This window comes from Elgaria multicarinata, chromosome 10, assembly GCF_023053635.1.
Source record: "Elgaria multicarinata webbii isolate HBS135686 ecotype San Diego chromosome 10, rElgMul1.1.pri, whole genome shotgun sequence".
NCBI lineage: Eukaryota > Metazoa > Chordata > Lepidosauria > Squamata > Anguidae > Elgaria > Elgaria multicarinata.
Genome location: NC_086180.1, coordinates 15,922,561 through 16,147,370, shown reverse-complemented (window position 1 = coordinate 16,147,370; position 224,810 = coordinate 15,922,561). Strand labels below are relative to the sequence as shown.

At 42.6% G+C, this 224,810-nt stretch overlaps 5 protein-coding genes across 15 annotated transcripts; 3 read left to right on the top strand and 2 right to left on the bottom strand.

Moving 5' to 3' along the window:
• The first annotated feature begins 33,757 nt into the window (after window positions 1–33,757).
• Window positions 33,758–80,108, top strand: TMEM150C (transmembrane protein 150C). Its single transcript, XM_063136208.1, has 9 exons — window positions 33,758–33,792; window positions 44,771–44,834; window positions 58,194–58,275; window positions 60,348–60,401; window positions 63,325–63,357; window positions 63,505–63,572; window positions 67,657–67,784; window positions 72,899–73,076; window positions 76,752–80,108. The coding sequence occupies exons 2-9, from the start codon at window positions 44,825–44,827 to the stop codon at window positions 76,958–76,960; spliced, it is 762 nt and encodes a 253-aa protein (XP_062992278.1). The 5' UTR covers window positions 33,758–33,792; window positions 44,771–44,824; the 3' UTR covers window positions 76,961–80,108.
• Window positions 62,598–125,759, top strand: HNRNPDL (heterogeneous nuclear ribonucleoprotein D like). Of its 3 annotated transcripts, none has more exons than XM_063136206.1 (9): window positions 62,598–62,612; window positions 119,262–119,392; window positions 122,037–122,205; window positions 122,303–122,464; window positions 123,027–123,158; window positions 123,280–123,394; window positions 123,742–123,909; window positions 124,216–124,308; window positions 124,688–125,759. In XM_063136206.1, the coding sequence occupies exons 2-8, from the start codon at window positions 119,274–119,276 to the stop codon at window positions 124,284–124,286; spliced, it is 936 nt and encodes a 311-aa protein (XP_062992276.1). In that variant the 5' UTR covers window positions 62,598–62,612; window positions 119,262–119,273; the 3' UTR covers window positions 124,287–124,308; window positions 124,688–125,759. The 3 variants fall into 3 exon arrangements, 2 of the variants coding, with proteins under 2 accessions (XP_062992276.1, XP_062992275.1); XR_010025924.1 differs by lacking the exon at window positions 62,598–62,612 and having other exon boundaries at window positions 119,156–119,392; window positions 124,688–124,792; window positions 125,487–125,759; XM_063136205.1 differs by lacking the exon at window positions 62,598–62,612 and having other exon boundaries at window positions 119,156–119,392; window positions 125,487–125,759.
• ENOPH1 (enolase-phosphatase 1) lies at window positions 82,613–111,606 on the bottom strand. Its single transcript, XM_063135639.1, has 6 exons — window positions 111,364–111,606; window positions 96,142–96,243; window positions 93,575–93,777; window positions 92,065–92,197; window positions 89,350–89,473; window positions 82,613–84,634 (listed from the first exon to the last, which is right to left on the bottom strand). The coding sequence occupies exons 1-6, from the start codon at window positions 111,445–111,447 to the stop codon at window positions 84,495–84,497; spliced, it is 786 nt and encodes a 261-aa protein (XP_062991709.1). The 5' UTR covers window positions 111,448–111,606; the 3' UTR covers window positions 82,613–84,494.
• Window positions 125,760–136,234: 10,475 nt separating the features above from the next.
• On the top strand, window positions 136,235–154,323 carry HNRNPD (heterogeneous nuclear ribonucleoprotein D). 7 transcript variants are annotated; one of them, XR_010025934.1, is made up of 11 exons: window positions 136,235–136,625; window positions 139,525–139,587; window positions 143,902–144,070; window positions 144,212–144,373; window positions 148,523–148,654; window positions 150,286–150,385; window positions 151,321–151,467; window positions 151,841–151,937; window positions 152,709–152,806; window positions 153,116–153,222; window positions 153,994–154,323. XR_010025934.1 is itself a non-coding variant. In XM_063136300.1 (10 exons), the coding sequence occupies exons 1-9, from the start codon at window positions 136,435–136,437 to the stop codon at window positions 152,758–152,760; spliced, it is 1,113 nt and encodes a 370-aa protein (XP_062992370.1). In that variant the 5' UTR covers window positions 136,235–136,434; the 3' UTR covers window positions 152,761–152,806; window positions 153,994–154,323. The 7 variants fall into 7 exon arrangements, 6 of the variants coding, with proteins under 6 accessions (XP_062992370.1, XP_062992369.1, XP_062992372.1 ...); XM_063136300.1 differs by lacking the exon at window positions 153,116–153,222; XM_063136299.1 differs by having other exon boundaries at window positions 153,116–154,323.
• An 806-nt stretch (window positions 154,324–155,129) lies between these two features.
• LOC134404688 (vesicle-associated membrane protein 8-like) lies at window positions 155,130–166,682 on the bottom strand. Of its 3 annotated transcripts, none has more exons than XM_063135515.1 (4): window positions 166,597–166,682; window positions 158,845–159,024; window positions 157,821–157,979; window positions 155,130–156,357 (listed from the first exon to the last, which is right to left on the bottom strand). In XM_063135515.1, exons 2-4 carry the CDS (start codon window positions 158,866–158,868, stop codon window positions 156,214–156,216), a joined length of 327 nt encoding a protein of 108 aa, XP_062991585.1. In that variant the 5' UTR covers window positions 158,869–159,024; window positions 166,597–166,682; the 3' UTR covers window positions 155,130–156,213. The 3 variants fall into 3 exon arrangements, 2 of the variants coding, with proteins under 2 accessions (XP_062991585.1, XP_062991586.1); XM_063135516.1 differs by lacking the exon at window positions 166,597–166,682 and adding an exon at window positions 164,975–165,052; XR_010025898.1 differs by lacking the exon at window positions 158,845–159,024.
• Window positions 166,683–224,810: the final 58,128 nt, after the last annotated feature.

Here is a 224,810-nt window from a genome sequence, read left to right as displayed (position 1 = left end):
TTGTATTTTATAGTATGGTTTTATACTGTTGTTTTATACCTGAATTGTCTTAATTTTGTAAACCGCCCAGAGAGCTTCGGCTATTGGGCGGTATAGAAATGCAATAAATAAATATATTATTATTATGATGATGATTATTATTATTAAAAAAGTGATTGCGTGACAAAGCAAAACTGACATTCACGCATCCTTAACATATTCCCACAATACCTGGTCATCTCGTGGGAAGAGGTATGTGTGTGTGTTAACCTCCACCCACCCACCCCAATTTCATGACAGCTCTTTTATATATATAAAAAAATACATTTAAGGGCCCAGTGCTGTTCAATCATTTCCTCACTCCAATTACTTCATCACTTCCATCAATGTTTAATTGCACTTGGGATGTTAGTAGCTTAATTTAGGGTGAACCTACGATTACATTTGCCCATCCTTTGGAGAATGTTTATTAGGTCTGCACAGTGGAGGCTGGTGGCTCTGATTTCAGTGGTGTTGTAAATCCATTCTGGGTTTCAGTCAGAACCAGCCAGTACTCTAAAGGAGCTATCCAAAATGCTGAACTCTATCTCCAAAAATGGGTCCAGCACCTTGGATAGTTCCTTTAGAGTTCTGACTAAATTACAAGATAAAAACTTCCTGACTGTTAGAGCAATACAACAATGGAACCAGTTACCTAGGGAGGTTGTGGGCTCTCCCACACTAGAGGCATTCAAGAGGCAGCTGGACAACCATCTGTCAGGGATGCTTTAGGGTGGATTCCTGCATTGAGCAGGGGGTTGGACTCGATGGCCTTGTAGGCCCCTTCCAACTCTACTATTCTATTATTCTATGATAGGAAAATGGGTGTCCCAGTGGGCAGGAGGGAGCAGATGAAAATCTGAGGGATCCTAAGTAGCAGAAGCAGTAAGCCTATGTACACCAATTGCTGGGGAACATGGGTGGGAAGTTGCTGTTGCACCCGTGTCCTGCTTGCGGGTCTCTGGTTGACAGCTGGTTGGCCACTGTGTGAACAGACTGCTGGACTAGATGGACCCTTGGTCAGATCCAGCAAGGCTCTTCTTATATTCTAAGTGCCCACCTCAGCCCCCAACCATGCCCTTGGCACAGAGAGGATGTTAAATGGGCTTTGAGACCATGTAGCCAATTTCCCCGTTTTGAAGGGGAAAAAGGCTTTTAAAAAATGCCTCTGATGTTCCTGAGACAGGACGTTGGATAGAACATAACCTCTGAGATCAGAGCGCACCATTCTTTTGGCTCCTCGCCCATAGGATTGGGCCCTAAGGCTGCAAGCCAAACCGTGCTTACCAGGGAGTAAGCCCCATTGAATACAGCAGTCCTTGCTTCTGAGTAAACGAGCATCGACCGCATTTCTTAAGCCAGAAATACGTAACCCAAGTTCTCTTAACTACGCTCCTATATTCCTACTCATTGCCTTCCTCGTTAGCTGATGCATGAATGTGTCATAAGATCTTGCTTTGGGGGTCACATCTGCATGTCAGCTTCCCAGGCTCTCGATCTGGCAGTCGAAAATTCAGCCTGAAACATCTCAGCCAAAGACGTGTTTGGAGAGGTTGGAATAAAACCAATGGTGCAATAAACTGCTTTGCAAACATTTCCTTAGAGACTAAAACAGACAAATGTATTTTCTGATGTATGTTAATCTTCTCTTAAGAGAATATGCTTTCCCTTTTGGAACAGAAACCCTACCCTCTCCTCCTCTTATTTAAGAAATGTAAGGATGGGGGAAGTCTGCCCGTATTGGGTGAGTTGACAGAATGAACTATTTATTACAAAAGTCATGTATTTCAGGTTTCCTTGCCAACTGTTCCCATGGAACTTGACCTCAAAAGAAGCAGCATAAAATAGGTTGGCGAGATTGATTATAAATACCTTAATTGGCTGAGTTTCACAGCCTGCTTCTGTTTATGTTTCATTTGGACATACTCCATAGAGTTTGGAGGGTTTTACTCCCAAGTAAGCATAATACTCCCTAGCATTGCCACTTAAGCTTCCATTATTAACATTCAGGGAAGCTCGGTTTTTATTTGCAGTAATGTTTTTACTCTAAATATTACATTCTTTTTCAAAAAGCAAAAGGACTAGGAATATTTTTAATGCATTTATTGAATCTCCTCATAAATTGTAATCTAATACGCTAACATCTCATACAACATTCATGGCCATGCCAGTAGGGGATTACAGCTCATGAGACGAGTAAACACTATACTGTGCTGTAAACAGTTTTATCACAGCTCATCAACATTTCTGATTTAATAATGTCAGGTGTGTTTGTGGGAGGTCAGAAGGTGCTTGAGGACTGGAAACAAAGCCTTATGAGGAGAGGCTGAATGAATAGTGCATGTTTAGCCTTGAGAAGAGAAGGCTGAGGGGAGACATGACAGCACTCTTCAAATAGTTGGAAGGTTGTCACACAGAGAAGGGCCAGGATCTCTTCTCGCTCATCCCAGAGTGTAGGACACGGAATAATGGGCTCAAGTGACAAGAAGCCCGATTCCGGCTGGAAATCAGGAAAAACTTCCTGACTGTTAGAGCAGTATGACAATGGAACCAGTTACCTAGGGAGGTGGTGGGCTCTCCCACACTAGAAGCAGCTGGACAGCCATCTGTCAGGGATGCTTTAAAGTGGATTCCTGCCAACTCTACTATTCTATTATTCTATGACACCATAAGTTATTTTGACTCAAAGGTCCAGTGCCAGGGTCGTTGCTAGGCCTGGGTCACAAGACCCTGGGCCTGAATATTTTACAAAAGCCTGGCCCTATTTCCTATTGCCGAAGGAAGTGAGGCAGGTGGCTACTAGGAAGAGGGCTTTCTCTGCTGTGGCACCCCAGCTGTGGAACAAGCTCCCCAGAGAGGTTCGCTTGACGCCTACATTGTTTTCCTTTCATCGTCAGCTGAAGACCTTTTTATTTTCTCAGTATTTTAACACCTAATTTAACTTAAATTTAAACTCTGCTGTTTTAAGCTCATATTTTAACCTATATCAATTTTTGCTGTGTGGTTTTATCCTGGTTGTGCTTTTTATATTGTATTATTTGTGTTTTTAAATTGTTGGTTGTTTTATTATGCTCTTCATGGTTTTAATTTTTGTGAACCGCCCAGAGAGCTTCAGCTATTGGGCGGTATAGAAATGAAATGAAATAAATAAATAAATAAATAAATAAAGATCACTAGAAGTTTTTTTCTAAGCTTAATTCCCAGGACTGGTGGTGGTGGTGTTATTCCTCCCCTTACAATGTTTTGCAGACACCTCCCCCCCCCCACAAAAACCAATTAACATATGGAAGACCCTGGGGAAGATGCTGAACCCTGAAGAATGACAACTAGAGCTGAGCCAACAAAAATAAGACAGAAGACATATTTCTCAGAAACATTCTGAGCTTTTTAAAATTATTATTATTTTAAACCCTCTAAAGATAAAAGTCCGCTTTGCAGAATTTCCTCCAAATTTTCTTACTCATTTTTTTTGGGAGGTGCGGTGGCCACTTCTCCCCCAATGCCTCAGAACGATGCCAGATATGGGGCATTGTCGAGGATGCAAAATGTGGTCCAGGCCGCCGCCGCCGCTGTTGCCACTTGCAGTAGCACTGTGGGGGGAAATGAAGAATGCTTAGGGGGGAAAGAAGCTGTCTTGCAACCCTGTCTTGCAAAGAGTTACCCCCCCACACACACCCGAGAGAACGTTTCAAGAATTGATCCTCCCTCTGGGAAAATTTGTTAAAATTGTCCCCTGATTTCTCTACCCACAAATAGGGTGGAGAATTTCAACAGGGCAGGATCGACACTACTGCTTTAAAACAGTTTATAATAGTTTTGACAACTGTTGGGGCCCAGGACACACTCCATATACAGTTTTCAAAGTGTTTTATTCTGCTTGGTGTAGTGCACAGCTTTGGCTCAGGCCCTTTTCTTCTCTTGAAGTTTTTCTTGTCTCTTGACAAAGAGTTCTGTAACCCTGGGGCACGAACAGCTGCTCTGTCTTCCAAACCAATTTCATTTTTGAAAATAAGGGGGCTGTAAGCCAGGGTTCCTAAATGGGGGCAGTGTTTATTTAAGGGTGCAATGGTATGCATGTTTAGGCAGAAAAAATGCTTGCTGGGGGAATGCTGGGAGCTTTAGGACTTTTTTCCTGTCTAAACACACATACCATTGTGCCTACGTTAATTTAAAGAAGACCCATAAATTGTATTGGTTTTTGCTAGGGTGACCATATTTGGGAAACCAAAAAAGAGGACACCTAGTGTGTGTGTGGGGAAGCAGCTTTCTGAGTCCTGCAGAAAGTACGTTATTCCCCCGCCACCTTAAAGAACCCGATTGGAGTGGAGGAGGGGAAAGGATTTCATTCTGCACCACCACCATCCACTCAAATTGGGGCCTTTTCTATAATGTCCACGAATGACCCACTTTCCCCTTTAAGACCTCAATTGGAGCTCGGGTGGGGGAATGATGTGCCTCAAGAAAGCATGTCATTCCCTCCTGCCATGCTAATGGCAGCCTTAAAGGGGAAGGTGTGTCATTCCAGGACATTATTGAAAATTATAGAAAATCCCCCCTGACACCATGGAAAGAACAAAAACCAGGACAAATCCGGGGAAATCCTGACAGTTGGTCACCCTAGTTTTTGCTCAGGTCAACGATGTGTAGCACATCACTGGTTTTAAGTTCTGTGTTGCAGCTTCCCCTTTTAATCACCTTGAAAGTCGCAATCCGCCACAAAGGAAATATTTGCCTGATTCCAATGGCTGCGTTGCTGACAGAGGCTTAGAAGAGCTGTTTTCTTTTTTGGTTTTGCTCTAGGCTTCAGAATTCTGGAGCAGAAAATGGATTGGAAGCCTTTTTGCTGTTGAAGCCAGCAGATCTGGCCCTGTAAACGGCCTGACTGGGAGACCTCCTGGGAGGCAAATGTAAGCCATATTCTGACTGAGCTCTTTGGAAGAAGAACTCCGTACGACAGAAAGCTCTGGCGTGGGCTGGTCCATGAAGTCACGAAGAGTCGGAAGCGACTGAACGAATATACTACTACTACGACTACTATTAATAATAATAATAATAATAATAATAATAATGCTTGTGTTGCTTTGGAGCTAGCAGTAATTCTCCATCCTGCTCAAGTGTTACAGTTGTGAATATACAGTGTTTTTTTTACTAAGGCAAGTTTCTCTAGGGCTTGTCTCTGCCAATAAAAACTGGCCCCAGAGTGTCCACTCTCCAAGTTCTCATACTTGTTGCAAACAGATTGCAAAACTCATAATTTGAACCATTGAGTACAAGGGAAATCAGAGAAATAATTCCTTGTTGTTTTCATATTTTGGTGCCTGTCAGTGGATCCTGGTGGCTCTGATGTCAGGGGGGCGGGGCGGTGAACTCGTTTTGGGTTTCAGTCAGAACCCATTGGAACTCTAAAGGGATTAGTCAAAGTGCAACCTTGGAGACCTCCTTTAGAGTTTTGACCGAAACCCAGAACAGATTCACCACCCCTCTGATATTGGAGCCACCAGCCTCCGCTAGTGTGTGTGTGTGCTCATACTTTCTCTCTCTTGGATTTCAATAGGGGAGGAAAATCCAAATCCCTGAGGAGAAACATGACTTGACTCGTGGAAAAGGGAACACTATGTGAAATCAGGAGAGAACCTAAGGAAAAACCAAGATTACATAATAACTGCTATCTTTGCCTAAACATGTGGCCATAAAATGAAAGGATAGTCTTTACTCTAATTTTGCCTGTGGCTTAGCTAATAGCTAAAGTCTGCTTGATGGGTTGCAAATGGCTACAGCTAGAAAATCCTTGGCCGATGGCCAGTGGCTCTTTGATAAAGAATACAGCTGTCAACTGGGACTGGGGCTGAAACCGGCCTGCTGTGTCGAGGAAGAAACTCTTTGGCATTTGAAAACACAGTCAGCCTAAACATGAAGTCTTGAGTTTTTGCATCTGTCTTGGGGGCTCCAAGAGTCTGCTGTTCTTTATGAGAAGGGAATTTTGAGTGGCCCTGTGTCCTCTTTTACAGAAGATAGTCCTCTCTTTGAAGAGCTGTCCTGTTCTGGTTTAAAGATAAAGAACCGTAAGAACTTCCCCCCAGGATCACTTAGTTCGTGGACAGCAGACTGAACAGGGAGGTGCACGGATCACCTGGACACAGTCTTCCACACTATGCTAAGGTATACTCTATTTAAATTGTAACCATTACTTCTAAATTTGCATCTACACATATAAATTAGCATATGCAAATTGTATGCAAATCTGTCATCTTTTGTCTTCTTATTGATGACGCATTTCCTCTTCTTCCACGATTTCCCCCCCAAATTTTATTTTATTTTTTGAAATTTTTGAAAATTAATAGTCAATTTCCTCCACCCAACCCCCTACATGCGATAGTCCAAGCATTCAGTAATTATAGTAAATCAAGGCAGAAAAATACAAAATACATTATCCACATGAACCAGAGAGACCGATATGCTACAGGCAAAGTGTTTTGAAATTGAGTGTCACCAACATACATAATAAATTGATAAATTGATAGCGAACGTATCGTGTTCCCTACTTCCTTTTGCCAATTGTAACTTGTTTGTTAATTTTTCAGATAAGGCCATCTTCCAAACCCGAGTCCACCAGGCATCCAATGAAACTCCTCTTAGGTCCTTCCAAAATTGAGCAATGACCAGTTTGGCTGCTGCCAACAAAAATCCAGCCAATGACTTAAAGGAGCAGTTTTTATTTCCCCACCCCCACCCCAAAAAAAAAACAGTCCTAAAAGTGCCAACTCTGGTGTTCTCTCCAACTGCTCTCCAAGTATCTTATCAATTTCACCAAAGACTTCAGTCCAAAACTTTGCCACTTTTACAAAGGGCCACCACATAAGCTGGGTGGTACCTGGTTCCTTACATCCCCTCCAACACAGTCTTGTCAGTTCCTGGCGAATGAATCATAGAATCATAGAATAGCAGAGTTGGAAGGGGCCTACAAGGCCATCAAGTCCAACCCCCTGCTCACTGCAGGAATCCACCCTAAAGCATCCCTGACAGATGCTTGTCCAGCTGCCTCTTGAATGCCTGTAGTGTGAGAAAGCCCACAACCTCCTTAGGTAACTGATTCCATTGTCGTACTGCTCTAACAGTCAGGATGTTTTTCCTGATGTCCTGCTAATGTGTGCTAAATGATCAGGGGTCATGTACCATTTTGGAAGAACCTTTAAAGCTTGTTCCCTCATACTAATAGATACTGATTTAAATGGTTTTTTTTTTCCAGCATTGAGTTCTACAATGCATCCTCTATTTCTTTTTCCCAGTCCAGTTCCCATATCCGCTTTAAACTATTGGTTGAACCCATCTCTAAATCAATTAGCATTCTATAAATATGTGACACGAGGCCTTTCTCCCCCTTGCCAACACGATTTGTAAGTGGCCACCCTAATGCTACATTATAGGCTACCCTGATCTGTCTAGGCAACTTGTCTCAGCGTGCCTATATTTGTGCTTAAATATATATCACAATGAAACAGCTAGGGATGTTTTGTAAAATCCTTTCCACCCGAGTTTTGTAGATTGTCATTTGCCTTTTGTGCCATTGTCCACTCATAATGGAATCAGATTTTTTTTTCCAATTTTGCGCAAAGGAGCACTTGCCAAAATGAGCAAATCCTCTCAAAAATGCACACTTTCATGCTCTATCCTATGGGGCAAAGGAGCATTTTCTGCTGCTTTTTGAAATTTATTTTATGCATATTTCTATGACCAAGTTTGTGTAAAATTCTAGACAGGAAAACAAAAGCAAAAACAATTCCACAAATCCGTTGAGTCTGTGCGACTTGGGAAAACCCAGTCCGCCGTGGAATCCATGAGTCAGATTCATAGAAATCCAAATTGATTTACAATTTTCACTAACATACAATTCCAGTACCTCCTTCTCATATGCATCTGCACCATTTATTAATCTCAAACAAATAAACAAACAAACAAACCCACATATTTAGATACAATTTGACTATGCTGATTTGTTGGTGCAAATGTAGAAATAACTATAATTTAAATAGAAGTGCAAAACAGCTCCCATAGTGGTGAAGAGACCTGAATCCCTTTCAGTCTGCTAACCAGGTGTTAATGGTGAACCATAGGGCCCAGGCTCTTCCTTCTTATGGTTGACTTTAAGGGCTCCATCTCACCTACTTTTTAATCCAGTTTTCATCTGTGTTTTCCCCTCCAGTTGAGCACTGGGCACTTTCACGTCTGTGCGTTTTTGCGCTCTTTCAGCTCATGTATCTTTTCACCTGGAGTGTTACTATGCCAGTGAAATCCCAAGCCCCAGCCCTTGGGAAAGTTTACAGGGGAGGAGGAGCAAAGGTTTGTTTTGCTCATTTCAAAGGGTGGGCAGATGAACAATTGCTTTGTAGAGGTGGTCAGGTCCCCTCCTTTGCTCCAAGGTAACCAAAATGCTTACATCTGCATAAGTTTTAAAGCTAAAGAGATCAAACTTGGCATGGTGATAGCTCTTAAGGAGGGTTTTAACCACCCAAGTTTGAATCAGATTGCAAATTTAAAAATGCTTACATCTGCATACATTTTAAAGATAAATAGATCAAAATTGGCACAGTGATAGTGCTTAAGGAGGGCTTTCAGCATGGCAAGTTTGAATCAGATTGGTTCATCCATTGATTTTTAAGGAATTTTTAAATTCCCCCCAAACCCATTTTCCTGGTAGTCCACAAGTGTGAAGCATCGATCTTCGATTCCTTTGATCATGCAAAACTGTGCCTCTTCAAGTTCATAAACTACAAATCTGCTGGTTCCCTTACTCAAGAGTAAATCCCATTGATTTCAACCGCATTTACATCCAAATCGTACTAAAATCAGATGCATGCTTACTTTTGAGTAAACACCATTGAACAAAGAGAGACTTACTTCTGAGTAAACACAGATAGAACTGACTTTTAATAGTGTGGTCACTCAGAAGCTTTTTTAAAGTCTCAAACAGCAAACTGGAAAGAAGTGCTCTGCAACCCTATGCTTACTTCTGAGGTTTTGCTTCTTTATCTTTAAACGTTACGCAGATGTAAGCTTTTTTTAATTTCCATTTTAAAAAATCCTTAAAATTAAGGGATGAACCAATCTGATACAAACTTAGAGTGGCTAAAGCCCTCCTTGAGCTATCACTGTGCCAATTTTGATATCTTTATCTTTAAAAATGAGGCAGCTGCAGGCAAGGAGGGTGCATTTTCCGCATTTCTTTTAAGGTGAAAATGCCTACTCAGGAGTAAGAACATAGAGTTAAATGGAACCTCTCTCCCTCCCCCTTCTTGGTTGAGTGGAGAACCACCCCACCCTCCTCTTTTGTTAGCGAGACCCCCCTTAGACACACAGGCCCCAAACAAAGAATGGAATGGTTGGATAGAACGCAACAACAGCAAGACATGGGAGGGAGGAGTGTGTTTATTTTGCAGGGAGGGAAAATAATCCAGACTTTCCCCACCTCAAATAGAAACCAAACACGGAGGGGAAGAGGCAAAATGAGTGCAAGACGTGGATGACATCATGTGAGTACTGAGCTGAAAAACTGCTTACCAGGCATGGCGTGTGTGCGGTAAATCGCTGGTATGATGGAGCTCTCAATCAGTCAATCTGCCTTTAAATCATGGCCCTTCAAATGAAGGAAAAATGTAAAGTAGGACACACGGCCAGCCTCCTTGCAAAGGGATTGATCTTGTAAAAGGCCGTCCCCTTGGCAAAGCAGAAGTGGTGAAACCAAATGCTAAATGTGTTTCAGTGACAACAGTGGGTGTCTCTACATTGAGGTATCACTGCACCTTTAGTTAAGTTACAACTTGGAAAGGTTTGGCAGAATTGCAAAGGTCAGTCTGGTGTGCAGTTTGTATCAAAATACAAAATAGTAAGCAAAGCAAAAATAAGCTAACGTGTAGAACGCTCCGCATCTCAACACACTTCCCTCTTCAAGCAAGGGAAACAAAAAGCTAGGCTTAAATGTGATATGCTAGCCATCATGTCAAGTAATTGAATTATTTTGCACGTGGAAATCACAGAGTAAGAAAATAATCTATCCCTGGATAGTTGATCAATTATGATCAACAGGTAGTATGGTGTAGTGGTTAGAGTGTTGGATTGGGACTTGGGAGACCCAGGTTGTTGCCCACACTTCGCCATAAAGTCTTATTTATTTTATTTAAAACATTTCTTGGCTGCCTTTCAGGGCAGAAGCCCTCCCAAGGTGGCTTATAATAATACATAAAAGCAGTATTGGGCTAGTCACCAATTCTCAACCTGGCCTACCACACAGGGTGGTTGTGACGATGAGAAATGGAGAGGAGGAGGAAGATCATGCATGCTTCCTTTGGCTCCTTAGAGTAAAGTCAGAATATACATTTTAATAATGATAAGGGTAGAAGGAGAAATCACTATAGCCTTATACTTTGGCCTATCTAGTTCAGCAGTGTCTTTGCCAGTCTTCACCAACTTGGATTCATTGGTGATGTTGGCTGGAGATGACGCAAGTTATATCCAAACACATTTGAAGGACAGCAGGTTGGAAGAGGCTTGTAGCTATGCTGACTTGCAGCATCTTTTCCAGATACCTTTCTCAGCTCAGCAGCCTGAGATTAGAGAGAGAGAGAGAGAGAGAGAGAGAGGTGCCAGGAATGGGACCTGGAATCTTCTGCACGCAAAAGGCATGCTTCACCTCAAAACTATGCCCATAATGATTTATGCCTAGATTTCCAGTAGCTGCACAGGACGGAGAGAACATTGCAGATAACAGATAATATGGAAACTGGCTAAATGGATCATATGTTACCGGTAGGGCATTTTTCTTTAAAATGCTCAATATATGGAAATATTTTTAAACTTGAAACAGATGAGCAGATGGCTGGAGATGAGAAATTTGGCTAATAAACTGTGAGTCAGTTTAGATGATGAGGAAGAAGTGTTTTCTGCTGTTACTATGCTTAGCTTCTCCTATTAGCTAGAAGCACTGCGTTATTGTTCTTGAAGGGGTTAGATGTCATTGAATCATAGAATAGCAGAGTTGGAAGGGGCCTACAAGGCCATCGAGTCCAACCCCCTGCTCAATGCAGGAATCCACCCTAAAGCATCCCCGAAAGATGCTTGTCCAGCTGCCTCTTGAAGGCCTCTAGTGTGGGAGAGCCCACAACCTCCCTAGGTAGCTGATTCCATTGTCGCACTGCTCTAACAGTCAGGAAGTTTTTCCTGATGTCCAGCCGGAATCTGGCTTCCTTTACCTTGAGCCCGTTATTCCGTGTCCTGCACTCTGGGAGGATCGAGAAGAGATCCTGGCCCTCCTCTGTGTGACAATCTTTTAAGTATTTGAAGAGTGCTATCAAGGCAAATGCTATTTTGGGCTGCATTAATAGAAGTATAGCTTCCAAATCACGTGAGCTACTGGTTCCTCTCTATTCAGCCCTGGTTAGGCCTCATCTAGAGTATTGTGTTCAGTTCTGGGCTCCACAATTCAAGAAGGATGCAGACAAGCTGGAGCGTGTTCAAAAGAGGGCAACCAGGATGATCAGAGGTCTAGAAACAAAGCCCTATGAAGAGAGACTGAAAGAACTGGGCATGTTTAGCCTGGAGAAGAGAAGATTGAGGGGAGACATGATAGCACTCTTAAGGTTGTCACACAGAGGAGGGCCAGGATCTCTTCTCGATCCTCCCAGAGTGTAGGACACGGAATAACGGGCTCAAGTTAAAGGAAGCCAGATTCCAGCTGGACATCAGGAAAAACTTCCTGACTGTTAGAGCAGTGCGACGGTGGAATCGGTTACCTAGGGAGGTTGTGGGCTCTCCCACACTAGAGGCCTTGAAGAGGCAGCTGGACAAGCATCTGTCAGGGATGCTTTAGGGTGGATTCCTGCATTGAGCAGGGGGTTGGACTCGATGGCCTTGTAGGCCCCTTCCAACTCTGCTATTCTATGATTCTATGATTCAATCTTCTCTTCCCCAGGCTAAACATGCCCAGTTCTTTCAGTCTCTCTTCATAGGGCTTTGTTTCCAGACCCCTGATCATCCTGGTTGCCCATCATCCTGAAGTCCACTGACTGTCACTCAGTAAATGCTTCTTTATTTCCAACCAACTTATTTTAAGAGTTACCATGTTCAGCCGTCCAAGTTTATTTTCTTTTTTTGTTGGGGTCCCGATTATGTGTTGATGTTGTTGTTTTGGGGGAGTATGCAGAGAAGACGTGCGGTTAGCATGAAAGCTAGTTGATTTATGGCTCAAAGTCAGCAGCCTGGAGAAAAGCTCATTATCTAACATAACAAATGACATGATTATTGAAAACAGAACCCAAGACTATGGCCTCATGGCTTTCTTCTCAGAAAAGGTTTATTTAAAAGAAGTTTTTTTTTCATCAGTCCCTTTATAAGAAAATAAATGCAACCTCCTTATTTCTGTTTGCAGCCTGATCTCATAAGCTGCCACCCTGCAGGCAGGCAAGCAAGAAATAGTTGCCTCATGCAGGCTGGTGACTGAGAATACTCTCTTTTTCAAATGAGGTGGTGATGGGGGCTGACAATGGAACAAAAGAAACGTGTGCAAACAACACAGGAAGTGGAGTCTCTCTTTCTCCACTTTATTTTCTTAAAAGACACAGCATTATGTAATACAGGCCATATGGTACAGTGATTAGAGCATTGGATTAAGACTGGATCTGAGTCACAAAGGAAGGGAAGTGGGTGGATTGTCAGCACCATTTTTATTTGGGTTCAAATAATGGGGTTTTGGAGCTCAAACCCTATCTTTCTTTTGTATTCAATTCCTGGGCAAGTTACTGTTTGTTTGTTTGTTTGTTTCCTAGAAAACTAGCGTTTTGTGATTGGTTGTGCCCATCATAGCAGCCATGTTATGATTAAAACAGGCTTCCCCCCCATGGCAACCATTTTGTGAGAGTGCCCACAATACCCTCTCAAAATTTCAAATGTGCCCACCGACCCAAAAAAAGGCTGGAGACCCCTGCTGTAGCTCTTTCCAAGCTCCTTCTATTTTCTCCCAGGGCTTCTCGTGTTACCTCAGAGGTGTAGGAAAGCATGGTGTTGCCAGCAGAATAGCATGAGAAAAGGATCAAAGACATGCAGGGTGTGGTGTAGTGATTAACACATTAGACAAGGACCAGAGAGACCAGGGTTCAAATGCGCACTCAGCCATGAAGCTCACTGGGTAACCCTTTCTCTCGGGCTAACCTACCTCAAAGGTTTGTTGCAAAGCTGAAAGATGAGAAAGAGAAGTATGATGGATGCTTCCTCAGCTCCCTGGAGGAAGGATGGGATAAAATGTAATCAGTCTCCACCTTCATTCTGCTCCTAGTGTAGGGTGACCCTATGGAAAGGAGAACAGGGCTCCTGTATCATTAACAGTTGCACAGAAAAGGGAATTTCAGCAGGTGTGATTTGCATGCATGCAGCACCTGGTGAAATTCTCTCTTCATCACAACAGTTAAAGCTGCAGGAACTATACTAGAGCAACCAGATACAGAAGAGGGCAGGGCTGTAAACCCCCCCCCCAAAAAAAAACCCAAAAATCTTTTGTATACTTCTATTTATATGTTGAAACTCCCCTCCCAGGGAGGCTAGGCTGACTCCCTCTGTGCTACACTTCGTTTGCAGGCAAAAACTTTTTTGTTCTGGCTGGCTTTTGAAACTACCTGTGTTAATGTATTGGATTCCCACCCACCCACCCCGTTACTGTGGTGTTTTTTTTAAAAAAATTAAACTTGTTTTTAATTTTACTCCAGGTTTAATTCTATTTTACTTTTGTAAATTTATATTTATATGTTTTAATTGTACATGTTTTAATCTTGTAAACCGCCTTGCATTCCGGTACTGGGAAAAAGGTGGGAAATTATTATTATTATTATTATTATTATTATTATTATTATTAATAATAATAATAATAATAATAATATTGTAAAGCTGACTTGAGTCCCAGTATTGGGGAAAAGGCAGGATACAAATAAATATTATAAAAACAACAACTCCCAGCATTTCCCAGCCAGCCAGCCATGTACCCGTAATAGTCATATGGAGGGGGGCATTTTAGATAGCCATGTCTATTACTTCAGTTGTGAAGCACACAGTTAGCTTTTCTCTCCCCACCCCTTTACCCCCACCCCATGTTGTACAACTGCTTCTACATTCCTGATACGTTAAGAGCAAAAAATCAACCACAAAAAAACCCTGTTTGCCTTCCCTGCTTTAAATAAAAGAAACTCTATATGTAATTTTTAAAAATTTAAATTCACTTAAATCATAGCACCATCATGACTACCGGAATAAAATGGAGTTTGCTTCTGCTGCCCTGGTGCAAACTTTGGTCCTGGGGTCCAGGCATAACAGTACTGCTGAAGTTCTTGTCATCTGAAGAGCCTTTTCCGTTATGTAGCCAAAGGTTCGTGATTGTGTGGTGTGTTTCTGTGTTGTCGTTTTGCCAGCTTTAGAAACCCAATTGAAGAATACTGGAATAGTTTGAAGAGACACAAATCCCCTCCCCACCCGCCTCACTTCAGTGTGCCTCACTACAAAAATGCCTGTGAACAGACTCACTTGGGTTGACAGCAACTTTGGCACGAAACACTTCCTCTTGTCCTTGTTTGCAGCTAGTTCATCTGAAAATGCTGGTGTAAGATAGAACTTAAAGACATTATACTTCCCCTGGCTTAAAAAGAATAGGGGGTAGGGGGGATATTTCACAACACAACAGCTGGGTTCAATTGAAATACCAGGACTAAATCTTGTGGTTTGAGTCCCAAGAATGGTTCCCAGAGGCATAAAAGCTCACAAAAGGATTTGAAACAATTTTGGACACCCTCTGCTATTCTGCCCAATAGGGCCGCGGGGGAACCAATCTGAAGAAGCCCATTAGCCATAAAAATAGCTCATTCAAAGTCCAAGTTCAGCACCACTGCGACAGCACAATGCACTGATGATGGGTCATGGGATAGGGTAGGTCCGTACAGCGGCATAATATGGATGGTGTTATGAGTAAAGATGCACAAGAGCAGGAAACTGGAGTGATATGTGAAAGAACAAATCCAGAACTGAATGTATTTGTTTAAACTTGGAGCCCATTTCATCCTGAAGGCTTGGAACCAATAACAAATGATCGGCCCAGGGGGGTGGGGGGAGGAATGCATAAAAGAGATTAAAAAGGGATATGGTTCAAGGACTAGGATCCCCTTGTGTCTTTTTTTATAGAGAACAGGCCTCTATTTGGAGGGTTGCCAGAAGACTGTCCTCTATTTGAAAGCGTGCTCTATTTAAAGGGCTGTCCTGTCCGAACCATAAGAGCTGTTGTCTGTCATCAAGACAGCAGAATGTATGGCAGGCACACAGATCACACGTTGTCTCAGGGTGGCTCCAAATCTGTGCTGTGTCAGTTATATGACGCAGCCACACTTCAAAGCTGCTTCGGAGAAAAGAGCAGAAGATAGAATAGCAGAGTTGGAAGGGGCCTACAAGGCCATCGAGTCTAACCCCCTGCTCAATGCAGGAATCCACCCTAAAGCATCCCCGACAGATGCTTGTCCAGCTGCCTCTTGAAGGCCTCTAGTGTGGGAGAGCCCACAACCTCCCTAGGTAACTGATTCCATTGTTGTACTGCTCTAACAGGAAGTTTTTCCTGATGTCCAGCTGGAATCTGGCTGAATCCACAGCTGCAAAGTCCGGGACTTACCCCGACTTTTCCTGCCCAAGCGAGGTCAGTGTGGCACTTCTGCCGAGTTGTCTTCACTCCGGCGCTGCCCCAGGGGCATTCCCATGCAGAAGGTAACCTCCCATTGGTCTCCAGAAGCCGCCGGAAAGCCCACACTGCCTCCCACAGTGGGGGTTCTTCTCTGCCACCCTGCAGCAGAGATACCGTGAAGGCAGCCTCCTGGTCCTAGTCTTTCACAGTATGGTGAGTTGTGCTGTAATTCTGTTAAAAATGATAACAATTGTTTCTAAATTTCCATCTACACAAATAAATTGGCACATGCAAATTCTATGCAAATGCATGTCCCCAGTTTTGGTGATGCTTTTGCTTGTATTTGGCAACTCACAAGTGAACAACCAATGCTCAGGTGATGATATACATGGTACAGGACTCCAAAAACAAATGACCAACAATAGCTCATCCAGTATGTTTCAGCCTAAAACACCAGCTTCAGCCACAAATAAGAATATGCTACAATAGCATTTATAAACTGAGCCAGGACCAATCAGGAACAGGCCAAACCTCAGTGGGGGAAGCAAGATTAATGATAAGCACCTGTATTCCTACATGGCCACACTGTCAAGGACTAAAATAAAGTAATCCTAACAAAAACTAAAGAAATAGTTCTCATGATGTTTACAAAATATCGGAAATTACTATAGGGAGGGGATGTATTTTTAATCCTATTTGTATGCTTCTCTTTTCCCAAGTTGCTCCTGTCAGTGTACATGCGGATATCGTCCCAACAATCCTGAAAGATGGTTTAGGCTGAGCGCCATAGCCGTACTGTCAACTTGACAGTCTACTAGCATTCAAGAAAGCTATCAAGACTGATCTCTTCCGGCAGGCCTATCCAGGGGAATTTTAGGATGTTTTTAGGATGTTTTAACAATGTATATTATGTTAATTCAGTTTTATGTATTTTATATTTACTGTTGTTCCCCGCCTCGATCAAATGGAGAGGCGGGTAAATAATAATAATAATAATAATAATAATAATAATAATAATAATAATAATTCCTCAAAGGCTTCTAGTGAGACTCACAGCTGACTAGGGGCTTAAACCCAGTTTTTTCCAGTTAAATTCCACCCATCACAGCCCTACACTGCTTCTTTTTCTATAAAAATCCCTTAATTGGGGCATGGCCACCGGAAATATCTCCCTTCATAACTGAGCTATCTGAATCTGTGCAAACAGTGTAACATTAAGAGGAAATACATAATGCTGGGCTGTGAAGGAACAGAAGTCACACACTTCCTAGGCAGGGCGTTATGGCATATCCTAGGCCATTTGGGACTTTAGAAGTAGGAACAGTTTCTTGAATGGTGTCCAGAAGACAATAGGAGTTGGCACAGATGCTAAAGCACTCCTGTAAAGTGCTTTAAGTGTTCTAGCCCTGCAGGCTGATGGGCTGCTATTTATTTATTTGTTTGTTTGTTTGTTTATTTAAATTTACGTCCCACCTTCCTGCCCCAAAAATGGAGCTCAAGGTGACTAACAAAAAAATACAGATTATTTTTTTAAAAATATATATATTAAAGCATAATATCCAAACAAGCAAATGAAATTAGATAAATTCACACTGGACTACAGTTATTAGCATTTATAGCTAAAAACTGAAAGTCCAGTTCCAAAAGCAGAGATCATGATTGTTACACGTGTGCAACCCACTTCCAAGTGGTGAGAAGTTCCAGGGGTTCCACTGTTTACCCAAGATTTGTTTTCCTAGGCCTCAGCTAGACCTACTGGGTATAGCTCGATGGAGGGGTAAGGATCTCACAATATTTTTATTGCGAGATCTCCCTGTTTACACGCGGCGCACGACAACCTCGGAGGGAGAGGACGTCATGCCCGCCATTTTGTTTTTGCTTTTTTGTTAAAGAAGAAGAGCGCACGAACGCTCATGCGCAAAAGGTAAGTTTTTTTACTTTAAATATTTTTTCCGCTCCCCCCACCCCACCCCACCCCTGAAAAAAGCAGGCTCAAAGGCTAGGGCAAGTTCCCAGGAAAAGGGAGGGATCATCCCTCCCTGCTCCCGGCATCCCCTGTGCATCATGTGGACACACAGGGACGATCCCCAGTATCACCCCCATCTAGCTATGGCCCTAGAAAAAGGTCCCTGGTGGTTTGTATGGTTTCTGTGATAATAGATTTATTTACATTATATACAGGCTGAGGATATAAGCTTTAACACCCCAACAGATTCCAATTCTTCCCATTAGATATCTAGGGGGTTGTCTTCATGGTGCTGGGTTGGTGCCACCTCCCTCTTCAAACCCGTGCTTTCCCTCTCCTGGGGTGGCGTTGGGTAATCCCAACGCTGAGAAAGAAGCGTGGTGTTTCTGGGCAGCTATCCAGGTCCTGGAGCCACTCCCACCCTCTTCCTAGTGGAAGGTGACCAATCGCTGGTGACTTTCCACCAGGCTCTGCCCCCAGGCTGGCCCAGGATTGGCCGTGGAGAGACGTTACACAGCAGAAGTGCCATGTCGATGTTGCTCCCTTTGAAAACATTGGAGTAAATCCCCAACTTTTTCAAAACACAGCATCGCGGGAAAGCCCCGCAATGTCTGTGAAGCTGCGCCTGTATCATTTAACCTACAGGCTGCAGATCCGCAGCCATCGTGGGGCTTTTCCCATGTGCAGACAGCCCCTAAGTGAATCCCTAGAGCCAGGGGATTTCTTACAGAGAGCAAAGTGAACTCTCTGCCTTCTTTTCAGATCCAGTTCCAGCACAGACTGACTATATTCCATTGTTCTCACCCAGACTCAGGGTCAAACTATATATTATATTAATTGCACGGTGTGTAAACTGCCCAGAGAGCTTCGGCTATGGGGCGGTATATAAAAGTAATAAACAACAACAACTGAACCTCATCATTTTCTTTACTTTAATGTAACTGCATATGGCCCCAATTCAGATTGGGACCAGCACTACCCCATCTGTTTTCTTCTCAACATTTTTCCTTTCTTTATCCTTCCTTGCCAGCAAAATGACATTTCAGGAAGAAAACAGGGGGAGGGGGAGATTTAATCCTCCCCTCCTGGTACACGCTGGTCCTAACCCTAACCAGTTACACTAAAGTAAAGTTACGTTAAAGTAAAGAAAACCATTGGGCTCCCTAACGTGTAGTTTGGGTCTGCAAGTAGCGACAGGGTTTGCATGTAACAACAACCCACAATTCAACAACAACCCATACTCGGTTGCTGTTACGTCTGAACCAGGCCTTCTTCTTAAACCCAGTAGGAGAAAAGACACAGAACGTGACTGAACTGTGTTAAACGTTCTCTATTTGTTATCAAAGCTGAAAGTAAAAGCGTGCGAGAAGGGAGATTCCTGAGGGGAAAACAGCAACTGATTATTAGAAGGAAGCAGTTTCCTTTTCCCTTTTAAAGAAACGTTGCTTTTGCTTTGCCTTTCAAAATAATGTTGCATGTACCTCATTTTCCTGAGCTGTGAGAAGTCTACAAGTAGTGCTAAAAGCTATGGCTTCCTGTGGATGAGACGCACAGAGAGAGACTCAGGGTGCCTTTCTAATATTTATTTCCTTTACAAATATACAAGCAAGGCTGTTTGGAAGCGAGCAGACTTACTCCATCCAAAATGGTTCACTTTCTCTTGGGGCCTTCCTAGACGAGGCCTTAGCGCGCCTTCTGACCCGGTTTCCCTGCTGTGCGTCCAGATGACGCACAGGGGAATCCGGAGGCAGGCTGCGCTGAGGCCTCCTTCAACGCGCCATAAGCGAATGCGCTTATGACGCGCTTTTTCCCCAGCTCCGGCCCATCGGCGGGGGGGGGGAAGAGAGGGGAGGGCGAAGGATGGCAGGGTGGGTGGCACGGGGGAGGGCGGGCGAGATCGCGCCGCGCGCTGCCCGAGCAAGCAGCCGAGCAGCGCTTGCTCGGCTGCTTGCTCGGGCGGTGCGCGGCGCGATCTCGCCCGCCCTCCCCCGTGTCACCCACCCTGCCATCCTTCCAGGCATTGCCCGGGCAAGCGCCGCTCGGCTGCTTGCTCGGGCGGCGCGCGGCACGATCTCGCCCTCCCTCCCCCGTGCCACCCACCCTGCCATCCTTCCAGGCATTGCCCGGGCAAGCGCCGCTCGGCTGCTTGCTCGGGCGGCACGCAGCACGATCTCACCCGCCCTCCCCCGTGCCACCCACCCTGCCATCCTTCGCCCCCCCCGTTTTAAAAAAAAAAGTTAAAAAAACCCTTACGTTGTCCGCCGTCTTCGGGCCACACGCGGCCCCTTTAAACAAACAAACAAACAAAAATGGTGGACGACGCAGGGCTTGCGTCCTCCCTGCGACTCCGCCGTCTGGAAGCCCGGGGGAGGCGTGCTAACGTTAGCGCACCTCGGCCCCGCCTCCCTGCCAGCGTAAGCCGGCAGGTCTAGTAAGGCCCTCGGTCTCTCTCTCTCTGCCAATTTGCAGAACTGGCCCAGTGTGTTTCACCTTTCTTCCAAACTCTGCTACCTCCAGTATCAGAGGCAATATACTTTGGTATACCAGTTGCTGGGGATCATGAACAGGAGGCTGCTATTGTGTTTCTGTCCTACACAGGGCTGGTGCTACCACAGAGGCCACTCAGGCGGCCGCCTATAGCGCCAAGCTAAGAGGGGCGCTGGAAGGACCGCGTTCCTGGTCTTCTGGGATCGCGGCCTCCAGTCCACCCAGGGCCGCTCTAGGGTTCTCCTGGGCTGGCGCAATGGCGCTGGCTCTGGAGAAGGCCGTGGGGAAGGCCTCCATCTGCCCTGGAAGGGGTTGGGGGCTGCATTCCTGGACTTCCAGGATCGCGGCCTCCAGTCCCTCCCATGGCAATCCTCAAAAGAGCGGGCAACAGGTCGCAGCAGACGTCCTGCACACATGAGGCCGATTTGGACCCGGCCCGCCTTTGAAGCCCTGGCCCGGCCTGGCAGCTAGTGGCAGGTGGGCACAGCAGTGGGCAGTGTGGCCCGGAGGAGAAGCGGGGCCTGAAGCAGCAGCAGCACCAGTGGGGTTAAGGTAAGTTGGCAGCTGCTGCGTTGGTTATCCAGGTGGGGCGGGGGAACCACACGATCTTCCTCTCCTGTGCTGTCCCCCTCTTGGTTACCTCTTTCCCCCTCTCTCTTTCTGCCAGCTCCTTCTTTCTCTCTCTTTCCCTTCTCTCTCTCTCCTTTCCTTTTCCTCCCTGCCCTGCAAGGTGCCAAGGCAGGCAGATCTCTTTGTATCCCCATTCCCCCCTTTCTTTCTCCATTCCTCCCTGCCCTGCAAGGTGCCAAGGCAGGGAGAGATCGCCCTATTCCCCTTTCTCTCTCTCTCTCTCTCTCTCTCTCTCTCGTCCCAGTGAATTCCAGACGGCTCGGTCCCAAATTGAAGTGAGCCAGTCTCAGCTCTCCACTCAGTGCACACATTCGGACTTCTGTGCAATTTCGGGGTGTGTGTGTGTGTGTGTGCAAGTAGCTCGCCTTGCCTAGGGCACAAAATAGTCTGGCACCGGCCCTGGTCCTACTCACACACAGGCTGGCCATTGTGGGAACAGAATGTTGGACTAGACAGGCCTTTGGTCTATTTCAGCGTAGCTGTCATGATCCCTCCTGAGGAGTCTTCTTCTGAGGAGGAACTTTGCTTACCTCAGTTTGTGGACTCTCCTATCCCTTTTTTTTTTTTTTTTTTTTTTTTTTTTTAATTTTTATTCATTTTCAACACTATATAAACATAGATAAACATTTCCAAAATATAACTGAAACTAACACAATAAGAAAAAAAATACATCAAATATCTGCTGCATACATATTGAATAATTGTTGAGTACAAATATCAAAAACTATTACATATGCCTTATCACTCTACAACATCTTCATTCTTAACATAAATGTGCACCCCCCACCTCGGGATCATTCTTGAGTCCAAAATCTAATCATTTCTTCTGCTGGTGGTTTCCCACTTCCCTTAGTAAACACGAACACTAGGAACTGTTTCCAGATTCCTTCGAACTCATTTATTTTAGTTACGCCTTTTCTCCACTTAATATTACATGTCAGTTTATCATTAATGGCTATGTCCCATACTACTTTATACCATTCCTCAATAGAATATTCCCCTTGGATCTTCCAGTTCCTAGCTATCATCAATCGTGCTGCAACCAACAAACTCGATATCAGCTCTATAGTTCCTTTTCCACACTTTATATCTTCAAATAGTGACAGCAATGCTATTTTTGGTGTTTGTTCTATTTTCATTCCCACTATTTCTTCAATTTCTGAAAACACCATCTTCCATAATCTTTGTACATATTTGCATTGCCACCACATATGTAAATACGTTCCTTTTCCCCCACATCCTCTCCAACAATTTGCTGAATGTTGATCACTTATCTTATTCAATCTAACCGGGGTTAGGTACCACCTCCATAAAATTTTAAAATAATTCTCCTTTATTCTTACTGATAAACTTCTCAACACTCTTTGTTTCCATAGTCCCTCCCAGCTCTGTCGCCCTATTTGTATCTTCAAATCTGATTCCCAAATCATTTTCTCTGTATTCTCTCTAAAGCCCTTCTCTAACAATATTTTATATATTTCACTCATTAATCCTTTTGAAACTATACTACTTCCTTTTCCTTTCTCCTTACTTACTACTAATTCTTCAAACCTCGTCATCTTTCTGCACATTCTATTATCTTTAATCCACTTTTTATTCCATTGCTCTAATTGACCATATTCTAGCCAAGATAGCTTCTTCTCCTTTAACAAATTTTCCATATCTTCTCTTGTTTTAATATCTCTTACCCAATCCTTTAATTTTATTTTATTTTTCTCTTTTAATATTTTACATAATCTACCCTTTAGATCCTCTGGGAAATTCTTTAACATTATTATCGGTGCTAAGGGAGAGTTGCTCGGAAGCAGCTTCCCTTTAAATTTACTCCAAATTTCCCATTGAGTCCTCAGGAGTGGATTATCTATACTTCCAACCCACTTTCTTCCTCCATCTTTAAAAAAAACATTCTCCAGATTCATCTCTACCTTACTTATAATTTTTTCTTCCATCCAATATAAATCTCCTACTCCCATAATTGCTTCTACAACATGTCTTAATCTATTTGCTACGTAGTATAATTTTATGTTTGGGAGACCCATTCCCCCCTTTTTTTGGCTTAGGTACCAATTATTTTTATTCACTCTTGCTCTCTTTTCTCCATTACAATATTTATTAATAATATTTTGCCAACTTTTTATCTCGGTTTCTGATATTTTTATAGGTAACATCCTAAATACAAAATTAATTTTAGCTAATATCTTCATTTTTATCAAAGCTATTCTCCCAAACCAAGATAAATTTAATCTTTTATATTTTTCCAATTTCTCTAGTACCTCCTTCTTTAACCTCGTTAAATTTTCCCTTTCTAAATTCTCTAGATTTTTTTTAATTTTAATTCCCAAATATTTAATCTCGTTCTTAACTTTCAATTCCATTCCCTTAACTTCCCAATCCTTTTCTTCCCTCTTAGTATAGTTAAACAACATCATCTCTGATTTAGACCAATTTATTTTTAACCCTGTAATTTCCTCAAATTCCCTCAACTGATATTTAATTCTTTCTAATTTTCTTAATGGATTCTTAATGGTCAATAAAGTATCATCCGCAAACATGTTTAGCTTTATTTCCCTTACCTCTCCAATTCCTTCTAATTCTTTATCCTCCCTTAGTGCCTTCGCCAAAACTTCCATAACCATTACAAAAAGGACCGGCGAGAGCGGACATCCTTGTCTTGTTCCTCTGGCTAGTCGTATCTTTTCAGTAAGTCCGTCATTTACCACCACTACCGCCGTATTTTGGGAATATAGCTGTTCTATTACATTTTTAAATTTATTTCCAAATCCCAATTTATCTATAATACTCTTTAGTGCCTGCCAGCTCACACAATCAAAAGCTTTAAAAATATCTAATGCCATAATACCTGCCTTAATATTTGCTTTTTTTATTACATTTATTATATTTAAAACTCTACCCACTAAATTATGCATATGTCTTCCTACCACAAACCCACATTGATCTGCTCCTATATATTCTGCCAAGAATTTATTTAATCGTTTGGCCATAATAGATGTAAAAATTTTAGCATCCTGATTTATTAAAGAAATAGGTCTATAAGAATCGGGATTAGTCAAATCTTTATCTGGTTTTGGGATCAGAATTATCACTGAATGTTCCCATGATTCAGGTATCTTCTCTCCTGATAATATCCTATTATAAAGTTCCATTAATTTTGGAACTAGACAATCTTTGAAGACCTTATAATATTCTGGACCCAGACCATCTGCTCCTGGTGATTTACCCACTTTTAACTTATCAATAACCTCTTCAACTTCTCTTTGAGTTATTACTGACTCCATTAACTCCTTATATTCTGATTTTATTTCCTTCTTTATAAACCTTCCAATATACTCCTCCACCTTTTCTTGTTGAATTTCTTTACCCTTGTACAATTCCTGATAAAATTCCTGAAAAATTTTTATTTTAGCTTTCATTGCATGACAATAATTCCCTCGGCTATCTTTCAACGTTTCTATCCCATTCCTCCCTTTTTCTTTTTGTGTGAGCTTGGCAAGCAACCTCGAGTTCTTATCACTATTTTCAAAATATTCCCTTTTCATATACATTAAATTCTTTTGAATCTCTTCTATATTTAAATTTTCTAATTGTTTCTTCTTAGCTTGTATTTCCACTAATTTATATTTATCTTTACTTCGCCAATATCTTTCCTCCAAGTTTTTAATTTCTATCTCTAACTTTTCCTGTTCTGCACGTTGTTGTCTTTTTAAACTACATGTTTCTCTAATACAGATTCCTCTTGCTACAGCCTTCATGGTGTCCCAAATGACTGACCCAGCTGTTCCTCCTTTTTCATTAATTTCCCATGACTCCGACAGTTCCTTCCGAATTTTATCTACTATTTTATTGTATTTCAATATCTTTGTGTTCAACTTCCATCTATATGCCTCTTTATAATCTTTCTTAACTGTAAATTCTAAACTTAACAAGGCATGATCAGTTACTTTTATTACCCCCATTTCCATTTTACAAATCCTCGTTGCAAAGTCTTTTGAAACAAATATATGATCTATCCTGGAGTATGTATGATGAACTGGGGAAAAATATGAGAATCCAGGCCTATTCCCGTTAAGTAAGCGCCACGAATCTAAATAATCATTTTCTTTTATTAATTTATTCAATATAGTCATATTGTTTCTCTTTTCAACATTAGTGGGATTTGACCTGTCTCTTTTATTATCCATAACCATATTAAAATCCCCCGCTAATATAACATACCCCTCCTTAAATTCTTCTATTTCTTTAAACAACTTTATGAAAAACTCTCTATGCCTCTCATTTGGGGCATAAACATTAATCAAAGTATAGACCTTTCCCTCAATTTTACCTTTTAACATAAGATATCTACCCTTATCATCCTTTTTTACCTCTTCTAATGTAAACCCACTTTTTTTTGAAATCAAAGTGGCCACTCCATTTTTTTTTGATGTCCCTAATGACTTTTCATAATAGGCTAGCCACTTTAATTTTATCATATTCGAATTCTCGGAGCCTTGGTGTGTCTCTTGGATCATTATAATATCTGATCCCTCTTTATTAAGCATTTGTTCTATTCTCTTCCTTTTCACGACTGCCCCTAAACCTTTAACATTGAGTGTTGATACCTTTATCTTTTTATCCATAATCACCCTTTTGAAATCTCTTCCGATCCCTTGTGCTCAGCAGTTCAAACTTGCTTACATAAAAACACAAACTCCATACATAAAACCCCCACCCTCCTACCCCAATCCCTCCTCCCCTACCTTCCCCCCCTCCCCACCCCCCCACTCTAATCCCCCCCCCATATCCCCGTGAGTCTAGTACTCCAGCCATCTACTTTAAAGGGGGAGGGGGGAGGCAGTGCTGTGCCTGGCCGGCAGATTTCTATATTAGCATTTTTATTTGCAATTATCTCCAAACATAATTAACAATTCTCTTACTCTCCAGATGTCCCAGCCTCATTCCCTCCCCCACCCACTCCAGCCCCATCTGCTTCCCCATCCAGACCCAGCCTCTTCAGCAAATCTTTACCTTGATCCAATGAGGTTACTCTGTGTTCCCTCCTCCCATATGTAAATCTTAAAAAAAACCGGGTAACCCCATGCATAAGGAATTTCATTCTTCATTAATGTTTCCATTATTAGTTTAAGACTACTTCTCCAATTTAATGTACGTTGAAAAAGATCATTGTAAATTTACACTGGTTTGCCTTTATATTATATCTGATTCTTAAATCTCAATTCTTTCATAATTTGCTCTTTTTTATAATAATTACCAAATTTCACCAAAATGTCTCTTGCCCCTTTGTGGTTTTGCCCCCCCACACGATGGACTCGATCCGGATCCAATCCGTCTATTGATATATCGGCATCAGCTCCTTGAACCAGTTCACGATGATTTCTCTAAGATCTTCTCCCTGCGACTCCTTTAGCTGCTTTATTCAAAAAGTAGATCTACTAGATTAATCTTCCGAGGCAATCGATCACAGTACCCATTCTTTAAATTGTATATTAGTTGATTTCTCAAAAGCCTCTTATTCCTTCTGGTCCAAGTCCGCTTTAGCCTCTATCTTTTTGATCTTATCCGAATTTTCCACCTTTTTTATCCGCTAAATACACAATTAATGTCTAAATTCACTCATATGCTGATCCATTTTTTTTAAAAATATAACAATGTTATTTTCAGCTATAATGGGCCTGATCTCCATCAACGAGGGAGGGTTACTACCACTTTCTCCTCCTTCAGTCATATTTTTTCTTTATTTGGTATTGTATCCAAAGGGACTGGGTCTTTATCTTCCTCCTCTTGCTCAACTCCAGGGGCTGTCCTTTCCAGGAGGGAGAGGCATGCCGAATTATGATTTGAAAGTTCCTTTTTTTTTTATAATTTGAAGGTTTCTTATTTTTTTTTTCTTCTTTTTTTCTTTTTTCTTTTTTTTTTTTCTTTTTCTTTTTTTGTATATTAAGCTTTGCCCAACTTTTGATCTTTCTTTTAATGTTAGGCATGGGACTCTTCTGGGTAGGGCATAAATCTTAGAGTGTAACTCGCTTCCTTAGCAACTTATGCTGGCTTCTCTGTTATATATCAAACACTTTTTCTTTCTTCATGAGGGGGGGGAATATCCAGTTCACAACAGCATTCACTAGAGGGGATCAGTTTAATCATTCGCAGCCTCTCAGCTTCCCACATCTCCCTCACCGAATGCCGAATGCAGCTTCTTCCACCTTCTCTCCCCCCCTTCTCACCACGCCAATAAATCCAATCAACAACTTCCACCTTACAAAGCCAGCATTTCAATCTTTCCCATGTGAGATAAGAATGAAAGGTTATAACACAAATCAATGTCCAGCAAGCATAAATTCCTTCTTTTTAAACTGCGTCAGTGTTACTTTCGGTTTCGATCGTGTTGCCGTTTATACAGACATTGTATTAAATATCAATCATCTCACCTCCCTTCTTCAAATCTCTCAGCTTTTCCAGCTCCTGTGACTTTTATAATCATTTTCTGTCGTTTGCTCAAAGATTTATGCCCATTAGAAGAGAGATAATTGCTTTTTCCGGCAAACGCCGCTTAGAGCCTCAGAAGAAACCCGCCATTGCTCAGGCGGCCAGCTCCGCCCCCCCGGACTCTCCTATCCCTGAGGATGTTCCGGAGGCATCATTGCAGGTGGAGAGTGGATGTGCAGCTGAAGAAGATGCAGGCCCCTCTGGAGTGCCCAGTGGAGGCCTCCACATCCTCTGGCTCCCGATGGTTTAAATTCTGAGTCCCTTTCTACACCTAAGGGTTATCCCAGGAAAATGGAGGGATCGCCCTTGCCTGCTCCCAGGATCCCCTGTGTGGCATTTGGATGCACAGGAATGATCCTGGGATATAGGGCTGGTGTAGACATGCCCTAAGCAAGAAATGAAGCATCTATTCAGCCCTCAGGAAAGATGTTGAATGAACTACAAAGGGCAAATCTGGCCTCTTAGGAAAAGTCCTCGGTTATAGACCAGAAACTCAGCTCAGTGAATGCAACCATTACATAGCCAGCTTAATCAGAAAGCTTGTTAATAAGCCACAGCTGGGAGATGGATATGGCCGGGCTAAGGCCCGTGTATCAGCCAGCACAGCCAGTCACATAGCACAGGTGACAATGGTGTTCCCTGTTGCCAGTACTGGTGTATACTTCGTGTATCCTGATCTAAACTAGTTTTTGTGAACTGTACCTCGGACTATAACTTGGATTTTGATTTTGCCTCTCCGCTGCTTGGTTTTTATGAAACTGTCTTGTAAGTTGCTTATCACTGCTTGTGGCTGATAACAATCATGAAGGGTGTCTGCTGGCAGGATTCCCAGATAGAGAGCTCTATCACATCAGCATTATAGTCTGCTTTCACTGCGAGTTTCATGCAAAGGGTTCAGATGTCGTCTACCCCATAGTCTGCTGCCAAGACGAATTGCAATCAAGATACTCCCATGACGCCACCCATGTCCTGCTATGATTGCATTTCTTCCTCCCAAAATTGCGATAAATAGCTATGTATTTTGGTGTGCAGAAAGTCCATTTCTTCTGGTAATGCGCTCAAACTTCACCATGTATTTTCTTAACAAGCGCATGTTTTGAATGCGATGTTTTGTGATTGTATTTTCAAGGGGTGGTAGTGATGATGAAAGAGAGGGGTGTGCCATTTCTCCAGCAATTGTTTTTAATTGCCAATTCAAATCCTTTCCTCCTCCTGCTTCCACCTGAGTCTGCATTTTCTTATTAAAGGAAATGTGGAAAATGCACCCTCCTTGCCAGCAGCACACTCATTTTTAAAGATAAAAAGATCAAAATTTGCACATTGATAGGTCTTAAAGAGGACTTTCATCATACCAAATTTGAATAAGATTGGGTCTTCCGTTGATTTTTAAAATTTCCTCCCTCAAGCCCTTTGGAGCTTATAATCCACAACTGCGAAGGAATGGAGGAGCAGTCTTGCATACCCTTGATTATGTGATGGTTTGCATATTCAAGTTCATGAACTACAGATGTGCTGGTTCCCTTACTCAAAAGTAAACCCCCTTTAGCTTAGCAATATTGATCCCCCAATGGCTCCCCCCCCCAAAAAAAAACACCAAGAAAAAAGAAAGGAAGGAAGTCAAGAAAAAAGAAACAGAAAAATTGGATCTGAAAGTGGGAGTAGGGCTGGGGGGGCACAAGGAACCCTTTTTGGTGTGTGTATGTGTCTACATGGGTTTTGCAAGAACAGGGACTGGACTAGCAATCCTTCTGCAGCTGATGGGAAAGTTAGTGTGTGTGTGTGTGTGTGTGTGTAAGACTCGATTTTCCTCATTTGTAACAAAGTGGGGTGTTGGGTTTTTGGGGTGGGTGAGGCGGATCAGACTTTCCCCCTCTCCTTGCAAGTGCTGCTAGTTATGGGCTCGGAGGTGGTTACACGACACAACCGCAATCCTTTCTTCAGAAGACAGGAGAGGGCGCCCCACTCGGCACACGTTTTTCCTCCTCGAACCCTCTCCTCCCGGGAAACCATTTTCAGAAGAGTTTTCACAAGCATTTCCCTCTTCCTGATCGCCTCCAAGAAGAGGAAATTCGACCACACTCTTTTGCCTTCCCTCCTCCAGAGTCCTCCAGATCTTTGCTTTTGTGAACCAGTTGTTCTGTTCTTCCAAATGTTTTGAAGCTGATCAGCAATTTATTATTATTATCACACCATTGAACAAAGCGAGTCCTACCACCAACCAATGAACTGTAGGGAGAGGTACAAAGGAGATCACTGGATATCAATGGGCGGAGGCGACTGCGAAAACACCAAGGTGTGAGCCGGTTAACAGCAACGCACTACAGGAGACGTGTAAAGAGGCTTGAGTGTTATAAGTGCACAGATGTAAGTTTGAAAGCTTTCAAATGCTATATAAACGTTACATAACCAAAGTGGGATAATTCAAGGGAAAACCACAACAAATGTGTAGGTGGTATAAAGGCTAGAGAAGGCTTGTTTTGAATTGACTACTGATGAGAATCTGTAGCTGAAGTTCTTCTGATTTGGTTCCATTGCTACAAAGGGCTACATTTAAGAAGCCCATGAACAGCATTACTGGGATGTCTATTTGATATTAATTTGGGTTTGGTTCGCCAATATTTTGAATGTGCCACCCAGTTTTTCAGTGCCTGCCTTATCTTAGGCAATAGAAATAGCTGGTTTCCTGAGTCAGTTGCCCTATCTAACCTGACCACTGTTGTGGCAATATTGCATCACAGAACTGACCTTTTAGTAGTAGGTAGGTGGTGGATTGAGTTCTGGCACACCTTCATTATTGTCAATGTGATGGTGATTCCTCTGCAGGGCCAGGGATAGTGAAGATATCATGCTGTGAAACTGAATGGTGGGGATTCAGGACAGATAAAAGGAAGTACTTCTTCACACAGTGCCTAGTTAAATTATGGAACTCACTGCCACATGATGTAGTGATGGCCACCAATTTGGATGGCTTTAAAATGGGGTTGGATAAATACCTGGAGGTGAAGGCTATCAATGGCTACTAGCCCTGATGGTTGTGTGCTATCTCCAGTATTTGAGGTAGTAAGCCTGTGTGCACCAGTTGCTGGGGAACATGGGTGGTAGGATGCTGTTGCACCATGTCCTGCTTTGTTGGTCCCTGGCCGACAGCTGGTTGGCCACTGTGTGAACAGAGTACTGGACTAGATGGACCCTTGGTCTGATCAAGCATGGCACTTATCTTTCTCTTCACCCAGGCCTTCCCTTACTGATGGTGTTACCTAGTTTGTTAATGTTGTGTTTTCTGTTTTTAGATTTTTTAACTGATGAGGATTTGTATAGATTATGATATTGTTGATTACTGTATATATCTATGAGACTCCCCCACCTCCCCTGGATATGGTATGCAGTCTATACATCAATTAAATAACTAAATAATCCATAAACATGCACTGAAAAATTGAACAAAATTCAAAGTTTTTAGCAAGCTTAAGAGCAGATTCACACATGCAAGTATACCTGCACTTTATGATTGGCTGTAGAATGGGTTGAACTGACTTCAATGAAAAGCATTGTGTTTGAGGTGATGTGAATGAGGTGATATGAAAGTTCTCATTTGTGTAGGACCTGTGATGGTGGCTCATTCACAGATGCGTGTCATCGCTTGGCATTGCTGTTATCAAGTGACAAATATGTACATATAAATCAACCTTATTTTCATTGTAACAGGATGGTTAAAGGATATTCTAAAAATGCTTCTGTGCTGTTTTGAGTTTATGGGCGAACATCATTAATAAAAGCAGAAAAGAGGGCATTTTAAATAAATTGTAATATATGCTCATCTAGACAATGTCATTTTTACTTTTGCATTACAGGATATATATATATATATAGATAGAGAGAGAGAGAGAGAGAGAGAGAGAGAGAGAGAGAGAGAGAGAATATTTCAGTGCAATCCTAAGCATGGACACTCAGAAGCAAGTCCCATGGTGTCCAATGGGCCTTACTCCCTAGTAAGTATGCTTAGGATTGCAGGCTTAAGCATCCCATGTGAAAATGTCCATAGTGTGGTAAGAGCAACTTGGTTTGAGTTTCTTGAGTTTATTACCATAAAGTGTGGCTTTACCCCCAATAGGGAACTGAAAAAAGGCTTGCAACATAAATAGTGCATAGATCAGCAAACAGACCCCACATTCACACACATGCACATACATGAAGAGCCCAGGTCAGCAATCTCTCTCTTTCTCACCACCCCAGTCACATGGAGAACTCAGATCAGCAACATGAGCTACAGAATACACTAGAAGCACAAAACCATTGGCAATGTAAGAACCCCATGTGCGCAATTAACATCAATCCTCTTGCCTTGGATGGATCACTTCCTATTGAGGTTTAGACTCTCAACAGCCTTTCCCTTGTGCAAGGGTGAAGGGCCTATTAAAATGGTCCGCTCACAGAGGCCAAGGGATTCCAGTGGATTCCAGGGGGCTCTGAGGGATTTTCCTGCTGGTATGGCTGGTGCTCCTGTCGAAGGCCTGGTCACTCTAACTGCTGAGGTGACTCTGGCAGTTGATAGGCTCATGCTCAGGCAGTTCTCTGGTGTACGCCTGAACTGAGGGCATTGAAGCAACAGTGGAGGCAGCCAGAATACAGGTGGAGGAAAGCTCGTGGTGAGTCTGACTGAATACAAGTTAGAGGTCATTATTGAGCCTACCCAAAAGAGGATTCTTTCCACCACCATTGCATCTTCTCTGTGTGGTCCTGCAGAACTTTTCCAAGTGATTTATGGGCTGGGGAGCTCCTTCAGATGGGGTGGGAAGGAATCACGTTCCCTTACTGTGGCCCTGCTTCCTGCTTCTCTTCCGTTTCTGCAACAAGCTGTACTTACACGAGGAAGAGAACAGCGGCTTGTACAGCCTCAATGCAGTTGAATGGGACAGCACCCTGTAGTGGGTATTTTAATAGCGCAACTTTGCCTGCACACAGCAGGAAAACCAGACATATAAGAGTTGTGGGGTTTTTTGAGATTTTATTTTTAGAGCTAAAACTGGAAAATGGAGCAGGGGACACACAGGAGGCCGACGGCGTCAGAATGGCCTGTGAATATCCTGAGCGTGCTATAAAATGCCCATTTAAATTTGTATTTCTGCACTGCCGCTGATTTTATCCTGGTTGTGTTTTTATGTTGTATTTTTATATCAGGTTTTTTATACTGTTTGTTTTATATTTTGAATGGTTTTAATTTCTCGGAACCGCCCAGGGAGCTTTGGCTATTGGGCGGTATAAAAATGCAATAAATAAATAAATAAATAAAGACGCTCAGGGAGAGAAACGGTAGCATGCTGTGGCATGTTTTGAAGCTAAAGTTGTTCAAACCTGGCACAACGCAGACACCACAATAAATGCAGCGTTCAATAGCAGAGGTGTCCAGAGCACCGTCCGGTTCAATTTTATTGGATGTGTTGCTTCAGTTGCTGAAGCCCAAGAGTGTGGACAAGGTGTTTGGCCAAGGTTGGGGTCAATCTCCCGCTTGCTTGACCTTCGCCCTTTTGGTTTCTGTTGTCGTGGGAGATCTTTGCAGGGTGCTGGCTTTCAGATTTATTTATTTATTTATTAAATTTATATACCGCCCCATAGCCGAAGCTCTCTGGGCGGTTTACAAAAGTTAAAAACAGTGGACATTTTTTTAAAAAAGCATACAAAATTTAAAACCATCAAAAATATATAAAAACAACCGTATTTTGGTCTGATGCAGCCCTTTTAAAACTTTCCTGTTGCATTCGATCCTTTCCATTGTTCTGCACCGCCCAGAGAGTTTCGGGCTCTGGGAGGGTTCTATAGAAAACAAATAAAATAAATAAACACACACAGCCCTGCAACCTTATCCAAATATACGCGCGCGCATCCCATCTGCACCAACATGAGCCTCCGGATGCGGCCAGGCAGCTTTCCTCCGGCCGAGAGAGGCGGGGGTCGAAGCCGGTCGCTCCTCTGCCCGATTCTCAGGCATCAGGGGTGGCTGCTGTGTAGGACGGCCGCCGCCGCCTCGCCTGGCTGTGCTAAAGAGAAGGATTTCGCCTCTCTCTCTCTCTCTCTCTCTCTCTGCCTGCTTGCCTGTCTTTCTCTCTCCAGCGTGATCTCCAGGATGTCCCCACCCACCGACCCCCCACCTCTTCCTATCAGGATCCATCCGTCCCACCCTCCCCGCTTTTGGGGTGTGTTTCTCTCCCCCCCCCCCCACCGTCCGCCCCTCATTATCCCCTCGCGAGCTTCGAAGGGCGAAGCAAGCAGCAGATCTTTTGTCTCCAGCCCCGGGAAGCGGAGAGGCGGACGAGAGGGAACTCCACCTCTTCGTCGAGGGGAAACCCTCCTCCTTGCCCTGCGAGGTCGCCCTGCAGCCGCCGCCGCCGCCGCCGCCGCCGCCTCCACCTCCTGCAGGTGCAGCAGCGCCGGAGACCAGCGGGACGGACCCCACCACCACCCCGCACCCCTCGCTTCGCGCACCCCCAGCAGTCGGCAGGTGGGTCTACGTCTTGATCGGATCGCTTTCTGCCCGGGCTTTCTCCTCCTGCTGAGCCTCCTCCCCATCAGCAATGCCTGCAGTCCCTCCCCGCTCTCTCCACCCCCCCCCCCCAGAAGGCACAGCCCGGTTCTGCTTCCCTGCAGTGGCCTCGACATAACCCTGGAAATAGCACCTTTCTCTGTGTGTGTTGCAATTTTTGCACCTCCCACCACCACCACCCGCTTTGCTGAGGAATCTCCTTGATCTGGACGAGATTCCCGACTGATTTGCACTTACTCCCCCGCACGCCCCCCCCCCTGCAAAAGGGCCTCTCTCTCCCCCCCCCCCTTTGATGATGGTGCTAGTTATTATGATGTTTTGTCTCTATTTACCCTTTGCGCTGCACACCCGAAAGGCGGCCTCGTTTCCTTTGCTCAGGACTTGGAAAATCCCCTCCATTCTTCCTCCTTCCTGCTGTGATTCGATTTCAGCACCCTCCTCCACCCGCCGCCCTCAAATACCCACCCACTTACAGGTGCGGCAGTTGCCTTCTCTGCAATCTGTAAGCAAGCATGTGGATGAACGGTATATTCAGGCTGCGGTCCTATGCTCACTTCTTTCCCCCTCCGCCCCTCCAAGCGTCTGCCCTTCTCTGCTCCAGTGCTCCTATCACGCTGCAGCAATTGATGCTGCTTGGACAGCATCATTCAGCCATATTCACTACTGGGGTGGGGTGGAGGGGGGTACTTGCTTGGGGGCACTCCCCAGCCTGGATTCCTAACCCTTTCCCTGACCTATTAAGAGAACACCACCAGTTTTTTAAAAAAATGTTTCAGAAAACCCCCTTTTGTTTCAGCCCCATAGAATATAAGAACTGTCCCTCTTTATCACAACCCCTCAAAACATCAGATGCCTCCGAATGTCCCTCATTTTAATTTTTTGCATCCAGCAGTCCTAGGTGGTGATTATTTTAATGGATCTGCACTAATTATAATAAACAATGTGATTTCAGCTGTTTCTTTGGGGAATGGCCAGACAGCCTGATGACAGAGACAAAGCAATGTGGACGTTATTGTTGACAGCGGGTGTGTGTTCGGTGGGAAAGCTTGTATTGCAAGGAGACATGTTGCATACTGCAGCCTTTTCTCCGTGTGAGTGTCAGGCTCCCCAGTGCCAGGAATGGGTGAAGGCAGGTTTGGCTTTCCCTGCAATAGAGACTTCCAAGTTCAAGCACGTTGCTTTTTCCCAGAGGAGTGAATGATAACCATTTGTCTTATAAGCAAGAAAGTAAAGGGATGCCTTTTCGGGATAGTGCAGGAGTGGTCGGTAAATGTGCCCCTTGCTTCTGGCCACTGACAGTTGTATAGAATATACTTAGACTACATTGGGCTACGGAACGTGGCATAGTCAAGCATTTTCCAGGGATCCAAGACTGGCAAAAGGGTGCAGAAGCAAAGCAGCATGGGTGAATTCTCAGTTCTCCGCAGGGGCGGGGTGTGTGTCTGTGCTCACTCTGGAATCCCTAAAATGTTGGAGCCAGTCTCTTGGTTACACTTGCGATGTGTTGGGACTCCAACTTCTGTGCCTATAGAGTGATGGAATGTTGGGGACAGGATTCATACATGCAGTTGCAATTTATTTACACGGTGCCGTTTATGAACATGTTATTTTTTAAAGAATGAGAGGGCAGGTCCCTGCCTCAAGGGGCTTACAATCTAGGGAAGAAGAAAAAAATTACACAAGGGAGGAGAGCAGAAGAAGGGGGAGGAAACAGAGGTACAAAAAAACAGAGGAAGAACATGTGGTTAATGCATTTGGTTGCTTATTAAAAAGCACTTTGTGGGGGCTGATATGAAAGTTAAATTTAAACAATGTAAGGAAAGTGCATACTGTTAAATCACCATGTCTTAAAATATGTGCAAGTATTCCACTAAAGGTAATTTCCAAGTAAAGTTTTGAAATTGCTTGAATATGATATTTAAACACAGGGAATCTGTTGTATTAATCCCCTGCCCCCCCCCCCCCAGTTCAATACTTTTGGAAAATAGTAGAAATTTTGAAAATAACTTTTAAGACTCAGATTCCAGTCCCACGTCACTGTTTGCAGTCATCATTTTCCCTTAACAACCTGTCGGTCGCTGAGGTCATCAGAAGGCATAGTCCTGGTGGTTCCACATGAACCTATGGTCCGATTGGAGCCTTCAGTATGGTGCCCCCCTTTCTATGGAACTCCCTGCCTCTGGAGGTCAGGCAGGTGCCAACACTGTGTGGTTTTTGACACCTCCTGAAAACAGATCTATTACAGGAAACCTTCCTAGGCTGACCAGCCACAGTTTTTATTGACAATGTTTTTTAAAAAGAATAATTTTAATATGGTGTTTAATTCTTTTTATTATTTTATCCTTTATTGTTCACTTCCTTGGAATCTGTTTAGATGTAGAGCGGTATATAAATGTTGTAAATAAATCGATAAACATATATGTATAGGGTGACCATATGACCGGATTTGCCCGGAGTTTTGATGACAAATCCGGGAGGGGGAGGAGAATTAACAAAAATGTTTATAACTCCGTCATTTTTTAAGATAAAGACATGAAACTTGGCACAATGGTAGCACTTAGGAAGGGCTTTAGTCATACCAAATTTGAAACAGATCCATTCAACCATTGATTTTTTAGGAATTTTTTAAAAATTGAGGTTTTAAAATTATTATTTTTAAAATTGTCATTTTTAAAGATAAAGAGATGAAAGTTGGCACCATGATAGCTTTTAGGTAGAGCTTTAGCCATAACAAATTTGAAACAGATCTGTTTATCCATTGATTTTAAGGAATTTTTTAAAATTTGAGGATTTAATTTTTTAATATATATATATATATATATATATATGTTATTTTTAAAGATAAAGAGATGAAACTTGGCACCATGATTGCTCTTAACAAGGACTTTAGCTATGCCAAATTTGAAACAGATCTGTCCATCCATTGAGTTTTAGGATTTTTAAAAAAGTTTGAGGCGACCATGTTGTCCTCCTTTTTGGTTTCCAAAATATGGTCACCCTATATATGTGTGAACCAGCTTTAGTGTACAGTAATCATAAGTGCAGAAATCATACTTATATGCCTGTATGAACCAGTTCTCACTCAAACATGCTTTTTAGATCTGTCAAAAGCAGATGACAACAGTACCACTGGCTACCGGTGTTTCCAGGCACAATTCAAAGTGCTAGTTATGACATATAAAGCCCTACATGACTTCAGACTAGGCTGTTTGAAAGACTGCATTCTCCCTTAAGATCCTCAGGAGAGGTCCTTCTCTCTATCCCACCATAATTAGAGGCACATTTAGCAGAAAGGAGGGCCTTCTTGGTGGTTGCTCCCTGGTTCTGGAACTCCCTCCGTCTTTACTTGCCTTCTGTTGGCATGAGAAACATTTTTATTGCACTGGGCTTTTGGCTGTTAAGCTGTTTTGTCACTGAACCTGCTTTTAACTGTTATAGATGTTCTTTATTTCTTATTTCTTTGGTTTGACTGATTTTTTTTAAACTGATGTTTTAATTGATCTTGTTATTTTTCTTTAATTATGTTACATGTTGTCTGTATTTTATTATTGTCAGCCAGCTGCCTAAAGAAAGAAAAGAAAAGAGAGCTCTTTACTCTCTTACTACAGTTGGATTTTTTCTGCTTTTTTTCTTTTGGAATAAAACAATTAAAATGGGCCATTCCAGGAAGCCAGCTACCATGGATGAAATTAAGGAGCTTATTCTTAACAACAACACTGCTCTTTTTAAAAGGATAGATGATCACGCAGAAAAGGCAGATAAAAGAATGGATGAGTTAACTGACAGGATTGTTCAAAATGACAAGAGCATAAAATCACTTAAAGCAGAAGTAAATTTACTGGAGAAGCGGCAGGAGCTGTTTGAAGTTAAATGTAATTTGGAGTTTGATTCCCATGAGAAAAGATTGATCCAATTAGAAGACCAGAACCGACGATCTACGATTCGGATTAAAAACTTTGTAGAAATGTCAGGAGAGGATCTGAGAAAAGTGATTCTTCGTTGGTTTAAAGAAATGATGCCTGATTTGGAAATTAATGATCATGAAGTGGATAGGGTTCACAGAGTGGGAGGAATAAGATCCAGAAGTGCAACAGATATCCTGATGAAATTTGGCAATTATTTTAAAAAAGAGCAAATTATGACGAAATTAAGGTCTTTGGCTCTGATACAATTTCAAGGCGTTTCAGTTCAAATTTACAACGATCTCTGTCAGCAAACACTTAATTGGAGACGCAGTGTCAAATCAATTACTGAAAAGCTTAAGAGGAATGCAATAAATTATTCCTGGGGCTACCCTGTTTTTTTGAGGTTTACGCATGATGGGAAGCAACACAGAGTAACCTCTTTGGATCAGGGCAATGTGTTGTTGAAAAATCTGGGTTTGGATGCTGGCGCCAGTCCAAAAAAAGCAGGCGGAGGAGAAGAAGGAGCTGGAGCAACTGGGATGTGACACTTATACTAATGAGATGATAATATAGAACAGCGGTTCTCAACCTGTGGGTCGCGACCCCTTTGGGGGTCAAACGACCCTTTCACAGGGGTCGCCTCGGAAAACACATATTTCCAATGGTCTTAGGAACCGAGACAAAATTTCATTTATTTGTAATTAGAAATAAATATTTCACAATATATAATTACATATTGTTTTTGTGATTAATCACTATGCTTTAATTATGTTCAATTTGTAACAATGAAAATACATCCTGCATATCAGATATTTACATTACGATTCATAACAGTAGCAAAATTACAGTTATGAAGTAGCAACGAAAATAATTTAATGGTTGGGGGTCACCACAACATGAGGAACTGTATTAAAGGGCCGCGGCATTAGGAAGGTTGAGAACCACTGATATAGAAGCAATCTTAAACAGAAGGCTTACTGGTTCGGGGCTGTGGGCTTCATCTCCCCCCCCCAAGGGTAAAATAATGGCCGGAGTATTAGACTCACGGGGATTTAGTGGGGGGGAAAGAGGTAGGAGGGAGAGGGGGGATGGGAAGTGGACAGGGAGGGTGTGTGTGTGGAGTAGGACTAAGGGAAAAATGGTTAGAGGGATATTTTGGGTTGGGAGGGAGGGTGGGTTTTGAAAGGGGTTTTGTGTTTTTATGTATGTGGATTTGAGTTGGTGACCAAAAGGGATAGTAACAAAAATTCTAAGATGCTTGCTAGGCTCACACTAAAGGAAAAGGCTAAAAATTCGATAGGTATAGTGAAAGATAAATCAGGGAATTATTGTTATACAATGAAAGGTAAGATTAAAAATTTTCAGGAATTTTATCAAGAGTTATATAAGAAAAAAGATGTTCAGAAGGAAAAATTGGAAGCTTATATTGAAAAATACATAAATAAGGGACTGGAAATAGAGCACAAAGAGTTAATGGAAAGGAGTATATCTCAAAGGGAGATTGAAGAAGTTATAGAGAGTTTGAAAGTGGGTAAATCTCCAGGGGTAGATGGATTGGGAACAGAATATTATAAAACTTTTAAATTATTTTTAGTAACAAAGTTATTAAAGTTATATAATGCTATATTAGAAGGAGAAAAGATTCCAGAATCGTGGGAACATTCGTTAATAATATTAATTCCAAAGGCAGATAAGGATTTGATGGCCCCTGACCCATATCATTAATAAATCAAGATGCAAAAATCTTTTCAACTATATTAGCAAAACGAATGAATAAATTTATAGCTAATTATATAGGGGAAGATCAATGTGGTTTTGTAGCAGGTAGGCAAATGCATAATTTATTTGGAAGAGTTTTAAATGTAATACAGGAGGTAAAAAAGTTGAAGATTAAAGTGGGAATATTAGCGGATATTTTTAAGGCCTTTGATTGTGTGAGTTGGCAAGCATTAAAGATGGTAATAAACAGAATGGGATTTGGAAATAAATTTAAAGCTATAATAGAACAATTATACTCCCATAATACTGCCTCAGTGGTGATTAATGATGGAGTTACGGAGAAAATACGACTAGCCAGAGGAACAAGACAAGGATGCCCACTCTTGCCTGTCCTGTTTGTATTGGTCATGGAACTACTGGCAAATGTGTTAGATGACGGGGAGATAGAAGGGATAGGTAGAACTAAAAAAATAAAGTTGAATTTGTTTGCAGATGATACATTGTTAACTGTTAACAATTTAATGGATAAGATGGGAAGAACTGGACAGCATCTGAAAGATTTTGACGAAATGACGGGTTTAAGAATAAACTGGTCATGTAGAAGGTATTATAGGAGTAGGGGAATTAGATTGGTTGGAGGATGGAACAAAAATGGATAAAGAATGGCAACTGGAAAATTTATTTTTTAGAGAGTGTAGTAAAAAGAGGGGGAAGAAATAGAAAACCCTCTTTTGAAAATTATTATTATTATTTATTTATATAGCACCATCAATGTACATGGTGCTGTACAGAGTAAAACAGTAAATAGCAAGACCCTGCCGCATAGGCTTACATTCTAATATAATGTAACCATTGGGAAAACCACGGGAAACCATTGGGAAACCATTGGGAAATTTGGTGATTACATAAAAAGGAGTTATTTTCGAGTATATCCCCATTAACACCTGTGATAGTGTTAAGGAATTTCCCTGGGAATTTAAAAGAGAGATTGAGTAAAATTTTAATAGAGAAAAAAATAATGAGGTTAAAAGATTGGTTGAGAGAGATGAAAATAGGTGGGAAATTAGAAGAGGTGTTTAAGGGGGAGAACTTAACTTGGTTAAATTATTGCCAATTGGAGCAATGGTCGAAAAAATGGGTAAGAGATAATGGAGAGTGCAGTAAAATGACGAAATTTGAAGAGTTGATTTTAAAGAAAGAAATTGAGAAAGGAGAAAATAAAAGGATAAAAGGTTTAACAAGTGAAATATATAGAATTTTGGTTGAAAAGAGGGAGATAGAAAAAATGGGGAAGATGGTTTGGGAAACTGATTTGAGGGTGCAGATAGGGCAGCAGAGTTGGGAGGGAATATGGAGACAAAGAGTGTTGAGAAATATGTCTGTGAGAATAAAAGAAAATTATTATAAAATTGTATGGAGGTGGTATCTGACCCTGGTGAGATTAAATAGAATAAATAAGACGAATTCAGCAAATTGTTGGAGAGGATGTGGGGGGAAAGGAACTTATTTGCATATGTGGTATAACAAATGTAAATGAATTTGAGGGAATTTGGAAACAGTTCCTAGAATATGTATTCTCTAAGGGGGGTGGAAAACCACCACCAGAAGAAACAATGAGATTTTGGAAGCAGGAATAGATCCCGAAGGGTGGAGGGGAGCACTTATGTTATGTTATGTGATTATGTAAAAATGATAATTATAAATGTGGAATTGTAAGCAATTTATGTTTTGATTTATGTGTTTTAATTAGTATTATGTTGTATTTTAAGATGTGAAACTAATAAAAAATTAATAAAAAAAGAATAAACTGGTCAAAATCTGAGTTGATGTTGTTTAATTATACTAAAAAGGAACAGAAGGACTGGGAAGGAAAGGAAGCAGAAATGAGTATTAAAGAACAGATTAAATATTTAGGGGTTAGAATTACAAAAAATTTAGAGGATTTAGAGAAAGAGAATTTAATTAGATTGAAGAAGGAGATTTCGGAAAGGTTGAACAAATATAAAAGGTTGAATTTGTCATGGTTTGGAAGAATAGCATTAGTAAAAATGAAGATATTAGCCAAGATTAATTTTATTTTTAGGATGCTACCAATAAGAATATCAGAGATAGAGTTAAAAAGCTGGCAGAATATAATAAATAATTATTGTAATGGAGACAAGAAAGCGAGGATAAATAAAAATAAATGTTATTTTAGTCAGAAAAAAGGAGGATTGGGACTCCCGAATATTAAACTATATTATGTAGTCAATAGGCTTAGGCATGTTGTAGAAGCAATTTTAGGAATAGGAGATTTAGAATGGCTGGAAGATAAAACCAAAATCAATTTAGTTTGGAATTTGGAAAATATATATATTTTAAGGAAGGTGGTAAAAAATGGGTTGAGAGTATAGATAATCCCCTTCTGAAGTTTCATTGGGAAATTTGGAGTAAATATAAAGGGGGGCTGCTTTCGAGTAACTCTCCCTTAACACCGGTAATAATGTTAAAGAATTTCCCTGGGAACTTAAAGAACATTCTGAATAAAATTTTACTAGAGAAAAAAAAAGGAAATTAAGGGATAGGTTAAGAGGAATGAAAACACATAGGGAATTAGAAGAGGTTCTAGGAGAAAAAAAAGTTAACTTGGTTAAATTATTGGCAATTAGAACAATGGACTAAAATTGGATAAGAGAGAATGGAGAGTGTAGAGAGTTATCAAAATTTGAGGAATTAATTATTAAAAAAGAAACTGATAAGGCAGAAAATAAAGGGATAAAAGGTATAATGAGTGAAATTTATAGAATATTGCTTGGGGAAGGGGTGTTGGAATACCCAGGAAAGATGGTTTGGGAGACAGATTTGAAGATACAAATAGGGCAACAGGGTTGGGAAGGATTGTGGAGACAAAGAGTGTTAAGAAATATGTCAGTGAGAATAAAAGAGAATTATTATAAAATTATATGGAGGTGGTACTTAACTCCGGTTAGATTAAACAAGATGAATAATCAGCACTCAGCAAATTGTTGGAGAGGTTGTGGGGGAAAAGGAACGTATTTACATATGTGGTGGGAATGTAAATTTGTGCAAAAATTGTGGAAGATGGTGTTTTCTGAGATTGAAGAAATTGTTGGAATGAAGGTAGAAGAGGCACTAAAAGTAGCTTTACTCTCACTATTGGAAGATTTAAAGTGTAAAAAAGAAACTAAAGAATTGATAACAAATTTGCTGACTGCAGCAAGGCTAATGGTATCTAGAAACTGGAAGACTCAAGGTGATTATCATATAGAAGAATGGTATAAGGAAGTTTGGGATATTGCTATTAATGATAAACTGACATGTAATATTAAAGTAAGAAGAGGTATAGCAAAAGTGAATGAATTTGATGGGATTTGGAAACAGTTCCTAATATTTGTGTTTTCAAAGGGAAGTGGGAAACCACCAGCAGAAGAAGTGTTAAGATTTTGGAAACAGGAATGATCCCGTAGGGTGGGGGAGCACTTGTTGGATTGTCGAATTGTGTTTATGGTTATTAAGTATTATATGTTAATAATTTTATTTTCAAGTAATTTGTTATGAATCATGATAGTTTCTTTATATATGTTTATTGTTGTATTTGTAGATGTTTTATTTAGTATTTCAAAATTAATAAAAAAAAATATTTAAAAAAATGGGCCATTCCAGTTTATCAAAAGCTTTATGGCTATCTAATGACAGAATCATTACTGGAGATAACAATAATGCTAGAACCCAGGGTCATCCCAGGAAGCTGAATGATGGGAGATTCAGGACAGATAAATGCAAATAGTTCACACAGTGCACAACAGAGTGTAGTTAAACTATGGGATTCGTTACCACAAGGTGTGGAGCTGGCCACCAGGTTGGATTGCTTTAAATGGGGTGTAGACAGATTCACGAAGGTTAAGAATATTAGTGCCTACAATGTAGGCAATTAGCCTAGTCTTCACTCACTCCAAGCCATGCCCCTCCTCTATTAGAACTTCTAAAATGGGTAACCCTTCAACAGATTCGTCCCTGTTCATTCCCAATCCTCAATATCCAGCCTTCCGCAGTCTCAGCCATGATTCCAAAACATCTGAATCATTTCGGATCCTATAACTTCAAAAGTGGTCCGTATTGGGGAGGAATATCGCCCTGCAGCCCTGAGAGTAGTTGAATCTAGGTCAGCCTTCCTCAACCTGGGGCGCTCCAGATGTGTTGGACTACAACTCCCAGAATGCCCCAGCCAGCTGGCTGGGGCATTCTGGGAGGTGCAGTCCAACACATCTGGAGTGCTCCAGGTTGAGGAAGGCTGATCTAGATGGACCAAAAATGTGACTCAATATGTGGCAAGTTCTTATGCTTTTAATACCCAATTCTTACCTCCCATACAGCTTTTCTTCCTCTCCTGCAAATCTCAATTTCCCACCTTGCCACTATCACGTACTGCTCAATCCTATGGGTGTTTACTCAGAAGTATGTCCCACTAAATACAATCGAGCCTACTCCCCAAGTGAATGCACATAAGATAGCAGCTTGAGAATACCAGGACAGGAGCATATATAGCTATCCACTTTTCCATCTCTGGTTGCTTAGATCACTACCCTGTTTGTGGTACCCTTTCTCTTATCTTGCTACCCACAAAGGTCTAAAGTGCTAGTTAGCTCAGCTCTAAGGCCTTGCAAGCAGAACTAAGAGATGCCTAATTCAAAATGTAAAACATGGGTATGACTATAAAGCAATATGCAGCACCTTCATTCTTTTGTATTTTGCATACAGTTAGAATAGGATCCAAACGAAGGCAATCGACAATATACATTGCATATTTTCCTTGGCGTATCTTGCTTTAATTATGGGTTAAGTAGGCAACAGAGTGGGGGTACGAATCCTCTTTCAGCCCGAGAGTTGGATTCAGCTAAGGAGAAACTCTCGGTGGCCACATTCCATGGAGTATGGGTAGAACCACATTCAAAGGGGTGGGGGCAGAATACCAGCATAGTTTAGCTTAAAGCTGTTATTACCAGTAATTAATCCTTAGGAGAGACATTTCAACTGTTCAGAATGGGGTGGGGGAAAGGGAATTATGCAAAAGTTGGAAAACCACCAAATTGCCAGGGTGAAAGAGTTATGACCAAGAAAAGAGGCATGGCCTTCTGGGGAATCCTAGGCTGCCTGATTTGTCCCAAGGGCATGAGGTTATCCACCCTTGCAATAGAACCTAAATATCTGTTTTTTGGGTTTTCCAACTATTGGTGCACATGAGTGCTTCCTGCATTGGCTGGCTGCAGCATATCTAAGATCCTGTAACTAACATGTTGTCCTTTGTTAAGCAGGCTGGGAGCAAAGTGTGACCTTCAGTAAAATACCATATATGCTGCAGTACTTGGATGCTTCAAGGTGAGTTTAGTCCTTAATATTGAACTTCCTGGCACTTGGTAATGGATACAAACCAAATACTGGAGCTGTTCCACAAATTCTTGATGTGTGACAATCTTCCCCAACCAGTCACTCTCCAGATGTGTTAGAATATGAGTCCCATCATCCCCAGGCCTGGGGATGATGAGAAGTGTAATCAACACATCTCGAAGATGGCAGATTGGGGTGTGCTGATGTATGGAATTCATTGGGTGGACCTTATCTTTCAGTAGTTATGGGACTTCTGTTGACTGTCCTTTATTGCTATCCCGATATACCCCAATCCAACTAAAGTTAGTCATAAGTAAGTCTCATTTGAATCAATGCAACAAGTTAGTCATGACTATATTAAGTCTTATTGCTTTTGATGGGACTTAGTTATAACTAACTGCAGCTGGATTGGAGCAATTAGTCTGTTACCTTCAAGATTGTATGTATGCCATTTTACACCTTACTGCACTGCAAAAGAATTCAAAACAAGCACATTTTGCGATCAAAACAAGATATTGAGATAAAGCTAATGCCATCGAGTAGATGAGGCTGTGCCAGATTTGCAGAATTCAAAGCACAAAATGTGGTGCTTCTTGGTAGAGTATTCGGAGTGTTTTAGTGTGGAGAGCTGAAGACTTCCTGGCCATGAATAAAGTCGTCATCAGCTGCATCCTTTTTGCGACAAGATCCACTATTCATAACTGTAACTGGCTCTTCTTTGCCCTCCATCTTTTCTCCTCTATTACTATCCTTGGTGATGTCTATTCAAGGGTGGGATTCTCACCTTCTATGCCAGGAGCAGCACTTAGAATTAGCAGACATCATTTTATTTATAAAAGGCTTCTTTATAAAGAGAGTGTCACCATGTGAATGGCTGATTAACAGGTCTTCTGAAATCATTCTTTAACTCCCAAAAGTCCTGTTGAAATCAGACTCTCAAATTTGAAATCACACACCTATAGTTGTGCAGAGCACAGCTATTCAAGTGGCCAGACCACCCCTTTAAGTGCAGCGGCAGTGAAATATAAGCCGCTTCCCAGCTGAGTCTAGTATCAATGCACTATTTATTAAGGAAAATACACAGTAACAGGGCTTAATTTGTGACAGGGCTCAGCCATGCAATCTGTTTTTCAACAACATAGCTCATTCATAGCACATATGAAATAAGAATAGAAGGAAGTGTCCCTGAGTAGGAGTGAAATGCCCTTCCCTCACCACTGAGGAACGGGGCACATGAAGGATTAGGGGAAGCGACTTCCAGATCAGATTGCGAGGTTCCCAGATAGCTTTGAGCCAGGCATCTCCTTTTTCTGCAAATTAAAGCACTATACAATAATGGAGAAATAACTGAGGAAGCCCTAATAACACATAAATCTTACACTTGCTTGAACCTGTGTAGGTCATCAAATCAAAAAGCTTCCAGACACAGCCCAGATTGGAAGGGTTGTCTGTTGTCATGGTTATGTGGTCAGGTGGCCAGCTATGGTCTAGTCTAGAATTGCATGCAAGGATCGATAGATCATCCTGTAAACAGACATATACATCGTCCATGGACAGTGTGAATAGCACCGATCTCCCAATTCAGAGGCTTAATTGGACTGACTTTGGGGTGGGGGTGTACTTTCAAAGACGTGTCCTTCTGAAGTGGTACAGACAGTCGTATGAGGAGACTGTTCCATGTCAGCAGCTGCATCTGTTTGACGGGTGAGCATCCAGGATGAACACAAAAAGAGAGAACAATCTTAGGATGTTATAAACAAATTTATTGTAGAAAAGCCCTGTTGCTTTTTGTTCGGCTTTCTTCAAGGGCCTATAACAATACATACATAAAAACATAAGAAATGAGACAACACAGAACTAAAAAAATTGCAATCAGAAAAGCACATTGCAAACACGGCCTGTGCATACATGTAAACAATAAAACAATTTAAATATTACATCTAAATAGTTCATTGGGCACACTGCAAGTAAGGACTGTGCATAGTATAAAACAGTTAAAATATTACGTACTTATAACTGTCTGCAGAAATAATTTACAACAATTTTTCTTGTGTGTATACACTGGTGATTAGATGGAATAAATCCCCTTGCCTTGCAAGGCATCCTAACGAAAAGCAAGAGGCTGAGACACATTGAGCTTTTCTAAAATAAATTTGTTTATAGCGTCCTGACACTATTCTCTCTTTTTGTGTTCATCTTTTTGAATCGGTAACTCTTTCATGCTGCCTGTGTCCTTTTTCGCTGTGCATAAAAGGAATGGGGTGTGTGTGTGAAATCTAACTCAAGTGGAATTCAAATTGGAAACTATATTACTGGTTGAGTAGAATGATCTGTGTGCTGCACCTGGGTCCCTACATATTCTGGCTTGTTCTAGGAAGGGCCTAAAAGGGTATATGAGTCTCATCCTGAAATGATATGCCTAAAATAGGCTAGCCCCCGCATTAGGCCTCTGTGTTTATGCCCCAGAGAGGATTTCAGAGACTGTTTTCTGGATTCTGTAGTCTGCTTTGGAGTTTTGTCAGAGCAGAATCAGTTCATTCTGGGATTTTCCTGACTGTTAGAGTAGTATGACAATGGGACCAATGACCTAGGGAGGTCGTGGGCTCTCCCACATTAGAGGCCTCCAAGGGGAAGCTGGACAACCATCTGTCAGGGATGCTTTAAGGTAGATTCCTGCAATTAGCTGGGAGTTGGACTCGATGGCCTTTTAGGCCCCTTCCAACTCTACTATTTTGTGATTCTATGATCTTCTAAATTACTGAGTAGTGCTGCTCATTCCTTCCCAGAACAAAACATCTGGAGCCTGACTTACACAAAATGGGTCAGTGGCCCACGTGCACCCAGCTAATGGCTTGCAAATTGCCCAGTTTTGTACCTGTTTCAAGCACTGCAACAGATAATGCTACATTTGCATGGGCCCGTGCCAAATGGAATATTTTGGAATATTTACGGAACAGAATTAAGCTTGAAGTCTTGATCTCTAGCTTGGAGCTGCAAAGTGAGCTCTGCCATCCATCCATCCTAATCCATGTAATCCTGGCGTAATAGCTGGCTGTTATGTTGCTCTGATTCTCTTGACAGTTTATCTGACGTGATACATTTGCTAACACATGCAAGGAAGGCACTGTGGCTAAGAGTGGAGCCAAAGATGTGTGGAGCCACAGATGCATACCTGTTACCCTTCTATACCTTCTTGTCTCTGTGGGGCAGGGTGTGTGCCTCTAAACATTGATACTCTTTGGCTGTTGACCTAGTTGCTGCTCCTTGTCCGGGCTTGCTGCATGTGAAAAGAAGCAACTGTTTATTAGGCAGATGCTGCTGATGGAACATCACAGAGGGATGCTCAAAGGTATTCCTAGCCTAGTTAAGGCAGCCTCTACACATGTGTCACTGCATTATACGGGCAATTTTTGCATGCCATCGCATCACATGGTAAAGCATTTTCGAGAGACTGCAAGGTGTTGGAGGTGTGTGTTTGTCACATTTTTGAATGTTTCCCCACAAATCATTGAGTTGGAAGGGGCCTGTAAGGCCATTGAGTCCAACCCCCTGATCAATGCAGGAATCCACCCTAAAGCATCCCGGACAGATGGTTGTCCAGCTGCCTCTTGAATGCCTCTAGTGTGGGAGAGCCCACCTAGGTCATTGGTTCCATTGTCGTACTGCTGTAACAGGCAGGAAGTTTTTCCTGATGTTCAGTTGGAAACTGGCTTCCTGTAACTTGAGCCTATTATTCCGCGTCCTGCACTCTGGGAGGATCGAGAAACGACCTGACATGCTAGCTTTCTAAGTGCAGGGAGGAGTGTGTGTGCGTGTGTGTATGAAGAACATTCAAATGTGCAATCTGTCACCTGTAACTTAAAGTGCATCCGGCCTGCTACTCACATTGCTTCTGACCTGTTGGGAGTCAGGAAGGGAGTGGCTGTAGTTCAGCAGAAGGGGCATTAGCTTAGTGGTAGAGTACATCCTTTGCATGCAGCAGGTCCCAGGTTCAATCCCTGTCTTACATGTAGGGCTAGGAAAGAGTGTGTCCTAAAACATAGGAGAACCACTGCCAGTCACTGTCGACAATATTGGGCTGGATGGACTAGTGGTCTGACTCCGTATAACCCTAAGTTAAGGGACATGAATGTCATCAACTAAAAGTGTTTAAAGCTATGAAGTACATATATGGAAATAATTGTAAGAGAGACAAAAGTGTCAAAATGTACAATTAAAGCGTGAATATATAAGACCTAAATGCTAAAATGCTGACATATGGTAACCATGTAAAAAAACACCAGCCATATGGCAATATATGAAAGTTAAAACCAGAATATATAAGACCTTTAAAAACTGCACATGGGCCAAACGTGTTTCAACATCTGTCTTGTGTCAGTGGCCTACAAGAAACACCAATTGAAAAATCTTTCATTGGAGGGCCGAATGAATAATACAATCATCAGAATAAGTTAGCAAACGCTGAACAATTTAGTTGGAAAATAAGAACTTAACTTCCTCCTCTGTTATCTTAAATCACTTTCAGTGCCAAGTGTGAGTAACCGGTTACTGAATTTTAAGCAATTTTAATTGATGACATTCAACTGGTTACTCAATTTTAAGCAATTTTAATTGATAACTTAGGTTTTTGATGACTGTTTTCACTGCTAAGGACCATTTTTGCTTGGCTGATATTGTATCTGACTCAGTATAAGTCAGCTTCCTATGTTCCTATTCTGTGCCCTCTTGATGACTTTTATCTGGCTGGAAGTCTCTTGACCACTAGGAAGAAGGGGCTAGAAGGAGGGGTAAGCTGGCATGCCTTCTGCTTTGTGATGACTCACAGAGAGGGTCACAGAACCATAGAATAGTAGAGTTGGAAGGGGCCTATAAGACCATCGAGTCCACCCCCCTGCTCAATGCAGGAATCCCCTTAAAGCATAGAGGACCTCCAGGAGAACCACTCCTGAGCCAAAGCAGACATGTTTCTACCTGCCCAGTAAATTCCCCCAATTGCCAGGATGCTGGAACCCTAATACCTTGCTGTCCCCACTCTCATACTATCCAGTTACACTGGCTGAGAAGCAGGGCTGACTCTCTCCAGCTGGAATTCTTCAGTTGCCTGTCATCCAGCTACATAACTTCTACCATCTTGAGTTCTTATGGCTGCCACTTTTGTACCTGCATGGCTTTCTGGGAGAGGAGGCTCTGGGAGCATTGATGTCCATATGCACAGACCTGGAACAAGGCATTTTGCTGCCTCAGGGAGAAGAACAAGATGACATCCCCTGCCCATTATCCATACAGAAACCAACTGGACTGGCAGTTAATGGGCTGGTATCCGCCACACCCAAGGCAGCAAGCTAGTTTAGGGTCGCCAGAACAGGCCATGTAGCCTATGCAGTGCTGCCCTCCAAAAGATGGGTCTGGCTGGGGGGCTCAGGAGGAACAGCCCTGGGGATGTGTCATGCTGGCTGTGAATGATGGACATTGCAGTCCAATACATCAGGATTATTATACCTTTGTTCTGGGAAAGTTCATACACCCCCTTGGGGATTGGTTTTAAAACTACCTACGTTATGTTTTTGATCTGGATTCCAAGCAGTATTTTGGGCCCTCTAGTGCTCATCAGCTGTAAATGCACAGCCCATACTGTTACATATGCGTTTAACATACAGCAACCTAATCATGTTTGCGTAGAGGTAAGCCATGGTGGTTAAGCATTTTGAGCTAAACATAGCTTAATGTGTCATGTGAATCATGACTTAGCGTGTGCTAATTATCGTGGTAAAAGGGTCAGTGGCCTAATCAGGGCTTAGTGAGTCGTCTGAACAGGTTCATTGACTCAGTATGATTTGCTTCCTTGGGATTTCTTTTTTGTAATACAATTATCATGTAGCCGCAAAGACAGGGCCAGCACTACCATTAGGCCAACTAGGCAGCCGCCTTGGGCGCAGACCTCAGAGGGGCGCAGTACTGACCTTTAAGGGTCAGTTTTATACAAATTAGCAGTTTAAAGAAAAAAACACAAAAAAGGAAAATATAATAGTTCAGAAAGTCTTCTTGAACAGCTGAATCAAAGTTGGCAATTTTTGGGTGTGTGTATGTGTGCAAGTAGCTTGCCTTGCCTAGGGTGCAAAATAGTCTGGCACCGGCCCTGCTCAAAGAACTATTTCAAAGAACCCTTCCAAAGTTTTATTGCTGAGATATAGTTCCAATTTTCCATGTTCCATTTGCTCAGCTTATGCTGCCTTATAAGCTTTTTGTGTTTATCTGAGTAATTCCCATTTATGCCACTCTTGACTTCATGAATATGATTCCTTGGATGCCTTTTTCAAAAGAGATTCAAGGCAACTTACAACAAAATGTAAAACAATTATTGACTAAAATACACCTCCAAAACGACTAAAAGTGTCAGTCATACAACTAAAAGTATCCCATCCCATTATATGCTATCAAATGGGATGGGATACAGATGTGATAGACAGATGAATAAATCCAGTCCATTATGAGCTGAAACATGTGTTGCTTCCACTAGGATCTTTTAATGATACTAGTATTGGTTTTCTGCAGTCAGCTGTATATGGAACTAAAACTGGGGTTCCACGTGGTATTAAATGTGTGTGGACATAATGGCCCTACATCTAGCAATGACTGTCCATTGACCAGGTTTTTGAAAGAAAGGAAACTCATGTGGTCAGTTTACTTTCAGAAGCCAGGGCAAAGTAAATAAATATAGCATACAACAAGTAGAGAAAAGCATAATTGGGGTGGCAGCTCAGGCCATGATTGTTAGTGTGAGAATAGATGTGTTTACACAAGAGTGACCCTATTTTCATATGTGAAAGCCAGTAGTTACCTTAAGGCTGTTGGCCAAAATGTTATAGGACATGTGGGAAGCCCTATGGGAAGACTGCTTTTGTGGGAAGTATCTACAAACAGGCAGGTGAAGTGGTCAACCTGTGTCTAGACTTTACCATTTCAGACTGCAGGTTGGGAGTCGCATGAATGAGTGCTGCTTCATTCAAAAATCTTTGCATGTAGAAAACTAGATGTCAGGGATTGGAGCTCTGTGTGCAGGGAACAATTTTGGGGGAGTAGCAGTTAACGTGTGCTCACCACCCCCTCCACACCACCTGCAGTCTAAATTGGCACAGCACGGTCACAGGCCGACAAACTTATTTGCGGCTTTAAGCTCTAGGCGTTTGTGATTAGGATAACCACTCTTGAGCAGATCTTAATGCGTTACCAGGGCAACGTGGACCCAGGCCAAGGGAGAAAGCTTTTTCAGCAGCTACCACATTGCCTTGGTAACCCATGAAGAATTACGCCTCAGTCAAGGTACTGTGGTGTAGAAGTTGTTTTGGTTTTTTGGGCCCGTATGAGGCGCTAAGTAAAAACAGGCTTGTTCTGCATGAGAATTGAAACTGTCCTCTTCTGTCCCAACATGGAGGCCTATTGCTTTGACACCTAAAACACCCTTCTCGCTTGAATTTTTCTTGTTTCCACATTCTGTCGTCCATCTATCTTGCCAGCCGTCTCCCCACTGCCCTCAGTATTCTGCTTGGGAAACGGGGTACAGGAAGCCGTCAACTGACTCTTGCCTCAAATTAAACTTCACTCTCACATAGGTCCGAAAGAGAACTGGTGCGGTGGCGTGCCATTTCTAGCCTTCCACACTTAAAGACACTTCAAGGCCTCCCAGCCTGAACACAGACCGATGGTGGAGAGTGTTCAAGAGAAAGCAGCCCACCCGCAGGGCCGAGGAGCAGCCACTGAGGCCCCAGAGGGTGATGTGGCACCATCGGGGCCTCGACCGAAGAGGTGGCTGGGCCCATGTTTTCCATGTGAGTCTGCCCCATGACTCGTGCTGCAGGCTTGACATGGTCGGCCTCATCTTAGGTTCCTTTCCCCTGGTCATCATCATCCCAGGAGATGTACAAAAGAACCATGTTAAGGTGGCCTTTATACATGAAAGCGACAATGTATAAATGTACAGCTGCTCTGAGAAACTGTGCTGAAGAATGTCATATACATTCCATAAGAAATAAAACTCACTAAGAAAAAAAGAAAAAAAGAAAGAACATTCTATGATGCCGTTATAGATTTACAGCAGCAACCTGGGAGCTGATTTTCCCTGGCGTCATTTCACAGAGTTGATGAAACATTTAAGGCTTTGTCGCCACGTTAGGGGCAAACAGATAGGTCATTCCCCACTTATTTATTTATTTAAATCATTTATATCCCACCCTATATCAATAAGATCTCAGGGCGGCGTACAGATTTTAAAAGCATATAAAACAGTAAATATACACAGCTAAAAACAAATTAAATCATAAACCAAGTTGAAACAAAATATAATTTAAAAGCAGTAAAACTATTAAAACAGTTAAAACAATATACCAACTTGGTGAATTCAACCATTAAAAGCTTTGTTAAAAAGCCATGTTTCTTCCCTGGCTGAGGTTTGGTGGGAATGACCGTATGCCATTGCCCCTATCCATGTGGTGCCTTTAAACCAGCCTCCAGCTGTTTTGGCCTACAACTCCCATCAGCCCTGGCAAGCATAGCCAAAGGTGAGAGATTATGGGAGTTGTAGGCCAAAACATCTGGAGGGCTACAAGTTGCCTACTCCGCTGCTGCCTTACGGCTAGAATTGAAACCAGTGTAGAGTAACACATTCGTATTTCTAAGATATGAACATTTGGGGTAGACGTAAGTGTTGTTTCTTTTGTCTTCCTTTGCCACCAGAGGAAAAATCTAATATTTTTACTGTGAAATTTGGTCTCCTTTAAGCGGCTCATTGTGAAGAAAGTCATGTTTTTCTATGCATGTCTTGAGCAATTATTACTCACCAGAAAATGGGTTGGCACGTTTCTCTGTCGTTTGCTTCCTCGGAAGCTTGAACCACTGCAGAAGTGGGAAATTCGTTGAAAGCAATTCAGAAGTGAAAGGGACAAAGGAAGAGAAACTTACAGGGAAGGAATTGTTCATTTTAGTACTAATAAACTTCGTGCCTTAAGGTCTCACGGTGTCTACGAGTGACACTCTCTCCTTAGGAGCATATGCAACATTATATAGTTTCTTTTAATTATCCAGTGATGCCCTTTGCCTGTTCTTTTCTAGGGCTTCTTTGGATGCTCTTTCATCTTTGAATTCTTCCTAGGGAGATACCATGAACAGGACTCAGGCAGATCTCCCCCACATCTCCTCGCAAAAATAATATTTGAACTGGGAGATACTGGAATTATTTGAATGCATGATTGGCCCTGACATAGAACAATTAAATTCTCTAGGGGCAAAGAATGTGTATGGTGTTGCTGCTATAAGCCACATATACTAAATCACAGACCAGATACAAAACAGGGCAGGGCTCCTGCAGCTTTAACGGTTGTGATGAAGAGGGAATTTCACCAGTGTTGCATGCATACAAATGACACCTGCTGAAATTCCCTTTTCTATAGAACTAGATACAGGAACCCTGTCCTCCTTTCTATATGGTCACCCTATTCTGTGTTTGTGGAAAGAAAATGAGTGATACTATCTGGTGTGAAAAGATTCTGTGAATATTAGTTTAGCCAGAATATAGCTCAAGAATTCTTGGAAACCAGTTAAGAAGCTGATACATATTTTTTCCCCTTCTGACAAAGGTCATGATGGTAAGACTGGAAAGTGGTGCATTTCCCAAAGTAGTTAGAAGTGGTTAAATTGCTGCAGTCTTTAGGGATGCCATTTAGCTTTTGCTGCATGATGCTCAACTGGAATCCAGCATAGGCAATGATTTCTTACACGGAAGCTAGAAGCGTAGACAAATCGACTTTTGTCCCTGCTGGCATGTTTCCTGGTGCTTGAGTGACAGCTTCTATTAACTCTATTAATGAGTTTGCAGGCTTCGAGGATTGGGGGTCCCATTGCAGGAAATGGTAGGAGAGCTGTTTCCCAGGAAGACCTATTACGTCTTGTGTATTTGATAGCAAGCTTGAAAATTGCACTGAGAAATCTCAAACTCTGTGGTCATCATAAAGCATGTCAATGAGCCAAATCATTCACATAAAAAATGTAGGAGTAATTAACCTCTGTTTCCATATTTCCCCACCATTGTTTTCCAGAATGGCGACATTTTCTGGCAGGAACTTTGTGGGTTCAGAAGGAAATGGATGATGACTAAAGCGGAAGGAATATAACTAGAGATTATGAAAAATGCAGTTGGTGTAGATCAGGCCAAAATATAGGCCAATGTACTTTTGTTTTTCAGACATATTATCTGTTATAATTTATGAGAAATGTGCTTTGAGTATTGAATTAATGACTTATATTAGGACAGATTTCAGCCATAATTGGAAGACATGAGGGTTCACAACTGTGTTTTTTGGGCTTGTTAGGCAAACGAAAGAAAGAAAAAGAGGCAGTGTGATGTAGTGGTTACAAACAAATACTTAAATTTATTTTCAGTAGGCTAATCCATTCCACTCGTCTACTGAATGCTATAGATTCAATCTCCATGACTCCTCCTCCTAGACAGGGCATCTCAGCTTTTGAAGAGGTTATACAGACCCTGTGCTCTTCCCTACAAAACTCTGTCAGCACAATGACACGCCCTAGAACCAGTAGAAATAAATGGTTCGATCAGGAGTGCATGAATCTCCGGAGCTGTGTTCAAACAGCTTATTCTTCATATCGCACGAACAATGATTGCAACTCCCACATTCATACTTTGTGCTTAGGAGAGAATATAAGAAATTGTTACAGCGCAAAAAGAATGAAGCAACCCGTGAATCCTGGCAAATGTTGATAGCTGCATCCGTAACTCGCAGCTGCAAAACTTTCTGGCAGCTAGTATCAGGTGCTTTAAGCAATAGATGTGGCAGTCCAGAATGCCATATTTCAGCTAGTATCTGGGAAAATCACTTCTGTATTGTTTTCAGCGATAGTAGTGACTCAAATCCCCCTCCCTGCCTATCTCCTGCTGCTCCTGAATGGCCCCCGGTTGACTCTGCTACTGTGGAGGACTTACTTCACCAGCAAAAGCCCGGCAAGGCTCCTGGCCCCGATGGTATCCCTTCCGAGCTGATTCAAAATAACATCAGTGACATAGATATGCAAGACCTTCAGAGTGCTGCTCAGGGTCCATGCTCCCCACAGTTCTTAGGCTAACCAGTTTCCTTTTGCAAAGACAGGATGCCCTACCTGTGCTGGTTAACAATTCCCTAATACAGGAGAGCATTCTCACTAGCTAGACTTAACGTTCTTCTCTCTAAACTTTTAGATGGCAGATACAAAAAAATCCCACTCCCCAACAGATGCTGTCCCTGTAAAAATACCGAGGTGGAAACCGCATCACATGTGTTACTGTTTTGTAGATTTTATCAAGGGGCTAGGAATGATCTTCTGAACCCCATTTTACAATCTTTTCCTGGTTACCCAACTGAATTCCTAATGTCGCTATTACTTCAGAGCTCAGACAAATCAATCACTGAGCAAGCGGCCAAGTTTTTGAACTTGGCCATTTCTATTAGATCCTCAATGATTACTTGTCCTTTTAATAGTTAAATGTACGCTCAGCCCTTTTGTTTGTAGCTTTTGCTGGAATGGTCTATTGACTGCAATAAAATTGTTGTTGTTGATACAGATGCTATTATTTTGGGGCAGTGTCATTTATTTATTTATTTATTCATTTCATTTCATTTCTATACCTCCCAATAGCCGAAGGTCTCTGGGCGGTTCACAAAAAGCTCTCTGGGCGGTTCACAGAGAGCTTGGTGAAATCTGCCCACATATTCCTAGTAGTACATGCAATTGAGGGTATAGCTGAGATAAAAGACTGTTTTGACTTACGTAAACAGTTGTATGTATCTTTTAAGAAGGGGCATGTTGCTTAGATTTATAAATGCAGTTCTTTAAAACACCTGATTGTTGCTTCAAAACTGTTGTTCAAAACAGTATCATTTTGCATTTCTTGCAACTGCCTTTCAACACGATCAATAAGTTTAAGTGCTGCTTTGATATAGAGGGGCTGTCTATATGCGTCGAAAGCCCCGAGGTGGCTGTGCGGTGGCACTGCATCGATTGTATGACACAGCAGCCACCTCGCAGTCATCGCAGGGCTTTCCCGCAAAGCTGACTTTTTTGTCTCCAGAGCGAGGAGCGCACGGCACAACCGCTGTCTATTTTCACTCCTGAGTTGTGGCGGGAGCATGGCCGGGCAGATGGCGACCCCTGATTGGTTGCTGTCTGCCTGTGCAGAGAGCAAGCCTGGCTGCTGGAAACTCCGCGCTTTCGCTGCTGTCGGGATTAGCTGCCGACAAATGCCTAGGGAGGTGGTGGCTCTCCATCATTGGAGATATTCAAGCTAAGAATATCACGCCTGGGTTATACTGTGCAATCACTGTGAATTGCATGCAAAGGACTCCGAAGTGTTCCAGCTTATAATCTGCTTTGACTGTGAAATACTCCCATGCATCCTGCTTTAATTGTGCTTTAAAGCCAAAAGAACCGACCTATTTTGCTACCTCTTTAGGAGCGAATCATTTGTTGTTTTCCGAGCGGCCACTGGGGGCGCAGGAGGAGGATTTGATATGTTTAAAGTACAAATTAAACAAATGCTTACATCTGCATAAGTTTTAAAGATAAAGACATCATTGGCACAGTAATAGATATTAAGGAGAGCTTTAAGCATACCAAATTTGAATCGGATTGGGTCATCCATTGATTTTTAATGATTTTTTACATCCCCCCCCTTAAACTCTTTTTCTGGTATGCAAAGGATCTTAGGAGTGCTAAATCACACGCCCAGGGTGTGATTTAGCTAACAACAACAATAACGACAGCTTTACACTGTAGGGGATAATTCGAGGGAAACAGGTACGTGGGAAGCCTTTTCGGAATGCTTTAAACTGGATCCCTGGATGGAGCAAGGGGTTGGACTCGATGGCTTAAATGGCCCCTTCCAAATCTATGATTGTATGATAAGAATATTCCTGTTGTAGCTTATACTTGGTTTTCTGTTAGTGACTTATTCTTGACTTTTTAAAAACCTCTTTGTTCATTGGTGGCAAGAACTGTAGCAACTGTTAAAATTGCGTAGTGAAATTTTTTGAATGTACATAAATTGCCGTATGGCTGCAAAAATAAGGGGTAAATAAAAAAGAGTTTACAATTTTGTCTTTAAAAAGTCTGCAGACCAGATAAACTGTTCCATGCTACTCGGTGAAGAGTATCACCAATCATCTTGTATATGCAGAGAACGTTGAATATCTGCTTTTTGTGTGAGGTTAAAAAAAAGAAGGGGGGAAAAAGACCTCAACTAATAGCCTATTGTCTTCCCTGGATCCCTTTGCTTTGTTTCACTCCTGTTTACTTTGTTTTCCTCAGGTATGGATGGGAAGAAATGCAGCGTATGGATGTTCTTACCTCTTGTGTTGACACTGTTTACCTCAGCAGGACTGTGGATTGTGTAAGTGAGCTTCCTAATTGTTTTTTTAATGGTTTCTGGAAGGAATCCAGCTTTAAGACAACACAGTTTGAGGTGTCCCAACATGTTTCAAGACGAAATAGCCAAAGGAACATTATTGCGATCAAAAATCTTCCACGAATTGCTCCATTCCGTTCAGCAGAAAACTCTTGAAAACACCTAAACCAGCCTTCCTCAACCTGGGGCGCTCCAGATGTGATGGACTGCATCTCCCAGAATGCCCCAGCCAGCTGGGGCATTCTGGGAGTTGTAGTCCAACACATCTGGAGCGCCCCAGGTTGAGGAAGGCTGACCTAAACTAAATAGCGATACACAGAAAAGGGATGTATGCATACACACGCAAGTGGGACTTGCAGCCAATGGTCTGACTCATAGAAAGTATGAAATGGTCCTATTCGCTGTTCCAGCAAGCCAGCCATGCCCTGCTCCAGAATACATCATTCTATTTTTCTTCCTGGCCTATTTTCTGGTCACAACAATTGGTCATCATTTTGGCCATTGAACATATTCAGTCTTCTTTGTGCTGCTTTGTTCCCCAGCCCCACTTTAGATTCTCCCCACCCCTCAAGAGATTTTGTACTTTTGTATATCTTGAGGTTCCTCCAACTCTTCTGATACCTCACCTTGTGTTATTTTAGCTACATCAGCAACAGCACTCATTCCTGAATATCTGAACATGTGCACTGCATTTTTTTTAAAAATGCACCTAATCCAAATTCTGCAGAAAAACTAACTGTGTGATCTGCATAATTATGTGAATGGAGCAAATCTGCACACTCTATACTGTTTTGCATTGTTTAGCTTGCAATTTTTCCTTCTTGGAATATTTTGTGGTTATTCATGGGAAAGGAGTCAGGCAAAACTCACTTACCTCCACTTGAAATTTTATTCAGACGCCTTTGAAATTTCAGCAGGTGTTACCCACACATTTTCAAGGATATCTTTGCAGCCATAAGGGCTAAATGTTTAAGTTGAAAAGAAAAGAAAGCTGAGATTCTCAAGCAAATACATTCTACAGTATGTCCAGTATGTCATCCTGCACTCTTTATATGTCCTTGCACAATTGTAGTATATGGAAAGCCCATATTATACAGATTGTATTGCAGTTTGTAAAGGAAGTTTGCTGGTCTATGACCGTAATAAATTTTGAAATTTGTAAAGGAAGATTTTCAGTCACAGTAATATTCCTCTGATGAGGAGCTATTGAACAATTATATCTTATGCCCCTTTGAATTTTTAATTTTGGCTGCTAAGGTTTGATTATCGGCAGCCATTCTATCTTCTGCACTCTACCCCCCCTTTGGGAGGCGCCTTGGCTCAGTGGCAGGGGATATGCTTTGAATGGAAAGGTTAGCTGGGAATGCTGGGAGTTGTAGAGCTTTATTTATTTATTTATTTTATTTATTACATTTTTATACCGCCCAATAGCCGAAGCTCTTTTCTACCTGAGGCTGTCAATCCGCTGTATCTGCTTTCAGTTTTGTCATAGAATTGAGATCCAAGCTCTACACAGAGCTTTTCCTTTCCTGCTTTTCCACGACATAACCTCTAGATGGTGGTGTGCTATAGAAGAGTAGTGCAAATACACATGTAGGGCACTACCTTTTCTTTCACTTTCTGAAATAATACCATATTTTCCCTGTTCTTAAAACACATGGGAAAGTGTTCTTTAGAAATAGAAGTGAAACTGGAGGGGCATGACATTGTCTAAAGAACCTACAAACATCTGTGAGTAAGGAATCACAAGCGCACAATATATGCCTCACGTAGAAAAGCTCTTAATCTAACACATATGGAGGATGCCAAGTTGGGGAAAGCAGCCAAAAGGCACCAGCAGAAAGAATTCCTGGAGCTGATCTCTGCTGCACTGCCAAAGGGTGTACTGCAACTTTCAGGCCAGTGGGGATCAGGTGGCCTGAAGAGCCAATAAGTCTCCTTACTTGCCTAATGTACCTCCTGCCTGTTTCCAGGCCACCAGCCATGACACATGCCTTCTCTCCTTTCCTGTTTGTTCTATTAACGTTGTCTAAGTTTCTCCTTTCCTGTTTTGGCAGATATTTTATAGCAGTAGAAGACAAAAAAATTATCCCGCTAAATGTGCTAGACAGGTAAAAAAAAATTTTTTTTTAATATATATTTTCTGGTGACATGTACCTCATTGTCCAGTATTTATTTATTTGTTAGTGTTGAGAGTTCTGCTACATCGACATCTGTGATGAAACTGAATTAGCTTCCCTCAAGCCTGGAATGCGGGATTTTAAAGTTAACTCTATGCCCCAGGGTACACACAAACGCTCTCCACTAATAGTCCTGTATCCAGGGATAGCCAATCTCAGTTTTGGAGAAACCCGACGGTGTGTGTGTGCATTCCAGTGATGGGAGGGGCTAAAAACAAAAGAGGTGGGGCCAACCTTAAGAGAGGCATTTCAAGCTTTCCTAATGGGGAAAAAACTGTGCAAAAGCCGGCAAACCACATCATCATCATCATCATCATCATCATCATCATCATAAAAAATTTCTTACCCGCCTCTCCACTTGGATCAAGGCGGGGAACAACAATGAATATAAAACACTTTAAAAACTGATTAAAAACATGACATACATGATTAAAATATCCTAAAAACACCCTAAAAATATTCTAAAATTTCACTGGATAGGCCTTCCGGAAGAGATCAGTCTTTATAGCTTTCTTGAATGCTAGTAGAATGTTAAGTTGACGAGTCTCCTCCGGCAGGCCATTCCACAGTCTGGGAGCAGCAGAAGAGAAGGTCCTCTGGGTAACAGTTGTCAATCTAGTTTTTGCTAGCTGAAGTAGATTCTTCCCAGAGGACCTGAGTGTGTGGGGCGGATTGTACGGGAGAAGGCGATCCCGCAGGTAGCCTGGATTGGGACCACAGGTCAGACTGATTTGGCCCATGTGCCAAAAGTTCAGCAGGCTGAGGTGTAAGCCAAATGTGTGTGGTGGCAAAAGAAATGAAAGTTACAAAGAAAATTAGGTCTTATACATTTTATTCATCATGCTAAAATGAAATATTCCATAATCCATTTTTTCAAAAAAGGCTTCAGAAAAAAAACTGGGGGAAACTGTCCGTCCCTCCCAAATTTTTCCTGGTGTTTTCTGGGTCTTCACATCTCTAATCTTGCCTCCCCCAGAGTCCTCCTCATCATAGGACAAAGGGGAAGGGGAAGCTCCAGCAGATCCTGGGGAAGAGACTAGCAGCAAAGGAGGACAAGACCCTTTACTTTCAGCGGGCAGGAAAGATCCAGCTGAAGCCCCTTTAACAGAGGGGGACAGTAATGAAAGGGGCCATGATGCTCCTCCAACCAGGTCAATGGAAGTGAGGGTTCAGCATCAGCAGGCTGCCAGAGCTCGAAAGCTACGGGGCTAATTGCCAACACCTGGTGTCAGGAGTGAAAAGAGCACCCCGGGGGCTGGGGGGCTGAGATGATGAACGTAGTGTACGGGTAGGGGAGGAGTGAGAGAAAGCAAAAATGCAAGGAGAAAAAGAACAGGCAAGCAGAGGGACAAGACAAAAGAGGTGTTTCAATCCCAAGCCTACTGTATTTCTTTGATTGTAAGACGCCGATTGTAAGACGCACACTAATTTCAGTACCACCAGCAGAAAAAAAAACCTAAGACACACCTACGATTCTAAGATGCACCCCATTTTTAGAGATGTTTATATGGGGGGAAAAGTGTGTCTTAGAATCGAAGAAATAGGGTAATTCCTGCAGCTGTTAGTGCCCTGGGAAGAGGAATAAGGGCCATCAGCGGCTGGAAAAAGATCAGAGAGTAAGGGGTGGAGAAATCTATGCTTACCTGGCAAGAAGAAACAGGGCCCAGAAGTGCAGGCGAAAGGATACTAAGCTCATCTCCCGATTGGGTACGCTACTAGAAAAACGACACAGGAACCTCCTGCCACAATCCTGTGGAGCCTGGCTGTCTGGGTCCTCAGTGGAGTTGTGAGAGTGTTGTTAAAAAATCCTGTCTCAAGGAACAACACCAGGTTGAGGTCAAGGAGAAGGAACTCCTGGCCCAGAGCTAATTTCCCCAACAGACTTGGAAGACACAGAGAGCAGAGGAGCTTATATGAGTGCAAGCTAAGGCTCACAACGTTAAAAAGACATTGTGAAGCACTTCCCTAGCTTGGGGGTTATATTTTATTTTGTGTTGGCTTTCAGTAATGTAACTTGACACCTTTTGAATAGTAAATATAAGTTTCTGCAAGAGTTGGTGATCACGTGATTTATTGAAGTAAGTGAACAAGTCATGCACCTCTTCCAGTGGACCTTCTGACCTCCTCCTCCTCCTCCTCACTGTTTCTGTACTACCCAAAAGCTGTAACTCTCTGGGTGGTTCTCAAAAAATGCAAGCCACGAATGCAAGATGAGAAAAACATACATAAAATCTATAAAATTTAAAAACAAATTAAATCAGCTAAAGGCAGTTGCAGCAGGATACTGGGCCTGATTCAAACCGACAAATGCCCCATCCTATGCCATCAAATCCCCGGAGTAGAGGACAATCTTAACCTAGTGCCAGAATGATGCAGACCTCAATGGGAGAGCATTCCATAATTGGGGCCACCACAGAGAAGGCCCTCTGTACTATGACAGTCCAGAAAGCTATTGGTAGATCATATTCAATATTCTATTCATCCTTCTGTAATGCACATCACTTGTTTAATATTGGTTACATCTAAGCTAAACATAGGCCTAATCTAAACCAAGCAGGATATTGCACTATGAAAGTGGTATATAAAATGCAGGAGCCACACTACTGCTTTATAGTGGTATTGAAGAGCACTGACAATTGTTGGGGCCCATTGACACATACCATATACCACTTTCATACCTCTATATCTTGCTTGGCGTGGCTCCTGCTCTTATATACTGCTTTCATACCACTTTCATAGTGCAGTATCCTGCTTGGTGTAGATTTGGCCATAGTGTATCATGTTCTGTAACATCAAATAACCAAGGCTGCAATTCTGACGTGTGTGTGATTGGGTTTTTTTTTGTGTCCCTTAGGAAATCAAGTACCCTAAAGCCACCATATATAAGGTAATAAGCTCACTTTCTCTTCTTTTACTTTCTTTTTCTTCTTCTTTCAACAAGGCCCATTCTTACCAATGGACTTTTTTTAATCGATTTATTTATCTTTGTTGCAGGCTTAGTAGAGTTACAATGATACGCATTATATTTTTGAAGTATTGCAGGTGATGCCCCTCCTGCAAGCTGTGTGTTTAGCCAAGTCATGAACATGGCAGCATTTCTAGGTAGGCGTTGCATGAAGAATGTCTGGCTTCTTTTTGTCTCTTCTTTTTCACATTAGACATTGACCAGATTCAGACCAGTAAATGTTGTCAAGTTCAGGCTCTAGAGACCCAGTGAGCTGCAACTACCATGCCTTAGTTCTCACTGAGATGGTAAGCCTGTGTTTTGGCAATAATAATAATAATAATAATAATAATAATAATAATATATTTATTTATTTCTTACCCTCCTCTCCCTTTGGATCGACTGTAGCTTAAGACTGTAGGTTGGAGTTCACATACATGATAGCTCCTCCGTATATATGTATGTGTGTGTGTATATCTATATATATCTATATATCTCCATGCATATAGGCCATGGCTAGACCTGCTGATATCTGGGTCATCGCCCCAAAATCATCCCTGTGCATCCACATGATGCACAGGGGATCCCTGGAGCAGGGAAGGATGATCCCTCCCTTGTCCTGGGATAACGGCATAGCCTTTAATCCTGTTTTTTCAGCAGTCTCGGGATGATCCCGAGACCGCAGAACGTGTGGGCAGGCATTGTAGGTTGTCCTGGCTCCTCGTGAGTAACCACGAGGAGCTGGGCACGGGGGTGGGGTGGGGTGAGCAGGGTTTTTTTTTAAAAAAAATACTCAGATTTGGCACTCGTGCGCGACATCTCCTTTAAGAAAAAAATGGCGGCCGCAACACCTTCTTCCTCCTAGGACGTCGCACATTGCATGTAGACAGAGGGGGAGATCTCGTGATAACCATATCGCGAGATCCTCCCTCCTCCGTCACACTAGACCTGTAGTTCTAGCCATGGCCGTAGAAAATTAGCATGTCAAGGAAAAGGCTAGGCTAGATCCTTTCCCCCAACATACTAGTTTTCTGTGTGCATGGATTTCTTATGTATGAAGGCCCTCAATCATGTGAGCCCCTCCTTGTAGTCTAAAGTTCTTCAGTAGACAAAGATTTTGGGCCTGGCATCAGCATCCATACGCTGATGCTTGTCCTGGAACTGAGCCTGGCAACGCACTGCAGGTTCAGGTTTACCTAGCAGTAGAAGATGGTTGTTAGTTGCCCCCATTTTACATTTCCCACAATGCACTAGAGTGACACTACATCAGGGCATTTTGGGTAATTAAGGGGATGGGAAGATGCCTGCCGCAAATAACGCTGGGAAGGGAGAATCAGATTACACTTTGCTGGGAGTCCCCTGAAACTTGGGGCTGGCCATGACAGATTTACTACCTCAGTGAGAATTAGGCCGCTGAAATAACGTGTGAAAGATTTGTACAATAACCAGTTATTGAAACATTAAAGCCACCATTTTAAAATTTGTTCAGTGTTGTTGTTGTTTTAGAAAAATCATCTCATCTTAGCCGTTATTTTTGATTTGCATGACACTTTTACTGGTTTCTACTGCTTTAAAATCTTGCATGTGTGTGCACATTACACAAAAGTGATTATGCATATAATAATGATGTTCATCTACCATTCTTATGTAACTATGTCTTGTATATAGATCACTGTTCCCATGTTAATTGAAAGGAACTGGTTCATTGCCAATTTACAAAGCAAGAAAACATACTCGGGGTCCCTTAAGAGTTAAGGTATAGCTAATCTATGTGACCCTGATATGTAACCAAGAGTTATATAAAGCCAGTTATGTGCCCAGAGTTCCTCAGGCCACCTGAAAAGCCTGTAGAACAGCCATCCCCAACCTGGTGCTCTCCAGATGTTTTGGACTCCAACGCCCAATAGCCCCAGACAGCATGACCAATAGTCAGGAATGCTTGGAGTTGTAGACCAAAACATCTGGAGGGCACCAAGTTCGGGAAAGTTTCTGTTGAACAGTCAGAGGTGCTGCAATGCAATATTGATCAGGCTAGAAGTTCTCTTTGCTTCAGTTGCACAGGGAGTAAGATGCCTGGAAAGAGCCTTGCCCTCTTTTGTATCTGGTCAAGAGGGCAGGGTTCCTGCAGCTTCAACTGTTGTGATGAAGGGGGAATTTCACCAGGTGCTGCCTGCATACAAATGACACCTGCTGAAATTCCCTTTTCTATACAACTGTTAAGGATGCAGGAGCCCTGTCCTCCTTTCCATATGATCACCCTAAGTTTCATATAATGAGAATTGTGCATAGTTCAGTCCCCCCCAGATCATAATTAAAACCGTGTTCCAAGGTAATTGAGATTCTTCATGGCCCTCCCTTCCCCTGTGCTGTGATGTGTAGATATTATGCAAATGAAGCAAATCTGCACAGATTGCATATTTTACGAAGTGAACTCTGCTTTTGCAAAGAGTCATGCAGAGCAGAGATAAAGGAAATCCTGTTTAACCCTTTACCACTCTCACCTATCCCAGAGTTCCTGAGATTTATTTCCTGTTATTTCCTAAGAGAATTTTATTATTATTATTTTTAAGGTTTTTTTTTTAATTACAGAGCTGCCATTGTAAAATACAAAAGTAGCATCAACAAAATCTGAAAATACAAATAACACAGCAAAACCAAGCCAATCTTGGTGTACTATTCCACATAAAAGTAACATTTCTTGGTGTTCCAACTTTGAACAAAAAAGATACTGAAGCAGGAACTCAGAAACTACAGATAAAGGAGTTCAGATTAAGATTACTATTAAATTTTGCGATCTTAATAGCTAGAGACCTCTTTAGACGACAAACTGAAAAGATGCTTTGTTTTGTGCACAATGCCATATTCTATAATTGCCCATGATGGTCATAGAACACACACAGCCTTGAATATATGATATTTACACCTTTAAAAATCCAGTAATTTAAGGTGCAATCCTATGCATGATTAGATAGAACTGTTGTTTTTAAATGGATACTGTTGTTTTTATGTTTCTGATGGTTTTTAAATTTTGTATATTTTTTTAATGTTTACTGTTTTTAACTTTTGTAAACCGCCCAGAGAGCTTCAGCTGTGGGGCGGTATATAAATGTAATAAATAAATAAAGATAGATAGATAGATAGATAGATAGATAGATAGATATAGAAAAAAAAGTCCTACAACTTTCAGCATAGCCAGCTGGGGAATGTTGGGAGTTGTAGGGCTTTTTCCTCTGTCTAAACATGCATAGGATTGCGCCCTCAAACCTGATCAGGATCAATTGTTCAAATGAAACCAGGGCCAGATCTACACTAAGCAGGATATAACACTTTGAAAACATTTTGAAGACTGTATAGGGAGTGTGTCCTGGGCCCCAACAGTTGTCACTACAGTTATAAACCATTTTAAAGCAGTAGTGTAGATTCTGCCCTGTGCAAAAATTATGGCTCCCCCAGCCACTGGCTCAGCTGACATCACTTTGTCTGCCCTGTGTCCTTTCCCCAACGAGAGAAGGCGCAGGGTAGGTGAAACAGCTGTTTGGATGGGTCGTCCAGATCCCACCTAATTTTTGTTTCCTACCACTGCCTTAGGCTGATGAAGAAATAAGCCCATGTAACACCACAACAAGGAGTGCACCCCCTCCATCCAATCCTGTGTGTCACTCTCACTATGGATGAAGGGGCCCAGGTAGATTCAGACCGCTAGTGGGACAGCGCACTCAGCCAGAAATCACAGAATTAAAAGAGAGTGGAAGCTAGGGTGACCCTATGGAAAGGAGGACAGGGCTCCTGTATCTTTATCAGTTGCATAGAAAAGGGAATTTTCAGCAGGCATCATTTGTATGCATGCAGCACCTGGTGAAATCCCCTCTTCATCACAACAGTTAAAGCTGTAGGAGCTATACTAGAGTGACCAGGTACAAAAGAGGGCAGGGCTCCTGCAGATTTAACTGTTGTGATGAAGAGGGAATGTTGCCAGGTGCTGCATGCATATGAATGACCCCTGCTGAAATTCCCTTTTCTATGCAACTATTAAAGGTGCAGGAGCCCAGTCCTCCTTTCCATATGGTCACCCTAGAGTGGAAGCATTTGGACTGCTCAAGTTCTGCCGGTATTTGCCAGGTAGCAGGCTGTGGCAGGCACTTTTGTAAACCTGACTTCTAGACTTCTATTTGGATTTATAAATGAATGCATATTTGGAGGGATCATTGCATGCCTCTGTCACCTTCTCTTTCCTCATTTCAGCACTGGTCGTGGCTGTCCTCCGCTTTATCCAGCTAAAGCCAAAGGTCCTCAACCCTTGGCTCAATGTGAGTGGCCTAGTGGCGTTGTGCTTGGCCTCCTTTGGAATGACGTTACTGGGCAACTTCCAGGTATCTTTCTCTCTCTCCCTCCCTCCCTTCCCAGTTCATTACGGACCAGGACACATGCAAATAGCCTTATGTTGACTCCAATCACTGAGCATAAAGACCGTCTACACCTGTGGTGTTGAACGTTTTTCAGTCTGAGAGCTGGAGTCTGTCTACACGTGGGGAAATCCCCGTGGTGGCTGTGGCTCTGCGCCCCGTTGGTTAGACTATGCAGGCACAGGTTCACAGCCACTGTGGGGCTTCCCTGCAATGCTCCGATTTGAAAAAGTTGGGGATTTATCCCGACTTTTCCAAAGGGAGCAATGTCAATATAGTGCTTCCGCCAGGTAACAGCACTCTGCAGCCAATCCGGGGGCAACGCGGGGGTGGAGCCTAGTGGAAGGTGAGCGGCCATTGGTTGCCTTCAACCAGGAAGAGGCCGGGGACAGCTCTGGGACCCGGATAGCCACCCAGAAATCCCAACAGCACAATGGGAGAGGGAAAGCACGGGGTTGAGGAGGGAGGCGACCCCAACCCAGCACCTTGAAGACAAACCCCAGAATTCCGTTTTGGAGAAACTGTGTGGGGCCACCTTTCAGTGGCAAGTGGGGCTGGGGGCAAAGGGGTGGGGCCAAAGGAAAAGGGGGTGGGGGCCAAACTACCCAAAATACCACCACATTTTACCTTAAAGCTCTTACTGCCAGTAACTTAAGCTTTAGGAGAAGCATTTCAACTTTTCAGAATGGAGAAAAAGCTGCACAAAAGCTGAAAACCACCAATGATTGGGGGCCGAGGGAAAGGGGTGAAGCTATCTGGGGAACACCTGGAGAGCTAGGCTGGGACCCAAGGTGAAGCAGAATTGGCCCCCGTCCTGAGGTTTTGCACTCCTGGTTTACCCTGACTGGCAGCGTCTCTCTAGGGTCTCTGGCAGAAGCCTTTCCCACCACCTGCTTCCGGATCCTTTCGATCAGAGATGAGAGGGCTCAAACTGGGGACCTTCTCCATGCAAAGCGTGCACTGTTCTGCAAAGCTAGGGCCCCTGGAGTATGAAAATGCAGGCCTTTATTAATATATCTAAGCCATTTTTCTGTGAAAGTGGTGTGGAAACATATAAAACCACATCTTGCTGTTGCTTGTTGTTTCGTATACAGACCTTATTACGGCAAATGGATGAAACCGATAAAGTTTCCATTTATTGGTTTTGCCCATTTGCCGTAACAAGGTCTATCGATTATTTATGGCAGCTTTCTCCATCTAGCACCCTCCAGATGCATAGTGGGGCTGCAATTCCCTACATCTCCCAGCCAACATGGCAAAACCTTCGACAGAAATGTATCCCTTATACATAGAGACAGAGGGCAATGAAAAAAATAGGGTAACCAATTTTCAGCTTGGTTCTCAGTTTATAATCCCCTCCCCCCTTCCTCAAAGGATGGGGGGGGAGGAGGAGGAGGAGGAGGAGGAGGAGGAGGAGAAGGAACGCTTGCCACTGCTTGTTCTTGTAATGACAAACCACATTTTTGTTTGTTTATTATTTATTTAACAAGGAAACAAAATACGGTTTGTCATTATGTTTGAACAGGGCCATTGTCCTACTGGCTGGGTTCACACAACAGGCTAACTGACCCAGTGTGGGTTGTTGTTGAACTGTGAGTTATTGTGTTGCATTCAAGCTACACGATAACCCACCCTGCAGAAAATGTGCTATATTCGGACAACACGATAACCCATACTGGGTGAATTAGCCTGTTGTGTGAACGCAGCCAATAGTGTGTTAGTAATAATTAACCGTCAGTTTTGAGACCAAGGCCCCTTTCAGAAGACAACTTAAACCATGGCTTTAAACATGGTGAATAAAGCAAAAGGCCTTATTCACCTTGGTTAAAGCAGTGGTTTAAGGTGTCTTCTGAACATGGCCTGGCTTTCTGGCTTAACCACCATGTTTAAAGCCATGGTTAAAGGTATCTTCTGAACATGAAGAGCTGGGATATCTCTCCTTCTGTTTCCACCTTCTCTTGCACCCTACTCTGAACTTCACGTCTTTCGCCAACTCTCCTAACTGTGCTGTAGAGCTCTTGTCCATCACATGCAGCTCCTGGCCAACTTTCTAAGAGGGCAAAGACCTTACATGGGCCATCAGCCTGAATCCCGAGCTCCTTGTCTTAACCTGTCTTCATCTGGCCACAAGAGGGCAGATTTTGTAAGCCTGGTGTTTCCTGAGAGTAGCTCAGCTTCAAGCTTTCTGATTCACACCATCATACATTTTTTTTAATGTGAAATAATGTTTATTTTTATTATTATTATTATTGTGGATATCAACAGAACAGAACAGAAAATACATTGTGAAAACGAAAAAAACCCCATACATTACGTATATAAGATTATTGTAATTTTCCATCACGTATACTGTTCATTAAAAAAAAGAAGAAAAGGGAAAGAGTTATACACTTGCAAGTTGCGTCTATATAACACCCATTCAAAAGTTGATAATGTTATTAGGTCCTTGATCCATTGCGTTATGGGAAGTGTCGATTTGTCCTTCCAATGTGATAGTGTAAGCCTTTTAGCTGTCATAAGAGCTCTGAAGGTCCATCTGCACTGACCTTGTGTTAACTTCCAAGAAGCCTATAGGTAATTTAGGAGGAGATGCACATTATTCCATATTATAGATTATTTCAGTACAAAGTTCATCCTTATTATAACCTCCTCCCCAAAAGGGGCAGCTACGGGGCATTGCCAAAATATTAGAATCATTAGTACAGCACCATGTACATTGATGGTGCTATATAAATAAATAATAATAAATAAATAATAATAATCTCCAACAATTGTACAAGTCAGACAAACCCTTATTGAAAAGGCGTTGAGGAGTCCAATAAACCCCAAACAATTTATTTTTTGCTGAATAAGACGTAACCTGAGATCCATAGAAGCTTCAGATACTGATGCTAGGGCAACCGTCCATTGGTTAGGAAAGATAGGGCACTCCAATTCTCTATTCCAATCCAGTCTTAAACTATGGGTATCATATTTACTTACTGCTACTAAATACAAATATGGGTTGTGGATCAATGTGCCAGTTATTTATTTATTTATTTATTTATTTATTTATTACATTTTTATACCGCCAAATAGCTGAAGCTATTGGGATCTTCAGTTGGGATTTTCAACTTTTCTGGGCTAATGGCGATTTTTTTAAAAAGTGTTGTGGGTGTCACCACAAAATGGCTACTGTGGGGGGAGTGGCTAGTCACAAAATGTTGAAATCGCTTCCTGCTTTATGTGTTTCTCTATGTGCGCTTTATCACACACAGAGAGAAAAAAGAGATAAAGAACACAGGCACACACAGCTTTCCCCTGTGATTCTCCACTAACTTGCATGATGGTGGTGGAGGGGGGGGGGAACTGTGCCCTGAAAAATGACGCTGTTGCCCCCAAAATCCTTAGTGGGCTATTCCCCTCCCCCCGCAGCAAATTTTTGAGATGCAATAAGAAGCCCCCTACAGTATTACAAACTACTTTTGAGACTCTTCCAATTTTCATAAGCTGACTGTCCTGCAACTTCTTGGGAGGAAGACAAGATCCACCGGACCTGCACAGCTAGCTGCACAGTTCTCTGGGTTGTCTTTAAGGTGCCTGCATCATAAGCATCATCATTGCATGGACCAAAATTTGGCTACCCTGATGCCATAAAAGCCTTGCCTAGACACCATTCAACGCCAGATCCCTGGTTCTCCAGGAGGTTGAGATTATTCTTTGGCAGTGGTGGATAGTGATAGCTCCATAAAAGGGAATAGGAGATTCTATAAACTTACAAGAGAACAGTACAACTATGGGGGGGGGGGGGTTTGAGTTTTTTTTTAATACTATTTTTATTGATTTTCAAGTAAAGACAAATACAATAAACATACAGAGTAAAAGAAAACACTCAACAACAGTACATCTATGTTGAGGCATGCAGAACTTACCGGGAACTCTCCATTCCTATTAAGTCCCAAATCCAGCTGTTGTGGTCCGAAGGTAAATTGCATGTAGATTAATTATTCTGAGCAGATTAGTGAAGGGCTGGACAGCTGGAGGCCCATAAACAGCATCAGGTTTGCCAGACCCAACAACCTGTTCTTGCTGCTCACCAGGTTTAGCGTACAGGGGAGGAAGTGAGGGCGGAAGTACCTTGGCTCTCTGTTCAAGGGCGGAAGTGTATGCGCCTCCTCAACTGGCCTGGCATACAAGGGTCATTGGGGCTTGGAGTTCAGGGGAGGGTGAGCAGAAAGCTGGTTGGAAGAGGAAGCCAAAATCCTCCAGCCCCTCGCAGTATTCTCCGCTGTATATTGAGTTTGGCAAGGAGATCAAGGCATTCAAGAGGCAGCTGGACAACCATCTGTCAGGGATGCTTTAGGGTGGATTCCTGCATTGAGCAGGGGGTTGTTCTCGATGGCCTTGTAGGCCCCTTCCAACTCTGCTATTCTATGATTCTATGATTCTTCACAAGACATGATAAAGGCGTGTGTGTGTGTTTGTGGGGAGAGGGGAAGTGATAATGGGCACTATCATGCTGCCCCATGCCTCAATTGTACATAATGTTACATGCCCAGTGCTATAATTTCCATGGTATTTATTCGCATAAATTATTCTGAAATCTGGATTGCCTGCGCATGACATGCCAGCTGCTGGGGAACACGAGCGGAAGGGCTTGGGACCTTCCCGCAGGCACCTGGTTGGCTGCTGTGTGAACAGAACGCTGGACTGCGTGGACCCTTGGTTTGGTTCATCATGGCTCCTCACAGGTTGTTATCATGTCCAGGGGATGGATCCAGGATCTGCTTTCTGTGAACAGAAGGACGCCGCTCAGAGAAGGCGCCTCTGCCCAATTTCCAGAGATCTCCCCTTCTGCCCTGCACCACAGCTCATCCCTCTGTGTGGCGTTTTCAAGGGGATAGAGGAGCTGCCGTGGTGGTGGTGGTGGTGGTGGTGGTGAAGTCTGCTTCTGCCAGCCTGGGTGCCTGCTGCTAAATCTGGATCCAACCCCTGGTATGCTCTGGACAGCATAAAAGAGAATCATCAGGAGCTTTAGAGCAAGTGTTTTCCCCTCCATTGGTTGTATATAGGAAGGTCACCAGTTCTGTGTTTCTTTGTAGCTTTCCAACGACGAAGAAATACATAACGTTGGCACGTCCCTGACTTTTGGTTTTGGCACCCTGGCCTGCTGGATTCAGTCTGCACTAACACTCAAAATAAACTTGAAGAATGAAGGAAGAAAAGCAGGAATCCCCCGAGTTGTCTTGTCAGCAGCAATAACCCTCTGCGTGGTCCTTTGTATCCTTCAATTCTATACATTCCCCCCCCCCCTCCCAAATGCAACCTTCCGATTTCAAAAGTGGAAAACTTGCAATGTGAATTACAAGAAAGCAAACTATTTGGATGAAACTATAATTTGTCGTTGAAGTGGGAGCGTCAGCTTATGTGTCGTGAACTAAAATCTTAACTTTTGAGGTTTTAAACCTCTGTGGTCTGGATTAGCTCCATGGGCTCAAGGTTGCCCACCTACGTCTTAAACGTATTGTCAGAACGGAAAATTCACTCAAATACATATTTCTGAAACTAAAAATTTTGTTGAAAAGTAAGTTTGCCAAGTTTAGCGTTGACTTTTTATATATATATTCAAAGCATATTTTGGATTTTCAGTGCAATTCTATAAGTTACTGAGTCCCACAGTCTTACTCTCAGATATGTGTGTATAGAATTGGACTTCAAAAAATAGAGACAAGCTCTGGTGCTAATGAAAACTCTTTAATGATTTCTTTATCCTCAGGAGCTACAAGAACAAAATAAATACAACTTAAATACAACGCCAAGAGCTGCGTTATCTGAGAGAATTCCTGTTCATACGGTGGAGTCAAGGCCGGATAATGGCTATTTTAAGTTAATGAAACATCGTATGTACTGAACATACAAATAATGAAAACACGTTGAAATGAACATTTAATGTTTAGTGCAGGGTTTTTTTTTTAAAAAAAGAACATTAGTGTAGCTATAGCTAAGTTGGAGCAGGACCTTCTAGACTCAGCGCTATCATGGCTGATGTTTAATTCACTTCAGTAGCCATTATCTGGCCTTGACTCCATGATATGAACAGGAATTCTCTCAGAGAATAACGCAGCTCTTGGCGGGGACGCCCAAAAGAGAAAGAATTTTATTTATTTATTTATTACACTTATTTATTACACTCCCATAGCCAGGGCTCTCTGGGCGGTTTACAGAAATTCTAAAATTAAGATAAAAATGAGTATACAAAATTTAAAATTCTAAAACACAGAAACATGCACACACAAAGCATTAAAAACTGTTAAAAAACTAAACGTGGGTGATTAAAATGTGCTGCCATATGCCTGGGCAAAGAGGAAAGTCTTAACCTGGCGCCGGAAAGATAGCAGCGTTGGCGCCAGGCGAGCCTCGCCAGGGAGATCGTTCCATAGTCTGGGGGCCACCAACAAAAAGGCCCTGTCCCTCGTTGCCACACTCCGAGCCTCTCTCGGAGTAGGCACCTGGAGGAGGACCTTAAATGTTGACCGTAGTGACCGGGTATATTCATGTCGGGAGAGGCGTTCCGTCAGGTATTGTAGTCCCAAGCCGTGTAAGACTTTATAGGTCAAAACCAGCACTTTGAATTGGGCTCGGAAACATACAGGCAGCCAGTGCAAGTGAACCACAGCAGGTGTTATATGGTCGAACCTTCTTGTTCCCGAAATCAATCTGGCCGCTGCATTTTGCACGAGCTGCAGCTTCCGAACCATCTTCAAAGGCAACCCTACGTAGAGTGCATTGCAGTAATCTAACTTGGAGGTTACCAGAGCATGGACAACTGAAGCCAGGTTATCCCTGTCTAGATAGGGGCGTAGCTGGGCCACCAACCGGAGTTTGTAGAAGGCACTCCGTGCCACTGAGGTCACCTGAGCCTCAAGTGACAATGATGGATCTAAAAGAACCCCCAAGCTACGAACCTGCTCCTTCAGGGTGAGTGCAATCCCATCCAGAACCGGTAGAACACCCCCCATCCTGTCAGCGGAGTCACCTACTAACAGCATCTCAGTCTTGTCTGGATTGAATTTCAGTTTATTAGCCCTCATCCAGTCCACTGTTGCAGCCAGGCACCGGTTCAACACATCCACAGCCTCCTGCTGAAGATGAAAAGGAGAAATAGAGCTGCATGTCGTGCTCCAAAGCTCCGGATGACTGCACCCAGCGGCTTCATGTAAATGTTAAAAAACATGGGGGACAAAAAGACAAAAAAAAAAGCGGAGGATTTTTAAAAAAATAATTACCATTATTTTTATTAGTGTACATTATAGTATCTTTCATCCTTCTTCAGGTCAGTTAATTTATTAATGTATTGGGGATATATATCTTTTGTTGGTCACAGTGTCCAGTGTTATCAATTTATTCTTTTTAAAAAAAAGTATGTTCAATGTTTTTCTCATTGATTGTACTGTTTAATGTATCAATTGTTTTTTCTAAAAGTAGGCACAATTCTTTTGGCCTGGGTGTTGCCTTTCATTTATGTTTAAGTTGTATTTATTTTGTTCTTGAAGCTCCTGAGGAAGGATTTTTATCCGAAACGTTGAGCCTGTTGAAGAAATCATTCAAGATAAGAATTTTCATTAGCACCAGAGCTTGTCTCTATTTTTGCTGGGCATTTGTAGTGCTTTCCCCATTCTTTTCCACACCTCTAAAGAATTGGAGCCTTAGGCTGCAGTCCTATGCCCACCTACCTGTGAGTAAGCCCCACTGAAATTAATAGGATTACTTTTAAGTAGACATGTAGAGGATTGCAACACATTCACCTGGGAGTAAATCCCATTGAACTCAGTAGGGCTTACTTCTGGGTAGATGTTAACACTGCATAAGTCCCAAACAAAAAGTGTTTTTTTTGCAAAGTAAAAGTGTGTAATATGAATATGTAACAATGCTTTAGTAAGAGCTCTGTTTTCTCCAGCGATACCAGGCTGACAGAATTTGTGATGCATCAAGCCAAATTGAGTCCATCAGATGAGTACTGTGGCCTACCAGGTGCTTGGTAACTGTATGTGTAGGGTGACCATATGGAAAGAAGGACCAGGCTCCTGTATCCTTAAGAGTTGCATTGAAAAGGGAGTTTCAGCAGGTGTCGTTTGTATGCATGCAGCACCTGATGAAATTCCCTCTTCATCACAACAGTTAAATCTGCAGGAGCCCTGCCACTACAATTATCAGTTACAAAAGAACATAGGGAATTTGCCAGGCTTGCCCATTTTGCATGCTTTTCTTCCCGGTAATGCATTTCTCAAAAGTTGCGTAGCTGACACAAGGTGAGGTTCTAATAAAATAGCTGTAACAAGTTTAGTCTGGGGAAAAAAAGTCATTTGAAATGTCCTTGCACAAGCTTTGCATATGTCTGATGAACTGTTGCTGGATCAGCATACCAGGGTAGTTACAGTTCAGGCCAAACTAGATGTCCATGTGCTAGCCCCTTTCACTAAAACTAGATGTCCATGTGCTAGCCCCTTTTGCTACAAACTAGAAGTGCATGTGCTAACCCCTTTCACTACAAAGTGAGTCTCTACAAGGAGGGTGTCTGTTTTTAATATTGTTGTGTGGGCTCTCCCACACTAGAGGCATTCAAGAGGCAGCTGGACAACCATCTGTCGGGTATGCTTTAAGGTGGATTCCTCACTCCCTCCTTGTATGCCTGCTTTCAGCTGTTTTTCCACAGCCTCAAACTGGTGCCCTCCAGATGTTTTGGAAATGATGCAAAATAAACCACGAAGTTGAGCAGGTTGCAGAATTCTGATGTTCATGGTGCATAATTTGGATTGCTTGGATGGAGCATTTAAAATCTGGTGTAGCACAGTGTTTCTACAGCCATGTCTATAAAGCAGCTTCAGGGCCTCTTGCTTCTGTTGCTCTGTCCATGCGTTATGCCCGCCCTGTGTATGTTCCTTGACTCCCCTTCAGATTTCATCTTGATGGCCCAGAAGTTTCACATGCACGCAGCGCGGATACAGTGGGGCATGGTGATGTGCTTCCTCTGCTACTTCGGCTCCTTCGCTGTAGAGTTCAGACATTACCGCTTTGAGATCATTTGCTCCGAGTACCAGGAGAATTTCCTCAGCTTTTCCGAAAGCCTCTCCGAAGCATCTGAGTACCAGACGGATCAAGTTTAACCCAGCTTGTCATGGCATTGGGGGGCATGCAGTCACATGATTGGCCCCATTTCCCACTTTAAAAAAAATACTTCTTTGTTTTTCACACCTGCAATCACCGGTAAGTTGCCAAAAGGGTCTCCCGAGGGCAGAACTAGGTGCTGCAAAAGCTCCGGAGCTGCTGACGCTCCATCTCTCCCCCCCCCCTCCCATTTTTCTCATGTCTTTTGCAACACAGCACGTGATGTGATGTCCTTGGGCTGTGCACCTCCTCCCCATGCGCCTCTTAGCATTGGTTGGCAGAAGTGGGAAATATGTATAGTCCGATTAAGCCACATCCTATGCTATACCTTACAAAGAAGAGGCAGCGTCGGGATACAGAGCAGCTGTAGCTCTCGTAAGACCTAGTTCCACCCTGAGGGTGGCTATGAACGGGAGAGAGAGAGTCTTGTAAATTCCTCTGAGAAGCCGTAATGAATTTTAGAACAAGATCGCACTGGCACCTCACCCTCTATGATCTCGTCTGCACATCAGTGTCCTGCACTCCTAAGTGCCAACTTTGAATTGCAGGATGTGCCCCTAAAATGGCAGATGCTCCCCCCCCCCCAATAGGGCAGCAGGGGGATCTGGGCACACAGTCTGTGGTGGTCACAGTAGTTCTAGGACGCAACCCAGGGTTTCCTCCTCTGCCTTTAAGTCTGATGCTGAATCAGGAGACCTGGAAACCACAACTTCATCCATCCCCTTCCATAGTCTGTTGTACCAAGTAGGTCCCCCTGTATAGCACACAGCAGGCGCGACGGTGCTGACAAAAGGACCAGGAATGTGTGTGTGTGTGTGTGGATGACAAGAAACCACAACTGCTTTGTCTCTTGATTCAGCTATTGATTTAAAGCAAGGGGGTGAGAAATTCATAACACTCCAGATGTTTTGGCCTACAACTCGCATCGTCCCTCCTCACCATTGCTGGCTAGGGCTATTGGGAGTTGTAGGCCTAAAGATCTGGCGGTCCCAAAGGAGAGAAACACTTTCTCAGGACTCCAAACCTTTTATTTACAAGAACCCTGACATGTTTCAGCTGGTTTCTTATTCTGAGGCCTTCCTCAGGGAGTAGAGAGAAATGTCTGCAGGGTAGCAAAAAGAGTGACTCCAGTATTCATCTACTGGGTTTCTTATTCTGAGGCCTCGGAAGAAGGCCTCGGAATAAGAAACAGGCCAAGACATGTCAGGCTTCTTGTGAACAAAATATTTTGCCTCCTGAGAATGTGTTTCTCTCCTTTGTGACCAACTTTGGATGCTCACCTCCTCCTGTTCCCCCCCCCCCAAATATCTGAAGGGCCACAAGTTGCCCACCTTTGGTTGCAGTCTGCTCATCCCTGGGTTGCTGTCTGCTCATCCCTATGCATTGCCTCCCCACTTTCCGTATATTAAGCAGCTTTTAAAAGCCCAGGTGCTCTGCTGGGGTGGGTGGGGAATATCTGGCAATCCTAGAATCAGCTTAGTCCACTAGAGCACCAGGATGAGAGAGAGAAGGGGCATTTCTCTCTCTTCTCCTTAAACTCAGGGTTAGGGTTGTTGGTGTTTTTCCTCTGTTAGGACTCCTGTCCCTGTAAGTGTTGTCTGCCATGCTGAAATATAGCGGTGGACACTGCTGGCAGAGAGCGACGGGACAGATTCCACCTGCAGAATGTCTGCATTTCAGGCAGCAGACCTGTTTTGGTAAGATATTGGCAATTAGATGCAGAAGCGGACGGGGCTCCTGCACCTTTCATGGATGTGTAGAAGAGAGAAGATTAGTAGGTCTACACAGCCGTTAAAGGAGCAAGAGCCCTGTCTTTTTTTTTTTTTTGCATGGCCACAATATTGGCCATCCTATTCACAAAACGCCTGGTATCTAACTTCAAACACAGAAAGTTGCTTTAACTCTTCTGATACCTGTGGTCCAGGCATCTTAGTCCACAGTTGTTCATTGCTAGGCAGCTGATCAGAGTAATGAAAATAAAACCTAGCCTGGTCTCTCTTCTGACTTTAACATTAGTTTGATGTGCAGAAATCAGCAGGTGAAGCTTTTCATGGCATGGAGATAATAAACATGATCAGCTGCTAATGTCTGCATTTCAATTAATGTCCATTTACAGCTACGGAGGCCATTTGGCAACCCCAATTGTGGACTGAGGTCTTTTAAACTGAAACACTCACAGTGAAATCTTATGCGTTCTTCTTCTTCTTCATCATCATCATCATCATACTTATACCCCGCTCCTCAACCACAAAAGGTTCTCGGAGAGGCTTCCAGTTAGCAAAAAAGACAGTCCCTGCCCTCAGGCTTACAGTCTAATAAAGACATGACACACAAGGAAAAGGAGTTCAGGAGGGAAGACGGGAAAGAGAGAGAGAGAGAGAGCAAGCCCCATTGAACAGAGTGGGACTTTTGAGTAAATATACATAGGATTAGAATGGCACTATCAGAGGTCGTGGTTCTTTTTTAACATCAATATAACCCGTCCAAAACATTCAAGAGACTGGAGAAATAGTTACAGGTGGAAATGAGGCAACACCATTGGTAGAAAGGAAGGATTAAAAAAATATTTTCAATAAATACAGCCAACACTGCTTAGTTCTTTTCTCCTGTTATTGATGGTCACGGAGTCCAGTTAAACGCTTCTATTTTAACTTCCAGAAACAGGAGACTGGTCAAAATGGCAACGTTGCTTTGGGCCAAAATTTGCTGTTCAAAATGAAATATTTAAACAAATATCTCAATCAACAGGATAATAGATATAAGGGGGGGTTGTAAGTGAGAGGCACAGCTCTCTCTCTTATGCACAGCTATGGAGAGCATGGAAGAAACATACAGATACTGAGACGCACACAAACACACATAGCTAAAGTAGGTTTCTGTTCAAATGTGATTTACTGTAAATAGTTCACTGTGATTTTTTTTAAATAAATGTTTATGTTGTGTCATTTTATATTTTGAAATTTTATTGGAAGAGAAAACAAATTGTGAATGATTTTTCTTCTCTCCTGCCCTCCACTTAATATGCAGCCCAAGCTGAAATTCAAGCTTTTTTGGTGTATATTGTACATTTCTTAAATTTCTTATGGCACATTTCAGTACAGCAGATTAATAATTGTACACTGAAACATGACCACTAAATAAATTTCTTTTATGGAGAGTATGAGTATTATTGCACCTATTTCATGCACGTGCACCAAAGCACAGTGGCACATGGAACAGGAAAACAGCCCTGTGGGAGTTGCGGCATTCCCATGAGTGGAGATGTTTGCTTATATCTTTAGATTCCCAGTCTGCCCCATCTCAAGGGATTAGGGTAGCTAACAAAAAACAAAGCAAAAAGTCCTCGGCAAAAACTCCATGGCAAATTCATTGAAATGTCTCCACCCTTGTCCACTTTCAAAACCTGAGCCCAAAGTCCAGCCCAAATAGGTCTTTGCAAAGCTTTTAAAAAATGCTCAAGCCTGGCATTTGCCAAGGCTACTGTGGTAGGGAGTTCTAAACTTCCATACAGCTGAGAATGGCCTTGTTGCTTGAACCTCACACATTATGGCTTTCAGCAGGTGCCTTTGGTGGAATTTGATTACAGGGCCTATCTTAGTAAGCATTCTCTAAGGCAACCTTCTCCAACCTGCTGCCTTCCAGATGTTTAACTCTCATTAGCCTGAGCCAGCATGGGCAGGAATGCTAGGAGTTGCAGCCCAACACATCTGGAGAGCACCAGGTTGGGACAGAGACTCCAGCACAGGGTTTGCATGTGCAAGTCCCTGTTTAAGTCCCAGTCTCCAGTTAAAAGATCTTGAGCCCTGGCTAGCCACTACCAATGCATAGCCAAAACTGGGCTAGATGGATCAAGAGTTGGCACCTATACATATTCAGATACAACCACATCTGGAGCTAGAGTGGGGGGACCATTTTCTTGTTGAGGTCTGCATTGCTTCACTCAAAACGTATGGGGGTGGGGGGTGCATTCCAGTAGTTGGCATGGCCAGTTGGCAAAGCAACAGATGTTATTCTTACCTTAGTTCGGTATGCAAACAGGTGGGGGTGTAGAAGATACATTTATATTCAGGATTCACTGCCCAACTGACGTTGGAGCTGTCAGCCTCCACTGGGTCGGGCCCAAATACCAACATACTGGCATATCTTGAGCTTAACACTCTTCGTGCCAGTAAGTAACCTTTAGGAAGGGCATTTCATCCTTCTATAACCGGGGGGAGGAGACACACAGATGCAAAAACTGGTGGCCGGGAAAAAGGGCAAGGCCATTTGGCAAACCCCAGAAAGGCCAAATTTAGCGCATGGGGTGAGGTTCTATACCTCTCGAGTAAATAATATCAATAACCTAGAACAGGGCTGGTGAAGATGCATGGGTTTGAAAGTCCTGGAGTTCCACATTTGGCCTTCATACCAGAAGTTTCCCCACCCAATCTAGAGTGCACCCTTCACTGGAACACTTTGACTGGGTTCAGACAACACGATAACCCACAGTGGTTTAAATAGTCGATGATTGGTTATTTAACCCACCATGGGTTATCGTGTTGTGTGGAGGGAGGTTTTTAAACAATGCAAATGACCAATGCTGTGCAGAGTTGGCTATTTGAACCACCATTGGTTATTGTGTTGTGTGGAGGGCACCATTGGTTATTTCCTCGACCACTGTTGGTTAATTTGTCAGCCATAGAGTTGCAAGACAAGAGTGGTCAAAGCAGCAGCTACCGCTCTAGTCCAGCCGGCAGGATAGATTTTTGGCAGCAATGGCTGATGGGATACTAGCGGGAGACCTGAGGGAGGGAGAGAGGGCAGAGGATGAGTTAGTCAGCTCAGTATGGATTAATAACCAACTCAAGGTTGATCCTAATCCACACCACGGTTGATTATTATCTTGTTTTGTGGGGAGTACCCCCTAGATAAACAACCGTTGAGTTATTACCCCACCACTGACTATCATGTTGTCCGAATGCAGCCTCTGAAAGTTTACCAGAGGCTGAATTTGCACTACCAGCAACTCCCTGACAGACAAAAATATTGACATTAGGCACTTGTCAAACAATAAAATTAGGCCTTTATTTACCACAAGTGCACAATGCATGGGTGACAAGCTAAACTGGAGCCTGTTCAGGCAGATGGTCATTGCTACAGGGGCTTCCATTTCAGCAGCAGGTTTGTTAAGACAACACAGGCATCACAAGGCAGAAAATCATACTGACACTAAGTGAGATATACAATACAGGAGCATTTCCCACAACCATGCAAAAAGAAGCCTCTATTGCCAAGTTACAGGTTACAGGATGGCAGACATTTGGGTGAACTTTAAGAGACATTTCTTAACAGTAAGAACGTTTTGATAATGAAACCAATTCATGTGTGTGAGAGTGGGCCTGTTCAAACAACATGCTAAGCCATGTTTGGCCGTTCGTTTTACAAGAAAATGGTTAGTGTGTTTAAACCATGGTTACGTAGCCACCACGACGTGCTAAATCATGGCTCACACGACACGGTTTAGCTCAAAATTCTTAATCACAATGGCCTAGCGTGTCATCTGAACAGGGTGTGTGTGTGTGTGTGTGTGTGTGTGTGTGTGTGTGTGTGTGTGTGTGAGAGAGAGAGAGAGAGAGAGAGAGAGAGAGAGAGAGAGAGAGAGAGAGAGAGAGAGAGAGAGAGAGAGAGAGAGCATGGGCTCTCCCTGAAACTCTACAAGCAGAGACTAGACAGGCATCTGTTGAAGATGTTCGAGTTCTGGATTGAGCAGGAAAGTTGGGCAATGAGAACCCTTCCAACTCTATGATATGGCACATTTACTCTACGAACAATCTATGATATGGCATATCTATTCCGTCCTTCCACCCCATACCTGGAGCTCTGGTTAGTTTAGTTCTAGAATGGCAAACTGGCAGCATGCAAGGCCTCAGGGCTTCAACTACCAAATGCAGTCATGAGGCAATGCTTTTTAAGTCATAAAAACAGCATTAACACCAATTTCATGCCTTAAGCAACATGGCTGCCACTGCCGCCATCACCTCTGCTGCCAGGCCACACTTTGTTCCTGAACTGTTATCTGTGAAAGTCGCTGGTGCCAATAGCAAACAGGCCACACAGGAAGTACAGGTAGAAGGGCACCACCTTCAGGTGCCAAGATTCACTCCCTTTTTTTTGTTCAGTCCTAGCTTATTTGCACCACTCCGCCTATGTAGAGCACAGAGAAGGTGTCACAACTGGAGAACCAAGTCTGCCCCCCACCCACTGCCCCAGACAGGTGTCCCCATAGACCTCAGCGGTCAAAATGCCATTTCTAGGTATCAGGCTGTGATGCCAGGGCCCAGGTTCAGCACTGCAGAGGGCCTTGTGGTTTTTTAATTAGTCTGGAACCATCTGGGCCTCTTTCAGCCTGTGGAATGTCATTATCTGTGTGAGTTTATCTCTGTCGGTGTTCGCAGAGCAGAGCAGGGGGAGTTGTTTTACTATGCTAACAAACCATGGTTTGTTAACCACGGACAACCCACAGTTCACAACCCAGCAACAAACCCTCATTTGTGGGTCGTCTGTGGTTAACAAATCATGGTTTGTTCATGCAGCTCGGCTCAAACAACACCATCAGCCACTTTTCAATGATGACCCACGTTTTAAAGACATCCCATGTTTCAACCCATACTAAATCTTGCGCATGCGTTGCTACGTTGTGTGAATCCAGTCAATGTCTCAACAGTTGCAGGGATGGGATTGCATTTGCCCAGCAACTCCATGCAGGGGAAATGAAATTCCTCCCCTGCTGCCACCCCCAGATGGGTGTGCATGTTATGTAAACATCATACAGGTCTCCCACAACACATGGGGAACAACAGCACCATCCCTGTGCAGGAATATCCTCACCTGGAAAGGCCTCAAATGTGTTTACAACTTTGGTCTGCAATTCAGTTAGCAGTTTGGAGCAGGAGAGCCAGTGAGCTCGCTGCAGTTTGCAATGCTTTCAAAAGGACTTATCCAATAAATAATACGATGTATCACTGAGAAAACTAATGGAGGACAGAAAAAAAGAAAAAGAAAAACTCAAGACATTTTCTTTTTTATTTGCAGGACAGACTAAAGCTAAAGGAATGTGTGCTTGAGGTAAACATGCCTCACAGTTCACCAAAGGAGGATTCTCTAGCGCAAGGCACTTTTGAGATGAGTGGCAGAAGTGCAAGAGCGTTGCTGTGCTCTTGCACTTTTCCATTCATTTCAAGAGGGCCGTGCGCAGGAAAACCCTCCAGTGAATTGTGCCTTCTGGCTCTTTCTTGTGCGATTCCAAAGTAAAGGTGCCGACAACCCAGGGGGATTTCATGGCTGCTCAGTTTGAAATGCACTCACAACACCAGCAGATGCACCAATCACACCGGGCTCAACGGCCTTTCAACCAGAAGGTCAAGGATCCAATTCTTTCTCTGCCCAAATTCTGATCACCAGCAAGAACTACCATAAATCATAAGGAGGATTTTGTCAGGTGGCGTTCCATCTTTTTTTTTTTTCCTTTTCAATTTCTTATGCAAGTTTTTTCTCTTAAGTGGATGATGGAAGGAACAGTTCGTTGAAAGATGTGATGAGTCTGTAATAGGATTTCTCGTCGTCTGTCAGTCCGGCGTTGCCTGGCCGGATAACTATAGCCACATGCATGTCAACTTCTTCTGCAGCATCTGCCTCTGGGGGAAAGAGAGACAAGACTAATCAATTGGGTAAACCAAGATATCCTGCATTCTAATACTCCCAGGACCATACAGGCTCAGGGGTCCGAATGTGTGCTTCCCCACCCCCAATCTGGCCCACCAGAAATCATCCCCTCCCTCCCGCTACCCCTTTGCAGTTTCAAATAGTACAGCAAATTCTCGTTCTTGCTCCTGAATAAAACAACTGTGCAAAACAGCAACATAGAATCATAGAATAGCAGAGTTGGAAGGGGCCTACAAGGCCATCGAGTCCAACCCCCTGCTCAGTGCAGGAATCTACCCTAAAGCATCCCTGACAGATGGTTGTCCAGCTGCCTCTTGAATGGCAGCTGGACAACATGTTAAGCAATGTAAGATAGACTATGCAAATGAAATCTATATATCTAAGCGCTTTCAGAAAACATACGTGGGCAAAGACATGCTGGAGAATCCAGCTATTCCTGGCAAAGGATGTGCATGGCTTTGATGAAGTATGTTTTAAAAAAAGAAAGAAAAGTATACAGGAAATTGCAATAGTAAGTCAGATCATCGGTCCATCTAGCCTAGTACTGTCAATACCAATTGGCTGTGGCTCTTCAGGGCTTTTGAAAGGGGTAGAGCCGGATCCAGGTTTGAGAAGGCCCTGGCCAAAATGTCCTCAAAGTGCCTTCTCCCACCTGGCAGAGGCAGAGCACTCCTATGGAAGGCTGGGAGCTGCCCATTTAATTTCCCAGGATGCCCTACAGCGTCAGTGTCACTCCAGGGCACTGGAGAATTGGAGGCTTACAGACCCAGCTTCCTGATGTGGTGGGTACAGAGCAGGTGCATCAGTACTGGTAGGCCCAGCAGGATGCCAGGTGCTGATACTGGGCCTGGACATGGATCTGTCCTTGCCCTACTTGAAGATGCCAAAAATCGAACCTGGGACTTTTCTCCTGCAAAACATCTACACTAGCACTGAGCTACAGCCCTTCCCCAAAGAGGAAGCTTTGATCATATCAAATAAAGGGCATTTATGTAAGAAACTTCCAACAACCTGCATTGGTCTACATTGTATTTGGACTTAACGGCCTTTACTCATAGGCGTGCGCAGCACATTTCATTAGGGGGTTCAGCCAGGGATTTTTTTTTAAGGTAAACATTGATTAAATATATAGTAATAAAGGACTTTTTTTTCATTCATCAAACAAACAAAATAAACGAAAACTGAAGTAAACTGCATTTTTTTTAATTAACAAGTAATCTGTACTTTAAAAATACACATTTTAAAATGGAGACTCTGAATACTATTTTTTTGCTGTAGTGATAACCAGGCATATATAAAGATACAGTCAACTTTCACCATCTTTAAATTTAATCAGATAATGACCTAATCCAAACTTACTAAAACAGATTCACATTTAAAACAGATTCTATCACATTAACAACAATGAGTGTCATCTTAAGTTCCAGCACCATACAGAGAATACACCATACATCAAATGCCCTAATAATGATTTTAAAAGATTGCCCTGTGTGCTGCTGAGCAAAGAATTTGGAATGAGGTCCAGGAGAGAGACTTCTGGGGTGAATATAGTGAGGACGAGGGGTGGCTGCGAGCCTAGCGTAAGAGAGGGCTGGCTGGCAAGATTTCGAAAACTTGGCGGAGTGTAGGAGATCTGGAACTAGGGGCATCTCTGGAAGGCCGCGAAGGGGCTATTGGCAGAAGACAGGAGATGAAGGAGAAAAGAGAGGATGGGAAACCGTCACAAGGGCACATCAGTCTTCTTTACTGATCAATTGTAAGCCGCTCCAGGAGACTTTTAGGCTGAGGTGCGGGATAAAAATACTCTAACTAAAAATACTCTAAATAAAATAAGGGCGGAAGAAGAGGATTGGCGTAGGGGGAGCCCTGGGGAAAGAAGATAGAGAAATGCCCCTATGTGTGGGGTAGAAGAGGGAGAGAGGGTGCAGACAGGAGAGGTATGAGTGTCCTGGAGGGGAAAGGAAACAGAGGTAATGTTTAGCCTTGAGGAGAAGCCTGAGGGGAGACATGATAACACTCCTCAAATACTTGAAAGATTGACACACACAGGAGGGCCAGGATCTCTTCTCGATCCTCCCAGAGTGCAGGACACGGAATAATGGGCTCAAGTTACAGGAAGTCAGATTCCTGCTGGACATCAGGAAAAACCGCCTGACTGTTAGAGCAGTATGACAGTAGAACCAGTTACCTAGGAAGGTTGTGGGCTCTCCCACACTAGAGACATTCAAGAAGCAGCTGGACAACCACCTGTCAGAAATGCTTTAAGGTGGATTCCTACATTGAGCAGGGGGTTCGACTTGATGGCCTTATAGACCTCTTCCAACTCTATGATTCTATGATTCTATGAAAACAGTAGTGTAGATCCTGCCTGAGACACCTGGGCCCTGTACACCTAGGAAACCCAATGCATGTTGTTCAGTATCTAAATTATAGCCAGCTCTTGCCAGGGCTGGCCCAAGACATTTTGCTGTCCAAAGCGGAATAGTCCTTTGCCTCCACTCATCTTCAATTGATGGGTCATCCCCCCCACAACTGGTTAATTATTTAGGTGGGGGGGGATTAAGTGAAAGATGACGACAAAGAGAAAGAGTATGAAAAAGGCAAAAATAGTTAGATATTGGGAGTGAGTGATAAGTACAGTAGCTTAGATGGCTTTAAAAAGGAATTCAATATAGTTATGGAAGAGAAGGAATCTGTGAACAGCTACTAGTCATGACGGCAATATGGAACACCCTATACGCATTTACCTGGGATTAAGTCTCACTGAAATCAATGATTACTAGACAACTCCAGGACTGCACTGCTAAGACTTATAGAGTGATCCTACACCTGCTTCCTCAGAAGAAAGCCCAACCAATTTCAATGAGACTATCCCCTGACTGGACTCTGTATTTTGGTGCTTTTGGGGGGGTAACTTTAGTGCCAATTACACTCTGATATTCTATGTTTTGCTTTTGTGCAGACGTAAGCCACCTTGAGACCAACCTATACAGGCCATATACATATATAAAAAGCAACTAGGGTTGCAATCTTCATGCCACTCTTCCATTTTTTAATACGTCCTCTTTTATTTGTCCATAGGAACCTTAACACACTAGAGGCCTTCAAGAGGCAGCTGGACAAGCATCTGTGGGGGATGCTTTAGGGTGGATTCCTGCATTGAGCAGGGGGTTGGACTCGATGGCCTTGTAGGCCCCTTCCAACTCTGCTATTCTATGATTCTATGATATATTGTTACCATCCTTGGGCTCAATTCTCTGCCTGTTCAGACAGAAAAAAAGTCCTACAAGTTCCAGAATGCCCAAGCCATCTATGCTGGCTGGGACATGCTGGGAGCTGTAGGACTTTTTCTGTCTATAGGACTGCACCCTAACTCAACCTAACTTCGCAAAAGCACAAGCTCCTGGACCTAGTTCTAACCTTAACCCTAAAAAGAGCCCTGTGCAACCCCATGCATGTCTACTCAGAAGTAAACATGCTGGCTGGGACATGCTGGGAGCTGTAGGACTTTTTCTGTCTCCAAATCATCCCCCCAACTCACAGAAAACTACAGCCACCCCCACTACAAACATGCATTCATTCAGTCAAACAACCAGGCATCCCATTCAGACATCAATACACTCACACTGTCAGCACACGTGTGCATGCACACACATACACACACTCAGCATCCCTCACTCCAAAAACACACATGCATGCACACGTGCATTCACTCCAAGACCCCCTGCACCCCCACATTCTCTCTCACACACAAACCTCAGTCTTGCCTCCTCCTCTATCTTCTCCTCCTCCTGCTTGCTTCTTCTTGCTGCTGCTTCTGCTTCTTCTTGCTGCTGCTTCTGCTTCTTCTGAGCTGGGTGCTGGGGTGCTGGAGGCTGCGTTGTTGCACGCAGCCCCCAACCCCTCACCTTGCTCTCATCGCCCACCCCACGCGGCGGCCATCTTGAATCTCGCCCGAACTCACGTGAGATCTCGGCTGTTGGCTGGGTCTCACAGAGTTCCCAGCCAGCTGCCGAGATCTCGCGTGACTTCGGGCGAGATTCAAGATGGCCGCCGCCACTCACAGGAGAAATTTAGGCCCGGTAAGTTGGGGTTGTGGTTGCTGCGGGCCCAGTAACCACAACCCCGGTATTTTGGCAGGGACGGGGCAAGCATTTATTTATTTATTTATTTATTTATTACATTTTTATACCGCCCAATAGCCGAAGCTCTCTGGGCGGTTCACAAAAATTAAAACCACAATAAAACACCCAACAGGTTAAAACACAATTACGAAATACAGTATAAAAAGCACAACCAGGATAAAACCACACAGCAAAGTTGATATAAGATTAAAATACAGAGTTAAAACAGTAAAATTTAAATTTAAGTTAAAATTAAGTGTTAAATACTGAGTGAATAAAAAGGTCTTCAGCTGGCGACGAAAGCAGTACAGTGTAGGCGCCAGGCGGACCTCTCTGGGGAGCTCGTTCCACAAACATGGCGGCGGCAGCATATTAGGGGGTTCAGCTGAACCCCCTGAACCCGCTGTCTGCATGCCAATGCCTTTACTTGATGCTTGGCATCGGAGAACCTCAAGAGATCTCTGTTCTCTTGTTCAGTAAGACACATACAGTCTTAGATGGACAGAAGCAAAGCAAATGGCTTAGACCTTCTGGCACAGTGAGACAACCATGAGCTCTCTTACCTCGAGTGACATCCGTCAGGAACAGGATGTTGTTTGTGGAACACCCAATGCTGGTGGCAATCCGCTGGTAACTCTCGCTGTCAACTTTAGGGCCTATTTTGGTGTCAAAATGGCCGTCAAAGAGCTGGAAGATTGAAGGAGGGCATTTAAACAAAAACAAACGAATGAAAAAAGGAAGGGAAAGGAAAGGAGGAAAGGCTTTTTGTGGGAAGAAGCAAATTCAAGGGATCTAGAAGCTGCGCAATGACAACCGGAAGTATTCATGAAACAGGTGCTACATGAAGGCCATTTTCAACTGTTCACATGATGCAGCTATCTCCACGGTGTGCACGGAGGGACTTGCCGTGGGGATTGAACAGGATTTCTAGAGATCACTTGGTGGAGTGTCAGTGCTCTGTGTAGCTCTTTGTCCGTTGGTGGGACTCGGGGCTGACTCCAGGTTTGAGGAGGTCCTTGACAAGGCACCCTCTGGTGAGTCCCCTCTTCCATGAGCGAGACCCCGCCTCAGCAGCCCATCTGGGCAGTGGCAGCAGTAGCTGTGATAGGCAGAATTAGCGCTCCAATTAGTATCTGGATTGGGCTCCACGAGCTACCATTTTAATTTTCCACAATGCCAGTGGAGGCTGGTGGCTCCGATGTCTGTGGGGTGGTGAATCCGCTCTGGGCTTCAGTCAGGACTCTAAAGAAGCTGAGTCCTGACTGAAGAAGCAACAAGGTGAGTTCTGACTGAAGCCCAGAGCGGATTCACCACCCCACTGACATCAGGGCCACCAGCCTCCAGTGCATAATGCCCTGGAGCCACACCATCTGAGGGCTTTTGTGGAAAGTTAAATTGGAGGCCTGGTGCTAGGAAAATAGAGTATAAAGGAAGGCCAGAGCAGGCACCAAAAGATTAGAGGACTTTTTTCTTTTCTTTTTTAAAAAAGGAGAATTTTGTTTGTAAGAAACTTCACATTCTAGAAATTAAGGAGTTGAGAAATGATAACCTGAAGAAACAGTGGGCTTTCCTTATTGACATTTTTGTGAATCGCCCAGAGAACTTTGGCTATGGGGTGGTACAGAAAGAAGAATAAATGAACGAAATGATATGTATAACGGCTGAGGACGGAAGATGCTAACACCCAGCCTATTGGAACTTGCAGAATTATGCATAAAAAACTGTGTCCTCAGAATGGTCTGAAGGCAGGAGCTAAGCAAGTCTGACCCCATAAGCTGCCTGAATGGGATTGGCTGCCTGAGAATGTCCACTGCTTTGGGTACAACAGCTGAAAATAATGCATCAGTAGCAAATGTATTAAGAAGCATGTGATCGCCCCATTTGCACAGTTTAATACAGCTTGCAGAACCCTGGTTCCTTGGATAGATTCTTCAAGGCCTGGCCTACCCACACAGCAAAACATGGCGATCAAATGACCTACGCCACTTACAGTGGTGTGCATCTGTGTGAGCCATTTTTAAAAGCTCCGTTTCAGCTTTTCCAATTGTATTATGTACTTTATCTTTGTACTTTGCTGATTTTTAGCAGATGGCCTGGTGTATTTTAGTAAAAAAAAAAAGTCAGGACAAACATTAATAAAATTTCAGCCCTCCTGTATGTATGCAAGTACGTAGTAATCATCCTCATCCTGGTTTGTAACCCACCCCACCCCACCCCACCCCCAACACACACGCGCACACGCGCGCGCACACACACACAAAAACTAGCACAGAAGGGAGAAATTTTCTAGTCTAGACTGTTCCTCACTGAGGTCATGGCTAGACCTGCCGATATCCTGGGGATCACCCCGGGATCATCCCTGTGCATTCACATGACGCACAGGGGATCCCAGGAGCAGGGAGGGATGATCCCTCCCTTGGCTCGGGATATTGCCCTACTCTTTCCCCCCGCTTTTTCCGTGGTCTTGGGATGATCCCGAGAACGCGGAACATGTGGGCGGGCTTTGCGGGTTGTCCTGGCTCCTCGCGAGTAACCGCAAGGAGCCGGGACCCGGGCATGGGACACCGAACTCCTCAGGAGCTCTGTGCCCAACAGGGGTGAGGTGGGGGGAGTGGGGATTTTTTTTAAAATACTCACATTTGGCGCTTGTACGCTCCTTAAAAAAAATGGCGGGCACAACATCCTCTTCCTGCTAGGATGTCGTGCGCCGCATGTAGACAGAGGGGGAGATCTCGCGATAACCATATCGCAAGATCCTCCCTCCTCTGTCACACTAGACCTGTAGGTCTAGCTATGGCCTATGATAGTATTCTACTTACAGGGAGATTTTTCTTTAATAAAAAAAAACCCACAGGGAACATGTAAAAAAATTTCTCCCACCTGCAGTGTGAAGTGGTACGGTCCAGTCTACGACCTTATTCGTTTGCATGTGTAAAGCAGGCCTTATTCCCTTCACTGCATATCCTCCAAATTTTTGCTCATCTTAGTGGCTCTGAGTAGGAATGGAGGAATTTGAGTGTATAAAATTGTGCCACCATCCTAGACACACTTACCTGGAAGTAAGCCCTACTGAACTCTTATTTCTAATTAGATACGTATAGGACTGCACTGTTACGGCACATACTCTCAAACAATGCATGGAAGATAACTTTTGTTGCTTGGCTTTGTCTGCAATACAACAGCCATGCCTTCCTGCCTGAGAGGCAGAAAAGTACCATCATTTTTGGGGGGAGGCAGCTCAGGGTGGGGGTGGAGAGAACCCTAGTCTGTATACCTACCTCTGAAATATCACCTTCTGTGGAGTTTCCGAATAAGAGCTTTTGTGCCTCTACACTCCCAGAAGAATAAATATAAACCTTCATTCCTGCTTCTCTCCACTTTCTCACTGCGGGAACTACATCCTCAAAGAACCTGTAATGGAGGACGAAAAGAAATTGTGAGAAGGGCAAGTTGCAGAAGTTTTGAAGCTGCAGTTAGTGGACTTTCCTCATTATATCCAAAATGATTGGATATCCAAAATTGAATATCTAAAATTGAATATCCAAAATGATTGGATATTCCAGAGGTATTGTTACATGGCTCAATTCCAGAAATGTGCAACATGAAGACTGAGACCCAATTCAGCTTTGGATCGTAGCAGGAAAAAAATCTGTTGCCCAATTATGGAAAGATGTGAATATATCAACAGTTAGAAATTGGATTATTAAATTATGGGACAGAGTAATAATAGGAAAAGAATACACATTGTGTAACATGAAGAGACAATAGTAATCAGATTATCATATCCCAGGATGAGTGGGTTTTGTTTATTACTTACTAATTATATCTGTTAGCCATCCAATAACTATAATTCTCTGGGCAGCACATGGCATATACTAAAGACAAACTAAAACAATCAAATACAAAAATACAGTTCTAGAGCCAGAGTGGAGTAGTGGCTAAAGTGTCAGACTGGGAGTCGGGAGATCCGGGTTCTAGTCCCCACTCTGCCATGGAAACCCACTGGGTGACTTTGGGCCAGTCACACACTCTCTGCTCAACCCACCTCACAGGGTTGTTGTTGTGAAGATAAAATGGAGAGGAGAAGGATTATGTACGCCACCTTGGGTTCCTTAGAGGAAAAAAGGCGGGATATAAATGCAATAATAAATAAATAAATAAATAAATTTGGAGGGTTCTGATCATCCAGTGCAGAGCAGGAAGAGCTGCGGAGGCCGTCTTTGCATGCTGCCCTGCAGATTTTGCTAGATTGACTTTTTACCTAGACAGGAATCCCCACTATTCTATGGCAGCTCAGACAACATCTGAGGTCTTGCTGGTCATTCCGAAATGAACAGAATGTCCCCATGAAGAACCTCAGCTTTGGGGTTTCACTGGAAAAACCCTCCCTCGTGTGGTTTCGGAAGTGGAAAATGTAACATCTTTTAAACATCTCCTGAAAACACATCTTTTCACACAGGCTTTCCCTCGGCTGTAACTGCTGCTGGGTTTGTTTGGATTTTACATTGGTTTTTAGCTTTATTTTATGTTTTGATTTGCTATATTTTATGGTTTTAGTTGTGAACTGCCCAGAGAGCCTCAGCTATTGGACAGTATAAAAATGTAATGAATAAAATAAAAATAAATACATCCAGGGGCCATAGGATTGCTCCCTCCTAGCTTTAACTGTAATTCTTAGCATTTTTTTTTGTATACAAACCACTTCAGAGATTTTATTATATTAAGTCAGATTAAAGTAGTACTACTAAATGAAATAATATATCGGATTCCTCTAAGCTAGCTACTCACTCTCCCTTCACACGGCCATTTTCATACGCGGCTTTCCATATGTGGCCCTGGAGCTGTTTTAAGGCTGTGGTCTTTCTGTCTAAAGACATCTGCCAACGCACGTTGTCTACGACGGCCTGGATTATGCGTTCGACCTCTGCTTCCCCATCCCTGGTTTCCAGCGGGATGGGCACGGCTCCATCCATGTGCGAATCTTCTTCAGCCTTTGGAAGGTCGAACGAGAGAGGAAACAAAGGAGACAACGTCAACAAGGATGGGGACTCTGAATGGTACTTTGAGGTGTTGACATTTTATTCTGTGCAATGAGAAGGTTGAAGATGGAGAAGACTACAGAGATCTCCTTGAATAAACAGCTGCAAGTCAGGAGACTATACAGAAAACTTAGAAATAACACGTCTAAATTAGCAGCCCATGGCATGGGCTGAAGGAATGGATGTAGCCAGTGGTAGAACTCCTGCTTTGCATACAGAAGGTCCTAGGTTCAATTCACAACATCTCCAGCAAGGCAGGAAAAACTTATGGAGAACTGGCTGGGTTCACACAACATATTAACCCATCCAGTGTCGGTTGATGTTGAACTGTGGGTTATTGAGTTGTCTGAACGCGGCATGTCTTCCACAGGGTGGGTTATTGTATTGTCTCAACCCAACGCTTCTTCCGCAGGATAGGCTATCGTGTTGTCTAAATGCAGCACGTTTTCTGCAGGGTTGTTACATACATTGTTTATTTATGGTCAACTGACCACCAGCAAAGTACAAAAATGCATAAAGATAAAATACACTATTCTACATCTTAAAATTGAGTCACAATATCATAGAAGATCTAGTTAGAATAATAACATTCAGAAATGTAGCAACTCATTCAGTGACTTATCTAACAGATCAATCTAACAGACTGATCCGTAGGGCTGCTTGTTAACCATGCAATGTGGCTTGTTAACCACCCTGGATAGCCCATCAACAATCCATGGGTTCTCAAGGTGGCTTGTTGGAGAAAAATATACCAAACAGCATGATTATGAGATATAATAGGTTTTATTATTTAATGCATCAAATGCCTCTTTTAAAAATAAATAAACAAATCTCTGTGTGTGCTTGTGTGTGATTTTGGGAAGCATACAGTACATAGGGAGAAAGTTTAATTTTCCTTTCCTGGTACATGGCAGTCCTGATCTAAACTGGGGCCATGCACACTTACTCTAGAGTTAAAAAGCCAGATGAGCTTCAGCTATTATTATTATAATATTTATTTGGAAGATAGATGCTTTTGAACTGTGGTGTTGGAGGAAAATTCTGAGAGTGCCTTGGACTGCAAGAAGATCAAACCAGTCCATACTCCAGGAAATAAAGCCAGACTGCTCACTTGAGGGAATGGTATTAAAGGCAAAACTGAAGTACTTTGGCCACATAATGAGAAGACAGGATACCCTGGAGAAGAGGCTGATGCTAGGGAAAGTGGAAGGCAAAAGGAAGAGGGGCCGACCAAGGGCAAGATGGATGGATGATATTCTGGAAGTGACAGACTTGACCTTGGGGGAGCTAGGGGTGGCGACAGCCGACAGAAAGCTCTGGCGTGGGCTGGTCCATGAAGTCACGAAGAGTCGGAAGCGACTGAACGAATAAACAACAACAACATCCCGTCTTTTGCCCAATACTGGAGACTCTATACAATGAACATAGTATGAATCTAATGGCTTGGAGACATTCTTGTTCTAAGATGAATATAAGAACTTAAGAAAAGACTGGCTGGATCAGTTCAAGGATCCAACCATGCCAATATCCTGTTTGCTACCGTGACCAGTCAGATGTCTCTGGGAAGCCCACAAGCAGGGCATGAAGGCAATAGCTCTCTCCTGTGGTTGCCCCCATAAACTGGCATTCAGAAGCACACTTCTGACTAGTGAGCGTGACTAGTGAATATTTAGTTACCATGGCTCCGACAGACCTATCTTCCATGAGTTTGTCTAATGTTCTTTTCTTTTATCAAGATGTACAGATCACATATTTCCCAGACTCCACATTCTGATGTTTCATAAAACATCCATAGTCTGGTCTTGTAAATAGCCACTTGCCTGCTCCTTTGGGGCAAATAAAAATCACCTCCAGGTGGCCTGGCTGGAAAGAACATGAACTGGGTTTTCTTATTTCAGTTTCCAGCCACTGTTGTGCCACAACTAATGTAAGTATTCATGTGCAGTTGAGCTAATGAGAGTTTGTGAGGACTGGTAATTTTCAGTGGACTGAAAATTACTCCTAGGTTGGAGTAGCCCTAGGTGTAAGAGTTTAATTTTTTTTTAATTTAAATTTATTTTACAACACATAATAAATCATATACATACATACATAACGCAACATCCTTCCTATTTCTTAGTTATACATTCTGCTTCTTAACTAACTCACATTAATGTGCCCCCCACCTTCGGGATCTTATTCTAGTTTCCAAAATTGCATTGAATCTTCTGGAGGTGTTCTTCCTCTCTCTTTTAAAAATACATATTCTAGAGTTTTGTCGATATACAGACTGATAAAAGACAGCTATAAGAAAAGGGAGAGGACCAAATGCTCCACCTGTTTTCTCAAAAGGCCGACATCTTGTTGACACTCCTCTTCTTCCCAGTGTGTCCGCAGGTAATCTTGGATGTTGTCTTTGATGTATGGAAACAAGGTGTCCTAGTGACACAAAAAACACATCACAAGTTAATGCTGCAATCATATAGACACCTGGGAATAAGCTCTGCCGGACACAGTAGGACTTACTTCTGAGTGGACATGCAAAGTAGTGTGCTGTAAGTGACAACCTTCCTGTATGCCAGGAGTGGGAAACTTGCAGGGACTACACTCCTCACCAGGCCTAGCCAGCATAGGCAATAGTAAGGGTTAATGGGAGTTGCAATTCAACAATATCCGGAAGGTGACAAGTTGCATACCCCTGATGTGGAGCAGCCATTTTTTCCACTGCGGTATTTTTCCATGGAATTTCTCCCCCATTTTTAGAAATACTTTGCTCTGGTTTATACAACACAACAAGACAGAATATGGATTGAGTGTGGGTTGTTGGTGAAATGTGAGTTGTGTGAACCCAGCTGCACTAATAAACATTGGTTTATTAACCACAAACAACCCACTGTTCACAGCCCAACAACAAACCATGGGTTCTTTTCATGGGTTGTTTTTGGTTAATCATGGTTTGTTAGTACAATTGAGTTCACAAAGTACAACCACCCACCATTCGATGTCAACCGCCCAGAGAGCTTCGGTTATTGGGCGGCATAGAAATGCAATAAATAAATAAATAAATAAATATAAATAAATAAATAAATAAAATAACCCACACTCAACCTGAACTCTGGTTGTGTGAACCCAGGCATTGTTTCAATAACATTAATTAGTAACACAATGAATTTGGCAATAGCAATCAAGTTGGCAACTGAAACAGATAAAATGCCAGTCAAATCTAAAACCAAAGTAGTAATCAACTTATCCTCAAGTAACTATCACTAGGAAGTGTGCATACATATATATTAAATAAAAATGCATTGCTATTAGTATGTTAAGAGTTTAATGTTTCCATTTCCCCCTTATAATCTAAATAATGTAAGGAAAATGTTCACAATGGGGTTGTCATGTTTTATAAATATTTATGAGTATTCCAATATTTGTTTTCCAAGTAAAGCTTTTAGGTGTTATAGTCAAATAAATTCAACCACACAAACAGCACAATCCTATAGTGTTTACTCAGAAGTAAGTCTCTTTGGGTTCAATGGAGCTTACTTCCAGTCCAAGCATACATTACTGATCCCCCCCCCCCAAAAAATCAAATATTTCAGTTCAACTATTCTGGACTACTGGAAAAACTGAGATATTTATATAACATATAAAATTAACATGGAATATATTCGGTATACAAACCTAAAAACAAGCCAAATAAATTCACTAAATCAGATTTACTTTATTTAAAACATGTCAATCAATTTAGGGTTGCAAACAAACAAACAAACAAACAAACAAAAACAGGAAAAAAAAACTCTAGAAAACCCACATCACTGGTATATATTCAGATAGGGTGATCCAATCGTCCCTGGAAACATGATTATGGAGGGATATTTTGAAGTTGAAAAATTGTTAAGAGCCAACTTGCACAGTTAGTAATATTATGTGGTACAGTCCTTCTTTGACCACTGCTGCAGACTTCAGAGAGGTGAGAGAGCAAAAGAGGGGGGGGGGGCTATCTCATGTCTGAACAGTCAAAAAGACTTTCTGTCTGTGGAAAGTTAATATCCTGGTTAGCCTGTAACAAGAAGCCACTATGGATGAATTCCCCCAAAGGGGTTCTTATAGTGGTGGGGGCTATTTTGAATATTCGTGGCACGCTGCAGCTTCTTATTAAGTGCAGGCCCAGTGAGGGTGGGTTATTGGGCTGATTAACAAGCCACCCACAACCCTAAAACAGCCTATGGGATCTGGGTGGCTTGTCAACCACCCCAACAACCCACCCCTGCCAAGCCCCGAATATTCAAAATGAAGGCCGCTACTGCAACAAGCAGCCCTGTGGGGAAATTCACGCATGGTGGCTTCTCGTTATATCCGAACTGGGCCAATATGTCAAGGAGCATAGGAACCTGTCTTATACCTGGTCAGGACATTGGTACAACTAGCTCAGTATTGTCTACCTCAGGTTTTCAGACAGGATTCTTTCTCAGCCACAGCTGGATATGCCAAGAATTACACATGGGACCTTTTGGCATGCGAAACATGCTCTACCACTGAACTAGCCTATCCTACCCTTGAACATGCTTGTTTCCATGTGTGCGACGTTCGTTTTTGTTTTTTTAACGTGGAGGAAATGGTACCATATGGGAAGAACTATACTAAGTGTTATTATTTATGATATTTATATCTTGCCCTTCCTCCGGGGAGCCCAGGGCAGTGTGTGTGGAAAATCAATTAAAACCCACATGATTCATGAGTTAAGATTTCTTTAAGTGAGCAACAATGGATGAAGGTGAACAACTGCTGTTTTACGTATGAAAGATTTTGTTACAGTTGGGTAGGAGCAAAGACCCTGTTGCCCTTCAGATGTTGTCAGGTTTTAACTCCCATCAGCCCCAGCCAATATGACTAATGGTCAGAGATGATGGCAGCTGTAGTTGCCCGGACTTTAAGATCATCTACAGGGGCCCTTCTCCGTGAGCCCCTGCCAAAGGAAGTGAGGCAGGTGGCTACTAGGAGGAGGGCTTTCTCCGCGGTGGCACCCCGGTTGTGGAATGAGCTCCCCAGAGAGGTCTGCCTGGCGCCTACACTGTACTCCTTTCGTCGCCAGCTGAAGACCTTTTTATTCACTCAGTGTTTAAACACTTAATTTTAACTTAAATTTAAATTTTACTGTTCTAACTCTGTATTTTAATCTTATATCAATTTTGCTGCATGGTTTTATCCTGGTTGTGCTTTTTATACTGTATTTTGTATTTGTGCTTTTAACCTGTTGGTTGTTTTATTATGGTTTTAATTTTTGTGAACCGCCCAGAGAGCTTTGGCTATTGGGCAGTATAAAAATGTAATAAATAAATAAATATAGTTCAACAACATCTGGAGGCCTCAGATTCTCACCCCCTGCAATTAGGGATGATCAGGGCTTCACGGAGAAAGGACCTTCAGTAGAGATTTGAGGAAGAGAAAGGGAGCACTACAGAAGGGGGAAGTTAAAAAGGCAAGAGTAGAGTTATCTAAGACAGCCTTCCCCAATGGTGATGCTGGCTGGGAATGCTGGGACTTGCAGTTCAACACATCTGGAGGGCACCAGATTGGTGGAAGGCTGATCTAAATGAGTAGGAGGCGTAGGCCTGTACAGGGATAGTGCAAGGTAAAGTTATGAACAGGAAATGCCCCATTAACATTGAACTGATACCTAATTCAGCTTATAAAAACAACGACACAATACATTCGTTCATGTTGTCATCCATCCCCCCGCCCGCCCATTACTCGCAATTTCTAGTACTATCAATGAGAGCCGTGTTTGTGAGTTCAAAGCTTTCAGATGGCAACCATTCAAGTGAAGTGTGCGTCTTTCAATTAAGTGCAGAACCAAATGGAGAATTAGCCAAGAGTGGCTGGTTTGTTGCTATAATTGAGGCTTGGAAAAAGTGCCATCTTAAGGGACAGCTAAATCGGGCATTGCCCAATTATACAGAGAACAAAAAGGTTTGTCACGTCTAACACTTCAGCTCATGTCCAGGAACAAGGGACTTGCTAAACGACAAACGACGTGGCCTTCCTGAAGTAATGAAGTTCAAGGTTGATTACTCATGCAATTGTTCTCAAAAAGAGAGATTCCTGCTCCTTCTAAAATTATACGGTCATCCCAGAAACAAAGGCTAATCTGGCTTGGAAGAAATAACTCCTCCCCATTCAAGTAAGTTATTTTATTTAAAACATTTTTAGGATGTTTTTCAGGGTAGAAGTCTTCCCAAGGCTGCTTACAACAAACTACCATAGAGTAAAAACCCATCCAATGATAAGAGAAAAATAATCATAAAACTAACAAACACCCATAATAAAAAAAAACTGGCCCAAACATTACTAAAATCTACAACAAAGCAGCTATAAACCAGGAAAGTCCAAGGAAACGTAACCCCATTTTCTATGCAACTGTTAAGAAAACAACAAATAAGTCTTCAGGGCCTTCCTAAAAAGCTTGCAATGATGGAATCTAATAGACTCCCAGTGGGGACCCATTCCAGAAATGTGGGGGCAGTGGCACAGCTGTGAACTACTTTATGTAAGGTAACCATATGGAAAGGAGGACAGGGGTCCTGTATCTTTAACAATTACATAGAAAGGGAGATTTCAGGAGGTGTCATTTGTATGCATGCAGCACCTGGTGAAACTCCCTCTTCATCAAAACAATTAAAGCTGCAGGAATCCTGCCCTCTTCTGTATCTGGTCAGTCTAGTATACAAATGACACCTGCTGAAATTCCCTTTTCTATACAACTGTTAAATATACAGGAGCCCTGTCCTCCTTTCCATATGATCACCCTACTTTATGTGAAGGAGTAGGAACCTAATGAATTGGCCCTTTTCTAGACTACCACCATTCCGAAGCCAAGACCTGGGCCTACAGATACTCATCTTGTCTCCTTGCTACCACAGAAACCCAATTCCACTTCTTAACTATAAAGACGTCCTATTATGACTTTAACCCTGGATTTAAGTCTTGGTTTAACTTTCATGGCTTCCCCAAATAAGTTCAGGCCCTGCAGTTTTGTAAGGATGCGATGTGGTAGAGGTCAACGGCCCTTTCACAGGATGTGATAATTCCCACGGATGTGTGGCCAGGAGCCATACCAAATAAAGACAGGCTTGAAGCTGGTTTAGGAAGTAAAACATACTTGAAGGCCACAAATACATCACAAACTTAACTCTGTTTCATTACACGGATCTTTCCAAGAAGTTGCACTTCCGCATTAGCCTGGAGAAGAGAAGATTGAGGGGAGACATGATAGCAGTCTTCAAATACTTAAAAGGTTGTCACACAGAGGAGGGCCAGGATCTCTTCTCGATCCTCCCAGAGTGCAGGACACGGAATAACGGGCTCAAGTTAAAGGAAGCCAGATTCCGGCTGGACATCAGGAAAAACTTCCTGACTGTTAGAGCAGTGCGACAATGGAATCAGCTACCTAGGGAGGTTGTGGGCTCTCCCACACTAGAGGCATTCAAGAGGCAGCTGGACAACCATCTGTCAGGGATGCTTTAGGGTGGATTCCTGCATTGAGCAGGGGGTTGGACTTGATGGCCTTGTAGGCCCCTTCCAACTCTGCTATTCTATGATTCTATGATTAGAATTCATAGTATTCGACAAACCCTTCTGTTTCTCTACCAACCACTTGAGTGCCTAGCAAATTCTCCAGAATCAAAAATCTCATTTATTACATTAAAATCCCATCTAACTGGCCAATGCCCTCAGAGAGATTTGCAATCATAAAAAAATAATAAATAAATTAACAGCCAAAGCAACAAATACAACAATGAAAATATCAAAACATTAAGGGCGCAATCCTATCATAGGCCATCGAGTCCAACCCCCTGCTCATTGCAGGAATCCACCTTGAAGCATCCCTGACAGATGGTTGTCCAGCTGCGTCTTGAATGCCTCCAGGGTGGGAGAGCCCACAACTTCCCTAGGTGATCAGAAGCCCCCAAACCTGGAGGCGACCAATCAACCAATGCAGGGTGGGAGGAGCAGCAGAGGCAATCTTTGCCTCCCAGTCCTCCCACCCTGCAGATTTTGCTAGATGAGCTTTTCAGTCCATCTAGTGAGGGTGCTTCGAAGGGGGAGGGAAGGAGGCTGGGAGAGGCTCCAGATAACTCACCCATCAGAATGCCTCCCTTTTCTTCCACCTCTGAGGTCATTTTTCCAAGCTCAGAGGGCAGCCGTCGCGGTTCTTTCCGCGCTGGCTGCGAGGGGTTGGATCTCCGGCTCCCCCTTCCGAAGTTGGAGCGCTGTCCCCAGCCTTGGAAGAGGGACTCTGAACAATCCTATGGTCCCGGAGGGCACTTGCCCAGGAACCGTAGGATGGTTCCTAAAAACATGAAAGAGCCAGTTTAATAACCAGAGCAGCAGATTAGAAATTAAATGCCTGCTGGAAAAGGATGTCCTCTTTGACACTGATGCGTCCTTGCCACAGCCCCTTCTCATCCCTATGCATATTAGATTCCATAATCTCATGGCTGTTGACGGAGCAATAAAATCATTTCCCCCTACCTGGTGACCTCCAGATGTGTTGGACTTCAGTGCCCAGCGTGCTGGCTGGCAATGATGAGTGCTGCAATCCATTGCATCTGAAGGGTACCAGGTTGGAGAAGGACGGAATAGAGGATATACACGCATGGCCATTTAAGAACATAAATATGCTTCTTCTGAAAGCCCACAGGAAGGGAGGGATCTTTTCGGGGTGGGGACAGGACAAGAAATAGCTGAGAGCATTTGCTTTGCACAAATAAAAAGAAAAAATCATTCTTTAGCTTAAAAAAAAAAAAAAGGAGCTGAGATGCCAGATATCAAAGACCCTGGAGAATTATACTGGACCTGTGTATTTTAGAAAGTTTTTCCACATCAACAGTGATGTGGGGTGGAAATCTTTTCCAGTGCTTTTTCTTTGGATTCCCCCTCCCCATTTCTTAGGTTCGTTAGTAAAAATGAATGGATGCCAATCGCAAAGACAATATTAGGCAATTTCAAAGTTGTCATTAATGTTTTTCGGGTGGTTATCCCTTAGCAAGTGTGTGAGAGAATACACTGAAACATTCACATGCCTCGGAGTGAAATGCAACTAAATAAGTAGTGACAGTGAAGCTAAAGGTGCCCCAGCAACCTCAGTGGAAGAGAACTGAACTCTGCTCAAATAGATGAGTGGTTGTCACCAGATCACACACAATTCTTGGGATGCTTAATTAGAGTGTCAGCATTTTCAGTACCTTTGTTCTTTCTTAAACATAAATAATGTAAGGGAAGCACATGATGTTTTCTTTAAATTTTTACATGTATTCCAATAACAAATTCTACAAAATATAATATTTAGATCACATTAAGTACGATTCCCCCCCCCCCCCCAACCTATTTCAGGTCAAACCCTTGTAGTGTATGAGGACAAAAAAATTAATATGAGATACTTTCTTGAGCTTTGTCATTTACTAAATGCAGGTAAATCAAACATACTAAATTAGATCTCTCTGGGGCATCAGAAATTGTTCTGATGCAATCTGAACATTCACCTATGCAAATTACTCTAGTTCGCACTGGAAAATGATGGGAAAACGCATTTCACTGTGCATCTACTAGGGAACCCACCCCTTTGAAGCACTGCTGTGGAACCTCTGCACATTACAATTCTGGAGCACGGTCATACAGGGCACTGAGCATGCCTACAGGATTTCGCTGTTGAAAAAAATAAAGACATTTATGCACAGAATAATGTAATACAGCAGGAGTGGGTAGAAGGCCTATCTCCAGATATTTTGCACTTCTGGCTCCCAACAATCCTGACCACTTATGGGAGCTGAAGTCCAACCATCTGGACATCTACCTTCTGCCCACCCCTGCAACAGAACATATAAGAATCAAAGACGTTTTCTTGCAAAGTTTGGCCACCGTAGATTACTTTTGGGTATTCTGTTATTAACTCTTTTACATTATATTATATTATTCTGTGCATATATTACTTTGGTTTTTTTCTCCTATGTTTGTATTTTTTGTTCTGACTTTTGTTATATTGACGTTTGAGTGGTCAGCATAGTATCCTTCTTGGTTTGACTTGGATGTTACGGTTGCCTTGCGTGAACAGAGTGTGCAATTGAGAAAACAGCCAATGCTCCCCCTTCACCTCAACGTTAATAGAGGCAGGCAAGCGGTCTTTCAAGGCAAATTGCCCACCATAAGAACTTAAGAAGTGCCCTGATACTGGATCAGACCAAGGGTCCATCTAGTCCAGCACTCTGTTCATACAGTGGCCAACCAGCCATCGGCCAGGGATGAACAAGCAGGACATGGTGCAACAGCACCCTCCCACCCAGGTTCCCCAGCAACTGGTGTACACAAGCTTATTGCCTCGAATACTGGAGATAGCACACAACCATCAGGGCTAGTAGCCATTGATAGCCTTTGCCTCCAGGAATTTATCCAACCCCCTTTTGAAGCCATCCAGATTGGTGGCCATCACTACATCTTGTGGCAGTGAGTTCCTCAGTCAGCAATACTCACTACGCTTCATGCGGGGCTGCCCCAGAACACATTTTAAATCATCAAACTCGTTTTACAATAAAATATACACAGCAACCATAACATCCCATTTAAACTAGACGTGATTTACTTCTGAGTGAACCAGCACAGAAACAGAATGGTGGCCTAAAAGCCAAACTAGACTGGGCATTTTCAGTGGTGTCCCCACACAATGGAATCCACTGCCACGGAGAGGGATGTTTGGTGATTTCCTTGCCTGATGCCAACAAGATGGCAAATAACTTTTGATGTCAAAAGGCCTTGTGGGGGTAGGAACTCTAAACTGGTTTGTGTGTTTTTTTTGGGCTTTCAGGCTGCAATCCTATAATCCTTTAACCAGGAGTAAGCCCCACTGAATCCAACGGAACTTGTTTCTGAGTAGAAATGCAAAGGATTGTACCGCTAATGTAATTTCACTGCAATCATGGTTTTAATCTAGAGATTTTAGTAGCCGATTACTGTAATCTATTCGCTGATGTTGTTTTGGTTTTTATGCTGGAAATAGCTTTGGGTACATAGCAGAGATGCTTTATAAAAAAACAAACCTAATGTGTCATTAAAAGGACTCGGTGGTGGGGCAGAAATGTTCCATGCTCATTCTTGAAGCTGCTTCTTGAAAGGGGGGCAGGTAGTTGCCTGGAGAAAGTGCCCCTGTTCAGACAACACGCTAAGCCACGGTGGTTAAGCATTTTGAGCTAAACACTGGGCCTGTTCAGACAACACACTAAGCTATGGTTAGTTGGCCAACCCTTTTGCTGCAAATGGTTGGTGAATGTGTTTAAACTGTGGTTATATAGCCACCATGGTTAGGAATGGTTCACACAGCACGCTAAGCCATAACGTTTAGCTCAAAATGCTTAACCTCCGTGGCTTAGCATGTCTTCTGAACAGGGTCACTATGGCTTAGTGTGTCATGTGAACTATTCCTAACCATTGTGGCTATATAACCACCATTTAAACCCACTCACTAACCATTTGCTGCAAAATGGTTAGCGGCCTAACCACGGCTTAGTGTGTTGTCTGAACAGGCCCTATGTTTATGCCAGAGATGTTGAACTACTTTCATCTCGAGGGCCGCATTCCATTTTAGAGAAGTTCTCTGGGGGTGTATTCCAGTGGTGGGCGGGGCAAAAGGCATATTTTAGCTCAAAGCTGTTACTGCCACTAACTAAGCCTTTCAGAATGGGGGAAAACTGGAAAAAGCCAGGGAGCCACCAAACAATTGGTGGTCAGCAGGAAGGGTGTGTGGCCATCTGGGAAACCCTGAAGGGTCAGATAGGGACCCCAGGAGAGCCAGATTTCATAGAATCATAGAACAGTAGTGTTGGAAAGGGCCTATAAGGCCATCAAGTCCAACCCCCTGCTCAATGCAGGAATCCAGATGGCTGTCTGGCTGCATCTTGAATGCCTCTAGTGTGGGAGAGCCCATGACCTCCCTAGGTCCTTGGTTCCATTGTTGTACTGCTCTAACAGTCAGGAAGTTTTTCCTGATGTCCAGCCGGAATCTGGCTTTCTGTAACCTGAGACCACTATTCCGTGTCCTGCACTCTGGGATGATCGAGAGCAGATCCTGTCCCTCCTGTGTGTGACAACCTTTCATGTACTTGAAGAGTGCTGTCATGTCTCCCCTCAGTCTTCTCTTCTCAAGACTAAACATGCTCAGTTCTTCCAGTCTCTCCTCATAGGGCTTTTTTTCCAGACCCCTGATCATTTGTTTACGTCCCACTCTCTTGCTTTGCACAGATTTGAGGTTGGAAATACAGGACCCATGCAACATGTTAATAGCGTCATTTCGCTTTTGGAACTGTTGCTAATGACACTCAATGCATTCATGGCAAAAATCTCTCCACATCAAAGAGATGCAGAAGCCTTCTCTTTAAACAAAAGCAGAGATTCTCGGAATGTTAATAATTACCTTGTTCTGCTAGTTTGGCTGAGCTGATGAGGCCCTGTATTTTTCTATTTGCCATCACCACTTTATCCATTTGGGGTAGGTAAATGTTTTGGACTACAACTCCCATAAAGGTCAGCTAACACTGCCCATAGTCAGGGATTAGCGGCATTGTAGTCAGTGGAGGCTGGTAGCTCCGATGTCAGTGGGGCAATGAATCCACTCTGGGTTCGCACTTTGGGTAGCTCTTTAGAGTTCTGACTGAAACCAGGAGAGGATTCACTGCCCAACTGTCATCACCGCCACTGGTCCCCACTGATTGCAGTCTAACACACCTGGAGGGCACCTGGTTGTCTGCCTTTATTTATTTATTTATTTATTACATTTCTATACCGCCCAATAGCCGGAGCTCTCTGGGCGGTTCACAAAAATTAAAACCATTCAAAGTGTAAAACAACAGTATAAAACCATAATATAAAATACAATATAAAAGCTCAACCAGATAAAAACAGCAGCAATGCAAAATTACAAATTTAAAACACCATGTTAAAATGTATTTATAGTTTGTTAAAATGTTGGGAGAATAAAAAGGTCTTCACCTGGCGTCTAAAAGCATATAATGTAGGTGCCAAGCGAGCCTCCTTATGGAGCTCATTCCACAGCCGGGGTGCCACAGCAGAGAAGGCCCTCCAGAGAGAATTTATTTTATTCATTTATTTATAAATTTCTATACCGCCTCATAGCAGAAGCTCTCTGGGGATTTCACAGATTAAAACTGTTAGCATAGGTGCCTCCATTTTTAATGGAGGCACCTATGCTAACATTTTCCCCCTTTTACGCTGTACCTCAAGGTACAGCGTAAAACGATATAAAATATAAAAGCTTAAAACTATAATATAAAAGTACAACCAGAGATTTAAGTACAATGCGGAGATTTAAAATACAGATTTAAAACCCTTGCAGTCCAACCCATCTGGAGGGCACCAGATTGGAGGAAAGCTGTTTTAAGGAATTTTTTGAACAGATAACCCATAAGAACTGAATGGTATAAGGAACACTTCTAAGTATCTCAAAGAATGTTCCCCGGACATATTGTTGATCATTCCTCTAGGTCTTAAGATAAAGTACAGTCCAAGTACAACTGTGAAGTAGGAAGCCTTAGGCAAAAACTGTGACCTGGTTTCCCAAATACCTGATGTGACAGGCCAACACATAAAAATTCTGAACAAACCTGCTCACATTTATATAGTAGGAATAGTGGAAGCAGAAAAAAGGAATGGACGTATATTTAAGATTATAAAAGATTTATGGTACAATCCTATGCATAGTTAGATAGAAAAAAGTTTTTTTCCTCTCTAGATATGCATAGGATTGTGCCCTTATTCTACTTAAAAGGGTTATGGAGGGCCCTCAATCCCCTTGGATTATTTGTTGTTGTTAAAGATGTGGAGGTCCAGTCCTAAAAGTCTTCTGTCAATATTTGACAGCAATAGTGTAATACAATACTGTATTGGGAGAAAAACAACAACAGAGCCTTGTAGTACCTTAAGATAGAATAATTGTGAAATCTGATTTTGTGGACTAGAAAAATCACAAAAGAATCATCCCCAATTGTTCAACTAATACACACAGGTATGGAGGAAAAATGTCCCTAGTTCAAATGTAAATATCCCTCCATTAAAAAAAAAAGTAATCAATAAGGCAAAATGCCGTGAAATCCAACAGATACACTTCCTGTATTTCATGGCCTTCTGGTCCTGCTGTTTACCATTTGCCTCCATACATGTATATGTGTGTATACACTCAACACTCCCCACAACAGAAGATAACATTTTGAGGGTGTTCAGGCAAACAGCAGGGGAGACAACCCTGCATTGGTTGTTTCCTCTGCTCCTGCACATGCCGGTCATGTGACCAGAATTACACCAATTACCCACCTCACATCATGGGTTGCCATGCTGTCCAAAGGCAGCACAGCTGTGGTGACTTTTCACCCAGCCTACAACCCCTACAGCAAGCCATGGGTGGGTGAAAAGTCATAATGACTGCACAGCGTTGAGACAACATGACAACCTGTGCTGTATTGTGGGTAATTAGGGCAATCCCAGTTGCGCGACCGGCACTCATGGGAGCGGGGGAAACAACTAACCATTACGTTGTTTCTCCTGAATTTCTGAACCCGGTCTTAATGAATATGACAAAGTGGTCTCTAGTCCATGAACATGAACACAACGATATTATTTATATGGTATCATCAATGCAGCTTTTGTCCCTCCAGATTTTTCTGGTCTAAAACTCTCATAATTTCTCACCATTGAGTATGTTGGGTAGGGCTGATGGGAGTTGTAGGCCAAAATATTGGGAGGGTCACAAGCTGTTCACCCCAGGTCCATAGGCATAATGCTTTACAAAATATAAGGATGGATCCCTGACAGCAAGGGGGTTGCATTCTATAGATCCAAACAAAGACGACAACAGAGGAAATGGAGGAAAATGGAGGCAAGGGTACAGAGGAGAAGTACATGAAATTATTTTAGTTACAAGTGAGTATGAAGACTTGGGAGTTGTGCCTAAAAACATGTGCTAAAAACTTTTAAGGTACTTGTGCTGCAGAACAAGAGAATAACATGACTACTCCCTTGGGAATTTTATTGAAAACGCCAGCAAGGTAACCTACTTGCAAACCAGACATGTCATGGCTCCCTTTGAAAGTTACATGGCTTCAGGAGACAGGTGTGGCTTCTGTTGCCCTGTTCTTCCATTGGTCCCCTAGCAGAACTCCAATTCTGCTCCCTAACAGGTAGGGGAGGAGATAAGGTGACAGACACAGGAGAGAGGCTGGAGAAACTGTGGATCCTCAACCTTTAAAGGAAAATGCAACACCTCCAGGTTTCAACCTGGGATTCCAAAATGCAAGTTCCTCAGGCGGTTGCTCGATCACATTTGTATCCTCCTGTTCCTCTTTGAAGCAGTTAACACGGGGTCTATCTCATTTGATCCTCCACTTTTGTGGCTGGTTTGGCAGAAACCCAGAGAGCTTTATGGTTTTGTAAGTGTTTGGTCCACTCTGCTAAGCTATACCATACTGGCTCTTTACACCACCCCACAATGCAGTTCACAAGCTGTCAAGCCTACGCTTATGCACAAGTAAGCAGCCTGGAGTAGCCTCCATGCAAATCTATGATGGCACTCCAGGATTCATTCCGCTATAAATACTGTGCAAAACAACAACCCAATAACGTAGTCTTATGTATATTTATTTGGAAGTAAGTCCTGTTGTGATCAATGGAGCTTACTCCCAAATATCTTTAGGATTTCATCTATACCCATTCAACTGAGAGTAGGCCCTATTGAACACCACAGGATTTACTTTCAGGTTTAAGGCTATGGAGGTCCCTGCCAAGGGATGTTAGGTTTGCTTCCTCTTTGCTGTCTCTCTGCGGCAGGCAAAGACTACTTTATTTAAGGAGGACTTTAGCCTGTAAGTGGGACTTGGTGAGTTAGGTGCTGGTTTTAATCATTTCCCCCTGTACTTGTTATGTTTTTATTGTATTGGAATGATTTTTTTAAATCAATTTTAATAGTAATTCCCCTTAAATGCCTTTTTTGGTATTAAGATTGAGTAGAAATCAAATAAATACATAAATAAAAAATAAAGTAATTCAGACCTCTCTTTTTCATTGTGAAAATATTGGCTTAAAATCTAAGTTTTTCTGTTTCTCTGGGTTGTGGAAGGGTACTGTAATACATCACTGGCAAATATTTAATAACACAATGAAAATAGTTTATAAAGTGCGTTTACTGTAAGCAAATATAAGAAGGGGAATATTTTAAAAAAACAAGCCAGTGCACACTGGTAAAACTGCTTATAATTAATTCCACACACTCCCAAGATTAAGTCACAAAGTAGTGAAGTCTTTTCCAGAAGATCTATTTTTCCAGAAATAGCACTGGATAAGCACACTATCATTTTACAGTCAGTATTGCTATTCAGTAAGACAGCACAATTACAGTTACTTGGAGAGAGGGCTGCCTTTAAGATCTACCTAAATAAAGAACTTTGTCTAAAACAAAAGTCTTCACACGTCCCCAATAACAAATGCTGGCCCTACTAAATATGTCCAGGGGGTAGCCACATTAGTATTTTGCGGCAAAAACGGTGAAGAGTCCTGTGACGGGCTAACAAATTCATTATGCCATCATCTTTCATGGGGACTGTCCGCTTCATCAGATGCAAGTGGACAGTGTCCACAAAAGCTTACACCATAATAAATTTGTTAGTCTTTTAAGGTGCTACTCTTTGTTGTTTCTACTATAAATGCTAGTTGTGGTTATTCCCATTTCATCACTACATAAAAAGTAATCAGGATTCTGATGTTACATTTTGTTGTTGTTTTAAAGAAGATGTGATTGCATTTCATGTTTTCCTGAAAGTAGATTCCACACTGAATGAGGTTGCATAGTACAGAAATGTGCCAGTCAGCAACAAAACAAAACCCCAAACTCTAATGTTGGAGCTGTACCCCAATTCTACACACAAATGTTTAGGGGAAAGCAATCTCCTCAGAGTTCAATGGGATCCTCCCTCAGGAGGAACAGTGCACAGGACTGTAGATTCTGAGATTCAATAGCCATATCCAAAACTCAGACTTCCAACAGGAAACAGCTGAACCTCAATTCATCAAGATTTTCAACTCTATCTCCTGTGGCTTGAACAGGGACCAAGGGCTGTTTTTATCATACTATACGTGCTAATCAGCTCACCAATGCAAAGATGCCTGTTATGTGTTTTGTGAATGGCAACTGTTAACAGGGTAAGAATGATCACTATGTGTAGTTTCTGCATTTCATTTCCTCTGACCTCACTCTTTACACTATTCCCTCTTCCCCACAATCACGTATCTATAATAGGGAACTCAAGAAACACTTCATGCATCCGATAAAGACTATAGCGCACGAATGCTAATACCATAATAAATGTGTTAGACTTTAAGGTGCCACAAGACTCTTGGATGGTTCGACAACATCAACAACACACCCTGTCTCGGGCGCGCATCCAACTACCGGGCCTTTGGCTTCACACGACCTACAATTTGCCCACCAATACCCCCCTCCCCAGATCTCACCTTGACAAACGCGATCGGAGTCGTTGTGCCTTCGATATCTAACAGGAACACGCTGACTTCTGCGGGAACAGTGAAACCCACCATGTCCACTACTGGGCTGCCGAATCCGGGGGGTCTACTGCTGCTGCGCGTGCAGACACGATCAAGCCAAGCGCGCACGAGCCTCGAAATGCAGTTTAGGGAGATGCGGGTTTAGGAAGCGCAGCCGCGAGCTTACAACGACGACCTGGTTGTTTGTATGTGTGTGTGTGTGTGTTTTAAAAATGCAAGCTAGAGAGGAGCGGAGGGGAGCAACCCACGTGGCTGGAAAGGGAGTCGCTGCTGCATCCGGATCGTTAGAACCTGATTGGTGGCCAGAAAGAGAGCGGAAGGCAGGAGAGTCATAATGCGCTGCGGGTTGGGGAGAGGGAGGCTGGGCGGGCCCCCACCGAAAGATGGAGGCGTTTGGCGTGTGGCCAGCGCGCACCGCCTCGGCCTTGGGTGCAGCCTTATTAGTGCAATCCGGTCCAGGTCTACTTCGAAGCAAGCCCCATTGAGGCCGGCGTGTGTAGAAGCCCGCAGCCCCTGCATGGCGTGTTGCCTCGGAAGTAAATCCCACCGTGGAGTTCAAACGCTGTATGTGTGTCTTTCTCGGGAGTAATGCGAGGGTTTTGCATTTTGCCCGTCGAGGGAACTCCTGAAATGCATGCAGAGGATGGCGATGCAACGCAAGGAAGCCGTGGCACGATCTCGGGGGAGGCTGCGGAGTTGCGGCGCCACGTGAAGATGCGATGCACTTGATATTCTTGCAAGGGATTAAATAAGAGAGGGAAGGGAAAAGAGCACGCGTGTGTCTGGTTGCTCTCAACCGTACCAAGGCAGGCAGGCAGGCAGGCAGGCAGGCGTGTGATCGTTCTCATTTCTTTCTTAAACAAAAGTAGATCCAGCTACACAACACACGCCCAAACGACCGTGTTGTGTAAGAAAGTCAAGCGGCCATTTTCCTCCCTCTATGGATCAAGTGATGGGCAAATGCATCTATGCAGCTGCAGAGCGTTTCCCCGAAGACTTGGTAGGACAAGCTGCACGAGCCTGTCACAAGACGCATCGCCTTCTGGTGAACTCGGTTATCCTTACGGATCGTGGCTGGGATAGAAATTACAGCCGAAATCTGCCCGCGTTTGCCCGACCTCTTTTAGGCAGGGGCTTCATTTGAGAGGGTTTTTTTTCTCTTTTTCTTTTAAAGCGTCCTCTAAATCTGCAATTTTGGGTCATGGAGAGGACGCGGGCGGAGAATTGGGATGGATTAGAATTCAAGAAGTTAAAAAGCGCCCTGCTGGATCAGACCAAGGGTCACTGGTGCACTTAGGTAATTTTAAACTCCAGATTTCATGGTCTTCTGCCCCCACCTGCTTTCCTTAGATGCTAATGTATATTCACTTACTTTAACATGTGGCAAGACCACTCGTTCTGTTGAGGGGAGCCCTGTTTTGTCTCAAAGTCCTGTGGTAGCAGCACTGCTGCCATGAGGCTATATAGTTTCTTAAGCTAGTGGCTAATTATGTGCTATATGAAGAAGTATTTCCAACATGAAGTATTTCCTACTTTTATGTGGGAGTAACAGCTGTTTGTGGGCGTAACGGCTGTTTTCATGAACAGGCGACTACTTCCTTCTGAGCATCCTCTAAATTAAAACGAATTGGGCAGAGCAAAAACAGCGAAGTGTCCAGTGACACCTGAACCACACATTTATTGTGGCATGATGCATTGTGGTGTGCATTTTTGTGAGTTAGAGCCCGTTTTATCAGGTACATGAAGTGGAAAATCAAGTTTATGTGTGTATATTATACACACACGGAAATATACATCTAGAAGACTAATCATACTGCAGCATACAAATTAAAGACCGAGGCAGCCAGACCATTTCAGAGTTTAATAAAGGTGACATTCATGGGGTCTAGTGATGTGACTCCAATGTTGTTGTTGTTGTTTAAAAAACATCTAACTTCAAAATGCACGTGTAACTACATTCCAGGCAGAAACTGTGTGTCCACACACAGAGATTTTGAATTTTCTATACAACATTTCATTTCATATATATGAATGGGAGGAAGGATGTAAGAACACTATCTTTAGCACCATCTTATCTTCTATTCCTTTAGGTCCTCATCTTTTTAAAAAACTAGTCTCAACTTTTAAACCCAGCCTGCCATCTGCAAATTCATTTTCATTGTTTTTTTATTATAATACACACACACACACACGTGTTCACCTCTCTTTTTCCTACACTGCCGTTTTTCATATTATTTTAAAAAATGTTTTAGGAAAAACGGTGTTACTCACTTTACACCAGAGCACAGCCTGTTCTCAATGACAATCCACAAATTGTGTCCAATGAAGATCTGATAGGGGATTTCTTTTACAGTCTTTCAAGCAGAGAATGATCTTTTTTTCTAACTTCCCCTCTAGAGATGCCTGCTTTCCTTTCCTTTGTAAGGGGAGGCGGTGTGTCGATTCGTCACTCTTCTCCAAGGAGAACAGCTGTGTGAGGGAGGGATACACCATTATAACATCCTCCATTTATTACACAGTACCAATTCAACCTGAGCGCTATACTTCTACTTAAGCAGCTCTAGCCCCACTGAAGGTGGGATGGTGGTGGTGACATTTTTAAAGTGAAGCAGTGCCATCCTATTCTCAAATTACTCCCACTAGATGGGGATAAGTCCTCTCCTAAATTCTCCCAAGACAACACAAGATAGACCAGCATCTTAAGATCATAAGAAGTGTCATGCTGGATCAGACCAAGGGTCCATCTAGTCCAGTACTCTGTTCACACAGTGGCCAGGCAGCTGTCGACCAGGGACCAACAAGGTGGTGCAACAGCACCTTCCCACCCATGTTCCCCAGCAACTGGTGCACACAGGCTTACTGCCTCAAATAATGGAGCACACAACCATCATCTGTCCTACCACTGTGACACCATAATGCCAGTGGTACACATTTGCAGTGAAACTCTTATGCCAGTGGAACATATCTAGCACAAGGGGTGGGGGGAAGGGTTGTTCATGCTTGTTCATGCACTGGTTATTTCATGGTTGGACTACTGCAACCTTCTTCTCTCTGGCCTTCCTTCTTCTCACATCAGTCCGTTGGTTTCTGTTCACCACTCTGCCGCAAAGATCATCTTCTTGGCTCGCCGCTCTGACCATGTTACTCCGCTTCTGAAATCTCTTCATTGGCTTCCAATTCACTTCAGAATCCAATATAAACTTCTCTTGTTAACCTTCAAAGCTTTTCACGGTCTAGCTCTTTCCTATCTCTCCTCTCTCATCTCACACTATTGCCCCGCTCGTGCTCTTCGCTCCTCTGATGCCATGTTTCGCGCCTGCCCAAGGGCCTCTACTTCCCTTGCTCGGCTCCGTCCATTTTCTTCTGCTGCCCCTTACACCTGGAACGCTCTTCCAGAACATTTGAGAACTACAAGTTCAATCGCAGCTTTTAAAGCTCAACTAAAAACTTTTCTTTTTCCTAAAGCTTTTAAAACTTGATGTTGTGCAGACTTTATACTGTTAGTTTTACCCTACCCTGTGCCTGCTTACCCTACCCTGTGCCTGTTTGCCTTCTCTTCCCCTCCTTATTGTTTTACTATGATTTTATTAGATTGTAAGCCTATGCGACAGAGTCTTGCTATTTACTGTTTTACTCTGTACAGCACCATGTACATTGATGGTGCTATATAAATAAATAATAATAATAATAAAGGAAATTTGGGGTTAGTGTGCTTGTAATGTGGTACCTACAAAAGAGATAATGCAGCTCAAAACATTGCCATCAGACGCAATGGAAAGGTCCAGAAGTAGATGTTTCCTTCCACTCATCTCCACCATGCTGCATTGAATGATAGAGTCCTACTAAGCCAGTCATGGCAAAGCATCAGTATATATCAGCCCCAGCAAGGAAACACATGGATGGTATAGGGCCACTTCACTGTGCCCCCATGTTCATGGAAACATAAGCATTTAGGTGCACATTTGGAAACCTTGGTGATAGTGAATTTTGCACGAAGCATTTTATACTTGGCCTTGGCTATTTGTTGTTTATGTAAAGTAGAATTAATTTTCAATAGTTTGAAAAGACTGGGAGTAGGTTGTTCTTCCCTTGAGGAAGAACTTGGTTCAAAAAATGTTGGACTCAGTTCAGATTTTCATTTGTGTACCAGGTCTTCCTTTTCCCTTTTTCTCTGTCATGCAGCTTTCAGAGGAACAGAGGCCCTGTGAGAACAAAAACAGTTGTAGCAGACAATTACCTGTGTCTGACCATAGGTCCATTCGCCACTGTCACCCTGATTGACCTTTGCACTGCATTGTCTCAGGAGTGTTTCTTCCTGGCCCTTCCAGGGTACTGTTGCATTCATGTCCTGCTGGTGGATATCCTGTTGGGAGCTGGTCGGTCACTGTGCAAACAGAATGCTGGATTAGAAGGATCCCTGGTCTGATCCAGCATGGCTCTTCTTATTTTCTTATGTTCCTCTTGGGAATCCATAATCAGGAATCAAATCAAATCTGGAACTGATTATATGACACACTGTACTTTTTGATTGAGCCCCTTCAGTTCTGGCTATATGGCTAAGTTCCTTGGGCTTAATGCTTGGGACTAGAAGGAAAGGGAGCGTGTGGTGGGCTAGGCCCCTGGGAGACTACAAAAGCACCCTCGCACATCTCTTCTGTCTGTGGCTCTCTGAACTCGGACTTTTGAGTTAAAGTACTGCTGGGTCTAACTTTTCTCTCTGATTTTATTGCTACTCTTAAAAGGAAGGCTTTGTAATGTGGAGACCACATTTGCTCTTCCCAGGAATGGGACTCAAACCAGTCTCCCATTATATTACTCTCTTGCACTGATGGTGCTCTCTCCTGTGATGCTGCGTTCTTCCTTGTGAATGTCTACCCCTTGCAAAATACTTGCTCCCTTCACATAACCATCAATACTAATGTTCAGGGTGCAGTTTTATTCGCATTGTCTGTTCAGTATCCTTGGTACCATAGCAAGTCTCAAATGTTCTCCTATGGGCCGCTTATTTGCTGGGCTATGTAGCTGGCAAATTGGTTCAAATGGAATGGCACTTCTTTCTTCACTGACTAAACTTGGGCATCAACCTAGAAAAAAGGTGGTTTGCTGACTGTTTGGACTGCTAGGGGATTTGAACCTGTGTCTGAGGGAAGCGCTGGAGCTTGTGACAATACATGTCAGTTGCTACACTAATTAGCTGTGATCTCTTCCTGGAAGTCTTGTGTGGAAGGGTGATGTAGTGGTTAGTGCAAAGTTCCTTTCAGTGAAAAGGTTCCTTTCACTGTTTTTTATTGATGCCTTCCATGTACGGCTGATGTGGGAACGCAGTGTTGTGATTGGTGGGTGATGGCAAAGTCACCGTGGGTGTGGCTGATGTATTTATTCTTGTTTCTGCAACAATTCTTGTGCTTTTTATTTTGCTGAGTGTACAGGATCACAGCTATGCTAAGCTGGTATTAACTATGGTCTCCATGTGGAGACAGGTTAAGGCTACCTAGCAGTTTGTGGATCTGCCTGGTCTCAGCTCTGAGAGTAACTCCAAAACCAGAACTCAACCCTGGAACAAGTGAAAAAGAAGATGTACTGCTGAGTCAGCTTCCACATACATTATGTGGAAGAGCTTTCAGGTCACACAATGTGGAATCTAGGAAGGCTTGAGGTCTCCTTTTAAAAAGTTTAATTCTGGCCAGCATCCACCAGGATAGGTTTCCATGTTGGAACTGTATGTATTTTAGGGCACAATCCTATTCACATTTAGACAGAAAAAAGTCCTAAAACTCCCAGCATTCCCCATCCAGATTGTACCCTTAAGTTCTTGGAAAGCTGGATAGAAGGAGGTAGATAATTGTCACTGACTGTGCCATCCCTCTTTTAAAGACATTGTTTCCTCAATATATTTGAGGAAATACCTTGCTTTTCTATATTATAATTAAATTCAAACTGGCTTACAAAATTACTAAACTACATCAAAACAATAAATACAATAATAAAAACAACCCAAAAGTTAATAAAATTGTATCATATGAGAGGAGGTTCAAACAAGTTTAGAAGCAAGGACATAAAAACATGAAATCAGAGAGCTCTTAGCAATATACCTGAAGCTTCTGAGTATGTATGTAGGTTTCAAGGAAATAAATAAAAATGTTTCATCGTTCAGGAATAATTCCACTTGGTTAGGGCTGAAGGCAAAACATCCTTAAACATTGTGATATTTGAAATGAGGGATGTCTGTTGTGTCCTAACTATGGGTCTGTGATGCTCTGGGATGTGTGATGGACCTTCAAAATAAGGATGCCCTTTGAGGGGCATACAGGAATCCATCCACTATGTCAATCAGATGGAAAAAGATTTTAAAAACATAGAAAATGGGTAGGGAGGGGTGTTCTGGGGAAAATAAAAAACGTAAGAACCACGCTGGATCAGACCAAGGGTCTAGTGTTCTGTTCACACAGTGGCCAACCAGCTATTGACAAGGAACCCACAACTAGGACATGAGTGCAAAAGCAACAGTGAACATAGGGTTACTGCCTCTGATACTAGAGGTTGCACACAGCCATCAGGACTAGTAGCCATTGATACTCTTCTCCTGTAGGAGGCTTCACTTTGAATGAGTGCTATAGATGCAGTGCTAGGCACATGTGTATCCTATTGGCTTAACTTGGAAATCACCCAGTTCAGGGCACATGATTAAAGTGTATATACAACTGAAGTCTTACTTGGAAGCAGTACTTAATTTAAGTCTATCTGGAAACACCTTCATATGCAGAAGCCCTTTGCTTTAACAATTATTGCTGTAATGATTAGTATCTAATCCCGGAGACATGAGGGCACATTTTGCACCACATGTGGACAACTCAAGGCAGACTAAGCCCTTTCCCACCTTATTCACTGGGCCTAACATGTGAGACCAAAAGATTACAAGCTCTACATTAGTAGGCTGTTTGCACAGCTATAGACCCCGATTTTTGGCATGTAAACAGCCAAAAGCAAAGCTAACAACTGTGTGTACCTTCCCCCGCCTCCCCACAAGTTATGCTGAACGCACCTGGAGTGGGTGGAATCTGCAAGCACGACCCCCTCCCCACCCTAGACACGCTTGCTGACTGTATAGACATGCAAAGTGCATCCAACTCTAGTGTGTTTACTCATGACGCAAGAAATGCACTCTGTACTTGCTCAGGGACACGTTAACTGATTGCGTGTGTTGTTTTTTTTTACTCCATATAGGCTGAGTTCGGACGACAAGCTAATCAACGGTTGTTTCCCATTCTGTTGCTATTAACCGCCCCCCCCCGCCGCCCCCCTCTTCGTTGATTAGCGTGTCGTCCGAAGTCAGCCACATTCGACAAAAAACGATACCAGGAGCGGGCCCTGGTGAATTCCCCAAACGCACATTTACGCCCAACTTGGAAGTCAGAGGTCCTAAGGCGGCGAACAGAATTAAGTTCTGAGGAAGTTTACTCAGCGTTATTGCCTTACTCAGAAACGAGTCCCGTTGAAACGGGCGGGATTCATTTCCGAATAAGCATGCTGGGCACCCCAGAGAAGCCCTCTTCTGCGCTCCGTCCCCAAGTCCCCTAAACTGCCACCGCCATTAGCCCTTCCGCCACGGGCGCCCTCATCGACTTTAGAAATTCCTCCGCCCCTCCAGCGCCGCTCCTTCAGGAGCCTCTACCGCGGCTGCGCCGCCGGGCGCTGCTGATTGGGCGAGAGTCTCCCTATATAAACGCGGCGCAGGCTCTGCCCGGATCTCTTGTTACGGCCGCCATTTTAATACCCTCTTAGGGTCGCTGGTGCTTATTCCTCTTTTTGTGTGCTTGTGTGGGCGCGCTTCGTCTTCTCCTTCTCAGCCCGTTCCAGCCATGGAGGACAACACCGACTATGGCAGCAGCAATAACAACAACGCAGGCTCCGGCGGCGGTCAGGACGACTTCGCCGAGGGCTCCAAGATCAACGCCAGCAAAAACCAGCAGGATGACGGGTACGAGGGGAGGGCAAGCAGGTGGCGGGAACAGCCTGGGCGTGTGCGGTGGGAGGGGGGGCAGAAGAGAAAGAGATGTCTAGCCGGGCGCCATTTTGGCCTGCGAGAAAAGTAATGGAGGGGGAGGGGAAGGCGCGCGGTAAGGCCCTCAGCCTGGTGGCCGCCACGTGATCGCTCTCGCTGTCCCCTCGCTAACGTCGCCCCCCTCCCCATCGCCTTGATACCCTTTGTGTCTTTTTTCCTCTCCTCCCCCCTCCCGCTTTTCCTTTCTCCGCGCTTGCCGGCCTTAACTTCCAAATAGGCGGAGTCGGCAAAACTGCCAATCAAACCGCTATGACGCAATCGGCAGCCTATCGGAGCCTGGTGGGCGCGGTTTGGTCGGGGGGGGGTCGGTGGGATGGGGGGAGTGGGGGGGGTCCAGAGCGATCGAGGGCCCGGTACGCACGGTGGGCGGGGCGACCTCGGCCAGGCCAAGCCAGGCTGGGGAAATAGGCGGCGAGTGGGTGGTTTTCCGGGCAGGCGAGCAGAGCTGTGCGCCAGGCACACCGCCTCACTGTCAGCATAGGATTCGCGTACGATTCTTCCTAGCATGCAACATGCAGGGCCGTTTTTAACTTCCACTGTCTTGTCTGTCTGCTGGCTTTAGGGCAGCGTTCCCCAAACTTGTGCCCTCCAGATGCCTTGGACTGCAACTCCCATCATGCTCTAGCCCGACGTTCCCCCAACCTGGTGCCCTCCAACTGTTTCGCTCTACAACTCCCATAATACCTTAGCCCAGCTTTCCCCAACTTCGTGCCCTTCAGATGCCTTGGATTACAACTCCCCTAGTATTCTACCCCAGCCTTGGTGCCCTTCAGATGCCTTGGATAACAACTCCCATCATGCTCTAGCTCAGTCTTCCCTAATCTAGTGCTTTCCAAATGCCTTGGACTACAACTCCAATATTACTCTAGCCAGCATAGTTGTGTTCCTGCACATCTAGAAAGCACCAGGTTGGGGAAGGCTGCTTTAGTGTAACTAGATGCAAAAATCTCCTGGCTTCTTGCTCTTCAGCTAGCTATGTGGAAGAAGGAATGCTGGCAGGTTAGCTAGCCCTGCAAGGGGAGAGCCTTTGTGGCTGCAGGAGTGTGTGAGAGTGTGACTGGTGAGATTATGGCTCAGGTGCACGCTGTCCATAGCTCTCATTATTGCTATCATTTTGTTCTAACTGTTGTGAAGTTTTTATTACTGTGATTGTTTTAATTGTTAGCTTAACTGCTCTTTAGGCAGTGGGGCGCATCTATATCAGCATAATAAGGGTTATATTAGTCTTAGATTTGCAGCTTCTTTTGTATGTAGAGTTATGGCTAAAACTGAATGGAAGCCAGAAAATCCACTTCAAATCCACGAGCTTGCTGGATTGTTAGGATTACTGAAGAACATACCAGTGAATTGCTCCAAGCACAATATAAGAGCTTATTGGCATGATTTTAGTTTGTAATTTGTCTTTTAGTCTTGAGTGTTAGCCTTAAAATAGGCAGTGTGATAGGTTGCCGTTAGCAATCACTCTCAGCCTTACTTCCTATCTAGCTTGGGGTATTGAATATTCTGCAAGATTTCATGGCTTTTTAGAAGTTGCCCTGGAGTCTGTTCTTGCATTTCTGTAAGTGCTTGTTTCAAGAATATTCAAAGCTGACAATTCTTGTCTATTATTATGAAGTGAATCCTGCTCTCGGGGAAGTGTTTAAGGAAAACCAATAACTATACATGTAGTCCTTGAGATATGGTGGGCTAAAAATCATAATACAAATCCTTCCCCACCCCCAACTTGTCTTAAATCAAGATAGATTGCATTTGCTTGAGAGTAACAGCTGATACCTTATGTTTACTTGGAAAGAAGCTCCATTGAAATCAACTGAACTTTCCATTTAGTAAGGGTAATATTTCTTGTGTGTTCACAGTCTACCTGTATGTATTTTAGACTGAATAAGTTGGCTTTCGGGTTGAGGCATTTGAATTGGCAAACGTTTGTCATAGTTTCGGAACATGTTTAGAACTATTCTTGGATCTTGAAAAGTATCTTACTTAGTGGCAATGCATGATAGAATTTGTTCTCCCTCAAAAGGATCTAATATCTCCCCGCCTCCACCTGCCACCTAGTTTTGGAGACCTCTACTGTGATATTGAGGACCTTCTCCTTGCCAGATAACATTGCAGAAAACTGAATTGTTCCTATGTTAAAGAGTTTGGATGCTTTGTTTAAAAAACAAAAACAGTGCTGTAATATTCACATTTGTTAACATTAAACCCCTATGGACCTTGATGGAAATCAGTTGAATAATATTCTGAGGGATTTCCTGTCCTCCTTCCCCCCTCCCCAGTTAAGAATTGAGGGTTGTTGTTGTTGTTTTAAAAAATCTAGCTATTACTTGTGGTTGAACCATAAGTGTGAGAACTTTAATTTCTCTAATTTGTATTGAAAATAATTTGGTCATGCTATTTGAGATGGGGCAATCAGGCTTAATAATTAAGTTGTATTAGTTTCATATAACTGCCTTATGGAATTTCAGTTTTGCTAGTCGCATTGAACTTGTTAATGGATATATAATTACATAAATGCTTTGGGATGGTATCATTCACTAAAATAAGTATTCTTCCTTTGCAGTAAAATGTTCATTGGAGGCCTGAGCTGGGATACAAGCAAAAAAGATTTGACAGAATATTTGTCTCGCTTTGGAGAGGTGGTGGACTGCACAATTAAAACAGATCCTGTCACGGGGAGGTCAAGAGGCTTTGGATTTGTGCTTTTCAAAGATGCTGCCAGTGTGGAGAAGGTATGTAGCCACAGTGTACATGGCCATAAGGAGCATCTCCAAATGTTTGTGTGGATTTTTCTTCCTCAAGCTAAATTTGCACTCAATGTCATTTTAGGTCTTGGAATTGAAAGAACACAAATTGGATGGCAAGCTAATAGATCCCAAAAGGGCAAAAGCTCTGAAAGGGAAAGAGCCTCCCAAAAAAGTGTTTGTTGGTGGATTGAGCCCAGATACATCTGAAGAGCAAATAAAGGAATATTTTGGTGGTTTTGGAGAGGTATAATTATTTGTTTAATAGTTGCCTCTGTCTAACAGTAATTTTAGGGTGGCTAGTTTAAAAGTTGCTTGCTTACTCTAAACTATAATTTATCTGCTTGGAATGAGTTTGAGTGACCTTGACCATTTTCTGTTGATGTAGTTAATCTGTGTAGCTTCTAAAGCAGAGAAGAGGGTGGGATGAGGGCAAAAGGAACATAAGATAGGGATAAATATAACGGTGGCATTTACTTAGGGGAGCGTATTTTATTTCTAGCACGTACAGTTTAGGTTTGATTCTTGTAAGTTGCCTAATTAGGGGTGATTTCACTGTTAATGTGCATGGCACCTAAGAGTAACATAAATAAAAAAAGATAATCGTTTTCCCAAGAGGCTTCAGAGGAGTGAAGGAAGAAATAAGGTAACAAGAAAGGAGATGGTGAGATGAATGTTGAATCAGTGTAGTTAAAACATTTAAAAATTAATTTATTTACACTAGGAAATACAGGCAGAAGAGATGAAGGAAAGGCAGGGGTTTGGTGCTGAATCAGCATATTCTTACAACTTTTTAATGTGGATTTCAGATTGAAAATATTGAGCTTCCCATGGACACAAAGACAAATGAAAGGAGGGGTTTCTGTTTCATCACATACTCAGATGAGGAACCAGTAAAGAAATTACTGGAAAGCAGATACCATCAAATTGGTTCTGGCAAGGTATTGCTGTTCTGCTTAAAGAATTTGTTTGATAGTTGCATCTGCTCTTACCTGCAAAAGCAATGATATCGAAGTCCCTTATAAACTTTGTATTAAAGTTAAGCACTCTGTTTTTTCCTAGTGTGAGATCAAAGTAGCACAGCCCAAAGATGTATATAGGCAGCAACAGCAGCAACAGAAGGGAGGCAGAGGTGCCTCATCTGGTGGGCGTGGCGGTTCCAGAGGACGTGGCAGGGGTAAGTGTGTGAAACTGGACCCTTAAATCTTGACTGCTGAAAGGTTTGTTCAGAAACAAATTGAAATAGGGAAATTGCAACATGGGGGAGATGTTCTTGAGTTAATGGCAAATTATGAGTATGAGTGCAGGGAAGAGGGGTGGCCCTGCTCATGGTCTGTGTCACGTTTCTGCAAAAGGCACATGTATATTCTGTAGGCTTCAAAAATCTGAAATAATGGAATAGGAACCAAATTGAGAAACTTAATAGTAAGACGAGCGTCTTGCATGTTCATTCCTACAGCAGCTTTTAATTTTTCCCTAATGTAAGGGGACAAAAGATTTAATACCATGGCCACTCTGTTTTAGGACAAGGCCAAAACTGGAATCAAGGGTATAACAACTATTATGATCAAGGATATGGAAGTTACAACAGTCCTTACAGTGATCAGAGCTACAGCAGCTATGGTGGATATGATTATTCGGGGTACAACTACCCAAGTTATGGCTATGGACAGGGATATGCTGACTACAGTGGTAAGAGCGTTTATACTCAACTTCGCATCTAATCTAAACTATATACTTAAATTGATTTTGCTGTCATTCCTTATTTCCAGGGAGCTGGTATGTCTGTGTAAGTGGGGTGGGGCAGGCGGGGATGGGATTTCTTAACCACAAACTAAGATTCTTTTGATTCTTTGGGGTACAAATTATAGAAATCAGTGAAGATATTCTGTAATTTAAATAGAAAGGATAGGCTGGATGAATACCTTTTTGTAATATCTGCCTGAGTTTTCTGTTGTGCTGAGTTGCACATTAAGGCTACAAATTTTCTATTAACAGGGCAGCAAAGCACATATGGAAAGGCATCCAGAGGTGGCGGTAATCACCAAAACAACTACCAACCATATTAAAGAAATGCTTGGGAATAAACAGGTGTGTATTGAGCAAAAGCGTCATCTCCCATACATCTAATCTAATTTAATTTAAAGATCAATAGACAACGCGTAAAAACCACTTTCTTGGATAGCCTGAATTTTTAAAAATTAAACGTGTGTTTAAAAATGTGTGTTAAAAACTCTTTGTTTTAAGTGTCTATAGATCTTTAACTCTGTAAAAGGTGGTTCGTCGTCCTTAGTACTTCAGAGAAACATAAGAGTTTTTCTGCTTACAATGTGTGCCAGGTGGTGTAGAGGAATAATTAAACTTAATAGAACTATTAACCAACAGGTAAAGTACTGAAATGGGTACAACTTAAGCAAAACAAGATTGTTGTCTTCTAACTCTGACATTATACCTTGTTTGTACCCGCCAGCGGGAACTTCATTGCAGGCCGTGTGTCACCCTGACCACGTCTATCTCTGGGGGTCGCACGTTGCAGGCAGAGCGCAAGGCATACACCAGAAAACGCTGTCCTGTGGTATGGTCTCTTCCAACTTCATGTACCAGCGTAAAGATTAAAGTGGAAAACTTCAGACTTTGGCTTCTTTTTAAAAATCTTCTTTGAAGATTTAAGTGTCTTAACTTAAAATGGTTTTTTACAGGAGTTAAAGTGCATAAATGCCTTTACAGCTTAATCATTTTTGGTCTTCTGTTTAGTGTTGTATATCAATTGTGGAACCTCATTTTAAGTGTTCGTTCTTTAAGATTTAATGCTTGCTTTTTTCTTTTATAGCTATTAGTGAAATCTACAAACCAAAACGAACTTTTAAATCTGGGAACATTAAAGATCATATGCAAATAGCGGTTTCTATTTTAATCACCTGGCTAACGATAATTTTCCTTGGTGTATTGCCACTTTCTCTTTCCCACTTATAGCAGTTGAAGCCGTGAAAGGCTCTTCCGCAGCTTGGTTTCTTGCAAACCAAGAACATCTTTGCTGAGTTTCTACAGTTCTTTGACATGCTCCATCATTCGAGCTGAACTGGTGCATCTGGGCACGTAAAGTGTAATTGGGTCTTCAAAAGTCTTTCATGTTGACAGATATGCATATGATCTTTAACAGTGAAGCGAGGAATAAATAGAGGACTTAAAGCAGTTCATGAAAATGGACCTTTTAAAAATGCTTGAAAATGTTGCACAGGTCTCATAATTATTTTGTCTTGGTTTTGTAGGTAGAGACTCGACAGCAAAGCCATCTTGCAGAACATCAGGACTGACTGGAGGGTGGTCTTCGTGACATGAGATTATTTTGTAAAAGACTTTTAGTGTACGACACAATAGTGTCCATCTGTACATAGTGGCCGGCTAGTTTTCTTTATGGTTTTTACTTTTTGTCCTTTTGTCATCTGTGTTATGATGCCAATGTGGTTCTTGTGTTTATACAATTTTTATTTGTATAATTTCTTGTTGAATGACTCAAATAAAAAAAAACTTACCTTCTGTGATTGCTGTCTGAATTTTGAGAGTACTATGGCCTGCCTTCGCTCAGAAATTAGAATATTGAAGGAGCAGTGAGGTTATTGCTGTATCTCCATCCATATATATTGTGGATATTGTATGACTGGGGTAATATACTTGGCTTTATAATTTCTGTAGATATTGACAATAACAGTAATGTCTATGAAATAGAAATAAGAATGTGGCCCTGATTATTTAAAAGTAACTAAAGACAAGAATAATGGACCAGATAAGTAACAGAAATATTACCTAAGATCTGAGGGAATTGTGCAAAAGCCAGTACTGTTTTAAGCTTTTGTCATACAAGCCCTGGAATTCTTATTGGGAAGGTGGGTGTATGAAAAGCTAGACTGTTGTATCATCGGTTATGTAAGTAGTTGGCATATCAACGGGAGGTATGTACAGAGTCCTATGTGAGAGCTGTACTTCAGAACAAGGAAAGGAACCTCTCGTGCAAGCACTGAGTCATTACTGACCCTTGGAGGGACGCCAGCTTTCACGGCAGGCCTTCTAGTGGGGTGGTTTGCCGTTGCCTTCCCCAGCCATTATTACCTTTCCCCCAGTTAACTGGGTACTCATTTTACCGACCTCGGGAGGATGGAAGGCTGAGTCGACCTGAGCCGGCTGCCTGAAACCAGCTTCTGCTGAGATTGAACTCAGGCCATGGGGAGAGTTTCAGCTGCAGAAACTGCTGCTTTACCGCTCTGCGCCAAACTTCTCTCTCATTCAAAGCTTGGAAGTAATCTCCTTCCAAAAAGGCTTCCAAAGTAATCTTCCAAAAAGGCTAGTTTCTGCATGTAGCCAGGACCAAGAGTTGCTTTTTAACGCATGTTTCCTCTAGGGTGTTACCTACAAGTCCTAAAACCTATCCTTCAATTGATGTGAACAAAAGACTTGCAGTAACTTGCTAAGGTTAAGGGTGTGATAGGTGTTGGGTAAGGTGTGATAGGCGGTGATTCTGTTACTGCCAGCTTGCCACTGGAGCAGAGTCGGAGACATATCTTGGATTTGGATCCTTCCTTCATTTAAAATATCTTTCAGGCCATTTTCTCTCATCAGAGGTGGGCATCCTCTAAATGGCAGGTCTTTCAGTTCGGGAAGCAGGGCTTTGCAAAACGTTTAAGTTTCCTCAGTAACTTCACCCAATTTAGTTTCAGATCTGCTTTCAGTGAGAGAGCAGCTGACTTGTTTTTTACTTGTTCCAGAAATCACTTGCAAGCAAGCAATTGATTATTTTATTGGGGGAGGGAAGATGGAGAAGAACTTAAAACAGGTAGCAGTATTAATGCTGCTGCTGTAATAAATGGACATTTATTGCTTTATGAAGTACAGTACCTTCAAGTTTGTGTTTGTTGTTTATTCGTTCAGTCGCTTCCGACTCTTCGTGACTTCATGGACCAGCCCACGCCAGAGCTTTCTGTCGGCTTTTGCCACCCCCAGCTCCCCCAAGGTCAAGTCTGTCACCTCCAGAATATCATCCATCCATCTTGCCCTTGGTCGGCCCCTCTTCCTTTTGCCTTCCACTTTCCCTAGCATCAGCCTCTTCTCCAGGATATCCTGTCTTCTCATTATGTGGCCAAAGTACTTCAGTTTTGCCTTTAATACCTTTCCCTCAAGTGAGCAGTCTGGCTTTATTTCCTGGAGTATGGACTGGTTGGATCTTCTTGCAGTCCAAGGCACTCTCAGAATTTTCCTCCAACACCACAGTTCAAAAGCATCTATCTTCCTTCGCTCAGCTTTCCTTATGGTCCAGCTCTCGCAGCCATAGGTTACTACGGGGAATACCATTGCTTTAACTATGCGGACCTTTGTTGTCAGTGTAGTGTCTCTGCTCTTAACTATTTTATCAAGATTTGTCATTGCTCTCCTCCCAAGAAGTAAACGTCTTCGGATTTCCTGGCTGCAGTCAGCGTCTGCAGTAATCTTTGCGCCCAGAACTACAAAGTCTGTCACTGCCTCCACGTTTTCTCCCTCTATTTGCCAGTTATCAATCAAGCTAGTTGCCATAATCTAGGTTTTTTTTTTGAGGTTTAACTGCAACCCAGCTTTTGTACTTTCTTCTTTCACCTTCATCATAAGGCTCCTCAGCTCCTCCTCACTTTCAGCCATCAAAGTGGTGTCATCTGCATATCTCAGATTGTTAATGTTTCTTCCTACGATTTTAACTCCAGCCTTGGATTCGTCAAGCACAGCATGTCGCATGATGTGTTCTGCGTACAAGTTGAATAGGTAAGGTGAGAGTATACAACCCTGCCGTACTCCTTTCCCAATCTTAAACCAGTCCGTTTTTCCGTGGTCTGTTCTTACCGTTGCTACTTGTTCGTTATACAGATTCCTCAGGAGGCAGACAAGATGACTTGGTATCCCCATACCACCAAGAACTTGTCACAATTTGTTATGATCCACACAGTCAAAGGCTTTAGAATAGTCAATAAAACAGAAATAGATGTTTTTCTGGAACTCCCTAGCTTTCTCCATTATCCAGCGGATATTGGCAATTTGGTCTCTAGTTCCTCTGCCTTTTCTAAACCCAGCTTGTACATCTGGCAATTCTCGCTCCATGAATTGCTGGAGTCTACCTTGCAGGATCTTGAGCATTACTTTGCTGGCATGTGAAATAAGTGCCACTGTCCAATAGTTTGAACATTCTTTAGTGTTTCCCTTTTTTGGTATGGGGATATAAGTTGATTTTTTCCAGTCTGATGGCCATTCTTGTGTTTTCCAAATTTGCTGGCATATGGCATGCATCACCTTGACAGCATCATCTTGCAATATTTTAAACAGTTCAGCTGGGATACCGTCGTCTCCTGCTGCCTTGTTATTAGCAATGCTTCTTAAGGCCCATTCAACCTCACTCTTCAGGATGTCTGGCTCTAACTCACTGACCACACCGTCTGAGCTATCCCCGATATTATCTTTCCTATACAGATGTTCTGTATATTCTTGCCACCTTTTCTTGATCTCTTCTGTTTCTGTTAGCTCCTTGCCATCTTTGTTTTTGATCATACCCGTTTTTGCCTGGAATTGATCATACCCGTTTTTGCCTCTGATGTTTCTAATTTTCTGGAAGAGGTCTCTTGTCCTTCCTATTCTATTGTCTTCTTCCACTTCCGCGCACTGCTTGTTTAAAAATAATTCCTTATCTCTTCTGGCTGACCTCTGGAATTTTGCATTTAATTGCGCATATCTCCCCCTATCACTGTTGCCTTTTGCTTTCCTTCTTTCTTGGGCTACTTCCAGTGTCTCAGCAGACAGCCATCTTGCCTTCTTGGTTTTCTTTTTCTTTGGGATGTTTTTGTTGCCACCTCTTGGACAATGTTGCGAACTTCTGTCCATAGTTCTTCCGGTACCCTATCTACTAACTCTAGTCCCTTAAATCTATTCTTCACTTCCACTGCAAATTCATTAGGAATATTAGTGAGCTCATATCTAACTGATCTGTGGGTCTTCCCTATTCTCTAATGGTAGCAGTGATTCGCTGGTAAGGTGTTGGCTGAAAATGTTTTTTTCTGGATGAGACTAGAAAAAACCTCAAGCAGCAGGCAGGCAGCATATATATTGGCAATTGTTTAAACAAGTTTGTGTACATGTGTTTAAACAATTGCCAATATATGTGCTGCCTGCCTGCTGCTTGAGGTTTTTTCCAGTCTCACCCAGAAAAAAACATTTTCAGCCAACACCTTACCACCGAATCACTGCCACCATTAGATCATGTACTGTTCACATTTATAATGTCGCTTTCTCTGAAAGTAACTAATATAAAGCTTTTTTTGCCCCTCAGTCCCCTCATCACAGAAGGGCTCATAAATAGTGCAAATGTGGCTCATGCATAAGGAAGCCCTCCTCTGAAATTTGCATGCAGCGTGGCGCCTCCCATCTTGTTCCCCCTCCTCATTGACAGCCTAATTGCAGCTGCCCCTGAAGACAGCCTTTGCGTCACACACGTTGGCCGATCAGGGCTGTCCCGTCACCCTGCTGTAGGAGGGACTGCCCTGCCTGTTTGGCAGAGGCAAAATTAATTGCTATTAAAGCTCGAGATTTGATGGGGGGGGGGGGACTTGCAAAATTTTCTGCATGTCTACACTGCTCAAGCTAAAGTTAAAAGTAAAAATGAGCAATAACCGTCTGCTAGATCTCAAGTAATAAGTACTATATACATATTCTTTTATAAGAATATGGTAGTATATGCTACCATATGCTTATATAAGATTGCATCTTGTTTGACTTCAAACATTTTCAATAACTTCTACTTGCTTTCATTTTCATGAGTATCTGATGGTTGAGGAAAATGCATCTAGACTCAGGGTCCTCCCAGATGGAGAATTCCTAGTATCAGTCAAAGGGCATTTTGCAGCTATTCTGTCTTCCTCAACTTATTTTTTTGTGGCAGGAGAAAAGCCTGAAGATGCGATGAAAACACAGGAGGATTATGAGTAGAAGATAATATTTTATTCATAATTCATGTGAATAAAATTCAGTGAGTTGAGGCAGGGCAACAGCACAATAAAAGGCTTTTCTAGATGCCTCCTTGGAAGGTAATTCTGAATCTCAACTATGTAATACTTTTGCTTCTCTGTGTTAGGATCTTGTAATAACTGCATTGTATTTAATCCTCTGCTATTTCAGAAGTGTGAATTCTGTTCTAAGAGCCTTTCTAATATAATTCCAGCAGAAAAAACTAAAGGAAGTGTGTGTAACGCTTTGGTTAAGAGTAGGATCAAGCACCAGTGTAATGGCATTTTTTTCTATACAGTAGGTTATAGGTTCAAACAACTGGGTTCCCTGAAGCAGATTTTTCTTCCCCCTCTTCCCTCTGGCAGGCCCTCAAAATGCTACACAGGATGGTGAAGAATGGGGCAAGGAGGTCTGCTTCAGCCAGCCCAAAAATATGCATCTAAATCTGGATCTTTTTATGTATCAACGTCAAATTAGTTTCAGTAAGTTTGATAGATTTGGGACATAATCTGAAAAATTGAGTTACTTTTAAATCCACTGAAATTAGTGGGTTTAAGGATTTTTGGCTGAATGTTGGATTGAAACCAGGAAATTTTGTTTGGTTTGGGATCACCTGCCATTTTACCCACTGGCATAGAATGCATTGCCTTTGTTATTTGTTCTTGATCCCTGTTCCATAACTGAGTGAAGAGTTAAACAACATAAGGAGCTACTTTTAAGTCTCACTTCTCTATGTCATGATGGAAAAGACATGAATAAATGTCAGAAGAGAGATCCCTCCTAACCCTGCTGTGTGGCCAAAGCGATAAGAAGGGCCTAAGAAACTGAAAGATCTCATGCATACACAGTGGCTTATCCGAGATGAATTCATGACAGTTGCAAACCTGGTGGTGGAGCAGAGGAGAAGATGGGCTTCCTCATTCATGACTCAGTCTTATCTATCGTGCTACACCAGCTCTTACTCTGGTAGTGTTGTCCTGAATTAAGTTTCTGTAGCTCAGGCCATGTACTTTGCACACAGTAGATCCCAGATTCAAGTCCTGACATCTCCAAACAAGGCTGGATCAAGTTCTAGGCTAACTGGGTGAGAACCCAGGTCCTACTATGGGGGGGGGGGGCAGTCAATATTCAACTCCTACTTCCGAAAGAGAATATGTGTCAATTCTTACAGCAACATGTTTCATTTTTGCCATGCTGTACGTGCTCCGCATTTCCTGCTCGTACATAAAAAGCCCAAGATATGTAGACGTGTGATGTGGAGCCAGGAAAGCCATGTAACATCCGGTGGGGCCATAAACATGGCCCCATGGATCCTTGTACCCAAGGAGACCCCTTCAGGTGATTAATATGTGAAGACTGTTGCTTCCAAGAAAGCATAGGAAATTTTGTTCCACTAAGAATTATTCCTCCCCTACATTGTACATAACATTGTTTTCTTTGAGTGTATACCTGGATATGTTGTGTGAGTTCAGAGTGGAGGGCTTACTACAGCCTGCCGGACAAAGAATTGCTTGTTTGTTTATTACGGTTACAATGATTTACCTGGCTTAATTGGGCCTTGTCTCCAGGACCCATCTTTTCTCAGCACTACATTGGAGAAATGTTTCCCAACATTGGAACACCAAATATTGTTGGACAACAGCTCCTATCATCACTGGCTGTTAGCCATGGTGGCTGGGGATACTGGGAATTGTAGTCCATCAGGATATGGAGGGCACCAGATTGGGAAAGGCTGCTATGGAGAGCTTTTGGGGTGCTGCATGGGGCCAAATTACTAAAAATATCAGCTTGTTTAAGGATGCACAGCTGTCCTTAAGGTTCGACAGAGGGGAAAGCATTCTACCGTGATAAAAAGGGTAATTGGGGGTCATTCATAAAATCAAAAATGTTTCACCAATCTTCCTAAAATTTATATGTGCCAGAAAGAACTTGGTTTTACATAACCTGAAAATTTCAAAAAGTTTAGTGAAAGATGGAGGGAAGGAGGGCCGTTTAACATAGAATAGAAAAACTTTGGCTAAAGTGTATGTTAAAAACAACCTTGGTTTTTTTTTGTCCACCCTTTGTAATCACATGAAGGCTTACCGAACTAAAATCCCAAATTCCTTTGATCTTATATTTGATGGAATAGCTTTTCTTTTTTTTAAATCCAGTTTTTAAAAAAATACTTTTTATTGCTAACGAAAGCCTATGGAAACTCATAACGCGGCATTCAGAAAGTTGAGGGGGACAGGGAGGAGGGAATGACTACCATCTGGATTAAAAGAAGCAGCAAGCAGCTATGAATTTCTGTGTGTGGTGTAGACAAGGAATCCTCTCAGCGTGACCAGACCCTACCACGAGGAAGCTATGGAATTAAATAGGGATGAAACTTTAGTTCATAAGCAGGCCTGGCTTTCCTTGAGGGCAGAGAGTTTTGCTGTCTGAAGTCTGAGAAGCAGCCTGGTTCTTGCCTCCCTTTTGAGAAAAGAAAAGTCCTCTTTTCTCTTCTGGAACATGTTTTCCTTTGGCTTTGTGACTACTTTGGACTATCTTTTCCCAAGGCCAGTTTCTCTGACCCAGGTACCTGGCTTGCCTCCTATTTGATTTTACTCACTGATGAAGGTTGGGCTTCACAGCACTTTTCAATTTAAAATATTTTCTACACCTTGGAATAGGTAGCTGTATGTTCCTTTTAATCCCCCCCCCCACTGCTCTCTTCTTTTTTTTCTATGAGTTTGGACCATACTGCTATAAAGTTGAACGCTTCAAATGCTTCATTTAACAAGTTTGGGCTGTGTAAGTTTTAAGTACAACTTTGAAACCTTTCAAAGTGCTTCTGGGCCTACAACATTGTTTTTCTAATAGGCTTTTTGCATACTATGCACATGTATTTTCTTTCTAATCATTGCATGTTTGACATTTCACTTCTGTATCTGATGTACTTTTCCATTTACTTTTCTTTATAAACCACTCATATCTTAAGACTTCCTGTGTGGCATGTTTTCATTGGTTTAACAAGTTAAAAGAGTATTCACTGTTTTCCTGCTTATGTTTTAAAATCTATTTTCAACAGGCCTAGTAACTTCAAGAGTGACAGAGTTGGGGGAAATCCTCAATCACTTTGTGATCAGAGGCACTGAGTAAGGCACACCTGGAGATCATTTAGACTGACCCCAACCACATAACACTATCCCCCCTTCTGAAGAGGTCTGGACTACAGTCTACTGAAGACAAACAATGTGGCAGACCTGTTATGCGATGTGCTCTCATTAGACCTGTGTACAAACTTGCACACGTTCTAATGAAAACTGTTGTTTATTCGTTCAGTCGTTTCCAACTCTTCGTGACTTCATGGACCAGCCCACGCCAGAGTTTTCTGTCAGCTGTCGCCACCCCCATCTCCCCCAAGGTCAAGTCTGTCACCTCCAGAATATCATCCATCCATCTTGCCCTTGGTCGGCCCCTCTTCCGAATCTTGACAATCTTTTGACACAATAGAGCGTCTGTGGCTAAGTAAGGCAATTCTTACTCAACTAATTTACAGCACTGAATGGGATAATGCCACAATGGCACATTTATTGAGTTTGAAACAAATACAAATGCACAAGCTAGTTTTGGGGAAATTAGCTGAGCAAGTGGAGGCTTAGAAGTACTTTCAAGACTGAAAAATAGACTTTTTGAGACTTAAGAGCATACACACACATAGCAGGGGAAAGAGTAGAGGGAATCTTTAAAGGCAATATACCTTTCCTTGGGCTGCAGCCCTTTCCTGTAGACCGAAACTGGGGAGCGTTGCAACTCTTGGTCTCAGGTGAAGAGGACAAGAATACAGGGAGGCAAAGTACTCGCCCATGGCAGCTTGCTCTCGCAAGCTGGAATGGGTAGTATGCTCTGTGCTTCTGGTCAAAGAGAGAGAGGGAGCTAGCCTCCTTTTCTCCCCCAAACCTGAGGGTTTTTGTAATATAACATCTAAAGAAAAGCAGTCATCACTGCTCATAAACAATGAAAGTGATGCTACTTGCTATGGGATAGACATAACAAAAGAGGGTAATTGGGGGATGATGGCTGTACTTGCTGAAAACATTTTCTTTACCAAATATGACTTTTAGCTTGGAGTTCAGCAACAGGGCTGCATTAGCATGTGTATCACCAGGTATGACTCCTGCCATCCAGCACTCATATTCTGCTTAGTTTTACCCCCACCTTGGTCTCTGGGGAATGCACTATCAGAAAATGATTACTTGATCTCTCCTTTTGTGAATGCTCCCAGCCTCATTCTTGCTGCAGGTGGGGCTTTGACTGCTTCACAATGGAGTCAGTACTGCTCACAGAAGCTACTTTGTAACAGACCTTAATAACAGTTCTCAGGTATCCATGTGCCTTATGAGACAGGTGCTTTTGCAGGCTACCAAACGGGGACTAGCAGGCCATAAAGTTGCCTGGCTGGGTCTGCCAGAAATCCAGCCTCACCACTCCTGGCAGGTCCATGTTCTACAACACCTGCTCTCGGATGAACTTGATGGAATCCCACCCTCCACCCCGGGTTTAATTTACTAGCCTCCCCTGGTTGGGTCTTCAAGAACCAAGGAAATTCAGTGGGTCTTACTTTTGATTAAATATCTATGGATGGAAATGCAGCCTGTGCAGCTACTTTGAGATCCAAACAGGAAGAAAAAGCATGCAGCATAAAATGAGCTTTCATAATTAACATAGTAAACTGAAACTTATTCTAATATAGAATATTTTCCCATGGCCCTAAGTTGTTTGTCATCAGTTTATTTTATTTATTAAATTTATATACCGCCCCACAGCCAAAGCTATCTGGGCGATTTACAAAAGTTTTCCACAACCCCACAGTCACCTCTGCGTATCCTATTCTCCATCCTGTCCTCATGGTTTATCTGCTTTGGGAGAATGAGAATTTCACTTGCACTTTCTGCCTCCTTAGGGAGCATGTGGCGTTAAGGCTTGTGAGCCTTAACTCCCAATTTCCCTGCTTTTTGGTGCTTGGTTGAAAGCTCTAGAGCCTTAATGTTGTTTTGTAAACCGTAGGTTTTTTGTTTAATGAATTTTAGCTAAAAGCTTTTAGTGCCAGTAACTTAAGTTTTAACTTTTTAGGATAGGGAGAAAACTGCACAAACCCAGGAAACCACCAAGGTATTAGTGGTTAGGGAAAAGGTGTCACTATATGGGGAACTCCAGGGTCACATTTGGACCGGGAGCCTGAGGCTTCCTATCCCTGTTACACACAATACTGAGCTAGATGATCTGACTAATGTAACACAGCTTTCTATGCAGCATAGTCAGTGGAGGCTGGTGGCTCTGATTTCGGTGGGGCTGTGAATTCATTTCAGGTTTCAGCCAGAACTTTAATGGCGCTACCCAAGGGATCGAACCATTTGCCCCAAAGTAAGCTCAGCACCTTGGATAGCTAATTTAGAATTCTGGCTGGTTCTTACTGAAACTCATAACGAATTCACAGCCCCACCGAAGTCGGAGCCACCAGCCTCCACTGATTATACTCTTTATGCAATTTTTGCTTGCAAAACGGTAACTATAAATATATTTGAAAACATATATTGCTTGGACGGCGCGCCTCTCGTCCAAATGACGTGCGATCCAGAGGATAAGAGTCTCCTGAAACCCTTATCTCTCCTACGATATGGTCGCTTCGCCTTAACTCCGCACGCACGAAATGGCGGACGGATAAAGCCTTTTTGTATCTCTATTTTCTTAGGTCTATGAAGGGGACGGAGGCGGCGGAATAGGATAGACAAACCATAGAGTTCAGAAACCAGTAGAGCGGCGCAACATCTTGAAGTTCAGGCGCTGAATAGAAAGTCTCCCTGTAGGCCGAGTGGGCTCTCTCTATGGGCGGGAGGGAGGGAGGCGTCGCTCTAGCTCCCTCTCTCCATGGTACCTCAGCCGATTAGCGCGCCGGCGAGTGAATGAGCGCGGGGAAAGTGGGACGTCGGTTACGTGCCCACGCCGCCGCCGCATTCCTTCCGTCGGCCATTTTAGGTTGGGATCATCGAGGCGGCGCCATTAAAGTGTGAGAAAGGAGGGAAACCAGTAAGAGCCCGGGGTTCGTCGCTACGCAGGTCTCGCAGTTGTTGGAGCAGACGGAGCCTGGCTTCTTCCCCGCCGCGCCACCGGCCAGCCTCACTCCGCCGGCTTTTCCCTCTTCCCAAAAGACCGGCCGGCCGAGTCCGCAAGGCGGCCGCCATGTCGGACCAGGAGTTCGCCGGAGACGCGGAGGCTGCGGAGGCTACGGAGCCGACAGAGCAGCTTGAAGGCGTCGCGGGCGGCGGCGGCAACAGCGCGGAAGGGGGAGGCGGCGGTGGCGGCGGGGGAGGCGGCTCAGGCGAGTCGGAGGGAGCCAAAATTGACGCGAGCAAGAACGAAGAGGATGAAGGGTGAGTGGACGGGCCTGCTTGAGCGGGCGGGCGGAGGGAGGAGAGCGGCGACTCCATCCCGCCGCGTGTTCACTCGCGTCTGTCCCAAGTGCGTGCAGTTGCAGGCGGTCTTAGCGGAGCGGGGGAACAGCTCGAGATTGGCGGGGTGTGTGTGGCCCTGGTTAATCGCTTATTGCAGGAGCTCTGCCCTTAACGGTGGCCGCCCCGCCGCTTATGCATCGCTACCGTTGCCTTTTGCCTCGCCCCCGTTAGTGTTAAGATAACTGCGGCGGCCGCCTTGGAAGGAAGGAGAGGAGGAGGTGGACAATGCGTTATTTCCTTATCTAATTGTAAGGCTTTCCAATTAAACTGGGAGCAAAGGAGCTTAACTCTCCTGCCTTAGGCAATTTATAAGAATAACTGCTGCAAAAGTGTGCACCCAGTTCGTTAGGTTTTTTTTTTTTAAAAAAATATGGTCTTTAAATAGTTTTATGGTAATGGAGATCATATATTTGTAGTCTATATTAGAGATCCGTTTAATTGCTCTCCCAGTGGTCCCGCCTCGAAGTCGAGTTAAGAATCTTCGCTTCACCCGGATGCCAACTTTAAAAATAGTTTCCGTCTACCCGTTTTGAATGTCAGGAGGGCTGAAAGGGGACTGTTAAGGAATAACTGTATGAAATGATCTAGTGTGTGCTGCTGGATGGAGAGAGGTTTTCCACACCTGTACTGAGGATAGTGGAAGACCAGTGAATAAAGATTGGCCTCCTTCAGACAACACGCTAAGCCATGCTGCTTAACCACAAAATAGTTAAGGGATGCATTCCATTAACCATTTTGTGGTTAAGCAACATGGTTTAGCGTGTTGTCTGAACCAAGCCATTCTGTCAGGACAGGGACTTTTCTTTTAAATTATTTTGAAAAGCAGCATGTATGTTTATGCAGCAATAAAAATAAAGGCTTGTCAGAGGGAGAATTGCAGCAGTAGACTAGCACTGAGAAAGTTGTAGTTTCCTTATTGGTTTTAGAAGGAAAACCTAAAAACTTGTGGAACTTGATTTAAATTTGGGGATTGTGTTTGAATTGACTTTGAGATGAACTGCTGGTGCCTGGCCATATGCAATGCAGCATTACTGACAAATGTATGTAGCCGCTAAATATTTTGGGGTGGAGGAAATGGGGGACGGAGATCCTTTGGACCTCTTATGCTTTAAACACAGATTGGCTGTTAAACAAGGACCTACATTTCCTAGTTACTAGTGTTTGGAAAGAAGTCTTTCTTTCGCAGCATTTAAAAGAGGATTATTCAAAGTCAGTTGGTTAAGATTTTGGGCTACTGTATAGCTATGGTCTTGACTGTATCAATGGAAAGGGATTGTGTGAGTTTAAAGAAAATAACTTGGCATATTTATGTGTGTGAGTCAGATAATATGAAGACTGGTAGTGTAGCTGTGACTGACAAATATAGCAGTTCACTAACAGCCTTTTTGATATACCCACCTGTTTTCAAGCCTGTATGCTGTAAAGGTTATCAATCCTGTGTGAAGTCTAACTTGTGCATGTTAAAAAAAAGGCAGTCATAAGTTTTTACATCTTTTGCAGGTAAAATTATTAGTCTTGATTATTCTGTAGTAGTTGAGGGGAGAGAATTTTAACCCTCAAAATGAATGCAGAACTTTCCCTTGAACTCTCTCTTGTTCCATCTTGAAACCTGTCCTGGTTTCCTGACCCCATGGGACTGTCTTCTGTATTAGTGGGTCATTTAGACACATTTCTTACACTAGGAAGTTTTTTTGGGGGAAAGGTAATATTAAACCTCATTGCCACTTCTCATAAGGATGTCTGCAAGATGGTGTATTGGCATTCTATCAATTATTTGTCCACCCTTAAGCAGTTTTCTTATTCTACAGCTTTTGATCCTTATTAATGATGACTACGTGGTGTGTAAGTTAATACCAGGTTTCCTCATAATGCATATTATACATCTTCCATAATGCATGAAAAAAATATTAAAGTTATTTAAGGAAGCAGCTTTGCAGAGACTATCAATAGCTTTTTGTAGCTTGTACATAAGCAACTAGTTCTAGAGAGAGTGATTCATATCTTTATAACTCAGGCTAGAGCATTGTAATGTGAAGCTTTGGCAGAAAAAATATTTCAAGGTCTCTCCTGATTGAGAAGGATCACTGGGATTGTTAACATCAGTTCTCTAGTATATTGATTGGCTCCCTGTTTTCATTCTGGTTCAGTTTAAAGTGATAGTTTTGACATTATAAAGACTTAAATCATTGGGACCAGCATAAAGTGAGACAGCCTCTTGCAGTATTTCCCATAACTTAAGTGGGAATACTTAATGAGCACCATCTTGCTATCTATCAGGTTAGGTTGTCGGAGCATGGTGAGGCTGTCCCTCAATGATGGGATTTGTCATCCTGGAAACTTGTCAAATCCTTTGCACTGCTTTATATGTTACTGGAATTGTCATTATCAGCCTAAATTCTTAACTGTTTGTGTGAAACTATGCCCAGATAGCTTGAACCAATTTTTGGGTGTCTGTTGTGCTGTCCTAATACTCTAAGAAGGATTGAGTGACTTTAGTTAGAGTTTCACCACAGATACTTAGAAGGGTTGGGATGAGGGTGGTTTTAACATCTACAGTGAGTGACTTTAAAATACTGGTATCTTCCCAAAGCTTTGGGATGGGTTAGCCTACAAATTAATGTATAATGAAGGACCATCTATGCATATGAGAAGCTTAAGTTATAAAAATACGATGTCTGCGTTTGGATGATCATATTACAGCTTATTAAGTCCTTATATGAATGAATGTTCTGCCATGCACACAATCCATTATTTCTCATCTTGTGTGAGCCCCAATTAAACTAGGAAGTTAACCATTAACCATAGTCTCTCATTTCAGAACAAGCCAGGACCCTAAACCACTACTTGAAGTTTGTTTGGATCCTGGCTTGTTCCAAAAATGGTAAGTAGTTTTCCGATTCAAATGGAACAGGAAACTGTTTAATTGAAGTCTGCTTTATTGCATTCAGCATGCGGAGGGGCTACATGCATGAGAAAAAGGCTTGTTTATATCTTGTCTTAATAGGGCTACTGTCTTCTTTCTAAATAGCATGCAGAAATCTATAAGAATATGCATTTATGTTCTACTAACATACCAACGTTAGACAGGACTTCTCTGCACATGTACACTATTTTGCACCATAGGATTGTGTGTGTTCTTAGAACTTTGAGATAACTACTGTTTCAATGAATGCATTCTAGTCTTGTCTTTCCAATTTAATTCTTAGGGTAGAATCCAATGCTGGCCTTGGGCAGACAGGTCAGGCATGGTGGCCGCTGCGATGTAGTGTTTCCGGGGTGGGGGAGAGCACTGCAACAAGTGAAAATACTCATTCCAGAATGGGCAGGTTGCACCTTTTCCAGAAACGAGCATTTAGTAACATAAGAGCTATGCTGGATCAGGCCAAGGGTCCATCTACTCCAGCACTCCTTTCATACAGTGTCGACCAGGAACCCGGAGTTCATTGTGTCACTTCCCCCTGTAAGCGCTACATCACAGCTGCTAGCAGTTGGGGCTTCTTGCTGCTGCTGCTTTTACTGCCACCTGCATGCCTGGGTATTGGATTCTATGGGCTCATCTACACCAAGCAGGATATTCCGCTATGAAAGTGGTATGAAAGCAGTATATAAAAGGCAGGAGCCACACTACTGTTTATAGAGATATTGAAGTGTGTTGACAACTGTTGGGGCCCGTGACACAAACCATATACCGCTTTCATAGTGCTATATCCTGCTTGGTGTAGATGTGTCAAGGGCCCCAACAGTTGTCAATGCACTTCAGTACCACTATAAAGCAGTAGAGTGTAGATCCTGCAGTGCACTTCAATACCACTATAAAGCAGTAGTGTGGCTCCTGCCTTTTATACACCGCTTTCATACTGCTTTCATAGTGGAATGTCCTGCTTGGTGTAGATGTGCCCTATGTGTGATGTCCAGAGTTGCCACTGGAAAAACATATAGTGGCTTTGACCTAGATTTGAGCTTGGAGCTCCGAATTTAATATTAGGAAGCGATTTGCCTCAAGATTAGTAATGCTTTTGATGCAAGATAGAATATTCAGTCTAACAATATCAAAGGTAGGGAGTTTAGATTGATTCCTATTTCTGCTCATATTAAGACAAGGTTTTGCCTTAGTGTCTGAGTAGTATTCTAGAGAGAAAACAGCACGGGGAAGTAATAGTGCATTAAGTTTCTGCCTTTCACTCTCCGTGGTTATAAAAGTCTTGGCAGGGATCATCTTCCCCTGTAATTCTCTTGTTCTGAAATGTTTAATTCTTGCATCAATTCATGGATAAAGCATGTAATGTACTGAAAGTGCAAGGGAGCCTACAATGGGATCTAAACATATGTCTGTACTGCAGGTGTTCCTGTTTGTGTTTGATGTGGCAGAATATGTGCATTTGGATGGCTTTTCTTTCATTATTCATATTGAGAATTGTGTCCAATTTTTCTGAGCCGATAGAAGAAATGTTCCCTGAGAATGTTGGCTGTAGCTTCTGCTAGGCTCGTCTAGGCCCTGCCTGCTTCTAAAAATGTCTTGGTATTGGTTGCTTCTGCGTACAGGAGGGAGAGTGTTGAGGCTGAAATAGTGCAAGTGTGAAAAGTGCATGGAAAGAAAACCTATCTCTTCTGCAAATCTTGGCTTTTTGAACAAGAAGTAGCCTAGTATTGTGGTAATTTTACACTATTAGAACCTTCATGATATGACGATTAAATAGGCTGCTCTGGGTTTCTTTGTTGGAAGAAGTATGTGGTTTTTAAAAGCAAAAGAAATTAGTGCTGGTGCAGCATAGCCCAGGTATTTGTTGCAAAGGCCTCAAATCTGAATGTTATCCAAGGTAAGCCAGTACAGACCTATATTCCAAGTAACCTTGATTTGCTTTTGTTTCTCTTGCTGTGGTTTTATAAGAGATCTTTTTTTTGGTCTAGCTGTGCTCATAGCGGTTCCATTGAAGAATTTGATAACCTAAAAGGAAAAGAACCAAATATTCTGGTTCAGTGTGTCACACATTACTACATAATCAGGCTAATACAAAATTACTGTTTTGGGCTAGCAACTTTTGTCAATTTTTTGCAAGGCTGTAAAAAGCATGTGACTAATGAAAGTTTTTGCAAAGAATATTTTCTTTAGGTTTTACAACACATATTTCGTCAGAGTTAAAACTAGTAACTTTGTCCGTCGGCATAAACTTAAGTATGTATCTACAAGAGCTTTTTGCATGAAACAGTCTTGAAAATAGCTTCAGGAAGTGTGCAACTTGTCTGATTTCTCTTACTGTTCTCAATTAGCGCTCAATTTCCTTGTTGGTTCTTTCATGTGTAAGTTAGTTCAGGCCCCGAGATGGAGTGCTTCTTCTAGCAGCAGCACGTGTTGCTTCAGGCAAAGCTGCAGTATAAGGTGCGACTTTAAGAGAAGGAATTCCTTGGCTGCTTGGTTGGAAGTAAAGGGACAGATTGATCAAGAAGTCTAGTGTATACCTTCTTTGAGTAGTGTTGCAAGAATTGACAGTTTTTTTCTTTCCTGTTTTCATCTCGGAACAATTTAGCATTACATTTCCCCTCAAACTCTGGCGTATTTGGGAAGTTTTGGAGCATATAGTGCATTCAGTAGTTTCCTGATTGCAGATGCCTCTGTCTAGCATTGCTATTCTGGGAGAGGCTGAACATTTCCCTACCTGTTGTTCTAGAAGTTGCTAGTATGATACATTTTTTACTGGCATCATGATATCCATGCTATCTTACATGAAAATCCTTCATTATAAACTAAATCATACAGGAATCAATTCTATAGATTTGTGTCTTCTGTTCTTAGAACCTATTAAAATAATCAAACTGGATACCTTGTGTGCTATACAGTCTTCATTCACAGACTTGAGAAACTGAAACTGACATGTCATTACTAGCGGTCTTTGCTTGGTGCCAAACTTCTAGACAAACTGGTTTATGTTTACACTAAGCTCTAAGAAACCCACCACTTTGTTTTGTTGTAATAGAATAGAAGCAGGTTTGGATGTGAGATGTTAGCAGAGCCAGCCAGTTGTGTGGTCACGTCCATGCTGAGGTGGCAGCACTGTTTTTAATCTTGTGTAGGGAAGCAGAATGGAGCCAAGAATGGGGTTTTGCTGTGGTTACAGCAGTTAAGCTAATTGCAGTTCCGATTGGCTTCAGTATTCAGTAAACAAGGGCTGTATGTGTAGCACCTTCCCGGCCTCCCCAAGACTACTTAGCTGGGTAGCTGAGTTTATGAGGTAGGGGAGATCACTAGGCTTAGGTCACTTGTATTTTTTGGATGGGATTTCTAATAGATGTTCACACCACACTCCTACTATTCTAACAAAACCCATTAACCTTCCCTTCATCCAATGGCAGGGTGGATAAAAATAAATGATTTTTTTTTTAAGAAAACGTTTTTTAATTTAAATTGGATTTTTTTATTTAAATTGGATTTTTTTTAATAAAATGCTTTTTGAGGAAAACTCTATCTAAAGATAGTTTTCTGTTTAAAATACATTATAGTCCAAAGGTTATTCATCATGAAATAAGGATTAGTTGTTAATTACGTAGCATGAGGCTGTATATTCATGCAACGTTTAAATTTTTTGGTAAATGAATTCCATTAATCATGCCATTCTGTAAGATTATTGGGCAATTTTTCTATCTGGAAGAGATTATCACAGATGCTTGGTTTTACAGTTCTCAAACTGTGAATTTGTGTCTGCAGAGATCACAATCCCATTGTTCTTTTGCAAATCTATGTACACAGAATCAACCCCTTACCTCTTAAGTGCTAAGTTTAAAAAAATATCAATGAATAGAGTGCACTTTTTTGGGGGGGGGAGTCACATGATTAAATCGAGTCTTTCTGAGTAGTACTTAAATCCAATTGATTTAAATCAAATCCACCCTGTCCAATGGTAATATTATAATGGTGATCACAGTAATGTAAATAGCCTATCTCTCCTAGGTTCAGCTACTTAGACATGAAATGTATGTCAGGCATTGCATACAGTTTTATAGTGCGCACTGGGTCACAGTACAGGGTTGTGGACTTGGACTACTTGTTTTTAAAGCTTTTCCCAATGTAGTGACCTATATCAAACTAGTACATTTCTCAAATACATATATGGAATATTGGTAATGGCTGACATACTGAAGTTCACAATTTGAATTTTAACTTCTAAAGTTTTACCATTTTACTATTCATTTATGCCTGCAGGAAAATGTTCATTGGAGGCCTTAGCTGGGATACTACGAAGAAAGATCTTAAGGACTACTTCACGAAATTTGGAGAAGTTGTGGACTGCACCCTGAAGTTAGACCCTATTACAGGGCGGTCAAGAGGTTTTGGCTTCGTGCTTTTCAAGGAAGCTGAGAGTGTGGACAAGGTATGTTTGTTTTTGAGTGACTTTGTTACTTTTGAAATAATGTAAAATCATATAGCATTAGCTCTTACATAATGAAAAAATTGTTTAAGATGCTTTCTTCGGTAAGGCTCCGTTTTTTTACCAAGTTGTAACTGCTTACAGGTCATGGATCAAAAAGAGCACAAACTGAATGGCAAAGTGATTGATCCCAAAAGAGCTAAAGCAATGAAAACAAAAGAGCCAGTTAAAAAGATTTTTGTTGGTGGCTTGTCTCCAGATACACCTGAAGAGAAAATAAGGGAATACTTTGGAGGTTTTGGGGAGGTAAGTCAGTTGCCCAATCTGTTTGTATAGTGGTGGTGTTATAGTTAAAGAAATCTTAATTTATTAAATCTACCAAATTTGATGAGAATAAAAATATTTGTATTTATATTATGCATGCATGCCACTGTCATAATTTCCTGGCTCAACTACTATGAAGGGACAGCTTTTTTTTCTTTTTGACAGCTGGGATATTTGCCCAAGAACTTGCTCTAGGGGGGTAAGAAGTAGTTATTTCTTTGGTATGTTTCAAACCTAGCCATTATCCTCCCAACAATGTTGTGACCACCAGTCAAGGATGCTTTTCCTTTAAGACTTTCTGCTGTTACTGTGAGCAAGTTCAGAACATATTTGGGGATAAATTGTTAGTATTTGGAAAGCTGGTCCTCAAAGGCTTGTGTTCGCTGCTTTTAAGTTCTTGACTTGCTGTCTGCCAATTGTCCAATTGAGGCCCTTTGCAAATGTGGGAAAGAAGTCAGGAGAAAATCGTATTTGGAAGTTTAGTGAAACTGGCCTGGCAGTTTGGCAAGCCATGAAACTCCTGAGCCTTCTATCTAGGGTCACCACATGAATTGCAGTATGGATCACAGTTAGAAGCTGTTGTAGTGTTAATAACATTGCCATAAAAAGAGAATAATGCAACAAGTTATCATAAGGCTATATTTAATTGGTTCCTTGAAAGAGGAAGAGTAACCAATTTGACCGTAGTATTACATATTTTTTTGTGAACCGTCCAGAGAGCTTCGGCTATTGGGCAGTATAAAAATGTAATAAATAAATAAATAAAAATGTAAGAGCCCTACTAGGTCAGAGCAAGGGTCCATCTAGTTCAGTATTCTGTTCCTATCAGTGGCCAGCTGGATGTTTTCATGCTCTGCTTGTGGGCTCCCTGGAGGCAACAGTCCTCTCCCTCCAACATCTGGTCTTCAGACATATATTGCTTCTGAATATAAAGGTTCTATCATGTATGTCTTATTGTTCTTTGTAAGCCTCTCAGGGAGTCTTTTTCGGCTAAAGAGAGGAGTAAAAATGCTTTTAATAATAACAAAATAATAGTATGCTAATAGAAATTTCAAGTTTGACTTGTCAGTTAAGTAGTCAAAATGGTACCATTCATGTACACAGGGCCGGTGCTTCCATTAAGGCCACCTAGGCCACCGCCTAGAGCGCCAAGTTCGGCGCCCCCGGAAGTCGCCCTCCCACTCCCAGAGCTGCTCTGGCCAAGTGAGGGCAGCTTCCGGGTGCGCCGTTCGCCCTGCTCCCCAGCGTCCCTGGCTTGGCTTCAGCCGGGCGCCCACCCAGCAGCCGAAGCCAACCTGGGACACTGGGGGGCGGGGGCGGGCGGCTCCACGTTCTGAGTTCCAGCATGCGCCGGACATCAGCACGTGGAGCCGCCTGGTGGAGAGGGGTGAAAGTCCGCCTTACCTGCTCGGCGCCGGCGGCTCCTTCGCCAGGCGTGATTGCCGCCGCCCCCTCCTCCCCTCCCCTCCCCCCGCTGCCCTCCCTTCCCTTCACCCAGCCATGTGGCCTGCGTCCCGCTTGCCACTCCAACCCAAAGGACGGAGGCGAAGGGCAACAGCCCCTCAATGAAACTCCGCCGCCGCGTCCGGGCGGCCAGAGGAGTCGGGCACCACGCGTAGCGCTCCTGCTGCCCAGCTCGCTCGCCTTGGGCCGGATCGGGGCGCCGGCAGCCACCCGCCTGCCAACGGTAAGCCCCATCCCTGGCCCCGGGATGAGCGGGCCTCGTGGAGCGTGTGTGTGTGTGTGGGATACGGTGTGTGTGTGTGTGAAAGCAGCTCACCTTGTCTAGGGCGCAAAAAAGCCTGGCACCGGCCCTGCATGTACAAGTGGGAACGAATAGCTGGTTTGCAAAAATACAAAAGATACATAGTGGGGGGAGACGAGACCCTTAAAGTAGCAGGATGGATTGGGCAAACTCCCAAAAATCTGAGCATGCTCTGTTGCCACAGAATGCTAAAATGCTGATTGACACTTAAGGGGAGGGAGTGGGGACAGAAAATGGGGAAGGGGATGGAATGGTTGGTATCCTGAACAGGGACCACTCCATACAGCACTGTAATGTTTTATAGCAGGTTCCACTTGTTTAGATTTAATTGCTGATAGCTGTTGATACACTTATTTTTGGTATATTCCCCCTTCTTTAAGAAGCCATCTAAGCTAGTGACCATAATTATGTCCTATAGCAATGACTTCCTTACGTTAAGCAGTGCTTTTGCTTCTTACCTATCGACCCTTGGAGAGAAGTTGGATTAACCAATCTGTAATTTCCTTGATTTCCCCATCACCCTCTTAATCCCTTTTTAGAAGTTTTGACATAGACATTGGATGTCATCCAACAATGATTCAGGTGTGGATGTCAGTTCAGTACATTCTATAGTGACAGGCAGTGCAAATAATTCATTTAACTATCTCCCTGTATTCCTTAAGTAATCTCCCCCTCTCCCCCCATATCTTCTAAAGACGCAATGGAAAAAATACTTTTTTCCATCTAAGCATGCATAGGATTGCACCCTAAATGACAAAAGGTCCTGTGGTCTCTCTGGCTATTTCTTGCTGCTGCTTTGTTAAATAAATAGTTGCATGTATGCATCTAACATACATGTGTGCATCTTGCATGTCTCTTACCAATTTCTAGCCTGTCCTCAGTTTGAGGGCACAGACATTCAGTTCATCCCTAAGAGGAAGAGTTATCCAAAGCCACACACTTCTTGGCTCCTGTTGCCTTTCCCCCGCAAGTCAGTTGAAAAACTGATCTGTGACCTTTTGGATTTTGTGCTTGCACTGGTGGTAATTAGTTTCCAGAGCCTTTGGCTACTGCCAGCTCCACTGAAATCAATGAGGGTATTGACACTGATTTCAGTAGGATGTGGAATGCACTCTTCATTATTGTTTCAGTGCAGAAGTGTCGTCCAATAATTGACTCAGGCAAAAATTCAAATTAAATATGAGAGTAGGAATGTCCTTAAGGCAAATCAATGGAAATTGTTCACTTGTGGGTGGTTTTCTCTCTCTTGTCAAGTGAACTTGAGATTTGATAAGTATTCAGAGTTCTTCTGAGTAGGTCAAACTTGGGTAACTTTTCCTTTAGAGTTAAATCTGTTTTTAATGACTTAAGTTCCCAGCCTTACCTGGGTTTAGCATAGTTGTGTTTCAATTTAAATCTAGTAATCTGGGTTGGGTGGGTTCACCTCTGTATGCACTTGCCCTGAGACAGAGGGTCAATTCAGACATTATGACAAACCGTAGTTAAAGAAAGTTACTGTCTATTGGTATGTGACAAACAATAACTATATCCTCTGGAAGTCGGTGTGCCTAAAGACTGGGGTCCTAAGCAGACATGTGGCTCTAAACTATGGATTTCCTATAAGTGGTTTGGATTCTAAATTATGGTTAATGCAAACCGTGGCTGGGTGTGAGGTCTGAATTTGAGCCAGACTTTCATCATGTGTTTTGAATTACCATCAACTAAAAATGTATGCTTTTGCATCAGGGTGGATGGATTTAAATCACCTTTCCTGTTACATCATATATTTTCTAAGCCTTGTGTAACCCTGGCCACCAAATCAAGTTAAATTTAAAGCAATATTGTATATTTATTTTGTTTCCTAGTCGGGCATGGCATCTTTTTGTGCTTTGTAGATCTTGTATGTTTTGGTTTTTTATCTATAGAAGGAATGTCTTTAAAATATTCCCATATAGGGCCTTTTATGACCAGCAGTCATGACAACTTGTGATTAAGAAGCTGACTTTAGGAACCTGCACACTGGAAATTTTTGCGTTCTTTTTGATGATTCTTGTACAAAATTGAATGTCCATGACTGATAGGTCAGAGTAAGATCTAATAGTTACTGGGTAGATTAGAACAGTTTATTTTCATCAGATGAAGAAGAAATGAATGTTTGGTAGATAGAGTGTAAATATTCCTAAATGATAGAATAACTAGTGCCAACATGGTTATATTCATATTGCTCAATATTAATTTAGTTATATTTATAATTTTTTTTAGTATTTTCAATTTAATCTTTAAAAAAACAATGTGATCTAAATTTGTTTTAGCTATTTAAACACACACACACGCACTGATGTTATTCACCCTGTTTATTTTGTTAAATGCATGTATTTCTTGATCAGGTGGAATCGATAGAGCTTCCCATGGACAACAAAACTAACAAGCGCCGTGGATTTTGCTTCATTACTTTCAAAGATGAAGAACCAGTGAAGAAAATTATGGAGAAAAAATACCACAACGTTGGTCTTAGTAAAGTATGTTTCAAGCTATGATTCCAGAATACTTTTGATTTAGAAAGAATCCTGGTTTTGCTTGGTCAGTAACATTTATTGCTGTATAAAAGGCTGAAGTGTAGACAGAAGAGAATACACATGGAATAGCTGATGGATGCCAGGAATGAAACTGTACTTGTAAAAAGAACCAGTGCAGCTGTTAGAAACATTTAAAACCTGTTTGGTGAACAAATAATTTGGATTCACCACCATTACACACGAATCTCAAACTCATTTCTGTGAGTGCCAGTCTTTATTTAGCCCAAGCGGCACATACAAAAGGAAAGGAGCAGCAGGTTTGCGGGAACTGCAAAGTCTTTAAAAGGATACAGAATGCCTAATGAATGGAATATCCATAAACAGTCCAGTGAGGACTGAGTGAATATTCAGTGGGCAGAGAATAGTGACTGGGGGGCGGGGGGGGGGGGAACCAGAAAACCAGGCGGGAGGGGGAACAGAGCAGAGTGGCTAGAAACCTGAAAGCACGACACTGCATTTTTTGTGGTGTATATTATTGAGTCTAATTCTGATATCCTGTCTGACAAAAGTCTCTGGACCACTAATTGCTTATAACTTTACACGGTTTGATAAAGGTGATGGCCATTAAAAGTATTTTTTCTTAAGTTTATACTGGGTTATAATTGACCTTGGTAATGGTGTTTATCTCTTCTTAATACAGGGATGGGGGACTTCCAGGAGCTAAACTCCACCCCCCCCGGCACCTACTGGGTGTTACACTCCCTCCTCTCCGCCAGCACAAAAGCAGCATTTTCCATTTAAAACCATGTGTGCGGAAAACGTGCATTGCTGTAATGCAGAAGCTTGGTCTTGCGCTTAAACCATGTGTGCCTTTGTCTTAAGTGAAACATGTGGCTTTTTCGCCACTGCCTCATTGCTATAAACTTCAGTGCTGGTTTGGTGGGGCCATAGTAGCTGCAAAAAATGACGGGGCGTGTTTGCATGGTGCTTGCCTTAATACCCATTCCCATCTCCACAGCTGATAACTGGAGATTTGTTTATTTGGCACTTGCATCATTCCGCTCAACAGGTCATACAGTTTCTAGAACAAAACCTGTTAGGTCTTATCAGCAAAGTTGCTGGTTAAATAATTGAGGACCAATATTTGTGCAGTGTGGACAGGTTCTGGTTTCCACTCGGCCATGGGAGCCCACTGGGTGACTTTGGGCCAGTCACAGACTTTCGGTCCAGTCTACCTCACAGGGTTGTTATGAGGATAAACTGGAAAGTAGGAGGATTTTGTACACTGCCTTGGGTTCTTTAAGAAGGAAGAAGGGCGGAATATCAATGTAATGACAAATCAATAACAACAAACCATGGGTTCTTTACTTCCAGGTTTGCATGTAACAACAACCCAGGTTTCAACAACTCATACTCAACCCATACTCTGGGTTGTCATTATGTGCGAACCAAGTCTAAACCTTGCATTGTTTCCCGTTGTAAATTATTTTTTTTACAAATCATTTTACCAGCTCTTATAATGATGCAGTGCCATACTCACATTAATTCTGAAGAATATTTAATGGAGAGTAACTGCTGGCAAGCACTTTGAGAAACAACAAACTACTTGTACAAATTAGTTCTCCTTCTTTCAGTGTGAAATAAAAGTAGCGATGTCGAAAGAGCAGTATCAGCAGCAGCAGCAGTGGGGAACACGAGGGGGATTTGCTGGAAGGGCCCGTGGCCGAGGTGGAGGTAAGTTCTTAAAGAGCCAGTACTCTTGATGGTAAGCACACACATCTGATGGAGGGGAAGGCCCCGAGGGAGGGAGTATTTGTGCCTCAGTGTTCGTGCATGCCTTAGATGTTCTCTCATCATGCATGTATTTCTCAATTATTTTTTAACTCGCCAAATGTATCTGAATTTGGCCACCTCCCCGAATTGCGACACCTGGCCCTAACTTTGCTTCTTGGTGAAGACGTTAATCGGCGTGTGTCACTTCTCGAAACTATTAACTCTTTTTAAGACCTTGAGAATCTTGATTATGCTTGAATAGTGTGGGAAGTTGGTTAACTTCCCGACATGAACCTACCCTTACACAGTGCTCAACAGCTAAGGTCCTCCTCCGAGTGCCTACTCTGAGGGAAGCTCAAAGGATGGTAAGGGAGAGGGCCTTCTCGGTGGTGGCCCCCCGACTGTGGAATAATCTCCATGATGAGGCTCACCTGGCGCCAACGTTGTTATCTTTTCGGCGCCAGGTCAAGAATTTTCTCTTCTCCCAGGCATTTTAACAGCATTTTTAACAGTATTTAACAACGTTAAGTTTGTTTTTAATGGACCCCAGAATTGTTGTTTTTAAATGGATACTGTTGTTTTTATGTTTCTGATGGTTTTTAAAATTTTGTATACTTTTTAATGTTTACCATTTTAAGTGTTGTAAACCACCCAGAGAGCTTCGGCTATGGGGCGGTATATAAATCTAATAAATAAATAAATAATTTAACCTATTCCAGTGTTCAGCGCAATGTGGCCTGGTTGCTTGTGAATCATAAACACCCCATATCTGTACTTCCTTGCCTACTACTGGAAATTAAACACCGTTTACTTGGAAATAGGGGAACTTGCTTCCATTTAAGTAGGGGTTTGTTTCCAGGCTTTCTTGCAGTGATCTTCTCCTAATTCTGTTGCAGGCCCCAGTCAAAGCTGGAACCCAGGATACAGTAATTATTGGAATCAGGGGTATGGCAACTATGGATACAACAGTCAAGGATATGGTGGCTACGGAGGTTATGACTACACAGGCTACAACAACTATTACGGATATGGGGATTATAGCAGTAAGTATAGAGCTAGTTAGCATGCCTTCATGGGTTGATATTAAGCAGTGGGTTTGGGTGGTGATTGTCCAGTCGAAGTCTAGAGTGTGCTTTTCTTTTGATAGTTGAAAGGCACAATTGAGTTACCATCTTAACAGAAAACGTCAGACCTGTTCTTAGCAGAGGGAATCTGTTCAAGACATTTGAAAGACTGACTACTTCATTAGTAATCATTTAGTTAGTTGCATTTTTTAAGAACTTGGAGCCCCGAACTATTTAGACTTCTGGGGAGCAATTCTTAGGGTATCTCTGCACCTGAGCCCCTCTGCAGTTGGTTTTTTTTTTCTGTTTTGTCCCTCATTTTGTTCCTATATTGCTCTTTGTGCGTTCGCAGTACACTGCACAAAGAACAGCCAAGGAACACTGAAGGGACAAGAGACGGAGGGAGAAACATGCTGGCTCAAGCAGAAAGCTGGTGCACCTACTCGCAAGTAAATTTACCTTGAAGTTGGGGAGAGTGGCAGGCAGTGTTCCTTACAGTGTCTATGCAGACATTTTCAGAGACACTGGCAGAAAGTTAAGACCCTTTTAATGACCTACTGACTTCCCTGTGAGGTTCCGCTAATCAGGCATCCCACCAGGGCTGTAGTGCGCAGTCATTTGTGCATGAGAAATGCCATTGTTCTTGTTTTCAATAGACATCCTATGATGGCAGCAAGAATGGGCTTTTAGTTTGCGCTTGAATTTAAGTTTCCTTTAAAGGCTCCTTTGAAGCTATAGCTTCAATCATTCTAATCCCCCCCCCCCTCCGAAAAGTCCATATTGGAGCTCTGTCCTGGCCATGAACTTCAGGTCATACACTTGAAATGCTTGCTCCATACTCTCCTGCTGTGCTGTGAGACTCAAATCTCCCTCATTATTGCTACCAGCTTCTGAGAGATGCATTGTTGGAGTGCCACCTTTTAACCTGATGCTTATGTGGCTGTATTTTGAGGGTCTTAGATACAGAAGCCTTTAATGAATTACCTAAGTTTTTAATGAATTAGCTTGTTGGGTTTGTGGAGGATGCATGGCACGCTGCTGCAAAATTAGTTGTTCATATCAATATAACTTGAAGAGTCTGCTGTTCCAGATGTGTATATGATTCTAGTATGATATGAAGAGCTTGCTTTTGGGTATTCTGATCTTTTACAAAATAGACGATTCTCAGTGGCTCGTGGCATCTATATTCTTTGAGTCTTAAACCTCTTTCCTGTATTTAGATCAGCAGAGTGGTTATGGGAAGGTGTCTCGGCGAGGAGGTCATCAAAATAGCTACAAACCATACTAAATTATTCCATTTGGAGCCTATTTCAGACAGGTATGTTCTGCTTTCGTAAGCTGCGTCCTATCTTTATAATTAATAGTAGTTTTCAAGTACGTTGTATAAGATATTGTAATGATCGATGTTTTAAAATTTCACAGCACCCAGAAGTGCTTACCGTAATGTAACGTAATGACTTTGAAGATAAGTAACACAGGTGCTCTTAAGCTTTTGCCTTTTGCCCTATAAATTAACAAGTCAGTAAAGTTAACAGGTAAAGTACTGCTAATGGGTACAAATTAAGGAATTGCAGCGAAACAGTATTGCCTACTAACTCTGATATTATACCTTGTTTGTACCCGCCAGCGGGAACTTCCTTGCAGGCCCTGTGTCGCGCTGACTTCCCGATTCTCACAGGCCCGCTCAATGCGGACAGGGTACGAGATGCTCACGCTCTCGAATGCTGCCGTTTGGTATGGTCTCTTCCAACATCCTGTATCAGCATTATAATAAAATGGATACTTCAAGCTTTGCCTTCACTTATTTCTTTGCTTGTAAAACAAAACTACTTGTAATGTAATTTTAATGCATTTTTTACAGGCCCAGTAATGGTTAAATACATCAGCTTACTGAATAATTTTAACTGTTTGTTCTTCTAAGGATACAGCTTGTCTCTGGATTTTCCAGTCTTAATTTTATATTTTATTAATCTATTTTAATGCTTGCTTTTCCCATTTTTATAGACGTTGTAGCAGTAATTGCAAGATGTTCTTGAGCTGAAGTCCTGTTGTGTCAACGCCTCTGACTTTTCAATATATACCTATTTATAGTAGACACTTAACCCTTTCTCCTTGTTGTATTTCTTTTAATGGACAAGTAGCACTGTTTAGCCGGCCAGTATAAGTCTTTAATAGAAGTGTTTGGGCCAAAAATAGCCACTCGCCAAACTACTACTTGATGGTGGCTGAGCATTAAGGGTTTGGGGAGATGCTTCCTGGCATTTGGTGAATAAACAAGTATTTCTTAAATAATTTCAGATGTGGAAAGATCCTTGTTCAAACAGTGGTGCACATGTGGATTTCCAGCTCATGGACTCTCCTGTTCAGCTTTAATATAAAAAAGCATACTTGATTAATGTTGATACAGTATTTACCTAGTGGGATGTAGGGGTATCTAAACACTTTCTGTAACTTTGGCTAAAATTCATGGCCTTCACAAACTGACTTCTCTTTCTTTCTCTCTAGGTGGACAAGCAGTATTCTCATTTGAAGATTCATTCTGAGGCGGCTCATGCTGCCTGCTAATAGCAGTTCAAACTAAAATTTTTGTATCAAGTCCCTGAATTGGAAGTAAGATGTTGGTCCCTCTGAAGTTTGATTGCGTTTTCCATTACAACAGAATTGCTTTCACCGTCTTATTTTTTAATTGCTATGCTTAAAAATCAATTTGATTTATGCCCCACACCCATTTTGTTCCCCAGTATTGTAGAAAAAGTCTTGTGTTTAAAGCCCAGTGTGACAGTGTCATGATGTAGTAGTGTCTTACTGGTTTTTTAATAAATCTTTTTGTACAAACGTGCATTGTTTTCTTTTTCTCAGGGATGGAGAGACAGTTGGAGGTTCCGAAAGTTATTTCTGCTTGTATTTCAAGTATTAAACTGTTTATGTATCTAATGAAAGATCAGGAAGGGCTGTACACGTTAGCACATGGGGCATGTTCTTCTAGCAAAATGTAAGTCAGATTTTTAAATTTGGATCCTGTTAGTAGAAGATAGGAAAGACTAAATGTCTGGGGTGTTGGGCAAGAATCTGATTTGCTCCCCAGCTTCTGGAAGAATCATTAAGGCTCAGCAAACAGAAGGGATCTATAGCAGTAGGTTGTACACAAGCTAGAAATGTGATCGCTGTATTGAAGGCCTTTCAAGTGTTTCTAGATTCCAAAAAAGTTGCCTTATTACAGAGAGCAGGATGGGCAGCCCAGAGCCCTCCAGATACTTTGGACTACGACTACTGTGATCCCTGACGGTTGGCCATTGTGGTTGGGGCTGATGGGAATTGTCATAAAATATCTGTGGGCCACCTGCTTTCCTATCTCTGCCTTAGTGAATGCCAGTGTATGTGTTGATTATTTAAGAGACTTTGATTTATGCTTAATGCTTTCAGGGGTGAAACTTGCTTATTGATATGTTCTACCAAGTATGGTGTACCATGTCTGAGTCTGTTTCTAGTGTTGCAAATTGTCATTCTGGATTACCTACTGACTCCTGGGTAGGACCCAGTGTGACTGCAAGTTTTCCTTTCCTCTTTCCCGGAGTTAAAAAATGTACACTTCAGACAACGAGGTGGGAATAATGCCTTGCTTACATTTTGACAGCCTTAGTAGCAGTGCCTGCCAACAAAGTGTGAGTTGTTGATGTCAGACACATAATGCAAATATTGGCAGATGGTACGTAGGTATCAACATTTGATATTTTGACAGATGGTACATAGGTATCAACATTCTTTGATATTGAAATTTATCAGAAAGCTGTTACATTGGTATTTCTGTGGGCAATAAACATTTACATAACCAAGTGAGGAGCTAAATCAAACAGGGCAGTACTTTTAAGATAGTTATCAATTGCATCATTTTGCTGGCAGCTGGATAAATCCTCTCAAATCTTGCAGTGAAAACTAAGTTTCTGATAGTCCATCATAAAATAAGATATTGCAACATAGTACCTTAACCAAAGGAAATAATGAATTACTCTGCTTCCACTGTGACTTATATACACACCATCTCAGGAGAAGATCTCATGACTCTTAATTGATGCTTCTTATCTCAAGGTCTACCTACCTTCTGTCATCAGTGGCTGTCAGCAAACCTCAAACTAAGGCTTTAACAGGTTGTTACCGAATTGACAGGAAATTTAACTACATAGAAGATTCAAGTAATGTGAGTGAATGAATAAGCATGGAGGATAGAACAGTAGATTCAGATTGAGAAACATCAACATAAATCTACTGCCTCGCTTTGTTCTTTATTAAAGAACATTTCCTACTTAGTCTCATAGGTACAAACTAAGAATTGGCAATTTTTTAAAAAATGTGCCTTTAACCAACAAGGATGCAAAACATGGAAGAGATCGGTGCTAGAAATCAAGTAATTTTGTTCCAGCACACAAGTTCCTTTTGATATGTATGCTGCTGAACGAGACTTTTGCTCAGGACTTTGTGTGTGAGGTTATAATTAGATCCAATAGCCTGTCAGTAAAATTAACTTGTCAAAATTTTTTTTTAAAAAAATTGGAAGGTGGAAATAGCTCATTCTTTTTGTCAGCTGAAAGCAGCACTATATATGCAAGCATATGGTAACTGTTAATTATGTTTATTGTAGAAAAATAAGATGAAACATAAATGATCTTTTCCATGTAAAATATTTTAGAAAGAATATCCATGTGATGCTTTTAGTTGCTTAAAAGTTCTTTATGTTGGAATGACACCTGTGGCCAGAAGAACAATGAAAATTACAATGACAAGGAGAATTCCTACAATAATTACAACCATTTTAGTGTTTTTCCACCACATCTTCCTTGAGATCTTCGTAGTTGTTTTTTGGAAACCATGAGCCTGAAAGCAAATGGGGAAATGTGCAAGTTAGTAATGCGACATGCCAAATATGATGAAACTTTATCAATAATAAAATAATAACTAATAATAATATATTTATTTCTTACCCACCTCTCCCTTTGGATGGAGTCAGTAACCATTAATACAAAAATACAGTAATAAATCAGATACATAAAAATTAAAGAGCATATTAAAATCAATACAACATCAAAATAACAATCAACACATCTTAAAAATTCTTGGTTTAAGATTCATCTGGGTAGGCCTGCCGGAAAAGGCTAGTCTTTGAAGCTGCCTTAAATTCAGAGACAGAGTTAAGTTAAATCTTATCCCTCCTCCTCCCTCCCAATCCCCTTTCCTTTCGTGTCATGTTTTTTAGATTGTAAGCCTGTGGGCAGGGACTGTCAAATATTTTTGTAAGCCGCCATGAGAGCCTTTTTTGGCTGAATGGCGGGATAAAAATGCTTAAATAAATAAGTTTAGGAATCTCCTCCGGCACAGTATGAGGCCAGCAAGAGAAAAGGTCCTCTGGGTAGCAGTTGACAGCCTAGTTTTGGCTGACTGAAGTAAGTGCTCCCCAGAGGACCTGAGTGTGTGGGGTGGTCTGTATGGGAGAAGGTGATCCCGCAGGTAACCTGGACCCAAACCATGTGGGGCTTTAAAGGTAATGACCAACACTTCGTACTTTGCCCGGAAACTAATTGGCAGCCAGTGGAGTGATTTTATTGTTGGGATAATATGCTCACCCCTAGACATACTGGTGACCAACCTGGCTGCCATAAATTTATATGCTACACCAACAAGTGGTAACTGAGGTGCTGGGAAAATAAGGGAGCTAACAATGAGATGAAATTCAATTTTCAGTATAATATACTTTCATTACATTTAGCCTGAATGATGGGGGCAAGGGAGAAAGAAAATTGGAGAAAAAAAGAATATTTCCTATCCTGTTATACCATTAGATAAAACTGCTTAAGTAATCAATTCATGCTGTTAGGTACTTGGACAGTTTTTTCAAAGCCATGATGGTCTTGGACACTGCTTTTTTTCCTTAGAGGAACATTTTTAGAGCGGCATACTGGTTGTGAGCCCTCTCAAGTGGTCTGTCTGCTAGTTCTTGCAAGAGATACCCACTTTCTCTATATTTCTTGCCTCAACATTGACAAACTGGGCCCTGGTGCCTGCTCTGTGGGCTGCGGGTTTTGTGCGGAGTTTCTGTATGCAGCGCAGTCAATTTAAAGAGAAGGAAAGGAACCTCTTGTGCAAGCACTGAGTCATTACTGACTCTTGGAGGGACGGCAGCTTTCACTGACGTTTTCTTGGTAGGCCTTATAGCGGGGTGGTTTGCTGTTGCCTTCCCCAGCCGTTATGGTGTACCAGTTTCTGTATGTAGCTCAGTCAATTTAAAGGGTCAGCCTAAAACTTTTCTACTAATATTTTGCATGCACTGAATGTAGAATTACCGCTGTTTCAAGATCATCGCTTCGGTCCGCCAGCTCACTCAGTCGTTCATCTCTTTGCAAAACTTTTTCGATATTATGAGTCATGACATTTTTCACATCGTCCACTTGAACTTGAAGTGTAGAAATTGCAGTATCATTTTGTTTCTCATTATGCGCCATCTGCCCGGTAAAAAGTACATTTCATTCGTTATACTCAAAATGAATTATGTCAGCTACTGTCTTGGATATCGTGTCAGTTAAGATGCCTCTTAATGTTCTCTCAAAATAATGTGCTGGTGAGTTAAATATAGACGATTTTAAAATTTAACACTTAGATTATTTCCTTGTTTCCACAAGTCCTGTTTTATTCATAGATTTCTATCCCAATTTTCAATCATAAAGCATTTTCCCAGAGCAGCTAACATCTCAAAAGTTAAGCACTAACAACTGAAAGTATAATAAAACAGCAGAACAGTAAAACCAGATACTAAAATCAGGACCATCTAAGATTCAAACAGCACTTGTTAAGTAGGCATTTATCAGTGTTCTGCGTAATGGTAAATACCTCTTAGCATTTTATTTAAAAATTAAATACTGCTCTTCTATTAAAACTATCCAAACAAATTATAAAATTCAGCAGAGCCCCCCCCAGTGTAAAACCAGCAGCAAAGCAGTCTAAAATCACATATCCCCCCGCCCCCAAGCAAAACAGAAAAGTTAGCGAAATGGCAACCATTTATTTCTTACACTTTAGGGAGGTAATTCGTTTCTTTACCATTGTAATTGCACAAAAGCAGCTTGAGAACAAACATTAAATCAGAACAGATTGAAAAATAAACTTTTAAAAGCCAGCTCTAATGGGATGGAAAAAGTAAAATTCTGAAGGGCAAACAAAATATTTAAGCAACAAGGTGTTCAAGATTTTTCTAGTCTTCGGGCGCAATGCTATTGGCTTTCAAAATTCCTATGCCTTACTAGGCTACAGCTGGGAGGGCAGAGGGACACTATTTTCACCTCTCTCCCCTCCCTTTATTTATTTATTTACCTCTAGTTGGCCCTCTGAGCCCATTTAGAGGAGTCGAGGAGCCGCAGCTAAAGAGGCCATAGGATTTTGCAGATACTGGCCCCTCCTCTCTCTTCCCCCGAAGCTTTTTCATCTCTATGAGGTCATCAGAAGACACTTTGCCACCTTCGAAAGCAAGAGTTGTGGTTCTTTCCGCAGCAACTGCAAGGGATTTGCAGGAGCGATCAGGTCTTCAGGTCTTCCTCCTGAAGTCGTAGCAGTGTCTACCGCTTCGGGAGGGGGGAATCCCCCAAAATAAATCCTATTGTCTTACCACTAGTGTTAACAAATGAAACACCTTCAATAGAAACTTATAGCTATTTTAGGATCTATCACCACAACATAATTTTTCCTTTGTGCTATACTAAAGCCTTCCCTTCTCCTTAATGACAAACTGGTGTAAATGTTCTAATAAGCTATGGTTATCTCCTCTTCCGGGCTAGTAAAATCACAATAGCTATGGACATGGCTACTTTCCTGTAGGTCTTATCTCACAACCTCTCACAGTTCTTATGGTCTTGCTCTCCTAGTTCTGTGAATATACAGCTACATCAGGAAACCACATCCCAGCATCTAGCACACTGCCTGTTGTGTTGTGAAGCGTAGGCGCCACTCCTGGGGAAAGGGAATGCTAGGAACAAATCTTTGCACAAGAACTCGTCCATTTCCTTGTACAGATTCTCATACCTTTGATTTGTTTACCCATCTCTGTAACCAGCAGTTTAAAATGGGATAGAGGTTTCTCATGCATCTGAACATATTAGATGAGAAAACTCCAAAGTTAAATTAAGCAGCAGAGGAATAAGAGAATCATTAAATTTTAGACGCCCCTTCCTCCAACAGGAATATAACCTAAATGACCAGCATTTCTAGTGCATCTTGATATTTTTTTTAGTGCTCCAGGTGTTATTACTAGAACAGCTTAAAAAATAACCCAAACGGCTGCTATATTAATCAAGCTCAAACTGGTAAACCAGGGGTGGGGAACCTTAGGCCTGGGTTCCCAATCCGGCCTTCAGAGACCCCCCCCCCCGATGGCCAAACCTCCTTTCCCCCAACCACACATCATTGGGTGGGTTCCCAACTTTTGTGTGGTTTTTCACCCATTTCAAAAGCTTGAAATGCTCCTTAAGGCTGAGTTACTGGTATTTTATTTTATTTATTTATTTATTACACTTATATACCACTCCCATAGCCAGTGCTCTCTGGGCGATTTACAGAAATAAACCGCCCAGTAAGAGATACGCTCACCTACGTTGGATCTTTTGGCATTTTTTTGTCTCACCACTGGAATGCAGTCCCTGAGAGTTAATCTAAAATTTAATTTAGTCCAGGTGAAACATGTTCTTCACCCCTGTGGTAAACAATGCCCCAACCACCAAATGGGCAGTAATTTGTTCTTGCGTTTATGCCTACACACAGAGTTCGTGGTGGTAGCTAGGTGTGCCCATACCTGGAGAATACGGCATTTTCTCTGATTCTGCAACGGTTACCTATGCCTTTGTAATGTTCAAGCTAGAGTACTGTAAGATGTACCCTGGGCCTAACCTGGACGACTATTCAAAAGCCGCATTTGACCTTGAAAGCTGCGTTCTGATTTTGTTAGGGTTGGGTTTGCTGGGCGTGCATTAAGCATCTGCCACATGTCAATCGTCAAAAAGTGTAGATGGTTGTGAGCAGAGGCATGTGGGACTCGCTTGCCACAGAAGACTCTCCGTTTCCCCTTTTATTACTTTTTAAGTGGTGTGTGAGACCACTCAAATTCATTTGCGGTTCAACGAATTTGTGTCTTAACTGACAGTGACTCTGTTGGCTGCTCTTTGCCCTTTCCGTTTTAATGGCGACGATGACTTACATTTATATACCGCCCCATAGCCAATGCTCTCTGGGCAGTTTACAGAGATTAAAACATTGAACATTAAAAAACGATATAAAAAAATCTAAAAAGCATAAGAACAGACAATATCCATGATGCGTTGATGCTATGATTTTATCTGTGGGATCTACTTTGTGAAAATGTTTCAGTTGAAAAGAGAAATACCTTTAAAAAAAATCTGCACTGCTATTCTGACTTTTGGGATCAATTCTAGATAGTGATGTGTGTGGGTAAATATAATCTTATATATGAATGTGGGTCACACCCATGAAGAGAAAAGTCCCACACCCTGTGTGTGGTCCCTGGGGAATTGCAGGGGTGTGTTCATCTTCTAATTTAACGAAAAAGGGGTAGCTGGCACGGCATCACAGTAAGCTATAAGCAACGCTAAAACACTCCCCAAAGTGGAATGTACCCCATATGAATAGGAAATAGAAATGTATTCAATTTTAATTGCTATGGGGTGGGGCTGAATTGCAACCTGGAGGACAATTTCCTCCAGAATCAAGCTGAAAGGTAGCTGTTGGATGTGAAACCGTGTCTCCCAGTTGCCTCCTTTTAATGGAAGGAAAAGCTATTTATTTCTTTAGTTATTACATTTTTATATTGGCCCATAGCTGAAGCTCTCTGGGTGGTTTACAAAGGTTAAAAACATAAAAAACCACAATATGAAAAATGGAAAAACATTTTTAAAAAAGTACAGACAATATACACAGAGACAACATATATCTAAAAACAACTTGGGCCATCAGCCAAACAGCAATCAATCTAAATTCATCATGTGCTGCCAAATGCCTGGGAATTTTTATAAACCACCCCGAGAGCTTCGGCTATTGGGCGGTATAAAAATGCAATAAATAAATAAAAGAGAGAAAAGCCTTAGCGTTGGAAGGATAACAACACTGGCACTAGGCGGACCTCATCAGGGAGATCATTCCATAATGGGCTCCACCACCGAGGAAGCCTTCTCCCTTGTTGCTTATACATCCTAACTATTTCCAGAGCATGGGGTAGCAGCGGTAGTCTGTAGCCAAAACAATGAAGTATCTCGTGGCACTTATGGTATAAGCTATAACCCACTATTCCGTGAAAGCTTATGTCAAAATAAGATCTGTTAGTCTACCACAAGATACTTTGTTTTTCCTACATTCTCAGAAACTCCTATGGCCAAACGTGAAGGAATGACAACAGTTTCACTAGTACTCTCAAGAACTGAAACTGCTTGACCATTTGCCCTGGAAATGACAACTGAGCCAATTTAGGCTTTCAAAGTGCCCTCAAAGGAATTTTGATGGCTTTGATCCCTCAATTGTGAGATAGATACACTTCCCACGTCATTGATAGAATGGTATGGAGGACTGGTTTCAATATTTCTAGCGATTCTGTTTAACTTTCTGTTAGTTGCTCTTTGTGTTCGGGATGGGGTAGGTTACAAATAAAATCCTATAGCAAACTCGTTCTAAAACGGCACTATCTACACACAAGAGGGAGATTTCATCAGGCTTGGGAGAACCCCAAACTTTGTGTATTTAAGGGGGGCATAAAAGGTGGTGTGTGTGTGTGGGGGGGGGGAACAACCCAATAAGGATTAAAAATGGTTAGGTTAGTGTTGAAGCCTTTCGCTCCTATGTTTTGAATAGGGAGACATTTTTCTCCTTTCATAATACTAGAAACTGGGGTCACCCCATGAAGCTGATTGGTGGGAGATTCAGGACAGATAAAAGGAAATACTAAACACAATGTGTAGTCAAACTATGGAATTCACTACCTCAAGATGTAGAGATGGCCATTTTGAATGGCTTTAAAGGGGGGTTAGACAAATTCCTGGAGGAGAAGGTTATCAATGGCTACAAATCCTGACGGTTATGTGCTACCTCCAGTATCAGAGGCAGCAAGCCTGTATACAGCAGTTGCTGGGGAACATGGGTGGGAGGCTGCTGCTGCATTCATTTCCTACTTCTGGGTCACCTGTGGGCAGCAGGTTGACCAGTGTCTGAACAGAATGCTGGGCCCTTGGTGTGATCCAGCATGGCTCTTCGTTTTAAATATACCTTTAAAACATGATATCATCTTGAAATGCATCTTCAAGATACTGTCTGTGTGCCTAGCTTTTCCAAATATTTGCATTTATTTATTTTGTATTCCTGAGCCCACTATATATGCATGATAATTGTACATCAGTATCCTTAGGATTGTTTACTCCTTTTGTAGCACTATTTCAAGGCCACTAGCAGTCTCCAAAATATTTCTACTAATTAATGGCAAAAAACCCTTGACAAGGTTTAAATAACACTGGAGCGCCAGTTCTGTGCACATTTACTGTGAGAGTAAGCCCTATATTTCCCAAGGGGACTTAATACTAAGTCAACATGTCTAGGATTGTTTTGTAAAAGTGCCTTTACACCGTTACACGCCTTTACACTTGTGTGCTTTTGGAAATGTTGAATGAGGGATAGGAAATGGAAAGGAGCCATTTTAAAAATCAAACCCATATTCTAACCAGTGTGTAGGCAATGCATTGGAATGACAGAGATAGGAAAAGCTAAAACAATTTAAGTCAAATTTTCCAAAACTGCCCAGAACAGCTTCTGTTCTCAGTCAGTAATCATGGTAGTCTTATCTGTGGCACGAAGTGGTAAAGAGTAATAAAGATCACCAAGCATGAATTAATTGGAGACCACATTTGAGATTCAGTGTGAAATCATGGTTTTAAAGTGTCCAAATTTCCTTCTTTATTGTTGTTGCCAGCACAATGTTAACTGCAACACGCAGCCTGTGTGGAAAAAAGATGGACAGTTCAGAAATCTATTTTTATACCTCCTGCTATTTGCCCAGGAGAGAATAGAAGTGGTGAGGGATTTAATTGTCTTCCACGCATGCAAAGGTTCCTTTGGATTAAAGACTACATTAACTAGAATTAATGCAGTCATTTATTTATTTATGTTTGCATTTATAACCCGCCTTTTTTCCTCCCAAGGAACCCAAGGCGGTGTACATAGTCCTCTTCATTTTATCCTCACAACAACAACCCTGTGAGGTGGGTTGGGCTGTGAGTCTGTGACTGGCCCAAAGTCACCCAATGGGTTTCCATGCCAAGTGGGGACTAGAACCTGGAACTCCCAGTCCAACACCCTTGCCACTACACCACACCGTCTCTCATGATGTCAAGGCTTGTTGCTGTGTTATTCTCCAAAACTTTATTTTGTAAACCTAGAATTGTAATCCTAAAGAGCTCTAATCAAAGCCAAACAAAACTCCCTAGCCAGTTTTTTAAATCTTGTACAACAGCCTTCCAAGTTACACAGCAAACTGCTTTGGAAACGTGCAACAATCTCAAAAGAGATCTGTGATCAAGCATGAGGCGTGGGTCAAAGGAAAGAAGCAAAAACTACATTAGGCATCTGCTTAAAGCAGGGAATTCTTTGAACTGTGACAGGGGGCTCATCTACACCAAGCAGGATATTCCACTATGGAAGTGGTATATAAAAGGCGGGAGCCATACTACTGTTTTATAGTGGTATTGAAGTACACTGACAACTGTTGGGGCCCATTGACACGTACCATCTACTGCTTTCATAGTGCTATATCCTGCTTGGTGTAGATGTGTCAATGGGCCCCACCAGTTGTCAGTGCACTTCAATACCACTATAAAGCAGTAGAGTAGCTCCTGCCTTTTATATACCGCTTTCATAGCGGAATATCCTGCTTGGTGTAGATGAGCCCTAAGATTCTGGATGTACTGATAAGTGCCACTGATCTCAAGAATATAAATGGACAAGGATAAATTTCTCCCTCCAACTCTATTGAAATAATGCTAACTTCGGAATGATCTCTAAAAAGCATATTGTAAAAATGGATGTTACACTTGCTCTTTCACAAAGGTTTCTTGTGAGTGGTTTTTTTTCCATTTTTCATTCATATTGTTCCTTTATTGATCTCAGGAGTGCTCTAAGGAGCACAGTAAAGCAATAAGCTTAAGTACAATTGACTCTGGCTTCCTAAACGCTATTAAAAACTCATGGAGAAGAAGTAGCAACAGAATGTGAGAGAAGATAATCTGTCCCTTTTATGAGCATCTGTTGCTTATATCTGTAATTCTATCCAGAGCCAGTTGCTGATTGATGAAATGTTACCAAAGTAATGCAGTCATTTAAGACTTCAATACAACCCTCCGCTTTTTTAGAACTTCAATTACATTTCTAGAAGATTACCATATTTCAGAAAATATATATTTACAGAAGACTCGTAACTATAAACTAGAAGTCAACACATCACTTGCTTTCCAGATATAACAGCAATGAGTTGGATCCAGACGTAGTCGTACTTGGGCCCTATTGAAATAAATGGGGCAAATTAGCTGTGACTTATGTCTCATTGGGTTTAAGGGGGACGAAGTGCAAGTAACAGGCAGAGCTGTCATAATCCCCAAATCTGCTGGCTGGTGGGTTTTAGAATGTGTTGGAGGCAGTCCTCTGGTAGAATGTGTCCCAGAGTTCCCAGTTATGTCTGTGGAATGTCTGTTGTCTTAAATCTACCTGCTGGCAGTAGGCCTTGAAAACCAGGCATGACAGGGTTGAGTGGAGGCACTGGCTCTAAAGCCCCTCCATTTCCCTCAAGAGGACCCAGGACTGCCCCCCTCAGCTACACCACCTTTTGGCTGACATCTAGCGCATCAGCAGACGAGCATTTTATCACATTACTAGGCACTCACGGTTTTACGCGGGTCCTTTTGACGCTGCCGTCCACCTCCCGCCCCCTCTGCTCATTTTCTTGTCGCAAAAAAAAAGACCCGGAAAATCTGTCTTTTTCGGCTGTAGCGAAATGTCCCGCTATTTCCTGCTATGTGCAGCAGAAGCAGCAGGATAAGAACGCCCACTGAATCGGGCTACGTGGTTATTGTTTATTTCCTCTTTCTTCTCTGTGTAAAGAAAGAAGAAGTATTGTGGGACAGAAATGAGGGGAAAAGCAACGATAAGGAAACACGATCCCCCCCGCGTCTGATGATGCTCTTAGACAATCCCACCCCCAATTTCAATAGTGTGTGTTTTAAAAGATCTGCTGAGGAAAAAGGCATGGTGCAAAAGTGAGGGAAATTAGCACCACCAAACAGAAAAAAAAGTGGAGAGCGCAGCTCTGGTGCTGTCCATCGTTCAATCTTAAACTATTCAATGTTTCCTTTTAAAAATGTTTTACGCATTTAATTGTCAGTTATACTTGTTTTACACGTTCAACCTTGAACCGTTTTATGTTTCATTTTCAAGTCAATGTGTGTCTAATTGGCAGTTTTACTAATTTCATATGTAGCTCCTGACGAAGGACACTGTCCGAAACACGTAGAGTGAGTGAGTACATGGAAGAATTGATTTGAAAATAAAAATAAAGGTCCAAAGCACCGGAGCTTTGCTCTCCACCTTTTTTCTCTGAGGAAAAAGGGAACCAAAAGCTGCCTCTTCACTTCCTGCTCTGGCCCATGTGAGCTAGTAGGGCTTTAGAAGTTGTAGATAATCCAGCACTTTGCTCCCTAATCCCACAAGGATTATTCTTTTAGTCTGGATCCAACCCAAAGTCTGTGTTGATATAACCTAGTTTGAGATTACATATACAGTCACTAAAGGCGCAGTCAGATGCATCTTTAGACAGGAAAAAAAGTCCTACAGCTCCCAGCATCCCCTAGTTTGCATACCGAGAGTTGTAGGACTTTTTTTCCTGTCTAAACATGCATAAGATTGTGCCCTGAGATGTTATTAATATATTATTTTCAGACTACAGTGGCCATGCTAATTCAAAACCTCATTAGCGACTTGTGGCGATCATTCCAATTAACTTTTGTTACAGTGAATATAATAAGATTATTTTACCTAAAGCGGCTTTAGAAAATCCAGAAGTAGAGTTAAAGCACTTCAGATGTGTATTTCCCTCTCTTCTTTTGGAAGACATCTGTCGACTCAGATGACTCAGTAGAAAACTATTGTTTAATCTTCTAGTTAATATTTTACTACAGTGACTACTCAGAATGATTCTGCCCTAGAAATGTTTATTTACCGACAGAGTAAGATTTAATCGTTTATAAAACGTGTGGATATAGACCATATAGATTCAGCATCTAGTTATTTTCCTCAGTAACTTTTATTAACGACTGTTGCAATAAGGTTTGATATTACGTACCATGAATTGTGCAAGTGCCTCTTGAAAATCTGCACTAAACTCAGGACTTAGCAAAAAGTGTTTGTGGATATCAAGGAGTTGCTGCCAACAGTCTTGAAAATCTAGGGGGGGAAATTGTGAAGGAAACAATTTAATATGGATTTCCAGAAGCAATAAATAATCAATGTAATTAAAAATATTTAAAATGCACCAGATTTATTTATCTGAGGTGCCTGGAGGCAAGGATGTGGTTAAAGCAGAGCCTTATTTACATAGAGTTAAAAGAATATAGATTATATGAAGGACATAAACAAATCCAGCTACCAGCAGATTTGGGCTGCAGACCTGCACACTGGTGTTTAAATCCCATTAAACCAACTAGTGTGTGTCAGTACATAAGTTGGGTTGAGAGACTGCGATGGAAGCATGATCGTCACACTTTGTTCAGAAGTGCTATCTTTAAGGACTGAACTCGAGGGGAACCTGCCACTATTTGTAGTTGAAATTGAGTACGGTTAGCACTGTTTGGTTGGCTACCTATGACATCATGAGTTTCATGGTTGTGTGTGTGTGAGCGAGAGAGCGAGAGCGTTTATGTTATGGTTGGCATTTCCATCTATTTTTTCTCTTCCAACAGATATATGTGTATACAGCTCCATGCAAACTGTGGCTATAAAAGAGTGGGTGGGTGTGAGAGAGATGCGGCATTCAGATGTAAGAGCAAACCACGGTTTGTTGTCTTTTGCTTAAGAAGCTGTGAGCCTTGGGTGTGCGTGTTCCCTTTGCAAGTGAGGGGAGCTCAGAAGCATCAACTTGTGGTTGATGGCAAATCTGTTTGGTGTTGTGTCCAAATGAGGCAAACTGGCTTCATTTCAGTTTGGGATCCTGCACCGTGGGCAAAATGAAACCTTGCAGCATAGGAAACTGCCTTAAACTGAATCAGAACATTGGTCCATCGAGCCCAGTGCTATTGATACTGCTTAGCAGTGGCATGCCAATGCTTCAGGCAGGATTCTTTCCTAGTCCTACTTGGAGATGCTGGTGATAGTTCTACTACTGGTTTGCACACTCCGTAGTTTTCCACATTGAGGCTATGGTTTGCTGCTAACAAAAATCATATTAATGTGTTTTTTTCCAGGTACAAAGGGTAATCCTTGCAAGTCATGTGTGTGGATGAATTTTGGACAAATGTATCATCATCATCACCATCATCATATAAATATTTCTTACCCGCCTCTCCTTTTGGATCGAGGCAGGGAACAACATTAGTACAACAATACAATATAAATCATATACATAAAATTAATTAAAAGGGCATATAAAACCAATACAATATCAAAATAACAATCAAAACATCTTAAAATTATTGGTTTAAAATTCATCTGGGTAGGCCTGCCGGAAGAGGCTAGTCTTTATAGCTCTCTTAAACTTTGAGAGAGAGTTAAGTTGATGAATCTCCTCCCACAGGCCATTCTACAGTCTGGGGGCGGCAGAAGAAAGGGTCCTCTGGGTAACAGTTGTGACTAAAGAGGATTCCACACGTCGTACTGAGGGCGCCCCCAGTGCGCCCCCAAAGCGATCGTGTAGCTTGCCTGGCGAAGAGACGAGGAAGAGGTGTCCTTGCCGCCGCCGCCACCCACCTCCCTCCTCGCCGGCCGGGTCGGAGAGCTCGGCGGAAGAACCCCGCCTTCTTCCGCCGAGCTCTCTGACCTGGCCGGCGAGGAGGGAGGTGGGTGGCGGCGGCGGCAAGGACGCCTCTTCCTCGTCTCTTCGCCAGGCAAGCTACACGATCGCTTTGGGGTCGCACTGGGGGCGCATGGAAGCGCCCTCAGTACGATGTGTGGAATCCCCCTAAGCCTAGTTTTGGCTGACTGAAGTAAGTTCTCCTCAGAGGACCTGAGTTTGCAGGCAGAGTGTATGGGAGAAGGTGATCCCGCATGTAACCTGAACCTAAGCCTTAAAGGTAATGACCAACACTTTGTACTTTGCCCGGAAACTAATTGGCAGCCAGTGGGGTGATTTTAATGTTGGAGTAATATGCTTGCCCCTAGATGTACAGGTGACAAACCTGGCTGTCCTATTTTGAACTAATTGAAGTTTCCAAACTAGGTACAATGGTAGCCCTATGTAGAGCGCATTGCAGAAGTAGAGCCTTGAAGTTACCAGCGCATGCACTGCCGTCTTTAGGTCTTCCAGTTCTACCCTGTTTCCCCGAAAATAAGTCAGTGTCTTATATTAATTTTTGCTCCCAAAGATGCGCTATGTCTTATTTTCAGGGGATGTCTGATGTTTCCATGAAGAAGAATACGGTACACATTTATTGTTGAACAAAAAAAAAGGTCTTATTTTCGGGGGGATGCCTTATATTACAGCGAGAGGCAAAACTGGAAGTAGGTCTTATTTTTGGGGGATGTCTTACTTTCGGGGAAACAGGGAAGGAAAGGGTGCAGCTGGCGCTACAGAATGTATTTGCTACAGCTGCTTTAGTGATTCTTGATGACAATTTTAATAATCAACGTAACCCAAAGAGCAGGAACACAGTTTTAAAAACCACCCATAATTAAAAGACATGTAAGAAGATGTTATGAGTTTTTAAAAAATCCTACCTGTTCAAGAAATTCAAATGGCACTTAACTACTTAAAGTGTTGTCTGCAGTGCATAAGGATGTAATTCCATGAACAACGACAGCATGATATAGGAAGCTTAAAAGAAAATGTAATGTAAAAAAAATCAATGCTTGTCTTTATATTAGTGTATCATATAATTTTGAAAAAGTGAGCAAAAGCCAGAAAAATAAAAAGTTTTAAGAACATTAAAGTGGATGCAAAACAGCAGTTAAAACACATGTAATATTCTCTTCCAAATTACTGTCACTGTACTACAGTTCAACAAATGTTTGTGGAAAGCTAGGAAGATTTTAAACACAGAGTTTTACACATACACAAGGCTGCAATTTTAGCATACTTCTGAGAGAAACATGGACAGGAATAAACTGAAATTCCAGAGTATCTGAAAATTTAACCATATTTATTTATTTATTTATTTAAGGATTTTTATGCCGCCATTCAGCCAAAAAAGGCTCTCATGGCGGCTTACAAAAGTATTTCTTGACAGTCCCTGCCCACAGGCTTACAATCTAAAAGACATGACACAAAAGGAAAGGGGATTGGGAGGGAGGAGGAGGAGGGGGGAAAGGAAAGTTCCCATATGCAACTATGTAGCTTTGTCTGTTGTGTTGTTTAGACAGTGAGACGACTTAGGGGTTCTGGAGTGGAACCAAAAGGTTGGATATAAAATTTTAACACATAATTATTTTAAAAATGATTCTAATTAGGAATGTTCTTTAGACTACCTTTTGAACATGAGAAAACTTTGAGGGCTCTGTTCTTCCCCCATAAAAACACACTGGGAACAATTCAGTCACAGGTGCAACAATCCTGTGGATGTATACTCAGAAGTAAGTCCCATTGAATTCAAGGGAGTATTTGTAAGGGAGTATATGATTGGTTTGGAAAGTTCAGGAAGAATTGTATTTATTGTAGACACTAAATTATATGGACTCACAACCTTTATAAATTTGTGTGCTAGGGAAACCCCAAATATCACAGGATAACTAGGAATGTATCTTTCAATCTTTTTGTGGTTTCTAGGGAGTGATTTTTTTTAGAAATATGCCAACTATAAAGAGCCCTGTGAAATATAACGCAAGATAAAAATTACTCTGATTAATGGCAAAAACTGTGAGCTGGTTTTGTATCATGAATGGACACAATGAACCTGTTCAGGCAACACACTAAGTCACGGCTCACCCTTTTGCAGCAATTGGTTAGAGAGCGTGTTTAAACTGTGGTTATGTAGCCATCGTGGTTAGGAATGGTTCACACGACATGCTAAGCCATAATGTTTAGCACAAAGTGGCTTATGAACAAGGTCAATTTCTGGTGTAAAGCACATAAGCACTTAAATAAAGGTACAAAGAACGATAGACAAAACACAGATGAGGAACTGAGGAGGGACAGGAGCTGAGAAAATGGGGGAATTAATTCTTTGGTATTGGGAAATTACTGGATGTTTGTGTCAAAACCCAGTAGGAGGGATTTAAATGGGAATTCTTCAGACACATAGAAGAGGTAGCAATCAATATTGTAAAATTTGTAGAAATTCTTACAAAATCAAACAATAAACAAACGTTACCTTAATAACCAATAATCCCTAAATCCTAGAAAACAGCTGAAAAGTCCCTAATCCTATGTCCTTTCCCCTCTCACCTGTTCTTATTAACTCCTCATCTTGACTCTCCTACCTGTCTCTAACTGCCTTGGAATGTTCCTGTCAGTTACAAGCAACTCCTTACCGATATTCTAAAAGGGCCCTCAGCCTTATAAAGTGTCCAAAAGTTCCTAAGCACTGAATAAAATGATAACATCTGAAAAAGCAGGATATTTTGCCACTAGATGGCACTGTTACAATGGAAGTGAACAGGGAAGTATTCACTCTTCTCTGTCCATGTAATGCAGCCCATAACAATCATGCCAAAAAGCCGGAAGCACAAACGCCCCAGGTAAGCAACACTATTTCCCTTTAATGTAAAGAAGACGCCCACCATTCAAAAAGAAAACAAAATGTATGTCCCTAGGCAGTAACATCTTAAAACATCATCGCATATATATTTCTATTGAATGAAGATTTAGGGCCCCCCAATATTTGCTCTCTCTGAATGTCTAGATGCAACTTCTCTATGCTCCCTTGTATCTCAATTTCTTTGTTTTTTTTGTGGGGGGAGCGGATTCTAGGTATGCAGCTCATATGCAGGTCTTGGACGTTCTGATTCAATTCTTCCATTTCTTTATTATGTTAATGGTAAGAGGGTCCTCGACACTTGCCCTCATGTTTCTAAACAACCTAAGTTCATAGTTTTGATGCGTGACTTCCGAACCCAGACACTCTGGGTTGTTTATGGGTTAAACAATCCAAACTTAACCTACAATCCAAATTTAACCCATAAACAACCCAGAGTGTCTGGGTTCGGATTTCACACTAACAATCCATGAACAGGGTGTGCATACTGCAAAGTGAAAGCGGCTCATGTGTGGCACATACCCTTGCAAATCATGGGTTAATTGATTAACCCATGATTTGCCACTGTGACATGTGAAAAGGGTATCTTCAAGTATTGAATTTTCATTATTAAGCTGTTGAACTCTAGTTCCATTCCCTTTTCTCTAATTTTGGCTTCTGCAACATAGCTGTAGACCAGAGTATATTTCTCTTCGGCTGCGTTTGTCCTAGCTTGCTAAGATAATATCTCCCTTCTTACATCTCTTTCTGTCTGGTCTGGTCTGCCTTATTTATTTACCAAACTGCTTTTGTAGATTGGCAAGGCTCTTCCCTAAAATATCCTTTTCAGATAGTACCTGCTTTCTTCTCAAATCTGTAGCTTTCCTTTTGAGTTATGACTTCCTCAGGATGAATTAAGCCATCAACTGCATGATTCTCTGAGTATCTTCCAACTGCTTCACAATGATCGATTCTCTGCTGCTATTTGAGTTGAGAAAACAACTTGATATTTTCCTTTTCCATTTTTCCTACATGCATGTTCTAAGCCTTGCTAGGAATGTAATTCTCTGAGCATGCATGTGTCCTTTTGTTACCTGGATTTCCAATTTGAGGATTCTTTTTCCTGGTGGAACTGAGCATTGTGAATTTGCTGCGTCTCACAGACACTCAGTTTAACATTTCTCTACTTGCCATACTTCTCTTCTTAATATGGCCCATTGCTCTCTCTTTTAAATCTCAGAATGGCATGCCTGGATTTTGCCTGAGCAAGGGTTTTTAATCACCTCTGGAGAGCAGCATCAAGTAGTCCCTCCATAAACCTTTCTTTCAAGACTCTTCATTCTCCTCTCTGTTGTCTGCAGAAGCCTGTTTCTTACTGGCAAGAAACAATTATTGCAGTGCTAGGCACAAACACCAAATGCAATCTGCAAGTCCAAGCATAAAATCAGAATAGTTGAGCTGGAAGGGGCCTATAAGGCCATAAAGTCCAACCCCCTGCTCAATGCAGGAATCCACCTTAAAGCATCCCTGACAGGTGGCTGTCCAGCTGCATCTTGAAGGCCTCTAGTGTAGGAGAGCCCACCACCACCCTTGGTAACTGGTTCTATTGTCGTATTGCTCTAACATTGATTTCATTTTGACACCAAGTAAAAACATGGCTTTTTAACAAAGTCTTTGATGGCTAAACTCACTGGCACATTGTTTTAACTGCTTTTAAATTATATATTGTTTTAACTTGGATCATGGTTTAATTTGTTTTTAACTGTGTATATTTATTGTTTTATACTGTATGTTTTTATCTGAACGCCGCTCTGAGATCTTAATGATATAGGGTGGGATATAAATGTTTTAAATAAAATAAATAATAAATAAATAACAGTGAGGAAGTTTTTCCTGATGTCCAGCCGGAATCTGGCTTCCTGTAACTTGAGCCCATTATTCCATGTCCTGCACTCTGCGATGATGGAGAGGAGATCTTGGCCCTCACCTGTGTGACAACTTTCAGGTACTTGTAGAGTGCTATCATGTCTCCCCTCAGTCTTCTCTTGTCAAGGCTAAACATGCCCAGTTCTTTCAGTCTCTCCTCATAGGGCTTTGTTTCCAGACCCCTGATCATCCTCGTTGCCCTTTCTTGGGTTGTATTCTGAGGTTGTCACCAACAATCTACTTCCCAAATCTGCTTTTTGGTTCTCCATATGCATATCTTACCATTGTTCACAAGGTGGCAGTATTTGCTTTCAGAAACGATTTCAGTTTATATATAGAGTTATTTGAATTACAGCAGTGCCTAGAACGATTTCCCTCTTCTTTTTCTGTTGGCAAATACATGTTAACTTACCTTTAACAATTACGTTTTAAAACGTAATACCTATCTTCTGGTCTGTTTCTTAAAACAGTACCTAAAGTCGACAAATGCGAAATACAGAGCGGCCATTGTATCTGGTCCTCTTCCAGCAAATAGTTGGCTTTCTGTTTAGTTGTCATTATTTTTATTTTAGGGTTGGCCAGGTGGTGGCGCTCAGTGCAGAACTACACCCACCTGCACCCACACTGGTAACTTTAAAGCGATATGTAGAGGCGAGGGGATGAAATTGAGTGAGATATCTCTATGGAGTTGTGATATAAGTGTGGATGTGTGAGAGAAACAGCCTAAAAATAAATCTCTTGTAGTGGTATCTGGATAAATTAACGCCTCCTTGAGGTTCATGATGCTCTGTTGCTTTCACAGCAGAACTTAGTTCTAGATTACCTTGGGAAGTGTATCGTTACAGTTTGGGAGGACTTGTTTATTCACTTAAAATGCTAGCCACAGCTTTTTTTCTAGCCATGTTGACTTCCACTACAGGTATGTGTGTGTGTGTGTGTGTGTGTGTATATATATATATATATATATATATATATATATATATATATACGCACACAGTGAGGTCTGTGAATTTGCTGCTGGTGAAAAAGGTAGTAGTGGTGATATTTCCCCCTAGCAATTATACCCCAATAGTGCATTGTGTGATGGTTGCATTGTTTCTCATACTAGGCTAAATGCAGAAAAAATGGTGTACGTTTCACATGAAATCCAAAAAATCAGTGTTTTCTCCCCCCATGCATTATTATTATTATTATTATTATTATTATTATTATTATTATTATTTATATAGCACCATCAATGTACATGGTGCATATTATATACACCTTGCACTGTCGGTTCTGCATCTTTTCCATTATGCTTCCACAAGCTATGGCTGTAGCTAGACAGGGAGATATCCCGGGGATCGCCCTGGGATCATCTCTGGGTGTTCCCATGACGTACAAGAGATCCCGGGAACAGGGAGGTATTTATTTATTTAATTTATTTATTGCATTTCTATACCACCCAATAGCAGAAGCTCTCTGGGCGGTTTACAAAATTGAGACAATTCAAAACAAAACAACAGTATAAAACCATAATATAAAATACAGTATAAAAGCACAACCAAGATAAAAACAGCAGCAATGCAAAAATACAAATTTGAAACAGCAAAGTTAAAATTAATTTATAGACTGTTAAAATACTGATGATTCTTCCCTTTGCCTGGGATCTCGCCCTACACTTCTAGCCCGCTTTTTCCATGGTCTAGGGGTGATCCTGAGACCGTGGAACGTGTGGGCGGGCATCGCGGGTTGTCCTGGCTCCTCGCGAGTAACCGCTAAGATGCATGTGAAATTGGAGAAGCCGTTGAAATTTCTGCTGCAGCCTCTTGCACAGCCCAACAGGACAAATTAAATGTAAGATGAAAAATAGCAGTCATGTTAACTGGCTTTACTGGAAGCAACTGGATGCAAAGGTAACAAGGCCTATTTACGGACCTCCGATTATGTCTTATTCAGCAAAAACTTTTGTTTCGGGACTACTGGACACCACAAAGTCTCTTTAACAAAGTTTTGTTTAACTTGGCTAATTGTTAGAGGTGTCATACAGTTTACGTTTCTTTTGTTCATATGTTCTGGAAATGCCCAATAGTTGCCATCTTTGGGGAGGAAGTCATCAGACACGATCTTTGTATTGGAAAACTCTTCAATATTTTCTGATGCCTATATTATCTTAAATTATGTTCCTGCTTTTTGGAATGTTGCACATGGTCAGCGCAAATGGATTTTTTTGCACCCTCTTGACTGTTAAAAGACGGATACTACAACATTGGAAAGATAAAAGCCCACCACCTCTAATGCAATGGATTGAAGACCTAATGACACTAGCCACATTTGAAAGATGGACTTCTATTTGGTTTGCTTTTACTGAAGTTTATCAGTAATTACTCCTCCTTTTTTTATTTAGAATGTTGTTATATTTGAAACTGAGGCCTTTAAAGTATGTAGTTACACTTGCTTTTTTGTTTTTGCTTTTTGTTTTGTTTTTCTAAAACTCACAATAAAAATTTCATTAAAACAAAACAAAACAGAAACCCTGTTGAACAAAGTGGGACTGACTTCTGAGTAATATGTATAGGATTCAGGGGAATAATAATAAATTTTACAGCGCAGGGACCCGTTGTGACAATCGTCATAGCCAATGAGAGTCCAACAATGCAGGCAGCTGTGCTGATCTGTAGCAATAAAGCATTTCTAGCCACGTTTATCTCCACTGGGAGCAGGCCCTTTGCAAGGTGAATGGGACTTCATTGTTATTCAAGGCCAAACCATCCAAAAATACTTTGCATTACAACAGGGAACGCAATAATGTTGCTGGAGCAATTCATTCCCAGCCTCCCCAGCTAATGTGGGATGGCAAATGATGTCATAGTCCCGCCAAATAAACAAGTCCTGGTGCTGTTGTTGCATAAATTATGCTAATCCGAGTGCATTCAAATTCAATATTGAGACACTTGCAAAAGATCACAGGCAAGGCGTTGGGCACCAAATGTTTATTCTTGAGAATAGGGTGATGACCTGGTGCTCATGCAGCAAAGGCAGGATCACATGACACTGAGGCAGGACAATAACTTATATACTTCGATGCAGTGGTCAGAAGGGGAATTGCAGCTGAGGTCATTCGGCCACCATTGCCATGTGCCTTACTTCCTTGTTTCCAGGTGTGCTTTGCGCCTGTAGCCCATCCCCTATAGGTGACGTGGCTAGGGGGCAGTCATAAGGACTTGGCTGAGTTTATCTGGTCAGTGTCATTTGAAACTGACCTATGGTGTTAAAGTGCACCTAAGCGATGTCTGGGCAGCTAGCTGGTGGAGTGGATTCGGCAGGATTAACTTAATCAGTGTCCTCTGGAGCTGACAAGGCTAAGGGGCTTGATGTGTGCCTACGTGCTGCTTGCATGGGGGTAAATGGAGTTCTTACTAGGGGAATCTGGCCACTCCCCCCTCCCTGCCTTGTGCGCCCCTTTACCTTTTCTAGGTGTCCCCATGCGTGTTCCTGTAAGGGAAACGGGGCTTGCGAAGGAGAAAATGTCAAGGGGAATGGATGTAGCTCTCAGTAGAGTGTCCTGGTGTGTGTGCGCGAGTGGGTGCTTGCACAATTCAAGAAGGATGCAGACAAGCTGGAGCGTGTTCAGAGGAGGGCAACGAGGATGATCAGGGGTCTAGAAACAAAGCCCTATGAAGAGAGACTGAAAGAACTGGTCATGTTTAGCCTGGAGAAGAGAAGATTGAGGGGAGACATGATATCACTCTTCAAATACTTGAAAGGTTGTCACACAGAGGAGGGCCAGGATCTCTTCTCGATCCTCCCAGAGTGCAGGACACGGAATAACGGGCTCAAGTTAATTCAATTTAAGTTGATTCCGGCTGGACATCAGGAAAAAAATCCTGACTGTTAGAGCAGTGCAACGGTGGAATCAGTTGCCTGGTGAGATTGTGGCTTCTCCCACACTACAGGCCTTCAAGAGGCAGCTGGACAACCATCTGTCAGGGATGCTTTAGGGTGGATTCCTGCATTGAGCAGGGGGTTGGACTAGATGGCCTTGTAGGCCCCTTCCAACTCTGCTATTCTATGATTCTATGATTCTATGTACACGTGTGTCTGAATGCATGTTTGCATGTCAGGATGTGTGCTTGCGTGTCGGGGAAATTGACATTCTCGATTTTACATCACTGTGTCCCCGCGAGACCAAGCTGCGCAACACCACTGAAAGGATGGCACTACAATAAATTCTTCCATATTGTACACTTGTAACTTTACAAATGGTTCTCCCCTCTCATACATATATGCACATAGTGCTTTGCAGGATTGTGACCTCTCTTTTGTAAGTGCTATAAAGTGGGCAGAAGGCCCACACAGACACAAATTGATAACAGATGACAAAGAAAAGGCTGAAGTGCTCAATTCCGACTTTGCCTCGGTCTTCTCCCAAAAGCGGGTCTATGACCCCCCTGGAAAAAGTGAAGCAGAAGTTGAGGGGGCAGGATTGCAGTTTGAGATTGATAAACAAATGGTCAAAGAACACCTAATTTCCTTGAATGAGTTCAAATCTCCAGGGCCCGATGAACTGCATCCAAGAGTAATGAAGGAGCTAGCGGAAGAACTCTCAGAACCTTTGTCTATTATCTTTGCAAAATCATGGAAGACGGGTGAGGTGCCGGATGACTGGAGGAGGGCTAACGTTGTCCCTATCTTCAAAAAGGGCAAAAAGGAGGAACCTGGGAACTACAGGCCAGTCAGTCTGACATCCATCCCTGGGAAAATTCTGGAGCAGATTATAAAGAAGTCAATCTGTAAACACCTTGAAACCAATGCAGTGATTACTAGAAGCCAACATGGATTTGTCAGGAACAAATCCTGTCAGACTAATTTGATCTCATTTTTTGATAGGATAACCTCCCTTGTGGACTGTGGGAATGCTGTGGACGTCATATATCTTGACTTCAGCAAAGCTTTTGACAAAGCACCACATGACATTCTGATTAACAAACTAGCTAAAAGTGGGCTAGATGGAACAACTATTAGGTGGATCCACAGTTGGCTACAGAATCGGACTCAAAGAGTACTTATCAATGGAAACTTCTCAAACTGGGGAGAGGCAATGAATGGGGTACCGCAGGGTTCAGTCCTGGGCCCAGTGCTCTTCAACATTTTTATTAATGAGTTGGACGAGGAGGTGCAGGGAATGCTGATCAAATTTGCAGATGACACAAAATTGGGTGGGATAGCTAATACCCTGGAAGACAGAAACAAACTTCAAAGTGATCTTGATAGGCTGGAGTGCTGGGCTGAAAACAACAGAATGAAATTTAATAGGGATAAATGCCAAGTTCTACATTTAGGGAATAGAAACCAAATGCACAGTTACAAGATGGGGGACACTTGGCTCAGCAATACTACAAACGAGAAAGATCTTGGAATTGTTGTAGATCACAAGCTGAATATGAGCCAACAGTGCGATATGGCTGCAAGAAAGGCAAATGCTATTTTGGGCTGCATTAATAGAAGTATAGCTTCCAAATCACGTGAGGTACTGGTTCCTCTCTATTCGGCCCTGGTTAGGCCTCATCTAGAGTATTGCGTCCAGTTTTGGGCTCCACAATTCAAGAAGGATGCAGACAAGCTGGAGCGTGTTCAGAAGAGGGCAACCAGGATGATCAGAGGTCTAGAAACAAAGCCCTATGAAGAGAGACTGAAAGAACTGGGCATGTTTAGCCTGGAGAAGAGAAGATTGAGGGGAGACATGATAGCACTCTTCAAATACTTAAAAGGCTGTCACACAGAGGAGGGCCAGGATCTCTTCTTGATCCTCCCAGAGTGCAGGACACGGAATAACGGGCTCAAGTTAAAGGAAGCCAGATTCCGGCTGGACATCAGGAAAAACTTCCTGACTGTTAGAGCAGTGCGACAATGGAATCAGCTACCTAGGGAGGTTGTGGGCTCTCCCACACTAGAGGCATTCAAGAGGCAGCTGGACAACCATCTGTCAGGGATGCTTTAGGGTGGATTCCTGCATTGAGCAGGGGGTTGGACTCGATGGCCTTGTAGGCCCCTTCCAACTCTGCTATTCTATGATTCTATGATTCTATGACACAGTAGAGGCTGGTGGCTCTGATTTTGATGTGTGTGTGTGTGTAACTCCATTCTGGATTTCAGAACAAGCCATAACTCTAAAGGTGCACTATCCAAGGTGCTGAACCTATTTCAGCCATAGGGTCCAGCACCTTGGATAGCTGTTTTAGAGTTCTGGCTGAAACACAGAATTGATTCATGGTCCCATTGAAGTTGGAGCCACCAGTCTCCACTGTCCAGACTCATCTACCTGAAAACCATCTCAGGAAGAACAGAACTGCAACTGAGGCATAGCGTTGCAATACCAGCACGCTGCAAAGATATTAAATCCTACTAAAAGACTGATGAGATCTTTTATATTTCCTCTGATGGGTGGTTATATCATGAATTGTTATAAGTAAACACTGCTTCCGTGGATTATTTCTTAATCTTTTTCTGTAGGATTTATGATAATATTTCTTCTATGCCACTTGGTGTCCTCATTACGCTTTTAAGTTCCATAAAAGAGTATATTCTTTAGCAGCAGTTGTGAAAATCCACTGATTTATTGGTATAGAAGGTTTATTGCTTTCTCCCTCTACAAATCTTCTTCCAAGGTATTTTAAAAGTGTTTTAAATATCTCTACAACAAATGCAATGCAGTCTGTACATTTGAAAACCAGGCACCAAAGCAGATCAGGAAGGAACCTAAAATAACCTGATATTAAAAACTCAGTTATTGAGCCCTGTAAATAATGCCTAAGGCCTTTGAATGTTAAAATTTTAACCTAAGAACATAGGAAGAGCCCTGCTGGATCAGACCAAAGGTCAATCTGGTCCAGCATTTTGTTTACACAGTGGCCAGGCAGCTGTTGATGGGAAAGCTACAAGCAGGGCATTCTTGCAACAGCACCATGCCGTCCATGTTCCCCAGCAACTGGTGCACACAGGCTTACTGCCTCGGATACTGGGGGTAGCACATAGCCATCAGGCCTAGTAGCCATTGATAGCCTTCTCCTCCAGGAATTTATCCCAACCCCTTTTAAAACCATCCAAATTGGTGGCCATTACCACATCTTGCGGTAGTGAATTCCATAGTTTAACCATGTGCTGTGTGAAGAAGAACTTCCTTTTCTCTGTCCTGAATCACCACCAATCAGCTTCGTGGGATGACCCTGGCTTTTAGTATTATGTGAGAGGGAGAAAAATGTCTCCCTGTCCACTTTCTCCACACCATGCATAATTCCGTACACCTTTATTGTGTGTCCCCTTACTTGCTACGAGTGAGGGGTAAGTGTGTGGACACCCGGTCCTTTGCTAATGTGGTGTTAGGGGTGTGGGCTAAACAGGATTTATAAACCATCTCCACTTTCTCCACTGTGGCACCCCGGTTGTGGAATGAGCTCCCAAGAGAGGTCCGCCTGGCGCCTACACTGTACTCCTTTCGTCGCCAGCTGAAGACCTTTTTATTTACTCAGTATTTTAACACTTAATTTTAACTTAAATTTAAATTTTACTGTTCTAACTCTGTATTTTAATCTTATATCAATTTTGCTGCGTGGTTTTATCCTGGTTGTGCTTTTTATACTGTATTTTGTATTTGTGCTTTTAACCTGTTGGTTGTTTTATCATGGTTTTAATTTTTGTGAACCGCCCAGAGAGCTTCGGCTATTGGGCGGTATAAAAATGTAATAAATAAAAAAATAAATAAATTCACACATCATACTTGAATTCCATGCATGCTGGTTGCAGTAATAGGATTTAAAAAAAAAAAAATTCACAAATTGAGTGCGGGAATTTTGTTTTCCTCTCTAATCTGTACTGAATCACCAGGGATGTTTGGCTTCCATTTGCAGGGCTGGTCAAAGGCCCGGGCCAGATGGGAAATATAGTCCCCATTTCAAACTGCTCATTAAGTATTTTTTAATCAGTTCTAAATACATATGAACTAGAACGATTTATAAAAAAGGTACTGGCAAGCACTTTTATTCAAGATGTATATAAGACATCACTTCTTCACATTCAGAAATGCTTTACATGCTTTTCTTTGGGCAAATTCATCATCAACAACAGAAAAATCAAGCAACTTGTTAATGTTAATGTTCAAAACTGCTAATCCATTCAAACGTTCTTGCACCATTGCAGACCGAAAGTATGACTTGATTCGTTTTAGGACACTGAAGCTACTTTGTAACAAATCTTTACCAAAGGGTCCCCCTTTGCCTCTACCAAGGGGACTCAGAGTAAGCCCCCTTAAAATTGTAGGCCCATGCAAACTGACCCCACTGGCGCCTCCTCTGCCCAGCCCTGTCCATTTGGATGGTGATGGTGTTAAAGAGTTGAAGCTGTTCACAGCCAGTGCAGGCTGGTGGCTCCAATGTCAGTGGGGCTACAAATCCACGCTGGGTTTGTCAGAAGTCTAAAGGAGCAATCCAAGGTGCTGAACCCCACCCCCAAAATAGGCTCAGCACCTTAGCCCCTTTAGAATTCTGACTGTTTCTGATTGAAACCCAGAGTGGATTCACAGCCCCACTGACATTGGGGGCACCAACCTTATCTGGACACAGCTTTGGCAGGGAAGTATCGGTAGACCACAAGGGTGATTTATCAGTGACCATCACAGGCACCCGGAAGGTAAAATGGGATTCCCATCACCTGTTAGCTATGGCTGCTGGATTTGGGGCACAGAAAGGAACCTCTTTGCAGCCTGAATTGGTCACACAATTAGGCCGGGTTCACACAAAACGCTATCCCACCATGGGTTATCGGGTTGCCTGAATGCAGCGGGTCTTCTGCAAGGTGGGTTAATGTGTCATCTGAACGCAGTGCATTTTCTGCAGGATGGCTTGTTAACCATGTAGTATTATTTATTTTTATCCAAAAAGCTACCTTGAGAACTCACGGCTTGTTGGGTTATTAATGGTGATTAATAAGCCACACTGTATGGCTAATGGAAAACACACTGCATTCAGACAACAGGATAACCCACCCTGTGGAAAAACCATTGTGTTTAGACAGCATGATAACCCACCCTGCAGAAAACATGCTGCATTCAAACAACATGATAACACATGGTTCAAGAACAAGCCACACCGGGTGGGTTAGCATGTTGTGTGAACCAAGCCTTAGAGTTGTGGGACTCAGGATTGTGGCTCAGGAGGGCACGCCTTAACACCTAAAGATATGGCTGGAGTGTGGAGACAGACATTGCACTGACTTCAGACACAGGGATGGATGAGGCTCGACCACATTAGCTAACTTTAACCAGACCTGTGACCCCAGTTTAACCAACAACTGGTGTCTTGCCAACTTATTCCTTAGCGTGGGTACAATTGGTAAAACTGGAAATGTTGGTTCCTGCCCTGACACCGGCTACTCCCTGCTCAAGACAAGCACCACTGCTTGATATGCCTGAGGCGAGGGACAAACACCGCCTTTCTCCAAACTACCCTATTTCTTCGATTCTAAGATGCATTTTTTCCCCCATATAAACATCTCTAAAAATAGGGTGCGTCTTAGAATCGCGGGTGTGTCTTAGGTTTACTTTTTTTTCTGTTGGTGGTACTGAAATTAGTGTGTGTCTTACAATCGATGGCGTCTTACAATCGAAGAAATACGGTATGTGCAGAAAGGGGTTAAATGGAGAAGGATTTCAATAATAAAACAATGCGCTGTGAATTATATGTGCTGAGGTGAATTATTGTCAGAGTGGGTGTTAAATGAATAAACTTCAGATGATAAATGCCAAACAGACACGTGGGATTTTTGTGGTAGTTAAAACCAAAATAATTAAAATTTATTTTTAAAAGTTCACAAGCTTTGTTTCAAATTAAAACATTTCAAAACCTTTTTGAAACCTTTCATCCAACCCTTTCACTCATTCACATACACGCTTTCCTTTCTCTCAGACATTCACTCTTGAACTTTCTTTATTATCAGCATTGATTAATATACACTATCAGCACACCACCCACAAAAGACACCACTCTCTACACTGAAGCTCAAACTCTCCAGAACCCAAGTACTCTACACACCAAGAGCTAAAGCACAAAAGGCTAGAGACTCTAAGAGTACCTAAAAAGTCTTCTCTCAATCCACTCAGTCATTCCCTTATATATCACTCCTCCCCGCTGCCAAGACATTCTAACTCCACCCACTCAGGTCAACCTTCTAAACACACCACAGACTTACCAACACAGACATACATTAAAGAACTGACTTGTGGGGTGTAACGCCACAGTTCCTTCCAATTATATGCTGTTATTTTGTCTGATTGATTTCTGTGAAGGTTTGAGGCCCACAGAGGCAAAGTAATAAAGTCAGAGTCCTGGAGTTTTTCTTTTGGGAGGAGGGATCCCTGAGAGGAGTAGTTTCATTTCTCCAGTTAAGTTTCATTTCTTCAAGATTGAAACTGTACTTTCAGTTTTGAAGAAAGAGTGGGTGGGGAAAGGAGAGAGCCAGCCAGGAGAGTGCCAGGGAAAACTAGAGCATAAGAAAGGAGCAGAAAGATGCAGCTTGAAGAAGTCTAGGTGCAGCTTAGGGTAAAAGAACATGCATTTTTGCAACCATTATTTACTTTTAATGTCTTTTGTGTCACTCAGCTCTATTGAGTTAATGCCTTTCATTGTAAGTTGCTTGTTTTACTTTACTAGTAAAGTAAAACAAGCCACTAGTGTCTGGGGTGTCTCTCACCTCACATCTATAGCCTAAACCCCATTGGGAAGGGGAAGGCAAAAGAAGGAAGATGAGATTCTGAAGGAGGCAGGAGATCCTTAAAGAGTCACTCAGGGGGTTGAGATCATAGAAGGAACCTTGACAATTTCAACTCAGCAATGCTTGTGAATATTCAGAATCACAATCTTTAGCTGCTGTTTCTTCTTTTAAATAGTATAATTTGGACTGTGCATGATGACATGAGTAATTATGCAAAGCCTGCAATTCCATTAATGTGAATTCTAAGACACAGAGATGCCTTAGAATGTTTTTAGGATGTTTTAATCATGTGTAATATGTTTTAAATCAGTTTTTATGTGTTTTATATTCACTGTTGTTCCCCGCCTTGATCCAAGTGGAGAGGCGGGTAAGAAATAAACTATATTATTATTATTATTATTATTATTATTATTATTATTATTATTATTATTATTATTATTATTACTCCCAGCCTGCATTTAAAGAATCCTGGGGATAAATAGATGAATTGAGCTGGAAATATTAGTCCAAATAAAACCAAAAACTGCTCCTTCAGCTAGTTGGTTGTTCATTTAACTAGCAATATCAGTTTCTGTATTATGAACTTTGAGCAGTTCCACTTACAGGATTCACAGTAGCAGAGCTTTTAAGAACAGGTAGGACAGGATAGAAGCTCCAGTCTTGCATTCTTCATTTTAAATATGGACACTCTTTCATATTCATTTTCATTCTTGTTGCAGTACTTAGCGGCTTTTCCATTTCAAAATCTCCCCCCCCCCCCGATAAGAATTCTTTATTAGTTTCCAGATTTTATTTAGCTGCCTAGCTAGTGGTTGATTTAGGGTTAGAAAAGCCAGTGAGAAAAAAAGATAATAGCAGATGAAATTTGGAGCTGGAGAAAACAGGCATGTGATGTACTTTAAAGTGAATTTTCCCCTCTTTTGCACAAAAGATGTAACCATCTGAGAACAGATGCCAGTTGAAAGTCACTCAGGAGCTGTTGCTTGTCAGGTGACAACCTTTCCTTTTAACAGAAGCCTGGAATTTGTCTTCCTATCTTTATGTTGGGGTATAGGAGAAAAATGACATCTTCCCACCCCCACCCCAATCTCCTCCAATTCCTTGTATTGAACAATATTTGGGAATGAAGCGAACTTTTCACATTATTTAGGCAGTACCTTGTCACACGGGGTATGTGGCCCCTTAAGAGTAATGCAAAAATATTTCCCCATTTAGTTCAGTGTAGGCTCAAAACAGCCTGTACTGGAAAACACATATCACTGCTTAATTTTATCATCTGTCAAATATGGTGCAAGTGTCATGTCTAATATCATTCTCATTAGCATTTCATGCATTATTACCTAGCTATTCGTTTTGTAATGAATATCTCATTACTCTAGTATTGTGGAGTCTCACCATAGTTTCTTTCTTTCAATTCATGATGGGGGTACTCTCCCAGGGAATCATAGAATAATAGAGTTGGAAGGGGCCTATAAGGCCATCAAGTCCAACCCCCTGTTCAATGCAGGAATCCATCTTAAACCATACCTGACAGATGGCTGTCCAGCTGCCTCTTGAAGGCCTCTAGTGTGGGAGAGCCCACAACCTCCCTAGGTAATGGGTTCCATTGCCGTACTGTTCTAACAGTCAGGACATTTTTCCTGATGTCCAGCCAAAATCTGGCTTCCTGTCACTTGAGCCATTATTCTGTGTCCTGCACTCTGGAATGATCGAGAAGAGATCCTGGGCCTCCTCTGTGTGACAACCTTTCAAGTACTTGAAGAGTGCTATCATGTCTCCCCCAGTCTTCTCTTCTCCAGGCTAAACATGACCAGTTCTTTCAGAATGAGGCCTACCCTGGACTCCATTAAAAAAATGATCTATATGCTATAACCAGATACTGCTCATCTACAAGTTCCTCCCCCACCCCAAACACATTCATAAGAATGAGGAACTTGAACATTTTAAAGAAGAGATCTGAGGCTCTGTGCTTCTTGCTGCTGCTATTCTGATGCAAGAGTAAGATAGAGGAAGAGCTATGACATAATGTAACTCTCAAAGTAGGAATGGTGCATTACTGACAGTAACGCACCATTTATGTGGTAGTAATATCCCATGGACATTACTGCCACATAAATTGTGCCCGTTTGCCATCTGGATCCCTTAGCTAGGAGCATCAAAGCTAGAGTGACCATATGAAAAGGAGGACAGGGCTCCTGTATCTTTAACAGTTGTATTGAAAAGGGAATTTCAGCAGGTGCCATTTGTATATATGGAGAACCTGGTGAAATTCCCTCTTGATCACAACAGTTAAAGCTGCAAGTGCTCTGCCCTCTTTTAAATCTGGTCACTCTAGTATAGTTCCTGCAGCTTTAACTGCTGTGATGAAGAGGGAATTCCACCAGGTTCCCCATATATACAAATGATACCTGCTGAAATTCCCTTTTCTATGCAACTGTTAAAGATACAGGAGCCCTGTCCTCCTTTTCATATGGTCACCCTAAACAAAGCAGTGTGGGTCACACAGGGCAGTTGCACATAAATGCACATAACCATGTGTTGAAAAACTATTTGGGTTCAGACACACACATGGCTGGATCCAGAAATCTGTCAGCCGAGTCTTGGTCACAGAGCACTGCTGCAAACGGAAGGGCAGATGTGATATTTCCTGATACGCCTTTCCCTCAAGAGTCCCTTGTACCCCTCCCCAAATCTGCTCTGGAGAGTTGGGGAAACCCTCTGGAATATCATGGGAGGTGGCACAGGATGCTAAAGGTGTAGTGAGCAAAAATCACCCTCCCCTGTTCAATTTCGGAAGCCTTTGTAGAATCACGGACCCTTCGGCAAATGGAAAGGCCATGCTGCATCCAACCCACAGATGAGTATTGCACAAATAGAGGCTGAAGGGAGAAATGAAGGCGTTTTGAATTGGCGGGGCTGAGGAAGAAGGCATACGGAAACTTCACTCCTACAAAAGTGCTGTTGTGGCTCAATAAGTAAGTCTCTAGTCTCACAAATTCAAGAGTTATGGCTTGCGGTCTGGCACTATTGAGCGGACCTGACAGCTATTGAGCATCCTTCTTCATTTTGTCTGCTATTGTCCCCATTTTATATTGGCTGAGATCTAATGGCTTACCTAAAGCAACCCATCAGTCAATGGCCGTGCTGAGATTTGAACCACGGACAGCAAGATTCGACTAGATACAATTTTCATGAGGTCTATCAGTTTTCGAAAAACATTATCTGTGGCGTTCTTTGCAGACACACAGGAACACAGAGCTCTCCTGAATACTAATGCTATAGTTCATATTGATATATTGCACATCCCTCATAAACAAGACTATTATCGGGTCTAAAATCTGGCATAGATACAGCATTGCTTCCTTGACATATAGATGTACAAGTGCTTGTAACATCCAACCGAATAATTCACCCCACTGGTTTCCATGCTGTTAGAAAATACTGACTTGCAGACTGGTATAGGATAACTGCATCCCTAACAGGAAAGAAGGCAAGCGAGAAAGTGAATGTGTTTGGAGTTGCTTGTGCCATGTACTTCACTACACTGAATCGTTTGTCTTATCAGCAGTAGCAGCAGCTGCTTTTCTACTGTTTAGTCTAGAGCAGGGGTGGGCAGAAGGTTGTTTTGGATCCACAGGTAGATCACTGGGTGGTTTGTAGGACATCGGCAAGGATTTATGACTCCCAATTATTTAACAAAATCCCCTCCCACTCCAAGTTATACTGCTGAAATGAAGAAATCTTGGGATAACAAGGAGTGGGTCTTTGTATGGAAAGACACCGGTTGTGTTCTGTCAACACAATAGTCAATGGTGGATTTATTGATTATTGAAGGGGTAGTCCCCATACAGCATGATTATAATCAACTGTGGTGTGGATTTAGGCCAGCGTTGAGTTGACTGTTAGTCAATGGTGTGTTGATTGACACATCCCCTGCCCTCTCTTTCCACTTCAGTCCTCCCGCTGGTATCCCATCAGCCATTGTGAGTTCTGCCGGCTGGAATGCTTTGGTCAGTCTTGCCAGGGGACTATGTAGTCACCGAAAATAACCAACTGTGTGCAATGAAATAGTCAACACATGACATGATAACCCAACAGCTGTTCATATAATCAACTCTGCACTGCGTTGGTTATTTACCTAGGTTATTTCAGCCGAATAACCAACTGTGGTTTGAAATAGTTTTGACAGATGACACAATAACCAGCCATTGAGTATTTAACTCACTGTTGGTTATCGGGTCGTCTGAACCCAGTCTGTGGATTCTGTTAACCAAATTTAACAGAAACCAAATTTCTGGGCTCTGACTTCTTTAGTTCTAAGTGAATGTCTTTTACAACAAGTTCTGGTTGGTGGATCTCAGGAGTCTTGTAATAAAACACTAAAGCAGATCCCACAAGTCTGACATCTGCCCACCTTTGGTCTAGAGCACGCAAGACAGTAGCTGAAGCCAAAAGCAGAATATCAGCGAGCTTGGGACAAAACACACATACTTCAACAAATGAGCTGTTGGTGGGGTAAAGGTGGAGATAATGATTCAGCTATATTGACCCTGTCGCAGGAACCTACGTGCACTTCAGGAGAAACTGCTGCATTTCCCCCCTTGTCACCTTAGGGAGTTTGGGCAATTAAATGCAAATATTGATATGTCTTGACCTTTCTACGCTGCTGCTAATCTTATTGATTGTGCTTTTGTGTTGAGTGACTACAGTTCTAATGCTCCTGTGAATGCGATTATATTAGGTGAACAACTCATTTCTTAGTTTTGCTGGTGCTAAAAGAGGAAGATGAATAAATGTGGTTTGCATAATAAGCTGCCAAATTAAATCTGACAACAGTGATTGCTTTAAAATTAAATATGCAACAAGTATATTAAATTAAGGTTTTCTAACAATACTGGAGAAAATATCTGAGCGGGAAATCCTCTAAATTGTACCATCAGAATAAGAACTAATATTTTTTTTCCAAGCACAGTATTTCTGTTTTCTTGTTGCAGAATCTAGGATCTCCCTCTTTCTCCCAATGTTCCAGAACTATATTTCTTTCTTTTTTTTAAGTAACACATGTCGAGATCCCAAAGGCCACTCAGAACGTTTGCATATTTCCAGGATATAGCTTAAGAATATACCATACCATACATCTTTATTGCGATCCATAGATCCATGAAAAAACAAGAATCAAACATGAAACATCAGACAGTTAGAGCTATTGTCAACTTTCGTCTAATACACAGAGCTCTAATCCTGGCCGCCACTGAAAGAAATTTAGCAACAGCCAAAGTTACTTTTGAGGACTTACCTTCCAACAGAAACTTAACATAAAATTTGTCTGAACTTCTGGACAGTTTACTCAACAATGGGGTGATCATAAGATGACGGGCCTGATTATAAAAGCTACAGGACAGAAGGATATGCTCCATCGTCTCCACTTCCATATTCCTACAGGGGCACCTTATTTATTACATTTATTTATTTATTTATTTATTTATTTATTTATTACATTTCTATACCACCCAATAGCCGGAGTTTAAGAATATAATTTAGATAATTGCCTTGCTTGATCACACCAACAGCCCATCTAGCCCAATATTCTGTCTTGAGTCAACAGGTAGTCAATCTCTACTCCTCCCTTAACAATCACACAAGATCTTTGTTCCTAGAATCTTGTAGTCATTCTACAGAAGTTAAATACTATCACTGATTACTTCAGTCCCTGGTGGAATCCACACATCAATCCCAAGAAGACAAGCTACCAACCCCAGTGAATCACCTTTTGGGTTTGTGATGTTCCAAATGGTTCAAAAGTGGTCCACAACATCCAAAGTTGCTGAAAGATCTAACAGCATCAGCAGCAAAGTATTCCATGGGTCAGCCTCAAGGCAGAGATCATTCACTAGGGCAGCCTTTCCTGAAAAGAGACAAGGAAGAATGCTTCTTCCGGGAATTGCTTGCTCCCTTCTACCACACTACCACTTTTGCCGAAACGGGAAAATTGGACACAGGCTAAAAGTTGTCATTATTATTATTATATTTTAAGGAGAGGATGGACTGTTACCTCTTCCAAGTCAGGTGGAATCCAACCTCCCCTCAAAGAGTCATGAATGGTCTTAGCTTGGAATTCACCAAATAAATGTTTGTTTTTATTTATTTTTAATGTAAAATGTATTTGTATTTTTGAGTTCTTTATGTCGCCTTGAGCAGGTATGAGAAAGATCACAAACAAATTCCACCATAACAAAATGGATTGACAGGAGTCTGTATCTCCAAATGTGTATGTGCAATTGGTTGCTGGTTAATACATGCAGATACAGCACAATTGACATAGTACAATGTACACGGTTTTCCTATGCGGAAGTCATATTCATGCAGGAAAATTTGATGGCAATGAGCCCTCAGTGTTTGACACATTTCATGGATGTGAGAAGAGGGGCCCTTGTTAATGCTCTCTAAGGCGATAGCGATCTTTTTCTGGATAACATGTGCAATGAAGCTTTATAATTTAGCCAATAATCTAGCAGAGCTGAATGCAATAACCGCAGTGGTGTGTTTAAGTATTATGAATGTGTCAGGATGATGAATTCACTGTAACAATATCACACCAGTGGTAGGATGTGCAGCTGACTATATCGAAATCCATCATTTCCACCACAGCCTTAGAGCCCCAGATGGACAGCTTCAGGGGGGCTGTGGATGGTGGGGAGGGTGGAGAAGAAAGCAAGCAGATAATTGCTGGAAATACTTGCTTGATTTAGTTGTGATTGCCTCAAGGGCAAACAGCCAACGGTTCAGGAAGCAAAGTTCTCAGTAATAGATTTAACCTCCAGGTTAAGGATTGCCAGCAAGATACTTGAAGGAAGCTGGGGAGGTTGGATGAGGAACAGCTTGAAAAAATCCTATTAAAAAGGGTGTTAAAAAAATCTTAATCTGACTACAGCTGCTTTTTCTCTGCTGTGTAGAAATTCTAGTATTGCAGAAGTGGAACATAAAGCAGGACAGGCTGAAGGTAGCCTTCTCTGCTAGCCGATTAAAAGCATGCGCAGTGAAACAAATATTTACACATACTAGTCATGCATTATTATTATTTAAAAAACCACAACTTCACACAGCGCCTAGCTAAACTATGGAATTTGCTACCACAAGATGTGGTGATGGCCACCGATTTGGATGGCTTTAAAAGGGGGTGGATACATTCCTGGAGGAGAAGCTATCAATAGCTATTACATTTAAATCCCTACATGGTTTGGGTCCAGGCTACCTGCAGGATCACCTTCTCCTGTACAATCCGTCCTGCACACTCAGGTCCCCTGGGAAGAAACTACATCAGTTTGCCAAAATTAGGCTGACTATTACCCAGAGGACCTTCTCTTCTGCTGCTCCCAGACTGTGGAATGGCCTGCCGGAGGAGACTCGACAACTTAACAGTCTTTTAGCATTTAAGAACGCTATAAAGACGGATCTATTCCGGCAGGCCTATCCAGTGGAATTTGAGGATGTTTTTTGGATAGTATGGTTCTATACTGTTGTTTTATACTTTGAATGTTTTTAATTTTTGTGAACCGGCCAGAGAGCTCTGGCTATTGGGCGGTATAGAAATGTAATTAATAATAAATAATAAATAATTTTAATCAGTTTTATGTATTTTATAGTTGTTGTTCTCTGCCTCGATCCAGACGGAGAGGCGGGTAAGAAATAAATTATTATTATTATTATTAGTCCTGATAGCTATGTGCTATCTCCAGTATCCAAGGCAGTAAGCCTATATACACCGGTTGCTGGGGAACATGGGTGGGAGGGTGATGTTACACTCATGTCCTACTTGTGGGTCCCTGGTTGACAACTGGTTGCCCACTGTGTGAGCAAAGTGCTGGAGTAGATGGTCCTTCGGTCTGATCCAGGAGGGCTCTTCTTATGTTCTTATTATTAGGAAGGTGAAGGTAAAGGAAGGAAGGTGGGATTCTTTAAGGGGGCAAAAGATCCTTCAGGAGCTGCTCAGGGGCTCCAGTTCATAGGCGGAACCCTGACAGTGTGTATACACCCTTTTGCATGTGGTGGCCCCCCGATAAATAATTTGAATCTCAGGGATGTGGAACAGCACTGCGGGTTCCATTCATAACAGCTATCAGGAGCAGCAAATTGGGTTAGGCTGTCGCAGCTGATTACCTCTGACGGCCTCATGTTTATCTCACAGCATAGTAGACTTTTTATTTAAATACCTCAGTCTAAAGGAAGGCTAGTTATGTAATTGCATGAATAATAAACATTGCCGTGAAATAGTTTTCAGCGGAGGCAGGCTGGAGCAGGAAGCGCAAAATGACAGGTGACACTAATTATAGCTTTCCATTTGCAAGCAAATGGGCTTTCCCCATCTCTTTTCATGAGCAGCCAGAGATAGAAAGGAAAAGAAGGGGAGTTTGTATCTAATGCTTCTGGTGATGTTCACGCAGTGATTGGAATGAATACTCTAACTGTGCAATCCTATAAAAGTCTACTCAGAACTAGGCCCTATTGAGCTCAAAGGGCCTTACTCTCTGGTAAGTGCGCTTTCGATTGCAGCTGAATCCTGTCACGCCATTATAGCTGATAACGTATACAGTCTGAGAGGTCAAACAGTAGATATCTGTAAATCCAATATATCCCAGCTCTTGAGGTAAATAAATAAATAATACACGCCAGAGGCCAACCTGTTTCTGTTCCTCTTTGAGTATTGTGAATACACGAAATTGGGTCAGTCGACTCAAAGATGAAATTTCCAATATAGTATAAATGGTAGTTGCTCTCAACTTACGACTGTGTGGGAAGGGGGGAGAGTGTCAATCATTCTGTCAAATTTTTGTACGGTACATTGTGTGTGAGAGTGTGTATAAAGGAAGGATGGGCTACTTGTAGCCCTTCAGATGTTTTGGCCTATAGCTCTTGTTTTCTGCTCTCTAGGACCAATGGGAGGGAAGAGACTTGGGAAGCAGGGATACCAGCAATCAACTTCCCCCTTTCCTCCCCACCCTGCAGAACCCTAGCTAGATGGGTAGAAATGCCCATCTAGCAAAAAAAAATTGCCCATCTAACACAGAGCGAGAGAAGCATGGAGGTGATGATCCTCTCTGCGCTCTTCCCACTCTGCATAGGATGCCATCAGCCTCCAAGTTCAGAGGCTGATGCACATCCGGACAGGATAGCTGCCCCATAACTTAAATTCCTTGGGCGGCTCCCAAAGCATATACAGTATTCAAATACAATATAAAACAACTGCAGCAATCAAAACTAAAATGCAATTAAAACACAGGTTTTAAGCTGAGAAGCCCACACTAGAAAATGTTAGTTATTTAAAAGTTATATCTATATAAGCCTGCCCAAGAATTGAAATCTTCTACAGAAGCCTCTCTCCCTGTCCCTCTAGGTATTCATAAAGTGGCAAACCATGAGAGTTCATTTTCTGGGGCAGCTTCCATCTTGGGAACTCCCTTCTCAGGGAAAACCTCATGTCTGCTTGCATTGAGGCGAACACTTACAACTTATATTTTTTAATCAGGTTTTTGAGCCCTTTTGGCTGCTGTGAGTTTTCTTGTTTGCTATTGTTTGTTTATATTTGATTATTTTAGTGTATGACACTCTGACCTCCTTTGGAAGGAATAGCGGGATAGAAATAATTTTAATTAATTAATTAATTAATTAAATAGCCTTGATGAATAAAAAGGTCTTCACACAGATCTGAAAAGAACATAAAAACGGTACAAGGAGAATCTCTTTATGATGTTTTATAAACGGGATATCAGTACCAAAAAAGTCCTTCTCACGAGTAGTTGCCTGCCTCATTTTATTTGGTATGAGTTACTCAGAGCAGGGCCTCCAAAGAACTTTAATAACAACAACAACAACAACAATAATTTCTTACCCGCCTCTCCCTTTGGATCGAGGCGGGGAACAACATTAGTACAGAATCAATACATCTTAAAAATTCTTGATTTTACATTGATCTGGATAGGTCTGCCAGAAAAGGCTAGTCTTTAAAGCTGCCTTAAAATCACACAGAGAGTTAATTTTATGAATCTCCTCCGGCAGGCCATTCCACAATCTGGGGGCGACAGAAGAAAAGGTCGTCTGGGAAACTGATGTCAACCTAGTTTTAGCTGACTGAAGTAAGTTCATCCCAGAGGACCTGAGTGTGCGGGGCGGACTGTATGGGAGAAGGCGATCCCGCAGGTAACCTGGACCCAAACCATGTAGGGCTTTAAAGGTAATGACCAACACTTTGTACTTTGCCCAGAAACTAATTGGCAGCCAGTGGAGTGACTTTAATGTTGGGGTAATATGCTCACCCCTAGATGTACTGGTGACCAACCTGGCTGCCATATTTTGAACTAGTTGAAGTTTCCGAACTAGGTACAATGGTAGCCCTAAGGTTCAGGCAGGTACATATGAGAGAAGCCAGTGTTTCCAGTGGCTGTCTTCACGTGTGCTTTTCAGTGGCTTGGGTGCATTTAAGGTCATTTGTGGCAAATGATATTTGTGGCCAGCATGCTCCTAACAAGCCGCTTCCATCTCAAAACGCAGCAGTATCTGATAGACGTTTTACTCCGTTCTTTTTAGTTAAAGCAGCTCCCTGGCCCTTCCTCTGCAATGTGCCCCCATTCTTCCACATTAAATTCTGGGCATGCCCCTGTCACCTGTGATGTGTCGGGGGGGGGGGGAGAGCTCCCCCATCATGCTTTTTTGTAGCTTGTTCTGTTGAGAGCCGAAGTTATGCACTTCCTCATTGCTACACTACTTTGCTTCTCCGATGTTGTGTTATTTAGCTTCTCTGACGTTGTGTTATTTAGCTTCTCTGTTGTTTGGAGTAAAAATGGGTACAAACCTATAACTCATTGACAGGTTTTGGAATGGGATGAAATTGGGATGCTCTCATAGGGGAGCCTTCAGACTCTGCCCGAGATAATTTGGAATTTTTTCTTCTTCATGGACAAGTAAGCATAATGGAGGAAAGAGGGTGGGAGCTATTACTCCCTGGCACTTTGTGGGAAAGAGGCAAAATTGGGGTTGGGGTGGGATGCTTCCATGGGGAGCCAGTACTGTGGATTATTTACATCCCATTCATAAACCTGTAGTGGCAGGGGGAGCCCAGAGAGGAGTGGGTAACAGTAGGGTGATCATATGAAAAGGAGGACAGGGCTCCTGTATCTTTAACAGTTGCATTGAAAAGGGAATTTCAGCAGGTGTCATTTGTATATACGGAGAACCTGGTGAAATTTCCTCTTGATCACAACAGTTAAAGCTGCAGGTGCCCTGCCCTCTTTTAAATCTGGTCACTCTAATATAGCTCCTGCACCTTTAACTGTTGTGATGAAGAGGGAATTTCACCAGGCTCTCCATATGTACAAATGACACCTGCTGAAATTTCCTTTTCAATGCAACTGTTAAAGATACAGGAGCCCTGTCCTCCTTTACATATGGTCACCCTACTGTTACCTGCTCCTCTCTGGGCTCCCCCTGCCACTACAGGTTTATGAATGGGATGTAAATAATCCACAGTATTGGCTCCCCATGAAAGCATCCCACCCCAACCCCAATTTTGCCTCTTTCCCACAAAGTGCCAGGGAGTAATAGCTCCCACCCTCTTTCCTCCATTATGCTTACTTGTCCATGAAGAAGAAAAAATTCCAAATTATCTCGGGCAGAGTCTGAAGGCTCCCCTATGAGAGCATCCCAATTTCATCCCATTCCAAAAACTGTCAATGAGTTATAGGTTTGTACCCATTTTTACTCCAAACAACAGAGAAGCTAAATAACACAACGTCAGAGAAGCTAAATAACACAACATCGGAGAAGCAAAGTAGTGTAGCAATGAGAAAGTGCATAACTTCGGCTCTCAACAGAACAAGCTACAAAAAAGCATGATGGGGGAGCTCTCCCCCCCCCCCGACACATCACAGGTGACAGGGGCATGCCCAGAATTTAATGTGGAAGAATGGGGGCACATTGCAGAGGAAGGGCCAGGGAGCTGCTTTAACTAAAAAGAACGGAGTAAAACGTCTATCAGATACTGCTGCGTTTTGAGATGGAAGTGGCTTGTTAGGAGCATGCTGGCCACAAATATCACTTGCCACCCTACCCTAGGTAGCAAGCCTTTCTCATTGATGGCTTTGGTTCTACTCCACTCTCCCCCCCCTACACACCCAGAAGTATGTTTTTTCTGGGACTGTAAAGCCAGGTTTTAGGGACGGACGGCTTTGCTGTGTGACACTGACAGGGCAGAGCCAATTTCCTTATACTGTGGACAATAATAATAATAATGCCTCCCATGCTCATAAAGATGGGGGCCTGGTTCCAAGACTTTTAAGGCTTGATAGGTTAAAATCAGCACTTCAAACTGGGTCCAGAAACAGACCGGGAGCCACGTAGCTGACAAAACATTGGTATCGTCTGAGTTCATAATTTTGCAGGCCCATTCTGTACAGACGGTAGTTTCCAAACCATTTTTAAAGTCAGTTCCACTTTCAGCACATTGCCACAGTATAGGATGGAACCTTGAGGCAGGAAATTTCCAGGGAGGACATCAGGCGCTCTCCATGAACCCTCCAGGAAAATGCAAATAAGCTGCCTGTGCAGGAATCCTTATGAAAAATTAGAACAAGCCAAGCCTGCTTTGTTCCGTGAATGGGTCCCTTGGTGTTTAGTAATGTCTCTTTCCGAAGTGAACCAATGAACATCCATCTATGATAAATTAGCAATTGCCCATTGTCTGTTTTAGCATGAAGGGGATCTCGTGTTACAAATCACGAGTTTTATTATGCTAAGGCTGCACTGGTGGCATTGGGACTGTCAGCATCATTAAAAAAAACCCCATCCATGGCAATGCAATCTCGTTTTAATGCAATCTCGTTTTAATGATTTAAGAAAATAAATGTGGTGTCAGAAATGTTTTCTCTACAGAATTACCATAATGTGTCAGGGACTACTGTCAAGGAGTAAAACTGCTTGCCTTGCACATATATTTCACCAGCATTTCCAAATGCTACCCCCCCACCACAACCCAAAAAGGGAGTGCAGTGATAAATCATGACTGTAGTCCAACTGGAATCCATTATATATTTTCTTTATTTCCAGATAAATTTCATACAGGCCACTGGGATGATGGTAACCAAGGGCAGCTCAAAGGGGAAGAATTTAACCCAGGGATCCTACCTTTTTTTCGCCCTGTGGTTTTGTTTAGGCCAAAGTTTGCTTGGCGAATATATGGATGGGTAATGAGTAGGGGTGTGCAGAGCAGTTCTTCTCTGCCATGAAATTCGGCGCGGAGCTCCACTGAGCGGGTTTTCTGCTCTGATTTCCAGAAGGCCTCCTGTCTGTCCACACCACCAGATGTGGTTTTCATCGGAAAACCGCTCCGTTTTTGGAGAACCGCACTATTATCAGCAATGGGAATTAGCAAAAATGCATACATCCCTGTCATTTTTAAAGATAAAGAGATGAAACTTGGCACCCTGGTAGCTCTTAAGTAGGGCCAAGTTTAAAGCAGATCCCTTCATCTCTTGATTTTTAGGAATGTTTTTAACCTCCCCCTTCAATCTATTCAGGAGGAGGGGATGCTGCTGTCCCACGTGCCCCATTCCTCCTACCCAGGTTTTCCCCCTCCTTCTGCTCCCTGCAGTTGTGGGGGGGGGGGGGGAGAGAAAGCAGTCACAGCAGGGGGAGTTATCTCCTCACTCCAATTGTTTTTTTTTTACCCTTTACCTTTAACTGCACTGCTCCGAGGGCCATTGAGGAAGAGGTTATCTGAGGATTGGGAGTGAAGGGTCATTAGTATGCTAATGATGCCCAGCTCTATTTCCCTGCCATTTGAGTCAGGTGAGGCTGTGCATGCTGAACTGTTGCTTGTATTCAGCAATGGGCTGGATGAGGGTCAATAAACAGAAGCCAAAATCGGATAAGATGGAGACATTATGGGAAGATGGTTCTTGGGTCTGGGCAGGTGGCACTTAACTTGTTTTGGATAGGATTGCACCCTCCTGAAAGAGAAAGTTCACAACTTGGGGGTTCTCCCAGGTCCAGTTTTGGCACTAGAAGGCCTCTGTCATTACAAATGCGAGGGAAAGATTCACAGCAAGGTTTATATTTCTTATCTTGGATACACTCAAGGTTCAGTTGCAACCCCACCCCAGCCAGCCGTGTGTTTTAAAATCATTTATTCAGGTGGTTTTTGGTCTGGCACATGGGATGGACAAACTCCTCCATAAGAAAATAAGAAGAGCCCTGCTGGATCAGACCAAGGGTCCATCTGGTCCTGTACTCTGTTCACACAGGGGCCAACCAGCTGTCGACAAGGAACCCACAATACCCGCAGGATATGGTGCAACAGCACCCTCCTACCCATGTTCCCCAGCAACTAGTGTATATAGGTTCCACTCCTTCCTAAATGACCCATTGAATGTAGAGGCCAGCCTTCCTAATCTTCGGATAAATCAAGAGTGTCAGATTCTCTCTTTGAAAGTGCTGCCTTTTTTAACCACCGCATTCGCTTAAGTAAGATGTAGCAGAGATGCAATCTGAACGACATTTGGTACACCACACTGCTCTTTGTTTATCATTAGCACCTCCATCCCCTGCCACAAGATCCATGCAGGTGTCCTCTAGTTGGAATAAGACAGCTTGCTTATGCATTCACACCGCATTTCGGATGTAATACTTGTTATTGAATCTGGTTTGTCTACAAGCGTTGGAATCTATTTAATGGTATTTCTATATTCCCCTCAGACTAGACAATAAATCTGCCACATCCTTTTTTAATGAATAATCCTAGGAGGCTAAGAGGTTTGCTTTCTATCCTGCTGAATCTATGCCATGCTTATTCTCCTGCCTCTACTGTCCGCGACTAAAATAAAACATCTTTTGCCCTTAGGACAGTAACCAGGGGGGTTAGAAATCTTCATGGCCACCATAACGCCAAAGAGCCAATGGGAACTATTACCCCTAACTCAGGCCCTCATCACATGGCACAGAGCTGTCAGAAACTGAAATTGGAAACTGAAACTGGCCACAAGTGTGGTTCGAATCAGGGATGCAATGAACGAAACTGAATGAGCAGAATGATTGTGTGAATGTATGTAGTAGCAAGGTGCTCAGCATTGAGATTGGCTGACCATGGGCAGGCTCTCCCTTGAAAATGATCCTGCGATGGGAGAACCAGTTGCTGTCCAGTATGGTAACCATATGGAAAGGAGGACAGGGCTCCTGTCTCTTTAACTGTTGCATAGAAAAGGGAATTTCAGCAGGTGTCATTTGTATGCATGCAGCACCTTGTGAAATTCCCTCTTCATCACAGCCCTGTTGTCTTCTGTATCTGGTCAAGAGGGCAGGGCTCCTGCAGCTTTAACTGTTGTGATGAAGAGGGAATTTCACCAGGTGCTGCATGCAGACCAATGACATCTGCTGAAATTCCCCTTTCGATACAACTGTTAAAGATACAGAAGACCTGTCCTCCTTTTCATATGGTCACCCTAGGGATGTCCCCCTCTTCTCTATTGCTTGTCATTTCAGAGCCATTTCATGTCCTGCACTGAAAACCCTTTCTTCTCATCTACTGACTTTCAACCTTAATTAATTGCTTCCTGGAATGAGGTTTCTTCAATCTACATACTTCAATTAGCTGTTTAATTAGTCAATTACATTGAAAACAGGAGCACTTGCTTCTGAGTATATAGGTTCTGGCTGTAATCCTATAATGCTGCAATCTTCTAGCCCTGGGCTGCAGGTACTATTCAACCGCTATGTGCCCCCCTTCCCCCCCAATTGTGCTATGGTAGAATAGTGCAGATAAAGAGCAGGGAAAATCAAGTCAGCTGCAATGCTGACTAGGTCAGGTTGGCTGATTTGATCCAGTTGTGTGATTGACTCGACTAGATATCAGGCATTCTCAGGTGAAATGCACAGTATGGCTGAGTTCAGATGACAACGGGGGTGGTAATAGGAACAGAATGAGAAACAACCATTGATTAGCATGTTGTCCGAACTCAGCTGATGTGTAGCCAAATTAGTAACCATATTTACTTAAAGGTAAACTTAGCTGTCATCTTTTCCCCTGCGCTGCATACACTTTAAGAACGGGTGTTTTTTGTTTGTAATTGCATTGCTTCAAAAATTGTAAAAACACACAGGCACAAACTGGATGCTAAAATTGCACTGAGAAGCATCCAGTTCAAATGTTGGGAGAAGAGAGTTTATGACCTTGTTCGCACATAATGCTAACTTCTGATTAATTTAATACTACTACTACTACGACTACTAATAATTTATTTCTTACCCGCCTCTCCACTTGGATCAAGGCAGGGAACAACAGTGAATAAAAAACACATAAAAACTGATTAAAAACATAATATACATGATTAAAACATCCTAAAAACATTCTAAAATTTTGTGGATAGGCCTGCCAGAGTAGATCAGTCTTTATTGCTTTTTTAAATGCTAAAAGACTGTTAAGTTGACGAATCTTCTCCGGCAGGCCATTCCACAGTCTGGGAGCAGCAGAAGAGAAGGTCTTCTGGGTAATACCTGTCAGCCTAGTTTAATCCATGGGTTGTTGAATTTTGGGTTGTCATGATGTGCAAACCTGGCTGCGCTAACAAACCATGGTTTGTTAACCATGAACAATCCAGAAGAGAATAGTTTATTATTGGGTTGTGAACTCTTGGTTGTTTTTGGTTGTTACATGTGAACTCAGAACTGTGAATTATTTATGGGTTGTTTTGCCAGGTTAAAAAGGCAGCAGACAATAATAGTAAATCTCCCCGTGTCCCCAGCTGCTCTACATACAGTATTACAGCATAGTAAAGGCATTTAGGATACAGGAAGGGAATGGGTGAAGAAAGAGGGAAACAACCCAGTGATTGAGAAAATAAACTACAAGACAAACACTGGGTAAAGCAACAAACCATGGGTTAAACAAACAATGGGTTAGTGTTATGTGCGAACTATTTCTCTTTGTTGCAACCATTGAGGGGGAGGAACAACACTGCCCACCATGTGGACAGAGCATAGCGAGGTGCACACATCAAAATAAGTGCTAGCCTCTATGAAGTGTGGGTGGTCAATTTCAATTATGTTTACAATGGAAGAGCAATGATGGGTAGCACCAGTGGCCCTCCATCTGGAAACACCCCCAGACCAGGATCCCATGCTTGGTAGATGAGCTCAGGTTCCACGAGCAGGTAGTTCTAGGATCAAAACTCTCTCTTGAAAAGATGGGAAGGGGCACCTAAAGGCTCATCTGAGCCACTCAGGAGGAGCATTGCATGGACAAACCAGCCATTTTGGCCCTCAATCCACATGACCAATCCCCTCTGGCTATTTTGCATCACATGTATGTCCTACTGGTTATCTACCTAGTCCCTCCCTCCCTGCCAACTGCATGCCCCATACACTGTGACAGCAGCACCCATGCCAGAGAGGCCTGCCCCCTTTTAACCCCCCCCCCCCCATTCAAGAGCCTGATTCAACAGAGAGCCAGGGTAGAGGAATTTGTCCTGGGATCTAGTAAGAAATTTTCATTACATCATCTCTGAAGTAGTTATAAAGTTCTGCCAACATTTATTTTATTTATTTATTTATTTATTTATTTATTTATTTATTTATTTATTGCCAACATTGAAGGCTTGGTCGGGGTCTGAAGGTGTATCATGGGGTGAGCAACTTATGGCCCTTCAGATGTTTTGGTATACAAGACCCATCGGACAGCATAGCCAATAGTGAGGGATGATTGGAGCTGTAGCCAAAAACATCTGGAGAGGCACAAATTGCTCACCTTTGTATATAAGTTTTAGCATAAGTCTGTTCTTCCCATGTCCCACCCACTGGCACATCTACACCTAAGTATTATCCCAGGAAAATGGAGGGATTGTTCCTGCCTGCTCCCAGGATCCCTTGTGTGTTATTTGGATGCACAGGGATGATCCCGGGAAAAAGGCAGGCATAGAAACGGCCCACGTCTCTGTCACATTTTGACCACTACACTAGTGAAGTAGCTGCAATGTAAGAGATCGGATCGTGTGCACCCGTTACTGATGTATCTTGAGTATAAGATTGCAGCATCCCTGAAACTGGCAAAACTGGTTCCAACTAATGATGGCTGGGTGAATTCATTATTTTCTTGGATGATAACTAACCCATGACAGTTTGTCCTTGAAACGAATTCTTGTTCGGTGTAAATGGGCTTTTGCGCATTCGCAATATCAAAGTGCATCTTGGGTGCTGTGGTTTGAAAATGCGTCATGACTTCATGGCTCACCACATCATTAAGTACCCCCGTCCTGATTGGTTGTTTTGCGTGGCCTCTCACAGAAAAACTCCACCCACTGGCGGCAGTAAATAAAGTGCACGTTTAGCTACCGAACAAAACGAAACGAAAGTACGGTTTGAAAAATGACAACCCAAATCTGATCCGACAAGAGTAAGAAAGAGAAGGTGTGTTGAGTTCGACTGCCTGAATAGGAAACCAAGCCACGCATGAGAACAAAACAGAGGAAAGAGGAGTATATGTACACCTACCTGTCTGTGGTTGTGGGGTAAAGTGACATCATCACAGTTTACCGTAAACAAGAAAAGGGTTAATCCGACCAGCTCAGCGCATGCACGGAAATACCATTCTTTAGATACAGACTGCACTTGCTCAGAAGTTCACGATCAGTTCTGAATTTAATAGCGAATTCATAAAACACTGTTCCAGGCTCATTAAAATGGTCAGCATTAAAAATGGGTAAAGTTTGACCAGCAAGCGGACTAATTATGAAATTTGGCAGACTTTCTAGTTTCAACCCTACCCTACCTTCAGGTGATTAATTTAGGGTGACCATATGAAAAGGAGGACAGGGCTCCTGTATCTTTAACAGTTGTATAGGAAAGGGAATTTCAGCAGGTATCATGGAGAACCTGGTGAAATTCCCTCTTCATCACAGCAGTTACAGCTGCAGGAGCTATACTAGAGTGACCACATTTAAAAGAGGGCAGGGCACCTGCAGCTTTAACTGTTGTGATGAAGAGGGAATTTCACCAGGTTCCCCATAATACAAATGACACCTGGGCAGGATCTACACTATTCATTACACCGTTGTTTAAGTGCATTGTTGCGTCCTCCCTTGCTACGTTACAAAATGCAACTTGAGCCCAGTCAATCGAAATACCTTTTCTTCTATCGTTTTACCCCGGCACACTCTTCTTTAGAACGTTCTTCATTATGCTCATACCGGCTCTGAAGTAAACCTCCTTCTTCCGGTGACTCTGAGCTAGACCTGCCGGGATAAGCCGGCAGGGAGGCGGGGCGACGCGTAGGGACGAGGGAAGCCCTGCAGCGTCTTAAAGGGGCCACGTGCGCCCCGAAAGATAAGCGTTTTTTTAAAAAAATTAAGCCTCTGTCCCCTCTTTCACCGCCCTCCTTCCCCCTCCCCCTCCCCCTCGTCGCGTTGTGCCAGCTCTCCCTCCCCTAGAAAAGCCCTCACTTGTCCTAATCAGGAAGCAAAGACCATGGTCACGAGACATGACTTTGAAAGACGGCATTGAATACAACGAAAGGTTGGGGCACATTGTTAGTTTTAAAACGATTTTAACAGAAAGTGGAACGGTTTTAAAAGTCAGAAGAAACGTAACAACAACAGCATCACGTGACTGCTGACGTCATCTCTGCCAACTTGTTACGTTTCATCTAGACAAGTGTAGACGGGCTACTGCTGCAATTCCCTTTTCAATACAACTGTTAAAGATACAGGAGCCCTGTCCTCCTTTCCATATGGCCAGCCTAATTAATTTGGGTACAATCGATTTTAGACAAGAGTATCCAACTCTTAGTGTCTCTTCTCTCCCATTAATGACCAGACTATTCTGAAGTCTAGAGGGACTGCCAGTTTCTCTTAACAAAACAGGATAGCTCATGGAATTACATATTTATCACTATTTTGTCTATGGGAGTTTACTCCGAGTGTAGTGCAGGATCATAAAATACGAGCGAGCAAAACTTGTTGCAAAGGCGATAATTCTTTGAGCATTAAATATTTTTTAGAAATGCATTTCAAAGCTCGCTCTTGTCTTATGTAATCACAGCAGCTGCCTATTTTGTTTTGGGTTTTTTTGCAGGGAGGAGAATAATTTACATCAACACCGGTTTTCTTAGCACACACTGGGGAAATATTCTGTGTCTCATGTTGTTGTTTTTCTCTGATCGGTCCTTGATCATCTGAATGCCCCTGTTAGACATCAGCGGCGTGTTCCTACTTTGCTGTATTCTAGCGCAGCCGTGTGGAACTGATTGTTTCTGCAGAGGAGAAGAGATGAAAATGCAGATTTATTTAAATAATTTAAAGTCCCACAAGGCGGTATGTGTTCAACATGAAAATGAGCAGCAAGGAACTATCAAACCAATGTTCCCTTCTAGGTTAGTGGTCACTATTCTATTGAATAGTGAGGCCCCGCAGATGATTCAAAATACAGAACTGGGGCTAAAAAGAAAATTAGCGCTAGATGGGAATCGCTGTAATAGAATTATCATCACACTACTCTGTAAGCGCTAAATGTTTTCTTTTGTTTTCTAGTGAAACACTGAGACTACTTAGCTGACCTGCAACAGGAAGGTGTTGGTCAAAACCCATTGTACGAATCCATTCCATTGCTTTTTAATTTAGTCCAAGATTATCCATAACTCTCAGAATTGTGAAGACAAGGTTTCCTCCTTTCCCCCTATAGCCGCCTGGCTCAAGGCTTGTGGGGTTCTCTATAACTTCAGAGCAGTTGAGTTAATAGCACTCTAAGCACCATTACGTCTGGTGCCAGCATTAGGCCCTCTAATGTCACAGAAGGCCGAGCAAGCCTAGGTTCAGGCAACAAGTGTAACATTTGCAAGAGTGACACAGACCTGCTGTGACATCACAGATCATCAACCAATGACTTCAGGAGAAGAAGGGCAAGCAGGAGAATCAGGTGGAGACTAGTGGCAGGCCCAAGCTAGCCCAGCCTTCCCTAACCTAATACCATCCAATTGTGTTGGACTACAGGTCCCATCTTCCCCAGCCAGCATAGTCCGATACATCTGGAGGGCACTAGGTTGGTGGAGCCTTCTCTAGCAGCTGATGTTGAGCACCATGGAGCTAGCAGCATAGAGCTCTAGAGAGACAAAAGAGATATTTCTTGTAGTGCTTTTAATGAATGATCATCAGGAATTACGATGCTGTGCTTCTCCTCCATTTGCCTTCTGTAGTTTATTTATTTATTTTATTACATTTATATACCACCCCATAGCCGAAGTTCTCTGGGCGGTTTACAAAATTAAAAACAGTGAACATTAAAAAGTATACAAAATTTAAAACCATCAAAAACATAAAACCAACAGTATAAAAACAACAGTTCTGGGGTCTGTTAAAAACAAACTTAGCGTTGTTAAATGCTGTTAAATGCCTGGGAGCAGGGCCAGTGCCAGGCTATTTTGCGCCCTAGGCAAGGTGAGCTACTTTCACCCCACCCACCCCAAAAATGCCAACTTTGATTTTGAAGAACATATGTTTCCTAGAAAAAATAAGCATAAAACTTGAAACTGCTAAATTTATTTTAAAGTGCAAGAAATACGTCATGCCAATTATAGCAAACAAATTGGAAAGGACCGTTTATGGGTCTAAAATGCATTATTTAATAGGAATATCACCTCCAAATCATCCCCCCCAACTCACACATGCGCGCGCGCACACACACACTCAGCATCACTCACTCCAAACAAACACACGCATGAACACATGCATTCACTCAAAGACCCCATGCACCCCATTCACCCATACATTCTCTGTCTCTCTCTCTCTTCCGGGCGCGTTCCGGAAGTCTGAACATGGAGCCGCCCCACCCCCACCCCAGTGTCCCTGGCTTCGCTTTGGCTGGGCGGGCTCAGGGCGCCATCTCACCCCTCCAGTCCCAGCTGAATCCTCTGGCAGGACCAGGCCGGCTCACAGCCAAGGCGTGTGAGTGTTGCACTGTGCCCAGCGCCCCTCTCAACTTGGCGCTCTAGGCAGCCGCCTGAGTGGCCTCTATGGTAGCACCGGCCCTGCCTGGGAGAAGAGAAAAGTCTTGACCTGGTGCTGAAAAGATAACAGTGTTGGTGCCAGGTGAGCCATCCTCCGAGTTTGCTCCACAGTGAACAGCGTCATCCGTTAGAATGATGTGACGGTGGTGGTGGTTATGCATTTGCAATACATACTATGCTGCGGCATTGTCTGAGATTGTGTCCACACCAACATTCCTGGAGGAGAAGGCTATCAATGGCTACTAGCCCTGATGGCTATGTGCTACCTCCAGTATCAGAGGCTGGGGAACATGGGCGGGAGGGTGCTGTTGCACTGTCTCCTGCGTTGTTGGTCCTTGGTCAACAGCTGGTTGGCCACTATGTGAACAGAGTGCTGGACTAGATGGGCCCTTGGCCTGATCCAGCATGGCTCTTCTTATGTCCTTATCTTCTTATTCCTGTCTCATTTTAATAATACAAGCTCAGAGCGGCCTCCAGCTTTGGCAGGAGCAGTCCTGTGAAGATTTGTTGGGTAAAAAAAAAAGTCAATTCTTATCATTTTAAACCATCTCTTTGGTTTTGATTGCTTCAGTTTTCCCCCTCTATCAGGGAGGTTAGGTTTCAGGCTTGCAATCCGTGCTCTCTGGTAACTTTCCCCCACCTAACATTAGACATGCAGGGGCTAGTTGACGCCCCGGGTTGTTGTTAAGTTTTGTTTTTAAAAATCCTGGCACCTTGAGTGGAGTGTCTCAAAGCAAGTACAGAGTGCCTTCCCTTGGTCCAATAAACCAGATTTTTTGGGGTGGTGGTGGTAAAATATGGATTGAAAGACCTAGTTGGTGGAGTTCAACACTTCATCTTGCTTCTCTAAGGGAAAACAGATTCTTAATAACTCTGATGGAAGGACAGAATGCCTCTGAGAATGTGTAGAATGCTCCTTCATATGAAGGGCATTGAATTTTCTTCTTACCCCCTCACCCCATCTTGAAGAGAGTAGGGAAAACAAAAAAAAATCAAACACACATTCAGTCCTCCCCCCCCCCCCGAGTTTACGTATTTGGTTGCTGGCAACTGGCTCAGAATGTGAAATTCTGACCGGAGCAGTAAACATTCTGGTTGGTTAACAACTATCTGCACATGCTCAGAGGCACCATCACCTTTATTAGGACTGTATCGCTGAACTCTTTGGCACTGAAAAATAAAAGATTCCAAGGATTGAGGCTGAACCTTCGTTGTCTTCTGTCTCAAACGGAGCAATTCAACAACTACCACATCGATCATACCACCATGGGCCTCTGTCTGAGTGCAGTCCTGCTTCAGGCTGCCCCGGATCCCCCAGTGTTAAATAGAGCCTGCCTACAGAGAGAACGGCACCCTTGCTGTGGTGGGAGGGGAGGCAAGGAGATGCAAACCAATGACTCGGCACTTGGCAAATGCACCTTGCAGTTTGCTGTGTCATTGACCTTGGGAGCTGGTGCAGAAGGCAAATCAGAAAGCCTGAAAGGCAAGCAGCGGGGGACATTCGTGCCTGAACTTCCCAGCCAGGCAAAAAGGCGAGCCTTCAGGGGGTGTCCGCTGTAGGAATGGATAATTAGCCCGCAAGCAAAATAATCAGAAAGCGGTGGGCAGTCTGCCGGCGAAAACTGGCAATGCAAATTCTCAGGGTTGATGCTCAGGTGTCTTATCAGCTTTCTTTGTCTTTTGGCAGAGCTGGGTAGACGCTATTGATGACGATGGTGATTTTTCATTGCAAAAACGGTATCCTTTGTAGGGGCAGCAAAACAGCAGATCTTTGCTTCCCATATGATTGCGTTTGAAATCACCATAAGGAAAGCTTTAATGCAACACAGGGATGTCTAGGCTGGACTACTTGTGAGCTGTCAGACAAGAACTTGAGGCACATTCCTCTGCATGTTTAGACAGAAAGAAGTCCTATAGCGTTGGCTGGGGAATGCTGGGAGTTGTATTTTTTCCTCCTGTCTAAACATGCATAAGATTGTACTTTTAGGCTTGCATTTTAGCCTGTCATTTGCCATTGAAACTGACATGTGCCAAAATTAGGAACGTAGCCAGGTTCCTTATATTGAGCCAGACCACTGGGAGAAGATGCCCTCTCAGGTATCCTGGTCCCAAGTTGTTTAGGGCTTTGTACACTGGTACCAAAACCTTAAACCTGGCCCAGTAGCCAATAGGCAGCCAGTGCAATTCCCTCAGCAAAGCATTTGCATGCTGAAAAGAGGTGGCTCCTGTCAACAGCCCGGGGTGTGCCATGTGTCTCCCTTTTGCCCAAAGGGGTGGTGGTCTCTCTCTTTCGTTCTGACGCATGCTAAGCCATGTGATTAAGAGTTTTGAGCTAAACATTATGGTTTCTGAGCAAAGTATAAAGTGTTGGTTATCAGGTGAAGCCCTACATGGTTTGGGTCCAGGCTACCTGCGGGATCGCCTTCTCCCGTACAATCCGCCCCACACACTCAGGTCCTCTTGGAAAAATCTACTTCAGCTAGCAAAAACTAGATTAACAACTGTTACCCAGAGGACCTTCTCTTCTGCTGCTCCCAGACTGTGGAATGGCCTGCCGGAGGAGACTCGTCAACTTAACAGTCTACTAGCATTCAAGAAAGCTATAAAGACTGATCTCTTCTGGCAGGCCTAACCAGTGGAATTTTAAGATGTTTTTAGAATATTTTTAGGATGTTTTTTTAGGATGTTTTTTAACAATGTATATTATGTTTTAATTCAGTTTTATGTATTTTATCATTTATTGTTGTTCCACACCTCGATCAAAATGGAGAGGAGGGCAAGAAATAAATTATTATTATTATTATTATTATTATTATTATTATTATTATTATTATTATTATTGTATTATGACTGAGCATGTCATGTGAGCCATTCCTAATCACAATGGCTACAGAACCATGGTTTAAACCCACTTACTAACCATGGCTTATCATGTCATCTGAACTCTGTTGTGTGTGTGTGTGTTTGCGCTTTCAGGAGACTTCATTGAAAATGACATTACAATCGGCATTTTGAAAGAATCTAAACACTTTGGGACTGGTTCCCTGCTTTGCCCAATTCAAAGGGGAGGGAAATTTAAGCAAACAAACAACGGTCCCCTTGTTGCTTGTTTAATAATTTCTCCTGTGACTTTCCTTCGAGTTGCTGATGGATGGTCATTACAGCTTGCCAGGCACAGATTGACGGGATGATTGTTGAGCCTGTCTGCGGGGGGGGGGGGGGAGGGATGCCGTTTGGCATATCACGATCTCATTATCTCTCTTTCTCCTTGGGGGACAAGAGCTGATGGCAAATAGGCCTTTCCATGCAAACAAAAGACCTGACAACAATGGAAGTGCTGAGACGGCTCAAATCCTTCTAGGAGAAGGAAAGGGGAATAAAACTCAGAGTCTCCTCCTGTATTTGTTTGGGGGAAAGCGCCAGAATTGAAAGTCGGTTCACACATATGTAATCACTGATCATTCGCACTTCACAACCTCCAAATGTAAAGTGATGTGTGAAGAAGGGATTCTATGATGACGATGTCTATACTCTCCGAGGAGAGAGAAAGGAGAAGGAAGGGCGTATAGACATTCTCTTGAAGTCTCAAACTCGATTGAAGTGGCATCTTTTATTGAATCATATTCTTGCTTGGATAAGTAGGGCTGGTGACTGTACTGTGATCTCATAGGAACTGCCCTCTTCCTCTCTGACGTCTATGTGCATGGGAAGGTTTTTAAAAAGAATGGAGAGGGGGACATTCAGTCATGTTCTCCTAGTTTATTTATTAGATTTCTATTCTGCCCAATAGTTGAAGTTCTCTGGGTGGTTCACAACATTAAAACCACAAAATACACCATGAAATACAGTATAAAATATAAAAAGCTTAAAACCATGGTATAAAAGTATAACCTGAATAAAACCGAGCAGTAATGCAGAGATTTAAAATATAATAACAGATTTATTTATTTTTAAAAAAGAACTAAAAGACTATGATGCTAAAATGTTAAAATACTGGGAAAATAATACTGGAAAGAGCACAACGTAGGCACCAGGCAAGACTCCCTTGGAAGCTCATTCCACCACCAGGGTGCCACAGCAGAAAAGGCCCTCTTCCTGGTAGCCACCCACCTCACTTCTTTAGGCAGAGACTCCTGGAAAAGGACCCCTGAAGATGATCTTAGGGTCCAGGGGAGGAGACAATCCTACAGCTAACTTTGCCTCAAGCTGTTTAGGGCTGTGAATGCTAGTACCAGCACTTTGAATCAGTCCTGAGCAGGATCTACACTACTGCTTATAACGGTTTATAATGGTTAAAACAACCGTTCAAGGCCCAGGACACATTACATATACAGTTTTCATACCGTTTTAAAAGTGTTATATCCTGCTTGGTGTAGATCGGCCCCTGGACATGGACTGACCGCCAGTGCAGCTGGAAAAGTATTTGCCTAATATGATCTCACTGACTAGTCCCCGTTAACAATCTCTCTGCTGTCTTTTGAACCAGCTGAAGTAGTTTTCAAAAGGCAACCCACATGTAACACACTGCGGTAATCCAGACGAGACGTTATCAGAGCAGATACACGCGTAGCTGGTATATCAGCCTAAGTTGCAGTCTGAAATGGTAGAATCCAGGAGCTGTTTGTGCAGGCCAGGCCTAGGGTTGCTGTATGGTTTAACGCCAGAGAACATGCATATACCATTATTGTGAAGGACAGGGGTGCAAATCTGTACCTTTAACTTGCTGTTGCTAGGAGGGTGTAAGATCTGCCCTTAGGTAGGATCTATGGTCTATTGTTCAAACTGGCTGTGCCAGGCTTTGGTGGCCGCCAGCCAAGGTCATTCCTGTCTTGAGCCAGTCCAACTCCCACTGGCACCTGGAGATTATCAGGGCGTTGGACAAACTAACTGGATTCAGCTGTGGGAAAAAGAGATGGCTTGGCTCCTATGGGGGGGGGTAGGCTATAGCCCGGGAAGGGCACTGGTTGGTTTACTCAGGTCATGGGACCAGGGGTCCCAAAAAGAGATAATCTTCCTTGGTGATAATCTTCCTTCATCTTCCTTGGTGGTGCGTGCATATGTCAAGTGAGAAGATCAGGTCCGTGGCAACCACGGAGGTTGTCTGGAGTTAGAAAGGCTTTTTATGTTTTAACGTGTGTGAGTATTCTGGAGAAGGCCAGCCAGATTTCGGCTGGGTGTGGGGTCATATGAAATATGAATGCTTCTTGGGGTAATGGCTTTTCCTCACTTCTTTCCTCACTCTTCCTTGTCCAAATTCCCTTTTCCTCCCCTCTTCCCTTATTCTTCCCCTTCCTATTGTTTAAGGGGCTGTTTTACGACCAAGGCCTTACGTGTTAGTTTTAGTGATTGCAAAAAAGTTGCTTTGGTCCCTAAATGTGTGTCTGTGGTTTATTCCCATGAACATCTGGCTCATCCCAGTTGTGGACAGGGCAAGGAGGTGGGCAACTGGGTAGTTCAGGACGTTTGGTCCAGGAGCCTACCTTGCAGGGTTGTCAGGTGAATCCTGACTTCCTTTACAGTTATGATACAGCAGGGGAGAAAAAAAGCTCCTCCTTCTCTGCCTGTTCCCTCCTCTTTGTGAATTCTCAGGTGAACCGATCTAATCCATACCTCCCAGCCCAATGTACGGATTGGATCATATTCTCCTTCAGATTTCGTACTCTCCAAATTTTGAAATGCAATTCTAAACTAAAAAAAACCCTCCACTTACCAATAGGCTTCTGAAACACAACTTTTAGGATAAAATCCCTTTAGAAATGTGTATTTTGAGATAAAACCTTTAGAATTGCACATTCGGTGAGAAAATATGTTCAAAAATACATATTTAAATACAAATTTTCACATGGATTTTGTTGTCGCTTTTGTTGTTGTTGTGTTGTAATGGAACAGATAGCAAAAGAAGGACCTAATAGGTGGCTAAAGAACACGAATGTAATCACTTTCAGAGGATGCAGTTGTGGGTATAAATTTTTAACAAGCAATTGGTTTGATAGTAAGCATGACAGTTTTTGACAAGCAGTTGCTAATTTTTCATTCGTAATAAAGTTATAATAAAATAAAATAAAGTTTAACATGCAGTTGCTATATTTAACAAGCAATAGTAGATCATCAATAGACAGTTGCTTACTCTACAGGTCTTCATAGAATCTTAAGACATAATAATGGCTAAATTATATGTATTTTTCCAGTTTATAGCAAGCTGTTGCTAATTTTTAATTTGTAATAAGTATGATGAGGTTAACATGCAGTTGCTATATTTAACAAACAATAGTAAATCTTAGATAGTTGCTTTCTTAAACATGCAATTGCTATTGGAAAAATGATGACTACAGGTCTTAATGAAATCTTAAAACAATGATAATAGACTAAATTATGGTTAAATGGTAACTCTAGATTGTGTATTCCGTTTCTATTTATCTTCATCAGTAGTATAAAACAAACATTGTGTTATTCTTCAACTGCACCATAGATGTAAGGATAAATATACTAATATTTTCACTTTGGAATCCATAGGGGACTTTGAGCACTTGCAGTCTTATAAATGAACACATGCCCAAATTACATGGTCCAGAAACAGTCTGATTCATCCATCCCTGCTTGTGAGTAATTATTATTATTATTATTATTATTATTGTTATTTATTTATTGTTATTTATTGCACCATCAATGTACATGGTGCTGTACAGAGTAAAACAGTAAATAGCAAGACCCTGCCGCATAGGCTTACATTGTGTTGCTGCCCATTAAGATACAAACTGTAAGCTCATAAAGAGGAGAATCATAGAACCATAGACTACTAGAGCTGGAAGGGGCCTATAAGGCCATCGAATCCAACCCCCCGCTCAATGCAGGAATCCACCTTAAAGCATACCTGTCAGATGGCTGTCCAGCTGCCTCTTGAAGGCCTCTAGTGTGGGAGAGCCCATGACCTCCCTAGGAAATTGGCTCCATTGTCCTATTGCTCTAATAGCGAGGAAGTTTTTCCTGATGTCCAGCCAGAATCTGGCTTCCTGTCACTTGAGCCTATTATTCTATGTCCGCTCTGGGAGAATCGAGAAGAGATCCTGAAGGGGACGAGGAACGATTGTTACAGTTTTCTCCTGGTGGTGCTGCCAGGGTAGGACTTTGGGACAGAAGTCCATGGCACTGCTCAGCTGAATGAACAACCCCCCCACCCCCAAAGGCAGCAGGGCTGGTTTATGACAACACGTTTTCATTTGTAGAGTAGAGGGACGAGATAGTTGCATTTCCTTCTCCTCGGTAAAGAGAGGTTGGTGTGAACAGTGAGCTATGGGGTTGATGAACAATCATCTCTGGTTATTCATGCTCTTTCATACTAGTATAATAATTTGCAGTCAAATAACCACAGCGATCTGCATAGTGCATAGTTTAACTATGGAATTCACTACCGTAAGTTGTAGTGATGGCCACCAATTTGGATAGCTTTCAAAGGGGATTTGACAAATTCCTTGAGGAGAAGGCTATCATCAATGGCTATTCATCCCAATGGCTATTAGTCCTGATGGCTATATGCTACCTCCAGTATCAGAGGCAGTAAGCCTATGTACAGCAGTTGCTGGGGAACATGGGTGGGAGGATGCTGTTGCACCCATGTCCTGCTCCTGGGTTTCCCTTGGGCAGCTGCCTGGCCACTGCATGAACAGAATGCTGGACTAGATGGACCTTAGTCTGATCCAGCATGGCACTTCTTACATTCTTAACTCCACTGAAATGTCTAAACCCCGTCACACATGCACCCATTTAAAGCTTGTCTCCCCTCCCTCATTTCTCTCTCTTCTTTCATTTCATCATTAAACAACCATTAGTCAATAATTAAGAATAAATTGGATTAAACGACGATTGGCACTCCGATGGTAAACATTGTTCCCCTTTTCAAATGGCCACCAAATACAGTAAATGGTGCCATGGTTTGCAACTGGGAAAGAAAGAGGAGGAAAGGGCAGCGTGGAAAAGAGGAATGCAAAACATACTGTTATCTTGGCTGTCCTGATTTCAGACTGTGAACATTTTAGACGCTGAAGCAAGTTCGAGATCAATGAAAAGGATAACAAGACTGCTTATGTACGAGAGAGGAAGGGTGAGAAGCAAGTCTTCTAACCTCAATTATTACTTAACTTTGCAAGCTTTCTAAAAGGCAAAGTCCTTCTGTTAACGACTCTTGGTATTTAAATTTCATCCCTTGAAAGGTGGTGGTGGTGGTGGTGGTGGGGGTGGTGGGGTGGGGTGGAGAAAGGCTTCTGCACTTTATGAAATGGTTTTAGGGAGATAAATGATAGAGTACCAATTTGACCACATGCTGGATGAGATAGAGCATTCCCCATTTATGCATCCCGTTTGATATTCACATTGCACAAAAACAGGGTCTGTTTGTTTTTAATGGTTCTCTTGGGCACGCTGAAGAACCTAATGCATATTTTACTCGCGTTGCATAGGCCTTTCATCATGTGTGTGGCGTAAGAGTCTGAATGATTTAATATACTTACCACCGAGAGCTTGCTGCTAAAATAGCGATCTCCAATCCTTTGCAAATAGTCATATGACGGCTAGGAAGATGTAAATGGCTAATTCTAAATAATCCTGTCAGACATCTTTTGTCATGTTCTCCCTCCTCGATACACCTTCAAGCTTGAAGAAAGACACAGACAGGGAGGAGGTGCCATTTCACGAACTCTCCTCCCACATTCCAGGGCCCTTCAGACCAGAGGATGTGACTTTGATGGAACTCTTCAGAGTCAGAAGATGCACTCCTAGTGCAGTCTTCCCCACCCCATCGTGTAGGACTAAAATGATTCAAAATTGTCCAACAGTTTTTGAAGAACACAGTCATCTCCTCAGAATGTGAAGGGCCAATAGTAGGCTGGACCACCAGCCAGCTTTCTGGAAACCTCAGAAGGCACTCTGCTGAGACAACAGCTCTCTTTATGGGAGAATACTCCAGCCAGCACCTTCTGCAGTGTGCCCCTACTAGCCACTGTTTACTTTTGGTGACTCTGCCCTGCTCCGTCTTGCTTTACCTGATGTGATTCTGCTTTACCTCTAGTGATTTGGACCAACCACCAAGTGCCTCTGCTGCAGTCTGCTTCCTCTAAACCTCATGTCTGGACAGGACTTGAAATTTCCTTTCTTTGGGAGCAAAGGATGAATACCAAGCGTCTGGGACAGTCACCTATATTTCGGAGGCCCTACTCATGCTACATCTGCTGTGTGGAAGCTGTTGCTATGCAACTCTTTTTCTGAGCTGCAAATGTGATCTCATCTTTTGGGAGGGGCCATAGCTAAGTGGTAGAGCACATGTTTTGCATGCAGAAGGTCCCGGGTTCAATCCCCAGCACCTCCAGGTAGGATAAACACCTGCTTGAAAACCTGAGAGCTGCTGCCAGTCAGTGCCGACAGTACTGAGCTAGATGGATCAGTGGTTTGACTCAGTATAAGGCAGTCTCCTATGTTCCAGAAACCTTGAGCTACATGAGGGGAATGCACCCAATGGCTTCCCCGCACACCAATGATGCTCCTCTTAGAAAGTGGGGCAACCATGGTATGGAAAGGAGAGACAGAATGCGCTCCTTCAAGAGAGCTTGGGGACTTCTGATATTACCATTGCAGTGTGGGAAATAGCCATCCCATCATGTCTCCCATACTGCAACATTCACATGAGAAGGGCCCCTCAAAAGATTACAATTCAGATTTTGATGGTGAAATTTGAACCCAAATTTTAAATGTTCCCACTTTGGAATCAACATATGACCACTTGAAAAGCCTGTAAGTTCTGTAACATCTTGGCTGGTGGTAAGGAGAATTTGACCACTCCCTTGTTGTCAGAGGAGATCCTTTCACCCTAGTGCTCACGTCTTCTGCCTCTGTGCCAAATGACTTGAACCATGAGGAAAATGACTTGAACCACGATGAAAGTCGAGCCAAGGAAAGTCGGTTGTGCACATATTGACAACGTCAAAGGAACGTAGAGAAAACTGGGTTACTAATGAATAAGCAGGCCCACTTCGTAAATGAAGGTGTGCCTTCCCCCTCCATCTAACCTCTTCCAACTGGACTGTTGGCCCATGGAACACTAAACAAGGTGGACGCCTGAAGGGGACTGGCTCCAGGTTTTTGAGAGCTTTTGAGCAAGACACCCTCAATGGGCCCCCTCCCTCAGTGAGTCCAGGTTTCCACTTCCGTTGTTACCAGCTGCTCTTGCTCCGTGTCCTCCTTCTCACCACTGCTATCACTTAGTTGCTTGAGAGGCAGAGAGCCAGTCAACAAGTAGGCCGTGGCATCTGCTGCTCCTCCTTCTCACCACCACTGTTGTCTGGGCCAAAGTGAGAGGCAGGTAAACAAGCAGGTTGCCATGGTGAGGAGGAGGAGCAACTCCATGGGGTTCTTGTGAATGGGCCCCTCCTGGGCTGTGGGACCTGGCAGGTGCCTGCCTATGCCTCCTTTTGATGCTGGCCCTGGCTTCGAGCCTGAGTTGGTCTGCAGTAGGAAGCTGGTAGGCGATTCTCAGTGGCAGATTTCAGATACCTGGAAGCAGAGTTACAGTCTGCATGATTTGCATGAGCTCCCAAAAAAGTTGATCTTGCAAGGTTCATTGCTAAACTGGTCCCATCAATCCTCAAGCAGAGCCTGATGTCTGCCAGAGCCACATCTCTTAAGCAAAGCTGTAGGAAAATAAGGGCGTATGGGTTCAGCTTCAACAGGAATCCTGTTCTGTGCTGTGGTTCCTTTGAATGGCCTCAGATTGAAAGAAACCGGCAGGAAGAAAGAAAAAACATAGACAAAAGCCGATTGGAATGGAATGCATGTTGTTGGTTTTTTTTTAAAAGTTTAATATTGTATTTTAATGTCACCCTGCAATTATCCAAGCGTTGTGTTTCCAACAATAGGAGGAATTTATGACACTTGTCTGCTGATGATAATGATTTTCTTTCCTGTGATCAGCATTGACTAATGAGATTTTATCGGCCCTTGAAGGTCAGCCAGTAAAACTTTGCTATCTTGTAAGATTTAAACTAGGGGTGTGCACGGACCCCCCGCTCCGCTTCACTTCCAGATCCGCGATTTTCGGATTGGGCCGCTTCACCCCGCCCCCGCTTCGCCCATTTCTGCTCTGCTCCGCCCATTTCCACTCCGCTCCGCTCGGAGCTCCGGATCCGGATCCGGATCGGAGCTCCGTTTCCCCCCCCATAGGGTTGCATTGAAAGCTAAAAAAGTAAACAACTTTTTTTCTTTTCAAGTTAGAAACCTCATGTTTGGCACCATGACACCTCATGGGGGTATACACACGCACGCCAAGTTTCAAGGCAATCCCATCATCCCCTGATTTTTGGGGAATTTATGAAAATCGGGCACCCCATTCAGACCCCTTGGGATAGCTCCGTCAATTTGCATGTTAGAAACTTCAAACTCGGCACCATGACAGCTTATCCATGTGTCCACATGGACGCCCAGACTCAAGGCAGTCCCATCATCCCCTGATTTTTGGCGCGGCTCTAACCTCTTACGCACCACCCATAACCCTAATTCACACCCCTTTCGATAGCTCCGTCAATTTGCACGTTAGAAACCTCAAACTTGGCACCATGATAGCTTATCCATGTGTCCACATGGACACCAAGTTTCAAGGCAATCCCATCATCCCCTGATTTTTGGGGAATTTTTGAAAATCAGGCACCCCATTCAGACCCCTTGGGATAGCTCCATCAATTTGCACGTTAGAAACCTCAAACTCGGCACCATGATAGCTTATCCATGTGTCCATGTATAAGAATATAAGAATATGTTTAAGAATATTACTAAATGTAGGGAAATGGGACAAGAAGTGTGTGTATGCTTTCCCCAAAATGCTCAATCTGTGGCTGTTGCACTTCACAAAAGCAGTGCACACAATCAGGCTTTAAGATAGGGGAGGGGGGAAACCAACCAAACAAACAAACACACACTCCAAAATTTAAAAATAAAGTTTATATTAAATCTAAGTAAGGGAAAAACACAGAGCAAACTAAGCAAAAAGTCAGAAAGAAGCAAACAAACACACACGCCAAGCTAAAATCCTAATCTATCTTCAAAGTACACAGCAGCAGGTAGCTAAGTAGACCCTCTCCCAACGAACGCCAAACCCACAAGACACTGAGAGCTCAAAGATCTCAGGATGACTCTGCCTTAGTCCCCCCCCCTCGAACACTGGGATTGGAGGATGCTTCATGAGGAGATCAATTCTCATCAGGATTGGGAGTTGAATGTGCCTGTCATCGCTTCAAATAAACCCCGCCGCGCTGCAGCCGGTTTACCCTATCGTTTGTATTGTAAATGTACCCGATTTTTTAAAAAAATATTGCACATGAACCACAGGACGCAGAAAGTTGAGAGTAGTCTCAAAATGACCCCCATCCACGACTCTCTGAGCACAAGAATTTTCAGAACGATAGCTTAAAAAACAACCCAGTTATCCCTGATTCTTTTCCGCAATGCAATCCTATGGGCGAAAACCGCCGTTTGACCCGCGCTGTCCCTGTTTGTAATGTTTGTTTACCCGATTTTTAAAAAAATTCTAGTGCGCGACCCGCACGACGCAGAGAGGTGAAAGTAGTCTCAAAATGACCCCCATCCACGACTCTCTGAGCACAAGAATTTTCAGAACGATAGCTTAAAAAACAACCCAGTTATCCCCAATTGTTTTCCGCAATGCAATCCTATGGGCGAAATGTTTCAAGATGGCGACCGGAGCGGTCCGCCTGAAAGAGGAGCTCCGAAAAATGGGCGCTTCTCTTCGCCTTGCTTCTAGGGGTCCGCGGTCCGCTTCTACTCCGCCTCTGGGCAAGGCGGAGCAGGCCAATTCGCTACTGCTTCTACGCTTCTAATCGGAGCGGAGCACATGCCTAATTTAAACCGAAGGAAATTGCCCTGTTATGGGTTTTGGATTGATCCTACCTCCCACAAGCCCTGGCAAGACTTCTATTCTCTTTGCATGTAGAGAAACTTTGGCCACTGCTCTGAAGGATTGAAGAGAGAGAGAGAGAGAGAGAGATTCTGTCTCTGATGGATTATCAACTGGTGAATTTGGAAAAGTTAGCAAGCACTGAGCAGTATCATCCAACATGCTTTGCTTCCCTGTGAAAGACACGGCATCATACCCAATGCTGTTGATGACAGATCACCACTGCTAATGAGGAATATTGTCAACGTTAATACCATTTAGGATGGTTGACTGGTTGTACACGCTGTGTGAGTCTATATTATTAGGACACAAAGGTGATGACTTCCTGGCTGATCCTAGATTCAGATGCTATGTGTGTCTGTGTTTAAATGAGCTTTGAATTTGTGAAGTAACTTAAAATCCATGAGTTATGAACTAGTGGTTTTCAACCAGTGGGTTGTGACCCAAAAGTGATTTGGGTCTTTTACTGATTCAGAAATTTCCTGACAATTGAGCTTGTTTATTTTATTTTATTTATTTATTTATTTATTACATTTCTATACCTCCCAATAGCCGGAGCTCTCTGGGCAGTTCACAAAAATTAAAAACATTCAAAGTATCAAACAACAGTATAAAGCCATAATATAAAATACAATATAAAAGTTAAGTATGACTGCTTCCTGGGTGTCAGTGTGGATGTATTTTGGTAGGCCCAGTTTCTGAAGGTTTTTGGTAAAAAAAATTAATGTGATGGCGTTGACTGATGTGACGAATGGAATAATTGTAACTTTTTCCTATTGCCATCGTTCTTTAACTTCCATAGCCAGTGGTGTATATTCCTCTCTCTTTTCCTCTTCCTTTCCTACAACATTTTTGTCAATAGGTATTGCTATGTCATTATTACTACTATTATTATTAGTGAAGGTCTTCGAATATATTTTTTTTTAAAAAAATCCAAAGCTAGGTATTGTGCACATACAAAGAGAATGAAAAAAAAAAAATCACATATCCGTTCTGCAAGGGGAAACATGAATTTGTCTGCATCCTGTTAGACATACAAGAACTGAAGTTTGGAATCCCAATGAACGAAGAGTTGCCTTTGGCCAACGGGAATTCATTTATTTTATGCTTCCCTCATTCTCTCAAGCCCGACAAGACAGACAACAGCTCAATGTTGTCACATTTGGTATTTGCCTGACAGTAAATTGAAAGCAGCCATCACTACGTGATCCAGGCTCTCTCAATAATTTACTTCAGGTCTGTGGATTGAATTTAACAGATTGACAAATCTTGACCACATTCCTTACTATTAAGAGATATCCAGGGGTCATAGTAACTTGTTGGAACAGGATTTAGGTAATAGCATCAGTCAAATGAACTCATGCTCCCATGACGTTTGTATTAATCTTTCCACCCCCGGGCTGGGGTGGGGAGATGCAGTTGCAATTAAATCAAAACACAATACGGGTGCTTGGCACTCAACCACAAAAACTCACATATAAGCAAATTGTATTACTACTGTGGGTGATATTTACAACAATAATACATATGCTGTTTGTAATCAAGTGTACAACAAGATATAAGTCATCTTGCTGATACAGAGCCCTTAACACCTCAAAACAAATCCAACAAGGCTAGAAGCCTCCAATATATAAATAAATCCAAACGAAATCAAAAACAATTTTTTGCAAGAATAATATGCAATTGTATCAGCAATTAATTATCAATGACAAAATTTTACAAAACAGCGTGTGGAATTTTTTATTTTATTTTTAGTTAGAGCCCAATCTTGTACCACCCAACACATTCACTGTTCTAGGCGTCTGGATAAAATACGGGTGTCCGGTACAGTGTCCGTTTCGAAATGTCTTCATCAGTTGGACAATTATTCATAGAAGGAGCCGTGGCTGTATGTTTGGGGTGGAGCCCTCCCAACGACTCTAATCTTGTAGTTCCCCTGTTTGAATCAGCCTCATCATTATATACATACATACATACATACATACATACATACATACATACCCTGTGGAAATGTCCTGGGTTCAAACAACACACTAACCCACAGTTCAACAACAACCTATGCTCAACCACTGAGTGTGGGTTAACGTGTTGTGTGAATAGCCCCCACTGTATGGGTACCATCCTGCTCCCGCTCCTCCAACTCATATAGGCTGAACATGTACGAGTTAGTGCTGTGTACTATCTCTTAAAGTCAAATTAGGACTGGGGGTGATCTGGAATGATTAATAAGGCACTCTGGAACATGTCCTGGGTTCGGACAACACGCTCATCCATGTTCAGCAGACAACGCACAGTTCAACAATAAACCACACTCAACCACTGACTGTGGATTAGCATATTGTGTAAATAGAGTAAATAATAATAATAATAATAATAATAATAATAATAATAATAATAATAATAATAATTTATTTATTTGTTACCCACCTCTCCTTCTGGATCTGTGTTCATTCAGCACACCTGAACCACCTCTAGGCCTGCCAAACATCCATATATTAGAAATCATGTTTGCCTAGGACCAAGAAATGTAGGGCCAAAGTATGACCACACTTTTTGGGCCTTTCATTGTGTTGAAAGGTGCATATTGCTTAGAAAATATTAATTTCTATAACATTGTTTTAATACCTAGTTGAGACACATGAGTAATATTCTCTTCACCATCACCCAAAATCTTTTTTTTAAAAAAGGTAAACAGGCAACATCTTTTAAAAATCTTGCAGCATGTCTTGCTTGCTAGCTGATCTTTCTTTCTGTTTAATGGACAATCATCAAAGGAGACAACATATCTTTTTTTTTATCTCTGCCTTCCATTGCTCTGAAACTTAAAGGTTGAGTTGGGTCATTCCCTTGGAGGCCTCCGTCACAATTGTTTGATTACTTCTTCGAGCAGTTCTGGACTGAAAAACTAGAGGAACGTCTTTGAAAAACCCCATCCATTTGTGTTTCCCAGGGATTTCTTATTACTATGTTTGTTAAAACTTGGTAAACAAAGCTTTTTAATATAGTAGGAAAGGGAGGTAAGGCAGGGGGGGAGCCTGTTAACAGTTCTAAATATGGCCCATCTGCCAATTATTTTTCTCCTGAGAACAGTGGCAATAGATCAGAAGAAAGGATACAAGATCAAAAATGGAAAGAGAGCTTCAAAAGGGGAAAACCTTTACCTTTGCCGACAGTGACAGCAGGTGGCTGGAGTGAGAACAGAGCAAGAAGTGTATCCATTGAGAAGTCCTTCCTTGAATTATTTAATGTTCCTGAATTATTCATCTGAAAATGCTGTGAAGAATCAAAGCTGTCTAGTTAATAATTTGGTTACCGAACCATAGCTGACCCTGACAATAAAACCGGAGCAAAGAGGAGTTTGCCAGATTTCTGCGGTTTAATGGTCCATCTTGTCTAGAGGTCTGCAAGCAGTCCATGGGTCACCCATCAGATTTTCTTAGGGATATAGGAACATAGGAAGCTGCCTTGGACTGAGTCAGACATTTGATTTATCTGGCCCAGTACTGTTGACACTGACTGGCAGTGGCTTTCCAGGATTTCAGGCAGGATTCTTTTCTGGCCTTACCTGAAGACGCTGGGGATTGAACCTGGGGCCTTCTGTGTGCAAAGCAGGCGCTCTACCACTGAGCTATGGTCCTTCCCCTTCTTCTAACTCTTACCTTCTCCCCGTCCACTGGACCTATTTAAGTTCCCAGTCTTGGGAATTCTTAAAAATGGGGAGGGCCAGAAGCTACTTGATCTAACCCACTCTCCCCACCCAAAGACAAGAACATACGGGCTTTAGATCAGTGGTCTCCAACTGGTGGGTTGCGATCCAATAGTGGGACGTAAGATCAGTCCAAATGGGACACGTCAAAGCTGTTGTCACGATGTTGAGCAATAGTGAAATTGTGAAAGCGAGTCCCATGTTGCAGTTTGGGAGTTCGAGGTGGGTCTTGAGTCTGGACCAGTTGAAGAATAATGGGCTCAAGTTAAAGGAAGCCAGATTCCAGCTGGACATCAGGAAAAACTTCCTGACTGTTAGAGCAGTGCGACAACGGAATCAGTTGCCTGGTGAGGTTGTGGCCTCTCCCACACTAGAGGCCTTCAAGAGGCAGCTGGACAACCATCTGTCAGGAATGCTTTAGGGTGGATTCCTGCATTGAGCAGGGGATTGGACTCAATGGCCTTGTAGGCCCCTTCCAACTCTGCTATTCTATGATTCTAAGACCACTGCTCTAGATCAACAAGCACAAAGCAACAACAGCAGGTTAGATCCACAGAACTATGAGGAGAAGGAAAATAGCCAGTAGCGTGTTCCATAAATGCTTACACAGGGGTTCATGCAATGCTACAATAGGTAGGTTCTATAGCAGCAGTGGTGGGTTTTCAGCAGAAAAATGGTGAACCCCCTTTCCCCGAAGCTGTCTCTCAGTCCACATAAAGACGTCCCCCCATGACGGCTTTTTCCAAAGAAAGCCAGCTGCAACTATTAATCATCTGTTTGCATCTAGTTTAAAGGTGCTTGAAGTTGGAAACTGCGTTGTTTTTTATACGTTGAACAGCACTTTGGAACATAGCCCAAAATTGTCTACTCATGGAACCTTCAGCCTATTGGCCTAGTTTGGCTCGTGGGAGCTTGAGCTTCCTTTATGGGCCCTGCCAACTCCCTTCTCCAAGCTCCGCCTCCTCCCCAGTCCCTTCTTCTGAACTCTAGTGGGGTGTGTGGTACCTCTCATTTGACTACAAGCTCCTAGCATGCACATGTTTTGGGGTTAGCGGACAGTGCTTCACTCCAGAGAAGGTGCTCTGGCTTCTAGGCTGGTTTGATCTCCAGCTCCACTTACTATATAAACCAAGTTCATAAGAACACAAGAAGAGTCGAGGATCCATCTAGTCCAGCACTCTGTTCACACAGTGGCCAACCAGCTGTTGACCAGGGACCCACAAGCAGGACACAGTGCATCAGTACCCTCCTGCCCATGTTCCCCAGCAACTGGTATATGTAGGCTTACTGCCTCTGATACCGGAGGTAGGATACAGCCATCAGGAGCTCGTGACAACCCTACTGGGCAATGTATTCTTATTCCCACTGTGAAAAACGAAAACCAGACACTCCTTGTTGGAGTCTCACAAAAGGATTCAAATCACACCTAATGTGGGGCATGTCTGACTGTCATGAAAGGACAGAATGTCCAGCCCTGTGACAGATTGTGTATCTTGATGAAACGCTGCTGTCACAATTTGGGTAGGAAATGACTCTGATTATGACGATGATTAATAATAATAACGATGATGATGTGTCTGCCTGACGGGGCCTCATTAGCCAACTCTTGCCAGGGTTACAAACTGAAGTTCCGTCTCCTGCTGCATTATCTAAACCAGACTCCAAGAACACCTAGTAGCAGTGCTACTTCTGCTACAGGTTTTGTCCTAGATCAGCCTTTCCCAGCCAGGTGAACTCCAGAGGATTTTGGACTACAACTCCCAGCATCCTCAGCCAGCATGGCCATTTGCAAAGGTCATGCAGACCTAGCATAGCTCCATATGGTTAACAAACTAGAGGGTAAATGCAAAAGTTCAAAAAAGGGGGGGCTTCAAAATGGTGCTGAAAAATAACTGGGAATGTTCATGAAATAGCCATGGGAGCCCCCCAGCAACTCCCCAACATATTCCTTCTTTATCCATGGTTGAGCAGGTCAGCAGCAGCACCAACATCAGCAGCACCTGAGACCAT

Excerpts from the sequence above, each read along its gene's own strand:
- TMEM150C (XM_063136208.1), top strand. Across the intron at positions 60,402-63,324 it reads CCGCTAAATGTGCTAGACAG|GAAATCAAGTACCCTAAAGC; the intron begins GTAAAAAAAAAT and ends TGTGTCCCTTAG. Across the intron at positions 63,358-63,504 it reads CTAAAGCCACCATATATAAG|TATTGCAGGTGATGCCCCTC; the intron begins GTAATAAGCTCA and ends ATATTTTTGAAG.
- ENOPH1 (XM_063135639.1), bottom strand. The coding sequence starts at position 111,447 with ATGGTGGGTTTCACTGTTCCCGCAGAAGTCAGCGTGTTCCTGTTAGAT. Across the intron at positions 96,244-111,363 it reads CTCCGATCGCGTTTGTCAAG|GACACCTTGTTTCCATACAT; the intron begins GTGAGATCTGGG and ends TTGTGTCACTAG. Across the intron at positions 92,198-93,574 it reads AATGGCCGTGTGAAGGGAGA|GTTCTTTGAGGATGTAGTTC; the intron begins GTGAGTAGCTAG and ends CCTCCATTACAG.
- HNRNPDL (XM_063136206.1), top strand. The coding sequence starts at position 119,274 with ATGGAGGACAACACCGACTATGGCAGCAGCAATAACAACAACGCAGGC. Across the intron at positions 119,393-122,036 it reads AAAAACCAGCAGGATGACGG|TAAAATGTTCATTGGAGGCC; the intron begins GTACGAGGGGAG and ends CTTCCTTTGCAG. Across the intron at positions 122,465-123,026 it reads ATTTTGGTGGTTTTGGAGAG|ATTGAAAATATTGAGCTTCC; the intron begins GTATAATTATTT and ends TGTGGATTTCAG.
- HNRNPD (XM_063136300.1), top strand. The coding sequence starts at position 136,435 with ATGTCGGACCAGGAGTTCGCCGGAGACGCGGAGGCTGCGGAGGCTACG. Across the intron at positions 150,386-151,320 it reads GGCCCGTGGCCGAGGTGGAG|GCCCCAGTCAAAGCTGGAAC; the intron begins GTAAGTTCTTAA and ends ATTCTGTTGCAG. Across the intron at positions 151,938-152,708 it reads GCTGGTGCACCTACTCGCAA|ATCAGCAGAGTGGTTATGGG; the intron begins GTAAATTTACCT and ends TCCTGTATTTAG.
- LOC134404688 (XM_063135515.1), bottom strand. The coding sequence starts at position 158,868 with ATGGGCTCAGAGGGCCAACTAGAG. Across the intron at positions 157,980-158,844 it reads GCTCAGAGGGCCAACTAGAG|ATGGCGCATAATGAGAAACA; the intron begins GTAAATAAATAA and ends TTTACCGGGCAG. Across the intron at positions 156,358-157,820 it reads GCGATGATCTTGAAACAGCG|GCTCATGGTTTCCAAAAAAC; the intron begins GTAATTCTACAT and ends ATTTGCTTTCAG.